General features: G+C 40.0%; 37 protein-coding genes and 1 long non-coding RNA gene across 72 annotated transcripts; 17 read left to right on the top strand and 21 right to left on the bottom strand.

Annotated features, from left to right (window-relative positions):
* Window positions 1–13,211: 13,211 nt before the first annotated feature.
* On the bottom strand, window positions 13,212–15,029 carry LOC108598754 (syntaxin-7). Its single transcript, XM_017985489.2, has 6 exons — window positions 14,869–15,029; window positions 14,511–14,690; window positions 14,369–14,438; window positions 14,149–14,293; window positions 13,658–14,077; window positions 13,212–13,600 (listed from the first exon to the last, which is right to left on the bottom strand). Exons 2-6 carry the CDS (start codon window positions 14,629–14,631, stop codon window positions 13,505–13,507), a joined length of 852 nt encoding a protein of 283 aa, XP_017840978.1. The 5' UTR covers window positions 14,632–14,690; window positions 14,869–15,029; the 3' UTR covers window positions 13,212–13,504.
* Window positions 15,030–16,181: 1,152 nt separating this feature from the next.
* On the top strand, window positions 16,182–17,952 carry LOC108598075 (alkaline phosphatase, tissue-nonspecific isozyme). The gene is made up of 5 exons (XM_017984688.1): window positions 16,182–16,185; window positions 16,261–16,520; window positions 16,645–16,996; window positions 17,054–17,752; window positions 17,822–17,952. Exons 1-5 carry the CDS (start codon window positions 16,182–16,184, stop codon window positions 17,950–17,952), a joined length of 1,446 nt encoding a protein of 481 aa, XP_017840177.1.
* Window positions 17,953–18,208: 256 nt separating this feature from the next.
* Window positions 18,209–22,576, top strand: LOC108601127 (cleavage and polyadenylation specificity factor subunit CG7185). Of its 4 annotated transcripts, XR_001915213.1 has the most exons (8): window positions 18,209–18,511; window positions 18,650–19,348; window positions 20,380–20,526; window positions 20,873–21,336; window positions 21,399–21,698; window positions 21,754–21,819; window positions 21,885–22,183; window positions 22,249–22,576. XR_001915213.1 is itself a non-coding variant. In XM_017989048.1 (7 exons), the coding sequence occupies exons 1-7, from the start codon at window positions 18,443–18,445 to the stop codon at window positions 22,084–22,086; spliced, it is 1,947 nt and encodes a 648-aa protein (XP_017844537.1). In that variant the 5' UTR covers window positions 18,209–18,442; the 3' UTR covers window positions 22,087–22,575. The 4 variants fall into 4 exon arrangements, 3 of the variants coding, with proteins under 3 accessions (XP_017844537.1, XP_017844539.1, XP_017844538.1); XM_017989048.1 differs by having other exon boundaries at window positions 21,885–22,575; XM_017989049.1 differs by having other exon boundaries at window positions 18,211–18,511; window positions 21,888–22,575.
* A 1,467-nt stretch (window positions 22,577–24,043) lies between these two features.
* Window positions 24,044–26,078, top strand: LOC108598726 (bax inhibitor 1). 2 transcript variants are annotated; one of them, XR_001915106.1, is made up of 5 exons: window positions 24,044–24,270; window positions 24,574–25,027; window positions 25,085–25,255; window positions 25,320–25,453; window positions 25,678–26,078. XR_001915106.1 is itself a non-coding variant. In XM_017985455.1 (4 exons), exons 1-4 carry the CDS (start codon window positions 24,203–24,205, stop codon window positions 25,714–25,716), a joined length of 732 nt encoding a protein of 243 aa, XP_017840944.1. In that variant the 5' UTR covers window positions 24,046–24,202; the 3' UTR covers window positions 25,717–25,757. The 2 variants fall into 2 exon arrangements, 1 of the variants encoding a protein (XP_017840944.1); XM_017985455.1 differs by lacking the exon at window positions 25,320–25,453 and having other exon boundaries at window positions 24,046–24,270; window positions 25,678–25,757.
* A 165-nt stretch (window positions 26,079–26,243) lies between these two features.
* LOC108598969 (gustatory receptor for bitter taste 66a) lies at window positions 26,244–27,922 on the top strand. Its single transcript, XM_017985742.1, has 3 exons — window positions 26,244–26,484; window positions 26,543–27,103; window positions 27,162–27,922. The coding sequence occupies exons 1-3, from the start codon at window positions 26,244–26,246 to the stop codon at window positions 27,920–27,922; spliced, it is 1,563 nt and encodes a 520-aa protein (XP_017841231.1).
* On the bottom strand, window positions 27,922–29,104 carry LOC108598970 (selenocysteine insertion sequence-binding protein 2). 2 transcript variants are annotated; one of them, XM_017985743.1, is made up of 3 exons: window positions 28,557–29,104; window positions 28,287–28,507; window positions 27,922–28,236 (listed from the first exon to the last, which is right to left on the bottom strand). In XM_017985743.1, the coding sequence occupies exons 1-3, from the start codon at window positions 29,102–29,104 to the stop codon at window positions 28,010–28,012; spliced, it is 996 nt and encodes a 331-aa protein (XP_017841232.1). In that variant the 3' UTR covers window positions 27,922–28,009. The 2 variants fall into 2 exon arrangements, with proteins under 2 accessions (XP_017841232.1, XP_033149492.1); XM_033293601.1 differs by lacking the exon at window positions 27,922–28,236 and having other exon boundaries at window positions 28,340–28,484.
* Window positions 29,105–29,319: 215 nt separating this feature from the next.
* LOC108600860 lies at window positions 29,320–31,516 on the bottom strand. Its single transcript, XM_017988666.1, has one exon. The coding sequence runs from the start codon at window positions 31,510–31,512 to the stop codon at window positions 29,434–29,436; it is 2,079 nt and encodes a 692-aa protein (XP_017844155.1). The 5' UTR covers window positions 31,513–31,516; the 3' UTR covers window positions 29,320–29,433.
* A 16-nt stretch (window positions 31,517–31,532) lies between these two features.
* Window positions 31,533–32,930, top strand: LOC108600861 (CG11714). Its single transcript, XM_017988667.1, has 4 exons — window positions 31,533–31,691; window positions 31,748–31,867; window positions 31,925–32,261; window positions 32,322–32,930. Exons 1-4 carry the CDS (start codon window positions 31,657–31,659, stop codon window positions 32,910–32,912), a joined length of 1,083 nt encoding a protein of 360 aa, XP_017844156.1. The 5' UTR covers window positions 31,533–31,656; the 3' UTR covers window positions 32,913–32,930.
* A 17-nt stretch (window positions 32,931–32,947) lies between these two features.
* Window positions 32,948–33,501, bottom strand: LOC108600864. Its single transcript, XM_017988669.2, has one exon. The coding sequence runs from the start codon at window positions 33,488–33,490 to the stop codon at window positions 33,317–33,319; it is 174 nt and encodes a 57-aa protein (XP_017844158.1). The 5' UTR covers window positions 33,491–33,501; the 3' UTR covers window positions 32,948–33,316.
* Window positions 33,476–34,434, bottom strand: LOC108600862. The gene is made up of 3 exons (XM_017988668.2): window positions 34,304–34,434; window positions 33,721–34,143; window positions 33,476–33,667 (listed from the first exon to the last, which is right to left on the bottom strand). The coding sequence occupies exons 2-3, from the start codon at window positions 34,012–34,014 to the stop codon at window positions 33,494–33,496; spliced, it is 468 nt and encodes a 155-aa protein (XP_017844157.1). The 5' UTR covers window positions 34,015–34,143; window positions 34,304–34,434; the 3' UTR covers window positions 33,476–33,493.
* A 173-nt stretch (window positions 34,435–34,607) lies between these two features.
* Window positions 34,608–37,427, bottom strand: LOC108600476 (N-acetyltransferase eco). The gene is made up of 2 exons (XM_017988093.1): window positions 34,978–37,427; window positions 34,608–34,920 (listed from the first exon to the last, which is right to left on the bottom strand). Exons 1-2 carry the CDS (start codon window positions 37,359–37,361, stop codon window positions 34,716–34,718), a joined length of 2,589 nt encoding a protein of 862 aa, XP_017843582.1. The 5' UTR covers window positions 37,362–37,427; the 3' UTR covers window positions 34,608–34,715.
* Window positions 37,428–37,469: 42 nt separating this feature from the next.
* Window positions 37,470–39,419, top strand: LOC108600478 (RNA-binding protein lark). 2 transcript variants are annotated; one of them, XM_017988097.1, is made up of 4 exons: window positions 37,470–37,570; window positions 37,861–38,707; window positions 38,900–39,138; window positions 39,204–39,419. In XM_017988097.1, the coding sequence occupies exons 2-4, from the start codon at window positions 38,012–38,014 to the stop codon at window positions 39,319–39,321; spliced, it is 1,053 nt and encodes a 350-aa protein (XP_017843586.1). In that variant the 5' UTR covers window positions 37,470–37,570; window positions 37,861–38,011; the 3' UTR covers window positions 39,322–39,419. The 2 variants fall into 2 exon arrangements, with proteins under 2 accessions (XP_017843586.1, XP_017843585.1); XM_017988096.1 differs by having other exon boundaries at window positions 37,470–38,707.
* Window positions 39,420–39,508: 89 nt separating this feature from the next.
* Window positions 39,509–42,948, bottom strand: LOC108600477 (major facilitator superfamily domain-containing protein 8). Of its 2 annotated transcripts, XM_017988094.1 has the most exons (5): window positions 42,851–42,948; window positions 41,451–41,704; window positions 40,734–41,392; window positions 40,077–40,673; window positions 39,509–40,016 (listed from the first exon to the last, which is right to left on the bottom strand). In XM_017988094.1, exons 2-5 carry the CDS (start codon window positions 41,640–41,642, stop codon window positions 39,851–39,853), a joined length of 1,614 nt encoding a protein of 537 aa, XP_017843583.1. In that variant the 5' UTR covers window positions 41,643–41,704; window positions 42,851–42,948; the 3' UTR covers window positions 39,509–39,850. The 2 variants fall into 2 exon arrangements, with proteins under 2 accessions (XP_017843583.1, XP_017843584.1); XM_017988095.1 differs by lacking the exon at window positions 42,851–42,948 and having other exon boundaries at window positions 40,734–41,388; window positions 41,451–41,540.
* Window positions 42,949–43,274: 326 nt separating this feature from the next.
* LOC108600500 lies at window positions 43,275–44,861 on the bottom strand. The gene is made up of 2 exons (XM_017988134.1): window positions 44,299–44,861; window positions 43,275–44,237 (listed from the first exon to the last, which is right to left on the bottom strand). The coding sequence occupies exons 1-2, from the start codon at window positions 44,581–44,583 to the stop codon at window positions 43,299–43,301; spliced, it is 1,224 nt and encodes a 407-aa protein (XP_017843623.1). The 5' UTR covers window positions 44,584–44,861; the 3' UTR covers window positions 43,275–43,298.
* A 65-nt stretch (window positions 44,862–44,926) lies between these two features.
* On the bottom strand, window positions 44,927–45,675 carry LOC108600503 (signal recognition particle 19 kDa protein). Its single transcript, XM_017988138.1, has 2 exons — window positions 45,507–45,675; window positions 44,927–45,447 (listed from the first exon to the last, which is right to left on the bottom strand). The coding sequence occupies exons 1-2, from the start codon at window positions 45,569–45,571 to the stop codon at window positions 45,012–45,014; spliced, it is 501 nt and encodes a 166-aa protein (XP_017843627.1). The 5' UTR covers window positions 45,572–45,675; the 3' UTR covers window positions 44,927–45,011.
* A 113-nt stretch (window positions 45,676–45,788) lies between these two features.
* Window positions 45,789–60,730, top strand: LOC108600501 (protein FAM49B). The gene is made up of 5 exons (XM_017988135.1): window positions 45,789–46,050; window positions 46,989–47,236; window positions 56,445–56,708; window positions 59,227–59,489; window positions 59,550–60,730. Exons 2-5 carry the CDS (start codon window positions 47,054–47,056, stop codon window positions 59,812–59,814), a joined length of 975 nt encoding a protein of 324 aa, XP_017843624.1. The 5' UTR covers window positions 45,789–46,050; window positions 46,989–47,053; the 3' UTR covers window positions 59,815–60,730.
* On the bottom strand, window positions 57,863–58,850 carry LOC108600502 (protein kinase 4). The gene is made up of 2 exons (XM_017988136.1): window positions 58,785–58,850; window positions 57,863–58,708 (listed from the first exon to the last, which is right to left on the bottom strand). The coding sequence occupies exons 1-2, from the start codon at window positions 58,821–58,823 to the stop codon at window positions 58,004–58,006; spliced, it is 744 nt and encodes a 247-aa protein (XP_017843625.1). The 5' UTR covers window positions 58,824–58,850; the 3' UTR covers window positions 57,863–58,003.
* An 804-nt stretch (window positions 60,731–61,534) lies between the features above and the next one.
* Window positions 61,535–62,442, bottom strand: LOC108598923 (nuclear envelope phosphatase-regulatory subunit 1 homolog). Its single transcript, XM_017985687.1, has 2 exons — window positions 62,202–62,442; window positions 61,535–62,132 (listed from the first exon to the last, which is right to left on the bottom strand). The coding sequence occupies exons 1-2, from the start codon at window positions 62,293–62,295 to the stop codon at window positions 61,834–61,836; spliced, it is 393 nt and encodes a 130-aa protein (XP_017841176.1). The 5' UTR covers window positions 62,296–62,442; the 3' UTR covers window positions 61,535–61,833.
* A 130-nt stretch (window positions 62,443–62,572) lies between these two features.
* Window positions 62,573–65,807, top strand: LOC108600494 (histone-lysine N-methyltransferase E(z)). Of its 2 annotated transcripts, XM_017988127.2 has the most exons (8): window positions 62,573–62,758; window positions 62,824–63,525; window positions 63,582–63,742; window positions 63,906–63,920; window positions 64,310–64,407; window positions 64,463–64,643; window positions 64,702–65,268; window positions 65,325–65,807. In XM_017988127.2, exons 1-8 carry the CDS (start codon window positions 62,649–62,651, stop codon window positions 65,732–65,734), a joined length of 2,244 nt encoding a protein of 747 aa, XP_017843616.1. In that variant the 5' UTR covers window positions 62,573–62,648; the 3' UTR covers window positions 65,735–65,807. The 2 variants fall into 2 exon arrangements, with proteins under 2 accessions (XP_017843616.1, XP_017843617.1); XM_017988128.2 differs by lacking the exon at window positions 63,906–63,920.
* LOC108600495 (chromosome transmission fidelity protein 8 homolog) lies at window positions 65,788–69,414 on the bottom strand. The gene is made up of 3 exons (XM_017988129.1): window positions 69,254–69,414; window positions 66,148–66,271; window positions 65,788–66,093 (listed from the first exon to the last, which is right to left on the bottom strand). Exons 1-3 carry the CDS (start codon window positions 69,271–69,273, stop codon window positions 65,788–65,790), a joined length of 450 nt encoding a protein of 149 aa, XP_017843618.1. The 5' UTR covers window positions 69,274–69,414.
* On the bottom strand, window positions 66,365–69,097 carry LOC108600493 (general transcription and DNA repair factor IIH helicase subunit XPB). Its single transcript, XM_017988126.1, has 3 exons — window positions 68,901–69,097; window positions 67,010–68,835; window positions 66,365–66,947 (listed from the first exon to the last, which is right to left on the bottom strand). Exons 1-3 carry the CDS (start codon window positions 68,950–68,952, stop codon window positions 66,405–66,407), a joined length of 2,421 nt encoding a protein of 806 aa, XP_017843615.1. The 5' UTR covers window positions 68,953–69,097; the 3' UTR covers window positions 66,365–66,404.
* Window positions 69,415–69,501: 87 nt separating the features above from the next.
* LOC108598076 lies at window positions 69,502–70,453 on the top strand. Its single transcript, XM_017984690.1, has 5 exons — window positions 69,502–69,744; window positions 69,801–69,884; window positions 69,945–70,092; window positions 70,157–70,312; window positions 70,365–70,453. The coding sequence occupies exons 1-5, from the start codon at window positions 69,556–69,558 to the stop codon at window positions 70,451–70,453; spliced, it is 666 nt and encodes a 221-aa protein (XP_017840179.1). The 5' UTR covers window positions 69,502–69,555.
* Window positions 70,454–70,498: 45 nt separating this feature from the next.
* On the top strand, window positions 70,499–71,506 carry LOC108599288. 3 transcript variants are annotated; one of them, XM_017986085.2, is made up of 4 exons: window positions 70,499–70,781; window positions 70,852–70,999; window positions 71,066–71,186; window positions 71,242–71,506. In XM_017986085.2, the coding sequence occupies exons 1-4, from the start codon at window positions 70,575–70,577 to the stop codon at window positions 71,423–71,425; spliced, it is 660 nt and encodes a 219-aa protein (XP_017841574.1). In that variant the 5' UTR covers window positions 70,499–70,574; the 3' UTR covers window positions 71,426–71,506. The 3 variants fall into 3 exon arrangements, with proteins under 3 accessions (XP_017841574.1, XP_017841575.1, XP_017841573.1); XM_017986086.2 differs by having other exon boundaries at window positions 70,501–70,781; window positions 70,842–70,999; XM_017986084.2 differs by having other exon boundaries at window positions 70,503–70,796.
* Window positions 71,507–71,934: 428 nt separating this feature from the next.
* On the top strand, window positions 71,935–72,810 carry LOC108599089. 2 transcript variants are annotated; one of them, XM_017985878.1, is made up of 4 exons: window positions 71,935–72,105; window positions 72,162–72,393; window positions 72,448–72,687; window positions 72,754–72,810. In XM_017985878.1, exons 1-4 carry the CDS (start codon window positions 71,983–71,985, stop codon window positions 72,774–72,776), a joined length of 618 nt encoding a protein of 205 aa, XP_017841367.1. In that variant the 5' UTR covers window positions 71,935–71,982; the 3' UTR covers window positions 72,777–72,810. The 2 variants fall into 2 exon arrangements, with proteins under 2 accessions (XP_017841367.1, XP_017841366.1); XM_017985877.1 differs by having other exon boundaries at window positions 72,448–72,690; window positions 72,754–72,805.
* Window positions 72,736–73,638, top strand: LOC108599090. Of its 3 annotated transcripts, none has more exons than XM_017985879.2 (5): window positions 72,737–72,905; window positions 72,962–73,045; window positions 73,104–73,251; window positions 73,306–73,473; window positions 73,536–73,638. In XM_017985879.2, the coding sequence occupies exons 1-5, from the start codon at window positions 72,798–72,800 to the stop codon at window positions 73,556–73,558; spliced, it is 531 nt and encodes a 176-aa protein (XP_017841368.1). In that variant the 5' UTR covers window positions 72,737–72,797; the 3' UTR covers window positions 73,559–73,638. The 3 variants fall into 3 exon arrangements, with proteins under 3 accessions (XP_033149532.1, XP_017841368.1, XP_033149533.1); XM_033293642.1 differs by having other exon boundaries at window positions 73,549–73,638; XM_033293641.1 differs by having other exon boundaries at window positions 72,736–72,905; window positions 73,306–73,638.
* Window positions 73,639–74,208: 570 nt separating this feature from the next.
* LOC108599219 lies at window positions 74,209–74,906 on the top strand. Its single transcript, XM_017986013.1, has 3 exons — window positions 74,209–74,530; window positions 74,583–74,733; window positions 74,790–74,906. Exons 1-3 carry the CDS (start codon window positions 74,255–74,257, stop codon window positions 74,894–74,896), a joined length of 534 nt encoding a protein of 177 aa, XP_017841502.1. The 5' UTR covers window positions 74,209–74,254; the 3' UTR covers window positions 74,897–74,906.
* Window positions 74,894–75,559, bottom strand: LOC108599220. Its single transcript, XM_017986015.1, has 3 exons — window positions 75,411–75,559; window positions 75,277–75,360; window positions 74,894–75,227 (listed from the first exon to the last, which is right to left on the bottom strand). Exons 1-3 carry the CDS (start codon window positions 75,513–75,515, stop codon window positions 74,940–74,942), a joined length of 477 nt encoding a protein of 158 aa, XP_017841504.1. The 5' UTR covers window positions 75,516–75,559; the 3' UTR covers window positions 74,894–74,939.
* A 542-nt stretch (window positions 75,560–76,101) lies between these two features.
* Window positions 76,102–77,964, top strand: LOC117134774. The gene is made up of 3 exons (XM_033293448.1): window positions 76,102–76,219; window positions 77,113–77,755; window positions 77,931–77,964. Exons 1-3 carry the CDS (start codon window positions 76,102–76,104, stop codon window positions 77,938–77,940), a joined length of 771 nt encoding a protein of 256 aa, XP_033149339.1. The 3' UTR covers window positions 77,941–77,964.
* A 5,128-nt stretch (window positions 77,965–83,092) lies between these two features.
* Window positions 83,093–84,154, bottom strand: LOC108598077 (maker687). Its single transcript, XM_033293449.1, has 3 exons — window positions 84,100–84,154; window positions 83,669–84,036; window positions 83,093–83,610 (listed from the first exon to the last, which is right to left on the bottom strand). Exons 1-3 carry the CDS (start codon window positions 84,152–84,154, stop codon window positions 83,116–83,118), a joined length of 918 nt encoding a protein of 305 aa, XP_033149340.1. The 3' UTR covers window positions 83,093–83,115.
* Window positions 84,155–104,924: 20,770 nt separating this feature from the next.
* On the bottom strand, window positions 104,925–194,060 carry LOC108599566 (polyhomeotic-proximal chromatin protein). 22 transcript variants are annotated; one of them, XM_017986471.2, is made up of 18 exons: window positions 193,872–194,057; window positions 170,559–170,797; window positions 133,784–133,819; window positions 122,112–122,396; window positions 120,075–120,308; window positions 117,412–118,128; window positions 117,291–117,344; window positions 116,682–116,774; window positions 115,948–116,002; window positions 115,134–115,175; window positions 113,507–113,527; window positions 112,172–112,406; window positions 107,965–108,010; window positions 107,742–107,795; window positions 106,785–106,856; window positions 106,087–106,244; window positions 105,629–105,692; window positions 104,925–105,545 (listed from the first exon to the last, which is right to left on the bottom strand). In XM_017986471.2, exons 2-18 carry the CDS (start codon window positions 170,610–170,612, stop codon window positions 105,501–105,503), a joined length of 2,265 nt encoding a protein of 754 aa, XP_017841960.1. In that variant the 5' UTR covers window positions 170,613–170,797; window positions 193,872–194,057; the 3' UTR covers window positions 104,925–105,500. The 22 variants fall into 22 exon arrangements, with proteins under 22 accessions (XP_017841960.1, XP_017841961.1, XP_017841951.1 ...); XM_017986472.2 differs by lacking the exon at window positions 115,134–115,175; XM_017986462.2 differs by lacking the exons at window positions 112,172–112,406; window positions 193,872–194,057 and adding an exon at window positions 109,763–110,480 and having other exon boundaries at window positions 170,559–170,782.
* On the top strand, window positions 181,577–182,013 carry LOC108599570. The gene is made up of 2 exons (XR_001915149.1): window positions 181,577–181,801; window positions 181,857–182,013. It is a non-coding gene; the product is annotated as an uncharacterized LOC108599570 (long non-coding RNA).
* On the bottom strand, window positions 184,012–185,800 carry LOC108599569 (cytosol aminopeptidase). Its single transcript, XM_017986486.2, has one exon. The coding sequence runs from the start codon at window positions 185,720–185,722 to the stop codon at window positions 184,136–184,138; it is 1,587 nt and encodes a 528-aa protein (XP_017841975.1). The 5' UTR covers window positions 185,723–185,800; the 3' UTR covers window positions 184,012–184,135.
* A 12,719-nt stretch (window positions 194,061–206,779) lies between the features above and the next one.
* On the bottom strand, window positions 206,780–208,771 carry LOC108601150 (cytosol aminopeptidase-like). Its single transcript, XM_033293758.1, has one exon. The coding sequence runs from the start codon at window positions 208,669–208,671 to the stop codon at window positions 207,067–207,069; it is 1,605 nt and encodes a 534-aa protein (XP_033149649.1). The 5' UTR covers window positions 208,672–208,771; the 3' UTR covers window positions 206,780–207,066.
* Window positions 208,772–209,680: 909 nt separating this feature from the next.
* Window positions 209,681–210,537, bottom strand: LOC108599024. The gene has a single exon (XM_017985805.1). The coding sequence runs from the start codon at window positions 210,495–210,497 to the stop codon at window positions 209,814–209,816; it is 684 nt and encodes a 227-aa protein (XP_017841294.1). The 5' UTR covers window positions 210,498–210,537; the 3' UTR covers window positions 209,681–209,813.
* Window positions 210,480–211,339, bottom strand: LOC108599025 (cancer-related nucleoside-triphosphatase). The gene is made up of 2 exons (XM_017985806.1): window positions 211,147–211,339; window positions 210,480–211,092 (listed from the first exon to the last, which is right to left on the bottom strand). Exons 1-2 carry the CDS (start codon window positions 211,190–211,192, stop codon window positions 210,560–210,562), a joined length of 579 nt encoding a protein of 192 aa, XP_017841295.1. The 5' UTR covers window positions 211,193–211,339; the 3' UTR covers window positions 210,480–210,559.
* A 237-nt stretch (window positions 211,340–211,576) lies between these two features.
* LOC108598532 (probable ATP-dependent RNA helicase DDX20) lies at window positions 211,577–215,121 on the top strand. Its single transcript, XM_017985214.1, has 4 exons — window positions 211,577–211,828; window positions 211,892–212,649; window positions 212,707–213,792; window positions 213,848–215,121. Exons 1-4 carry the CDS (start codon window positions 211,642–211,644, stop codon window positions 214,847–214,849), a joined length of 3,033 nt encoding a protein of 1,010 aa, XP_017840703.1. The 5' UTR covers window positions 211,577–211,641; the 3' UTR covers window positions 214,850–215,121.
* A 24,007-nt stretch (window positions 215,122–239,128) lies between these two features.
* On the top strand, window positions 239,129–240,832 carry LOC108598078. Its single transcript, XM_017984692.1, has one exon. It carries the CDS (start codon window positions 239,129–239,131, stop codon window positions 240,830–240,832), a length of 1,704 nt encoding a protein of 567 aa, XP_017840181.1.
* Window positions 240,833–252,446: 11,614 nt separating this feature from the next.
* On the bottom strand, window positions 252,447–254,305 carry LOC108598725 (potential E3 ubiquitin-protein ligase ariadne-1). The gene has a single exon (XM_017985454.2). The coding sequence runs from the start codon at window positions 254,250–254,252 to the stop codon at window positions 252,708–252,710; it is 1,545 nt and encodes a 514-aa protein (XP_017840943.1). The 5' UTR covers window positions 254,253–254,305; the 3' UTR covers window positions 252,447–252,707.
* Window positions 254,306–278,275: the final 23,970 nt, after the last annotated feature.

Here is a 278,275-nt window from a genome sequence, read left to right on the forward strand (position 1 = left end):
TTTCAAGCTTCATTAAAAAATAAAACGCACAAATACATTTGTATCTGTGTATCTGTAACTGTGTGTGTGTGTGTGTTGCTCTACAGCATTTATCCGGCGGATACATTTCAAATAAATAACAATAATAATAGCTAAAGCAGAATGCCAAAATAACATTGATAAATTACAATTACAATATTTGCATTTGGCATTTGGCAATTTTCATGACTTCCGTTTTAATAACAAATAAATCGCATAAGCCAAAGCATAATATTTGCACAATTAAAATTTCAAATAAATTTTTAGCAACAACAAAAATCAAAGCAATTACACACAGGCAGCAACAATAAAATAAAATAAATTAGCACAATCGTCAAAATAGACAAAAAATATATTGAGACAAAAACAAAACCAATAAATGAAATGGTTGGCTTTAAGCTAAGCGAACAAAAGAGAGGTAGAGAGGGGGGCAGGTAGTCAAATCGATTGTGCGTTGTGCAAAAATAAACAATAAAATTAGCGAAATTATGCAAAACGATAATAAACACATACATACAAAATCAATGAAGGCAATTGCGATGTATAAAAGCGCAACGAGGGGGCGGGGGGAGGGGCAGTTGTTAGCCTTAGCAGGTTTTCGGTTTTTGGCGGCAAAGCAAAAAAATTGGCTGGCAAAATAAATTAATCAACAAAAGTAGCGCAACGTGTGTGTAGACCCGAGTGCATTTAATAGAGAGTGAGCGAGAGAGAGAGAGAGAGATACACAGGCAGAGGGACAGAGTTGTAAACTGGAGGCAGCCATTTTCGATTTGCATTTTTGTGGGTCGCCTGGCAAAACTTTTTCATAATCTTTTGCCCAAGCAACAACAAGATTTTTTGCACCTTCTTTTTTTTTTTTGCTTCTAGCCAACTCGCTCGCACGCTTTGCGCTCGCTCACTCGCTCTTGCGCTCACGCACGCTCTCTCGCTCGCTCGGTCGCTCTCGCACTCACTCGCTCTCTGGCAGTCAGGCGCAGTTCACACCTTGACTAAAACCTTAGCACAAAGTATCTATTGTGCATAAATATTTATGTATCTAACTGGGGCGTGGGGGCGTGCCGCCAACAACAAAAGCAACAACACGCACACGCTTTATACATTTAAATGAACGCCAAAGCTTGCCAAATATTTTGTTGTCGTTGGCTCCGCCTACTAGCTGGCCCAAAAATGCCACGCAGCGACGCCAGCAGCAGCAGCAGCTGGCAGCGACGCCGGCTGCAGCAGCGCTAACAAATATACATACAATTGTATGAGAGAGAGAGCAGCTCTCTGCGTTTTGCTGTTGCTGCTTAGAGAATTTATGAAAATAACCACCTCAGCAGCGCAGCCAGCATTGCGACGCCGCGTCGCTGCCAGCAGAGCAAACCACAATCAACTCGTTCTCGCTGTCTGAGTTTGTTGTGTGCCACAGCCACAGCCATAGTTATAGTGGTTAGTCTAGTTTATCGCTGTTGTTGTTGTTGCTGCTGTTGCTGTTGTTGCTTGTATTATTATTGTTGTTGTCTTTGTTTTGACCAGTCGATGCTGCTGCTGCTACGGCCATTGCCCATTGACCAGTTTCACTCCGCCCGCTTGTTTATGGCCGCCAACAATTGCAGCACGCACAACAACAATTCAACCCATTACACCTTTCCCTTGCCATTCGCACTCCCACTCCCACTCCCGCTCCTCTCTGTGCCAACTGTCTGCTTTGCTGTTTGGCTAGCTTACCTGTCCTCACATATACACAGATACAACTGCAACATATATTCTAAAATACATACAAACGCGTCCTTTTGCTTTGCCGTCGCTACTTCACATACAATGGTAAGTTCTTCAGAGATATATCATATCCATTTAATATTTAATCTTTATGCGCCTTTTATTATTTACAAAATAATTACATTTAATTTACAGTGCGATTTAAGTGATTAAAATTAACCGAATTTCTTAAAAGCTATATTGTAGTATTGAATTTATAAGTTTAAAAAAAGTTATGTTAAAAATTGTGGGTAATCGACTTCATCTCGCTGAACTACAGCATTTGGCAGCTCAAGTTGCAACAATTTTATTGAGTCTTCAATTTTAATGCTTAATTTGTTGCATTTATTTTTTTCAATATTTAAACATTGGAGAAATCATTTTTATTCTTTATCAGTATTTTTTTATTAAAAATTCATTATATATTGAGTTTTTTAAGACTCACTGCCACTTAAGAATCATTTTAAAATAATATTTTTATGAGCAGCAGTTATAAATCTTTATTTTCGAAGAATACGACTGCAACGCTTTAATACTATATATAAAAGTCGATATCAAGCAGCAACTGCATATGAAAAATGCAATAAAAGTCATAAGGCAAAAAGCAATTGCGATTCTCCAATACGCCAGATCACAGCTGGCGCCCATTATAAACCTCAGACCACTGCAGGCCAAATAGCGCGTTGGGTATACACATATTGGAAAAGCGCGACAATGAAAATTTTAAACCAATTAAAACGGCTGCTGCTGCGAACTGCAAACAGCAAACTGCAACGTGGCGTATGCGTAATGAAAAGCAAATATTAATAAATCATATGTGACCAATCAATTTGATGCTGCGGGGGCAGCAAGCATTGCATGCTACGAACGCAGACAAATGCGCATGTGTGTGTGTGTGTGTGTAAGTTACACAGACGAGTGTGCCACACGACACAGAATCAATATTTAATTTATAATTAACTTTACAACATGAAAAACAAGCAAGCCAAGGCACAAGGCCTCGAGATTCCATAAGTATTTTCAGGCGCCGTGCGTTTATCTTTTTAGCACACAAAACGCGGCATAGGTACAACAACAACAAGAGCAAGAAGAGCAGAGCAGAGCAGCGAGGGCGAGCACACACTCTTGACATTTGGTTTTGGGGCGGATTTGTGGCGGCTTTAAACGTTTGCCACTATGGGCAATTAACGCGCCCATACGCAAACAGACGCCTGATCCTTTAGACAAACAGACAGCGGGCCAAACCAACCACAAAAAACAGCAACAGCAGCAGCAGCAGCCAAGCCAGAAAAGCAAAAAACACGCAGCGACGACATAAAGTCTGTTAGCCAGGGTAACTTTGCTCTAGTGTCTAGAGAGCGAAAGAGAGCGCAAACTTTTTTTGGGGGTGCTGCTAATTGAAAACCTCAATATTTGTCTATGCGAGCAACTTACAGTTCACACAGGGTGGTTGCTTGCTGTCCGCCATTTTCTAGCGACAAGTTCATAATGATGTTGGACGTTAGTAATGATCGTTGACAAATGTTTGCGAGCGGAAATGTTGCAAGTATAAGTGGCACACAATGAGAGAGAGAGAGAAAATCATCAGTTAGCAAAACAGGAAATGTTCAGGCTGGGAAATGAGTTTAAAGCAAGATGTCAAGGGCACTTTCTTTAGCTTCAAGTGCGGAAAATTAAAGAGTTGAAGTGCGATCGTAAAAAGAAAGGTTTTTCCCCAAAGGCAGTGTAAGTAAATAAAGAGAGCGAGAAGTGTGTTAACAACAAAAGAAAATATGTAAATTTGAAAAATTTCATGGCTTAATGAATTACAAAATAGCATAAAAAAGCTGCAAGAAATAAATTAAATATATAAGTAAAACAAATTACTATAAACCTTTATTATATTATGCATATTTCCTTAATTTCACGCTCATGTTAGCAGAATAATCATTATTTGCTCATACTTATCTATAAGTTAATGTCTTATAAATATTTTGAATACCTTATATGCTATTCATAAACGTTTTAAACTGCTGTGAATGAAATTCTTTATATCAATTGACATATCCCCAAGCCGCACACAATTCATTGCTTGTTTAAGTTAACACATTTGCCACTAATTCATATATCATACTATATGCATGTTAATCTAAACGTTGTGGCCATAAAGTGCAAACGTTCTGCACCTTTTTTTTTTGTTGTTTTGTTTTGTTTTTTAATGATCATTGCAGTTATGCGCTTGCCTGAGTTTTATGAAGCTGCGTGCACACCGTAGACGTTGCGTCGACAGTTTTTTCCCAGAAACAAAAACACAAGTCCCCCCGTTAACACACACACACACACATTTATAGATAGCTGAGGCAAATGTATAAAATACTCAGCACTTATTAGACTTTTTGATATACAAGCAGCAGCAGCAGCAGCAGCAGCGACGACGACAACGAGGCATTGTGACTAAGCAGCCAAGGCGCTAAAGGGGGGAATGGGGAGAGTGAGAATTTAAGGGTATGGCCTATGGTATGGCATAATGTTTGTATTATTGTTGGAAATAAACTCGGATTTTATACTGTTGGCATTAATGATTTTGTTCCCCTAAATTTGTTAATTACCAGCAAACAAATTTGTATATACAAACCATGCTTGAATATAATTTTATTTTATGCATTTTCTATAGAATTTTTGAGTGATTACAGCGCAAGAAGCTGGATATACTATATAAATATATATACAGCTAGTTCAAGTGGTTGTCAGCATATATAACTGCTAGCGGCATTAGTTTAAAAACAAAATGCAAAGTAAACAAAAGAGAGTCTGGTGGGGAGGGGGTATATATCAATTACATGTTAATGTCGAAAGATAATGCAATACGGCATGGACTACCGGAAAACCCCCAACACAAACAGCTAAGCAACAACAACAAACATGTAAAAGTGCCTGGAGACTGTAGAGACTGATGAGTAGCCCCCATAGTCGTCGTCTTTGGGGGCTGTCAGTCTCAAGTCAATCAAATCGTCGAGCTGAAAAGCTACAAATGCCTTATTGTCAAAACAAACGGCAACAATTAGTTTACCAAATTACATGAAAATATTTTTTAAATGCTTTACAAACAGGCCCAACATCCATCCGCTTACAGACATTTGACACATGTCCATGGAGCTTGTGGTCTTGAAATGTGCAAAGCCGCCGAGTCAGATCGCGAGCTGTCAGCATTGCATTTGGTTAGCCAAGCTATGTGGACCCCTCTTATGTGTTGGCCACTGCTATTTAGCAGCATGTTTAATTTCAAATATGTTCGGCATGATTTGGGATTTGTGTATATACATCGATTCATACAGGCAATCACCATGGGGAGTACTATATCTATCGTAAATTAACGGCGTTCTCCGTTCGATGCGCCGAGCGTAGCGCACATAAAATAAAGTTTTCGAGAAGCGTATAAAATTTATAGCGTTCGCTAACCAAGAAAATCTGACAGCGCACACCTTATGTCTTGTGATTGACAGGACCGCAGGGGCGTATAATGCGCATTGTTGTTGCAACAGTAGCAACAGTTGCTCTGGTTGTTGTTGCTGTTGCTGTTAATGCAATTCGCATTTTTCTATGCAATTTCACAGGCAATTGCTGGCAACAACACAATGGTTAAGCAGCTCACAGTCCGCTGCACTCTCTCCAGCTCTCACTCAGTCTCTCATGTGAGAAAATAGCTGCTTATTGTTTAGAAAAAAAAAGGAGCAGTTACTGTTACATTGCAGGCTCTGGCAGTTATTTAAGGTGCTTACATGGGTTTGCGCAACAATTTGTCTTGGTGGTGAGCTTAGGCGTTGCTCACTTCAAACCTGGTGGTCCAACCAACCCCTTTTTGCCAACCCACACACACACACACACACACATACACATACTAGTGCACTTAGCATAACAATGGCGTTGCGACTTCTACAGCAACGTGGGTTTATGGAAATTAGCCCAGCATACAGCCTGGAGCAAGTTTGAGCCTTTTGCCGCTGACTGTCTACGCTTGATAGCTCTATCTATGTGCGTCTGTGTGTGTGTGTGTATCTGTGTGTGAGTGAGCAAATTAATTCATTTATATGCAGAAAATTCAAACGCTTTGTTGCTGCCTTGCCATGTTACAATGTTATCAATTCGAGCCCAGCGGCAGCCTCAAGTCTGTACCTGGAGAGTCGACTCTACGCAATTTTTTGGCAGCTCCTTTTGTGGGTGTGTTGCTGGGAAATTAATTGATTTGGATGGGCAGCATATGACACAAGCACAAGCTGATTATAAGCACAACAAAAGGCTAGGATTAAAGCAAAGGCTGATTCCATAATGAATTCACTGCTACGCCTATTTCCTGACCGAAACCATGACCAAATATGCAGCCAAAACAAATACTTGAACAATTTTCAAATTCAAATACACCGTGTTTAAGTATTTCCGTAACGCTGAACCGGAATAAGTGTATGTTTGGCCAAAGAAAAGCGCGACAAATCATTTTTTATGCAATTTCAAGTGCATATTCAAATTACACAGCTCAAAATATATATGCGCGCTATTGAAATCGGACACGTATTTCCCCGACAACGCCCTTAGACCCAAAAAAAAAAAAAGAGAAAAGAGAACGACTGCAAGCCCGTGCTCAGCGCTCGTCTGTGTAATAAATATGAGACTCATTAGGAGCAGCATAAATAAATTGCAGCGTCAGTGCATGACCAACAATTAAGAGTCGAAGCAACTCCAGCTCCAAGTTGAGCACTGAGCACTGACTGACTGACATTGTTAGCAATGCAGATCGTGCTGTAATATGATCGAATGCGTCTAGCTAACTGTCGCCTCAACGTCTGGCAGTGCCCCGAGAGCCACTTGAGCCAAACGGGCGACAAATTTCCAAACGTTGATAAAATAGCATGACACTTGACTTTGCTGTTCACCAGCGACTAACTGGGCAAAAGGGCAGGCGGAGCGACTGGTTTTCAATGTTTATATGCCACTCATGCTCTAATTTAGTGCATGCAGATGTTGGGAATGCCGCTTGCCAGCTAAAAAAAAAAAAAAAAAAAACTGTGAATAAGAAAAAAATTCCATTGAATTTCTACAGAATTTACTCCCTAAGAAAAAAAGGTGCTCAAGTTGCTGCTGCTGCTGCTGTGAGAACTTTTGCACCTGTAACTACGAGCTGAGTCTATTATAAATGTAACCCCAAGGCTTGTTATGCATAAAAAACAATCAGGCATAAGATAGACTAGATACGCCATAGACTAGCCTTTGATTGAAGCGCAGCGCTTTTTTGATTTCACCTCCACATATGTGCACTGAAAGAAAAAGCCAGCGATTAATAGTAACTATAATAAGATAACCAATATTGCTTATGAACGATAGATTGATAATATATAAGAATAAACAATCAACGACTAGAGTTTAGCGTTGCGAGAGAAAGTAAAAGAGCTCTAAGCAAACTAAGAAAAGCGTCGCCAATCAGCGATCACGAGATAAGAACAGCTACAGCTCTGATTTGTCAACTGAACTTAACGAAGACAACGACCGAAGCTTACACATACAACGAAGCTTATCATGTGTGGCTTGTTTGACTAATCTGCAAAGGTGGCGACAAAAAACTTTGCATGATTAAATATTTCACTTTAATTGCAAATGGCCAATGACCAAATAATTCATATATCGAATAATAGAATTAATGACTGAAAATGATATATCCCAAATATATTCATACTGTCTTATTTCCAATATCAATCAGTTTAAACTTAATTTATGCGAACTTTCTCAGTGTATAACATGTGTGTGCTCCAAGCTCCAATGTTTTAGCCACCCCCTATAGCTTATCAATCGATTGCACAATTTTTCGCATTGTCGCGTGCGTTGGAAAAGCAACCGCAGGCTACTTGGCCGCGCCCGCTGTGTGTTCAAGCTTGGCCGCCAGCATGCATGCCAAATGAAGTTCTCCCCTAGCTGGTCAGCTTAATATTTACAAAGAAAATATTATTCGCCCATATGGGCGGACGAGTTGAGTTTTGTAATCCATAATTGCTTGGCAGCCACTTGGGCTGGCCGCTGCACACAAATCAAGCCAAAGTTTATTTAACAATTAAAGCACAAGCTATGCAATTGATAAATTGCCTGCAGAGAGAGAGTCTAAGCTCTAAATCACTTGCACTAATGCTAAAGCCAATGCATACACATATGAATCATGGCAGGCTAATGAATGTGTCTGTCACTAGCTGTCAACACCGCGTAGAGCACACGCCCTATGAAATGGAGCTGACTGACTGGCAGGGGGAAACAGGCAGCAGCTCTATATTTAATACAGCGTGACATTAATGTCAGTCACAATTAGTGGCAGCAGCATTGGCTAAGCTGAAGCTGCAACGCTAAGAAAAACAATCAAAAAACCATAAACGAGGCGCGCATGACAGGCCAAACAGCCCCCCCGGCCCCTTTTATTAACTAATAGCAGAAGCTGGCTGTTGTTACAGCTTTGGATTTGCTGCTCTTTTTGTTACAATTTTTTTTTTTTATTAGTCTCTATGGGTACGGGTGTTGTGAATTCTGTGAGCTTATAAAATCTTTTTATGAGCGATTGGTTATATCGGTCTTATCTCTGTACCTGCTCTAGTTTGCCTATGCACTTCGCATGATTAAATTACCTACAATTGAACTGCACTTGTGGCAGACGCATAAGCGAAGTGAAATATGGACATAAGAGCAGTGTGACGGTTGAGTCGGCTTGAGTTGTCTGCGGGCGCTGATCCGCGAAGTAGACCTAGCTAGCGACGATCTGGCCGCACGACGCTGGGATCAAGGGCATAATGATCAAGTTGTATTAGTATAGCACGCGGATGGCTTACGCGTGCATTAGCGTATTTAGTTCTATCTAAGCATCTTGTCTGGTCGTGGCATTATCAGATGTTTATAGACATAATTGTGTTGCTCGCTTTACTATGTCCAGGCGCTGACTGGCTGCTCGCGTGCGCAGCAGTCTCTAGGAGACAACTGCAATGGCATCTACGTACGCTTTGCTCGATTCTTTTTTATGTGTCTGCACTACTTTGAGTTGTGCCACGTCTCTTATTGGTCGTAATATGTGTTGTATATAATCGTAGGATGGTATATGCATATCGCGAATCTGCCAAGTATAGTGCTATGGCTTATTGACTGTGTTATTCTGACGGGTGCTTCTGTCGTCTCTACATATCTTGCATCCTAGATGTCTCGAATATAATAGCTATTTGTATTACCCTGTCGTCTTTAACGCTAGGATTGCAGATATATATCTCAAAAGACAGCATGCTCACAAGAAGCACCGCGTTGTTTGCTTGGGCGTATTTGTGTGTGGAAAAGTTTTTGCAGACGGTGGACGCGGTGTTGTCTTGTGTCTATGCGCGGCTGTCTATGCGGCTCGTTTTATGGTTTTTTGATTGTTTCGCGTTGTCTTAGGCGCTTGATCTCGGCAGCTTCAGTTAGCTGCTCGGAATTTAGCTGAGTCGATCCTATTTGTTTGTGTCTGACATTAATTGATACGGTGCTATAGTAACATTCGTAGGTAGGAGTTTGCCTGGTCTGTTGTGTACTTCGCTGCGTAGCTCAAGTCAGCATACCATGATATATAGAGGGCTGTTTGTCTAGCTAGTTCTACGAATAAGAATAAATTTTTTAAACTATAATTAAATTCGAAAACAAAAAATTTGCATTTAAAGCGGTGTTGATGCTAGTGAAGCAGTACAAGATAATTGCTTTTAGAACAGACTTTATGATTCCAATTATTGTGTGTTACATTGTTAATTGTGTGATTTGATAATAATTAGTATGATTGATGTTATTATTAATGTGAAGACTCTTATAAGAGACTCGTCCTGTTGAGCATGAGAGAGAAATTTTGCATTTGAGTAAGCTTGGCTAATCTGTTCTAAATATTTGGACTATTTTAGGCATTGATTAGGTTGATTGCTTTGCGCAGCGCGGACTTTCATCTGTTGTAGTCTCATTAGAAGTGCAATTCATCGTGGTGCGTTACTCAGCTCAGACCCTTCAGCTAATACTCGTGGGGCAGCCGCCAGGCTTGGCGGTTTAGTATTTTGCGCTCTCTGTAACATAGTCAATTATAGCGTTTGACCATGTAGGTGAGAACTTCATTTGGATGAATGATAGCGCGCGGCAGCGGTGTTGGTATGCGGGATGATCGGGCAGGAGTCAAAGCGCGCGGGCTCATGAGAGGTTGCTTCAGCCGGTCTTGCCATATTTCGCGCAGATCATTCTGTCGAAATGTGCGCGAGACACTTTGAATTGTTGAATCACAGTGGTTGATTAAGCTGGCGGTGGCGCTCGCGCGTAAACAGTATTGTGGCTTCGCGCAACCACTCGTTATACCTGAGAAAGTATAGCAGTACGGTTAGTTTAAGCTGATTAGATATTGAAAATAGGGACAGGTGGCAATGAAACTTTATATATTTCGTGGATATTTTTAATCTTTTTCGTTACGGATTGATTTCTTAATACATCTATAGTTTGTCAAGATAGTATGATATAATACTATACGTGATTTAATTATCAAGTTATGTGAGACGTGTCTTGTTGTACGAGATGTGTGCGGCAATTTGTGTACTTATTAACAGAAGTGGTCGCAAGTTTTAATATGTGTGCCTATTTGTCTCTTGTCTGTTCTTCAGTTCAAACTTTTAGATTGATGTAGGTTAAACCGAAGACGGGTCACAATTTGATATAGCTTTTTGATGCTAGGTTAAAGTTGTGATCGTACAGTCCACTTGGTCGTATCGTCCATTCGCTCATAGCTCTCCACCGCCTGAAACTTCAGGCCCTGTGCCGGTTTCTTTATCTTCCGTACGCTCGTCCATGATTGGCGAGATCTTCATTGTTATCGACGTTCTTTTCTGATGGTATGATATAGAAGCTCTAATTTCATATTATGGTACGTGCTACGCAGTCTAACTTTTGTCCGATATAGATATAGTCTTATTTTACTATGCTGATAGAGTCATTTAGTAGTTAAAGTTCTATCGTTCGTATTAGAGATAGTTAATATAGGTTATTAAGAATAACGGCAACAACAATGCTGCTAAATTTTATTCAATTATACGATTAACATAAATTATAGGTCGTTGAGATATTATGTATCTTTCACAGTAGGTTACATTAATGTAGAATGACACGCAGGTGATGATCAATGAGCGCTGGGGCCATGCATACTGGCGTGATCAAGAAGGGCTAGGTGTATGAGGCGTGGATATATTTGAGAGTAGTCGTGTATAGATCTCGTATATAGACTTATATTATGGTGTTAATATCTTGAAGCTTGGGAGATGTACATTATAAATTGAGCTCTCTCAGCGGTGCGTTGTTAATGCTAGGTGTTAGACATATGTTGTCCGTTGCTGCTGGCCTGCTTTGGCAGGTTTTGAGGCAGCCCTAAGAGACGATGTGATTGAAACCTGTTGTGTGTTATTGAGAGTATGTGAATTATGTAGAAAATTGTTGCAGGGAGGATTTATTTTTCTTCTCGCAATCGCACATGCGCTTCTAATTTTCCTCCTTTATTTTCAGTCTAGATTGGCCAAGCGAGTGTATGTCCCATATGGCTTATGTCACGGTAATGAATCTAATCGCGTCTTGTCAGTGTTGATGCCAATGCGGGCGACATTTTTAAGAGATTTGTATTCCATTCACTGCATTGTCTGTCGTACTGAATGCAAGTCAAAACATAAGTTGGGAAAAGACGCACACTGCTCACTGCTGTAGGCTGGATTTATTTAGACAAAATGACTTTGCAAATGAGATTCTTGCCCAGTTAGCCAGCCAGCCAGCAAGACAGCTCAACTGTAAATATTATTATGGGCTCTGTTCCTATGCAAACAGCTCATAGATCACACAGCCAGCCAACCAGCCAGCCAGCCAGCAAAGCAGGCAATCGGACATGCCACTATTTGGACTACCTGCTGTGCGGCGAGGTGTGCATCGTTTGCCTAATGTCCAACACCTTCTGTGCACTTGAAGCCGTCGGGCGACGTGACCTGTAGCCAAGACACTGGATTTTGTCCACAACACACAAAATTATGATGAATGGAAGCAATGCAAGTGTCATATGTACGGAGTACGATAATCGATGTGATTAGGCCGTGTCATAAACTGTAACCCTCTTCCCCCAATCGACGACCAATCAATAATTTAATTCGAAAACCGAGAGCAGCAGTAAGAAAAAAAAACTCGGTGACGTATTTAGACAGCCACTGACAGTCAAGCAGGCACAAGAAAAACATGAAATTAAAGCAGCTTCACAGCATGTCGAAGTGTAAATACCCTACGTAAGTTGCCCATTTGGCAGTAGATGCTACTGATAAAATATTCTACTGTTATCGTTGTTCCTAGACAGTCAATTATGTGTCTAAAGTTATTTTTTACATATTATTTCTGTAAAAGTTTTTAAAGTCAAACTGTAATTTGATTTGTTTATTTCTTTGACTACCACATAATTTTTTTATATTCTTTGTTATCATGCGAAATACTTTAAAATATTATTTATTATAATCTATTATATTTTTACAAACTATTTAAAAAATTCCAACATAGCCCCATTAAAAAAGTGTGCACATAAAACTTGTCTTGATTTTTAAAAATAGCTTCATGACTTGGCAAAATGCGTTGTGGTTGCCCCAAGTCGATAGAGAAGGAAATGAGCTGCACTTAAATGCATGCGAGAAAACCACTCGATGCCAACAAGTGGATAAGAAGCCACCAACACGACACAAACGATGCCCAAACGAACTATCAATGTCAGTGAATTGGCAAAAAATTTAAACTCAATTTGTATGCAGGCACAGAGTCCAAGCGAGGAAACCCTTTACTTGACACACCTCAACCACGGCTGGCGGTTCAAGTGGATATACACACACACACACTACAAATATATATATATATATATTATATAGCGAGAAAGAGATCTCGTCTGCAGCATTGCATTAATGTGTAAGTTGAACACCCAGGCGTGCTCCAGCCTTAGGCTAAGCCGTTCAAGCATGCGTTCCATCGGTGGACAACGTATCTTAATGATCGTTAAGGCAAGCTGATGACGCGACCAACGGCCATGAGCTGGCACATTTTAAATACTTATCGAATTTGGTGTTGAGCTTCAGTCCATTCATTGATTCATTCATTTGGTGCTGTTTGCCACGAAATGAGGTGCTTGAGTTGTTTTTTATAAAAGGATTTTGAACTGCATTATTACAGATTTTTTTTTTAATAATTTTGTATATTTATTATCGTATATGCTTTTATGCCTTGCTCTTAAACTTAAATACATTACAAAGTTCTAGCAAATGAGTTAGTTTTGGGGGAAAGTATTAATTTTTGCAGCCAACGAATTTGAGAATCCATATAATACAATACAAAGTGCACTATGATTAAAATATAATATAATATAAGTAGTATATTAAATAAAGCATAACTTGTTAGAAAATAAGTATATATATATATATATATGTATATAACATTTTGCATGTGGGTGTGTGTATGGGTGCCAACGCATTTCAACTGAGCTTTAAATACTTTTCGATACTTGCAACTTGGTTTCCTTACACTTTCTCGTTTAAGCCAATTAGATTTTTGTTTTTGGAAGTTAAGTTTTAATTTGAAAGCCACAAATGCGTCTACATTTTAGTTAAGGTTGACCTGCAGGCGACAACACTTGTCTTTTTAAAACAATTTACTAGTTTGGTTTTCTCAAGTTTCTCATCCTCTTGCCCAACGCTTAGTTCTTAAATTGAAACACCAATATTAAGATGATGGCCAAGAGTACAGCACTCAGTATTCCAATCAGTATGAGTTTCTTCTTGCGCACCTTGTTCTGCAATTAGAATTCAATATAAGTTAAAAATGACAGCAGATAATTGCAGTTAAATACCCTGTAAGAGCTAGCCTTGCGTAAGTTCTCTGTGCCTTGTGAGACAAAAATGCTTGTTTGCTCCACCTGTGACTCAATGGAGTCCACAGTCACACCCTGCTCATAGACCATAGCACCCAGATTCTTATAGATCTCATTGACGCCCACTATGTTGTTTTCCAATTCGCGTATGGCTCGCTCTTGCTCCTCTAGCGCCTGTAGATCAACTTCTTCCTGCATTTGTGATTGCACCTGCTGTTGCTGCTGCTGATTTGATTTGCGATTGAAAAAATTGTCCTCGAAAAAGGAACCACTGTCATTGCTGCTGCCATTAGCACTGCTATTGCGTGTCGAGCCTGGCGGATGTGCAATGCTGTAGTTTTGCGCGCGTGCCTGATGTAACGCACTCCTTTCAATGTCCGCCGTTTTGCGTTGGACGGCCTACAAAACAAATAAACAGTTAGGTATGACTAATAACGAACTTTGCTTATCGCTATAATTGATAAACATACTTGAAAAGCGGTCAGTGCCGCTGTGAACTCATCCACCAAACGATCGCGTTGAATTTTCAAATGTCGCTCCTTGCACTTATCCACCTCCTTCAGCTGACCGTTTGTATCCGTCACCAGCTGCTTGGTGTAAGTCATCAACTGGTGACTGTATGATCCGTACATAGTTATGCATAAGTTTAAGCAAATTAAGTATACAACGCATATTGCAAAGCATGCTTACAGTTTCTTTTTCAGCTCTGGCGAATCTTGTGGCGTGTTCAACTGATTGACCATACGCTGCATAGTGGACACTGTGTAACGTTTGGTAGAATGGGCGCTGATTAGTCATAGTTTTATAACGCATGTCTTTTGTTGCTACTCACCATTTTGTTGTACTTTTTCAATGCTGGTTGCGATTATCTGTGCCAATCTTTGAAAGTCAATCTCACTAAGCCCACCGCCCCCTCCGCCGCTGAGGCCATTCTCCATATGCTGCAGGTCCATGCTTTCGTAGGCAGACACCTTGCTGACGTATTTTTCAATGTCGCACAATAGTTGTTTGGCTAATTTATACAAGTTATACTTAAGTCAGCTAAGTGGAACTGGGTTTTGCAATTATATCATGTTATGCGTTCTAACAATGACGGTGTCTACTTTTACTTATGCAGAAGTTTGTGTGTGTTTGTTTTTTGTTTCTGCTTTGTCTGCCACTTGCAATTCTTAATTTTTCTCATCACCCACCTGGTTTATTATTTTTTTTATGCTTGGCGACCTTTGTTATCAAACCTTTATATAGCGCATGCCAAATGAACACTAGTACTTGTACATACAACGAATATTAACAAACAATTAGACGAATTATATTGCGAACTGTGAATTTTTAGCAGAGTTGTGTTGTTTTTGTTGCTCTACATGTTTTGTGAGTAGTTGGCAACAATGTCGATGTATGGAAATAGAATCGATACATCGGGTAGAAAAATGCAGTACTGTGTAATTAATTAAGCAGTTACCAACACTGTAATATTATAATTTAAAAGAAATATATACGAAAGTGGCACAGGTATATAATTCAATTAAATATTTCATCTATGTAAATAATAATATATCTCAATTAGTTTTGAATATTATATTTAAATATTATACATAAGCCTTGGAATATAACTAAAGATGCTAAAAAAAATCATAATCCCAGCTATACTTGCAATCGCAGCTTACGTTTTCAAATATGCTATCACACACATGCATATTTCTAGACTAATAATAATAAAAAACCAATTAAACTAAGCTCCATGCATATCTAATAATGCTCAGAATGTAAAAGTTCAGTGTGATTTTAATTTATACAGCTTTGATGTCTTTTATCTTCTTGTGTATGTTTCCTTAATATTCTAATCCTCAATAAAAACAGTGGGCATTCTTTCTATTTATTATTCAACTTTCTTTGACGATGCTGCAGTAAAAGATTTAGCGTCGTGGCTTAACTTATCAAAGGTCTCCATCAAGTAAATGCATATTAATTAGAAATACTGAGGCGATGCAGGTAGAAAAACACATACTATAGGATGTATTGTATTAGCTAACAAGACCGGTATTTCGTTTCAAAGCTAATATTAATTTACCGTATGTTCTATACCAAATAAATTATTTAAATTCTTTTTATTTTTGAAAGTATAAATAAGCTTGTGTTCCTTCTTTTCTGGTTAGTCAGTTTCCGTAGTCATTGTGGCTCGGGTCTCCGAAAGTTATTCATCTTAGTTCATCAAAATTCGGCAGACTTGTTGACGATGCGTGCTTTTTGGTTAACGCTCTTCATTCAAATAACTTTAGGCTTTTGTCAATACATATATGGGCCAGGTGCGTGACAACTAACGGTGCTTATATGAACAGTATAACAGTGAGAGTGCAAAGCATCGAGAGTAGAATATATAAACAAATTAAATAAAAAGAAAGGCAAAAGAATGCTTTTGTTAATTTATTTTATATCTTTTCTATACATACATTTATTGAAAAGTTTCAAATTTTAAATATAGAAATTAAGCTTATATACAATTTTAATGGGTGTGTAAAACTAGACGTATTAATTAGTCTAATAAAGTGCTAATTGAATCTCATGTGTGAACTTCATTTATTCAGATCCCAGCTGGAATGTCAAAAACAAAGATACACTAAAGAAAAAGGAATTTTGGTACCAAGATGCGTATTCGGAAGTCACTAGGAAACTCCTGGTAGAGCGAAATTATTTTTTGGCCAAGAATATTATATTTTTCATAGGCGATGGTATGAGCGTGCCCACGGTTACGGCTGGACGCATCTATGAAGGTCAGCTTAAAGGCATTATAGGTGAACGCAATCGTCTGGAGTTTGAGAAATTTGAGCATGTGGGATTGTCTAAGGTTTGTAATGATTTTAATTTTTAAATCGAAAATTATTTTTGTCTTTTTTTTACTAGTTTTTCTTTTCACACACACATCACAATCTATTATATTTTTAATTTATTTTCTTTGTATACATTTGCAGACATACTGCGCGGACAGACAAGTAGCAGATTCGGCGTGCACGGCGTCTGCTTATTTATGTGGCGCAAAGGCAAACTACAGGACTATTGGTGTTTCGGCGGATGTGAAGCTGGATGACTGTGCTGCTGCAAAAAAGCCAAGCAATCAATTGTCGTCCATAGCGGAGTGGGCCCTGCGCGCACATAAGTCCGCTGGACTTGTTACAACGACACGTGTCACCCACGCTTCTCCTTCTGGTCTGTATGCGCACACCTCAAATCGGGACTTTGAAAGCGATTTCGATGTAAAGGATTTGGGTCAAAATCCTGCCAACTGCCCAGATATTGCTGATCAATTAGTTACTGGCGAGGTGGGTAAGCGTCTGAGAGTTGTACTGGGCGGTGGCACCTCCAAATTTCTACCCAACACAGTCACAGACAAATATGGCAAGAAAGGCCAACGCTTGGATGGACGAAATCTAATCGATGAGTGGAAGAAAAACAAACGTGGTAGAGTCCATACAGTATTCGACCGCACTGAGCTTTCTAAGATCAATCCGAGCCGTACAGACTATTTGCTTGGTTTGTTCAATTCTTCGCACTTGGCCTATAATTTAGATGATAGCATAGACACACCAAGTCTTTCGGAAATGACTGCGGCGGCCATTAAAGTATTGTCCAACGATCCTGCGGGTTACTTTTTGTTTGTAGAAGGCGGACGCATTGATCATGCTCATCACGAGACAAAAGCTAAAAAAGCATTGGATGAAACTGCACAATTTTCAGCAGCTGTTAAGAGAGCGCTCCAAATGACAAATCCCTGGGAAACTCTTATTGTAGTCAGTGCGGATCATGGTCATACAATGACTATAAATGGCTACCCTGATATAAACAATAGCATAACTGGCCTTAACTCTGAATTGAGTGATAAGGATAATAAACCCTTTGCAACATTATCTTATGCTAATGGCGCGGATTTCGAAAAGTTTTTTACAACAAATGCTGATGGAAAAGTAGAGCGTGTTGATCTCACAAATGCTAATATAGGCCATAAGGATACAATCTATCCACATGGCGTTCCCATGGCTGAAGAAACTCATGGCGGCGGCGATGTTGCTGTTTATGCTAATGGTAAGTTTTTGGTTCATTTATTATTGTGTACTATGGAAATGCTATTCCTTTATATTTTTGTCTTTATAGGTCCGTGGGCACATTTATTCACTGGCGTTTATGAGCAAAGCACTTTGCCCCATCTAATGGCATATGCCTCATGCATTGGGCCTGGCACAACTTATTGTAGTCTACGCCCCAGGAACCCTTATCTGCACTAGATGCTGCTTATAATATCATATAAGAAATACACAATTACATTTTAATATAAAAATAATAAAATGATTTAATTTGTTTTAAATTGGCGCAAATACTAAACAGTGTTGGTAAGCACAGTGGATAAGCAGTGATGTAAGTCGCTGCGGCAAGAATTCTTTACTTCGGTTTATATGGTCACACTACGCACCTCCGCCATTTTTAGCTGAAAATTTTTTCGCGAAGCCGAAAAAAGCGGTATTGTTTATAATGTAAATAAAATATATGTGAATATTGCATATTAATAATCGGAAATATTAAAGCTAATTGCCAAACTTGGGCAACTGCTTACATTTGTACTTTCGCCGCGCATGCCGGTGGCTCGCTTGACCGACTAATCGAGCGGCTTCTGTGATTGTGTGTGTAAAAGTGTAAAAAAAAGAAAAGTGTGCACCGCACAGTTAAAAATCGCGTGTGTTTATAAGTTATAGTAATTCAAGTTTAGCTCACGCAACCATGGCTGACGGCGTGGTGCTTGACTTGTATGCTGAAGATTTGGACAAGGACTTTACCGGGCAAGTTCAGGTAAGAGCGCTAGGCACATTTTTTATTCATATGCGTGTGTGTGTACACTCGTATATGTATATGTATACATGTGTGTATGCATGAATACATAAGAAATTGGTAGCAGTTTAACGATTTATTTTTTACAATGTTCAAAAGGATGAATTTGGTGGTGATGGCGTCGATTTGTATGATGACATTGGTGGGCCCACCGAGCCAATAGCTGCAGGCGGCGGCGGCGGTGGTGGCACGCCTACGGGCGATAATAATTCTGGACCAGGCTCTATAGATGGCTCGAGTGGCGTGGGACCCAATGGAGTTTACCATCAGGGCAGTGGTAACCAAACTCCAACAATGAACCGACGCTATCAACTATATGTAGGCAATTTGACCTGGTGGACCACCGACCAAGATATCTCCAACGCCTTGCGCGACATTGGAGTCAATGATCTACAGGAAGTCAAGTTCTTTGAAAATCGTGCAAATGGTCAATCCAAAGGTTTCAGCGTTATATCACTTGGTTCAGAGCCAAGTTTACGCACAGTGCTTGATCAATTACCCAAGAAGGAGCTGCATGGCCAGACCGTAGTGGTCACCTATCCAAGCAAGCAGGCGCTCACTCAATTTGAAAGTCTGCAAAAAACGCGTCCAGTGCCGCCACCGCAGCAAAATGGTCCTCCACGCGGTCCAGCACCACCCAATATGGGCGGTCCAATGCAACCGCATCCGGGCGTTCCGCAAGGTGGGCCGCCAGGTCATGCACCACGCATGAATCCCAACATGCCGCAAGGTCAATACCGACCCCACATGTCGCAAGTTCCGCAAGTTGGACAAAACTCTGGTCCACCGCGTATGCAGGTAAGCCTTTTGATTTATAATTTGTATTTATTTTCTTAAGTTTGATTACCATGCTCCAATTACCCTTTGACTCCCAAAGAGCCTAACAAAGAGTTCTTACAGTTTGGCTCCCAAAATTAACAACGCCATTCACATTTATTATTTTTTAACTATATTTCTTTCATTGAAATTGTTCTGAATGCAAAATTTCAATATCACGCAAGTCGAATATATGTTCGCATTCATTTAAGAATTAAAATGTTTGTTAAACGATCGTATAATTAAAAGAACAACAACCATAGTTTAATAAAAAACAAAAAGACTGATGGTAACTTAAAAGAAAATTAAGCTTTAAAATTGTATAAAAAATTATACTTTAGCATAGACATATGTATATAATTAACTTCATTAATTATGTAGTAAAAAACATATAAGGCATGACTTCAACCGAGAGTTTGAAATAAATCGATAAAGTCTTGTCAATATAGTCAAAGAAATGATTAAGAAGAAAAAATTAAGAGATTTTGTATACTACCAAAGACTATAGTCGTTGATACTACTTACTGATGTGATGCTAATTATATTCGACTCTAAGGCTGTTTATTTATTTTGTTTTTCTATTTAAGTAAAATATTATGTTTTGGTTTGATTAAAGTAATTTCAGAGCAATTTTCTTATGTTTTATTGAATTATAGTTTATAAATATATTTTTGTTGACATATATCTTATCTATCCGGAATCGTAATTTAGTAAAATTTTAGATCAATCTTACTTAATAGCAGCTCTAGGCTATAATTATAGTTTATGATTTATAATTTTGTAAATGTTTTGCGTATGTTCCTATCTACTATTCATGTATCTAATATGTACTACCTATCTATAAAATATGATATTAAAATACATATATTTATATATAAAACATGTTTATGTATTACGATTTGTATTTATATTCTATTCCATGTGTTTTTGACAACGCTTACGCACACATCTACCCACAACAACAACTACTACTACTACTACAACAACAATAATACAATACGTAAATTTATTAGCCGCCAATGCATCAACAGGGCGGCCCAATGGGCAACCAACAGCCGCCACCCAGGTATCCGCCAGCGCAAGGGCAATGGCCAGCTCAACGTCCAGGTGGGCCCCGACCGGGTCCACCAAACGGACCTATGCAGCATCGACCACCAATGGTAACAAATCCCTAAAAACAAAATCAAATGCAAACCCAAATATACCATTATATTTATATAATGTCTTGCAAGATGTCTATATCTATTTTATAATAATACAGTAGACAAAACTGATTCGAAACTAACCTACTTAAGTTAATTTAGTGTACGGCATTAGAAGTTCACATAAATTGTATTCAGAACATTTATATAACTATACATTGTAACTATAACCGCCACACCCACAAATCATGCAGAGGCTTGAAACCTAATGTACACTCACGATAACTAGCAATGTCAATCTCTAACCAAATGTATCCATGCATGCCCATCACTAAATCTTGTATTCGCTGCTTTGCTTTTGCAGTTCCAGGGTCCCATGGGCATGCCAGTGCGAGGCCCTGGCCCGGGGCCTGATTGGAGACGGCCGCCAATGCATGGCGGTTTTCCGCCTCAAGGGCCACCACATATGCAGGGTCCCCCACGACCACAAATGGGACCTGGACCGCCGCCTGGCTCAGCCGGGCCACATGGCGCTCCTGCACCACACGTGAACCCAGCGTTCTTCAATCAACAAGGAGCACCGCCGCCGCATCCGGGAATGGGTGGACCTCCACATGGACAACCAGGACCGCAGCCAGGCATGAATATGCCGCCACAGCACGGACCGCCACCACACTTTGCCCAGCAAGGTGGGCCACGTAATCCTTGGCCAGGACCACCTCAAGGCAAGCCACCAGGCTCTTTCCCCGATCCATCTGGGTTAACGGAAGTGGAGTTCGAAGAGGTCATGAGCAGAAATCGCACCGTCAGCAGTTCTGCCATAGCCAGGTAAACAACTTTCACGAACTTACTTCTGAATTAGTTCTTACTATGAACATTATTTCCCACAGAGCTGTTTCGGATGCTGCAACTGGCGAATACTCCAGCGCCATTGAGACGCTGGTCACTGCCATTTCACTCATCAAGCAATCTAAAGTTGCGCATGATGAACGCTGCAAGATTTTAATAAGCTCGCTGCAGGACACGCTTCATGGCATTGAAGCCAAGAGCTACAATCGACGAGAACGTTCACGCTCGAGGGATCGCTCTCATCGCAGTCGACAACGTCGTGAGCGCTCGACTTCACGCTATCGCGAGAGATCACGCGAGCGAGAGCGCGATCGAGATCGTGAGCGTGAACGCGATGGAGGGTAAGTTTCCATTTAGTATAAACCAAACTGTATTACTTGAATTTCACTTCAACAGCTACAGAGAACGTTCGCGCAGCAGAGACCGCGAGCGCCAAGCTCAGGATCACTACAGAGATGACAGGTATTTGAAGCAGAATGCACATAATTTAAAGAACTTTTAAAGATGTATGATTGGTGTTGTTCCAGCAGCAGTCGTTCAGCACGTCCACGTAAATCTCCAGAGCCAGTTGTAGCAGAGGCTGCTGAGGCACCGTCGTCGAAGCGGTACTACGAGGAGCGAGAGCGTTATCGTTCATCGGATCGTGAGCGACGCGATAGAGACAGGGATCGTGAGCGTGAGCGCGAACGCGATAGAGATCGACGTGAAGAGCATCGCTCCAGGCATTGACTGCTACACAAGCAAGAGTAACAAAAGCAACACAAAACACACTTTACATACTTAAAACTACTAAACACACACACACTCTCTTAACACAAATGATGCAGTAAGCTGAAGAGCAGCCACAAGTTTAACAAATATTGATTTGTATCTAACATTACCAATACGTAGGATATGAATATGGCATAACATAGTTTCTCCTAGACGTACTAAAGTAAGCCGAAATGTTGACAACAAAATCCTCTACAATCTACAATACAACAATATACAACACAATCGAATGACGGACTTGCAGCTAACCAGTCAATCATTAAGCGACATGCTGTCTTCTGGGACACACACTTAACCACATGACCACACATCTGGACTTGAATAAGCATTGGCTGCAGCAAGCTTCCAGTCAGCAGCAGTAAACAGCAATCAACGCCAACATCAACTTAGCCGTCTACACAGCAGAATTTCAATATTATTGTACTTTAATATTTCGGTTTATTTAATAAAACATATATATATATGAAAAACAAAAACAAACAAAAAATTAAAACAATTATATTGTGCGAAAAAAAGCAATACTCAAACAATGCTGCGTTGTGTGTGTCTTTTTGTATTTGATAAAAACAATAATCTAGTTTACGAATTGATATATTTAAATTGTACAACTACAACGCATTTATTATTAATAATATTGTTACTTATATTAACACTTGCATTTGATTGCAAATCATGGCCGTAATATGGCCACAAACAAAAAACGCAATTGTATTTCAAGAGATTCTTGTTTTGTAAATCTAGTTTCAAACTTTTATTTTATTTATTACATTATATACACTTAAGTCGTGCTATATCGTGTGCGAGTGCCGTTATCTATTAAATGCTCACTGGTTCTTATCACATTGATAAGTCAACCGATTGTATGTAAATAAGCTGTGTGAATGCGTATTCTGTTCGCCTGTGACTCTTAGCCTAAATATGACTATAAATCTAAACAAGCTTTTAACATTTTAACGTAGAATATTCTTTGAACGCAATCAAACGCTTTTATGTAGTTGCTATGTATTTAATTATTTTTTTTAATTTAATTTTTATTTGTACGATGTACACAAACATTTGTAAATGTTAATCAGCTTACAATTTGCTGCACTAATCCGAATCCAAATGACATTTGTGTAAATTATAGTCTTTAGCATTTAGTACCTGTAACTTTATAGGTATGATCTAACAAGTATTATGAGCTTAACGGCCAAAAAGAAATCAAACAAGTCTTGTACAATTCTAACTGTGATTCAAGAGAAACTGACATATATATTTAAACTGTAAATCATGCAAACAGGTAATGTTTACAAAAATATTTATGAAACTTAGAAATTAAGCAACTTATTCTTTTAAAATAATGAAATTTAGTAATTTTGCATTTACATATACTTACTTGTCACTCATATTTAAGGCCACGTGATTATTTAATATTTATATTTTTGATTATTGTTTATAAATATACACAAATTCATATTCAATTGATTTTAGCGCAAATAGTCTGAAATAAATGTAAATCCATTTGTTGGAAAGAGGCTTGCGTTATCAGTTACATTTAAATTGCCGTTCGTGCGACCGCTTGCTTAACATCAGTCAAAAAATAACGTATCGAAAAATATGGCCACCCTGTCTTCTGTGTCTAGCAATCGAAAATGGCGATGATTGAAATTAAAACATCGATATTATCGGTAATAACGCTTAAAATTGACAGCTATTGGTCTAACAATATTTATTCAGTTTGGCTTTCAGGGACCGTAATCAAAAGGTTTTATTTGTAAAAATATTCATTAAATACGATCCCCGCTTGATTATATTTTGCCCACTCAAATAAAATGTATAAGCAATCTAGAAACTTCTCTTAAAATCAACCGTTGAAATATCGATAGTGCCATCGATGGTTTGACACCTCTAGTATGTATGTCAACATTACGGGTGAAATACATCAAAGAAAACACAGGAACGTAGTAGACCACTTGAAATATTTCAGTTTGCCTATTAAGCCCTGATAATAAAAAATTCACATTCAGAACTCCTCCGTTCGATTAAACTGAAAACATCGAAAACAAGTAATCAAGTGAAAACTCAAAGATACATTATGGCGGATACAGCTCAATATCTCAACGAACGTTACCAACGTTTTATGAACGGACTCGGCGAGCGCTAGTGAGTATACTTATATGTACATATGTAATCTCATGCCCCCGTGCGCTTCTGCCACCCTCCAAACCCCAAACCGTTGCAGTTTCATGGTGCAAAAGTCGCAAAACGTAAATTAACGTCACCTACAGACACCTTGCATCATTTTAACTACTAGACATTGCCTGGGGCTGACGTGTTGTTATGGTATTGAGCCACATCAACAGTTGGTCGGACAAAAATCAATTGTCCTTGAAAGCACTAGGCTCAAAACAAACACGTATGCGATTAATATAATATTTACATATATTTCTTTTTTTCCACGCCCAGTGAGCCGTACATACGTGAGCATCTGTCGAAGGTATACATGGTGCTGGCGAGCACCGCTGCTGCCACAGCAGTGGGGGCTCTGTTGCAGATGCGTGACTTTGTAGACCTGGGTATGCTGGCTGCCATTGCATCATTGGTGTTGGTGCTCTGCCTGCATTTCTATAAGGACGATGGCAAAAACTACTACACACGTCTCGGCATGCTCTATGCCTTCGGCTTCTGTTCTGGTCAAACCTTGGGTCCATTGCTAGGCTATATAACCAGCATTAATCCGGCTATTATATTAACCGCACTGACCGGTACCTTTGTGACCTTCTTATCACTATCGCTGGCCGCTTTGCTTGCCGAACAGGGCAAATATCTTTACCTGGGCGGCATGCTTGTGAGCGTTATCAACTGCATGGCGCTTTTGAGTCTCTTCAACATGATCTTCAAATCGTATTTTGTGCAGATAGTAAGTTGATATTCTATTTATATAAAGATAAAGTCTAACGCTCATCATATTTTCCAGACTCAATTGTATGTTGGCGTCTTTGTCATGGCTGCTTTTATCGTCTACGATACTCAGAACATCGTGGAGAAGTGCCGCATGGGCAATCGGGATGTAGTACAGCATGCCTTGGATCTATTCTTTGACGTGCTGAGCATGTTCCGTCGTTTGTTGATTATCCTAACTCAAAAGGTAACTTAAGCAAAATAACTGCAATAATTTATTGCTTAGGCAACAATCGTCAACTTTTCTACAGCTCAAGAGCTTTATGGCTTAAGAGAATAGCAACCTGAGTCAGTCAACCTGATTGTAAACAAGCAAAAACCAAATTCTTTAAGAAAACATATAGAACACAATTTCTTTTTAAAAAGTTATTGCATTAAATCGACGGTATGCCGTATATATGTCATTAGTTTTTCGTATATCCAAGGCAATAAGTATACTTTCACAAATGTGTCTAGGAGAGTAGTAGGAAGTATATTTATTTCCAGGTTTACGAAAAATCGTCTTTTGCTTTCAAAGTTTGACTTGCTCAGGCGCTATTTGTGAAACTATATTTATCACCTTGGAAGCAAGTATTAACCTATTTTCTTACAATGTTATTCTACTTGCAGGAGGAGCAAAAGCAGGCTGATCGTCGCAAGAGGAAGTAATCTTGCGTTGCATTTTTTACGCAGACGTTTGTTAAAAATTTCAAAAAAGCGCAACGGCGTGCATACCTTTTGGCTATAAAATTCTACACATCCACTTTAAACAAATATATGAGCATACGATAATGTACAGCTAAGCAAGGACAATTCGGATTACATGAAAATATAATACAAAACATTAAAAACGTAATAAAAATGTTAGACAACCAAGTCAACTGCAATTTGCAATATGGTCTATAGTATGCTCTACTTTGTAATATTAGTATTTATGTGTTATGCCTATTTTTTGGTTCGAGTTGTATTATTTATTAAGAGTTTGAATAGCATTGATGTTTATTTCAATAAAGTAAAACCTCTCATCATAATACGAATGCTTTAACATTAAACGCGATTGCTTTAGTTGATTGTATCGATTAGCCAACCTATTTAATCAGGCTACACACCGAATTAATTAGGTAAAGTGCCCAAGTGACCAACAAAGCTGCCTGCATTCAATTCAACATTTGAACTTGTAGTGACCAGCACGCAGCATGTCGCAGCCGAGGCAATTGGTGCAGCCACTGCTGCAACAATTTCAAGAGTTATTTGTGATCTCCAAGCTGGTGGGAGTGCTGCCGCAGGATCTAGAGCAGTTACGCCAAAAGCATGCTTTGGAAAAGTCGCGCAATGGCATGTTCTATATGCTGGGAGTTTTAGTCTTTTACGTGTTGCTCTATAATTTGCTAATCTTTTGGTTTGGCGCTGAGGATACCTCGCTGAAGGCTTCTCAAAGTGCGTAAGAACACAACTGTAAGATATTTTTATTATTATTTCTTTCTATAAATTCTAGGCACTTTAACCTTTGTTATTGGCCTGTTTTTGACCTATATTGGCCTAATCATGATGGTCACGGATCAGTTGACGGGCTTACTTAATCAAGGGCAGCTGGGTGAACTTTATGAACGCATTCGACAAGTAGATGAACGTCTCTATTTAGAGCAGTGTCTAGTGGACAACAGCAGCATTTCGAAGCGCATACGTGTCATGATTGCTCTAACATTTATATTCGAAATCTCCATACTAGTATCTACGTATATTAAGCTAGTTGACTATACTCAAGTGCTGTCATTGCTCTGGATCCTTACGGCTATACCAACCTTTATAAATACAATGGATAAGATTTGGTTTGCGGCATCGTTGTATGCGTTAAAGGAACGTTTCGAGGCTATCAATGCAACGCTGGAGGATTTGGTGGCGGAGCATGAAAGGTATAGAGACTGGCTGTACAAGGCTGAAAATAAATTTTCCGATGAGACCGAGCCACCTCAGTATGACAGTAATCTGGAGTATCTTTACAAGGAGTTGAGTGGCATGGACAGGGCTTCCGCAGGCAAGAACAAAGTGGCGCCAAGTGAGTATTAATATCTACATATATTACATGTTTATATAACTGTTCTGATTTATTTTAGTTGCCCATTCGCTAAACTCCTTTGGTGAGTCCGTGCAGGAGCCACGCAAACTGCAGCGGGCTAATACTAACCGCATGATTAATCTTGCGCCTGAGAGCGAACTTAGCAATGCTGCCAAGGTGGAGGTAAAGCTGAACAATCTTTGTCAAGTGCACGACGAGGTCTGTGAGATTGGCAAGGCAATGAATGGTTTATGGAGTTACCCTATACTTGCGCTCATGGCTTACGGTTTTCTTATCTTTACGGCTCAGCTTTATTTTCTCTACTGCGCTACACAGGGGCAAATAATACCGTCGTTGTTTCGCACCGCCAAGAATCCGGTTATAACAGCTATATTCCTGATGTATACATCCGGCAAATGCATCTATCTCATTTATCTAAGTTGGAAGACTTCATTGACCTCGAAGCGCACTGGAATTAGCTTGCACAAGTGCGGAGTTGTGGCCGATGATAATGCAGTCTACGAAATTGTTAATCATCTATCTCTGAAGTTGCTTAATCATGCCATGGATTTTTCAGCATGCGGCTTTTTTACTTTGGATATGGAAACCTTGTATGGCGTCAGTGGTGGCATTACCAGCTATCTTATTATACTTATACAGTTCAATTTAGCGGCTCAGCAGGCCAAGGAGGCCATACAGTCGTTTAGTAGCTTCAATGAAACCGCTGGACTAGTGGGAGCTGCTACTGAAATCGATAACGTTAGCTCCACGCTGTACAGTTTAGTTACCACAATGATGACACCAATAAGTTTGACTTAAACTTATATATTTGTAGCTCGTGTTAATCTCAATTTCAATTTTTTCAAGCACTCTTTGGCACTCTCGTCTTTTCTCGCATAATAAAGCTTACACTGCAGTCAAGCGTTTGTATTGAGCACGCGCCGTATTCAGTTCCTCCAGCAGTTGCTTGTAAGTATCCTGTGCACCGTCGTAGTCCAGAATGGACACACAAGATATCTGTGCTTGCTTTTGCAGCGCATAAGCCAACTGTCGACGCTTCAGTGAGAAACAGTAGGGCACATTTTGCTGCTGGCAGACAAGTTTCAGCCCCTCAATGGTTTCATCCAATCCACCTGCATTAATAATATGTTAATAATGATATTTTGAGTAGTAATCTAGTTACCTTTCTCGGGACACAACTCGCAGTCGGGCGCAATTAACAACAACTTTACTTTATTTATGCGCAGTCTTGACATTGCCTCTCGAAAGCCCACCACAAGTCGGGGATGTGCTCTTGCTTTGATCTCGTTGTTAGAATAGGCGCGTTTTTGGAATCGATGCAAGTCGCTTAACAATTGAGTGCTCAGCTGCTTTAGCATTGCTGTGGTGCAATTGTCACAGTAACTATGAATTGGAAAAATTAGATATTGAATAACAATCAGCTGATACAAACCTTCTAAAACGACGGGAATGTATTGCATGCATAGGCTGTCTACTCTCTTCCTTATTAAACGACATCTGTCCCAAGTCTGTTGTCAATTGTAACATATCTGGCTGTATGTTGTCCTCTGTCCCGCCTATGCATAGTTCAAAATCAGAGCAGGTGCCTTCCTGCTCTATAGGCTCATCCTGAATCTCATTTTCTAGCACACTTCCACGCTCCGCAGCAGACTGCTTCCATTTTCTATGCTTACTGATAATGCGTTTTAGTCGTGTTACTCGTCGCTTTGCATGTAAACGTACTTTTCCCTTGTGCTTGAACTTAAAGGAAACAGTGCATCTCGCCGCGATCAGATGTGGAGCTTTCTGTCTCTTGATTTGTTTTGGTTTCTTGCAAGGCACAACAACAAAGTCAAGCAGTGTGCATGGCTGCTGCTTTTTGTGCTTGTTTTTATATTTGGAGCTGCGCAGTATTCTTGGTAAGTTATCTGAACTATCGTTTTTAATATTTTGGAATGTATTTTGATCTATAATATTGAGTTTATCCGAATTTCGAGACATTTTAAGCGACGGTTTGTTTATATTTGCATATTGATGCGCCCAAGTGTTGGTAAGTCTCTTATAATTGTGTACCGATAAATTTTACCCAACGGTTTTTTAATTTAATGTTAGAAGCATGGCAGCTACTTCTAATAATTATAAAAGAATAAAAGATGTTTGATTTCAATAGTCATTTTATCATTTATTGCTTTATTTATGTACATAAATAACTTATATTCTATGTGAAGTATTTACAATTTAATTTTAGGAATCAACAATTCACCTAACTGCTTTTGGACTTAATTAATGAGCTTCATATTAGTAGTGACTAGACTAACGTAATCCATTTACTATGATCTAAAACTGCTTTCAATAGCCGTATGCAGTTCATTGAATTGCTTGAGATGCTTTAAAATGGAATCTCGTTCTGAAACATATGTTTCCCAATACTTAAGGTATTGACCAATATGTTGCATCACCAATCCTCTGGCAAAGTCCAAGCAACTGCGGGCATGACGTAAGGATCGACGGCAACTAGCCAACACCAAACGCAGTTGCAACTCCGGCTCCAGCTGTGCTAGTATAAAGGACATAACATTTGCCATATCCACGCGTATATCAATAGGAAACAACACCGATTCTGTAGGACTCGACTGTGGGAACACGAACAAGTTGGGTGTGTAATCCATAGTCAATTCCCAAGGTAAATCGTTGGACCGAGCTTCAAAGCGTATAAAGTTGAGTTCAGGACTACGAAGCAAGGCAGCAACCTGCATGAGTACCTGAGATAAAACGGCGGAGAGTGGGCAGTCTGTTCGGTAAATTAAGACAACATTGGTGGCATTGGAATGTTGTAGTGCTTCGAGCAGCAAGTGTCGATTGTAGTTTGACATAAAAGCTCCTTCTGTGGCTGGAATTGCAGGCAAGAGTGCGTTCTTTTGCACAGGAGACAGTTGGCCGGCATAGTATTGTTTGATAAAATCCTTTAAGGCCAGCGTAGAAAAAGGATGTTGAGGCATGACATACACCGCTTCGGAGTCCACATCCACAATGAAAACATGCACGCCAGCAGAGTCACGCTTATGTAGAGCATGCGGATGTTGATCGATGCCAAGTTGATTAAGAAAATCTCGGTATTTAAAAGAATCAAAGAGCGCCACGGCCAGCGTCTGGTTCTGTTCAGTTGAATGACGTAACATGACTTGTCCATAGGCCGAGATTAGTTTGGCTATGCGTATCTTTGAAGACGGTGTGCCTTGTTTGGTGTGTGTCTGTGCAAGGCACCGATTGCGTCTGTGCATAGTCAGGAGCTGATCCGCCTCCGTCGCCAGCTGACTTTCGTGCACCTGTTGAGACCACAAATAGTTGAGGTAGGCATTAATGCGATAGTAATTGATGAACACAGCTGCGTTAAGCTGCCAAACGCTGGCACAATTTGTTGGCAATAAGCCTGCTTTATACAGCTCCTTTGGCATTTGAAGTAGCGACAATTTAACATGTTCTGTGTCTTGCTGGTCACAGTCGGCATGTTCCTTGCGCTGCAGATCCACGCCCATAACTGACGGTGTCTGATGCTGATGGTGCATACGTATGCCCATTGCCAGCACAGGCGTGTGACGAGCTTTGAGCGTAAGCTTTGACGGAGTGCCATAGCCCATTGTCAATAGCGGATTAACTCTATGCTGCAGCCAATTCATAATCTCCGTGGGTAGCCAAGTCCTAGACTCGTTGTAGATATGCACTGCATGACGGTTATCAATGTACACTAATTGCGGCAGTGTCTTTGGCTTCCTTTTCAATATTTGATTAGCTGTGGAGCCAAAAGCGACAGCAAAGCGCACGTTGCGGTCCGGATCGTATTCCAGCCAGTGTACTGATGTGGCCATAAATCGCTTGAACACTTGCTCATTGGCAGAGTTAAAAAGTCCCAACACCACCGCATCGGCAGCTGCCCATAGCTTGTTTAGTTCGACTGCGCTATGCATTCGATCAATGGGCTGTATCAGATTGTTCATGAAACGTGTTAGATCCTCAAAGAGCCACGCGCCCTGATACTGCAATCGGAGATGCACCTTCTGTCCATATTTTACCATCAGCGTAGGCCAAAGGTCCGGATATCCGCCGTTCGCCGCTATTCCAGGTATTTGTGGATGTGTGTGACTGCAGTTACACTGCAGATGCCAGCAATCAATAGCGCCGAACGATGCGTAGTCCTTAAAGTAATGTGCAACGCCATCATACACCAAACGCGCCTGCCGCGCTTCACTCGACCAAGACACGTAATAAAAAACTAAAGAAATTTCTGCAGATGTGTCCACTTCGGCGCGCACCTGACGCACGCTCCGGCCGGGGCACTCTATTATATTCCCCTGGGTGTACGGCAGTAGGCCGAAGGCGAAATTTAGCCAAATGTAAATAAATAAAATCATTTTATTCGGCTTCCTAATCTAATTTGAGACAAATATTGTAAACATCTGATCGCACAGTGTGCAACAATTTACAGCACTGATAGCAAGCTAATCGACATAAGTGTTATCGAAAATTATTTGCGTCGCCAAAGTTTAATTCTCAAAATGCAAAAGTCTGATGGAAATTGGCAGGATCTTAAGTAAGTATTAAAGTGTTTATATGTGCGATCAATAAACTGGAATTGAATCTTTTCAGACCACGGGAACGCATGGAGTATTTGCTCAGGACCGGTCATTTGTCTGACTGTAGCTTTGTTGTTTTTGCCGATGATGGAGAAAAGATTCATCTAAAATGTCACAAATTCGTACTAATGAGGTAATGAGGTAAAAGCTGTCTAAATATTCAATTAAATGTAAACACAATCATTTCTAGCGCTTCGCCGGTTTTTGAGCGCATGTTTGAGGGCGATTTTGAGGAAGGGAAAACCCCGGAAAACATTGTACTCGACGATGTATCCGGTACAGATTTCCAGAAGTTTATTCAATATTTGTACTGGCACGACAACAAAAATCTCGATACCTATGACCTACAGACACTCCAAACTTTGATTTACCTAAGCAAGAAATTTATGGTGAATGCAATGTGTGCTGCCTGTATTAATTCTATAAAACGACGTCTTGATCATGGGATGGACGCAGATGTTACCATTGACTTGTTCGAGTACGCGCATCAAATCGAAGACAATGAACTGATTAACGCAATACTACATGTAAATATTCAGGAACTATTATTTTTTAATAACTTGACTTATATTTTAATTAATTTACAGCAATTTAAATTCTGCTACCAAAAATATGTCAATTCACCAGCCGTTTACGATTTAAGCTCGGAAATCTTTCTAAAATTTATTACTGAATTCAAGAGTTATGTAGATAACAAAAAACGTTTTGATTTAATAGATCAGTACTGCAAAATTCATGGATTGAGTATAAACTCATCGCAAACAACAACAGCAGAGAAAAAAACCGCATCCAGCAATGAACAGAAAGATATGGATCGATACAGAATGAAACGATGGGCACTATCCACGAATATAAATACCGCAAGCAGCGAACCATCAAATGAAACAGAAACCGTAAAGGATGAAAATCAAAATAAAATAGATGAAAGCAAGGACTTGACTGATAAGCCTGCGGACAACAATGCACCTATGCCTAACGACGATCTTGAGCAGCAGAAAAGGATGGAGTATATAACTAAGCTTCTTCAAACAATCAAGTTCACAGACATGACGTCATATGATTTTTGCTCTGGTCCTGGTTCCTCGGATCTTTTGTCTCTGGAAGAGAAGTACCAGTTGCTATCAAGTATTTGCATTGCTGTGCGCAAAGTAAACTTGTTTGGGTACGATAAAAAATAAAATATGGTTGATTACTGTTTATTCAAAAGTATTTTATTGGACGGAATGATATGAATGTATAAATACATACAAATGTAAAGGTTTGCATAACTATGTAACTTGTATAAATTGTGTTTCTTGTATTTTTAAAGACACTTGGACGACTTACAGTTAAAGGCACGGAATGGTTTTCGTCATAAATTGATATGAAAGCTGAACGATAACTAAATATATAGTGGCAATTTTGTACTGCATATTCGAAAGTATTTTAGCAAAAACTATTACAATTTGTATCTGTTGTTTGTGCTTGTCAAGAGTTAGTATGGGATTGATAATTGAAAACTTAGAAAACTACGTTAGTTAAGGTTTGGTAAACATATAAAAAGCAATTGCATTAGGTGCAAAAGAAAAATGCGTACAAAATGTTATGCATAGCTAATCTCATGCTCATAGGACTTATCCCGAATGTCGTGATTATCCGGCAGAGCATGATGACGCAGACCGCATAGTCGTGGCCCATAGCGCAGCATAACAATGACGACTCCAATGACAAAGAGCGCCAAAGCTGCTACGGCAGGATATAGAAAATAAAGAGCCATTGTTTAGATGTCGCTTTCGCGCTTCTGCAGCTCCACGTATTCTTCGCGCTGGCGCTGTTGATGCAAAGTTCGGCCCTCCGGACGCGGTGGTCGCTGGTGATGCGCTTGATGCACGGGCTCTAAGTCGTCAACGGATACGACAACGTCGCTGGGGAACACTTGTTGGTGCGTGGTGGGCTATATAAAACAATTGTTTTTATTTGTGCAATATAAGTGGGCAAATAACTCACATGGAAACGTTCGAAATAGGAAGCGTCCTTCAGTTCAGTAAAGTCCAAAGGCGGTTGCTTGTGCGGCGTTGAAGACCAAATGGAAACCAACCAGCGATTTCCGGAGTGCCTGTCCTGCCAATACTTGCGATGCTTGGAGCAGCAGCCCAAGATAATGTTTAATATAATAATCGAGCCGAGAACTACTGTACAAATGGCGATTGTCACATAAAACGGCTTAAAACTGCCGAAAATGTGACCCTTAAAATATGGATTATTTAAATACGCTTTGCGCTCGTCGTCGATTGTGGACATAGTCCCACAGGATCTATCTTATTATGCTTATGGGTGTGGTTAAAACGCCGCTATAGCTGCTGCGCTTGTTTATAAAGGGTGTAACCTCTGCTTCAATTAACCACTTGCTCTGGCACGACTTCTTATTGTCTGCAATGAAGGTAAACAATTATGTTGCTGACGACAACAACAACACTAACAACAATCAAGCTGCTTGCAACCCCAATTTGCCACTTGTAATTTTCCTTGGGTGTGGCTGTAGTGGCGTTGCAATTGGAGACACGTTTTTGACTCGATTTCTTGTACTTACCATTTGCGCTTAGTTATAAGTAACTGTAATAGCAAATTGTGGCACTTTAATTCAACTTTTGCACTACACATAGATTCGTTTATTAATAAATATAAAATTATATGCTTTACAAGATGCAGCAAAGAAAACAACGCCCAAAGCCAGGCTCACAAATGAATCGATCGATACCGATATGTTATTGCGTGAATGCGAAACGTAGCTGCTCGATAAGCTCGTTCGATAACAATGCACATAAAGTAGTTCATTTGTTGGCGGGTATAAAATATATTTTCGAAATTAATAGATAAAGAAATTAACATGGTTTATAATAAAGCTTTTTTCTGCTTGCATAACAATAATGATTAGCTATTTTACGATAATAATGAATAAATGCCAATAGGCCTCTGCCAGCTATTCAATAACCGACTTGCTCTCACTGATCATAGCTCAGGAAATTTTCTTGCTGCGTAAAGTGTTGCGCCAGCGCACGTCCCGCATCTGTCGGCGTACTAAAAGCAATGCGATCCCGCGGTATATCACTACCCAATATGGTCTGGCTCTGCACAACTCGCAATAATTTAGTGGCAATGCCTCGACGTCGTTGAAGCGGAGTTACCCAAATACGCGAGACGCCACAGCTAAAAGCAATAAAAGTAAATAAAAAGATACATCTAAGGTTCGTATATAAGACTCACCTAGCCTCAAAAGTCTCCTCGCTAAAATAATCAGTGCCATCAACTTGAATAAAGCGGTACGCCTGCGCCAATGGTTGGACCAGACACAAGCCTACAATTTGTTGTTTACGCACCGCAAAGTAGGCGACAAATGTGGATGGCACAATATACGAGGAGTAGCCCAGCTCCTTGTCCACCACTATGACTAATTCCTTAAGCCTTTGTAAGCGTGCAGCGGGCGCACGTTCTGTTATGCGTATAATACGCCCATCCGGCGCCCAGTCCGGACAGACGGCCACAATGTCTTCGTCAATCCAACCCTTAAAACGCAGTACATGAATTGATTCGTGGTATTCAAGATGCAGTTGCTCCTCCTCAGGTTCATGCACCGTATAGACTAAGCCACACTGGTGGCACTGCTTGGCTCCAAATGCCTTTTGTCCGGCATCTATCTGAAGTTGACCAGCCCCAGAGGCAGCGCTTGTAAGACGCGTAGAGCTGCTCAACTTGCGACGTGATGGTGGTAGCTGTATGGGCTGCAAGCGCCGTGTAAAAATGGGAAACATCTTTTGCTGCGACTCGCAAATGGACGGCACGGATTGCATGGCAGCTGGCATCACAGCTGGATCAGTTGACACCTCACTTGGAACAGTTGACAACTCATGCTGAGCAATGGGTAGCTCGGCCTGCGTTGCAGGAAGCTGCTGCTCCATTTCCTGTACATTGATAGCCATAAACAGTTCATCGACTATGCGCTCAGCTTCATACCTATGATTCTCTGGATCTCCTATAAATATCTCAAAATTCTCATCCGTGCATATATTATTGCTAATAAGAAACTCAAGCAACACATTCTGTTGCTCAATGGTGGTGAGATCATCTGTGTTATAGGGCAGGCGTTGACGATATGCAGCATATGGATCTGCAATAGTTGCTACCTCAAGCTGCACAGGTGTCGGCGTTGGTTCCGCTTCAATTATCTCATCGATCACGGTGTCATCCAGATTACGCAGTATAGCATCCACAGTGGCCTGCTCAGCAGAGAAGATCGTGGATGATTTTACGCGCAGCTTACGAGGCTTCCTAACTGGCGCCTCAACTAGCGAAATCTTGCCGTGGTTAACGCTGGCGCGTATGTTATCCGTAATACGTACCTCCATGCTGGTTGAGCTGCGATTTCCCGACTTAAAGAACTTACGTTTGCTATCCGTATTCGTAGTATTGTCGGTACTAGCTGTGTTCTCATAACGTATTAAAGGTATAACGGGCTCCACAGGTATAGATTCATTTAACTGTTCTTCATCACTGAAATCTGAAAAGCCCATTGTTGTGTCTGCATTGGTATTGTTGTTATTTGCATCGTCCCCAGCCATGACACTCAGCGGCTTTGCCATTTTAATGGGATCTTTGGCACTACGGAGTATTTTATGCACTTCCTCCGCCTTGGCACGCTCCTCACGTTTAGTCGTTATAAGACGCAGCAACTTTTCATTGCGCAGCGAGCCCATAATGTCATCGAGGTCCACAGCAGTGCCTGTCATAGGACGTTGCGGTTTTCTTATTTTATGTTTTACACCTCTACCGACGCCCAATCGTGGACGCGACGGGGGCGACACAACTCTAAACTTTCTAGGCTTTTTAGTTTGCCTTGCCACAACAGAGCTGAGGTGCTTCGTAGCCTGCGATGTGCTAGCGTGTGAATAAAATAAGCCAGTAGGTATGCATTCCTCCAACTTTCTGCGCTGTTTGCTCTGTGGTGACCCAGGCGAGGAGTCAGAAACAGATGTAGGCTTGTGTGCACGCTTTACTGCGCTGCGTTGCTGCACATCATCTGCCGAATTTGAGTCACTGGAGATGTTGATCACAGAGTCATTCTTTCTTCTGGGTGTGCGTGGACTTGAGGTCTGGCTGGTGCTGCTGTTGCTGTTGATACGCATGGTGGTTGTAAACAAATGAGGCAGCTGTTCGTCAGACACAGCCATAGCACCGCCGCCACGTGTGCCTCCCCGCATTAAGCCTTTGTTCTCCTTATTTGTCTCCGGTGAACTACTTGTACTGCTGCGTAGTCGGAACCTATGTGCCCCAGCATTACCAGCAACGTCAAATAAGTTGCGTATTTTGTTTAACTTATCACTGTTTTCAGTGACTTGAGACTTTGGTCTGAGTGGTTCTATGCCCAGTAGAGGATCCATGTTGTCGTCATCGATTTGGTCTAGCATGGAGCTGCGACTTCGGAACAATTGCTTCTTGCGCTCCGAGAGCCTTGGTGTGGCAACACGACTGGGACGCGTTGACGGTCCCGTGGGTGTTTCCATCATTTCGCGTCCTTCATTAAACAAAAACAGATTATGTCTTTCCCGCTTTTTTCTTGTTGTTGTATTTGAAGGCGCGCAGTTTGGTGTCATCGATAACCGACTAGCTTAAATTTCAGCTCTGTAAATGAAAATACTATCGGTGTACAACACGGCTTGCTGGATAATTACATCACCGTTGTCTAACACTGTTGAAATTTACTGAAAAAACCGCACGCATTTGTTTGTGCTGCTAATCATTTACAAAAATATTGGGGAGTTTAACAATATATATCATATTTTGATTTTGCCAGTGAGCACAGGTAAGAATATTTTACACGCTAATGTAGTTAAATTGCTATTGGAGCCTCGTCGTCCACGTCCACTACTTCAACAACGGGCACGGGTTTGGCTCGCCGCCGTCTTTTTCGCAGTCGCCGCCATCTTGTTTTGCCTAATGAGTTTGTGTGTGTTTGAAAATTAAAAGTATTGCATGTAGACGCGTTTAGTTTCCTTAAATATAAAAAAAAAAATGCTTAGCTTGCTCCCACAGCCCTTGCCTAAGTTCAAGATGAAAAAATTGCAATGCTTCTTCTTCCTTTTTAATTTTGAGGTCGCGATCGCCGTCTCCGTATCCGTCGTTGCCGCCTCTCAAGCTGTGCGCAGTGCAACAGAACGCGTAGAGTTACGTAGAAATATATCGCAGTTTGTTATTTGATAACGGAAGAACCGTGGAAGACGCCGTAGCCGAAACCGTCGCCGTGATGCCCGGAGCCGGCACGTTCAAGTTATTCATCGGTAATCTCGATGAAAAGACGCAGGCAACCGAGCTGCGTGCGCTTTTCGAGAAATACGGTACTGTCGTCGAATGCGATGTTGTCAAGAATTATGGGTTTGTGCACATGGAAACCGAGCAGCAGGGTCGCGATGCCATACAAAACTTGAACGGTTACGTGCTGAACGATAACGCTATCAAGGTGGAGGCCGCCAAAAGTCGACGCGCTCCCAATACGCCCACAACGAAAATTTTTGTTGGCAACTTAACCGACAAAACGCGTGCGCCCGAGGTGCGTGAACTTTTTCAAAAATACGGTACTGTCGTCGAATGTGACATTGTGAGGAACTATGGGTTTGTGCATTTGGATTGTGTCGGTGATGTGCAGGATGCAATTAAGGAGTTGAACGGTCGCGTTGTCGATGGCCAGCCGCTCAAGGTGCAGGTCTCAACCAGTCGTGTGCGCCCGAAACCCGGAATGGGCGATCCGGAGCAGTGTTACCGTTGCGGCCGTTCCGGTCATTGGTCGAAAGAATGTCCGCGCTGGACAGGCGCCGGTGGTCGCGAGCCGCCACCACCGCTCAGCGCTGGTGGTTACAGAGATCGCATGTATAGTCGTGATCCGTATCCGCCACCACCTCCACCGCCGCCCTTCCTGCGTGATCGCATTATGGACGGCTTTAGGGTAAATTTAAATTTTTAAATCATAGAGACGGGTCGCTTAACAATAATAAACAATAAACAAGCCTAAACGGCTGACGAACTTGTTTGCTTAAACGACCCGGTAAAATTAATATTAACTTCTTATACAAGCAAAAGTTTATGCAAGTACATAGTTTCATTAAAAACTAATTAACTTTTCTTTATGTGCCTACAGGACTATGATTACTATGACCGCCGTTTTGAAGATACGCGTGATCTGTACGAACGTCGCTATCAGTCATCGCGTATACGAGATTTTCCACCACCGCCCATATCGCGTCGCGAGCCCATGCCGCTGCCCCCACCGCTGAGCGGCAGCTTGCGCAGCTGCAGTGTATCACGTGGCTACGATACCATGTTCAGTCGCCGCTCGCCGCCGCCCCCACGCAGCAGCAACGGCATGAGTCGTTATGGGTAAGTTTCGAATAGCGATCGATAGTATAGAAAATTTAATAAAACTATTTTCTCTTTGTACACAGCTCCCCCACACCGCATGGCTATGACGACTTTAGTCGTGACTCGTTTGACGAGCGCATGATATCGTCGCGTGGCATGCGCGGTCCATCACCGCCAGGTCGCCGCTATGCGCCCTACTGAGATGAGTTTTATTACAACGGCAGCAGCTGAGTATTGGCACAGCCGCTACCGAATTGCACATGCAACACCCTCGGTGATGAATCAGGTTGGCTAGTCCACTTGCCAATAATGCAACATCATCAACATCTGTATCATGATCATCTTCATTCTCATCCACATCAACTGGAACAGTTGCCTATACTACTATTGTGGCTGCCAGCGCCTTGGTAGAGCAGCACACATAAAAACACCGACTTAATTTTAGCACGCATCTCAAGGCAATTCTATTCTCATTACTAATCATAACACATATATATTATACATGTATGTAGCAATCACTGTCTGACTTGATATAATGTGGCAGCTCGCATCGTATTAGGTTGCAACATTATCTCATGATATCTAAGCTTAAACAACAATTTATTGGATTTGTACGATGCGAAAGTATACCAATAAAACTTAAAATCAAATTAAATTTTTATAAAAAATATTGCTTTGTGAACTATAAACTTAAGGGCAGTATTGTATATAGTAAGTTATGTATTGCAGTCTATGCCTTGCTACTAGGTATAAGGCGTACGGTCTTGGATGCAGCAGCCAGCAGCACGTCCGACTCCTCATGCTTGGGCGATGCTGTATCTGCGTCTAGCTGTGGCAGTACTTTCATCTCCACAGCTGCTTCTGGCTTATCAAAAGTGGGAGGTATAAGTAATTTGCTAAAAGATTCAGAAGTTAGTTGGCAACTTGTAACGCAGTCTTAACTATTTATATCTTACTTGGTGTATAGTAACCAGATCATGAAGATAAGCATCATAGAGGAGGTAACACCAAAGGTCCAGTAGGTGCCCAGGCGGGTGTATATGGAGCCCACAAACAGAGGACCCAAGACACGCGACAAGCAGCCTGCGCCAGTCATCATGCCCATCCAGACACCTTGAGGTCGCGGACCCAGCACTTTGGAGAATATAGTTTGTATAAGCGTCACACCAATGGGATATCCCACCGACGTTAGCGCAAAGCCAACGATGAACTGTGTCAATGTAAGCGCAGGCAGTTGACTGCACCAATCCTGCGTTGGTGGACAGCCCAAGTAGATAGGATCATCCATGCTGAGATTGGCGCTAGCATTATAAGCAGCCGCCAGCTTGGGGGGATCTGGTCCCCAGGGTATGTAGAGCAGGCGACCCAGCACCATTAAAGAGAAGCCGCCCCAGATAAGCACATAACGTTCCGCAAAGAGCCCGCATAACGGTTTAATGAGCAAGAATGTGACCAGCGATATGATAGCAGCTGCGGCCATCATCAAACCCATATAACTCAGCGCCTGATCGTTGGTCCAGGCGAACATGTCCATAGTCAAAGAGGTGCCCAGCCTAAGCAGACGTAAGATTAGCATTCCTAGAGTTGGAGCAAGCTTTATAAGCAGTACTTACGTCTCGAGTAGCACAAAGTTAAACACCAGCACAAAGAAGGCTATAATCAAAGACCAGGCGGAGAAGTAATTCGGTTTAATGCCCTTCCAGGTAGCGCGCTCCGAGGTGCTGCCCTGCTTGACCATAATCTCACGTGCTGCAATTTTATGCTCCTGGAAATATCGCGGCAGAAACAAACAAAAGTTCCACATGCTCAGCAGCACGTTTATCCAGCCAGCGGCTGTGTACATATTGAAGTGCATTGTGCCCCAAAGCCAGACATGTCCATTGCTGCCCAGCGGTGTCACCAGCGCTTGAAGTCCCGGACCTATAATGAATCCTAGCACCTGTGCCAACGACACCATAGACACAGCATGCGTGCGCTCGCTTAGACGCGTTGCTGCCGACAGATACGAGCGACACAGGGCTATGTTGGCAGAGCTGACGCCAATAAGGAAACGTGAGGCAAGCATCCAGTACTTGACATTAGGTGGCTGCAGCTCCAGCGAGGAATACATGCCGCTAGCAAACGTAAAGAGCGCCAATGAGATCAACAATGGCAGGCGTATGTTGCCCAGCTTATTGCCCCACCAGCCAAATATGGGGCTAAAGATCATCTGGCCCAAGGGATTCGCTGCCACAACTAGACCCATAAACTCTTTGCCCGCATTGGGATCTAGCTAAAAAGCGTAAGTTTGTTAACTGTCACCATGCACATTCTCTTTTTCAAATACGCACCTTGTTAAGAAATGGCCAAATGCCCGTCAGGATAATGCTAAAGCCCAAGGACATAAGGAACATGGTAAAGTAGATGATGCGTACAGAGCGCCAGCGCTGCGTGTACTCCTCCAAAGTCTCCAGTCCATCGTCGACATCCTCAGGCAGCTTTGCGGTCCGGCGACCTGCCCGCCATTTGCGCCAGGCTTCCATTATTGGAATTTATGGATTTATCGCTGAGTGTGGGTGTATGGGTATGTGCGATTTAATACATGCTGTGGATTAATATAGATAATAAAGAACAGTTTGCTTATTTCATATATGTATGTATGTGTATATATTTATGTAAATAAAATACACACATTGTTTGATAAAGTATTCAAAATGATAAGTTCTATCTTTCAATTGCTTCAACTTAAGATAAAACTGACCAGTCTTCGGTTATATCTGTATATAGGATAAGCAGCGATATCAATATCTAACTTTTGAGTAAGCTGTTGCCAGGTTTAAAAATAATTATTTACAATCTGTGCATTTAGCAATCTCATGCTTAATGTATTTCAAATAACTTTGACTAAATTACCATTACTCAGCCCTATCAATGATAAACAATAGACGCTTTCTCAGCTGTTTTTTCTTCCAAACAAATCCAACTGCTTATCGTTAGCAAAAAAAAACAAACTTTATTGTACATAGTTCATAAATAGTTGAGTACTTATGTATTCGTTATCTTTTATCGCAAACTTTTTAGTCGCTGGCTTCGTACTTGTCCGTTAGTTACACGACTTTTTATATATAGTACATTTTAGTGGCACTTCAATAAAAACAAATTCACATGTGCGTTTCTAATTGTACCATATATATGCTAAATTTAACAACTCATGTGTAAATATATATAGCAGATTTAATCAATTGTTTCAGTTCGATGCACTTGGCAATCAATTCAAATTGCCTAACAAATTTTAATCAAGCCAAGCGGGAGTCGTTTTGAATCTTTACACACACACACACACCCAACATTTACTGTTCTGTATATTAATTGTAAAACAAATATTTATCACAGCTGATGCTACTGTCACGCCTTTACTCTCAGCATTTCTTTTTGTTTATCTGCTAGAGTTCACTTTTCTTTTGTTTTTACGAAACGCCAGCAAAGCCAAGTGCGCAGACCAACAGAGCGCGGCAGAGGCAAAGTAAAAATATCTGTAACATATACATACATACAATTTGTATGTATTTATGTTTGTATGTATTCTGTATACATTGTTGCACTTTGTAATATTGCGATTACAAACAAAAGCGTTGACTTGCTTCGCTTCGCTCTTCTCTTCTTCTTTAAGACAAAAATGTTTTTTCAACTACATACACATATTTTTTTTTGTTTGTTTGTGATTTGCACTTTTAATTCTTGCTTTGGCTACCTGTTGGGACGCCTCTTTAAATTTCGCTCGTACAGCAGCAACAAGTGTATTATGGATACGCACTGTTTAGCTTCCAACGATCAACTGTTAATTTTTGTTACCAATGCCACTGTCAAATAAGCGAGCCTCGCGCTCCCGATCTCTCTCTCGCCCGCGCGCGCGCTCATATTCTCTCTCATAGTAATGCAATCGATAAATATATGTACGCTCCTCCACTTGTAGCTATTTTGTTCATTCCTAGAAGTCGGCACTATTTTCCCAAGAGCAGCAAGTACCAGTTCAAAATTAAATTTTCTTTGCATAAATCGAGCAGCATTAAAACAAATCTTATTGTGGAACTTTAGTTTGCTGTGTTGGAAGGTTACCAACGTTTATTATTCAGTCGCTTGTTAACAAAACAAAAAATAAATTAGATATACAAATAAATTAGAATTTACAAACTTCTTATTTATTCGCCGCGCATACGCATAAGTCGTCGCTGGCGTAACCAGGGCAAGAGTAGTCCACGGGGCGCGAGTGGAAATGCAGGCAGCGCTGGTGCTGGCGCTGGTAGCTCAATAGGCGCAGGTGTTACAGTATATGCTGATCGTCTGCCCACAACACTGTCTCGAGTGCGACTCCTTCTTTTGCTGCTGGAACGGCGCGGCTTGGGACGTTCCGTGCGCTCAGCTGAGTTGCCACTTGGTAATACATCATTCATAATGTTTAAACTAAATACATCGCCATTGTTGTTGTCATTGTCAGCGGCCAGATGAGTAACCGTATCCTGCAGCACGCGAGGAATACGCTCCACTACTTGCAAAGCATCTCGAAATGGGCGTATTTCTGGTTTGGCCTTGGGGGCTTCAGTTTCTGTTTCATCTTCTATGGAAATGGATTTTGTTCTTTTGCGTGTTGAGCTGTGTTTGGATTTCCTGCTACGCGGCTCCTCCTCGCTCTCCTCCTGGTGGCGTTTGAAGAGCGGCGCTGGTCGTGTAAGCCGAGACGCCTTTTGCTCCAAAAACCAAGGTTCGCGTTGAGGACTTGGCAAACGCTCTGTGGTAGCGGCTTGACGTTTGGAAGCACGTTGCTTATATGCATTGCTGCCCAAGGGTGAGGGACGCACGAAGCTGTTGGCAAAATCATTAAACCATTCAAGATGTTCCACAGAGCGCTTGTGACGCGCCAACTCTGATTTCTTAGGCGTGCTCAAGTCCAAGGCATTTAAGGAAAAAGGGGCTCGCTTACGATCTGTTGATGGCCTATAGATAGTAATGGTGGAGCGACGATTGCGCCGATCGGCATTACCAGGCTGCTGTTCGAATTGCTGGGCGTTGCGCACAAAGCGATTGCTGCTTGGACCCTGGATAAGTATCTCAAAGGGTGTATTGAGCGAGCGCGCATTTACCTATCAAAAAAATACCTATGGTTAGCAGGAGTTATGGCTAGAACTTGACCTCGAACTTCACCTGCATGGTGTGTATGCATTCAGTGTTGGAGCTGTCGTCGTTGCACTCACAAATGCACTCCTCGCCGCAATAGAAACCTAAGCAACCGCAGTGCTCACAGATGGCCTTGCAGTTACGTTCGTGCTTATGCTCCAGCAACGGATTGCTATAACGGGAAGCGGACGTGCTGCTGCTGCTTTGAGTAGTAGTTGTTGTTATTGTTGATGCTTCCGTTGTGCTGCTGGACATGGTAGCTGCGGCAGCGAGCTGTATGAGCAGCGCTAAGCCAAGTACTTTAAGCGTCATTTTCCGTATTGCGTCTTGGCGTTGTTCCAATTGAAGTTTGGCGCTACTTGGGCAACGCGCAGAGGGTTTTATACGCTGACTGAGTGAAATCGTAGACGTTGCTTTGGAGCTTTTCGTGACTGACAGTCGAATTTCGATTTGATTTTGTTTTGCGCTTTAACTCTTGCCAGAATTTTCGCTGACAGCATGTGATCTTGAGACATTTTCCAATTGAGCACGGGCTCTTTAAATACTAACATGTACACATACTCATATATTAACTAATTTAGTTTATGGGGTCATCTCTGACATATGTATACTATGCTAAATACAACAATATTTGCTCAAGGCCGCATTCTTGCACTTGAACTTAACACATTGCGATTTATTTTATACATTGTCAAATATTTATTACAAGAGAACCAACTTAACAACTGTCAACACACCATTCAACGGCGCTTGCCTTTGCCTTTCTTGCCACCACCGCCGCCGCCGCCACCAGCACTACTAGCAGCAGCAGCGCCGCCGCCGCCGCCAGATTGCTGCTGCGCCGCTGGTTCGTTGGGTTTGTTCTGACGGGTCTTCAGCTGCGGTATTTTGCTTGCCACATGCTTCATGACTGACTCTCGTGTTGGGAAGTTTGGGTTGCACAATGAACCGTCGGCGTTGCGCAGTTGCACGCGTACTCGTCCGCGGAATTGCAGCTCACGGCTTTTCTCACGGCAATATTGTTTGTTTTCTATGACAAACTGCATGGAAGCTACTGAAAGTACATCGCGAATTTCCACATAGGTTGGATTGTCCACGCATTCATTTTTGGCTAGACGCCTGCCTTCCTGACGCGTCTTTTTGCTGTTTATATACGCGGGGTAAAGACAGATCCAGCTGAAAACAACAACAATGCAGTGTCAAGATCTGATGTTTTTATGGGTTTGGTCACTTACCGCTCCACGTCGCTGTGTTTCATATTGGGATGCCAATTGGTACGTACGGGCGATGCAGCAGCCATCTCAAGTGCTACGCTTGTATCTTATTTATTGTAAAAATGAAACAAAATCCAGCTGAAAGTTTAATTTCCACGCAGGCACCTGTTTAGAGATGTGTAAAATGGAATCGATGCCGATAGCAAGTGGAGGCCGGCACACTCGGCGGCAGGTCGATGCACTCGACGATATATTAGATTTTGTTATTGTCACTTGTTTGCCATTCTCTCTTTCTTATTTCTCTCATTCTACGTTCATTCCGAAAATTGCCGTCAAATCGTGAGCACGTCGCACGCGGAAAAATTAAAAAAAAAAGCATTGCACTTTTTGTTGTTGTAAATTTGGTAAAAAGACGCTCGCGTCGGTTGGCTTATAATTAATCCTGGACCACACTTGTCGAAGGTCGCGAGTGCGTGCACTTTAACTTTAGTCAAGTATAAGTAAAATGTTTGAGTGCGAGCATTAAACGAATTTAACTAAAGGCAGCTCCTGTGCAGAAAAAAAGGTGATAAGCGCGAAACTGGCGTTGCGTGCATGTTTGTCTGAGTGTGTGTGTATTTTATTCAAGCAAATGTTGCCTTGCTAAAAATTCCAATGCAGCAGTAAAGCAACCACCCTGAAAAAGGCGCATTGAGCAGTAATCAAATCGCGTACATATAAAAATATAACTGATAAGCGTGCTAAACAACAACAAAAGCAACAACAATTGACTGACTGTGCGTGTGTGAAATTGTTGTAAAAATTCTCTATAAATATAATTAGCAATGTGCCATATATTCCTTGCCTGTGATTGCTGGTTAGGGTATGCAAGTGAGAGCTGACAGCCAGATAAGGCATTTCGCTGTTTCGCAGATAAACAAAAGTCCAAAGCGCCAGTACAGCGAATTCTTTTTTATATTAATAAATAAAACTCGCACAATGTCTTGGCCAATGCTTAAGGCAATTTAGCTAAAAGGGAGTGTTGTTTACATGTGGCGTGGAAAATTGCCATTTTCCTCAACACATTGGCCTTGCGGTGGTTGTCTCTCTGTATACATATGTTCGTGCATGTGTGTGTGTGTGTGTGTGCTAGTTGTTTACTAATTTCGATAAGTTGCTGTTTCGCATCATTTCCTGCGCACAAGCATCATACACACTCACACGCACACATGTATAGATTCAAAGAGAGACACATGGCAAACAGCCTTTGTGCATGTCCCTGTTACGCCCCCCGCAGAGCACTCAGTTAAACAATCTACAAAAAAAAAAGAACTAAACAGTGATAAAATAAAAAGACAAATTTTCAGCTGCTTCGCGGGCGGCACAGTCACAATAATTTATTAACTTTTAAGTGGCCTCTGCATTAAGCCTCAACAGGTGCAAGTGTAATTTGTAACAAGACGAAAAAAAACAGCTGCTAACTTGCTCTCGCGCCTCTGCGCCTTCTCTTTCGCTCTCTTGCAGCTTACAATATTAAACATATAAAGAAAAGCATTTCAAACATTTTAAATACATAATTCCTTAACAAAATGGGCAAATTACTGAGTCTGCTATCACGCGACGATTCAAATTGTTGTGCTGCTAAATCCTATGACGTGTTCTTGGATTTTGAAAATGCAGCGCCTACGGAAACGGAACGCGAGATCTACGATGAGGTGGATCGTGTGCTCAAGGAATCCGAGGTGGTGCTGGATGAGATACAAATCTATAAGGTGAGTGCGTCATTCAATTTGAGGGTAAAGTACCCCGCGCCTACAGAGAGGCTAACCGGTTGTTGTTGGGGCTAAGTTTTTAAATGGAATTGCTCGTAATTGGCGATTTGTTGCCATATTTGAACAAGAACAGTTTAAATATTTAGTGTGTGTGTGTGCTCTGTCTGCTGCTCTCTCAACTGATAAGTTTTGAGGCCCCAGACCAGGGCAGCAATCAAACGAAATGGCAACAAATTGAGTATTTAACCTTTGCTTCTTTACGCTCTTTCTCGCTCTTGCGCGCTCTCTTATGTGTATGCGCTCTGGTCTTTGACTCTGACTCACGTGTGCTCTTGCCCCCCCCGCATGAGTGTCGATCGACAATGGCTTTCTTTAAAACATATCGCTGCTCGCTGCTCTGACGTCACTAACTAACATTCTGCCCGCAGTTTCTTTTGCGGTTTCTTTGCGCGCTGCTTCTTAGAGTTCTTAGTCAGCGCTCAGTAGACTTCGTTGTTGTTGCTGCTGACCTTTTCGCATGGCGAGCTTAAATTCGAACTCGAATTAGATTTTTTTTTGAGCGCCCGTCGTGCGAATTATAAATTGAGTTACATTCGTAACGTAATGAAATTTATTTCTTGTCTGCCAGGGCGTTAATCAACGCAAATGAACTGCAAAATGTCAACCAAATGAGCTCATTTCCTTTGTATGCGTGTGTGTGTGTGTGTGTGACCCAGTGGTAAAAGTGACCAAAAGCACAACAAAAACGACCTCGTAACCATTTTATAAAAAAAGCCTTTATATACCATCCCTCCCCCTGTTTAGCCACCAACAACTTGAAATGCGCTCTCAATTCTTTTTGTTGCTGCCCGTGCACAAATTGTTTTTATTTATTTTCATTGCAATTTTTATTTTTTTAAACGGCAAGCAGTCTGCGGACTGTGGGTGATGAACTGGTTACCAATGCAAAAACACAAAAAAAATAAAACAGTCAAACTGGTTATTTACCCCAAACGAAGAGATCCCCTCCGTCTTGCTTATAAATCTGTTTGGCCGGGCGCCAAAGAAAAAGGAAAATCTTTACGTTCTCTCAACTTCTTTGCCTGGCTATAAATAGCAGTGAAAACTGAAACTGCAACTCTCAAGTCAAACAAACAAAAAAATAAGCAAAGAGTTAAATAAATAAAATGGCTCAAAAGTCGTGCAATCTATTTGTTGTTGCTATTGCGCTTTTCATTGCGAGTTTTTGATAAGCCCAGAGAAAGCAAGCAGTCCAATTAGCGACTAAAATAACAATAACAGCTTAAATAGCGCTCGCATTGAATAATAACAATAACAAGTAATACAATAAACAACAGCACCTCATTTAGGTAGCTAACATATTGAGGTTTCCCCCCAGTTTTGCCGAAATTCTGCAAATTCTATAAAAAACGCCATTGAAATTTGATGAGCTCAAGCCGTAGGAGGCCGGATACCGCACAATATGTGGTTAATTGTTTATGGCAATAACCAACGGCAGCTAAATATTGTAATTATAAACGCTTTACCTACATAGCTGTGTGTGTGTGTGTGTGTGTGTGTAATCAGACCAGCTCCAGCCTTGAACTACACTTGCCAGCTCAACATTTTGCGGCTTGGATTTGAATTCGACTGTTTATGCTTATGGAGCCAAAGCCTAATGCCCATATAAAAGTTTGTTTATATGCACAAGAAGTTGAGTCATCCATGCAAGGTTTTGTTGAGGTTCTCCCTAGAGCGTAGAATTATGATTTCACTTTAAATTATATTAGTAGACGTTTGTTAATAAGAAATTGTTGAGTGTAGAATAAAATTTAAGTACTAAAACGCCTATAAATATTTTCAAAAGTGTAGTAGGTTAAGATAAAAGCTTATTTTTTTTTAATTACAGTTTGCTAATCCAAAAACTGCAATTTAACTTTATTAATATTTGCTGTTGCTTATTTTAACTTAACAAAATTTGCAATTAAAGCTTAAGCTTAAATAATTCCAAGTACATACATTAGCTAATTCTGAGTTCTTAGTTAAGCTGTTCTGTTTATTATAAACATGGCATTAATTAGCTGCCAGCAGCGACCTATTTACATTTCACATCCCCCACAGCTGTTCTACATTTAAATCCAACGCTACGCATATTTATGTAAATATATTTTTAAGCACAAAAGCCCGCAAATGCTGCATGTCAATTTTATAATGAAAGCGACAGGCAGGCAACAATAATCAAAATAATGACAAAATGAGCAGCAGTCATTATTAGAGCGAGAGCAGCTCCCTAAGCCCCATTTGCAGTTCCAGTTTAGCGGCTATAAAAATCAATGGGCTGCCGTCTCGTCTCAGTTAGTTCCACGAACAAATTTAAACGTTTTATATAAAAATATTTTTCAAGTCGCGCTGTGGCACTTCCGGTTTGGGTTTGTGGCAGTCAGTTGGTCAGTCAGTCAGTCTACTCAATATGCATATGTATAAGTAATTGATATAATGTGCGTGCTCAGTGCGCGTGTCTACATATTATAATCCGTACGTCTGTCCGTCCATCCGTCTAGGCTGCCTACTCATGTTTGGGGCTAAACCTTTTGTGTCTGCTTCTAAGCTTGGTCAAAGTGTTGACAACTCTATTTCCGCAAGTTGTCAAATGCAGTTGCCAAAAAAAAACTAACTAAGCTTTTTATGTATTTTAATTGCATTTTAGCTGACCTTAATGCATTGTTTAAGCCTTTTACAGTTTTTTATTGATTGCACATTTCAAAATTTGTAATGCGTTTTCACTTTCGTAACATTTTACGGCTCATTTGTTTGTACTTTTTTGTTTTTTTTTTGCTTTTTTGGCCAACAACTGTTTACATATCTGTAGCTATGTATGTGTTTGTATTTATTTGCGTATGTTCAACGTCATCAGAGCTACAAATTAATTACGCCGTGTAGCGCAGGCAGCAACAACAATTATAAAAACACATATAAATATCGTTGAGTAAACAGTAATTTTTAAGACAATTTACAAGCGGCAATGCGAAAATCTTGCGGTCCATAATAAATTTGTTTATTTTCGCCAATGTGCGCCACATACCCTGTAAATAGATAAAGCACAATGGGTAGCTGTAGCTTCAAATTGTGTTAAAAATAAAAGCTGCCCAGAGTTGTAAATGTAACGTAAACAAATTGCATATATTTGTGATTAAAAGTTGATTATATTTTGTTAGGCTGCCATCAAATAGAATTTTTAATATGCTGTGTAATTAGAAAAACGCCGCCCACACCTGAACGCAAGCAGCACTTGAAATACTTTAGCTGCCACATTATGTTGCCTACCCACACACACACACATACTTAGACACTCAGGTGGCAAATGCGCATGAAATTATTATGTGGCCTACGCCCCAGTCCGAGTCTCTACAATTTGTTTGCTCAATTGAAATGACACTGGGCGCCGCGTACTTTTGGTTAAACAAATTTAAACTCATTTCAATTGGAATAAACTGGCGATGATTTTTGCAAATGCTAAAAGTCAATTATGTTGGGTGAGTGGTGGGTGGACACTGTCTAGCTGTGGGATTAGCTTTTATGCTAAAGGTGCATTGAACTAAAAGGAAGCCCTTGTCTGCGCCCTTGAACTTTATTGTAATTGCTTTTAGCCCTAACAGCATTCAAGTGCCACTAAAAATGCCAATGGCCATTTACAGCAGCAGCCAGAAGCCAGTAACAGTTAAGAGTGTGTCTAACTTCTGGCAATGATGTTGACTTCTGTTTATTTAAACTTTAAGCTGCAAAATGTTAAGACAAATGTGTGCTGCTTTTGTTTAAACGTCTCTCTGTGTGTGTGTGTGTGCGTGTTTGTAATTTGCGCAGAATTATTTATTTGTGGTTGTTGGCCTTACGTTTTGTGCTTGGGGCAACGACAGCTGGAGCTGCCACTGAGGCAGCTGAAATGGCACAGGAATTTTATGTCGTTTTCCTTAACAACGTGTACGTATTCAGATTTTATATATGCATATATAGTTGAGTGTGTGCGTGTCGTCAAAGTCAATTAAAATAGCCCACATTGCTCAGTTGATCTTTTGTTGCCTGCATCTTAACCCAGTTTACCAAACAGCTGCAAGTGTAAAAAACATTTAAATGTCTGTCTGTCTGTTAAACACAAATAGATTTAAGTGAGTAATTTCATTGTAAAACAGAGTTCATTAGCTACTAGTATCTTGTTAAGTCAGATGCTCGTCAGAATAGGAAAACCCAATAGTTATCAATTGTAGAGCTTGCTCATTATTTATCGCTCAAATTTGAGCATATTCAATTTGTCATATAATATTTATTTTCATTACAAAATTTTATGAAATATAAGAGCTATCAAATTTAGTTTTAGCTAATTAAAATTAAATAATTAAACTTCAAGTGTAGATTTAAAATTATTTTTTCCTTAGCCTTCAGTGCAATATTTTTAATTTAGACAAGCGGGAATTCCAATTACAGCTCATTATTCTAAATTCATATTTGAGAATATATTATTTGCAACTCTTAAATTTATACTTAAAGTTTAGCTATAGCCACGCGTATTTACTTTAATAAATATATAATAATAAAGTGGCAACGCCATTGAGTGTGCAAAAGGGAGAGAGAGAGAGAACGAGAAGTGCAATGACCACCCACATTGAAGTAAAATGAACTAACACATGTTGGGCTATAACATAATGTTTAACGATAAGACTCAAAACGATAATTAAATGCAATCATTGAATATATCATAAATAACATGCGACGTGTTGGCAACTGTTGCGCTTTTTTTTTTTACTCACTCACACACACACTTGCTTGCTAGCTGATAAAATATATACTTATCTTATCTTTATGACAGGCGTTAGTTGTTGTTGTAGTTGTGACTGCACTTGGGGCTGTGTCCGCTGCTTATTTCGATTATCTTGATAAAATACGACGCTCGTGACATACGAGTCGGCGGGATTATAACCTTTTTTTTTATAATGTTATTGTTTTTCCTTTTTTTTTGATGTGAAGTGCGTTTTAATGGCCCATTGCCCTTGAATTGAAGCAACAATTTACGTAAAAATTAGGCCACAGACGTTTATTTTTAACTTTTGTGTTAACTGAAAGTTTACGCATCATTTACACTTTATGTGCATGTGTGCATGTGTGTGTGTGTGTGTGTGATTGGGCACTTAAATTAGCATGTGCTTGTTCAGTGGCTTTGCAACTGCTTTGTTCTCATACTAAAATCAGCTGCTGCTCACGCTTAATATAAACATTATGTATAGATTGTTTAGTTAGTCAGCAGAGAGTGGCTGGCACTACAATTAAAACTGCAGCGAACAGCATCAGCTGATTGACTCAGACACAGACTCTCAGTTTTGAAGTCTATTCAATTGAAAACAGATTACGCTTAACTATTTATAAAGCGCTGCCTCACACCTGTGACAAGTGCAAGACTCCAGAGTTTGTCATGTGGCAATTGCAATTGCAATTGTAACCACAACAAAGCCATAAATGCCGCTTAGTTTAATTTAGTCAATTGCACTTTTACACTCTATGACTCACTTTGTTGAGCATTATTGTTCGTTTCGCAATATGTAAACATATGTTTTCACTACATACGCTATATAGTATATTTCTTGCTTGCCAAAGTACTACATTGAATAATTAAACAGCGGAAGGCAGCGCATAAGAAATAATACAAAAAAAAATATATATATGTGTTACGAAATATTTATAATTATGTCGACAAGCAAGAGTCAAAGAGCGCTCCCCAGTCTCTATCATGGGAAAATTGTGTGCAGTACTTGTCAACAGTTGGGCGGCCCAATGTCTGTGGGAGTTTGTTGTTTCTTTTTTCTCTGAATTTCATTTAAATGATTAATAGTCATCAGCTGGTTTCAAAAAAAAGAAACCACTAACAAACAGTCAGAGAGCAAAACATTTGCATTGATTCGCCTTTGAGTATCGTATGATAATTCCTCATGCGATTTGTTGCTTTGCTACTTCTGCTTTTTGCCTTAAAGTAGCAAAATCATTTGTTCATTTCATTTCGTGACTAGAATTTCTATTTGTCATTTATATCAGAGTCTGATGTAAGCCAAAAGAAAATTGACAAAAATGTATTTTCATTTTACAGATTTTGTTATTGATAAAACAATTTTTGATTAATAGTTGCTAATCGCGTGACTAACTAAATTAAAATGCTCAGCTCAACTGTCACGGCGTCAAGCATACAACATTCCATTGAGAAAGAGAGAGACATCATCTTGTAAGCTTTTGTTTGTACAAAGTTGAACTGAACGACTAAGCAATACGCTTTGCTTAGCAAGCAAATGAATACAAGCTTGTCTACTTTTTGATTGAATAACAAGCAATTAAAATTTAATTTATACTATGTCATGGGTTTATCTATAATATGTAGTTTATACACGACTAAGTAATACGCTTTGTTCAAATTGAACCAAAATGGGAGTTGAATAAGCATAACTACTTTAAGAAAATGTAACTAGCATGTACAATTTAAATTATATTATACCATGTCTTTATAACATTCATTATACTATACCATGTAAATTATACACGACTAAGTAATACGCTTTGCTGAAATTGAACGCGCTGACTAAGCTTGAAAGACTTTAAAGCATTAAATTTGCATTAAATGTAAAATGCATAATATAATTTAGCTGCGCTTTAGCTAATGCATCTACCCTTTCTTTCTAAATTTGTTAGAGTATGCCTAGCAAACATTTCTGCACAGCGAGACAGACAGGCAACAGTAAAAAAAAAGTAACAGCACAGCAAGTTTTGCGACATGTGTGACAACAAATGCATTTCATGCACGCTTAGTTAATATGTGCACACACACATGCATACATATTTATATGAGCATAGCACGCCCACACTTTCCTGTCATTGCTGTTTGCGTTTGCTTGAGTAAAAATGCTGAAATTAATTTTTATTGCGGTTAAACTGCGTCGTCGTCGTCGTCGTTTGTTGTGGGCGACAGCAGTGCAGTGTTTTCGATAAGCAAGCAGTTGAAGTTGTAATTATCGATAAGCAGTAGTTAGCATAATCGAAACAACACTGCTTAGCATCAAAGTGAACCGTTCATTTCCGCATTGAGTGCGAGTGTGTAATTAAATCTTCAATTAAAGCCAAAGCGGCAGCAATAGAGAGAGAGAGAAAGAGAGAGAGAGAGACTAGCTTATAACATTAACAACGCTGTGGGCAAGCTGCGCTTCTATGTGTGGAAAATTTGCAAAAGTTAATTAACTATGCAGCAGTCATGGGTACGCTCTGCATAAATGAAACGCTGGGCTGATTGCGCTTTCAAGCAGCGCTAAGTTGGGCGCATTAAAGTGTTAATTAAAATGAAAAAGAAACAGTTACAAAACGTCTAATGTTTTTACCACGCAATCCAAAAGTCATGCAAGTTCAAGTTTGTTGTTGCTGTTGAAGTTTTTCTTGCTAAAAATGAATGAAGCAGAGACAAGCGGACACAACAGACAGCACGTGCTTTTGTTATTGGAGCATGCAACGTTCTTTGCTGCTGCTGCTGATGATGCTGAGAAACGCGATGAATCAACAAATATTGAATAAACGTGTGGCAAGTGTGCGGGGCGACGCCTACGTATCTTTGTTGCAATGTGCGATAAATGCAACATGAAGAGGCACAGACTGAATCACATACAAACAATCCAAGGCCTGCCCACATAAGCAGGCAGCTGTGACTCTCTCTGCCGACTCTGCTGGCAGCTGCAGCAGGAGCGCAGTTTCCGTTTCACGACCGACCGTTGCCAAAGAGTCCTTAGAAAGTCAGTGCCGTAAACGAGACAATGCGGCAAACAAAGCTGCATACTTGCTCTGAATTCTTACATGGCTACAACTTATACACACATTATATACTTTAAAGGGTACTTTAGCTATGCGATTGAAGTTGTGACATGCGCTCAAGTGCTTTACTTTTTTATAAGTTTATAGTTTGTATTTGTTTCATGCTTAAGGCTTTCGCTTTGGTGCAGTTAGCGTAATAAATATTCGCATTGCTTTTTAATTTGTTTGTTGTTTGTTGTGCTGAGATTCAAGTGCAGTCAGTTGCCAAGATGCCCAAGGACGACATGGCTTGACTTTATAGCCAAGGTGTAACTTCCCCACACACACATGTGTGTGTGTTGACTTTGTTGCAGACAGTTGCATTTTTATTATGCCAAAGCACTCGGCAAACAAAAAACCAAAACAAACAGTCGACGGGTGGCAAAAGCAAAAAAAGCCTGAGTGCTTGGCTAAGTGTGTGTCTGCCTCTGCCTTTGATTATGTTTATGTTTTTCCGTGCTGCAATTTAATTATAAACACACAACACGTGCTAAGCAACGCAGAGCGAGAGAATTCTTTCAAATGTAAGCAGTTGCAGTTTGAAATTATGAATTAAGAGATGCCAGCAGTATAAAAAACACAACTTACTGTTTGGTTGTTGCCTCAGACACGCGATATGCGGACATATGCGTAATTAAGCCAAAGGCAAAGCAAATGTATGCAAACATGGCATAGTTAATTTGTAGGCGTGGCCGTGTATTAGCTAATCAACACACACACACACACGAACACACACATGCATAGCAAAAGCTTTGCGTGCAAAAGCGAGTTAAATGAACTGTGCTGGGCTGCGCTGCTTTCAAGCCATTGAACTGCTTGCACTGCTATCGATAAATTGCACTGCTTGCGCACAGCAGTTGAAGTTTATGCAAGTTCAAAGTGTTTTTCAATTATAAAATGCACATTTAACTGCCATTAACATGCATTAGAGAAATTGCAGCACTTCAATTGAAATAATAAACGCCATTTGTTGAAAAACTTTTAAAATCAACATGCAATGAGTGTTCGTTAGTTTGATTGTGCCTGTTTTTAGATCATAAAGCGTCGATAAAAATCGCAGCAGCGCGTTGTCGTTATTGTTATTGTTTTTTATTTTTGTTGCATGCGACATAGAAATAATAAAAGTTGAGCTACAACAACCACAAAAAGCCGCAACGCCTCGCAGTTTGCTGCGATTCTGCATTGCTGTTGTTCTTCTAATCAAACAATAGCCTGAATTGTGTGGTCAGCGGCAAAGAGCGAGAAATCATTTACAACATACGTTTATTATTGTTTGCATGCCAAGCGCACATTTGCAAAAGCTTTTCAACGAAACTAATAATACAAAAAAAACTGTTTTCCGTTTTTCTTTTGCTTTGCACAGGGCGCCAACAAAGAAATCCGCGAAGCCATTGCCGATCCCTCACCCGAGGTGCAGGGCAAAGCCTGGTCAGCCGTATTGCCTTTGGTCATCAAACTGAAGCGTTGCTACGAGCATTCGCTTGAGTTGGATAAAATAGTGCCCAAGCTATTGGGTCAACTGGTTGGCGGCAAACTGAATCCCACACAGCATTTGGAGACACAGCAAGCGCTGGTCAAGCAACTGGCTGAGATACTGGAATTCGTATTGAAATTCGATGAGTACAAGGTGAGTTACAAAACAAGCAAAACACATGCCTGATTACAGGTCTATGCCTTATAAGGTTTGCTTTAAGCGTGGGTCAGGCGGCATAATGTCTTCTTTAAGACTAACACTGAAGCTTGACTGGCTGGCTGGCTGGCTGACTGACTGACTGACTGACTGGCGTTTGTCATATTGTTGACCATATGTGGGAGTTGGAAGTAGCTGCCAGCTCATGGCGCGCGTGGTTGCATTTTTAATTGGCTTGACTCTCTCGTTTGCTTTTCTGCTCTTGAAGCACGCGCTTGGCTCATTGATGAAATAGCTCAGAGACTGCGATTGCCTGCATGCTACAGTAAAGTCTCATTAGCGTCTCTACACGCATACAATGAAACTTTAGCCAAATTGAGCAACTGCTATAAATAGCAGCGTAGTTCTTCTTAAATTTTTTTTGGCTATAACCACTTGGCGTGGCTGTAAACTTTTAACATAAAACAAAGTCATGTCATAAAGCTATAATAGCGCACATCAAATTTACAGATAAAATGTTCGACTATTGTAGCTCAATGTGGGTTAAACTTCCACGTTTTGTAGTCGCTGCTGTCTCTGTTTGCCATTGATTTTGTATTTCTAATCGATTTAGTTTTGTGGCAAATCTGTTTGTCTGCGCTTTTTTCCCATGGCTCGCGTTTCCGTTTTGTAAAAGTTTTATATGACATCGTAGCTGCGCCGAGCTTAGCTGCCAGTCAATGTTTGGTACGCTTTTTGTTTGCAATGTGCCAAACATAATAATGAAGTTAATAATAATGCTGCTCAACTTTTGCTTCTTGCAGTTTGCACACGTTCAATGTGTGTGTCTAAGTGTTAGTTACTCACACACACACAGGCACTGATAAAAAGAGCACAGACGTGCTTTGGGCCAACTAAACTAGCAGCTAACAGCTACTTCCGTTTTCGAAGCAGCGCACTGCCCTCTCGCACTGCTTGCCTATGCTCTTATGAGCACCGCAAAGTATGCTTTAAAATGTATTGACTTTTGCAGCGCAAGCAGTGAACTCGACTTCAAAGCAAAGCAGTGTTTCTAAGTGCAGTATTGATTTCACTGCAATTCACTAAAAAATGCATTAACATTAGCATTGGTTGAAAGAAATGAAGACAGTGTATAAAATATTTATGTTTTTATTAATGTTTTCCTAACTACGACACCAATTTGGCAGCCAAAAGGCAATGAACTCAATTCACTGCTCATTTTGGTTTCTACAATCGAATTGCTTGTTAAACCAACGACCATAAGCTTGAACATTACTTTTATTGCAACAAATTCACTTGTCCACATATGCATTCCCACTGTTGTACAACGGCTGCAGTCGTCGAGGATATTTTCGCAAGTAGTCCGCAAAATGTTTGGCATAATTTGCTGCCAAATCGCGTGGCTGCAAATACTCTGCAGGCGCATAGTAGTTGTTGTTGTTGTTGTAGTGGCCAGGTGGAGTGGGCGTGGCTAGAGAGTGAGTGCCGCCAATGCGCACCACTTGCTCCTCCTCGCGACGCGTGTCGGCCACAGTCAACAGTTCACGTTGCTCCAGTTCTTGTTGGCTGGGCGCAGGGCGGCTCGTTTGAAAGTAATAACCAGGTACATTGTTGTAATTGTGATTGGCAGCACGTGTTGTAGTGGGGAGTGGGTTGTTGTTGTTGTTGTTGTTATTCAAATGGGAACTGTCTGGCGCTCTATTGTTTGGGTAATTAATGGGCCAATAAGCTTGTTGTTGACGCCGTCGCTGCTCCTCGAGACTGTTGGGCTGCTCATCAAAGACCATAATGGGTGCGCTGGACCATATGGACTGCACATCGGCAGGATACTGGTGGGTGTAGGTCACTGGAGCGTATGGCCGATGTATCTGCTGCTGTTGTCGCTCTTGTTGCTGTTGCTGCAATTGCTGCTGATTGTTGTAGCCGTAATATGTTGATGACGCATATTGTGCTGTTGTTAGATAAGCTTTTAATAACAACAACAATAGCACTTGTAACTGCAATAATGCATTATTCAAATTATTAATTCATTAACCGAGTTGTAAGCTATAAATAGTTGGGATTATCGCTCACCCACTCAGCGCAGTTGCTGTTCCTTACTGTTCGTCGCATTGTTTGTTACTGTCAGCTACGATTTATGCTAATAACGTATTTATATTGAGTTTCGTTAGCAATATATATAGCATATATACAGTGCCAAGGTAAGAGATGAGTCTTAACAGCTTAGCCAGCTGTCGGCACTGCTCAGAAGTTTTGAGTTTTTCTCACGCACGATTTCGACTGCAGCCCTGACAGCCAAATTGACTTCAAATGTTTGTTAGCTGGCGTTGCCTGAGTGACGAGACTCTGGGCCGGGCTATAAATTGTTTGAAATTAAGTGAGATCGCATTGCTGATCTCACGTACTGCAATTAGTTTGTTGGCAATTAAATTGGGAGCTAAGCAGTGCTGTCAAGCAGTGCACGCTAACTGCTTTAAATTGAACGCCGCTTACATTTGAATTTTGTTTCTTGCAGATGAAAACACCCGCCATACAGAACGATTTTAGTTACTACAGACGCATTGTGAGTAGACAGCGCTTGGATAACATGGAGAACATGCTGGTTAGCACAGAGCTGGCGAATCGCATGTCCTTGTTCTACGCCCACGCCACACCCATGCTGAAGGTGCTCAGCGAGGCCACCTCCAAATTTGTAAATGACAATGCCGACGATGTACAGAACACAACCGAAACGCTGGGCACAATGGCCAAAGTGTGCCTACGCATGCTGGAGAATCCGTAAGTAGACAAATAAAATTTGCAAAGCGAATTTGCCTGACATCTGGTCTCTCCTTTTAGTAAGCTGCTGCAGCAGATTGAGCGCGAGGAAACACAAATGCTGGTGCTGCGTGTGATGGTGGGACTGGTCATACTCTACGATCATGTGCATCCGGTGGGCGCATTCGCACGTGGCGCACATGTGGACGTCAAGGGCTGTGTGCGTTTGCTGCAGGCGCAGCCGGCGATAAGAGCTGAGCCGCTGCTCAATGCTTTGCGCTATACGACGAAGCATCTGAACGAGGAGAATACGCCGAAGAACATACGCATCATGCTGGCCCCATAGTAGTGGCCTCCATTGAGGAGGGCCTAGGAAGCCAAAGCCAAATGCGGGAAGCAGCCCACAACAAACCGTTTTTGTTTATGTGTACAATTTGTAACGTTAACGTTTTTTGTTTTAAAGATTTACACGGTTCTCTTTTTATTTATGTAATTAATAGGCTTCTACAAAGTATATACGTTTAATGTTTATGATTATGTTTAATTTTGGAGTATGAGAGTGTTGTGCATAAAGGAGGCAGCCTGCAACTTACTGTTAGTTCTATTTATGCAAAGCCAGCATTTTGTCGTATTAAATTGTATTCTTTAAATGATCGTTTAGCGCCTCCTTGTGAAGTAAATATATATCAAAAACACCAGCAAGAAAAACAAAAAACAAAAGGAAACAATATTTAGCTCATAATTTAGCACTATTATTAAGTAATGAACAAATCTATTACAAATTCTATGATAAACAATAACAAATTAGCGCAAAGTATAAACATTCTAGATGATGATATCCTAAAATTTCAATTTCAACTAACTAAACAGAGATTATTATAATAAACAACAATATAAAATACATGCATTTTTTAAAATCAATTTTATCATATTTTTTTGTACATGCTATCTATGAAAAATTTAAAACAAATACCAACTAAAAATTGCCTGAAACTGAACTAAATAACTGAACCACTCACGCAGATGCATTTATATTTCCACATTTGATAAACATTTTATGTCTGAGAATGAAAAGAAAACTGCGCAATAATATTACATTTTAAGATTTACAAATAAAAATTTATAAAGCGGCAACAAATTTGTAACAAAAATCCTTAAAAAAAAATGAAGTAAACACTGAAACTGAGAAACGAACTAAGTACAGTTTTGATTGTATATGGTATAAGAGCAACAACAACAAAAAAAAAAAAACACTAGTGAATGCTGAATGAGAATAAATAGTTATCACACAACCTACAAATAATTATTTCACACATTTAGCATTTGTTTTATTTCCTTAAGAAAACACTTGTCGATAGTAAATAAATATTTTAGGGCGCCATAAAGATTAGCCGAGTTTTTTCAATTTGTTGAACAGCTGAAATTTAAAATAATTATATTATACAAAAACTAACAATATTTTTGAAAAGTCTGTAACTTTTTATCAAATCTGCATTACAGGCTGTTATTCCTGCATTTTGTAGGCTCAACACACTGCACATACAGGTCCTAGAACCCAATCCTTAGAACTATTTAGGATTAAAAACGCCATAAGATTACTTTTTCAAAATATTGCTTCTTTATTAAAATTTATTAGAACTGGAGATTGAGATTGATAAACACTCCAGTGCTGTTGGTATCTGAGCTCTTAGCCGCAGCAAGCTTTTGGCGAGTCCTTTTTGGGGATCGTATCAGCAAGCTCAGCATCCTGGAGGCTGCGCTTAACGTGCTGATGATGCACGGGCTCATCAGCAAATGTCTTCGCTTTTGGGTTCTCGCCTGTATTAGCTATATTGCGGGGTCGAATATGTATTAACCTAGAATTAATAACTGGTACTGGTTGCTCAGACTTGCCTGCAGACACGCAGAGGATAAGGCTTATTAAAGCAATGCAAAGGATGAAGATCTTCATGGTTCGGCTTTGTTGGTTGACAACTTGATACTGATGCCTGTTCCATCGAAGTCGGCAGTATTTATACTCCTCCAAGACGGTAAATTGTGAACACTTGGGCATTTCATGAAACAGATTTCAATTTGAACGTCATTTTATTAAAATGTTGCTCGTTGCGGCAGCAGAGAAATTAACAACGCCATAACTAAACAGATGAACACGCTTATGAGCAAGGTATTTTGTACATTGGAGCTTCTATATAATTTTAACCAAGTGAAAAGGTACTTAAAATTTTTAATTATAGGATTACATTAAACTTAGGGTGTTGGATGCGATTAAGCCGTCATCATGGAAGTAGGCATATCATAGTCGTCATATTAAGAGGGCAAGGCGCTAAGAAGTCGTATTAACTAAGTCCATCTCACTCGCATCAGTTCACGAGTTGTTGCCATTGTTGTTGCTTTGACGCGGTTTAAGTATCAATTTGCCAGTGTGGGGCTCTAGGTCCAGGGCAAAGTCTGTTAGCACTGATCGCGTACGTGAAGTTATTATCTGCGGCGCTATCACTAACTTTTGTATGCCCAATATAAAGAGCACAATTAACGTAACTGTGGCTACTGTAAATATCGGATGTATCCAGAGTGATTCCGTCAGTGGAACAACCGTAGTGCGCGGGTCTCGCAGCCAATACCAGGCGCTGATTGCAGTGCAGACAGATAGAGCGGATAATATAACTGAAAGAATTATATTACACACATGAGAATACAAGCGAGTTAGCGTGAAACTTATGTATATATAATTACCGCGCCAGCGGAACGTAGATGGCCTGTACGAGGAAATTACTTCGGTCAGACGCCGCTCAAACGCTTTCAGATCTTCACAAGCCGATGGTTCCATCCCGGCGATATCCTCTTCTGTGATGTAATTGTGTTTGAACGTGTCCAGCTTATTTTTGTAATTTTAGGCTTATTTTGATAAGATTTACATTTGTCCGAGTGTTGACTAGTGAGCAGTGCTGCCAATTTGGATATTTTCCCGCCAGATTTGGAGCGAGACTATTCGTAGCTAAATAATATCGGACTGTGCAACCCTTACACTTGTTACTTGTGGTGGCTTGTTGATTGTGGATAATACTTGCCGATAGTGAATACATATCGATAGTCAGTCTAGTTTTTGCAGCTCTAACGTGTGTTGTTTTCGCGGTTTTTAAATCAAGAAAACAAATTAAAAGGCTTTGTTTGCAATTAAACATGAGTAGCAAAGAGTGGAAACGTCTGGTAAAGTTAGAGTATATGAAAATACGACAACAGAAACGCTACAAACGTGCCGACGAAATCAAAGAAGCGTGGATAAAAAATTGGTAGGGCGCACACAGACAAAAATTTGCAGCATTGTTAGTGTTGTTTTTTCATTCGATTTTTGCAGGGACGAGCATAATCATAATGTGCAGGATTTGTATTGCGAATCGAAGGTTTGGAAGGCAAAGCCCTATGATCCACCGCATGTGGACTGTGTCAAACGTGCTGAGGTGACCAGCTACAATGGAGTCAACAGTGGGCCGCAACGTGTACCCATTTGTGTTATAAACGCTGTCACGCCCATACCAACTATGTACACCTGGGCGCCTACACAACAGAATTTTATGGTTGAGGATGAAACTGTTTTGCACAACATACCCTACATGGGCGACGAAGTGCTCGACAAGGATGGCAAGTTCATCGAGGAGTTGATCAAGAACTATGATGGAAAAGTGCATGGTGACAAAGATCCTTCTTTCATGGATGATGCGATATTTGTGGAGTTGGTGCATGCACTGATGCGTTCACACAGCAAAGAACTCGAGGAGACTGTTGTAAAAACAGAGACGTCGGCATCAGAAAAGCCAAAGGAGGAGGACGAAAAGAAAGAAACGTCCGAAGCTGCAAAGGATGATAGTACTGTGACTGCTGAAGCCGCAAAAACAGCTGCAGTTGAGGAGAAAAAGGAAGTGTCGTCTGCTGATGCTACTGAGACCAAACCCAAGGTAGAGGAAGTTAAAGAGAAGCTGCCGTTTCCTACTCCTATTATATTCCAAGCAATTAGCGCCAACTTTCCGGACAAGGGTACCGCTCAAGAGCTAAAGGAGAAGTAGGTGAAAAGTGTGCTTATATAGAAACTTTTATTAAAAAACTAAACTTCGTTAGGTACATTGAGCTGACTGAGCACCAGGACCCAGAGCGCCCGCAGGAGTGCACACCAAACATTGATGGCATCAAGGCTGAGAGTGTTTCCCGTGAGCGCACTATGCACTCATTCCACACCCTCTTTTGTCGTCGCTGCTTCAAATATGACTGTTTTCTGCATCGTAAGTTGTTTATGTGTGCTTTATGTACTGTTGGGCTTACTCTTTAATAACCTTTTTTGTTTTTTGCTTTTTCTCTTTATTTGGAAAACAAACCAAACAAATTTCTATTGTCCAAAAAAAACAAAACTGTTTAAAATTATGTATAATTATAACTGCAATTTAGGTCACCATGTACAGGGTGAGTCGTTGTTGTAGTTGTTGTTTCTCGATAACCACACGCACACACTCTCATGCCGCCTAGGCCTCAATATGTTGTCTATGCTATCCACATCATCATCTTTCTGTCTATCTATCGCCTTTTATAAATGTCTATAAATAATTTTAATGGACTCTATATGTCTCTGTGGAAATTGGCAAAAAAAAAAAAATGTCTTGACTCAAAATTATCGTTGTTGGTGTTACTCGCCTCATTTCGTACGGCTTTAGCCTTAAACATTATTGCATCTACTGTTAAGTAACGTGTTTGCCTCATGCGCTAACCTTTCAGCCGATTTCATAGTCATGCTTAACAGCAGCGCATATAAGTTAAAATTCGATTTATAATATCTTGTATTTTATTTAAAAAAGGTCTGCAAGGACATGCTGGCCCAAATCTGCAGAAGCGTCGCTATCCAGAGTTGAAGACCTTTGCGGAACCCTGCAGCAATGCCTGCTATATGCTAATTGTAAGTTGTTTATGAACATATCAAGCACATTAATTTAAAAATGGTTGCTTTGCAGGATGGCATGAAGGAAAAGCTGGCTGCTGACAGCAAAACGCCGCCTATAGACTCCTGCAATGAGGCCAGCTCGGAAGATAGTAATGACAGCAATAGTCAGTTTAGCAACAAGGACTTTAGTCACGAGACTAGCAAGGATAACGGCATTGCTGTAAATAGCGCTGAAATCAATTCAATTATGGGTAAGTCTATAGAAGACTAGAAGCCATCAAATAGCTTTAATTAAAATGTCACTTATAGCTGGCATGATGAAAATCACCAGCACGCAATGCGTCTGGACTGGTGCAGATCAGGCGCTCTTTCGTGTGCTGCACAAGGTCTATCTGAAGAACTATTGCGCCATTGCGCATAACATGCTAACCAAGACCTGTCGTCAGATCTATGAGTTTGCACAGAAAGAAGCTGCAGAGTTTAGCTTCGAGGATCTGAGGCAGGACTTTACGCCGCCGCGCAAGAAGAAGAAGAAGCAACGCTTATGGTCGCTGCATTGTCGCAAAATTCAGCTCAAGAAGGACTCCTCCTCGAATCATGTGTACAATTACACACCCTGCGATCATGCCGGCCCCTGTGACATGAACTGTTCCTGCATTCAAACGCAAAACTTTTGCGAAAAGTTTTGCAACTGCAGCAGCGATTGTCAGAATCGTTTCCCTGGTTGTCGCTGCAAGGCGCAGTGCAACACCAAGCAGTGTCCTTGCTACTTGGCTGTGCGTGAGTGCGATCCGGACTTGTGTCAGGCTTGCGGTGCGGATCAATTCAAGCTGCAGAAGATAACATGCAAGAATGTGTGTGTGCAGCGAGGATTGCGTAAGTAACTTGAGCTAATCAAATAAGTACAGTTTAAAAATCCTTTTGGCTTTCAGACAAACACTTGCTAATGGCGCCCTCGGACATAGCTGGCTGGGGTATTTTCCTCAAGGAGGGCGCGCAGAAAAACGAATTCATTTCCGAGTATTGCGGCGAGATTATATCGCAAGATGAAGCGGATCGTCGTGGCAAGGTCTATGATAAATATATGTGCTCCTTTTTGTTCAATTTGAACAATGATTTTGTAGTAGATGCCACGCGTAAGGGCAACAAGATACGCTTTGCCAATCATTCCATCAATCCCAATTGTTATGCCAAGGTTATGATGGTCACTGGCGATCATCGCATAGGCATCTTTGCTAAACGCGCCATACAACCTGGCGAGGAGCTGTTCTTTGACTATAGATACGGACCTACCGAGCAGCTCAAGTTTGTGGGCATTGAACGTGAAATGGAAATTGTTTAATGCATTTATATACTTACACTACAATACAATATACTACAAAAACTTATATCAAGCTAAACGGACTTTGCTACATTGGCTATAATAGGTTTGGGCCGCGATTTAAATATTAGTTTCTTAGTGCAAATAGCGCGCACTGTGTACTCTGTGCGTTGGCGGCTCTTATGCTCTAGTGCGACTGTTTCATCCAGCAGAGTGCGCTCAGCGCCAGCGGTGGCATTTAAGCTGCTGGCATCCAATGTGGCATTGGTCAAATTCAATAGCTGCTGTCCTTCATTTGTCTTTGATTTTTCAAGCACGGCAAACGGCTTGTCCAGCTTTTGCTCTCTACCTTGGAGTATATGATGGCCTATAATAAGTATCTAAAAATTTGAAATAGTTAATTTAGTTTATAAACTGCGTGCATCTAGACTTACAGGTTGTCCATATTTGTTGTAGTAAAGATCACCAATGAACTGTTCGTGCATATTTTGGTTTTGGCGCACCTCCAGATCACCTTGCAGCTCAATTATAGCCCATTCGCCAGTGCCAGCACTATTTCTGTAACAAAACAATGTAATAACAATTGGAGTTTTAAAAATCTAATTAAGAAGGTTGCCCATTAGGAAATCCAAAACGTTTATAATCGTTAAATCGCATCGATTTTATTCAACAGGCTATACAAAAGCAAAGCTTATCCTCTAAATTTCTTAAACAATGGATGCACGCTGCCAGTATTCTTGCGGCGATGCTCATAGTAGATGGCATCATCGCCACCCGACATGGAACTGAGTGCGCCTGTGCGTTTTGTAGTGCCGGAGCCGCCGGGACGATAACCTGGCTCGCCCGGCACCCTTTCATCTTCGCAATCCAAATCTGAGGCAGACAACACCAATTGCAGTAGCTGCCCCTGCTCCTCCTGCGTGTTATACATCAACTCCGTAGAAGTATCCATGCCCTTAAGATGTGTTATAACCTTATAGCTGTAGCCTTGATTCACCAAGAAACGCTGACGTTTGCGGGAGTAGCTCATTTCCATGGTGTCCTGTGAGACGAGTGTGTAGAAGAAGGCGTTGTATTCTTCGGCTATGGCGCCCTTCTTAGCGCGCAGAATACGACCCAAACGTTGGGCCTCCTGACGACGCGAGCCGCCATGCGAGGAAATTTGTATGAGCACATTTGCCTCGGGCAAATCGAAACTGGTGTCGGCCACTTTGGACACGAAAATAGTGTTGACCTGAAGTATAATGTAGATTTAAGCAAAACTATATATACGAATTAACTGCACACAGCTCTTACCTTGGCATTGAACTTGAAATTCTGTAAGATTTGTATACGTTCATTCTGTGAGGTGGGCCCATAGATGAAAGGCTTGTTCATCTTGATGGCATAGTGCTTCAGCGCGAAGACATTATCGGAGAAAACAATAGTCTTGTCACCACGCTGCTCATGGTATTTGATGAGAAATTGGCAGCTGCGGAACTTTGATGGATTCATTACATAGAGTAACATTTTCTTGGAGGTTTTGGTGGTCAGATATTCGCGATAGAACTCCGGCGACATGGGACACCAGACTTCAGCGCACTGCACACGTGCTATGTAGCCCTTCTTTTGCAACTCCAGCCAGTTGGCCTCGTATAGCTTTGGACCGATTAGGAAATTCAAGTCTGCAATTTTATCGTCCTCACGCAGCAAAGTGGCAGTCAAACCCAACTTGCAATGGGACTGCACAATTGTAAGCACACGTCGGAACATTTTGGCAGGTATGGTGTGCACCTCGTCCAGCACCATAATGCCCCATTCCTGCTCCTGCAGCCAGCGCATAGTTTGCTCCGCCTCCCAGGAACGCTTCTGTGTGTGCGTTATCATAGAGTATGTGGTGACCAGTATGCCACAGCCCATTGGCTTGTCTTTGGCCTCTGAGGTAAAGCGACAGATCATGCTATCATCCGCTGTGGACCACATTTTAAACTGCTGCTTCCACTGCTCCACCGACACACCACTGTTGCAAAGCACCAATGCGCGCTTACGCACGGTGCAGCAGGCGGTCACACCCACCAGTGATTTGCCAGCTCCGCAAGGCAACACAATAACGCCGGAGCGTGCGCGCCCATTGCCGAACATTTTGCGCAAGCTCTTCTCCTGATATGGACGCAGCACAGCGGCTGGCTTGAGGTCAATGTTGATGTCTTGATTGACGGTATCGTTGCGAAAGTCATACTCTGCCAGTAGCGGATGTTCAATCTCAATGCAGCGCTTCTGTATCAACTCAATTTTCTCTTGGGCCACTTCAAACGAGACTGTCTTCAGATTCGCTTCATCTTCGTCCTCTTCTTCCTTGTCAATCTTCTCATAGAAGTCAGTTATGTCATCAGGCACAGCTGCGGCAGCGCCATCTGTACCTGGGGCTGCAGCTGCCGTCGAAGTTGTGGGCGTCTCCTCGGCAGGCTTATCCGTCGCTGTCGGCAGCTTTGTACCAAACTGTGTAATGGCTTTGCCATCCAAGGTGCCCTGTATAAAGGCCTCACCCTCAGCTTCACTGCGTATAAGGCGACATTTCTGTATGACTGGATCCTTAAGTAGCTTTTGCAGAACTTCTGGATGCGGTGACTCAATAAAGTATTTGTTGTGCTTCAGCACCAGCTTCACCTTGCCATATGAAAGCGTGCAAAGGCGTATAAATTCCAAGATGCCTTCTGGAATGCTTGTCTTGCTCAAACGCTTTAAGTATTCGACAATGTCATGTGTTTGCAGGCCCACGGATACGGCTGCATACAAGCTGTACGCTGTCAGCTTATACTCGTGTATGTGCTCTGGACGGCAGACGGGCTCCGATATGGCAATAAGAAAGTCATGCGCATGCTTGTAGACTGGCGAAAAAGACTCCAAGAACACATGCCCATTGGGCGCAACCCAAAGTGGCCTATTCGTATGATCAGCGCGTAGCTGCATTTGTGCACGATAATCCTTGGCACCGTACTCGTCAGTGTTGATATTCTCGTCGTTGGTCTCAGCGTTTTTGGACGCGGCACCAGGCACTCCGTCCGACTCACTGGCATTGTCCATGCTGTCATTGTCCTCAACAAGCTGCGTGAACGCTTCATCTTCTGCACGACGCTTTTTGGCTGCATAGCAAGAGGCAAGTTATACAGGCGCTGGCACTTTGACAACCGGCTCGAACAATGCTTACCAAATTTGTCGCCTGCCCCGCGCTCTTTCTTATACTTTTTCGGTGGTCCCATGATTTATGTCTGTTATTCTCTATAAGTATCCACTCGAGTGGAATTATTTAAGCACTTTAACAGTTTTCACGTAAAAAAATAATTTCGCAAATTTGTGAGCTTAACAAAACAGAACAGTGGTGCTCAGCAACTGTTCCAAGAGTGGAGGCAGGTAAATTCAGTGTTGTAAGCTGCGTCACAAAACTCTAAACAAAAAACGCGCGAACATCTGGCCGCTGGTAGTCGCTCTAATAAGACATTACTTCAACAATACATTTAGCCTGCACTACAATTAAATATCTCTTATATTCAAACTACTTACGTTTTTACAACGATAGGCATCTTGCTTTTTAAAGACTTATTGCAAAATAAGCAGAATATAATCACTTTAGCGAAGATTTAAAGCAGCACAAAACTTTCAGCTTGTTTACGTTTTCCTTTTTGTTAAGCGCTGCCACCTTGTTGCACAATCAGCTGTTCTTGCCACCGCTGTAAGAGAGCCATGTTAATGAACAGCTAATGTTAATTTAAAATCGAAATAGCCGTTGTATTACAATTTAAACGGCTCTGCGATATAACTCAGTTATGTGAGAAAATAATAATTGCTGTTTTAGACACTGAACAATGGCAGCAAGCAAGAAGAAGAAATCGCCATCTAAAAAAAAGTCGTCACCCAAGAAAAAAGGCACAAAGAAAAAGGGAAAGAAGGGCGATTCTAAAGGTGCCTTGCAAATATGTTATGCGATTGCTGTATTCGATCTGGCACACGCATTATACTTTGCCGTTCAAGCGACTGTTTTATTAGTCACAAAAGTAAGTATCGCCCCTAATATCTCTAATACATGATATTAACCATATTTAAAACACAGTTAAATATATTCTCTATTTTGGCTAACTTGGGAACCATATTTTGGGTCCTGATTGTTATACTGCTTATAGTTGGACTATGGAAGGTACGCACAAATAATTTTTAGCTACTCTTTTTTTATATATGTATATATTTTTGTATATAGCGACGACCTGCAATGGTGAGAGGATGGCTCATTTTCTCGCTGGCGGGCTTCATTGTAGATGTATTGTTTTTACTCTGGGGGATAGCCTCTTCTCTAACCGTAGACTGGGATCATTTAAAAGAGTTTACTATTATTTTCCTTGGAATTCGTGCGTTCTATATATGTATATATTTTTGTTAAATGTAAATACTTAATAATGTCTTTTTTTGCAGTTATTGAAAGCTCCTGCATTTACCTTATATACAGGTATTACCTGAACATGGATCCATGTCGCCTTGTCGATGAGCCTGAAAAGGGAGGATTTATTTGCTTCGCTAAAAGGAGTAGTAAGAAGAAAAAGAAGAAACTTGACCCAAAGGCTTGCAAAGGTAAATACTCCAAGGTACATTGGTCATAGTAAAAAAAATAATTTGCTTATAGATCAACAAAAAGCAGCTAAAGGTAAAGGCAAAAAGAAGAAATCTGATCCTAAGAAAAAGAAATCTTCAAAACCAAAGAAAAAGAAGTAAAATTTTTATGTAGAAAGTTTTTTTATTTTAGTTGCTTTTGCTAACTTTGTCATTAAATATATACTATGTATATTTTCTATCCACCGAGTGCTTGCATATTATAATTTATGAACAATCAAAGATGCTGCAATACAACAGGGGAAGGGCTGAAAGCCCTTCATGTAAACAGCTTCTTTACATTTCTACGTGCATTGCCGGATTCGATTTGTGTCATGCGTTATATTTTACGTTTCTGGCTATTAGATCCTTAACATTAGAAGTAAATTATGTTGCTGTCTTGGGACTTCTGGGATCGATGATTTGGGTGGTTTTTGTTGTGCTGCTTATGGTGGGTCTATGGACGGTTTGTATATTAATATATAGTAAATCTTACAAATTCCTTACAAAGTATTATAAAGGATCGTCAAGTACTTGTTGAATGCTGGCTGGTCTTCTCCCTAATTGGCATTTTACTCGATATAATATTGCTGATCTATACCATAATTACTACCGAACATAAACGCTTGCCGCAGATTATGCAATTCGTTTTACTTGGCTTAGCCATCAGTAAGAAATGCCACATATCATATTATAAAATATTCTTTTTAATTATAGTTTATTTAAAATTTGTAGGCATCGAGTGGTGCTGCATATTTATTGTCTACAAATACTGCAACACAATGGCTGATTCATGTAACGGAAGTCAAATTGAAATAAGAAATTCTTTATTAATACATCGCAGGCATATTCAAGAGTAAAGAATCTCCTTCTCTTTAGGGATTATTTACTAAAGTATAGTTTACCAACAGACATGACCGGGAGCTGTATAGAAAGTTACAGGAGGAAGAAAAGAAAGGAGAAAGACGCTCGGAGAGACAGGTTACGATAAACGAGTCCGGTGAAGAGTCCGATAAACCAGAAAAGAAGAAGCGAAAGGGCTTTTATAATTTAAGGTTACCTCGTGGTGGTCGACATGATAAGGCCGAATTGTAATTTAAGCGCTCAAGACTTGTGCAACAATTTTTTTTATGGAAATATATCAAAAGTTTTACAATTAAGTTAACTTTTGTAATCAAGGAAATTTCTGTGAATTTTACTTTATTTTAGTGGCATAGTCAATTGAATGCCTACAATAATAATAATTGAGTTAGTCTGTTGCTTGGCCCAATGCGACTTGGCAGAGTCACGTCCATGAAGCTCAATCTAATCTTCAGCTGACAAAACAAATGCCGTATAAATGAAAGATGGCCGAGCAAACTTGTCACAGGGCAGCGCAGTTAGGCGCACAGTGTTGTCAGTTAACGAAAGCAATAGAAAGACAGATGGCTTGCTAATTTTTGTAGTGTAACCACTGTGGCTGCCGTTCGCCAATCAAACGCCATTGATTAACAAACGGCGGCAGCATGAACTGTGAAGCATAAGCAGTCCCCTCTCCTCCCCCGGCAGCCATCACATGTCCAGCGTGTGAGTACGTGCTTATCATCATTAGAGCTTTGATTTAGTAGAGCTTTGCTTTTCTCTTCAACAATTGCTGAAATGTGCGCTGGAAGATGGGAGCTGCTGATGAGTACTCTGATGGATATTTGGTGATTTGCAGTTATGGCATTGCGCTATTGGATCTCATATCAGCGGTGCTATTTGGTGGTGTCTCAGGCATGCTATACGGCAAATATGTAAGTTACACTCTACTAAATAGTTGTTTAAGCCAAGAGCTGCATACTTTTTAAAGCATCGCTGGACCTCGCTGGCGCTGCTGATCTTTGCCATCATTTGGGTCTGGATTATATGCATGCTGCTGCTGGGAATCTATAGGCGACGCATTTTATTCGTGCGATTCTGGCTAATGTTTACCTGCCTGGGCATATTGCTAGATACAGTGCTATTGATTTATGGCCTAACCTTGGCCATGTCGATTAATTGGGAGGGCGTCAAGGTGACCATGCTACCCTTTGTGGGCTTGTGTAAGTTCGTGCCTACTCGAAGCCAATTAAAATGCCTAATGCAACTGCTTGCAGCTGTGGAAATGACTTTCGTATACATTGTTTACCTCTTCTATATGGAAATGCTTGAGCGTGAGCAGTGGATACCACTGACTAATCCGCCAGCAAAGCGTTCCACAGGTGGTTGCATCAAAAAATTCACCTCCAGCAGCACCAACTCAACGGACACAATGCTCAAGGAGCGGCGACGTCTCAAGCGCATGTACAAGCGTGAGGAGAAGCAAGCAATGCGAGAGCTGCGACGCAAGCTGCGCCGTGGTCAGGTTTAGCAAATAAATAAAACATATACACTAATTTTTTATAAATTGTGTATTAAAGCAGGCCAGGCTTTGCAGTTGCTATAAAATCAAGCAAATATTTCGAAAATGCAGCGTGAGGATTCACTTTTATATTGTGCCTATGCCATAGGTGCATTCGATTTGCTATGTGCGCTGCTCTTTGCTGCACTCAGCATGGATATGCTGGTTGGTCATGTAAGTGTTGCTAATATACGCGCTAATTTATAAGCTTTATAAGCTTCTACTTGCAGCTAAGCTGGTTAACTATATTTGGAGTTTGCTTTGGTTTCTTTTGGTGTTCTTTAATATTGTTGCTGCTCTTTGGCATTTATAATGTAAGTTAATTAGTTACTTCCTGTTCTACTCCCACTATACATATAATTCAACTAATAGCGCAATACACGTCTGGTGCGCTACTGGCTGCTGTTCTCCATTGCTGGCATTTTCATGGAACTTGTGCTTATTGTTTATGCCTTTATGCGCGAGACGAGCTTTCAAATGGGCTTGACCAGCAATAGTTTGCTTTTGTTTCTTGGCTTGGGTAAGTCTATAAATCAATTTAAAAGTTTCACGTTAAGCCTCTGTTTACTTGCAGTTGTTGAAACGGTTTTTGTGTTTATTGTCTATCAGTTCTATATGCTGCTCTCCAAGTGCGAAGCTTGCGCTAAGCGCCCAGCACAAAAGCAACGTGCGGCAGGCTCAACTAAATCTCAGCCAGCAGCACAGCCGGCACAGCCAGATAACCGCAGGCAGCGTCGCAAACGTAAGTGTAGCTTTTTGCAGTCCAATAATCCAGACAGTCCCTATACCTGTGGTACTACGCAGAGATCTCTTACAGAAATAATTAATACTCGAGCTCCCCGGCAATATGTTTAATTGTAATTGTTGTTATATATATTTTATGAATAAATTGTTATCGTTTCTTTATTGCCCAAAGCTGCTCATTTAAGTGCTGGCATGCATGAACAGTTCGCTCAAATTTCAGCTGCAGGCATCAACTTGAGTCTTGAGCTCGTCTAGCCTAGGCGAGTGCTTTAAAAATTACACATACGCACACACACACACACACACACACTGGCGCGCGCATACAGCAGCAAAGGAAAATCCTTTTAAAATAATTTGCAGCAGCCAGCAAAAAGAAAAATTGAAGTAAAGTAACGGAAGAGGAAACAGCAACTTGCAACGTGCAATACACTACGCGACTTTTGCTTGCCGACGCTGCCTGCCAACGCACTCATGTCTATTTATGCAAAAAATTGTGCGCTTATTTACATATACAAATGTATATACGCTTATATATGTACATACTTATAATGCAGCCTTGATGAAATACGTGCGGTTGCTAAGCACACACACACACACGCACGCAGACACATGCAGCTGTTAAATATAATTTAAAATTTTTTACTCAGCGCACAGTCAACTTCCGCTTATGCTTTAGCCTCAAGCTGGTTTAGCAGCTTTAAGCCTCAAGCTTTTCCTCAGCTGTCAACAACACAACTCGTATACTCTATTAAAAATTAAATACAAGCACTAAAAATAAAATGATAAGCGCTTTAAATGGCTTTGGCCTAGTCATAGGCTGGATGGATATAATGGGCGCCTTGCTCTTTGAGCTGATGATCGTCTATACGCTGCGCAGACGTTGCAAGAACAACAGCAATGCAGCTGGCGAGTTGCATGCTACAGAATTGCAGCAGCAGCAGCAGGAGCAGCAGAATGACATTATAAATGTTCGACCCTGGATGCTGTGGGCTTATCTTTTGCTCTTGAATGTATGGATTCTGGTTTCCTTGCTAATGATTGCGGGCATTCTATTGGTGCGTATAGCTCTTTGCCTGGCTCAAACACTAAGCAGCAAGTATTAAACAGCATCAGCCGAATCTATTGCTCTTCTGGCTTGTCTGGTGCATGTGCGGATTGCTCTTTGATGTGCTCTTTGTGCTGTGGTGGTGCTGGGAGCTCATTGTAGGCGATGCCTTTGAGGCTTTAACCAACATACTTATCTCGCTGCTTACCATGGGCAAGTTAATGCTATTAGCTAACAAATGCTAAACAATTTAAACTTCTTTTGTGCAGTTATTGAATTTGGCTTTATATATGTTATATATCATATCTATATGAATCTGCTGGATGTGCCACACATGCCCGCCTTTAAGCTGCGCTTTCTAAAACCTTTATTTTAATTTTGTATATTTTTGCTTTGCAATAAACAAACTGTTTAATGTATTATTTGATTTTAAGCTTGGCAGCCAGCTGTGCCACTTGTATAGGGGCTTTGCTTGGCTCAAGATCTTTGTAGTATCTATAGATCATTAGTATATTGCCCAAACGACGTAGCACTTGTTCAATCAATGGCGCATACTTATTAGTAAACTCTTGCTGAAACTCTTGCTTAGTTTCGTATTTGTTGCTAAACATATATGCATATACGCTTATGAGCAACTGTAGCATACTAATCCATTTGATTTGAGCATAGGCAAACAGCAGCCAAACTTGCAGCAACAATCTATAACGCTGCAAGAGAGATAATTGTATTAAATGCTGACAAAAACTTTGCTCTCACTTTTATAACACCAATTGCCAATAAGCCAAAGCCAACTAGCTGCAATAACTGCACAAGTAGCCACATCATATTATCAAGCTCCAGCTGTGTGCAGAATATTTAAATAAAGAGTTTTTTTTATACTGCAAACAAACCTTTATAAATCTTAAATGTGTGCATAGCTCGATTAATATGCGCGCTGCACTGAATCCCTCAGAGATCAGCACCATAAGCGCAATGCCGTATATAATTTTATTCATGCTCTCTTAAGTTCAATGTAAATTTTTGTAATAAATGCTTAGAGCACTTTTGTTCGACTGCTGAGTTAGCTTAATATATGTATAACTACTTTTTAATTGGCATTTTAGCATAGAGCTTGTGGCAGACAGCAGCAGCAGCGGCAGCGGCAGCTTCATCATATTGCTTGCCACTGGCGGCGCCATTTTTTATGCCACTCTTTACAGTTGCTTTGTGTGGCTGTGTGTGCTTTGTAGTTTTTAATGGTTTGCCACACGGAAATTGATTCATTTCCTTTCTTTTTTGGCGTTGCCATTCTCTTTTTATTCAAGCTCAGCTGATGTTGCAAGCATAATGCAAAATTTAAAATTATTTTCATACAAATGTGGCTTTTCTTAAGCTCAGCCCGCTTGCAAATCAAAGCGCCATTGTCAACTGTCACTTGCAAGCCAAGTGTATGTATATATCTAAATATTTATGCTTGTAGCGCCACAAATAATACGACTACAAGCCAGTACTACAACTAGCATAGCACACTCTCCAAGGATCCGACTGGCTGCTCAAATTTATTGTTTGCAAATTGAAATTCTTGTCGACACGCACGAGCAAATGCCAAGTCCATTGGGAATGCCCCGGCTCGAGACGGCAGCCGCAGCCATCGCCATCGCCATCGCCTCCGCCAAGCTCAGCGGCTCAACATCACTGCCAACGGCTTTGATAGCTTGCTGTATGGGCAGCTCATCATGGCTTTTTAGTATTTATTAAGATTTTGATGTGCCATGAAACATATTTCGCTTGAAAAAGCAACAAATATTTTATAGCATTGGGACCGGCATAAAGAGCGACAAGCAATTCTAAGAAGGCAACATAAGACTTTTAAGTACAGTGCACTCTGGCAAATTGTAGCGTATTCTATAAGTTTGGCTTTAATAAGATTAGGCACGTTTAAAATTGCAGGCATTCAATAGAAATTTGAAAGTATAATTCAATTGTATAGAAAAATTAAAATGAACTTGTTATCGCTGTTGCTGTTAACATTTATACTTGGACTGTTGGTCGAAGGTAGAGCAATTATTAAAAAAAAAACTTTGCAGCTTCAACTAACAAATTTATTATTGCAGTGAATTCCAGCGCTGACATGGAGCGCAGCCAAGCTGGCAAGTTAATGTGGCTTGGTGCTAAGGGAAAAGGCTGGTAAAAGCTTAGGATTAAAACCGTTTACAATGTAAAGTCTAACGAAATACAAGCTTACTTGTTATGCAATCAAGCTTCATTGAACAAATTTGTAACAACCAAAACTGTCTAAAAGTCTGCTGGGCTCTTACGATTTTCAGTTTGAATTTGCTATGGTATAGACCATGTCATTTATTTTTATTATACTAAAACGTATATATTCTATTCGTTACGATTAGTTGGCATAATAATGCTATTTTCATACGTTATATAATTACTTGCTATAGCTAGCTATATAAATCAGTTCTCAGATTTTTGTTTTGCAGTTAAAATTAAAATGAAATTGTTAGCGCTATTGCTGGTGATATATTCCCTTGTATTGGTCCTCGACGGTAAAGACTGCAGAATTGTTAAAAAGCAAAAAAATTAACTTTTTTTTTACTCCAGTGCCATATGCATTGGCTATACATGATGTGTACGCTAATGTAAATGTTAACGTAAATGTTACCGTTGGCGTTATAAGAACTCCAAAGGTCAAGGCAAACCAACAGCAAGTTGGAGTTCAAGGCAATATAAGAAAAGAATCGCAACCGGCACAATATCAGGATCCAATCAACAAAAAGAGATTGATGGATGTAGAACAGCCGCAACAATATCAGGATCCAATCAACAAAAATAGACTGCTGGATGTAGTACAGCCGCCGCAATATCAGGATCCAATCAACAAAAATAGACTGCTGGATGTAGTACAGCCGGCGCAATATCAGGATCCAATCAACAAAAATAGACTGCTGGATGTAGTACAGCCGGCGCAATATCAGGATCCAATCAACAAAAATAGACTGATGGATATAGAACAGCCGGCGCAATATCAGGATCCAATCAACAAAAATAGACTGATGAATGTAGTACAGCCGGCGCAATATCAGGATCCAATCAACAAAAATAGACTGATGGATATAGAACAGCCGGCACAATATCAGGATCCAATCAACAAAAATAGACTGATGGATGTAGAACAGCCGGCGCAATATCAGGATCCAATCAACAAAAATAGATTGATGGATCAAGAGCCCCGAAGTTTTTCTCGGTAATTAGAACCTTTTTCAAACATTTTTCCTGTGCTTAAAACGATAAACAATTCGAACTTGCCATACTTAAAAACTAAGTCTGCGTGTCTGCGAATTATTATAAACAAAGCTTAAAAATGTATGTCGCTACCCTATTAAGTCTAAATGTAAAAGATATCGAATTTTTTCCCTCAGCTGCCCTTGATAGTCAAATTGACAGCACTGACAGCTCTGGCCCTGATAGTTTCTACTATATGCTTAAGCTCGAGTGCGCAGAACTTGTTGCAATAAATGTTATTTCCTCTGTAATAACAAAAAGCGCCTCTCACTTGTTTTCGCAGTCGCTTGTTACTTTTTACAGCAAATAGCTGAGCTCGTTGTCTTAGCCGGACAGCTTGACAGGCAGGCTGAGCACGGAAATAAGTATCATCCCCAACTAACGAGTGGGGACTAAAGGCTCTGGGCTAAGGGCCGTGCGTTAATGACTTGGACCTTATCTCCATTGTCCAATCTGCAACGAGAAGTTGCGTAAGGTGCGGCAGGCGACACAATTTACACTACATTGGCAATCAAAATACGTGGGCCGAACAGCAAAAGTAACGCAAACATAACAAGCAGCAACAGCAGCAGCAGCAGCAGCAGCAAGGCACTCAATTATTTTTATTGTCTTACACACGCTCAGCAAATTTGGCAACATCAGAGCGAGAGTGTTATGGCCTGGCAGTAATTCCAGCTACGCCTCACTGAGGAGGGGTGGCCTTTGAGGCAACACATTGTTGATGCCAATCAATCAGTGAAATGGCCATGGCACCCAAAAACTTTTGGCCAAAAAATACGCTTTAATGGATTTCTTGTTGACACAAATACACTGAGAGAGATGGAGAGTGCGACATTCAGACGCAACTTTCATTGCAGCAACAGTCGGAACTTTTACGCAACTTTGCTATTATTTTATTGTGATTTCATTTTATTAGATTTCGGAATTGTTGCCTTGTCACATAATTCAAGTTAAAGTTTAAATGAAATGGCAAACGGCAACGTTGCGTATGGGTAATCAACAATGCTAATGCCAGAGCTAGCCGGGCTTACAGACAAACGAGCCGGGCCAGCTGTAGCTGAAGTGAAAGTTGACAACGCAGCGCAGCGTCAGCATAAAAAATATTTGCGCTTTGAGCGCATGTTGCTCGTGCTGTTGTGGTTGTTGTTGTTGTTGTTGCGGCTGCTGTAGCTAAAAGCAAATGCCAGGCCAAAATGCAAAAAGGTGGCAACGCACGCATAAATAAAATATTGAGCCCGCCAGCTGCCATGCAGCCTTCAAATACATAAATTTAAATTTTCAGCGCACACAGCTTTTGCTTCTGTTGTTGTTGCTGTTGCTGTTGTTGTGTTTGCTGTTGTTGGCAAAAGTTAGACATCAAAGAGCTTAAAACTGTGGCGAAGGGCGAGCCGAAGAAGGCGAGAACAGCTGCGTTAGCTTGCTCATTTTGATAGTTTTACGTTTATTTTTGCTGCAGCTGCTGCGTTAACTTAACCATTTTGCAATTTCTTGCACACTTCTTTTTTCTTTTCAGCAAATAGTTGCGCTTATTCAACAGACAATAATCAAATACACGCACACACACAGACATTTGCAAGCCAGCAGCTGCTGCTGCTGCTGCTGCTGCCACTGCTGCTGCTGCTACTGTTGAAAATTAATTAGAGCTGCTTGAACTTTTGCTGCCATCAGGTGGCGGTTCCCGTGAGCTTGTCTGACGCCGCTGCCAACTAATTGTACAACTAATGGCCAATGCTGCCTTCAACTTGAACAATAGCCCAAAAAGCAAATGGCAATCGAGTCGGAATGGTGTAAAGCAAGATTTCAATCAAGTCGCGAAAGTTGCCAACTGTCAATTAGCAGCAAAAGTTGATGCGAAACTTACTTTCAAATTTATTTATGAAAATACAAATTTGAATTGAGCCAAGGGCTTTTAAATTGAAAGCCAATAATCCATTAGGCAATTGCTTAGCATAAACTGCAACATTTGATTAAGCCTTAATTAGCAGGAATTCAATGCGTGCTTAATTACAAATTTGTTAACATTAAAACTGCTCAACAATTGTGTGTGCCCTGGCCAGTCCTTAGAACAAAGCACTGAAGACAACTGCAAGTGATTACAATTGGATGTCTACACGCATACATATATAGAGCTTTATAGACTAGTTATGACTGAGTTTGGAACAACAGGAGTTGCGCGTAGAGGAAGCGCGCCTTATGCCATGAGCACTAATTACGCTCGGCGCACAAATGGCAATGCCAACGGCAATAGCAACAAGAACAATGTGCGCAAATGGCAACTGCGGCGACATTAACAGCGACTCTCAGCAACGGAAGCTGGCGCTGACTTAACTTGGCTAACAAAGCAACAATGCTGCATTGAAAATTAAACAAAAAAAAAAAAGAAACAAACTGCAAAACTGCAACAAAAAAAATACAGCGTAAGCGACTAAAAAAAGAAAAACACAATAAAATATGATTAAAGAATTTGCTTTAGCTCTGATTTTGTTTTCTTTGCCAATTTCTGTACTGTTGCATAAGACGGAAACCATAAAAAAGCAATTCGTTATTAAACTGCATAACAGAGTAGCGAGAGAAAATGTGCAGAGAGTTAAGAAGCGCAAAATGTAATAAAAAATCTAAGCGTGAGGACATTTGCATGCCCTAACAAAAGTTGCAGCAACAAATTGTTAAAAATAAAATCAAAGCTAGTCAATTTGGTTTCAGATTTAAGATGAAGTGCAAGTATTAAGTTTATGCTTTAACTTGTGTGTGCTTACATAGCCAAGTTAGCTGAAGGGTAAGCATTGGTAAAATATAAAGCGTAAAGCAAAGCCGTACAATGCATATTGATAATGCACACAACAGCCATAAGTAACTGGCGTCCTGGCAAACGTGACCGTTGTATATACACACGCACACTCGTAGCGCTGTAAAGTAACACACAGTGTGTGTGTGCGAGAGAGAGAATCAAATGACATGCAAATAAATGAGAACAAAAGGATATAAACGAGCGGCCAGAACACAAGTGCCTGGCCTCAGTTAAAGACGCCGTCACGGTGCACTGGCAAACGAGCCGCATAATTTTTGTTGGCTGCAGGGCAACGCACACACCACACAGGATACAGCACAGCGGGCATGCAGGACGGATGCAGTGGCGGCCGCTTTAATGAAGTATGAAGCAAGCAAATGAATGGCATATTAATAAGATGTCGGCTTTCAGTAGCATTGCTGTAATGCATTGGGAATGTGCGGATAAATCAAAGTGGCTCCAGTAATTTGTAAGTCGATTGTATGCCTATTTGCAAATGTGTGGGATTGGGATTGAGAGTGGGCGCTGCCCTCATAAGTAGGCAACCGAATCTTATTTCCGCTTGCGTTTGTCCATATAAATGGCGAGACAGCAGGCATAAATAACAAAACAGCTAGCATGGGCTCTCATATATTTATGTCTTCATATACATTCTTTCTTTCAAGTTGGTCTTTGTCACCCGCATGTGCTGTGTCCTGTGCTGCTGATTAATGCTTGTTTGTTTGCATGTGCCGTGCAGCCCACTAATGGAATTCACATGTTGGGACATGACTGATTATGTACACATTAGTCGACTGATTTGCAATTCCAAGTGTGTGTTAGTGTGTGTGTGTGTGTGTGTGTGTGTGTGTGTGTTATGTCCTTCGCGCCAGCGCCTCAAACTCGGTGGCAAAAGTTTTCACAACCCGCCATGTCCTAGAAAACAATGTCAGCCTACTTGTATTCAAAAGCGAAACATGTGTCTATGCATATATGCAACTGCGTATGTGTGTGCGCGCCTGTTTATGTGTCACCGTATGTGACGCACGTGTCCTATGCCATTTTGCAAAAAGGACTTGGCCTGACTAAGCACATTAGAGCGAGACTGCTTTGTGCCGTGCTGCGCTAATTGCCAGCCGCTTTGTCCTGCCCGAGTTGCTAAAGCAATTTAGTCAGCTCGATAATTTGCTTAAAGCCTAAAAGGATACGTCTCTAATTACAACCTCTGCCATTTTAAATTATTATGAAAATAATAGAGACCCAGCAGCCAGTCAGCAAAGCAACAACAACAACAACTGACAACAGCAACATAAAAGCATAAACAAAAGCAAAGGTGACAAAATTTTGGCAAACGTGTTACACTACAAAATATACAAATTTAATAAAAATAAATATATAAATACAGTGCCAACTGCAGCTTGTGTTTTTAGTTGGCAAACTGTTGCGGAAAAATGTAAAATTTAACATGCAACGCTTTAAGTTATTGTTAGTTTTATCAAAGGAAACAAAAAGCGGCATGCGTCGCCTGGCTGTTGGCCAAATATGAAAGCTTACATATAACACATGGAAATGCAAATGTTTGTGTGTAGAGCAGGGCTGCAAATACGAGAAACACAATTGAAAAAAATTAATATACTTAACAGTTTGACTGTTGAACTGTTGTCAATTGTAGTAGCTATAGACTATTCATAAAAATATGCTGATACTAATTGCATTAAAATAAATTAAATTATGCAGCGTGCATAAATCGCTAAGCCAAAAAAAAATAATTTAAATAATAATTCTACTGTTTGCTTTGACTTAAGCAAAGTAAGTTAATAGCTTTAGCTTTGTACAGTTTAAATATGCAGCCCTGTTATTTATATGCTGAAGCTTCGACTGCTGTGCCAAATATAGAACTATGCAAAGCGTGACTCTAGTTGGCTCTGGTGTCATTTCCGGCTTAATTGAGCATGTAACAAGTGAAGCTTTTGCTTTTAGCCACGCATACATATATACACACACACACACACACACACACAGAAGATATTCAAACATAAACGGCTGGCTATGCAACGCTTAGACACGCACATGGAGTCGCCTGCTGGCAGCCATTGGCTTCATTTGCCAAAAACATGTGCGGCGCTTTAGTATATATATATATGTGTATATATTTTGCACAAGTTTATGTTTGTTGCCAACACAACTGCAGCTATCAACTGCCATGGGGGGCACAACAAGTAAAACCTTGCCACAATTACAAGAGCGGCAACTGTCAGTTTACAGCATGGCTAATTGCAACTCAATATTGTGGCTTTAATATCTATCAATGTCTTCTTATATCAGCCGTATATTAATTGACTGCTTGCTGTTGCATGATGGCCAACAGCTCGAAGCGGAAATCAATCAATTTCCTGCGTAGACTTTGCAATTTAGATACCTTTTACCTTTTGTGCGCTGCACTGTGGGCTGGAAAACTTTAATTTTGGGCAGAGCATTAGCATACTTAAGGCTAAGCTAAACAGTCAATGTATTTTTTTTTATTAATTTTCTTTATAAATTTGATTTTTGTGACATTAAAAAATGTTGAAACCGAACATTCCGCTTTTTGAAGGCTGCTGACTTAGCGATCCGAAATAATCCATTAGTCCTTTTTTTAGAGGATGGTCCCGTAGATACCCGAAATCCTTGGGTCCGCTTGTTGGAGCTGTTTTTTTCATCGAAGGCTGGTTATTTAATGCTCCCCAAAAACCACTGTACGGGGTCTGTGTAATATCCTTGGCTTCGCTAAATGGCGCTGCTTTTTTTGAAGACTGGTCATTTAGAGTTCCGAAAGAATCGAGCCATGGTCCAGTGATTTGGGATTTTGGTAGAGTGACATCATTAGGCTGTGGCCTAAAAAAAGGATCAATTTCTCGTGGTTGGGAAAAACGAGGATCAGTTCCTCGTTGTTCGGATTTTGGTAGATTGACAGCATTAGGCAGGGGCCCTAAATAACCAGGATAAATTTCTTGTGGTTGGGATTTTGGTAGAGTGAAATCATTAACTGGAGCTGATTTCTTTGAAGACTGGTCATTTAGAGTTCCATAAGAATCCACCCATGGATCAGTCTGAAGAGGTCGAATACTGGTCATTTAGAGTTCCATAAGAATCCACCCATGGCTCAATCTTGAGAGGTCTAATACCAAGATCCTTGCTATTGCTCGCAGAAGCATCTTTACTTGGTTGGGATCTTGGGGGGTTTGTAAAACCAGAATCAATATGTCCTGTGTAGTTTGCAGTCACGCTGTCATTTAGAACACCGAAAAAATCATCGGCTCCACTTTTATTATCCCAGAGAGGCGTGGGTGTATAGATAGGAGCTGGATCCGCATAATTTTGTGGCGTAACTTTTTGAACTCTGGTCTGGTTCTTCAAAGTTCTTAGAACGCCAACGTTAACATTTACATTAACATTGACATTAACATGCACATCATTAATAGCCAGTGCATATGGGTCTGAAATAATGAAAATAATAATAATGAGGTAAGTCTACATTTGCTTAAGTGTCCAAAATTTACCTTTAGCAATTAGCCCAAGTGAAAGTATCACCAGTAACCGCGCCAACAAATTCATTTTATTTTTACAGCTCAACAAATTGCTCTGATCTGATTTATATAGCTAGCTACAGCAAGTTGTTGTATAATGGGAGCGAATTGCATTAGCTATGCATTTCTTTTGTTATATATATCTAATGTTAGGCATAACAAACGAATTTAACAGTGACTAATTTTATTATAGCAAAAATTAATTGAAATTGAGCAGTTTTGAAGAAATAAACACAAAATTTTTTACACTAATTTCATATGATTTTATAAATATTATATGTCTATATTCTTTATATATAATACAGTATTAAAGTGGCAATTAAATGTGCTATGCAGTTTGATTTAGGGCTGATAATAATATCTGAAAAATAATATCTCTAGCCCACTGTGAGCTGCATGAATTCGACGCCGTTTGTCAATTGTTAACAATTTGTTGAAAGAGACCTACGCTTTATTGTGTGTTGATATTTGCAGGAACATACAAGAGTGATACACACCGGATTTCAAAAGAAATAAACTAAGCTCTACAACAGCCTTTTTCTTTTGCTTCGAGCCGCTTAAGCTTGCCAGGCTGACTAAGCTGCGAGTAAGCTGTGAATTTGTAAGCTGCATTTGCGTGTTTTTATTTCTATCAAGTAGTTCATTAGTGCTACATAATATAATTAAATGATTTCAATTCAAATTGTAACTTCTTTGCTGAGTAGCGGAGTGAGCAGTTAAAACAGCAAGCAAGCAACTTAGCTAGTGAACAATAGTTCAAGTGAGTAACAGCAGCAGCTCACATCGAAAGCTGCAGTATCTCATTGCCTTTAAGTTAATTAATCGCCTTATATTGTTGGTCACAGCAACTTTACAACACTGTTTAATTTCACTGAGCTCAGGAGTATACACATTAGAAAGAGATAGCTAGATTATGCAGCCAAAAGCCTAATTACTTAAACTCTCTCTACCCCATGCGTAACTCTCACACGTATTTACTGTTTCATTTGCGAACTAAAACAAATTCAACTCACGCAACAGCACGTGACTTTGCACCGCGCACCGCCCGCCACGCCCCGCTCGGTGCTTAGTGTGTTCTTAGTGGCCGTGACAGTCGCACAACGATTTGCATAGCTAAGTGGACAACAGGAGTTATCAAAATAGAAAATACGCTTTCGTTTCATAACTTAATTTTAATTGAATTATGTAAATAGTCAGCTAAAAATTAGCTGGCGCCAACTATTTTTTAAATGCTGCATTGTGCGCGTTTTAATTAAAAGCAAGCGCAAATTATATTTAATGAGCGACCGTTGTCCTGTTGTCCTCGTCGTCCTCCTCGTTATCTAGCTTGCGGCTAACCTGGTAAGTTTTATGTATATGTACGGACAAAACTGAACGATTTATTATCGTCGTTGGCAGACTAAGCCCTGGCCAGCATGGCGGCCCCGCTGGCGTTACTTCACTTTAACCATTTTGTGTGCATAGTTGTGGCGAGCTAACCATAAGTGTATGTGTATGTGTGAGCTTGAAAATTATGCAATAATCTCTGGGTGCTTGGCGTTGCATTTAAACTGTGTTGCCAATGGCAGCAGCAACTATTTCAAAGGCGACACACAACAAACACCATGCCCCAAAGCCACAGACTGCTTGCCTGGTGCTCATTTGTGTTGCCATCCAGTGCTGTCTATAAGCATGTGTGCCAACGGCTTTGGCCAATGCATTCCACCCAACAGTGACAAAGTGGCTTTAAAACTGTGCATTGACCCAGCCCGGTTCATTATCACAGACTGTGTTTTAATTATGCATAATTATAGCAGCAAATGAAAGATGAAGGCGATGAGCAAAAAATATGTGTGTATGAATTATGCTAATGACATTATGAAAGCTTTGCTGTAATGCTGCATAGTTGCAGTTGGCTAAAATGCAGTCAATAATGCAAAGAATATGTGTTAACAAGCAAAAATATTATGACTATAAATTTAGAATGGGCTTAGATCATAACGTTGTCATGATCATACATTTGCTTATTTTTAAATTCAATTTCCTTTTTATTTTTATTAGCGTAAAAAATTCAGACGTTGATTTAATTGCATATGTCGCTACGGGGTAACTTGATATTTCTCAAATGTGTAAGTCACTTTTTTCATATAAGTTTTCAAATTTGATGGCGCTCATGGCATTTGTGTATGCCGCACCACAACAGATGCATTTATTCAACAGTAAATGCATTTCATTTTATTTAAACAAGCGGAATTTAACAACATAATAAATAGATGCGATAATCGCCTTAATGTGCTGATTGACCAGCGAACGATTGAAAAAAAACAAATGGCTCTAAAAGATTTATGCGCTATATAAAAACAATTTAATATGCAATTTACATATAGATGAATGTATGTGCGTGTGTGTGTATGTGTGCTTAAGTATGTGGTTTATAAACTGTGTGTGCTATCATTAAATCAATAAAGCATAACATTTACATTTTAGGCATTCAGTGCTGGCAGATTTTTCTCACTCATGCAAATATGTAAAGCAATTTGCATAAGTGGCGCATGTTAAACAAGAAGCAAACATATTTTTACAGCAATCAGGCTCTGCTTAAATTTATGCATTTTATATAACTAATTAACAAAGCAGCTGCTATAGAATTTATATTTTTTGTTTTACATTTTTGCGTGCAGTGCGAAGATATTATGCAAATAATTTTTGTTTAAGCTTAGCAACACTAATTACGCATACGCAGCGTATTTTTTTCCAATATGAACAGTAGTCAGTGCTTTTTGTGGCAAAGAGCAGCTTGATGGATTTAACCGCAGCATGCAGTCACGATGCCACTGTCATTGAATTCGTTCATGAATAACAACAATAACTATATATCTAAATAGACATAAATACGCAGCAGCGTGATTTATTTATGCTGTGCACCAAGAGCGAAAGAGACTGAGCGCATAGCATAGCGCGTTTCGTTAGATTTGACATGACGTTGCCAATCATGCAAAGACATATTTTCTATATATTTTGTATAGAATTTTTTAATTTGTTTTCTGCAACAATTTGTTGCTTGTAAGTATAAAGAGAAAAAAATGGTGATTGCAGTTAAACTTCTTGAATGTGCGCACACTTAAGGATAATTGCAAGCACTCAAGTGACGCTTATTGTGTGTGTGTGGGGCCAGCAACATTTTAAAATAATTTAAGAGCATTTTGAAAGCGCATTCAAGTCGACTTCCGTTGTTGCAAGCACAAGCTGCAAGTTGCGCATTGCCCGTTGCCATTCGTTCACTAGCGTTGGCTGTTAGTGTCTTCACTTTGACTTACACACACACACACACACGCAGACGAATCAGCAATTTGTCATTTTGGGCAAATAGAAGATGCACGTCAGCTCGTTTATATGATTGCAACAAAGGCAGCAGCAACAAGCAGCAAGAGTGTGAGTAATCGAATTAAGTGTTGTGCAGCTAAATTTCTAAGCAAATATTCAGCAGAGCGAAGATTGGGCCACGCCAATTAAGAGACGGTGGGGTGGTCAAGCAATTAACGTTAAAATTTGCACAGTTATTCGCAGATTTCTGCGCAATTTAACGTTCAATTAAAACTCACTTCCGCCTAGAGGAAGCGTTGAGCTAAGCAATTTCAACTGCTCAAGCTAAAGTCCAAGCTCCTGTGCAGGATTTCTTTACGCCAGTTTCTTGACTTTTATTTTTTTTACTAAAAAATTAATTGCTTTTATTATCAGCGCCAAGCAGCAGTCAAACTGTAGTGCTAGCAGCCACTCTTACCAATTTAAATATTCATTGAAGCACACACAGATAGAGCGAGAGAGAGAGAGAGAGAGAGAGCGAGAGAGTTACAAACTAAGGCGCCTCAAGCGCCAGTTGTCAAGTCAGCTATGCAAATAGGTTTTGGGCAGAGTTGAGGCTGTCTCAACAAATTGGCCATTGGCAAAAGGTTAAGGACAAGGCAAGTAAATGTTGAGCCAAGATTACGGCTAAGCATGCCTCTTGCCGCATGCCACATGCTGCTTGCCACATGCCGCTGTGCCAATCGAGTTGGCTGCTGCAATTGAGTGCTATTGATCTTTGTGCTTTTACTTTGCGCTTGTCTCAATTGCAATTGACAGCATTTTGCAGCGCATTGCAAGTGTAGCGCCAACGCTGTGAAGTGCTTCATAATAATTTAACACATTTGCTGCGTTGCCGTTGCCGTTTTCGTTTTCCTGTCCCTTTCCTGCTTTTGCTACCTGCTACTCAGGTGTATTTCAAAAGTTTTACGCAAAGTTTTTCGCGCTGTCTGCTCGCTGGCTGCGGCCGCTGGGGAATCGAGTGCTTCCTCTTTGTCTTTGGTATTTTAATTAAAAAACTGTCGTTAGTTGTGCTACAAGTTTAAATTAAACTAGCTAGCACCCTCCCTATGCCGCGAGCTCCCAGCGGATTGTAGCCGTGGCCACGCTGTGGCCATAAAGCTGCCAGCGATATCAGCGCGACCATGTTTCAAGTTTCATTGAAGTACTTAAGCGCTTGAATTTGTATTGCAACTACACAAATAGCAAAGCTGTCAAATAAGCGCTGCTATTCAGCTAGCGCTTAATTGTTAAGAGCGACAGAGATGGCCATGCGAATAGACTTGAGAGTTAAAGTTGCGTATACGCAATGTTTCATATTAAAGTTGAAAGCAACAAAAGTTGCCAACTCTCGTCTGCAGTGCAGCCCATAAGCATTTGATTTAATCTATTCGATCGTCAAGTTTTGTTTGCTGCCATTGCTTGTGGCTTTGTGGCACGACTTAATGTGAGTTAATTATGGAAAATATTGCTAATCACTGTACTCGAATCGCTTTATTAATCGGATTACGTGCTTGCCATACATACACACCCACACAGAGCAGCTGTGTGTGTGTGTGTGTGGGCGCGTCAGTGCGCTGCTGCGCTTGATTAGCCATCAGCCGACTAATTTGCACATTGATGGCGTCTTTTATTGAAGCATGAAGCAGCAAATTTTCTTAGCAGCGCCTAGCATGTTGATTGGCTTAATTAGAGCTGCGTGTGTTTGGCCATATGTAGAATGGCAATCTGTACAGAAGGTGTCCTCGCCCATAGTGGTTTACGACTAACTAGTCTAATAACAGCCTGGCAATAAGAGATAAGCGCTCTCAGCCTTCTGTGTGTGCGTCTATTGTTGGCTAAGAAACTCAATTGCTACACGCAAATTGTATTGAGCTGAGCTCAGCTCGCCGCGCTCACCGTTATGCGTATTAAGCGAATATGCAGTTTTGAAACTAAACTCATTAAATGCTGCTGCTGCTGCTGCTGCTGCCGGCGGCACAGCGGGATTGTTGCTTGTTGTAGTAGTAGCTTCATTAGAGCGTAAAGCTTGAAAGCCTTCGCTACACGAGGTGTGATTACAGCTGATGCTATAAATTCGTTGCCCGGGGATTTACATGCTGCAGTTAAGCGAATGAAAAACGAAAAACTAAAAACTCTGCTCTGCACAAAAAACAGAAATAGAAGCAGAAGCGATGGAGCGACTGCCGTGCAGGACGAAAGTTGACAGCGAGTTTGGGAGCGGACTGCCAGCAGGTATTTGACTGATTAGCCATTTGGAAATAGCACGTGATGAAGCACGAGGCAGGCAATGAGCTGGGCGTGGTGACTGCTCTGCATTGCCAAGCTGCACGTTTTGTATTGTAACAAATGCTAAAAACATTGTCAGCGCATACTTTTTGTGCATTCATTCACTCACTCACTCATTCATTCATTCATCTCAGGCAACATTGTTGTAGCTACAACAATGATGTTGCTACTGTTGCTGCCATCTAATGAATGTGGCAACAACGACAACCTACAACAAAAAAAAAAAAACAAAACTTTACATTGCACTGTAAAGTTTTTATTTGATGCAAGCGTTGCACGTGGCAAGCTCAGCCAGCCAGCCAGCCATGAGGCAGACACTCAACGTGAGTTGATATTTCTATCAATTAAACTGACAATTCTCAAACGAATTTGAGCGCAGGTATCAAGGTCTCTGACAGCAAATAGAGCCATAGCCAAAGTGTACTGACTGCTCGCTACGGAGCTCAGCGCTCAATTCTCAATGCAAATGCAATGTTTGACCTCAGAGAGCTAAACAGCACACAAAGAATAATCATAAAATATCAAAAAAAAAACGTGCAGCTTATGCAACGAAAAGATACTCTGGCAAATAGAGCAAAACAAATATATACTTAAATTCAAATAGATATATCAAATGTATAGTGTGTTTATCTTATATATGTATTTTGTCATATAGTCGCCCCGCCGGCAGCTTCACACAGAATGTTTAATAAAAAAAAAAGAATTGCATAAAAGGCAAAAGATTCTTCTATGCATTTACTCTTAGCAATTGCAAGCTTTGTTGATTTTTGGCTTGCCAACGTTCATGTGACGTTGACATTTACATACAGATACAGCATCATTCTTCTTCTATTTTTCTTTTTTGTTAATTTAGCATAAGTGACGAGTGTGCGACTTTTGGCAAAATGCGCTTCGGGCAAAAAGTTCGATTTAGATTGATTAGAGCGTGAAAATTGTTGGCATTTTTCGCTTTAGCTTTTGTCACACAGCAATTTGCAGCATTTTTCAAAGTTGACATTATATACATATATACAGACAAACAGACCGACAGCCAATGGCGCTTTATTAATATGCATAACGCTTGCAGTTTATTATTAACATTTAAATGAATATTTTTGCAGCGATAAAAAATGTGCATTTAATAATTTATAATTATGTCGGCGACAGTTGTGATATGTGGCTACAGTATCGCTTATAATTTTGTGTTATTTATCTGCATTATGTTAATATAATTTCACGTGTTAAAGGGGCGTATGATTAATAATTATGCAAACGATGGCTTAAAAGTTAAAGTTTTATAAATGAAATTCGATCAGCAGCGTTAATGAAATGCATTTTTAATGAAAATAAGAAATAAATAAGTGAATGCGGCGCTTGGCGCACACTAGAGTAGCATCAATCATACGCTACGTAAGCTCGCAATCCAAAAGCTGCCGCCAGTCGAAAGCCATTTTAAGCTGCATATTTATGGCTAAGCAGCGGCAGCGGCAGTAGCAGCAACAGCAGCAGCAGTGCAAAAAGCAACGAGCAACAGCAACAACAACAAGAAGAAGAACCAAGCAGCAGGCGAAATAAAAACCAAATGGAACATGCAAAATGTTGCTGCTGCGTGTGCTGGAGAACGATAAGCGTAAAACAGTGAGCGCTCGGCTACGATTGCGAGAGTGCGACTAGTCCCAAGGGTTGCCAGCAACGAGATATGCATGTTAAGTTGCATAAAGCAAAGTTATGACCTGGCTATGTGGATGCAACAGAGCTGCAGCTGCTACTGCTGCTGTAACTGTAACTGCGGTTAAGTCAACAAATTAAAACTTTATATAACACACACACACACACGAACACACATAAGTACACACACATGAGACTGTGATGCAAGCAGCTAAAATAAAGGCCAAATAAAATTGTATTTAATTAAAGTTTTGCACGTGAGAGTCGCCGTGTCAGTCTCTGTCTAACTGTCAGTCTCTCTCTCTCTCTCTCGCTGCAATAATTTTAATTCAATTTGCACCCAGCACGCAAATGTAAATTAAGCGTTCAAGTTGCTTAGCAGACAGTCTTCAACTGGTTGCCTGCTCATGTGGCAAGCCAACTTTGAGTTAGAAGCTCATTTTCATTTTTGTTGGCGCAGATTTCAATTGCACGTGTAGTTAAGGCCAACTCGTAAATAATCCTGCTGCTTGTGGTCTGGCTAACCAGCTGCTGCCCCCCCCACGCACACATATACACACACATACAGACAGACCCAATCACACACACTCACACTTGGTTGCTGGCCAGTGTCTGGAATTTTCAAAAGGGGTTACGTAATATAAATTGCTTGTGAAATTGAATCTTTATGGTTCAGCTGGAATATTTTGGCAGATAGTCTATAAATTATGGCCGCAAAGGGCATACACGCAAAAGTTGTTCATTTTTTTCGGGTTTGTTGTTTGTTGCTTGTCTGCCCTCATCTGCTGCTTGTGCTGCTTTTGTTATTGTAAATGATTATTCCAGCAGCGTTGTCGTTCTGTTCGACTCTAGTCTGATCCTTTGTGCGTTGAAGTGCGGCACGTTTGTTTTCTTTTACTTTTGTTTGCTGTCTGCAGTTTTGTGGCTGCCAAAATAGTTGCCAAATTAGTTTGGAAATGTTTTTGCTTAGACTGTTATTGTCTGGGCGCATGTGGCGTATGCGCAATAAAAGCACAACACAAAAAATGTCTATGACATTGTTAAATTGTTGCCGCCATAACCTTTTGGGACCGACTATGTATGTTTGCCAATTAAATTGTATGGCCATCGACAAGTGTCAACGACAAATTTGTGTAGCGTCTAAGCATTTGGAGTTGAGCAAACTTTGCTACAAAATGCTAATGAAATGTTTGTTGCTGCATGCCACACATGTGTGTGTGTGTGAGTGTGTGCCACTTGCAGCTTGTTGACAGCGTTTTTGCGCGATAAGCACAACTTGATTGATGGGGCACTGCAAGAAAGAACGAACTGCGGGACAGTTTAATTGCAAGCAGCTCATTAGGTGCACGTGGCGCGCAATGTTGCAAGTTGCACAAGTTGCAACTGCCATATGTTTTTGTTTTTGGCCAAGACGGGCAGTAAATTGTTAACACACAAATACACAAGTTGGCCGGGCAAACTGAGTGCCTGTTACTTTCACTTTTGCAATATTCATGCGGCTTTCAGTTGGCTAACAACTCTAACTGTAACAAACGAGCCTGGACGCCCGACGCCCGTCGCTCGTTTACAGTTGTAAGTGTAATAAGTAAAGTGAAGCCAGCAGCAATAGCCACAACAGCAACAACAACAACAACATTAACCTGTCCCCCATTGCTCTTTTCTTCAACCGAACTTGCGGCCATTTTCGATGAAAACTTTACGTAACGTTGCAAAATTGTTTGCGGCCATAAAACTGTATGCCCCAGCCCCAGTCTGTATGTAAGTACTGCAGGCAAATGCCCTCGCTCGGCTGTTGCTAATGCTTGGAAATTGTAAACTTGTAGTCAGTTTGGCATTAGAGCAGACAGCTCCCCAAGGACTGTTTGGGCTCGCCTGAGCCGCTTGCAGCTCTTTCAGTTTATCTTTTGGCTATCAAGTTATTAAGTTTATGTAATTGTTGCTGCAACGGCAAAGGCAAAGCCTGCCAGCTCGAGATGCCTCAAACGTTTGCGCATTTGATTTCAAATGCTTTGTGGCAGCTCTGCCTGTCTGTCGGTCTGTCTGGCTTCGACTTCAAGTTCAAAGTTGTTGTGAGTAAGCTCGTTTTTAATCAGACTCAGCTGTGCAGAGCACTGCAAAATAAACTGTCAAAGTGTTGACTCTTTGGCATTTTTTTCACTCTTGTGCGATCTTAGACAAGTCTAATTCTTCACATGGCTTGTTGCTCACATGACTGCAGCTTTGTCAGTTGTCAGGACGCCGCACTCTGATTAATGATGACAAAAGTTCCTCATTCAGCAAGGCGCATGCTTAATCAACAGTTGTGTCAACAGCTCCGACTTAACCTTAAGCTTCACTAACCAGTCAACCAGCCAGCCAGCCAGCCAACCAACCAACCAGTCAGCGTGCTGTTCATTAAGCGTCGCTACGCACTGCCTCGAGCGTATAATGTGGGCGCGTCTTTTGGTTACTTTGATGTGCGCCGCACGTAATCGAGCCAGGGCGGGCGCACGCGTCACGCATAAACATAAAAAAGCGCACAAACGAAATACGAAATTCCAGCATAAATGCGAAATTAGCAGACCATGAACTCTTTTTGCCAAGCCAAACACACAAATTGCAAATTGTGTGTGGCAGCAAGTACAGTCGCCGAGCTTCTAAATAAATAAGCCATGGCTAATTTTAAAGTCGCAAGCTCAATGCGCGAGTCGAACTGCGAACTGCTGCAGTTTAATTGTGAATTTCACATGACGAAGGTTGTGTCAAAAATATATTTCGCTGATGGAAATTGCAATCAATATGTAGCAAGAAATGAGTTTTATATTTCGCTGATATGCAATATAATTTCATTTTATGGCATTTTATGGCGCATAAGTCAAAAAGATGGCTATAAAAAGCCGAGCGCAACGTTACGACTTGTCCTGGCAACTGTTTTGCCTTGTTATATTACGCATACGCCGTGTTGAGCACGCAATAAAAATACCAATTGCAGTTTGTATGCCAGCCAGCAAAGACAGGTTTTATATAGGGTTGTAGGTAGGTGTGGGTGTGAGGTCTGGTCATGGCTATTGTTTCGTAATATAGCAGCATGCAAAATTTATTGTTGATTTTATTTTCAACGTCGTCCTTTTTACACTCACACACAGACACACATTTTTCCGCTAGCCCTTTTATTGTTGCCTTTTTATGGACATAAATTTACAAGCAGCTGCCCAGGTGCGTTGCCAGCCTTGACCGCCAGCGCTAAATCAGTGGACAGCATAAATTGGAACAGCTGCAAGTTGAAAAGTTAAATTGTAGTACACACACACAGACACAGAAGCACAGTCAGCTAATTCCGCCCGCATTGGCTCGAAGGTAAAGACCTCAAGATGTTTGTCTTGTGCTCAGTCGGCCTTTGCGTGCTATCGAGCCATTAGGACCATGTCGATGACTGCTCAAAGCGCAAAGCACGTGGCACTGGGCACAAGGTAACTTGAAAACGAGCGTGAAAGTATTTTGCAGCCGTAACACTGCCCAATTAATAACGCACGCCCGCTGAATGCCGCAAGCCGCTCCAAAAAAATGCCAAAAAAAATACAAAAACACGTTTTTGCCTCACAGCCTATTGATTTTCGCATACTTGTTGAGAGCAGCCATTTTTTCGTTGCTGGGTTGCCCAACAATTAAGCCATTTAAGGGGCGCGTGCGGCATGTGGCACTGTTACACTTGGCTGGCTCTCAAGTACATGCCCCACCACCCAGCGTTATAATTTATTGCGCCTCATTGCGCTGCTCGTGTAATTGTTATATGTAATTGTCTGATTAGACGCGCAGACAAATCGCTTTCGGGTGTCAGATATGGCCGTTCTTGCAACAAGCTGTTGTTGTTGCTGTTGCTCAACTCTTTATGAGACGCCATAATGCGCGGCAGCTAATGCAATTAGCCAGATAAAGCGCATCAAACGCCTCGACGGCAATTCATCTGCTTTCGACATGTTTTAATTAAGACAACGCATGCAACGCAGCTGCAAATACTCAGCCAAGTATTAAATTGAAATAACTGTTCGTGGCTTTAACTAAATGGTCTAACTAACATTCATTTTTCTTTTATTGCTCATTGCACAGGCTTATCCTTATTCATTTCCAACTTTTAAAGGCTTCAACTCAACGAAATAATAACGACAGAACCTTTGATTGTTGATGTACACACATCCTATGGTTGTTGATGCAAATTGCAACATTTTTTTGTTTATGTGCCACACAATTTGTTTGTACACCAGCAACCAAAGGTTATTTGTTTTGTACATAACCAACAAAATTTTGTTTGTTCTGCATCAGCAACCAAAAGTTGTTGCTAGTACATCAACAACCAAAGGTTGTTAGCTTTGTACATCAACAACCAAAGTTTAAGATGCACGCTAACAACAAATTGTTGGTTTGAATGTTGATGTACAACATATAAATAATCGCAATAAAGCGAATTAAGATCAGAACTAAGTTCAAGTTGAATGTAAACGTTCAATTTGAATTGGGTACAACTATTGGCTGGATGACAGGTATGCAGGATAGTATGTATCTATTTCATTGGCAGGGAGCGGCCAACGCCACTCTCAACTGGAGAATAACTAGTTACATCAATAACAAAAGATTGGAACATCAATACCAAACGCTTGCGATGCAAGGCTGAAACTCAACAAAATAGAGTCCGACTTCAAAGTTAGACTCGTGAGATGCATCTGAACAAAACTGCATTAAAATTTTAAATATTAAACAATTATTTGGGAAGTTATGAACAAAATAGTAAACTAACAAGCCAAATTTCTGTGAAATATCGCACTTTGTAAGCCGTAATTACGCGAATTTGCATTCGATGCGCAGTTTCATGCTTGTTAGGACTCGTGAGATGGCATAAGAATTAAAACTTTGCATTTCAAACTTGGAAAGTCTACGATTTTGAATATTTTGGCAAAAACGTGATGTAACCCCTGTAAATTTTTGTCAAAAATGATGCCGTTCATTTCCTATCACTTTCTAACTTTGAGAGGCCATATCTCAGCCAAAGAAAAGCACACAGAAGTGTTTTTAGGCTTTATTTACTCATCAGATACTAAATAAACATATGCTGTTGTATTCGATCAATAAAAAATGTTTTTTGAAATAGTTATGGCAAGAAAACCAATGCCAAAGAGCTACTTTTTGTTTAATTTCAAACTTTGCAGAGCTATAACTCGGCTAAACAAAATCCGATCCAAATGCTTTGTACGCCAAATATGTTGGCATAGAAAGCACAATTAAAATGAGTATAAGCTTGTTTGATATAAAAATTATTTGGTGAAGTTATGATCAAAATAGTAAGCAAAGAAGACAAATTTTCGTGAAATATCGCACTTCGATAAGCGGTAATGCAGCGAAATTGCATCCGATTGCGGAGTTTCATGCATTGTTGGACTCGTGAGATGCATAAGAATAAAACTGCATTCAAATTTGGAAGTTTTAAGATTTTCGATATTTTGCCAAAAAACGTGATGTAACCCCTGTAAATTTTTGCCAAAAATCAGTATATATTTTTGAGAGGCTATATCTCAGCCACGACAGGCAGATTAAATAAAGTAACTAAACTGGGCGAGCAAATAGAGTTACATCAGTAACAAAAGGTTGTTACATCAATATCAAAAGCAGCAAATCAAAACGTAACGATATCATTATTATTTTTGAAAACTCACTGTTGAATACATAAAGTAGTGATCAGAATGCTCCCAACTTTAACATTACTTTAATAGACCATTTATTGCATAAGTGTTTAGCCAAACTCATGAGACAATTGCCAAAAATCTCTCACACTGAGCACCACATAGGGCCAACTTGTTGATTGCCGACCCTTGGCAGTTGTCTGTCGACTCAACTAAAATGCTTGTTCATTGGGTTTATACTGTTTGCTGTCACAATTATTTTAAATGACTTGGCATCATGAGCGCAGCCATTGTATAATTTAGGGGGTCTGAAATTGAAATAAAATAAGTCGATCATGCTAAGCAGGCGGCAGTTTATAAAAACTTGCAAATAAATTTATACGTGTGTATTATTTCTGTTTTTACAATTTATTACTGAATAGTATTTATTATAATTAATTGCATTATCTAGGGGTGCCAGCATTGCTCTTGCCCTGTCCTAGCTACGTCCATGCTTGGCATGCAAATTAAAAATGCAATAATTGCATAACGCGAGTGCTGTTGCCAAATGTAAAAAAAACAATAAAAGCAAAGGCGACCCGCTGACTGGCAAAACGACGCTGGGCACATGTCCAAAAACTGTTGAAGGTACTGCATAATTTAGGCGTCATACAGCTTTGGGCTTTGTGCCCAAAACAGGAAAAAAAGGGCGTGAAAAGTAACGCATCAACGAGTTGCGCATTAAATCCTTAACAAGAGTAAAAGTTGTGCCAGGACACAAGCAAAAAGTGTGTGGGGATTGTGTGGGTTGTGACAACAGGGACAATAACAAAAGCCCAAGCTGCTTAAATTGGGTGCTAAGCGCTGACGTTGAGCTGATAATGAATCCCACTCATACACACACACACACACACACACAGTCATATATGTATATACTATAGCTCAAACACGTACACAACGCTCAAATGCAGGCCTCAGGCTCGGACATGATTTTTAGTCTGCCAGCGGCACAAAACGCAGCCGAGCGCACTTCCCACGCAGCAGACACGCCTATGCCAACACCAAAAAAACGCCCACAACTTCCGTTAGTTTGTTTAGCATGCGAACAACAGTGGGCAGGTGAAGCAACCACAAAGACCACCAACACACACACACACAGAGAAAAAACAATTGTTGAGGTCCTTAGCTAAGCGCCCACTGACCGCAGTCAGTACAACGCTGCGCGCTTTTGTTGCTAAAAACTTTATTATTGTTTTTGTTTTTTATGATTTATTTAGCATGCCAGCAAGCGCACAATTTCAATGATTGATGATGACCCCAACCTGGCACAAGTCAGATCTTTATATTCGTATGACCCGCAGCAAGTGTAATTAGCGTAATTATTTGCCCATTTGCTCGACGCGCATAAGTATGCTATGAATTATTATACAAGTGCTGCCGCATACGAGAACGCGCCTCCGTTTTGTTTTTTTTTTGTTTTGCAATAAAATGTGGCATGTTGCTTGCCGCCGGCGCTGCGTGCTCAATTTTCATGTTACATCAAAGTGCTTTGTGTAACGCTGTTAAAGCTTTGACGCCTGATACTCTCCCACTCCCTCGGGAGCTGTCAATGTCGGCGTTGTTGATCACAGAAATTGAATTGTGTATGCAATTGAATTTTAGCAGCCAGTCGACAAAAAAATTGCCCCAACAGTAAATGGCAGTTCGCTGGCAGTTGTGTAACGTCGCTCGCTGCAACGTTATGACACCGCCACTTGAAGGTCAGACAGCCAACAGCCAACAGCTGCAGCTGACGCAACTAAACGCTGCGATAAAAACTGTTCTGGCTGCTAAGCAGTGCAAGCGACAGCTTGAGGTGTCTTGAGCAATCGTTTTGTTGCTGTTGCTGTTGCCGTTGTCAGGCTCTTAAATGCCATGATGCAGCGGTTGCAGTTTGCCAGCGTAATGCTGCAGATTGCGATTGAAATTTGCTGGCAGCAAAGCAAATAATTGCATGCTTAGCTTGATTTAAGGTATTTAAACTTATTTGTAGTTGCTGGTCAAACCACAAAGTTGCCAAATATTAATTGCTAATACACAAGCAAGCTAAGCAATTATTAATGTGCAGCAGTTATCAAGTTGCTTAAAATATGCCTTCAAATTGTTAAATAGTTTGCCACAAATTGTTTCGATTGTCCTAAGCTAAATATTTACACAAGCACAAAAACAACAAAGATTTCCAGTCAGCTAAAAGCATTTATGTTGCGGTTAAGAATATGCAGCTATCGATTTGTCTGCTTGCCACAGCCACGCCAGCAGCAACAGCAATTCTATAGACAAGTGGCAGCTGTGGTCAAGGTGCCAAATGCAAATGCAATGCCACACACACACACAAACAGACACATAATGCACATAAATTGCAAGCTTGCGGCGTATCTAATGTTGCAATGCGTTGGTAATATGAAGGATTTTGCGCTTAAAGCGCTGCAATTTGCTAGTTTAGCTCTGCAGCTTAAAACATTTCGTTCTGCTTTCTTTCTTCAGCTGCTTTTAATTAAAAAGCGCAATAAACGCAAGCTCAAAGCGCAAAAGGGTTAAAAGGGCACAGTTCACTGCTTTTCGCACTCGAATGTTCAGCAATGTTCGATTAATTAGACATTTTAGCCCTTTGACTGGCTGCCTGGCTGGCTGGCTGGCCAACTAACTGCTGGCTTAAATTTCAGGCACATTTTTTGGACTGTGGCCTTAAAAATAATTTTAATTAAAACTGCATGCTGTTGATTACAGTGAATGAGTGTGTAAACATATGCATGTGTGTGTGTATATATTTGTGTCTGTGTGCAGCGTTTTTATGGCATAGCATGGGCAATTAACAGACAAATACGTGCGACAATAAATACATAATTGCAATAGCGCACAGTGGTTGATAGCAGCAGCTCTATGGTTCAGATACAACACTATAACAATACTATATATACATATATGCAGCGTTGCTTAGTTACAGCGCTAAGTTTATATACTCCAGTTAGTTGTTTTGTCTATGACAAAATGTAATGCAGCACAATCGAATCAACGCCATTACAATTTGATTATCATACAAAAAATGCCCACATTTATTTACTTTATGTAGTATTGCTGCCGCTAAAATACATTCATTTTTAAAACGGAAAAAATGTATTGAATTTCATTTATTCAACTCAAAGCGTGAAAATTGTCATGGAAATTTACTTTTTGCTTGCAGCTTTATATTAACAATTTGTTTATACATTTACTTATATAATTTAAAGCCCACTAAAGAACTAAAGAATTTCCAATTGAAATTGTGCAATGATAACGTTGAGTACTTGGAAATAAAGTATATTTTTTAAATAAAATTAAAATCAACAATTATGCATACATTATACACTCAAAGTTTGACTTTGACTGCGCTGCTAAGCTCTCGCTTTGAAGCTGCTAGTTGTTAACAAAATGAACCACTGTAAACCACCACGCTGCCGCATAAGTGTGTGTGTGTGTGTGTGTGGCAAGCAAGCAGTGCAACAGCTGCGATTTTTATGCTCAACTGTGGCCACTGAATTATTGGCGGTTCATCTTCGTTGCTGGCAACTGGCAGCTGGCGACCATAATCCTATACGGATATACTCATAAAGCAGCTCACATTGCTGCATTGCAACGATTTCCGGCTGATCTGGCATCTGACAAAAAGTACGCGTTTCGCTACTGTAGCGATTTGTATGCAACATCATGTGTCCTATATCGACAACGCAGTATATCGTGTTGTTTTCCTTTTTTTTCTTTTTGCGGCCGTTCCTTGTTTTTGCGCCATGTTGTTGGCTATCAATTGAAGCGTAACGTGTAGCGGGCGCCTCTTGCGTGGGACTTCTGCGCACATGCAGATACAGATACAGATACAGATACACGCACCCGCACGCTGATTGCATCAACTGTCGAATAATGTAATTAGTTTTTACGCTGTGGTCAGCGTACAAAGCTGCGGCCTGTGGCCGCCTCGCGGGCCATGTGGTTAGTACTAAAAGCCTGACGCGCCTACTATTAAAGCTATTAAATTCAAAAATTGCTGTTGTGCATTAGAGGCGATGTTGGGGGGCTTATACTTACTTATAAAGTTGTGTGGCACTTGATTTGTGGCAAGTATGCTTAATATTTAAGCAGCTCTTAGAGCAGTGCTGGCCGCACTTTCGGGCAATTTAACGCCGTTGGCCAGAAATTATCGCCGCATGGCGCTGTTCGCACTGCTGTCAAATAATTAATTAGAAAATAATTGCACGTAATAATTCATTCGACCCAGCGGGACGCACTCCCAGCCAGAGATAAAAGCGAGCAAACAGCAAACTGCGCCAATAATCAACGCGGCGGTCTCTGCCTTTGATTTTAGCTACTCTCTTGTTTTTTTTCGCATGTCTGTGTGTGTGTGTTTGTCTGTTGGCCAATTTCAAGTGCTCATTTTGTATGCATTTGATTGGGTGTGTTTTGGGCTGAACTCCCACTGGTTTAGTTCCATGTGCCATGTCACATGCAGCACTCGAATTAATCATTGCTATGCAGCATAATTTATTATGTCACAGCGCTGGCCGCACTGGCCACAGACGTTCCGTCAAACTGAGCTGACCACCAACTAGCAAGCACCACCCAGCCCCACCCACAAACTCACTCACAAACTACTGTGCGCATAGGCGTTTACTTCCTGTGGCCAACTAGTTAGTCATGGCCCATTTAAAAACAGCGACGACTGTCACTCAACGTCATGTTGCATGTGTGGCATGTGCGTGGGTGCTCTGCCTTCAATCAAATGTTAAACTTTGTACAATTTGTACGTGTGTGTGTGTGGGGCACGCTTTGATTTAATCAGCTTAATTGCGTTTGCATGCCAGAGCAAGAGGTGTTAAATGTTTGGTAATGAGCACACATCAAACTTAATGGCACGCCCACTTTTTCTTTTAAGCTTCCTGTTGCACCCATCGCTGCTCACATGACAAAGCTATAAAATTCAATATCCACTTGTAGAAGAGAAACACCAAAGGCAAAATTGTTTTTCATATTTTTAAAATTTATTTTTATTGCATTTTTCTGATTTTTTTTTTGCTTGTCACTTTGTTTTTCATTTTATGTATATATATATGTATATGTATGAATCTCAAATTGTTGTTGTTTTTTGTTCTTTGCTATTTTTATTTGCCATACGCATATATTATTACATTTTGCTGCATTTTACTCTTTAAAGTGTTTTTCATTATTATTATTTTATATTTTGTTTGTTTTGTTTACAATTTGTCACAACCTTACAAATTGAAAATTGATATAAACCAATAAATAGTGTTTCAAAAAATGTTTTTCAACTTGAGCGTGTGTGTGTGTTAAAAATTAAAAGTGTGTCGAGAAAGTTAAAGTTTGACTTTTTCTTTTTGAGCATAAATTACTTTTGTCTTCTGCTTTAGATTAGGGGGGAGCTGCTGCTGCTGCTGTGATTGTGTGAGTGTTGCGTATACTCCGCTAATATAATACTATAATAATCATCTCAGATTTGCTATTATCAATTTTGTTTGTAAGGTAGCGCCAGAGTGGGGGGCAACTCTCCTTTTGCAATGTTTCGTCTCATATACACACAATATTAAATTTGTTTTTTAAAAATATCTGTTTACCCATTATCAGCTAAAAGTTTGAAAAAATCCATTTCGCTTTTAATTTTCATTTGCTTCAAGGGTATACGGGAGGGTTAAATCTGTTACTGACTGTTCATATATATATATATACTTTACGTTCATTTATTTCAATGTTGCATTTAGCATTTGTTTCTGCTTTGACCATTCGATAAAAACAAATGGTTCAACTTACAATTTGGCACATCATTTTAGATTAGTTTCTCATTTATCCATATAATATATATATTTATAATTTATATAACGCTTATGCGTATGCTCTAGTTCAAATTAAACAAAAAGCGGCGCTGGCTTAAGTTTAAACTACACAGAATACAAATTACAGTTTACTATGTATTTATGCTTGCGTCATTCTCATCCTTGCTTGCTGCACTAAAGGTGTGTGTGTGTGTGTGTGTGTAGAGGGTAGGGGTAGGGTATGTAACTTAAATTAAAGTTATTAACTTGTGTATTTATTTATAGCTGCGGTGTTTGATTGAATTGCATTTGCAGTTTGCATACAACTTTTTCATTCATTTTCATTTTTATTATAATTTTTCTTTTTATTTTAATATGTTTGCTTAAAGACAAAAAATTGTGTTTTGTTTTATTAAAAAATGTTCGCGGTGGAAGTTGAGTTTATAAATCATTTTCTTCATAAAATTATTTATATAAATATATGTATGTTTAAGTTGTTTTACTTTTGTTTTATAGCTAGTTTGTTTTTTATTTCAAACCCAAAGATATCTCTTTAATTATATTTTATGTTGTGTGTGCGGACTATTATTATTCTTTAAATTTAAATACGTGTCTATGTTTATTAATTTGAAAGCTACATTTAATTTGGCAAATGTTGGGTTTGATTTTAATTCATTATCAATATATATATATATATATATATGTTTATTTGTTACTGTTGTTGTGTACTGTCATTCTCAGCATATTTAACTAAAACTAACTAAATAAATCAATTTTTAAATATAAACTTTGGCTTTAAAAATGTCAACGTAAATAGGCTTAAAACAAATTATTTGTATACGTTTTTTGTTGTTGTAAACTTTTCTTTCAAATTGAATATGATATAAATTGCTTTTTGGTGTCTGCGTGTGTGTGTGTGTGTGTGAATAAAAATATATATGTACAGGCTAAGAATTTGGGAAATTTTGAAAAGTATATGCGCTAGCAGCTCTAGCTGAGCTTTATTCAAATTGAAAGACTTGGTAAATGAAATAATTAAGAGCATGAAAATTCAAAACAATTGCACGTTGTCGCACACACACGCAAGCACGGACAACAACACACAAAATGTAGCATCGAATAGTTTAGCATAGATTATAATTGATTTGGTTTTCATTTTGATAAACAACTAGTATAAATTTAATGACAGTAGCTGCCTAAGAATCAATACGAGAGAACGACATTCATCATATAATTCTTTATTATTTGCCATTCATTTGAGCATAATTCATTTCTCTCCGTTTGCCAAAAACGTATTTTGTGTGCGTTATATAATAATTGAAATTGTGTAGAAAATAAATTCTTAGCTTGCTTAGGAAAGTTATGCGGTCTCTATGCCGAAGAAAATTAACAAACACGGAAACAATGTCAAGTTAGCTTGAGTAATTCAAATTTTTTTTTTTAGATTTTTTTAAGTTTTGGTTTTTTTTTTTTTACACAACACACAAAGAAAGTGCTACGTATTTAGAGCTAAAATGTTTTTTTTTTTTTGGTTTTTACTTTAAAGCTTAATGCTTACTACACGTTCGCTTTTGTTTTTGTTTGTCACTGGAAGCTGTAAGTTTAAAAACTATGCTGTAATTTTATGTATATCTTATGTTTTGTTAATTAATTACTCTCATTAATTATTTGTTTTGCTGGCTACTTTCGCATTAAAGTAATATAATTATTGTATATGCCAAGGATATGTCTACGTGTTCGATCTTTCGCTACAAAATTGAGCAATTTCATGAGTTTGACTTTGCATTTTAGCTGCCAAAAATTCAAATATTAGGAACAATATAATAATCGTAAAGCAAAGCACATAAAAGTAAAGTAAAAATAAATTCGTTGACATAAAGTTGAGTATTCTTTGGAAATCAAAATAAAATGAAAGTATTGTTCATCCAGTTATTTTGTTGTTTAAAACACAATATAAAGTTTTGTTATTGCTGCTGCTGCTAAAATCTACATGAAACACAAAATTAATAATGAAATCATTAAATTTAAGCTTAGGGCTAAACAAAGTTTGATTATTATAATTTCTTTGCTGGGGGGGACATTAAAAATTGCTCATTTTATGTTTGTTTGCTTTTGATATACAAATACAATATCTATATAGGTATAATAACTATATATACTGCCGTTTTCTTTATGTGTATATATATATATATAAATTCTGATTTGCCGCACAATATATTTCAGCTTTTTGTAAAAATCTACGCAAGAAGCACATTTTGCATTAACTAATTGCCATTTAGTTTTGTTTTTTGTGTTTGGACGACATTGATTTGCTTTTTGTTTAAAGTTTGCAACAATTATGCGGCTGTATTTAGCTTTGATTTTCAACTCTCTGTAAGTGTCTATGTGTGTGTGTGTGTGTGTATCATCCTTTGAGCGTCTGTGGTAGTGTGTGTGTGTGTGTGCATGTTGAGTATCTGCGTATCCTTTTGACTTGATTTAACTGCTACTTACTGCATACTGTAGAGGATTAGTAATTTACGTCTAATATATGTTGCTTTTTGTTTTTCTTGCTGTTCATCATCTTCTTCTTCTTCTTCTTCTGTTCATACATTGAGCATTATCGAGAGTAGTTCAAGTGCATTATTTGGCTGACTTGGATGTGTTGTAATTTTTAATATGGCGTAAAACGATTGAAGCCACCGCGATACATAGTTGCCTGTATATTGAGTAAAGAATAAAAATAAAAACAAATAATAAATGCATAATTAAAAACAATTGGGGCAAGCAAGTGAAACTTACGCCATAGCCTGGCATGGGACCAATGCCATGTCCTAGATAAGGATCCGCATATTCGCGCGCATAACTAGAAATATTATTGAATAAATGATTTAAGTATTAAGTTTAATTAAAAAGTCTTGAATGTTTGATGTCTCCATTGTGTTAGTTTTGATTTGTTAGATTTTGATTGTTGCTCGCACTTCCGTCTGCGCTAATCGAAATTGTTTAATGTTGATAGAGTCTTGCAAAATATATCAAAGGTTAGTTGTAAGTCATCAGTTTTCTTTGTTAGCATTTTGCTATTCTTGAAAAGAAGGTAAACAAATTAATTAGACAAATGATAAGCAAAGTAAATAAATCATAGCTGCTAAAATAAACTTAAGAGACTTAACTTAATGCAGAGACTTAAGAGACCTAAACAAGTGTTAGCGACTGAATGAATTTGGAGACATCTGTAGCTGTAGCTTTGTAGAACTTACCCCGCTACGGTATAGCCAGCTAATGTTGGCTGCGCAGCTGCAGCTGCGGCGGCGCCATAGGCGGCACGAGCTGCGACTGCTGTGTAGGTGGTCGCTGCTGTGGCGTACGCCTGCTGCTGGGCCTGAGACAGTGGTGTCTTTAGCAGCGGAGCAGTGGCCTGTAATAATGTGAAGCAGAGTTGGTGTTAGAGCTAAGAGAGAACGGGAGTGAGAGGACGGCGCTTGGTTTGGGGGGTAGGCGTCGAGTTAAGACTTAGGCAAACACGTCAACGACAAGTGAATAGAATTAAGAATGCGCCAAGTGGCAAGCACAAGCCTAAACCGAAAATCAAAGCATGTGCAGTCATAATTAGAAATCAAAATCAAAATGTGTGATAAAGACCTTGACCAGCAATTGCTACCAAAACCCAAGATGCCAGCTTAGTGCCATAGAATAGTAAATGCTACAAATAAAGCGCTTAAGTGTGCAATAAACATAACTTAGACATATAAATACTTAGCATAATTAATGTTATTAACTTAAACTATTTGTAGTTGTAGTGTTGGGGGGGGTTGCACAATTCAAAATGAAGCACATACAGCACGCAAAACTCAAAAGGACAAACAACAAACACAGACTACCAGGTTGCTAGTGGGTTCAGTTTGTTTGGCATTATCACAACTATTTTTGCTAGGCTAAGGGTAATGAATATGTTTACCAAAACATTCTGTGGTACCGGAATGCGGTTGATCGTATGTGGGGTACTGTTTAGCGTAGTCACAGTGCGGCGCTGTAAGTTTGATTTACGTTTTGTTTATATATTTTTTTTTTGATACAGTTGTTGTTGCGTTTGTTGTAACAGTCGTGAAAGTATAACCAAAGAAGAATACATACTTAGTAGTTACGTATAATGGTTGAATATATATATATATATTTTATATAGCTACAATTGTTTCGTTAATTAGTTAAATAAATGCGCAAAAGCAATAAAAACAATTTACATTTTTGTTGCCTACTTCTGAGCGCAGCAAAAACACTATTCAATTAGTTAGAGCGACATGCAGCCTTTTCTCATGGGCTGTTTGTCAAAAGCTTGTTCCAAAAAAAAAAAAATGTATAGTTAAAACATTAACAAAAAGGATGCAAAGTAAGTTTGTTTCAAAATTTTGTTGCAAGTGCTCAAATCATCACAAGCTATTGATTGAGTGTTGATGATGCTAAGCACTCCAACTTGTGTGTGTGTGTGTGTGTGTGTGTGTGTATATAGAAATATATGTAGACGCATATTATATATACGCTTTTTATATGAAAAACAACAAAAATTTTACAGACGCAGACCAGTTACCAAATAAAAAATTATGTATTAAACAAAAAACTCTTGAATAGTAGTGAGTAAAGTATAGAAAAAATATATAGCAACTTGTATATGTGTGTGTTTATATATATATAGAGAGAGAGAGAGAAATAAAATAATGTAGAACGCGTCGTTAGTTTTGAAAAAATGCGCAAACAACAAATATTTAAAAATATATAAAATTTATAGCTTGAAATACCAAATTGCTCTTTGTTTTTTGTTTTTGTTTTTCGAAAAATATGTTGTTGTCTTTTTGTACAAGCTACCAGTTAAAATGTTCAAGTCTTTTGTAAAAATTTGAGATTGAAAAAGTTTCATTACATTTAATATGGCGGCTGGCTGTGCGGCTGGAACTTCAGTGACCGGTTTGGCTGCCTGTAAAATTTATATTTATATATATATATATATAGATGATATATGTATATAGTTAACATAATGGTACGGCTAGCTTGTAGCAGCGGAGACTTGACATAAACATAGCTTAAGCTTAAGCTAAGGCTAGACTAGTTGTTGGCTCTAAGTTTGTGTTGTGTCTTAGACTTACCTGGAAGCGTAGATTGGGATCAGCTAGGTAGGGATCATAGTAAACGCTATAGCGTTGTTGTTGTTGTTGATGTGGGAGAATGTAAAGAAAGCAATAGATTAATTCATGTTCAGTTAAATTGATAATTAATGCAGCCAATGGCAGTTGCAAGTTCAAAGTTCAAGCAGCTGCCATTGGCTTGGCACTTGAAAGCAAAATTCAAAAATTTGTATTTCTTTTATGTTCATTTTCATATAATTTTTCTTTTAACGCACTTGTGTCGAGAGAGAGTGTGTGTGTGTGTGTGTGGGCTGTGTGTGTGCGTGTGTGTGTGTGGGTTCTTTTCTTTTAAGGGAGGCGCTATGCAAAGCTGGGCAAAGTTTTTCGCTTAACCAATAAGCAAACTGTGCGTATGCGTAATTTATGGCAAAAACTTTACCCGCGCTATAGTCCGTAATTTCTTGCGCGTTCGTAGCCTGCTTAAGTTCAAAAAAAAAACTAAAGACGTAACTCAAAATAGTGAAGTGCCTAGCACAAAGCGCAGTTAGCCTAACCTAAGAGCCTAAATCTGAACTGAGCTGCGCTTTGTGTGCCCCAAAGTTAGAACTGAACCCTGCGCTGAGTTGACGAGTTGAAATGCACATGGAAATTATACGAGAAATTAAAAACATGTAGAGGCAGTAGTAATACGCATTCAATTAAAAGAGTTTCTTGCCCGTTTGCTAAACTGATGACAAACACTCATGCACCTAAGCTATGATACATAAGTAAATATTCTTACACTTATTGCTGCATTCGTTATATGCTATAGATTTGTTGTAAGTTGTAAGAACAGCAGCCACAAGTAAAAACCATAAGTTATAAACATTGGTGTGTGAGTGTGTGTGTGTATTAAATATAAATATGTATATATAGAGGAAACATGCGCGACCAGCAGCAGCGGCAGCAGTAGCAAATTGAGCATACGCCTAGTATTACACAAAATAGTTTACAGTACGTTAAGAGTTGTTCCCATTAAACAAATCAAATATAAATATAAAGAACTGCGCTCAGTCTGGATATATATGGTATATAAAGTTGAGTATTGAGTATAGCGTGCGTTAAATTGTTTGCTGCGCTGATTGTTGTTTGTTGTTTTGTACAAAACAAGTCTAAACTTGTCTTAATTAGTTGTTACTTAAGGCAAATGTGGCGGCTATGCATATAAGTTACTTTTTTTTCAAAAACGTTACACACACAAGAGGTAGCTAAGTATATATGTATGCATTTTATATAGATATAGGTAAAGAAATAAATCACCGCATAGACAAAAAATATATTAGAAGTGTGTGTGTGTGTGTGTGTGTGTGTAAGAAAGAGCAATAGAGACAAACAAAGTTAAGCTATAAACAAAGTTGGCGCTCATTTCTTTTTGTTTGGGGGAAGTTTTAGTATTTAATGTTTGATGTGTGTGTGTTCAACAGCAGCAGGCACAACATGGCGTATGCTTTATAATTTGTTACATGCAAGACAAGAAAATTGGCTCTTTTTTGTTGCTGCTTGCTGCTGCTGTTGTTGTTGTTTGTCTGTTGTTTTAAGCGTTTAAGAGCGAGCGATCGATCGAGCGAGCGAGCGTAGACACCACATGAACAAAAAGTTAAGTGCGCTAAAAACTACATTCAAATTATACAATTAATTGAAAACTATACAAATCACAAACTAGCAACTACTTAGTAGTTTATTATGTTTTTCATTTGGTATTTTTTCTTTGTATTTTGCGACGCCGGCGACTTGTTGGTGAAGTTGTTTTTTTGTTAGGAGAGTAGGAGTCTCTACTTACGGCGCAAATCCATGCAAAGCGGCAGCGTTGTTGGCCGCATTGACCGACGCTGACATGGAAGCAGCAGCCGCAGCAGCAGCGGCCGGCGTCTGTGAAGCGGTGACGGCGGAGAGGCGTGCCGCATACGCGGCGGCGGCGGCAGCAGCAGCGGCGCTGTTCGCATTGCCTGCGACGCCCGAGTTCTGTGCAGCGGCGGCGGCGGCCAGAGATTGCTGCAGGGCCGAGTGTTGTTGGGCGACGGCAGCAGCGGCGGCGGCGGCGTTGCCAGCGGCAGTGGGCACCGCGACAGTTTGTAGTGTGGGCTGCAGCTGCGCCAGCTGAGGCGCCAGCGCATGTGCATGGGCGTGAGGATGTGTGTGCTGAGCGGCAGCAGCGGCTGCGGCGGCGGCGACTGCGGCATGTTGTTGCTGTTGATGCTGCTGTTGTTGTTGTTGTTGTTGCTGCTGCTGTTGTTGCTGCTGCTGCTGCTGTTGATGTTGTTGTTGTTGCTGCTGTTGTTGTTGCTGTTGATGTTGCTGCTGCTGCTGCTGTTGGGCGGCTACTGCGGCCACGGCAGCGGCGGCCACTTGACGTTGCTGTTGCTGCTGGGCGGCGACAGCGGCGGCTGCCAGCGCCGGATGATGATGCGGATGATGTGGATGATGAAAGGGTGAGGCGCCGACCACGCCCACATGTCCACGCTGTATGGCAACTCCACGCATGGCAGCGGCTACGGCAGCTGTTCGTCCAAACGAGTTTTTTTTTTTATATTTTTGTTGTTTTTGATTTGATTATATTTGGTATTTGATAAATTTTTGCAAACGATTTGTACACAACATTATTACCAGTGTCAGTGTGTGTGTGTGAGTGTGTGTGTGGCGTTTATACACACGCATTATATTTGAGTTTATGTGTTTGTTTGTTTGTGTACGTGTGCAAAAAGTAGAATAAAGGAAAAAGAAAAGAACATAAAACGCATGCGGTTAGTTTCTCTCCGGTTTTATATATGATTATATATAGTATATATAGTTGATATATTTTAGCAAATACTAGTAGTAACCATGTGTGTATGTATGTGTGTGATATTCTCTTGTTTTTGGTATATACAATTAACAATACATTGAGACATACGTGTATTCAAAAGTGTAGAGTTCAGTTTTGAAACATACTTAACATTATAATATCGATAACACTGAATTACCAAAAATAGTTATAGGCTACGCATTAATAGCATTATATATAAGTTCGATCATAGAATTTAACATTAGACCGCAGACTCCAGTTTAGTATAAACATAATGTGTGTGTGTGTGTGTGTGTGTGTGTGTGTGTGTTAGAGTACTTGCGTTTCTAAAGCATTAAAAATACATTTATATATAGATATAGCTAAATTGTATGCTAAACCTTTAAACCTTTTTAAATACCAAACAATTAACTAGCATTAACATAAACAACTAAACAGTGTGTGTGTGTGCGAATGAGCGGGACAGCAACAGTTTTGCTTCAATTCATAGCAAGCAGCTTGCCGTCGTTGTCATAGCGCTGAGCTTTTGTACTGGCAATGAGCAAATTTTGAATTTATGGCCTTATTGGCCAAAATTTTATATTGCCAATACTTGAAATTGAAACGATATTTATTTATTTACATATTTATGCAATTTGTTGACTGTTGTGCCACCGAAAATTGCAATTAAAATTCGATTTTGGCAATTTCGTATGCAAATCATAAGCAGCAGTCTCATAATTAAAATCGTTGAGCACCAATTTTTAATTTCAATTACTAAACATTAATGCCAGCTTATTGTATATACAAATGGCAGAGAGACACACATAGAGAGAGAGAGAGAGAGAGCAAATAAATTTTGGGGCGTGCAAATGATGATTTGGAATTTGTTTGCATTTCTTTTGGAAGTAGCGCAGAGAACACAACAAAAATATAAAAGAGGCGTGCAATAAATATTCAAAACAGAGCGAAACATATATATAGAGATGCTCTAAGATGTTACACGATTAAATTTAGTTTACAATATGTGAATAAGTAGACTAAGGTTAAAGCTAAGTAAAAACCTTTTCAATACCTTAACAGCTAAATTACAGTCTCGAGTTCAAAATGAATTGCAAATTGCCACTAGTTGATTGTGGGAGCGCTTGATTGTTTGTTTGATCGATTTGGGTTGCTTAGGTTTACAGTTATAAATGCGTGTTGTGGCCTAATCTTGGAACAGATGCAAATCTCAAGGTATATATGCAATATATAGTAGGAGTTACTTAGTCAAACCCAAATGCGTAACCAAAGTAAACAAGACAACAAATATTTGAGTATTATATGGTACACTTGTCCAAGTCTGTGTGTGTCTCTGTGTGTGTGTGTGTGTTGAATTTTTGAATTCTGCTTTTAGGCGCGCGTGTGTTTTTTTTTTCGAGTTTGTACCTCCGCCTTGTTGTAGCTGCTGCTGCAGCTTGCGCTGGATGCCGTTGAGTTAGCACGAGCTGTGGCGTCGCAGCAGCTGCGCTGGCGGCAGCGGGCGCTTGTGCTGCTTGTGGCAGCGGTGTTGCCACAGGCAGTGGCACGGGCAGCGGCATCGGTATGGGCGTCAGCGTAGGCGTTCCAGCGCCCATAGGCGCACCCAAAAATGGCCAAGCCGCAGCGACGGGCAGGCGATAACCTTAATGTGTTCATTTATCGTTAGATATCAATATCAATCGTGTGTGCGTAGGTATGTGTGTGTGTCTTTGTGTGTGTGTTTTGAGCGTATTTACATAACGAACTTTTTGTTTTTAGGGGATGCAGGTGTGAGACGTTCCTTTGAAAATGTTCGTGTAGTTCTCGCTTACAACTAGTGCTAAATTTTAAGCTGCTTTGGAGTACGCGACAATCGTTAACCAGTTACATACTCATGTGTGTGTGTGTGTTGGTGTGTGTGTGTGAGTTGATACATATTCAATAAGTAATTACGCTAAGTAGCATTGCCGACAATGTTCAGACCAAAACAATATAAATACGAACTCAGGACATAAAAACAAAACGCACATACAACAAAAACTGTTAAAGAAAAGTATTTTATATATATGTATATATATTATATAGTGTAAATCGAGTTTATGCTGATATATATATTATTATGCATAAGACAACACAGCCGCAATATGCTAAATTCATATGGAAAAAGAAAACATCAGATCATCAGCATCAATCATCGATTATCATTATCAACTAGAAGACTAGAAATAAAATGGCGACGCGCTTTTGTTAATGCATTTTGGTGGCAATTGTTTTTAGTTCGTTTCGTTCATTTAATTCTTCAATATAATGCTAATTAGTTGAACGTTTTGTATGCAAGTATAAAGTAAAGTATAAAAACCAAACAGTCATCATCATCATGATCAAGTATTAATAATTATGTATGTAGATATATGTGTATGTATAATATGCATAAAGTTTAACACGCGCACCTCTGAACTGTGAACTGAACATTAAACAAAGAGAGCAAATGAATTTAACGCCGACCTGCAGCAGTTCCCAAGTAAAGTTGGTATAGTTGTCATAGACCTGCCTAGCTAACAAAATTTATACGCTTAAATATGGCTTACATGCTAAATACTTAAATTTATAACTGAAAAGTTACATTTTGTAATGGAGAACTTATGCTTAAGGTATTGTATTCGTGTGTGTGTGTGTGTGTTTTATAACAATACATGCAGGCAATAATTTATATATACATAGAATTGTAATGGCGAAAATAAATGAAAGTGACAAAACGCTTACCCTCGGGCCATTGTACGCAAACTGCATTTGTTGGTTGTTTATATTTTCATTGAGTGGCATTGGCATGTAAAAGGCAAAAGAAAATATGCGCATTAGTTGTATGTATAAATAAATTGTATCAAGTTTGCTTATTTTCTTAAAATACATATATATATAGCATATACAATTGGCGGCACGCAGGCTTAATTTGGTTATAAGTAAATTTTTGTGGGCCGTGCTAAATACGAGTATGAGCAAATTTAGTAAGGAGTGTGGGCGTGGGTTGTACATAGAAGGGGTGGGGGTGGGGTGGGGGGACGCAGCATAGTAAGTACATGCATTAGACATTTATATTGAAATGCTTAACATTAAGAATTTTTGTATTTTAGCTGTGCATGCAGCGCGCGCCTGTAAATATGCTATGGCAATAATGTAAGCCTCACTTTGAATTTGCAGCTGTTGCTTTAACATGTCAAAGGATCAAGGCAAAAAAGCTAGCTATACATATATGCAAATCAACATGGCAGACAAACTTTCTTTCTTTCTGTGTGTGTGTGTGTCTCACAAATACATTTGCATAAGACACAAGGGTTACCAAGCTGCCAAAGGCAAAACTGTACTTTTATAGTTTAACTCTCCCCATTTAGTTTATGCATGTGCCGCAGCAAAATGTTTGCAACTTTGTGGTTTATTTGTAATTATGCTGCCGACTCGTTTTTTGTGCAGTTACGTAACGAGCAACTGCTGCAACTGCTGCTGCTAATGTTGCCACACCATTTGCTGCTTTGCCTGGCAGTTCGAAACGTAATAAAATGACTGCAAGCCACTTGGCTACGCTTTCAACCTGCGCTGCTGCTGCTGCTGTCACTTATGTCTGTGTGTGTCTATAATATGAGCTGGACACAGTGCAAGGCAAATGAAGCGCATTAGATGCACATGCGAGACGCTTAGCCAGCTGTCGGTTCAACGTTTCGTCTGTCTGTCTCTGAAGTTTGTTGGCAATATACAAAAGCATTTTGCATGCGCCAAAGCTCGCAACATGCAGTTGGGCTCAACGTGGTTTGGTTTGCTTTGCTTTCGTTGCTGCTCCCGTTTGGTTTTGTAAGCCGCTTATCCCATTTGAATGAAACTAAAGTATAGATTTTTGCAATGCTGTGAATACTTTTCTTTTTTTTTTTAATGGCTAGCAACGGCTTAATCAGCAGCATTATTTATTATACATAGCACAAAAACTTTTGCCTCGCCGCAACTTCAAATGAAATTGTGCGCAATGCAAACAGCACATTAAATATCTACGAACTTTTAACTGACAAAACTTTGTATAAGCAAAAGAAACACGAGCTCAGTTCACAAGGTATGTGTGTGTGTGTGTGAGAACTTTAAAATCAATTTGGAAATTACTATATAGAGAGTTGTATGCATGCTGGGATGAGAACTGTGTGTGGCCATAGCATAGAGTAACGCTTAATGCTTATTAAGTGAAACTTAATAATTATAGAGAGCTTTTGTTGTTGTTGTTGTTGTATCATGCCACAGTTAGCGTGCAACATGCCAGGGACAATTTTTATACTTTTGGCAGGCACAAGTCACAAATACAATGAAAAAAATGTTTAATTTTTTAAATGCATTTGGTCTTTGGTTTGCTCACCTAGAGCTGGAGCCGGTATGGCACCGTCTTTGGTCAGTACAACTGTGTGTTGGTGGTGGTGGTGAGAGAAAACAAAATATATAAAAAATAAATATTTATAGAGGTATTCATCAACATCATCTTCATTATTATCAACAGCAGCATTATTAAAAGTAAAGGCAGTCAAATTGTTTCAAAAAATAAACAAACAAAACGTACAAAACACAAAACAATTGTAAAACAAAGCTGTACTTAAATTTAATATTGTTTAGACTTAAGTGTGTGTGTGTGTGTTTTAATTAGCAGCCACAACCTGAGAAACACTTTTGGTTAGTTTTGGGGGCGTTTCTATTGCTTTACGCCTGTGCTACGTTTTATTTTTTTTAATGAAATAAATCAGCAAGTTGAAACAATGAAAAAAATATACAAAAAGCATTTTCATTAAGCTACATTCGTTTTCGGTACGGTACGCTGCTGTGGCCAAGAAGAAAGAAGTTGATTTGAAAAGTTCCGAGCACTAAGCAGCAAAATAAATTGAGAGCAGTGGAGGCAATCGAAAGAAAAACGAAAAGTGTGGCAACACTAAATACAACAAACGCCCAAAGGCCAGTCAAATGTTATGGCAGCAGCTCTCCTTGTTGTTGTTGTTGTGGTTGTTGTTGTTGTTATTTAAGTTGTTGTTTGCGTGCTTTTCATTTCTTAAAAACTTCTTCTAGGCCAGACGTAATTGCATTTCTTTGTTCAACATTTAAACTTGTTTTTACTAGTTTATGTGTGTGAGCATGTGTGTGTGTAAAAAGCAGGTGTATATATGTGTGTGTTAGAGCAAACTTACCGTTGGGTACTGCTGTCACTTTTTTGGTTTGTACACGTGCAGTGGCATTATTCACCTTCACAATTGGTTATTTTTATTTTATATATTTTTTTTGGTAACGAGAGAGAGAAAGAGAGAGTAACGAGTTGAGTTGCAGCGAGCGGTGTTGTTGTTGTTGTTGTTGTTGTTGGTGATGGGTTGGTTTTTTATATTGTTTAAATCATTATATATTTTAAAATATATAAATGTTTGCATGTATAGAGAATGTAGAAATAGATTATGTGTTAGTTAACAATTACAAATTGATTCAAGTGTGTGTGCGTATGTTTATGTGTGTGTGTGTGTTTAAAGCAATTGTTATAATACAAATTCCTTTGAATGTTTGCACGTTTGGCAATTAAACTCAAATAAATAATACAAATTGTTCAAATGTACAGTTACTCTGTTGCCTTTTGTGCATTTTCAGCATATTTTAAATGCCAATTAGCTGCGGCTGGCGCAAGCCGCAAGAAAATAATTGTAATTAATTTTTAATGAAAGGCAAATAAATATTAAAAAAAATCCAATGCGCTGACAAGGCGCGAAATACATTTCATTTCAATTTAATGCGCAATCAATATGAAATCAGTTTAAAGTTGAAAGCCAATTTCGAGTTGTTTGTATCTTATTTTTGTGTTGCAATTAGTTGCAGCTAATAGCTTGCCATGTGTGTGTGTGTGTGTGTGTGTGTGTAATGGTATTTGGCATGCACCCACCTCGATTTTGCGTCCCTCAACCACGGTGCCGTGTAGACGTTCGCGTGCTCGTTCTGCATCGTTGCTGTTAGCGAATGTTACAAAACCGAATCCCTGCCATTCGCAATCAAACATGCAATTAAAGAAACATATAGAGTATATATATATAGGTACAGTATATATATAAAATTACAATTTAAAACATAAGTCGATACTAAAGCTACAAATATTCATTTATACACAGACAATCAAATGAAACAAGAGTATTGAGCGTTCAGTTGGGATATGGAGTGGGCGTGGACATGCTGCAGGGACAACAGCTTCACGTTTGAGGGGGTGGGACATGCAGTAACGCCTTAAATTATGCACATTTAGCTCTGTATATTGCTTGAAGCGCGGATTTTGTAGCGTCTAGCAACAAGCGCCCGTAACTATGCAATTATATTTTGAAAATGCGCCAGCGCTTCAGTGTTGCCTGCAGTCAATTCAAGTGACATTTGAAGCTTCAATGCGCGACAGCCCTTGACTATGGACGTTGAATTTGACTAGACAGCGCCCTCAGTTTGTTACCGGCTATGTGCATAACTTAAAGTGAATCGTGCAAACAGCTATAAGTGGCATGAAACTCACCTTGCTGCCACGCTCGTTGAAAATGATTTCCACGTCCAGTATGGGTCCGTATTGCTGCAAAGAAAATTGCCACATTAGCTAAACCATTGTTCGATAATGAATGAATTTGAGCACAACTTACGCCAAACATTGCGCGTAGATCCGGATCCCGATGACGAAACGGAATATTCGACACATGCAGACGCTTGGGCTGACTCTTGGCATCCAGCGAAGCCGCAGCGGCCACAGCAGCTGCCACCGATGAAGCAACTGGCGGTGGTGGGACTAGAGCGGCGCTCAGACTAGTGACAACATTCGGCGACTGCACCGCGGCCGTCATAATGCCGCTGGCCACAGCCGCTGTGGCATTCAGATGCGCAAGCACCTGCGAAGTGCTCGCGGGGACGCCACAATTGGCCACAATGCTGTCCAGCCCTGAGCTGGCCAACAGGCCACTCGAGACGCTGCAGCTGGTGGCGGCCAAGGCGCCCGTTGCTATCGAACTGGCGGTAACCGAGGTGGCTGCTGCTGTGGGACTGCTGCTCAGATTGAGCGTAGGCTGCATGGGCATTGCTGCTGCTGTTGCTGCTGTTGCCGCTGCTGGTGTCAGCAGCAAAGGTTCGCCACTGGCAATTGGTGATGTGTTGCCCGACATGTTGCCGTCGTTGCTGCTGCCGTTGAGCATGGCTGCTGCTGCTGCTTCGGCTGTGGTTGCAACTGCGGCTGTGTTAACGCTGGACGGTGAGCTGCTGAGCGGTGAACCGGGTGGACCGCCGCCGCCAGCAACGCCGCCGCCACCTGCTGGCAGCGCTGAGTTCTGCTGTGGATCTGCTGCCTCACTGGCAATCAATACTGTGGACTGCAAAGAAATAAATTTTAATTAGTTACGAAACATTGCCAAGTCTTTCAAATGCACAGCTCGAGCTCGAGTTTGCATTTATTTTCAATATTCTACGCAATGTTGCACAAACGAGTTTATTGCTGTTAACAGCAGATATGCCTTAGTAAGTAGGAATTATGAAATATTGTTGAAAATCTAGTCGAATTCACAAATTCAGCACAACTTGTGCACGTTTGCAATATTTGTTGTGCTTGTGGCTGCTGCCAGTTGCTGCTGCTGCTGCCAGTTGCTGCTGCTGCTGCCAGTTGCTGCTGCTGCATAGTAAATCGAATGCGAACAAGTGCCGCAATAAATAAACAATTGAAATGAAAATACAATTTTCAAGTGGTTTACAGGCAACTACACACACACACACACACACAGACACACATACGCGCACTCTAGCTGGCTCTACCCCACACTTTTACTCTCTACCCTCGTTTTATATTTTTGTGCGGGTGACCCAATACAACAAAACGTATGAAAAAAAAGTTACAGTTCGACATTCAGACAGACAGACAGAACCAATACCGTTGCACTCTGGCACATTTGTGGCACAGACTTTTGTTGACTTATGCAATAAAACTGTCGCGCAAGCTGCAGCAGCAATACGAATATTTTCATTGCCCCACACCCCGCCACAGCCACACCACAGAACTGCTGTTGTATGTTGTAAATCGCAACGTTAGTCCTTTGCGGCAATGTTTGCATTTGTATTTGTGCATTATTAAAACTGAAAATGCACTGGGAATTGCAGTTGCCAATTGGCATTGCTGTCAGTCAGTGCATAGGTTTGAATAATTTTGTATTATTGTCAATTTACGCACACACACACACACGAACACACACGCAAACATTTGTGGCAGACAGCTGTTGTATTAAAAAGGCATAACAATAGCAATAATAGCAAATAAATTTGCATTGGCCCCATAAAGTAGGCAATAGAAATGACGCCCAGTTGACTTGCGAGTTTCATTTGCGACTCGCTGCGACTCGCTGCGCGCATTGTTGACACATAAATCTAAACAAATTCCATTGTTGTTGTTTGTGTGCCACTTCGATTGCATGTTAAGCGCACATTTTGCGCCTTTTTCCCCTTTTCCCACCGCATTTCTTACTACGCTTACGCTGGAGTGAATGCCGCCTTGGCAAAGTGAAATGGCGTGAAAAACTTTCGACGTATAAATGGCCAGCGATAAAGCGTGCTGGGGGATAGGGTTACCTTAAATGACATTTAACGCTTTTTAGTTTATAAAATGCTTTTGTATGGCACGCGACCAGCCAGCCAAGCGAGTCAAGCGGCTGCGACAACAAAAAGGTTTTGCGCATTTTAATGAAGCTCCAGCTCCAACTCCACGCCGCTCATCAAAAATATTTGCATAAATTTTCTCACAAGCAAAGAAACACATAAATATAAAAAGTTTGCGACTCGCCCCTAAAATCAAATGTTTACACGTTCAAACATGCAAAATGGCTAAGGAATTCGAGTTAAATGTTTTGATTTGCGCTCTCTCAAGCGTTCGAAGGTGGCGTTTGCTTTAGGGCGTAACGCATAAAGTTTCAAAGTAATTGAATTGATTTGCACATATTAGTTAAATCGCAATACAAGCTAATTAAATTTTATAATGATTTATGCATTTCATTTTTTATTTACTACAGCGTTCATTAATTAGCTTAAACTAAAACATAAACTACTTTTTTTTAATGCTAACAATGCAACAGCAGTAGCTGCTTCATTATGTGGCAATCCCTGACGCTGTTTGAGATAAAAAATTATAGCTGAGCCAGCTAAGAAACCGAAACTGAAACCAAACTCAGGGCACGTATATTTCAATTGTTTGCAATGCTCGAGCAAATTTTTTCCTAGTTGTTTATTTTATTATAATTTATTTCTAGCTCGCTCGCTCGCTGCTGCCAAAACTCACAATGCTGAGCACATTCTGTGGGGTGTTTGGAGTTTCTTGCTCCATGGCGTGTCCATTTGTTAGAGATGCGGGTGGTTGCTGCTGCTGCTGCGTGACCAGCGTTGTGGCTGTTGTTGTGCCAGCGACAGTTACGGCTGCTGTTGCTGCTGCTGCTGCTGTTGATGCAGCGTTCCCATTGCTAATGCTGCCATTGTACTGTGTCTGTTGTTGTTGTTGTTGTGTTGACAGATTTGTCTGTGATAAATTTGCGGATAACAACAAGGATTTGCGTTTTAGTTAGCGCCACCAGAGCTTTTGCTTTTGTGGACAGTTTAAGTGTGTGTATGTGTGTGTGTGTGTGTGTGAACTAAGACAGGCAGTACCAACACCAATAATACTTGGGGCATTATAATAAATATTATCATTGCACAGATTAGTTTGCAGTTTCATGCCTTTATACCATTTAAATAGCTGAGCCATACATATAAAATTTGTGATATTAACAATATGTAGCTTAGTCTAATATATGAGAAGTGGCCAACAATAAATTGAAATCATAGAGCCACAAATTATAGAGTAAAATAGTCATCAAGACAGCAACATGCGAGCAACACATATAAATATTAAGTTTATTTTAAAACGCACCACAGTGCGTATGCGTAATTTAGTTTTAAGTCGCACTTAGTTTTTTGCCATCATTTGCACATCAATCATTTGTCATAAAGCCAAACGTGTATCAGTTCACATTTCTTTGCTTCTGTTTCTGCTCAGCTCGAGATGCGAGTTCATGTTTATGCATGATTTATGTTTTATTTATGGCAGTCAGGACTGTAGCAATAGTTTGCTTCATTAATATTGAATTTGTTAGTTGGGCGTGCGCTCTGACGTTTAATTGATTGGCAAGATGTGCAGACAGTCGCTTCAAATTAATTGCCAGGCAATAAGTTTAAGCCAATTCAAATAAATTCAACAACATGTTTCATATGTGTGTGTCTATGTGTGTCTATGTGTGTGTGTGTGTGCAATACATTAATTTGCATTTGCAAGTTGCCTTAGGTTATATTATTATTGCCTTTTACCTTCAAACCAAAACATTCCATTTAAATTGCCATTTAATTGCTCTAATTACACAAAATAATTGCTAAACAATGCAAGACAATATTTGATATAAAATATTTGTTTATATGTGGATACGGCTTGCAACATTTAAATACCATTTGAAATATACGGTGAGTTTGTTTCGTTTCATACTGCACAACGGGGCGTATGCGTATCATAAACGTTAAATACATATATAAAGTTTCGATACAGTAAATACATAAATAGTGTGTGTGTGTGTATATTAATGTATGCGTATAATTAAACTACAAAAAAAAGTTTAACAACAATAGCGAGCGAGCGAGCGAGCAACAATAATGAAATATTTGATTATTTATTATGGGCACACACAGCTTTGGGCCAAAACGTGTAAAAGTGTGTGTGTGTGTGTCGCACACAAATTAAAGCTTTTGGGGGCTGTTACATTATTCAAATGCACGAATCAATTTTCATAAGCAAATACAACAAACAGCAAAAACCAATTAGCAGCAAATCAACAACAACAAACACAACGAAAATAATTTGTGCAGCATTTTGATTTAAAATATTTAAATTTGCATAATAAAAACCTAATTTAACAAAATTTGTGTAGCAAAAAAATGAGAATTAAACTGCAAGCTACAGAGTAAACAAGCTATGCATAAATGTATGTGTGTGTGTGTGTGTGTGTGTGTGTGTGCGTGCTTTTGTTGCTTGTTTAGCAACTCAAGCGTTTATAGCATTCGAGTTTGAAGTGCATGCTCGTGCATAGTTCTAGGCACAAGCATAGACTACAAATGCCAAATGCAATCAAAGCCAGAGACCAAACCAACCCAAACGTATGAAAAAAAAAAGAAACAAGTAGAAGCCAAAAACCAAACAAAGTGCTACAAATGCAGTTCAAAATACAAACAAACAGACATAGAATTGTTAGGCAAGAATGATTGTGTGTGTGTGTGCGTGTGTGTGTGGTAAACTCACCTTTTGTTGCATATACAAAGGCGCGGCGGCCACTGCATCGGCTGCGCTCGTTGCCACTGCAGCAGCTGTGGGCGTGGTGGCAACTGCAGCGCCCGGATTGCCCGCCGTTGAGGATTCACTTACAGCTGCTGCCGCCTTTAGCTGCAGTCCTGGCTGCTCAGCTTTGATGGCAGCCGCCGTCACAGGCGCACCAGCAGCGGCAGCGGCTGCAGCGGCCGCAGCTGCTGGCCCAGCATAGCCCGCTGGCGCGCCCTGAAATGGCGGCACACCAGTCTGCACCATGTGCTAAAGTAAGAGAGAGAGAGAGATAGAAAGAGAGAGAGAGTATAAGGTTAGTATGAAAATAAATGTTAAAGCGCAGTCAAAATAAATATTAAACTTTATGTTGACACAATTCATTGCTAAACAAAAAAAAGTGCAAAATGAAATCCATGCCACCCGGCGTATACTTTATATGTCGCTAAGCTACAAACAACGCAACGCAGTTTTAAATTGCAATTTTTATTTGTATAAATTTTGGACATTATTTTGCTTGGGTTACCTGCCCACACACACACACACAAGCGACTGTCAGCAGCTATGAAATATGCAAAATTTGCAGCTTATTGTAGCTAAATAAACGCCCACGCCCACACCCAAGCGCCACACACACACACAAACATTTTGTCAGCAAAAGTTTTTGTCATTTTAAACAAGGACTATGTCTGTGTGTGTGTGTGTGTGTGTGTTTTCTAGTCGTAGTAAGATTATCATGTGAGTGGCATTTTAATATGTTTTGCTGTAAAACTGTTGGCCCATTGTGTTGCTGGCATTTACTTTAGTCATTTGATGTTTATGCTACTTCAAAACAACATGAAATGACTATTAATATTTGAGATTTGACTAAATCACAGTTGTTGGGATTTAAATATTGCTATAGATAAAAACTAATGTTGCATAAATTGCATATAAAAGAGCTGGGACTTTTTGAATTGACAAATGTGCGCAATATGTAAAGAATTTTGTTGTTTTGTGATTTTGGCTTTGAGATTGGCCTGGAATCAATCATTTTTAATTAGCATGCAACACAAAGTGCCTAAGAATAGCCCAAGGCACATCAAAGTTAACAGCAATGTGCTTATAGCCTCATTGGCACACACACATATACAGCAAGCGCTTTTTGGCAACGAACTGGCATAGACTGGGCTGTGCCTCCTCTGGCCGCTCTTCCGCATTGCGAATGCTCAACGATTTGTGCTGCTGAAAAATTAGCTTGTTAATTAAATGCAAGCAATATGACATGTTGAGTTGTGTTTGCTGCTGCTGCTCTGATGTAATCCAACGTTGCGCATACGCCGCATGTGCCGACATGCTACTTGTCGTCTGAGCTAATATTCTATGCTTAGCTAAAAAACATATATATAAAAAGTCATGTCATGTTAAATCTGCATAAAAATTCTTTCGCTATGAAAATTTGACAAACGGCAACATGGCGACAATTTTGCTTAATGTAATGACAGCAAATTATGCACTTGTTAAAATAAAAACATGTCACAGACTCGAGACTCTGCAGCAATTATTATTGCAGTGTTTTTTTTAATACACTGCCTGCAATTGTTGAATATTTTGCATTTAAACTGCGAACTCTCGAGTGCTTTTATTTTTATGAAAAGAGACTGCGCAAATATTTGAGCCGTTCTATAGCAATTTGCATGCGCTTCAGCCTCCAGTCTGCCTGCCTGCCAAAATTTCAACCCCTCCCCCACTCTGACCAAGCTGCGCTGCACTTCTGACAATTGTCGGCAGCTGGCGGCTTCGGGTTGGTTTTATTGACTGGCGTCGTTTGTTGTTTTTGGAACGTTTTCAACAAAACACTTTACGCTTTTCATTTTTTTGCAACAGTTGCCGTTGCCGTTGCCGTCGCTGCACTTTCAAGTGGCATACAAAATATGCGAGCTATTGGCCTAACAATTTTTTCATTAAATTTATGCATTACACTCAAGGCAAGCACATGGGGCTGCTGCTGCTGCTGCTGCTGCTGCTACGTTGCATATTTAATGTCACATGTCATCAGCTGATTGATGACACAAATTGCTTGAGAAATGTGTGAAAATATTTTTATGTCAAATTACAGCAGTGAGAGCGACAAGTGACAATTTTAATATTAAGTTTGTAATATTTATATATATATAACACATATATATGCACACAGCATATTAATAAACAATGACGCGAGCAACTATTTGGGGCCAAAACTTTTTGTGTGCTTGGCACATGTTTTCAAGTTTGAACCTGACACAGTGAAAATGAGCAATTGATCAATTGCTCAATACTGTTTTGCTGCTGACGCAATAGACGCCCAATTTTGGTCAAATGCATTGGCAAATTTGGGGCGCTGGCAAGACACGTTTTATACACCAAACCGACCCGGCCAAGAGCCAGCGGACATGGCCAATTCAAGTTGCGTCGTGTCGTGTCGCGTTGTGTTTTGTGCTGTGCTGTGCTGTGGCGCATGCCAATTAAACGAGAGCGGCAGTCAGGCAGGCAATTCAATTGAAATTGAAATGGAAATCGAAATTGAAATTTTGTTCAAATACGCGTCGATTGTTTAACTTTGTTCGTTATCGCAACATCGCATTCACTTGGAATATCCAATGATTGCTCAATGGCTGCGAGCTGCGAAGCTCTGCAATTCACAATTTGTCACTGCAGCAGCTGCAATTGACCGGATGAAGGTCATCAGCAGCTACATCAAGCTGCTGTCAATTCAATTAACAAAGCAATTTGCCAAAACTCAATTCGTCTCAGTTGAGATTAGCATATATAGCATATATAGTATGCACTTGGTTTGCTAACTCGGCAAAGTTATTTGGAATTAGTGCAACCAGCTGAGCTGCTGCTGCTGCAACGTTAGAGCTTCAGCTACTGGGCTTACAATTTGACGCTGGCTGGGAGCGGAAATTATAGTGAAAGCGTGTTGAAGTGAAAAAGGATGAATGTTGCCATAGCTGCTGCGTTGGCTCTTGTACATATATTTATGCATGTGAGTTGCCAACGGCAACATGACATGTAATATGACGACAGCAGCTGCCACTGCCACACGTTGTTGCAACTGTGTAGGTGTCAACTACAAGCGAGCGCACGCCGGAAATTTATTTCAAAATACAAAATGCTCGACAAGTTCTAACTACATCCTTTTTAATAAGTGCACACTGTACGGCTGTAGTAACAAATTAGTGACTACGCTGCGTATGCTTAATATGTGTTGCCTGCTTAGCAACATGCATGCAATCAAAAAGTTAATTGAATTCTGCCCAGCAACATACAAAACTGTCAAGCGATAAAAGCCAAAGCAGCAGCCGCCAGCAATATTTATAAACACTCAAATAAGTATTTTGACATGCTAAAATTGCTTACAAGCTCAGCTCGAAGCTTGAGCAATGTTTGTTTAGCTTAAAAAATTTCATAGCTAGTTAACAATTTGTTAGCTTAATCGAATTAAATGCGAATAATTAATACAAATTGCCGCTACAATTTTATTCTAAGCAACTCAAAGTTTGTACTTTGAGTAAAAATAAATCTATATAGCCAGCAATTTGTCATTTTAGTTATGACGCAAACAATTACGTATTCTATTGAGAATATATTTCTTCAACAAAAACTAATAAAAGGCAGCAGCAACAATTTTTATGCTTTGAATTCCCAGCTGGGTTTTTATGCTGCACACAAATTATTTAGTTGCTCACTTAGCTAGTTTTGCGTACTTTCTCTATTATAGCAGAAGCGATTTTTATCTGCATTCTTAATGTGGTCAACTCACACACACACACACACAACTACACACAATGCCATTTGCTTATTGTAGTTTCATAGTTTATGAATGAAACTAACGCTGCAGGCAACGGTAAAACCCAAGTCAGTTGCAGGTGTGCGGCAGTAACAACAACAATAAAGCAAAGCCACAATAATAACAAAACAAAACAAATAAAAATTGCAAACTGTGTTGGCCCTAAACGGCAAAAGCAGGCCTGTAACTTTGGCTTAGGCCACAAACCGGTTGGAGCGGCGTTTGTAAGTTAAGAGTCAAGTTTGCCGACTGCGGCGCATCTGCAAAAAGTTTTTATGCCAAACCAAACGTCGGAGTGTCTAACCAAACGCTGTATAGAGAGGAGGCTGCTCAGCAGAGCTGGGAAACTATCGATGGAACTATCGAGGTATTGAATTTGTAGCTTTCTGAGGCAGCATCGATAGTGAAAAATTTTTAAATGCGCACATGCTTCTATTTTTGCAAAGAAATTCATGGATTGAATAATATTTGTTAAAACAAATAATTCGAACTCTCTTCTTTTGTTACAGAGTTGATCTCCCATTAAGTTTCTTAGTTTCGTACACTTTAATTTTCTTTTTTTTGTTAGGGAGTTGATCTTCCATTGAGTTTCCTATGTTATGTTAGGTAAAAATTCTTTGTACATCACACTGAAGTGATAAATTTGCTCTCTTATATATTTAGTTAAACTTTTATATCATTAAATATAAAAAATATTCCTTATAACATTCAAAATTGCTTATAGAAAAAAACGATACTATCGATAGTATTGAATCTTCGCTCTCGAAACAACGAAAATATCGTATCGGGCACACTATCGATAGTTTGCCAGCTCTAGGCTGCATTTAAATGTGGTTGCAGCTATTTTCATTATTATTTGTGTGTCACCGGCCCAGCAGTGGCAGTTGCTGTTATTAATGGCACAACCAAAGCTGAAGATGTCGCCATTGGTGTAGAAGCAGCAGATGATGATGATGAAGCTGATGCTGCTTCTAATGCAACTGCATTGCCATTTAAATGGAATTCACTGAGCATGTTGTAAGCCAAGCCTTTTGCGCTGCCATCAATCGCAGCCAAGTTTAGAGCTTCGTGCGCTTCGTTCGCTGTTACACCCACTAAAGAGCTAAAACCTTAATGCCAATGGAAACGTGAGAATGTCGCTGAAGAAGCTGCACTTTCCCGATTTATATCGCTAAATTTTTAGTTTGTCTGTAGACAAACGCCAACGTGAGTGGAAAATTAAATAATTGAAAAGCGAACACAATGCAGCGCACTAGCGAAAAAGCTGCCAAAGGTCGTAAAATGCCAGCGGGCTAAGCTAAAAAAAAAAGAAAAGGAAAAGCCAACTTAAGCCACCAGTAGTCAAAGCAAATGCATTGTGATTATTCACTGACTTAGCGTAAAATGAAAATGAAATTGCCCATTGGCCTCGCTTATATAAAAGTTTGTAGCACTATTTATATAGTTATATAAATCAGCAGCAGCAAAATCAATAAAAATAAATGAAGACAAATATCAAAAGTACACACTGCCAAAATAAAAATCTACACGTTCTTTGCCTTGTCAACAAAACAAAGCAAATGCGAATGTGACGACGACGCACACACTGAGCGCAAAAAGTATATATATCAACATTCATATGTACAAATAAAACGCGTGCAAATACAACAAGTTCGAGTACAAAATGTCGTTGAGTTTTTTTTCGTATTTAGAAGCAAATGTTTAGCTATGCAAATGGCGTCCCAATGCCCAGCGGCAATAACAAAAATGAAAAAAGAAGCAGCAGAGCGAGCGACTTGAATTATGGCAGCCAAAAGATGCGTTGACAGGCGAAAAGTGACAACAAAAATAATTATAAAAATACAACAACAATAATAAAAACCACAACAAATGATGCGCACATGCTCTAAAGGTGCCTGTCAATTCGAGTGAACATCAAAAAGTAAAAAACGCAGAAAATTGCTTTTTTTTTTCAATTTTATTTTTAACACTTTTTGTCTTGTGTCACTTAAAATGAGGGCACAGACGCATTTAATAATTGCTCAACTATTTAAAAAAATAAAGTTATGCATTTAATTTAAATACTGAGCGAGCATACAAAGCTACAAATTTTCATAAAAGTTTAACAAGCGAATTTCCTTTTAAATTTTATTTTTAACATTTGCGCTTGTTGCTTGTCACATTTAATAATTGCTGCATAACATATTTATATATAAAGTTGTGTATTTTATATTTTATAAGCACAAGCTAAAAATTTGTTTACACTTAATGTAAGTTGTTTAAATTTAGCGAATTTCTTCTAACATTTGCGCTTGTCATTGTTTGAATATATAATTTAATTTTAATATTTTAAATAATACAAGCTGCCACATTTTCTAAAGCAGCAGCAGCTGCAATTAGAACTCATTAGTTGGAAAAGCTGACCTAAAATTTCCATTACATTTCCCCAGTCGCATTCACTTGAAGTATGGCCCATCATATTTAAGTTTTATTGTCAACACGCGTTTATTTTAGCTTTGTTTGCGACCACGAAAGCGTGTCCAACAACGAAAAGGGCCAAAACATATTTTCCAACATTAGCCTCGAGGCTGCTGCGGCTGCTTGGAAAAGTAAAAACATTTGCCAACTGATTTATGGCATTTAAAAATATATAAGTAAACAAAATTTGTGTGGAATGCGCTCTATTTATTTATGCATAAGTATGCGTGCGTGCATAAATCTTAATCATATAAGAGAGAGACTGCAACTATATTGAATTACTGAAGCAAAGCGATTTGGCAAAAATAATCGAAAGTTGGGCAACTGGAAACACCAGTTGCTATGACAATTTGCGATTTCTTTTTGTCAACTGCTGCAGAGTCCAATGAAGCCAATAATATCGCATTACAGGCACAAATGATATGAGCAGAGGAGTGGGCGGGGTGGCAACTGTTAGGAGTGGACAAGCGTATTAAACGAAAAGTGACTGCGATTGAACAACAATGACAAAAGAGCAAACAAGCAGCAACAACACACACACACACACACACATTGAAATAGATATACAATCTATACTTGTGCCGTTATGTTAGAGCTATTGGCTTGCCTGTTGGTTTTGATTGATTTGCTTGCGCATTAAATGCAATCAGCTGGCCACGCCCACGCACGTCACGTCACATGATGTGGGTGGGGGTGGGGTGAGCTATAAATCAAGCCGTATAGCAATCAATGGCAACACCTGACAACGTTTAACCTTTAAGGCGCGATAAGGTTTCAGTGTTTTTATTTGTATCCAAACACGCAAGCCTCAAAGTAAAGCTTTGTGCTGGCTTATTAACTAACTTGTTTGTTAGTTTGTGCACACACACACACACACAAACATTTAATGTGTGTATATATAGGTTAAAGTACAAACAAACAACGCCTCAGGGCGGAAGCAACTTACGGCAAAAAACAAAAGCTCACTTCCGCCCCCGCGCACAAAACTTATGAAATATAAATGAGCTATTGCTCTATAGAGGGGGGCAAATTACACGCACTGCAAGTGTAAGTGGGCGTGGCAGTCATATAAAGTGCGCGTTATGGCTTGTTGTTGTTGTAGAATTTTGGGCTGCTTTAAAGCACGCAGCACGCAAGCCAAACTACGCTGCGTATACGCAATTTACAAACAGGCTGCCATTAACGTTAAGCGGCTTAGTTAAAACTAAATGCTTTGGCACACGTTGTGCTGCATTTTCCACTACTCTAAGGGTTTTTCCACAATTTCTACGCTTTTCACACTTGTAAATCAATTAATTTCACAGCTTGACCAGCCCCAACCCCTGCTGCTGGCTCAAAGCGTAAGCGTGCTGAGCCTAAGCTCAAAACGCTCGACTGGCCAAACAAGGATTTAGCATGCGCCTGAGTGTGTGTGGAAGCCCCAGCAGTGTGTGAACTATTTTATTGGCTGCCAGTTGCTGCTGCTGTTGCTGCTTTTGTTATTGCTGTTGGGTAAATTGCTGCTTAGTTTTGTGTATGGGCCGCACGCTTGGGCGCACGTTGCTGAAATGTTTGTGCTGTAATTAATACTCAGACTCTGTAGTAGCTTTGCCATAAATGGGTCAATTGCGTGTGTTTATGTTTGCAATCGGCGCATAAGAAATGTAATTATTGTTGATTTGCTTATTGCATTTAGTTGGTCGTGTAAAATGCGATTTAATAGTGAGCAGGCATGGCCAAGTGTGCTCATCAACACACTTGGCCCAAAGGCTGGGGCTTGAGTGCTCAACTAGCTGCTGGCATAATAAAAATGGCTGGGACTGGGTAATAGCCACAATGACTAAGTAATTGCTTGAACTAGTCTGGCGCACTCTCTCGACTAAGCCAAATTACCTGACGAACGACATGCTTGATGAGCCTTCGTCCCGTTGGGCTGTGCGTCTGTCTGTCATACTCGAGCAAGCTCTTAACACATGTAAAGCTTATCAAGTGCTTGTTGTAAGAACCCTCAGTGGACTGTCTGACTGCGCATAAAATGCGTTTAACACACACACACACACACACACACACAGAGACAATAAAGCGTGTCTGTGGCAATTATCGACGCGACTTTGCTGATTTTACACTTAAAAGCTGCGACGGCAATTAAACGAACTTGACGCACAGACGTTCCAATGCTTTATTTTTATTGCATACGCAGCGGCGTTAAAGCCAAATCGAAATGCTGCTGGTAGCTTAAACATAAAATACACAATTTATTTAAATTTGTGTCTGCAATCAACTTGCGCCTTAACTTAAAGCTAAAACGCTGCTTGTCTTAACGGATCAGGGCATAAGCTCAAGCATTAATTTGCTGTTAACACGTGCATGAATTTCTTCTTCTGTTCGTGTGTGTGTGTGTGTAAAAACAAACAAAACCAAATAAGACATTCCGCATGTCCATGAAAAGCACTCAGCCAGTAAATTAGGTTCATGTCCCAACTAGTTGACCCAAGTCAGCCCCAAAATAAACAAAACACAGTCGAGCGCCAGTTGGCCCAAGAAGCCGTTAGATGCGCTAGCAAGTGGGCGTTGTAGCCAAGGTGGGGTCTGTACTGAACTGGGCAGTTGTGCCGCTTGAGTTGCTCAGCAGCTTTTTGTGGCATGAAATATGGCACAACAACAACAAAAAAAAGAAAAGCTAACAATAGACATAACTACAAGCTTGACTAGTAATAATAATGAAGATATAAACAAATAGCGACTAAAGCGGCAGCGCTTAAATTTTATGCTACTCGTTTGCTACCTTTTGTTGCAAGTTGCGACGTGTCTAGCAACAGCTACAAGTACAAAATGCAATTCGAAACTGGGGGCCAGCTTAACCCTTTGCACTTGGCCCCCAAAGCAATCTCAGCCATAAACTTTACAATGACTTTTCATTCTTTTTATATTTTGCAAGTCTCGGCAACAACAACAAAGGTGCTAACAATGTTTGCTGCATGATTTAATGCGTAATTTTGCAAAAGTTTGCACAGCAGTTTTTCGTTTATAATTTATCATTGCACTTGCAACACACAATTGCGGCAGCATAAATTCTGACCTCAGCTCATTGACACTTGCAAATTTAGTGTTGAGTTACAGCACCCACCACCTGGCCAAGCATTATGGCCTTAATTAAAATTTGCCGCAGCAGCTGAAACTTTGAAGTTGTTAACTTTGTGCTGGGCCCATGATAAATGTGCGCTCTCGACTGTTGTTTTACTATAATTGATGGGGCATGTGAATTTTGTGTCGCCTAATTGCCAATCCAATGCACAAAAAGCTCATCAATATATCAAATAGTTTGCACAAATATTTAACAAAATTGTACATAAAGCTCAAAAATTCAAAAACATGTAACTAATAAATGTGGCCTGCAACACACACTTGCCTCAGCATGCTGTAAATATTTTAGTTATTTATGCAAAATATTTTTAGCAAAGTTCGAGCCACTGCTGGGTTGGGGTAAGGAAATTAATTTAAGCAGCAGCACACTGCTCTGTGTTGCATGCAACAATTTGCAATTTCGAATTGCAATTGCAATTATGCAACACCAGGCTAGAGAGCTTGCCACACATTTTGTGCTGCATTGTAGTTTGTAAGTTTGAACTTATTATTGGCTACTGCTTGTGTGTGCGTGTGTGTGTGTGTGTGTGAAATTCTCTGTTGCTTGAGCATTGTTTGATTGAAATTGATTGATTTTGCATGCGGTTTGATTTAGTGGCTGCTGCTGCAGGTGAGCCAAGCAACGAGGGCCAAGTGCAATTTCTTGTTGTATTTGCAACATTTTGTCGACTCATCTCACTCACACACACACACATGCACACTTTGAAATGCAACGCATGCCAGCTGCACTGACACGCCCTTTTTTATCCGCTATTTGCTGCCATTTGCCACAATATCCTTTAAACTCTCGCTCGCCCTACAAGAGAAAAAAAAAGGAAACTCTTTCAATCTCTATATCTGTTTCTATTTTTATCTCTTTGCCCCCGCTGCCTGCTGTACAGAAATTATCACTCAACGCACATACAGTGCCATTGGAATTTCTATGTAATTGCGTATGGAGCGCTCGTCGTCAGTCAGCGGAGTCGAGCTACGGACCAGCAGCTCTTTAATAAAGATTCTGCTTTTCCTTTTTTTCAGTTTTCTCTCGCTCTTGTGCTGCTCCTCGGTTTTCTTTCATTTCTTTAGGGCACTACCCAACAGTGTCTGTCCGTCCGTCCGTCTGTCTGTGTGTACTTTGTATCTTGTTGCTTTCATGGCTGTTGAGATTTGAGAGCGGTCACCCCATGCTGTGTGCGTATGGCTACTGTCCCGGCGTACCCGTTCTCGTTGCTAAAATTAGACTCCAGACAATCTCGAGGCCTCGCAACACGTTCTCATTAAGCCCCCCACCCGCAATGGCATACAGCACAGCATTTTAATTTGTGGCATTAATGCGTAGTAAATAAGACAGACAGGCACATGACTATATAAGAGACTATAGCAGGTATAAATATGCATTTATGACTGGAAGCCCTTTGTATGCAGCAGAGCAGCAGCTCTTGGCTTGCCAACTTTATAGCAGCAAAATATAAAAAACTTTTTCATAGAAATTACAACACGCACACAAAAAAGTTCTGCATATAGCTGTTGCTATAATAATTTAAATATAATTAAATGCGTGCTCCAAATAAGTTAAAAAGCCAAAACTGACAGCACTTTTAGCTCAAAAACAATTTTTGTTTGTTATTTTAGTGTTAAAAATAGCTGCTGCATAATAATTTAATATAATTAAATCAACTGCTGAATATTAATTTAATATTTTAGATGTGCGACCACAAAAATTCAGCACATTTGGCGGGAAAAACGCCTAATCTGTCAGCACTAACTTCGTAGTCTTACTTGAGCTTAATTTAATGTTTGTTTTTTAATGTCTATTTAGTGCTAAAAATAGCAGCTGAATAATAATTTACTATAATTAAATGTGGTAGCTCAAAAATTCAGCACACTTGGCGGGAAAATCGCCAAATTCGTCAACACTAACTTCATACTCTTACTTGAGCTTAATTTAATGTTTGCTTTTAATGTCCATTTAGTGCTAAAAATAGCTGCTGCATAATAATTTACTATTATTAAATAAGCAACCCTAAAATTTCGCACACTTGGCGGGAAATAACGCCTAAACCCAACAGCATTGAACTTCATTAGTCTTACTTGAGCTTAATTTAATGTTTGTTTTTAATGTCTATTTAGTGCTGAATACAACTGCTGAATATTAATATTTTGAATTTGCGACCTCAAAAATTCAGCACATTTGGCGGGAAAAACGCCTAATCTGTCAGCACTAACTTCACAGTCCTACTTGAGCTTAATTTAATGTTTGTTTTTTATGTCTATTAAGTCATAATACCTCTTCCATTTCATCAGCTGTTGACATGTTACATACCTGCAAATATAAAAGATTTTGTTAAATTAGTTTAAAGCCGCAAAACATTTTTTATTACAGCAATGCAAATTCGCTGGAAATATTATTATTTTTACATTGTTCTTGTGTTGTTTCTTTTTTTATTGCTTTGCCCTTGGGCATTTATTGTGCATATGTAATTAAAAGTTTTTACTAAATTGCTGTGGCCCAAAATAAAAACAAATTCGGTTGCCAAATTGTTTTTCGATACGCACGCAAATTAGTTGCAGTGTTTATAGCTTAGTTTAGTTATTTATGCATATTCAATTTGTTGCACTTTATGCGCATTTTTAATAAACAAAACATTTAACACGCAAAATTGTTGTCGCACAAAATTCAACATAAATCTCCAGTCTGGGCTACGCCTCAAAGGGCAAAACTATTGCGTTTTATAAAATATGCAGTCATATAAAAAAAAAAAATGTAAAGTACAAAATATTTAATGAAATGGCAAACAAATTGTTTAGCAAATGCTTTAAATTATTTAAACAAGACAAAGTTGTTGACATAGCAGCGTCAGCGGAAGCTGCAAAATTGAAGAGAGAACGACAACAAATTGCTTTAACGTTCTCGCTCTCTCTCTGTTGCTCTCCCTCTCTCTCTGGTTGTTTAGGCAGCCTCGTCTGCTCGTTTAATCAGTCTAAATTGACACTGGGGGTCAAATTCATTAAGATAGAAATATTTCGCTTATTTTGTTATTGTTTCTGGTCCCGTCGCTCAGAACTCAGCAGCTGCGCAGGGCGTTGGCTTCTCTTTTTTTTTGCTTACTACTTACGCTATTTACAATTTCGAAAATACATAAATTTCAAAAATAGATAAGCTGCAGGCTAAAATTCCATTAGCGGCGGCAATAGAGAGAGCGAGCATTAGCATATAGACAGACAAGCAAATAATTATTGCTGCTGCTTCCCGGAAAATTCAATGCCATAGATGGGGACAAACAGGAAGTGGCCCAAGTGTGTGTTGCCCAAAAAGAAAAAACTAAGCATTAAATGAAAAATGAACTGAGATTACAATAAAGAGTAAGAGAGAGAGAGCGAGCGAGTCGCGCATGTTACAAGACACGCAGCAATTTATAAATAGCATTTAAAAAGTAAATAATAAATTGTAGTAAAGGTCTGTGCAAACGTCAGGATATGCGTGACTAGCATGCGAAATTAAATATCAACAAAAACACACGATATATACTGTATATAGCTCTGCTGTGGCTTGGAGTGTCAAATGAGGCGATTGCCTTGTCGTCAGTCAGGCCCCGCAAAGTAAATACATAAATAAATGTAATGCCATTTTGCAGCAACAAAAGCAACAAGAACAAAAACAAAAACGTAATAGCAAATGCTGAAGAGGGAATCAGAAACATTTATTTTATTTATTTTGGTCTTGGCTCAAGGCACTGCCAAAGCCTGTGTATTATGCCAATGCTCAAAGAGCTGACTTAACACAGATGTAGCGCATGTGTGTGTGTATTAGTGTGCGTGTGCGTGTGTGCGTAGGCGTTGATGAAGTGCACATGTCTGCAAGTATGAAGTGTAATGGCAACAGATGCTGCGTTAAGCATTTTCTATAAATGAAGCTGCTGCCAAAATACACTGTGCGAAATTAAGCAGCAATTTTATTAAATAAATAATAAATAATAGCATAACTAACGCTGCTGAGTGCTAGCTGCTATATAAAAAAATATAATTTAATGTTATATAATTTTATTTATTTAATAACAAATATGACTAGTCGTTAGTCAACATGAAAATGATTACTAAATGTATTTAAAATTAAATAAGTACTTTAAATTATATTGTATTTTATTCTATAAGCTAACATATTGATTTTATGTTATCTTATATATTTTCATGTAATTTTATTTATATATTTTCATGTATTTTTATTTATATATTTTCATGTATTTTTATTTATATATTTTCATGTATTTTTATTTATATATTTTTTTATATATATTTATTATATTTTTGTAATATTTTTTTATTTATTATATTTTTTTTATATTATTATTTATATTTTTTTATATATATTTATTTATATTTTTTTATATATATTTATTTTATATTTTTTTATATATATTTTATTTATATTTTTTCATGTATTTTTATTTATATATTTTTATTATTTTTATTTGTATATTTTTATTCCATTTTCAGCAGTGTATTTATTTATTATATTTTATATATATATTTTTATTTATATGATTTTTATAAATATTTTTATTTTTATATTTTTATTTTATATATTTTTATTTATATATTTTGATATATATATTTTTCTAAATATTTTTCTTATATTTATTTAATATTCTCAGTGTCAGCCACACCCAAAATTTGTTGCAATTACTGGCATTGGCTTTGATGATGCTGAACATGTTTTTATATTAATTTTGCTGCTTAGCTGTGGCTTACATATGTTTTCACCGTTATCGTACAATGCATTGTCTTTTAATCTTTAGAAACACGTTTTGAGCTGAGGTAAGCATATTATTTTTACAAATGCTTGCTAATTTGTTTAAATTAAGTTATTAATGCAAGCTCAGGCAGCAGCTGCACAATATTAACATGAAATATGCATTACAATTTATATAAATAAAACAGACCTGACAAACTGGCCCACTTGCCAATTGAAATTAGGCTAAGCTAATTGACAATATAAATTCCAAGCCAAGCCAACAACAATTGAGTGTAGCCCGAATTGCCGCTTTATTAGTTTTTTCACACACACTAAAGGCAGCAACAAAAAAATAAATAAAAAGCAGTAGCAACAACTACAAATTAGTGTTTACATGTATTAGAGTGTGTGTGTGTGTGTTGAATTCGCGTGTTAGTTGCGCATTAAATTTGCTGGCAGGACATGCAGCAAAAACAACTTGGCTACTTTTAGTTTTCGCTTTCAACTTGGATTTTAGTTCTTAGTACTTATTTTTTTTTTTTTGTTTGCCAACTAACTGACCGAAGGAGCTGCTTGTTTCAATATTACCCTCATTATTATTTCGCTTTCGTTTCACACACACACACACACAAGCGCACAATTAAGTGGTACTGATTTATGTGTGTGTGTGTGTGCGCACATCAAATCGTTATTGATTGCAACGAGAAGCGGCAGCCAACTCCTTATTGAAGCTAAAATTAAGTGGCCCGCTTTGGACTATCATTAAAGGTTTCGGTATCCTCATAAATATATTGATGACTATCTGACACGCAAACAGACGGACAGATAATTTGTTAAGTGTTTGAAGTGCTTGGGGCAAGCTACTGTTGCAAGCTTTGCATGCAACTGACATTAAATCTTATTGTACGCAGAGTCGTTGAACCAATAACAGATAAATTTGCAAACCCTTTTGTGTTTTTAGCAGCGCAGGAAATGCAAAACTTTAGCTGCATGCGTATGTGTGTGTGTGTGTGTGTGTGTGTGTGTTGGGACTTAACTCATCTAGATTTCAGTCACAGGCAACGCACTCACTTCATTATAGGCAGAGGCAAGAGCAGCTTTGCCACAGCTGTCACAACGAGCCTAAAACGAATGACACCAACATGCGTGCGTATCTATGTGTGTGTTAGTGTGTTTCGATCGAGCGACTCTATAGCATTTTACACTCTCTTTGCAGCCCCTGGGCTGAGGCCAACAGCTGCGTTTGCGTTTTGCTATCAACGCTAGTGTCATTTGCATGCATAGCAGGCAAAGCTAAAACAAATGTCAAAATCATAGAATTGGCTTAGAGTGTGGCGTGGTGGGGTGGGGTGGGGCGTGATATGTCCGTGTGTGTGTGTGTGTTTATTGAATACGCAAAAACATGAACACAAGTATGACAATAAACCAGCAGAGCGAGCACAAAGAGTAGCCAAAAACACAAAAGCATAATTAACATGCAAAACATGCAACGATTATTGGAATGTACACACACACACACACACACACAAGGTATGTGTTATTTACAACGTTCCACATGTGGCAGAGGCCAACGACAGTTTGATTTAAGGCTACATTAAAGTGAGAGCTCTCGAAAAAAACGATGAACTGCGCAAATAAGAGCGAGAGGAGCGAATAAAATAAACTGCAGCACATGTTGCAAGTGAGTGAGGCAAGCAGCCTGTGCGCTGACTGAGGATGCTGCTGCGGTTTTTTACCTCTTTGCGCCAAAATAAAAAAAAGCCAATTTAACGCTTGAATACAATTTTCAATTTAAAGTTTTGCGCTTTCTTATTTTGCAGCCCGCTTGCCACGCCCACACCACAGCAACATACAATGACAGTAGCGCATGTTGGCACGTTAGAGAGCAAATCAGCAAGCTATAGCTTAAGATGCAGCAACAACAAAAAAATGAAGTAAAAGTTGACTTTGATTAAAGTTCGAACTTAGAGAGCGCAGGGGCAGCCAAAAGCCAAAGTCAATGTAACTGATGCTTCAGCTGTTTAAAATGATTGAGGCAATGGTTTGATAGCAAAAAGCAAGCGCAGGCAACAGAGTTGAGGTTAAGGGGTGTGGCATTGGGGGCATGCAGCTAACTTTGCAACACTCGTTGAAAATTTTGTGTTGCGTAACTTTATTTTTTCATACTCTGCTTGCTCATTAGTTTAACAATATTGAAATAAATATTCACAATCAATTTGTACTTAACACTGCATCAATCAATACATAAGGCGCATCAATCAAAATATTTTTACTATTATTATGTTGTTTAATCAATTGTTAAGAGTTTTATACGCATTACTTGGCAGTTTTCAGTTTTTTCTGCTGGCTCGTTAGGCCTCCAATGCGATGAGTTGTTCGTTTTTAATGAGCAAAAAATTAAACGAGCAACGAGTCGAGTTTAAGGCCACATTACAAAACCTTTTTTTGTGTTTAGGCCCAACTATAATTAAAAGCGTTAAAGCTGTTAAGACTGTGCGTAATTTATTTCCACGTGCTTGCCCAACTAATGACAGTGGGCATTAGCAGTAAGTGACCAAATGCCTAACAAACTTTGCTTGTAGCTAAGCTAATGAAAACTGAGTGAGCGCCACACACCGACCCCATAAGCATATTGAGTTGTTTTTCATTTTCAAAATTGTTTTTGCTGCTGCTCGTCCCTGGTAAATGAGTTTTCAATACTGTTGTATGTTCGTTATGTGACACGCATACAAAGTTTTTACTCTTTGCTGCTTCTCTCTGTGTTTTCGTTGCCTTTGCCTTTTTTTTCATGGCAATCAATGTCTGCGTCTAAAAATTGATTCTATTCCAAATATGTGAACAACATGCACACAAATTGTCTTTAGGCTTAGGCTCTAACAATTTTTTAATTAAAAAAATTGTTGTTGTGCTCACAATCAAATTAAAGCTGTCTGGGGCTACGAAAAAATATGAAGTTGATGAAAATAATTTAGCAAACGCAGCACTTCATGATCCCTAGAGTAAAAGTCTCTGAAGTCGTTTCATTGTTGCAGCCCTGGAACAGTTTTTAACATTTACTTTTTTGGCTTTGGCACACACGCGACATTTTCATTTGAATTTTATGCCCAAGAGCGCAAGCGACAGCAGCAAGTTACAAAAAGTAACGCATACGCCCTGTGCGACACACACACACACACACAGCTTGTTTTCATTTCCGTCAGGCTACAATTGACGCTGCTCAACTTAACCTCATTCGTCCTGATGCGGCTGCTGCTGCCTCTGCTGCTGTTGTGGCATTTTCATTTACATATTCAACATCCTTTCGTTGTCCTCGCGCGTAGCAGCGTCGCTCGTTTGAGGTTTTTAACTTTTGCCAGGCCACATCACCTTCTCTCTTACGCATGACTTTGCCAACTTTTGCATATTTTTTGTGTCTCTCTCTAATCGAAATTCTAAGCAATAGCTGCAGCATAATTTAAGCAAACTTGTTAACTTGTTTGGCAAGCGTATTTCGGTTTCGTCGAGCTACGAGCCACAGTTGGGCGAGTTGCACGAAATTAAAAATAAGATGCTGCCATTGTAAGGGAGGTAAGAGTCGAGTCTGCTCTGCTCTGCAGCCTGCTTTATGCCACTTTGCCAACTGACATGATAAAGTGTTGCCTTGACTTGCTTTTTGCCACAAGCCGCAGCGGCAGCATCAGCTTCCCCCCCCTCTCACTCTCTGCGCTTTGCATTGTCACGTTTCGTTTTGCTCTATGTAATGCACTCAGCTCAGCAGCGAAAGCTCAGGCCACTTGTTTCTTATCAAATGAAAAGTGTACACAGTACAGTTTGCAAATTAGAAGAGTTTGATGCTGCTGCAATTATCATTTGCATGGAAACATTGTACAAGTTAAAAATTGTATAATAAATAATAGAGAGTAGTATCAAATTAACTAATTTGAAATGCATTTTATGATTGCTTTTGTCATTTATATGTAGCAGCTAAAGCATAATGTATGAAATATAAGTTTATGTTAAGCTCACAGAAATTTGTATGTTAAGTAACAGAGTATGTTATGTTAAGTTAAATAAGCAGCAGCAGACTGAGCTTAGAGCAGAGAAGAAGTATCAATGGACGCTTTGAATTGATTTTGACTTAAGTTTAAATTATAGAGCGAACTTATCATTATTATTACTTACAATTAAGCATTATAATTAATTGTAAAAAAGTTTACAGAGTGAAGAAGAAATCGTAGATTTCAATTCTCCTCAGCAGTAAGTTGTGATGTATAATAAAATAATCAATAATAGTCAATAAGACACTTACTTTCCACTTGCAACGCGCTAAACATCCAAAGACAACAAATATTTAATAACTCCAACCCAATAGAATCACTTTCCAACCCCAACATAGCAAAAAAAAATTATACAATTTCTAAAAAACACGAATTTATACCACCGCATATAAGATGATTCTACCGAAGCTAAACAATTGAAATAAATACCTATAAGAAACCCTAAAATATAATATTATGTACAATTCAAGCTGAAGGCTCAACAATTTTAATTATTCGTTAGCTCTTTATAAATAAAAAAAATAAATAAAATTAAAATAATCAAACTACATTAAACAAAATAAACGATTACAGAATTTTTATTCGTTAGCTCTTTATAAATACATAAAAAAAAAAAAATAAAATAAAATAAAATAATAATACATACATAAATAAAATAAAAAAAAATTAAATGAAAAAATTTAGCAAACTTGCATTTTTTCATTTAAAGAGCTAAAACTGCATTTAGTTTATGTAATTTTATTTATTTATAAAGAGCTTACGAATAATTCAAATTATAAGTTTATGTAATTACTAAGAAATCTAAAACTGAATTGCGCTCATTTTAACAAGAAATTGAAGTCAAACCTTAGTGAGCTGCCTTTGTTGCCTTTAAAAAAATGTTTTTCAAACTTTACGCATTTCCTTTGCGCAACTCTTTATATTTTACTCGGGCCAGGCCAAACAGGCAGCGCTTGCTAATTGCAAAAAGGCAGACTTGGATATTTCGAAAGTGTTGCCAAGCTTTACAATCAGTTAACTGCAATTCTCACTCTCTTATTGTTGAGCAAAGAGCGAGTGGGAAAAGCGTTTGCAGACAGATTCGTCTGCATTTGTTTGGCAACGGTGCAAAAATGTTCAGCGACTGTTTTTGTGTGCGCATAATTACGTGGCAGCAACACAGCGCAAGTGTTGCACACACACACATAGAGCGAGAGAGAGAGAGAGCGAGAGACATAGACAGACAGACTGACAGCAGCAGGAGCTCATCAGTGGTATAGTTATTGTTGCACAGCCAGTAAGCCAGCGCGTCGTGTCTGTGTCTGGCACTCTCAGATGACGCATACGTCATGTTGCCGCGGCGCCCGTGTGTTGACGTTGCACAGGCAAATGCTGACTGCAGCGCATATTCATGCATATTTCTTGTAATTAAAATCACATTGAAGCTGAAGCTGCAGCAGCGGAGTTGCCTTTGAGCCCAAGCGAAACTCGCTGACTGCAGAGTCTATGTTATATATATTTACCGTAATTAAACTAAATTAAGAACTCTCTTGCCATTAAAATGAGATTTACGCTTCAGCAGCAAATGCAGAGAGCGAGCGAGAGGCCCAACTTTGGCCCAACTGTCATTTTAAATGAGAATTTGTATAGCACGCGCGCTCGTTCGTTCGCTCGCTCGCTGGCGAAACATGCTTAATTAATTTCTAAAAAGCCAGCGAAATATACAAAACAAAGGCAACTCAGCAGCATCAAAAAAGGGCTGGGGCTTGCGCTTGGGCTTTACTGCTAACTTTTGTGTCAATTGTGCGCGCGAGTGCCAAAAATTGTTTGCGTAAATTGAAAATTGAGTCATTTTGGCAGCGCTAAAGAATTGCTAATCAACAAAAGTTAGCAGCATAACGAGGGCTGCTAATGAAGTACTTAACAAGCTTTTTTTATTGTAAATTATGTTAGGTAAACAGAGCTGAGCTGGCAACGTAATAATTTTAATATAATAAATTCTTAATTTATAGATTTAAATTTTTATAACAAATGTTTATAAGAAATAAGTAAACATAGACTCGAATAAAATAAAAAGAAATTTATTTTACAATAATAACTGACGCCTGTAGCAACTGAACATTTAATTCAAATTCTCAATCGCTGGAATTAGTGTAAATTAAATAATTTATACTAATAGAAAAACAAAATACGCGTTGACTTAAGTTATTGATAACTTTTATTAAGCGCATTTATTTGTGACTACTTCAGTTGAAGTTATTGCAAGTCTTAGCAGCATTGCAATATATTTGGAAGTCTATATCGATTCTTCTGCCAGATCCCCACTGGACATTTGCGATCAAAGCATTTTTGAATCTGCAGTTGATTACAATAACATTTTAAAGCTGTTTCAAGTGCAAGTTAGCTTAAATAATTGCACATTGGAGATCTCTGCTCAACTGAAACAAACTTTGTTTGTAAGAACTTTTGCATAATTAGCTGAAGCGCAGCCTCACTGACCATTTGACTTACCAAACAGGCCGCGTCGAGTGCATAAAATTTGCACATTTCAATTAAAACAAGCCAACAAATTTGGTTGGCAGCTTTGAAATAAAAATAAGTTGTCAGCTTACTTTGCTTTCAATTAAAAAATACACACAATAAAATGAAATCGCTAAAGTTCGAGTTGTTGTTGCTGGTCATGTGCAAAGTTCTTTTTGTAGTAACACACACACAAACAAAATACACATGGCATAGTTGTTTGAACAGCGCCTGTTTGTATGCTATAAGAAATTTGCATTTTATTTGCATATGCATGAGATTGAGGGCACAACAAAATACAAAACGTTTGCTTAAAGATTTACAAAAAATGTAAAAACACAAAAGGGGGTGGTGTGGGGTGCAATTTAAATGAAAGACGCAATTATGCAAAGAGCAAGTAATTAGTGTAGCAAGGCGAAGCACCCAAAGCCAAATTATCCAAAGCTTCAGTTGCTCGCTGCTGCTTCAACGAAATGTCGGCAGCTCGGGCTTGAGAGTTGCCAAGGCGCGTCGCTTGTGTTTTTATGCTTTATTGCATTTTTATGCCTTAATTTTTTGGAATTAAAATGAGGCGGCGCCCAACAGTGGCAGCAAACAATGGGGCAATGTGCAAAAAGCAGCGCCAAATGTGTATTTTATGCATGCCACCAAAAAAGAAAGAAAAGGTGGCAGCAACAAACAAACAAACAAACAGTTTGAGCGACACAGAGCGCGCAGCAAAATGCGAAAGATTGCAAAGAGGAAAACGCTGTCGGATGCGGCGTGCAAACCACAAATGTAAAAATGCTCGTACATTTTTTTTTTTGGCCAAGGCGCGCATGTTGATGAAGGTGGCAGCACAAAAGCACTTCAGTTGCCACTCGACGTGGCGTTGCAATTGTTTAGCGCAAAATGTGCGTTTAATTCGCATTTATGTTGTTATGACTTAAGCGCTGCTGTGTGTGTGTTAGTGTGTGTGTGTGCAAACGGAATTGAAAGTTGGCAAATGCAAATTGTGTGGCAAACTGTAGAAATTATTATAATGCAAACTTTTCACAGCGCGCGCAGCAATTGCAAAACCAAATTTATGCATTTCAATTATGAAACGTAAAAAGTACAGACCAAAAAAATAAAAATAGATACAAAAAAAGTTAGGGCGCCAAACGGAAATAGCTTTGAACGCTGGCAAAAGTTTAGCCAAACAGCATAGAAAAAATAAAAATATATTAATTAAATTAATAGCAGCCCAACAAATCGCAGCACAGCGCGCCCAAGCTAATTGCCAGGTCAACACACACACACACACTTGTAAACTCAATTGCATTGATTGCTGCTAGTTTTTTTTTAGTTTTTTTGACTTTTGGCTAAAAGCACCTGCCAAAAAGCGAAGGTTAAATAGCAGCAGCCACAACGGCAGTCAGGATATTGCAGCTGCCAAACAAACTTTGACTAGTGCTGCCAGCAACAACAACAAAACTACTAACGACGCCAAGAGAAATGTTGGCTCGAGTTTTCATTTATACGTTTTTTCTTTTTTTGGGGTCTAGTTGTTTGCGCTTGATTTTGCTAGCTTGATTGAATAGCAGTACACAAAAAAGTTTTGCTTACGCTTTGGTTACCAAGGGTTACTACACACACACACACAGAGAGACACACACACACCCACAAGCGAGATAAATAGAAAACTCGTTGCTTACGCTGTCATATGGCGCCGAAAAATATGCAATAAAATATATTTGCGAGAGAGACACACACAAAATACATGTATGCGTGTGTGTGTGTGTGTGTGTGTAGATCGTTGTCGCATATGCTGCTGTGCAACATTTCCGCTTCCGTCGCCGTTTGATACGCACACAAACAAAACATTAACTTTTGCCAGCTAAACAAAAAGCAGCCAAAGAAAATGGCGTGTGAAAATAAATAAAAAAGTAATAGCAACAAATACAGCAGAAGGGCGCGTGCTGATAAAGTTTTGCGCTTTAACAAGCAGCATAATCAAATAAATTATAATAAATTGTTGAAAAACCATTTTGTTTTGGCCGGAAGTCACGTACTGTCTGCGACTATAAACACCCAACCCAACCACCCACCCAGCAGCCAGCGCAGTCATATGTAAAATAAATGCGTATGTATATGTCGCTTAAGATTTATTAACTTTCTAGGGCAAAAAAAACAGCAAAGACTCAAACAAAGTTGGCCAACACTTATACGCGCTGTATAAGACAGTCTTATACGCTTGCTGCGCCCCATTCAAATGACAATCATAATAGCGCCGCAGGCTGCTGCAGACGACAAAGACTGCGCCACTGAAAGTTGCCGCACATGCCACAGATAAGGGGGCAACAAAAATGTGTATTAAGTGCTTGGACATCGGGACAGACAGACAGACATGTGAAAAGGTAGCACAGAACAAATGATGTGCGCATAACAAAAGAGAACACGTAATGAAATGAAATCCTTTCACAACTGGACGCTGCTATGCATGAAATACTTATATAGTTTATGTGTGTGTGTGTGTGTGTGTGTGTGTCGAGGGTCAGAGTGCATGACTATATGAGTACCATAGAGGCAACAACAAGTTGACACTTTTACGAGGCACTTAAATGACACAGCCCAGCCCAAGCTCTCACCCAGAGGCTACAGATTGACATGCAAACAAGAGCATACGAGATTAGAAACTATTCGAACATCCTCGTGTGATGCGTGGCACGAGTCAAGCGTGGTTTTACTCGGATTTTAGATTTTTGGGTGACATAGCCACAAGAAAGTACAGCAAACATACAGCTTCACGACAGGGGGACACCAAGCCGGAATCGTGGATATCACACAGTTGTTTTTAGAGAGAAGCTGCTTGCTGAAGACTTCTAATGATCCAAGACTAACATATATGCCGCAGAGATAGCTCAAACCATCTAAACAAAAATTGTGAGTCTGGCATAATCGAGAGTGCAGAAGACTAGCATACGATAAAATATAATATTATTTTGCTGTTTTATGTGTTGTGAGCTGGCTGACGATCTTTTACTCTTGTGCAACATAGAATAAGTTATGATTGAAGTCAGTGCACTTCGCATGAAGCGTAGGAGACCGGACTCAGATACAGATTGAGTCCTTTGCTCCGTCGCGCTACTCGGTTCTCAATATGCGCAGATGGCGCGTAGCGTCTTTGTCTATTTTGCTCGTATATCATGTGTTGGCTCGGCGCAGTGCCTAAGGAAATAGATTGTTTTATGAAAATTGAAATAGAGTATTCCTCTCCCCAATCCATGCCGTGCGGCCGCTGGTACTCACAGTATGCTGTATATTTTTGACACATTTTATATATGTATGTGATATTTCATATAGAGTGTATAGTGCAGCTTGCTGCTCAGCTGTCTGCGTTGTCATAGAGATAGTAGGTGACATATCGATAGCGAATACTCCAACTCCAGATTATTGTACTGATATACTCTGACTTCTGCTAAAGGAAACTAGTGTATGTGAACATTGCCTATATTGATAAGAATTTAGTTGTAAATAAAACATAATATGATGTAACGTCATATCCATTGCGGGGCTTGCGTCGCACACTGTAATTCGCAATGTGAAAGAGCTAGTCAAAGATTCTATTTTGTTTGCTTATATTGGAAATTAAACATTTTTTTGACGCGCAAGAATCTTTATACTTGTTTGACTGTCTGATCGTGTGTGGCGCTACGATGCAAAAAATTTACATTATAATTTAGGCTTTTAGGCAGTGACAAACATAGATTAATTTGATGTTACTCTCTGCAATTTGTTTATAATAATTATAAGCAAGCAATTACCACATATATTATTCAATCTAGGAACGTCATAGCGCCAGTATGATGATTGAAAATAATTTTAGTTTACAAGGAAGCTGTAGAATAAATTGTCAATCGCCATTATGCTAACAATTTATTAATTTGGAATTTTATTGATATTATTCAAACTTTTCACACATTTGGACAACACAATTGGAAGAACATTAGGCGCAATTAATTAAATTGATAAATAAATTCGTGTTTAAACGAAATAAATACCCATTTTTTTTGCACTAATTTAATATTTATAAAAAAAGAAAGGGGAATTGGCAGGCACGCTTTTGGCATTTTGCAAGGCTGCCAAAAAGGGGGCGATGTGCTTGCATATGTATGTGCATGTCCGTCTGGGCTGGTCTGGTCCGCGCTGTCTGCAACTTGTGGCATGTGTGCACAACATTTTTGTCTGTGTGTGTGGCGCTCTTTCGTTTCGCGCGCTTAATCATTTTAAATCAAGGCTTTAACTTTGAACCCCTTTGTGTGTGTGTGTGTGTGTGTGTGTGTGTGTGTGCGTTACTTTTTGTGGCTTTTGCCAAAATTAATTAAAATTTATATGTGCAAAATCGATGCGATAGTTGTTTTTTTTGAAGTGCAACGCTGCGTATGCGTCATATTGCGAGCTTAATTCTCAACGTTATGCCAAGCAATTTGCTTAATTTATTTAATTGCTACATTAACAACAAATAAACATTGTTTTAATGCAGCATTAAATTTCCACATTGTTTACATTTGCAGCGACATGTGGGGCAAGCAATTTGTAGCCAAAGCAACAACAACAACAACTAAAAGAATAATCAATGTCTTGGCTTATTAGCACACAAACGCCCTCCAAGACTGTGACTGCGACTTGGGTGCTAAAACTAAACTAGAAAATTGCCGGCTCGCGTGTCGGCGCAGCATTTTGATAGCCACAACCACCCAGCACCACCCAGCGCCGACGCAAAAACTTTGCCAGCGAGTTTAATCAATAACTTTGCCAAGGGTCGCGTCGTCGTCGTCGAGAAGTTTAAGCTGCTGCTAAGCGGCAGCGTCAACGTTAAGCGTTTTAATAGCCACTGTTGATTATATAGTCACTAGTCTATAAAATTTGCTGCTCATACTCAAAAATTATGCCATTGGCTCGCGGCCAGCAGCGCCAAGTTGCAAGTAAGTTGCAAGTAAAAAGTTTCATCCGCCTAATCCGCAATGCAATTTAAGCTCAGCTGTCAATTAAATAAACTCTCACGTAGTTTAGACTGCAGCCGCAGCCAAAATGCAGCTTTGGGTCCTAGGGGAAATACCTCATGTGATTATCTGTGAATTTATTTGTCTAGCCGCACGTCGTTGCATTTGCCAAAACGTATAAAATTTTGTGTGTGCTAATGAAATTAAATTAAATGAGCAAACAACTGACAAGCTAACAACTAATTAAAGCAAATGCTATAATAGTTTAAATAGTTTATTGCATAACAAAGAGAGAGAGAGAGAGAGAGACTGAAGGTTGCGCATTGATCGATGGTCGCAGTCTCAGTCTTAGTAAACTGATTAGCGCTAGTGATTTATCTATTGCATTAAAGCCAAAGCAGCTACCTATCAATTGCTTTTATTAATGCAAACTTTTATTTTTATTTACCTAAAATGTTGAAACTGCAGCAAAAAGTATCAAAAGCCATTTAATCTGCAAAGCACACAGCGCTTTAGCAAATATTAAGCATACGCTACGTTGTGCGCTCTCGCTTTTTGTAGCTTGTGTCAATTACGTTTTGTTTGACATTCAATAGCCACAACAACATTTTCCATATACACAAATTTGTTGGTCGCTTTGCTCATTTGAAATTATTTTTATATGCAGCGCGCTCTCTTTTATTTTTATATTGTTGTTGCTATTTTTACTGCATTTCGTTACAATGACAACATTTTTCTGTTGTATGTTGCACGCTTCGAGGGACATGAAAAGCGTTGAGTGAAAGAAAATCTGCGCTGATTTTTATATGCCGCATTTTTATGCGTCGTCATTATCTGCATGCGGCAACAACAACAACAACAACAGCAACATGCATGCCACTGCACACACTTGCCGCATGCCGCATGTAAATTTAATGCCATTTGCATTATTTTCGCTACATTTTATTGCTGCTTTAACTGTTGGCCAAGTGCTTAACATGACTTGTCGACTGTTTAAATTCTACTTGCAAAACTTTTTGGCTGCGTCTTAAAATAATAAAAAACTTGCAGCACGACGTTCTAATCTCTGTTTGAAAACGAAAAATAACCAAACTGCCAAAACATGTCACCCAAACGAACCCCCCAACCCCCCCCCCCTAACTAAACAAACTGCTGCCATAATGAACCTTTTGGCTTTGAGTTGTTTTTCACAAACGTCGACGTCGACGTAGCTGCGAATAATTTACACAGCAGCAAGCAAAAAAGTTTGCGCCAAGCAAAGAAAAACAAAATTTCAAGTGTGTGCGTGTGTGTGGTCAACACTAAAAAGGTGAAACACAGCGGCGACGGCGGCGACGGCGGCGGCGGCGGCAACCGCAAAGCGCCTTGAGTGCTAAGCTGGGCGTTGAACTGGGCGTGGTCAAGCACAAAATTTAAGAAAAGTTACAAAGGAAACAAAAAGTGTATGAAATAATCCGTAGAGATTTTTATCTTGTCCAAGAGCAAGAGCAGCTGCCTCTTCCCTCTCTCTCTCTCTTTCATTTGCTGCCGCTTTATCTTTTGCTGGAAATCTTGAGCAGCTGTCGTTCAGGTAACTTTTATTTTTATATTTATATTTTTACTTGGGCACATCAAACATTAAAATTGCAAAAGTATTAAAAAGTTTTGCATTTTTACATACTTTTGCTAGAATTTAATTGAATTTAGTTACAGATTTATGTGTAGAATTTTACTTGTGCCTAATTAAAGCTGCTCAGATTTGTTGTTGCTTTTGCGGGGTCGTGAACTTACCTGTGAACGAGAAGAAGTGACAGAGAGAACAGGGAATAAGTAATTAGCGTAAATTAGCAGGCGGTATGAGAAAGTGCGTAAAAGCTTGGGAAAGCATCAAATACGCGTGTTAATGATGATTAAGAAGTTGGGCGCGCCTCTACCAAATTTCATGCCACACATGCATCAAATAGCTAAAACCGCATAAATGTGGCAACAAGCGTTGCAAGCATCAATCTCGCTTAGTCAAGTTGTAGCTGCTGCTGCTGCTGCTGCTGCATTGTTGCCACACCCACTAAAAAAGAAACCAGTTTGGGCATTCCTTTTAGCCTCAACAGGGTTTTGCCTTAAGGCAAAATTCATTGTCAAAGTCGCAAACTTTTGTCAACAGACAACAAAAGAGTTGAAAAAGTTTTAGTGCATTTGTCTTTGCAGTGGGCGTGGCTGCGCCGCTGCTGCTTTTAGATGACTCAATGCACGCTGATTGTTGTGCTCAGCTCTGGGTCTGGACGCCGTTCGCTCTTCACTGACTTTTGATTGATGATTGCGAATTAGCGACAAAGCCGCAGAAATTGTAGCACAAGTGGGAGTTGCGTTAGCTTAAGAGCAACGACCGTTCAAATAAGCTACACTATGCGTATACTTATAATACATACTGTATGTCTGTTTAAGGGGGGAGACCTAATTAGAATGTTGAAAAAAAAAAAAAAATTAGAGAGGAAAATTTTTTTTTTTTTGCTTTATTATTTTATTTTAAAATATTTTACATAAAAATATTTTCGCTGTTAGATAATGCGGTGTCCGTTTCTTACATTGAAGCTTGTGTGTTGTTCCGTTTCTGATGGTATAATAAAAAACGAGTAAAACATGAGATGACAGGCAAAAAAAATGGCGTATCGAAAGATAGAATTACAGATATTTTACTTTTTTCAGAAGCAAAAAATTTTCAAATTTATTGAAGTGTTGATACAAGCAGAGCGTCGGCGAGTGCGAAAAAAAAAAAAAAAATTGTTTAAGTGCATACTGATAACGAGTAAAAAAGACAAAAAACAGCGGCAAGATCATTTACACTTAAGCAAAGGATTTGTAGCATCTGGACAATGCCAATCCCATATGACACTCTCTCCGAGGGAGTCGCTGAAGGCCTGCTTATGGGAGCTAGGATTAGCTTCATTAATGATCAATTTAACTGCAGAAAACAAGAAAAAAAAAAAAAAAACAAAAAACTTAAAAAAAAAAATTTAAAAAAAAAAATTTTTGAAGTCGGCATTTTTTTCCGCTTTTATTTTTTATATTTGCACTGAACTTGCGTACACGGATTTAAAAAACAAAATCTCTACACAACTTTTTGAAATGCAATTTAGCTCAATTTTGTAGGAATTATATGAACCTAAAAATTCAACGAAAAAGAAAAAAAAAAAAAAAAAAAAAAAAAAAAATATTTTTAAAGTGGTCTTTACAGTGGGGTTTCAAAAATACAAATTTTTTTCGTTCAAAAACGGACATTTGTGTGACTTTCAAGGGTTCAAACTTTTACCAAATTTTTTGAAAAAGTTTTCACCAATTTAATATTTTTACGGGTTTCACTATAGAAGATTTATACAATTTTCGTTTAATGTTTTAATGCATATAATTTTTGGTGGTTTTCGTAAAATTTGCGACTGTATCGTGTACGCAAATAGGTAACCTCGGCAACGCGACCCTCTACATGTGTGCTATTTTGTTTAACAATTCGATAGTGTATTGATATTAAAAAAAAAAAAAAATTTATATTTTTATATGTTTTTACACATATATAATCTACAAAGTATCTAAATTTTGCTTGAGCTCAGTTTTTTAATTTTTTTCCCTGTCAAAAATTTTTTCGAAAAACAGGCCATTTTTAGGCCTTCTAATTAGGTCTCCCCCCTTAAAGCGCTTACACTACGCTGTGTTTATTTATTGTCACTTGTAAAGTATTTTTATACATTTTAAGCACGAACAGTCCCCCCCCTTTATATATATAAGGAAATGTTATAGCTATAGCTCTATAAGCTTTTAAAACTTAACATCATTATTATGTTGTCTTGTGCTCTTTTGTCTGTCATTACAAATTAGTTATGCTTATGCCTAATGTTATTTTTTTTCATTTTGAAATTCTATTTGCGGTTTAAGGCATGGCCCATCAGGTGCCACATTTTGCAATTAGCCATGTGCCGAAAATTGTGGCTAGCTATATATACATATATATAGCTGATGTAAGTGCAGCTCAGTCGTTGCCTCTAGCAGCTGCTACGCTCAACAATAGACACGAATTTGGATACACATGGCTGTCAAGTGTTGTTTCCTGCCTGCCCCGCTCCCTGCCTCGCTTGCTGCTCTGTGGCAATCACCATGCGTAGCTTTTTATATACATTGCCCCCTTCTTTTGTATGACGACATCATTAGATTATTTAGCTGTTCGCGTTGATTGAATAAATTATATGCATATTTCTTGAGCAGCTCACCTGTGTGTCTGTCTGTCTGTCTGTCTGTCTGTCCCTCTCTGCGTTCTCTTTTTGGCAGCGGAAATTGCTATTTATGCGCGCATCGTTGCCATATTTATATATTTAACGCTTGCGCATTAAATTTACATTTGTAATTCAACTGAACTGCGTGCTGAGCTGTAATCCTGCTGCGGCTTGTGGCATGTGGCAGCAACCACTTTCACTGTCAGTGACCGGGTTTAATGCACTCGACTATTGCAATTCGCATTCGCGCATTTTCCACTGGTTATTCCGGTTCTTCTAATGCTGCAGACGCGCCGCCTGCTTGGCCCGCCTTGCCTTGTGGCCATCGGTGTCATAATCAGTCCAGACGCAGACAACAAAACCAGCTGCTGCCCCCCCCCCCGCTTTAGTTACCAACTGGTTATACCTAACGCTAGCCCAACAGACGCCGACGTCAGCGTCAGCAGCGCTGCCAGTCATTCCACTATGTTGTGGTTGCGCTTTATGTAAGCCACGGGCGCAAGCTTTGAGAGCTCAAGTGGTTTTTTGGACGATGACTTCACACACACACACACACACACAGCTCAAGGACAAATCGCTTGAAGCGTGCAAAATAATTCGAAAGACAGAAAGACAGACAGACAAGTGTAAATATATTTCTATTCTGTTTTATTTGCAGACAAGCTTCGTTGTAGATTTTAAACAATTTGACAGATTTTTTCACAAGCTTAAAAAATTCACATGTCATCTAAACTGCTTTAATTATAATTTATTTGTTTACAATTTTAATTTCATGTCATTTGCTAACTTTTATTTCAATTTATTATTTATAAGTTTGAGCTTCATATTTATTTTAGCTTTTTTTAAGAACTTCACTTAATTTTGCAAATTAATTCACATTTTTTTAAACAACTTTACATTCTATTTAATTTCATAGCTCACACTCTACACAATTTTTAATCTCATAAGTCAGTCAACCCAACAAATTATTAAATTTTTGCTTGTGCGCTTTGATTAATAATACATTTTTTTCTACTCTTTTTTGTGCTTAGATTCTCGGCTGAAATACAAAACTTCTTACAAATTGGCAAACAACGTAGAGAAAAAAAATTTATAATTAATAATCGCAGCGTTTAAAGCGTGTGTAACCCAAGAATTTGTATAGCTACTCATTAAATTTTGTTGTACTTCGATTTCTAGAATTTTTAATGATGGGTTTACATTTTTTTCGAACTCCAACTGACAACACACTGACAGCAGCAGCAAGCCTACAGTTATTATTTTAATTAAGCTAATGAGCTGCGTTGTTGTTGCTCTTTGGGCCAAAATGTGTTTGGTCTAGAGCCTGAGCATTAAGCAATTAGTGCAAAAGTAAGCAAAGCTGTGGAAAAGCTTAAGCGTTTGGGACTTACAATTGAGTTAGACTTGCAGCATTAAGCTTTTGGGCAAACTAAACTAAACAACAAATTGTTATTTGCTTAAAGCTCATTGAATTTAACACCTTCACTAGAGATAGAGATAGAGATAGAGAGAGCGACGCACAGAATTTATTATGACACAAGCAAATTGTAAAATTATGTGGCATGCATATATTATGATTGTATGTGTGTGTGTGTGTGTGTGGCTTGTTGTAATTTTCATAGCATGTTTATGCATTTGCAGACAGCTCAGCTCTCAAGCTAATGCCAAACGGATGTGCGTCGACCCGACTAACAAACTGACGCTTTGCACTTGAGCAGAGCCAACAGTAAATTAGATTAACTCCAGTACTCTAAGGCAGCTGCTGCTGCTGCTGCTGCTGTTGCATGCCACTTCAGCTCAGTTGTGGCCTAGTTAGGTTGCATTGACAGCAAAATTTAATATAGAAATTTTATTTTAATGCCTACACTGCAGCTTGAAAGTCTTTAATTAATATTTTATACACACATTTGCAATTAACAACAATTTTGGTGCTGCCAAGTGGGTGTGGCCCACAGTTGACCACAGTTCAGGGTACAGTTTACTTTTGTTTTTATAGCACACAAAAGTTCACTCATGTGTGCGTGTGTGTGTGTGTGTTGGGGGCGCCTCAAATGTAAATTTATGTGCACTGGACGCTGCAAATTGAATTCATATTTGAAAAGGATTTCGCATTTAAGCCACAAAATTTAGTTGCCACGTCATGTGGCGCACCTTGGCGCACATTCTTAACATTTGATTGGCAGTCAATAAAAAGGCGCAAATCTTATGCGTTGACTTTTTGGCAGCCGAGTGACAGTAACATGCATCAAGATAGGCGAACAGACATACACATTTTTTGTGGCAACACACACACACACACGCACATAAAAGTTAACAAACTGCGCATCAGCAGACACACAAAACCAAAAACTTTGCTGATTGTGCCACACACACATATAAGTTGCTAGCTGTGTGTGTGTGACAGCTGCCGCCATTTAATTTGCTGCGTTTGGATATATAAAAATGTTGCTAGCTAACCCTGCCACACACAGTAACCTAATTGGTTTAGGCAGCGAGCTTATCTTATCAGCTGCGAGCGAGAGAGGCAGAGAGCGAGCGAGAGAGTCAACCTAATTGCCATTGGTTGTGGCAAGCAGCAACAACAACTAACAGCAGCAACTGTTAAGCGTACAGCTAACGTTATCGCCCAAGTTGTCACACACACACACACACACATACAGCACTTATAGTGGCTGTTATTATTTGGCATATACTAAGTCTGCGGCATATCTCTAATGATTCGTAGCAAATGAAAACTTTTTGTTCTTCACACACACACACATAAGTAACGCTCTTTTAATGTACTACACACACACACACACACATATATATATCAAGGTATTAGCTGCTAAAGTTAAACTGCGGGTTGTGTTGACGTTAATTAAGTTTTGGGTCTAACCAAATGCTCAGGCAACGTTGCTACGTGTTTTATATATTTTATATATGTGCGCATTATGATTGTACCTACTGTCACATGATATGGCAGCGCATAAAATAAAAGCATGCAGCATATATATTTGTTTGTATTTAATTTTAATTAATTTTAACAATTTTTTATAGCTATTTTCATTTAGAGTGCACAGACGATATTAAATAAATAAATAAAAATAAGTTTTCCATAACTTTTGTATTATTTTACAAACAGCTAAAAGTTACTTTTATTTTTTTTTTGCCAATAATATGCATTTGCATAACAACATAAAGTTATATTTTTTATGAATATTAATGCTAATGCTATTTGCAGTTTTTTCTTTTTTTTTATAATTTTAAAATAAATGTTTTTTATGAATATTAATGCTTATGTTATTTGCAGTTTTTTCTTTTTTTATAATTTTAAAATAAATGTTTTTTTTTATAAATATTAATGCTTATGTTATTTGCAGTTTTTTCTTATTTTTTATAATTTTAAAATAAATGTGTTCAAAGTTTTAATCTTAACACTGCAAGAAATCCATTTATCGATAGATTTAGCGAACAGTGTTGAGCAGCAACTTGCTAACATTTTAAAGTCACAGCTACTTGACAGTCACACATTAAAAAATCTAAAGATAACAACTGTTTTAAATTTCAGTCACCAAACGATAAGCAACACTCTCAATTAATTGTTTTGCATTTGCATAAAATTCATATAAGAGACCATAACATTTTTTGCTATATAAATCACTTTAGCTTGCCAATATACAATTAATTAAACTTTTGTACCTGCAGTTTAATTTCGCGCATTATTTTTATCTCCCCTCACTTTATACCTGATTTATGCATAAGCTGTTTTACTTTATGGCGGCTCAAGATTTGTGTTTACCTTTCATTAACTGACAAAAATCACATGTATGCCAATACTTTGCGCTGAATATCGCTGCTCATACCCAATTTGTGTAAAAATAAATGATTTTTCACTTGACAATTTATGCAAATTAAATTGAATTCAAATTTTAAATGAAAAGCCGAAAAGCAAACACAAAATTGTAAGACAAATAATGTGAAAAGCTTAAAGCCGCTTCAGTCTTTGACTTTCGTTTGGGGGACGGGGGCGTCAATGGAACGGAAATGGGCGTGTGGGCACATAAATTTTGTACGAAAATTCTTGTAGGAAATTATCTTGGCATACATAATTTCATTTAGGCTACAAGAGCGAATATTATGCTAATTAGGGGTACACAACACACAATTTAAAGCAATATGTATTTTAATGTTTTTTATAATCTCAAGCGTAGCATAATTTAATTAGAATTTTAACTAATAAAAATGTTGCTTAAAGATTTTATTTGTAGCAGCAACATCGAAACGCAGCGCATAGTTTAAATATTGATTTTTAATTATTTTAAGCAGCGCCGCAACGCCACAAAGTATGCAATACACGAGGGTGGGCGCACAGACAAACAAATATAAATATACACACACACACACACATAGAGAGAGTTATGGAGAGGCTGCTGCTGCTGCTGCTGTTGATGATGCTGAGAGCCCACGTAGAGAGTCATTTCAGCGCAGCTTAAACTCACACCTGCCACAGCGGTTGGCCGCACCTCGAGGGTTGCTGCTGCTGTTATGGCAACTGGAAAGTTGCCTGGGTGGTTAAGTGGGGTGTTGTGGGTTGGGTTGGGTGGGGTTTGTGCGTGTTTTGTTTTTAGCTCAACACTTTGACATGCCCACAATGGAGCTGCTGCTGCTGCTGTTGCTCTCTGGAGGCCTCTTAAATGTCACAATGCTGTTGCTCTGGGCTAGCCACCCAGCCAACCTCCCACCCAACGCCAAGTCGAGTGCACGCTCTTTGCTTACATATGTTTATATATATGCTGGACTGGCTGCTGCTGCTGCTACTGCTGCTGCTTTATGTGCTCTGAGGCTCTGACTTTTATGCCATTATGTTGCACTACCAACGACCCTGACCCCAAGTAGCAGTGGCGCATTTAAATCTCATTTCCTTTTGCCTTTCATCTGGCATCTCAGCATAAGTAAGCATGTTATTTTTCTTGGGGTTGCTTTGAATCGCTTTTTTGTTTTATAAAACATAAACACACGTGTGTGTGTGTGTGAGTGTGTGTGAGTCTAAAACGTTGCCAAACTTCACTTAAGCAATCGATTTCGGGTTGGAACTAACAGATGCTGGCCACGTGTGGCAGATACAACAAACTATATAACGTAGTAGTAATTGGATCGACAACGAGCGCACACTAGAGTTGCTCATTTTAGTTCAATTGAGCGTTTAAGTTCAGCAGTTCAGTTGGCGCTGAGCGCATAAATTAATTATATAGTTTAGTTGTCCATTAGCGTTCTTCATATAATTTTATTTATATATAAATTCCTTTTTTTAAATCACTATGTAGCAATTAGAGCAGTAACAAAAGTTGGGAGTAGCATAAGTAACGATAAGTAACGAATAAGAAACTCACATCTCCAATCGATTCAATGCGATCGCTAGTGGAAACGGAACACGCCAAAATGAAAGTAGCGTTAAAATAAATAGCTAATAAAAATTCTAATTATTTATTTATGTTCAAATATAACGATCCAACTATATTTGAATTGAAGCAGCAAAACGAACGAAATTGTTGCTGCACTTAGTTCGCTCTTTCACTTTAAGAATTAGTTCAAGCGAACTTATGCTGAACAATACGCTACAACACTAATACACATATAGTCAAAATATGTGTGTGTGTGTCTGAAATACAAATAACATTTAATACCCAAAAGGAAATTGACTATTTCAGCAGCGAATCGAACAGAGCAGACAGGACTCGTAATCAATGCGAATTAGTTGTCGTAAAACGCCGAAAGGCATAATATATACATATATATCTTATATATATATACTATATGCTTGCTATGCGAACATTAAAAGCCTCAGCACAAGTTGCTTAGAGTGTTGCTTGAAGGTGTTGCAAGTAGCACAAGCTTTGCCGCCTCATTCAAAGCCAAGTGCCCTCCAAATGAATTGTGGCTTTTGATTGTATTAAACACACACACACACACACACACACACACACAGATACACATATACACTGGCTGTTAATTGCATTTTTATATGCGCATAAAAAGATGCACTCAGTATTAATATTGATGGGCAAATCGTGCCGCCTGCTAAGTTGAAGGTCGCCAACTAAACTGCAAACAGAAATAAATGTAAATGTAAATGTGCAATGCTGCATTTAAATAAATAAAAATGGCATTAAACATTATGGGCACTGTCTTGTTAACTTGGCTCGTGACAAACATAAAAAAAAAGAAGCAGTTGCTTGCCTAATTTAGTTTGATATTTTTTTCTCAATGTTTTGAAAAGCCGTAAAGGGAGTCGAAGGTTAACAACTGCGCCTGCTTAAAAGTTCAGATGTCAGCTGTTTATTTTTTATAGCAAACAATAGCTTGGCGCATCTTGAGTGCAACTGCAGCAACTTGTCCGGTTTACCTTGCCGCTTGTTGTTGCTACTGTTTATGCTAATTGGCAGCAATAAATGTTAAGTAAACACACACAATTTCCCTTAGCCTAGTAGCAAACAATAACAGAAATTTGCACATTTTAAACGTTGCAATAAATTAGAAATCAACAAATGAGCGAGCGCGCGTTCGTTTTTAAACATTTCGTGTCAAATGTTTTAGCATTCGGTACAGAATTTATGGCAAAAGTTCGTGTAAATATGCATAGGGCGCTTAAATTGTTAGCAATTAATTATTGTCTAATTGAAATTAGCCAAATTAGCATATCAAAATTCCAGCGCTGTTACTTTCATTGAATAAATTTGTAGCGCTTCCGCTTTTAGTTAGTGGCTGAGTCAATATATAAAGATAATGCCAAGATTAACAGTTAACAGTTCCGGCTCTAATGCAACTTCAGACTTGTTAATGTAAATTGCAATTCAATTAGTGACTACTCAAAGTTAAAGCAATCGTTTATCTCTGATTAAGTTGATAATTAAAAATAGAAGCTGCAGTCAATAGACAAGTAGTTGCCATTATTCATGCTAAGCCTTGAGCTTTTATTAATTACAAACAATTACAAATGACCAAAGTTTAAAATGTAAAATCAAACTGTTACTATTTTTGAGACACCACTGTATATAATTAATTTGATTTATTTACAAATTGTTACTATCGCTTAGGCATTTTCGAAAAGTTCACAAGTCACTTGGGACTTCTACGTAGATTAATAAACTGTTTTTTTTTTTTCTACATAAAAAATATATATTTTTGCTACTATTTGTCAACGTTGCGGTTACTCAATACGTAAATATTTTTATAGGCAGCACAGCGCACAAAAATACAAAAATAAACAAGCAAAAGTATATGTAGTAAATAAATAAATACAACAAAGAAAACGCATTTATGACAAGCTAATAAAATGTAAATTTTGTTACCAACAACAACAACAAGTGCGGGCCGGGCCGCCTAGTAATTTAAATAAACTAGAAGAGAAAAAAAATGCCGGCCGCATAAATTAAAAATAAAAACAAACCAGCGACACTAACGTGCGAGGTAATAAAAATAAAAGCTCAGCGAGTGAGAACGCCAAGCCAAGCGGGGGGGGCCAAAGAGAGCTGAAGACACGTGGGTGTGAAATGGAGAGCAAAAATGAGCAATGAAACGAATTGGAATGGAACAAACAGCAGCGACGACGAAACTAACTGACTACAATTACCGTTAAATGTGTACTGACTTGCAATAACAACAACAACAACAACAAAAGCTCTAACCTGTTACAATTTCAAAATGTGCTTGTTGTTGTTGTTGTTATTGTTGTTGCTGAGTCACTGCGCAGGCGCGCGACGCTTTGCTAATTGACAGTCTCCACGCTGAAGTGAGTGACACTAGCGATTAGCTGTCGCTGTCGCTGCCGGCGTCGCTGCGCGCGTTAACAGCTGAACCGAATAATTTGCATTTGGAACTTGAAGAGCGACGTTAGCGTCAGCAGCGCAGCAGCAGCAGCAGCGAAGTTCGGTTCATTCACATTGCCGTAGGTTGCGTTTTTGTTATTTATTAATTAATTTTTTTAGCATGGCCTGCTGCTGTGAATTTATCAATTAACATTTTATGAGCAGTTGATTACAACAAAATATAAAAAAAATGCACAAAATTAAAATAAATACTTTTCGAGCTGTTAACACTTTGTATTTGTTGCAATTTTTTGAAAGTTAATCGTTTGGGATTTTTTTAATTGCCTTTTAGCGATTTGAAGCAAATTAAATTTGTATTTTCAATTTGCGCTACGTTAATTTTTTAGTTAAGTGCACTCCCTTAAAGTTAAGCATATACAAATTGTATTTAATTTTTGTGTTTTTTCTTTTTGTTATCAGCAGTTTGAATAAATGTGTCGCGTCGCGCCTTCAATTTCGAATGTGCGCCATTTGTCAATATCAGTGCGAGCAAATCTTTATTGACACACACACACACACACATACATATATATAATTGAGATGCCAATTTATATGCATAATCCGCAGCGAGGTGCGCTTTAGCAGTTGTCGCACTCAAAAACTAAAAGTTCACAATCTAGATAAAGAAAAGAAACTCAAGCTGAACGAACGTTCGCTTCGTTTTCAATTCATTTTCATCAATCAACAGCAGCAGCGCAGCAGCAGCAGCAGCAACGGGAGTAATATTTTTAAATCAACTTTAATTGAAATAAATTGTCATATCATATGCTGAGGGCATACAAAATGTAAATGGGGAAAAATGAAAATGTGTGGGCATATCTTTTGAAAACTGCGGGACAAACAATCGCTCCATCTCGCTCGCACACTGTGCTGCGTTTCCTGCTCTTAAGTGCTACTTAAAACTGCCTAGAAAATTAGAGCCCATCAATCAGACAAATTGAAAATATTGAAATATGCTTAGAGAGAAAAGTAAAAGCAGCTGCTGTCTGCTCAAATTGTTTTGTAGACTTGATCTAGTGCCTAATTAAGTGAAAGTCATCAATTGCGTAAAAATTGAGAGCGCTTTGATAATAAAGCTTGACCATAAAACTCAGCCAAGCCTTGACTATGGCCATATCTATATCTCAAGCTGCATTGGGCAAACTGAAACGGAAAATGTAATCAGCTAAATTTACAAAAAACTTTGCGCTCAAGTGCGCACGCACAATGGACAAAACTCCATAGCAGACAACATATGGCAGCCTTAGCTCATCTTTTTAAACAATTTATGAGCCAACGTCTGTGTCTTGCTATTTATGCAATTTAATGTGCAATTTTTCAATTGTTGCCTCAAGAGATTTTTTATTACTTTAGTTTATGATCACGACGTTGTAATTAACATGGCAGACATAACTTTATGTGCGCGTCTCTCTATCGCTCATTTATGTTATATGAAAATTTAGTAAACATTTTTAATTGCAATTAATTAGAATGACATTTGCAAAATGTGCGACGACAAACGGCTAAAGACAACAAAATGTGCAAGTAATTATAAAATTATGCAAAAAGCCACTGACAATCGTTCAAAAAACAAACTATTTTATAAACTTTGCCTTTGCTTTGTTGATAAGACCTTAAAACGCCCACATAACGAGACAACAAAAGACGTGAACTGTTTAAAAAACAATTTCTCGTTCTCCTTGTCCGACACGCTTTAACTTAAGTAGACCAATGCTATGCAAACTTTATAGTCTGACATACATATTATACATACTAATAAGCCCGATTAGCGCGTAGCCAACTTCCTTATCAATCATGCCCACAAAATTTGCATTTTAATATATAAAACGTGAAACGTACCTGCAAATAGATGAGCAAATAAAACAAATAGTTATTAATAAATGAGCAATATGATTAATTATATGTATTTGAACTTTTTATAGCGACTTGAGTTACGTGGGAAAATGTTGGCGAAACGTGTGTCAAAAGTTGACACTTGAATGTATCAAATTGATAGCGAGGGAATGCTAAAAATTCAATACAATACGTATGTATGTGTGTATGCATGTATATACATATATAAGGAGCCACAAGTCGTAGCTATCACATTACAGCAACTCAAGTTGGCGAAGGTAAATCCCAAACTGCAGACTATGTCAACAATTTAAGCGCTTTCAAAACAAGAAATATAAAACAAAATAAATAAACGAGTAAATGTAGTAAACGATGAAGAAGAAGCAGCAGCAGCAAACAGGCAGTGTGTGAATTTAACGTTTGTCAAATTTGTTGTTGTCTATGTAAATAGGTAAACAAAACTTTAAGCAGAGAGAGAGAGTGAGCGACACACACACAAACAATAAGTGAGAGTTGAGCAGCACGTGAGTCAAGCTAAGAAGTTGGCTTGGCTTTTTTTAATTGAAAGCAACGGTAGTTTTCTAAAAAGAGCGAGAGGGAGAGAGCGGCAGTGAAGAGCGAGCGAATGAGTCTGACAAAACACAATCAAGGCAAGGCGGCAGCAGCAGCCAAATTGAGCTATTTGCTGTACCAATATTTATAGAGCGTACTGTAAACGCGACGCGCGCTTTGCTGCCAGCGCCCTCCGCGTCTTTCTCTATTTGTTATTGTTTACACATGTTTGTAAACTATGTTATGTGTAGTTGTTGTTGTTGTTGCTTACCGGATAAAACATTCCTTGCGGAGGAAGAAAATATGCCCCGGGGCCCCACAGTTTGAAGGCTTTATGTGTTTACAGTTGCGTCGCAAATTTTATGCACACAGCCCGATTTAACAAGTTTGAGTTTTTTTGTTTTTGTTTTTTTTTTGTTTTGCTGTTTTGTGCGGCAGTCACTTTAGTTATTTAACTTATTTAACACTGTATTTGTAGTTGCTGCGCATTTGTTGCATTGCATTTAAATATATTTTATTTTTATTTGGCACAATTTTCAATTTGTGTGTGTGTGAACTATCAAAATGAAACAATAAGCTTTATTAGCAAACGCGCGAGATAAAAATATTCCAATTGGGCAATTGTTGTAAAACTATTTGTTGTTGCTAGGGGTGGTTCTTATTCGTATATTTTTGGGTCTGAAGGATGTTGAGCGAAACGTAACGAAAACAGAAAATGCGCAAAAAACGATGAAACGAAAAACACAGCGCAAACGCGAGACACAAAAGAGACGAGGCAACACAAAAAACTAAAAAAAAAAAAGAAGCAAAAACAGCAGCCACGCGCTTTTTTAAATAATTTGGGCAAAGGGATAGCGCGGAGCGTTTCCAGTTGAATGAAATAAAGTGTTTATAATAAATTGGAAATTGCGCTCGTTATGTATGTTTGCAATTGTTATTATTGTTTTGCCACGTTTTCGAGGGGGGGGGGAGCGACGAACACTAAATAAATACAAAGACAACGCTTTGTCCATTGCTTTGCATGTTTCGTTCGTTGCTTGGATGCACTTTTAGTTAGTTTCATTTATAGCGCGGCGCGCGTGCTGTCTCGCTCTAACTACATATGGCATACGCGTCGGCCGTCCGTCCGTCTGTCAGCTCATCATCTGGCACACACATTGCTTACTTTTTGTTTTATTTTATTGAATGGACAAGACAAAGCACAATGCCGACAAAGCAGCTGAGCGTATGATGCTGCAAACAAGAAGAAGCAGCAGCAGAGAGCGCGCACAGAGCGCATAGAGAGCGTGAGTGAGTGAGTGAGTGAGCAAAGTCGAATCAGAAAAAGAGGCAGGCGAATGACGGCGCAAAAAGGATAAAAGGATGAAAATTGTGCGCAAAATAAATTCGCCAAAAAGGGAATATGCCAGGCCAGGCAGCATGTAAAGCGAGGGCTGCGACGGCGGACGGGCGGACCGAAAAAACATGTGGCGCATTCAATGAAATGATGCTGCCGCTGTCGCTGCTTAGACGACGCGGGCAGCGCGGCGTAGCTGGTTGGGACAAGAACAGACAGGCACAAGAGAAATCACGTCCCCTTGTGCCGTCGCCGCCAGCTATCGTCACGCAGCGAGAACGAGATGGCGCATCTATATATTTATTTTTAACTTTTCATTTCATTTTGTATCTGTGTACGCGCTGCCGATTCCGAATTGTATATGTAATGTAGGCGCACACAGAAATTCACAGAATTGCACTGCACTTTTCTTTCAAAAATTTTCCCAAAATTTGTGGCAAAATGTATTTTATATTTGCGTTTGTTGTGCTGCATTCGATTTTATTGCAGGTTTTTTTTTTCTTTCACTTGTGAAGCTGCAGCAGCACCAAAGGGGCTACGGACTTGTTGAGAAGAGGCGAGAAAAATACGCGCGCAACGCATTAACAATTGCCAACAAATTGCTGCTTCTTTTTTTCACATAACACATCACACAATATTCTTACACTTTGTTTATGTTAAAATCCTATACGCATGGTTGTCGAGACGATGTGAAGATTGGTTAACTTAGTCAAAATATTATTTATATTCGAGAGCTATACCCGCGCGCACGTCCGTTCAAGTCGGCGATTCATGTAAGAATGAGAGAGCAAAGCAAACGAGGCAAAAATCCGAGAGCAAAGCAAACACCGTAAGCGCGAGAGTCGCAGAAGTATGTGTGTGAAATCGGGGGTGGCAGCAGTGCGGAACTCTCTGTCATTCGCTCTCAAATGCGCTTTTTTCTCGTCAGATCTAGCCTTTTTAAGCGTACAACGGCGTGAAAATGTTGTCTATATAATAATAATTTAAATAATAAATAATAGTTAACGCAAGCAGACGTGCATAAAAAATAAAAGCAAAAAACAGCTGACAAGACAAGCTGTTAAGCAATGTAAGGCAAGCCGTTATTAAATTGACAGCACAACAGTGACTTTCAAACTTGCGCAGCACTGACAAAAATGTTGCAAACGACGAAAGCGCGAGAGGCGCACATGAGCGAGTAAGCATTTGGCAATTGCAACATGTTGCTAGGTACATGTTTTTAAGCAACATTGCTGCTCAGCATGTTAAGTAACAGCAGCGCCAAACTATCGATAGCAAACGCAAACTTGGCGCACAATTCAAATTGCATGAACAAATACGCTTTAACTTAAAATAAACGCCTAACTGGCAGTGGATGTTGCTAGCTTTGATTGCGTGCAATGATGCAATGAACTTAACACTTGCTGCCACATCAAATGGCAACTGCCACACTTGCGACAAATGGCTGCTGGCCATCGACTACACAAACAGTTTACAACGTGGCACAAATAGTATGTGGGGCTTTTAACTGTTGTTGCTGCCAGTGGCTGGCTGGGCTGGTGAATCAAAAATGCGGCATGGGGACAGTAAAACCAAATCAGAAGTGGCATGCCTCATTTTCGGTGGCCTGGTCGCTTGTCAAGATTGCATCAGCCTGTGCTCAGCTGCAGGGCAACAACAACATGTGGCAAAGGCTTATTAAACACAACGAACTGACAGCGTGGCGAGCTGAGCTGGGGCCGTCTGTATTTGAAATGCAAATAGCCTTACGAGTTGACAACGATGCAGCAGCAGCAGCAGCAACAGCAGCAGCAGTTGCCGCTAAAGTAGCAATTTTTACACTGCTGCAGCCTTGGCCGTGTGTCCTGTGGGTGCGATGCAGCCTTGTTGCTGTCAGAATGCGGCAACACCCACCCATCCACTTGCCACATGATGCGTTATGGCTTGTTTTGCTGGCCTGGCTGTGGCTGTGGCTGCATAAATGCAAATTGCAGGCGCAGGCAACTTTTTAATCCCTGTTGACCAGCAAATTGTCGCCAAGCGTTTGGGCCTGCAGCTAAGCCGATTGCCAGCTACAGCAGCTGATAAGTGCTTGGGGCTGAAGTCAACATTTTTTGTTTGCCAAATGGTTTTAGGATTAGACAAATGTATGCGCTGCAGATAACTGAAGAGCAAAAAAAAAAAAAAATGTTATGCGCACTTAAATTTGTAGCAAGTTTCAATTTGTTGTGGCAACTAATGCAGCGTTGTCCTTGTTTTTGTTAAAGGCGTAGCTGGAGCTGGAACGCGAGTTGATATATGGTTCGCTGCTTTGGTTAGGGCGCGGTCCAAGCAGCAAAGGCATGGCCAACAAACCGCAAACAATAACAAACGATGGACGGCAAGGCTTTAATACAAACAGCGAAGAGAGAGAGCGAAGGAGCGAGAGCGAGAGCGCGAGCAGCTGCTGCCTACAAAACAACAACTGTGGGGCAAAAGTGGGTGTTGCTGGCAAAAAAGGATTTATGATGCTTGTTATCGCGCAGGCAGAACGATGACAAAAGGTGGCCCAGGCTCCGGCTCAGGCTCAGACCCCAAGACATGCGTTGCTACCAAAAAGAGGAAGCGAGCTGAAGCTTAAGCTGTCGCCTGGCAATGGCGCGTAACGCAGATAAAATCTTCACACACACACACACACACACACAAGTGCAGCTTTGATGCTTCACACACGTGTTTATTCAACTGAAGGTGGCAGCCTAATGAGCCATGAGCTGCTGGCAGCCTCAAAAATTTACATTAATTAAATTTCAATAGGCAAACGCTTTGGCGTATTAAAAGCAACTAAAAGTATCTATTAGTCAACAATTTTAGCAGCTTGCCAGCTAAATTAGTCAATAAATTAAAGCCGAGAGCGCGCAAACGAGGACACACGACTTCCTGCCCAGCCAAGAAGCCATAACGAGCCGAAAAACATTGCATTAAAAAATCCATTCATTAAAATGGCAAAACGTGCGCTGCGCAGCCACTAAAATTTATGGCCCTTTGAAAGCAGCAGAAGACGCTGTCCAAACATTAAGGCGCATGGGAGTATGGGCGTGGCATTTGCGGTTGTCTCAAGTGGCTGTCCGCAGGTAAAGCAGGCGCAGCTTTAAGCCAAAGTTAGCTAAACGCCACTTCAGTCTAAGAGTTGAGCATAGCACAAAAGGATGCAAGGATTCAACTGAGCACTGAGCCAGTGGCTTAAGTGCAAGCGTAGAAAAAGGCTCTAGCAGCTTAGCTGAGCACTTAGAAACTTTTAAAATCGATTCTCAAGCGTTTTGTAGCTTCAACTGCATTTGAAAATATTTTTTAGAAGCAATAGAATTAATTTAATAAGTCAAGTTGCATATAGTTTAGTAAATAAATATAACAATAATAATTGAAAAAAATACATTACATTAAATACATTAGTTGTTAAATAAAATTTGAATTGCTTAAGTAAAAAAGTAAAAGTAAATAAGTAACAAGTTACAAGTTTATTTTTGCTAAGAGTTGTAACTAACGCGCATTTAAAAAAAGTGTAAGAGAGGTAATGTGAGGTGATGCAGGTATAATTGTTATATTTTAAACTAAGTTGTGTGTAAAATTCATTAAGTTAACTTTAATACGCTGAGCTTGAGCGTAGTTTGAGCTTGCGCGACGCTTAAAAACTTTGAAATGCATTTAGCTTTGCCTTAAAGAAAATTAACAATTTGTAGTACATTAAATTCTAAATAAAATGTAAGCAAGTTAAAAATAATATTTTTTTGTATGCTGGCTAATTAGATTTATTTTTGTTAAGCGATTTTGTTTTTAAAAAATTGCAGCTTTAGTTACAAAGCAAAAGCTGCAGCTTGTCGTAGCAATTGAGCTAAACTTTGTACAGCAATTTGTCAAGTGGGCAATATATTAATAAATAATTGTTAATTAATGTTTATAGTGCTTATATATTTGCCATTTAAACTTCTATGCTTTATTTGCTTTATTAAGACAAAAATTTGCTGCTGTATTGAGCTCTGCTCGTTGCTTACTTAGAGTTTGCTATATATATATATAGTATATAATATATAATATGCAATTTAAGCTACAATTGTGCAACAGCAAAATTAACTTTAGCTGCTCTGTAGCCAAAGGCAATCTAATTAAAGCGCTGACACTTCATAGGCGCGACATAATTACAAGCGATAAAATGGGCGTATTGCAATTTGTGGGCGTGTTGCAGTTCAATGCGCTCAATTATAAGTTGCACAGACAGACAAACAGCCGCCAGTGTGTGTTGCAAATACATTGGGGAACAGTTGCAAGCGCTTCAGGGAGACGCCACGTGCCATTAGCAAAGAGCAACAGCCTCACAGTCAGTCAGTGTGCATGTGTGCATGTGTGTGTGTGTGTGTGTGTGTGTGTAGGCCGAAAAGTGTGCAACATTTGCAAAAGTTAAAAGCATTTGCCGCTGCATCAGTCGAGTTTTTCTTTTGACTGCTTCGTTCGCTTTTCATTACAGCTGCAGCTTTTGCTTTATGTTGCTTTAGCATTTACAGTCTAAATAGTTTATGTGGCTTAAAACATTTGCAATAATGTAGATAGTCAAGCTGCTGCCATAATTACCAATGCCAAAGTCAATACCAAACTAAAAGCTCTCTGGCTCTGAGCTCTTGCCAAAGTGCAGCAAGTAGATCTAGGATGTGTTTTTGTTGCCGCGCACTTAATATATTTGCAACGATAATAAAATTCAATTGCGCACACACACACACACACACACACACACAGCAAATGAAAACAAAATAATGAATATACTTCGCGTATGTGCTAGAAAAAAAGAAGAAGCAGAATTGTAAGGACGTTGGCAAGAAACTTTGCCGCAAACTTTTTTGCTTTTTGGCCATAAGAAAACACAAAAGGGTAAGCTGTCTATTGCGCTCTCGCTCGCACACTTTTTGCTGCAGCGAACACATGTCAAATGCGCTTTTTAAAAACAAGTTTTTCCTTCTAGCGTAAAGTTGAACACAACAAAAAATAAAAAAAAAATAAACTGCAAACTGCTTATCTCGACAAAAAGCCAAAAAAAAACACATAGTGCAAGAGTGGGCGTGGCAGGCAGCGCTGCTAATGGTGCCAAGCAACCGGAAATGCCGCCATGCATGTCTGCGTCTATTTGAACAAAATGGAGGCTGTGTGTATCGTGAGCATCTTGATTGCCTTTGGCTGCAGGCTCAAAATTTATAAGAGCCTCGCTGCTTGCTTTTAGTTTTTAGTTTTAGTTGTTGCTATGATAATTTCCGCAGTTGCTACAGAAACAGAAGAAACGGCCCCATTGTACGTGATGTGTGGCGAGAAAGTATCGAAATACGTATACGTAATATTGGTATTGACATTTTGGCCATTGGCCAACTCGCATGCATGCTCTATGGGCCAGGCCAAAAGCAAGGCAATTGACTAAAATATGCTGCGACTGCAGACGGCTTGTTATGCAAGCGGGTTAAATTAATATAGCGGCCGATTTGACCTGAATTGGCATCCCTTAGTATGGGATGCGACTGCTCTTTATATATATAAGCAGCTAATAAGGCTGCCCAAATTTAGTTGAAAGCACTCAAAGCTGCGCACAGTAGTCGGCAAATCAAATCAAATTTAGAAGTTAGTTATCTACTCTACTTTTAATCTTTTGCTAACTTTTAATCGATCTACTACATACTGCAGCCAACTCAATGCTTAATTCTTCTATTTCATTCATTCAGTTTTTAATTTATGCCAATTGATAACTAAGTCGTGACCACTGTGGCTGCTCTGCCTTAGTATCTAATTATTTTCAGTTTATTTAGTTGTGTCTGGCTAATTGAAATAATTGTTGCATAGTTGAAGGCGCCAAAGCAAAGTTTATTGCGACACGCCCACAATTATCGCAGTGCATAACGGACAGACAGACAGTCCAACCTACCAACAAAACAAAACAAACTAAAACAAATTGCATGAAACGTAGCAAGTTAATTGAATTTTGGACAACGCAAAACAGCAAATAGTTGGCAGTCAAAGTATTGCATACCCTGTAAATTTAAGAATAGCCAATAGCTTTTGAATAGAGTTAATTATAAATATAGCAATGTGCGGTTTTAAAATCATATATAGGAAAAAATTATAATGTATTTGTTGCTAAACTTAAAATGCACGCGCAACGGCTTTTTAGCTTAGCAAAGACTGCAACCTAGAAATACATTCTGGCTTGTGTCTTGGCTGTAATGTTAGGAACAGCGAAAAGTGAGCGCTGCTAAAAAACCGTTTGGTGGCGCCATCTAGCCGACAACCTGCTTACTACTGATTTCAGCGATTTCAAGGCCAACTGATGTTTCCAAAACACACCGAAGCTTGGGAAAAGCGCAATTAGGCGATTCAGAGCCAACAAATGTTTCCGAAACACACCGCAGCGTGGGAAAAGCGCAATGACACATTAAAAACTAACCAAAACTAAAAAGAAAGCAATTATAAAATAATAAAAAACATACCCAAATTTCATGATTTAACTGCGGCCACTCTGAATTTATTGCAATACTTAATTTTTGAAGGAAAATTTCATGCTCCTCGTCGAAAATGACAAAATTTTTCCAATCCCAATAGGATGGAGTAAACTCTACTGGCCACTTGCCGTCCATTTTAAGTGTGATTTAATTAAATAATTAGGCACAAAATTAAAAGCATAAAACACAATTAAAAAAAAGGTAAATAAATTGTGAAATTAAAAATTAATACGACACACGATCGTCTATCGACGGTGGTAAACAGTGAACTGATTGACAAAAATACAAAAGCCCGCTGCACAAATTAAAAATACACCGCTGCGCTCCCGCTCTTGCTCTGACTCACGCTTTTCTGCCTTCACTTTTTTTCATATATGTAATATGAATGTAAGATGAATTTTAAACTCAAGAATCAAAGAGTTCTATGCGGTTGCTCTATTTAAAAAGAGAGAGAGAGAGAGAGCGAGCGAGATTACTGTCTCATTGGCTAAAGCCTCTAATGCGTGCATGTATTGGTAGTAAAATAAGTCGGTACTCACTTGTCTTTGAAATTCCATTGCCGGTAAATTACCGGTCAATTCAATAGCCGACATATTTCGCGAAAATTATGTTAAGTTTAGTTTTTGTGATTTTAAACGTGCGCACTGTACTTTGTTGCAATTGTTGTTGCACTCGTTTTTTGTGTTCCTCTGTGCTACTTTGTTGACCTTGTAGATTTTTTACTTTTTCCAGTTATGGTTTTGCACATCTCTTTTGTTTATGTTTCTGCAGCTGCATACTGTAAGTAAATAGCAATTATTATGTGTCAAACGAGTTTTGGCTATTCTTATTGTTTATGTCATTCGATTAGCGCTTAAGAAAATACAAATGGAATTGTTAGCATTGTGGTTTTATATTTTAATTAAGTTTAATAATTGTCTTAATTTTGCGCAGTTTTCTAGTAACGATTTATTTTCTTTTATTTGTGTATCAATTTGTTTAGCTGTACACACACACACATACCATATGTTCATGTATTTGTATATTTGGCTAACTGAGAGCACTCTCAGTGGGAATGTCCTCTATTATCTTTCTGTTGATTTGCGTTTCTTTTTTTTTTCACAACAATGAATGTGTGTGTGTGTGTGTCAGGTGTAGGCAAGCAATTGCGTACTATGGGCAAATTTGAGCAAATTCTATATTTGAAAGCTCGAATTTGTTGTTTAATAATTAAATTTTATATTAAATATATTAATACTCTTAATAATTATTAGAATTGAATATATTAAATGTGTTTATGCTGTTAACCTGTTAAAATTAATTAAAAATTCAAATCAGCAGCAATAAAATTAATTTTTACAACAAATTGAGTTCCTCATAATAATTTTATATAATTCTCAATTCAATTGCTTACTACATTGCAAAAACATTGCACACAAAAACGTCCCATAGTGAGTAGTGTGTGTGTGTGTTGATATGTGTCTAGCTCAATGCAAATTACACAAACAATTTTTCGAATTTTTTTTATTGTCTCGACTGCGCGAGCAAAGCGACAACACTTTGCTGTGTTTGTTGTTGTCTTTTCTCGACTTCGAGCTTTGTTGTTGTTTTGACAAAATGCGTGCACTTAAAAAAAAATTAAAACTTCTTGCACTGGACATACGAAATTATCAAACTTTGGACAAGCAAGTGATGACTCATTTCTTTTCAGTGTATGAAATAAAATTGAGTTAACGGCATCTTTACTTGTGTTAGTGTTCTCGAATTAGTATATTGGTGATTTGCTCTTCCCAATGCAAGCGCTTGGACGCAGTTAGTATCAATAAATTTTAAAAGAAATTGTAGTAAAATCTACATAATATTTCAATTTACAGTTTAGTGCAAAAGTAAAAACGGCTTATAAATCTTTTTACACACAAAAAGTCAAATGAACATTTGGGCCAGCAAATCAAATGTCCCTTGGCGTGGCCAACTAAACTACACGTAACTTCACTTAGCCATCTAACTATAGCTATCTCTAGCGTCGACCTACTGTATATGTGTGTGTGTGTGTGTGAATAAAATGCACAACATAACTTTGTCTTGGCCAATAGCTATTAGAAGTGCATTTGCCATGTTGCCAGCTACATGGCAAAATGGCTTTAATGGTCAGAGATACAGTCTACAACAAACATGAGCAGCTTGAACTGTATGTGTGTGTGTGTGTGTGTGTGGCAAACGGAAATTGTGCATATTTTACTTAGTTTTTGCCGCTGAAATGGCAAATGGGTGGCAAGCAGGGCTAAAAGGTAGCCAACTGGCAAATATTTGTAAAATCAAACGCGCTGATTCTGTAAGCAGAGCTCGCTCTCGCAGCTTATGAAACGTTAAATGTAAATAAATTATTAGCGCAGCAGCGTTGGGGCCATGTGTGCGGAGCCACTTCTTGCCACGTGGGCAGCTACATGTGTTTGTGGCATGGCTATTAATTACTAAAGCGCAACTCGCAGCATTGTTGGCTTTGCCTTAAGGGTGCGAACAAAAACAAGAAGAAAAAAAACGTGGCAAAAGTAGTTGCAGCATACTAAAAATGTGGCATGCAACGAGTAACGAGACAATTACCGCTGGGAACGACACCAGAGTCAACTGATGCCCGCTCTGTTGGCCAAACATGCAACTTTGAACAGCTTTACATACACACACACACACACATGCATACATAGCAAACAATTCAGCGCAAACTTTACGCTGCTTTCTTTCAACTGTGCGTCTGTATGTGTGTGTGTGCAACGTGACTGTTGTAGCAGCCTTACAGGCGTGGCAGCCTGCGTAGACAACGTGTTAAGCTTCAGTGGTTTGCCATTGCAAATGGGACACATTAGCAGTGTTGCAACTTGCACACACACACACACACACACACACACAAAAGAAGCAAAAAATGTTGCAGCAGCAGCAACAACTGCCTGCGGTCTGCTCTGAATCCATTGGCATGTGCCAAATGTGTCAACAGCATAAGTCGCTCCACTACTGAATTGCTTCATTTCTCTGCTGTGTTTGCTGCAGTTTCACAAATTAGTTGCTATTTGCCTTGTTTTTGCTTTATAGCCTGCTACCTGCTGCTATTAATTGCTGTTTACCCAAATCTTAAATCAATAAATGTTGCCAAATATTATAAACGGCTTTGTATTTGCAATAAATAAGAGGTCTAAGCACAATTAATTGCTGCTGATAATTTGAGCGCTCGAGTTTCACTAACAATGAGTTTAAGTTTTGCTTAGCTAACTACGCTGCGTATACTTAATTATAATTGTAATTTGATAATCTTTCATTTGATACACAAGCCATAAGCACAATTAATTAATTCAAATTAAACCAATTTGTGTGCTGCATAAATTTTCATTTAAACATTATTAATTAGTACAGTCGCAATTGATTTAAAAAATGCTGTATATATATAATATAAATGAAACGTTTTAAATAAACTTAAGTAAAAGTAAAGCAATGTGCCAAAATATATAAATTATATAAATGCATTAAATATTAGAACAGCACATACAAAATTTGGCGCGCTTCACCTCCGCACTGTTTGAACATCAGGAGACGACTAAGCGCTCTCGCCCCCGCTAAGCTGTCGACTAGTTAGGGCAGACGAACTACTCTCGCAACTGCGCTGCCAGCAATGCGTAAGTTGAGATCGCAGCTGAGCGCGCGCAACAGTGAGAGAGCAGCATTGCCTAAGCTGTGAGCTGCGCTGCCAGCAATGCGTAAGCTGAGATCCTAACTAGTATGTGTGTGAACACTCAACACACACATAGTATGTGCGTGAACACTCAACACACATATTCTAGTTAGGATCTCAGCTTACATGAAAAGCGCTGCTGAGCAAGCAAAAGAGAGAGAGAGAGAGAGAGAGAGAGAGAGACGACTGAGCGCTCTCGCCCCCGTTAAGATGTTGACTACTCTACTACTACTGTCGCGACTGCGCTGCCAGCAATGCAGCTGAGCGCGCTCAACAGTGAGAGAGCAGCATTGCCTAAGCTGTGAGCTGCGCTGCCAGCAATGCGTAAGGTGAGATCCTCCCGCAAGAAAAGCGCTGTTGAGCGAGCCAAAGATAGAGAGAGCGCCCTTGCCTAAGCAGTGAGCGCGCTGCCAGCAGCTTGTGACGGTTCTCACACGAAAAGCGCTGCTGAGCAAGTGAAAGAGAACGGCCTTGCCTAAGCAGTGAGCGTCACTGAGCAAAGATGGCGTGAACTAGTAATATCGACTGGACATAAAATAATTTTCACGCTTTACCTCCGCACAGCTTGAACGCCTGGAGACGACTGAGCTCTCGCTCCCGCTAAGCTATCGACTAGTTAAGGCATGGTAGAATAATACAAGGTAGCGGACTTCGCTCTTCTTTTTGAGTGCTTGTACTTAGCTTCATTCGCTCCCGCTCACACCGTATACAAAACGAAAACAGCGAGAGCGAGAAAGCAGCAAAAAGGAAGAAGAAGCTAAGTAACCTAAGAGCGCAGTCCGTTACCTTGTATTATTTTACCAGACGCGCTACTCTCGCCTACAGTCGCAACTGCGCTGCCAGCAATGCGTAAGCTGAGATCCGAAAAGAAAAAAGCGCTGCTGAGCCAGCGAAAGAGAAAGAGAGCGCAACTGAGCAAAGATGGCGTGAGCTACAAATATTGTTTGCTACTATTTGAAGCATTGATGCCATTAATAAACTATTGACATATTTTTATAAGCTTCGCAGCACATTTAATTTGCCATAAATTAGTTAACCATCATTTTTATTTTATTTAAATTAGTTATCTAATGTAAAAAGTTTAACGTTAGTAAATTAGTTAGTTGAAAAAGTTGCAGCCACTAACTGTGTGCGCATTTAAAGCTCAGCCCTTTGACCTTTAAAACAACTGATTAACTCTGAATGGGCCAGTTGCAGTCGCACTCGCTACACTTGAATGGCCTTCATTTGCAGTGCTTTCCAATTTTCCTCTTGATTGCTTGCATCAGCTGAATAATGCGGCAGTTTATTGCAATTGGCATTAGTCAACCTCAATTCCCACAGATGCAAAATACACTAAAAATGCAAAAAAGAATTGCCAAGGTATTGGCACTTGCAAAGGACGTAATATTTTTAGATAGATTTAATTTTTTTTTGTTGTGCTAGGAACCTTGCTTGACGCTTTGGGGTCGTCAGTGTGTTTTTTTTTGGGCCGAGGAAAGTTTTATGCGCGTTGCTTGTTTATTTGTTTGCTTTCCGTTGTGCTGTTTGTTCAGCTAAAAAACAGCGCCCAAGGCAAAGCCAAACAATAGCAAAAACAACAGCAGAATTTTGTACTGCCACGCGTAAAATATTTCTAAGAAATTCTCTTATGCTGCATGCAATGCGACTTATGACACACACGTAAATATATACAGGGTGTCGCAGAGATGGGTCTAGGATTGGACTAGGATAACTGATAGCCTAAGTAACTTAAGTCGACTGAGCTAGTTTAACTTCAATGCAGTTATTTCATATCAAATAAGTGCAAAGTTAAACTCATTTTAATAGAAATATAAATAATTTCAATAGCAATTTTCATTAAAATTTGTTAAACAATCGTCTCTTGGTATAAAATCTATTTAAATCAGAAGCCTTAACCGCCTCAGATTATGCTCTAGTAATTTTAATTGATTACAATTACCATAAATTTGATAAAGTGGATTGAAATTTAATTGGATTGAAATTTGATAAACAATTAGAACAAAATTCACCAAGCAATCGGCTCTAGATCTAAAATCAAGTTAAGCTTATATACATTACATTATAGCCTAAGGATAAGGGTCTGAGTTCTAGTAATTTTAATTGCTACTACAAATTTGATAAAGTTGCCTACAATATGCGAAAGTTCTAGTAATAAAATAAAAAATAAAATTCTAAGTAGAAAATTTGCCATTTTTATTTGCTCAAACTTAAACCAAAGCTGTGTGGACACCCTGTATTTAAGTTACACACACATGCATAAGATATTTACGTTGTTTTGGCAACAAAAGCGCGCCAAGTTCATATTTTTGTTAGCATGAATATGTTGCTCTTAGCCAAATATTGCCACTGGGCGTACTTTACTTAATTAAATTAAATTAAAATTAACATTGAATTTGAATTTTTACAGCATATGCATAAGTCTAAACTGGAAGTTGTGACTAAGTTTAGCAGCGAGTGTCGCATGTTGCTTTATGATTTTTAATGCGGCAACTGCAGTGCTCGTAAATTTACGCAGCGCAGTGTTGAATGTTTAGTCTGCACACACACACATTAAACAATTTCATGTATGAGCACACACACACTAATACACACATACTACATACTGTCTGCCTGCAGTGCCATTGACAAGTAGCTGTAGCAACAATAACAGCAACCCACCCACCCATTGTGCGCTCAGCTCAGTTGGTAATTTCGCCAGCAGCATTTTTCTACACTTTATGGAACATATTTCTTGTTATGCTCTTGTTGTTGTTGTTGTGCTTGTCGTTGCTGTTCTATCACTGTGGCTTTTGATGCTGAGAAATTGTTGCTGGCTGCTGCTGCTGCTGCTGCTACCAAAAACATTGTTGCCGCCATTAAGCATTGTGGGCTGCATGTCTAGTTTCATTTTAAAATCACACACACAACTGTGTGTGGCTTTGCTAAATGAAGCAAGTCCTTGCGCCATGCAACAAAATTATTAAAGGTGTCTTGAGCTTGAGCTTGAGCCTGCTTTAATGCCAATTTAGCTGTGTGGCCCATTGTTATGCTTTGCAGCTTTTCGTCTTGATTAGTTCTATGCCCTTAGGGGCATTCACTGATTGCCTATTGTTGCTTGTTGCCCCTAAACAATAACAAAAATAATAATAAAAATACGCAAGACGTTGGGCTTTAATTTTCTAATGACAGCAGACAAAGTTTTGTTAGCCAAAAACTTTGCTTTCGCACCTGCTTGGCATTTTCTAATTTGGCCACAAATATTTGCGCTCGTATTTTGTTTCTGCGTAACGCGCAATTTTCCAATTGCAACAACTTTGGTCATTAAACATTTGTTTGCACATCAAATTAAACGCGCTGCTAAGCTGCCCCAAGAAAGAAAAAAAGAATTACACACACACACACACACATAAGCACTAGTGAGTCGCTCTCTTTTACTTGCTGTATAACAGTTTTTAGTGCGCTCTCTCGCTCGCGCTCAGCTTTTGTTCTCTTGCGCTTCATTTGTTACTCTTTTGCTGTTTTGTTTACATTTATAAATTGCTGCCAAGGCATTGAAACATCAACATTTTGCTGCTGCACTAATCGTTGTTGTTGTTGCTGTTTGAGGTTATGTGATTTATTGCTTTCATACTATTTTTTTTTTGCTTGTATGTCATTTACGTGACCTTTAATTAATGCAAGAGCTGCTGAAGCTGAAGTGCAGCTTAGTTGATATACAGCTGAATTATTAGGGATTGAGCTGCATACTTTTAAACTTAATTAGTTAAACACTTGTACTACAAGTTAACTTATACACATAACACATTTTATTGTAAGCTTAAAGTTTAAATTGCCAAAAGGCATAAATATGCAAATCTTATTATAAGATTTGTCTGCACAGTTTATGTTAACAGCAACCCCTACAAAGTAGCGCTGAAACTATTTAGAAATAAATTTCAGCACAAGTGGCTTTCATTTCTAAATTTGTTATATAAACAAGCATTTTAAATGCAAATGTGTGTGTGTGTGACATGTCGATATGAGTCCAAGGGTCGATAAGCAGTTGCGGTTTTGCTTGCTTTCTTTTTCGTTAACATAAGCAAATAATTTAAATATTTCTGTTGGCAATGTGTGTAGTGCAGCATTTTTGCAGAAAATTACATGCGGCTAGCCAGCAGCACACACACACACACACAAGCAGCCCAAAGCCGACAAAAACACATGTCACAAAAAATGTAAAACTTTTCCATTTTTACACAAATTTGTAAGCTGCGTTTTTGCACATTTTATTTTGGCAGTGAGCAAAGAGCACAAGAGAGGTTATGCCAAGGCTTTTAATATGCATAAACAAGGACACAGCATGTACGTATGTGTGCAAAAAATACACACACACACACACACATACAGCGTTTATATATGCATGCAAATAAACTTATGTAGGTAACGAAAAGCGCACATAAGTGACGACAATTTGCCAGCAACTCACACACACACACACACATACACACTCAAACGTTTTAGCTGTTGCTGTTTGGCGCTGCTGCCATTAGTCAAGCAGCTAATTTGAATATAACATCAAGCATTTACATTTTCATTGCCACAGCAAAGTGCAATTCATCTAGCGCTTGGCCCATCAATCAATTTGAGCTACAAAACAACCGCAAGCAGTCATTAAAATCTAAAGCTTGCTTAAACTAAGCCAAAAGCATGCAACTTGCAATGCCATTTTAATTGAGTTGGCTGCCCCATGCTGCACTTGAAACGACAACAAAACGAAAAAAAGAACGCAGACGCTACAGCAAATCCATTGAAACTGCACACACACACACACACACACACACACACAGAGCATGGCAGAGCGAGCAGCGAGCGCTCGTTAAAGTTTCTACGAGGTTTTTGGCGCATAATGAAGCTGGCACAAAAGCCAAACTATTGCCAGCAATAAGTTGAAAAGCAGCAGCAGTGTTAAGATTTCCATTGCTGCTTTCCATTGGGCGTTCCGCGGCTATATTTGTTGATTGATTAATTTAATTGCATATTTTGTGTTAAGCTGCGCGCACTGCACAATTTAATGTCATAAATTAATCATTTTAATAAAGTGCTTGGCATACAGCAAAATTCCATTGCATACCTGCAGGCGCTGCTATGCAAAACTTAAGTGCACTTTAAGTCTATGCAAAAATTTGCTGTGCAGCCAAAGCTGTGCCCAAAGTTTTGCGTAAATTTCGCTACGCCTTGCATACGCATAAATTTTGCTGCATGCAGCATGTGGCAACAAGACAACAACAACAACAACAACATAATGCAGGCAAGTGGTTAGCAAAAAAAAAAAAAGAAAAAAAATGTCAACGGCACTCAGCAGCTCTCTTTAACACATTGCTGTCGTTTCAGTGCCAACAGCCTGCCTGTCCATATCAAGTGACAGCATAACATTTTGTTGTATGAGGCACACAGCTGAGCTGCTGCTGCTGCTGCTGCAAAAAAAAAGTCTTAATTGGATAGCCGAAACAAAAGCAAAGCGAAACAAAGTGTTTTCTTGCTGTTGTTTTTATTATTATCTGGTCCACATAATGAGCCGCACAGCAGTCATAACCACAGAGCTAGAAACATGAAAGTGTCATAGCTGGCATCAAAATTAAAATAGCTAAGCAGCTGCGCCACCCTCAAGCGCAAAGCGCGTCTCTGCTTACAGCTGCGCGCAGCTAATTTCGCCCTAAGAACAAAGCAGAGCGTAGCTTTAGCTGTAATGAGGCGAAATACACAAAAGCTGCGTAAGCCAAAAATGGCTCAGAGTAGACAATGTAAGTTGGCAAATGCGAATGATAAGCCAAATATAATTATGAAGAATTTTTAGTTAAGAATAAAATGAAGCATATATATGTACATTGCGTTATAAAAAGCAGTTAGCTAAGCATTTAAAAAATCAAGTAAGTCGTTTTTCAATTAGTTGTGTCCCTTTAAATGAATAAAAACAAAAATGTATTGCCTACTTATGTGGGCAACAGCAATTCAAAATTAAATTGAAAGCCAAACCTAGCAAGCTAATTAGCTACTATTGTTTCAAATTAAATAAAAGCTTCAGGTAAAATAAACAGCATTTAGTTTAAATCTGAGTCTAGATGTTCTATTTTTAATAGGAATTGGCTAAAGTTGCCTACAATAGACAACAGAACGCTAATTATAGACTGTAGATGTTTCTATTTTTTTATAGAGCAATATGTACATAAATATCATATATTGTTTAAATTGGCTGTAACAATTCAAGCTAAAAACTAGAAAGAGACCCAATTAGTTTGCAATTGTTACCATTTCTATGGCAATTTGTGTGAAAATATTATTTTGTATGTTGTAAATTGCTCAAAAATTCTTTGGAAATTTATTAACTTGATTATGAAGTTGACTAAGCGCGCCCATTGTATAGCTGGAACCGGAAGGCAATGCACACATTTTTCCAACAGCTTCAGCCACGTTTTTATTTTTTTTCTCTTTTGTTTCATCAACTATGCAGAGAGCGACAAGCTCGGAGCAACTAAAATATTTAGTTTAAAAGCAACGCGCGCGTCGCGACGTTAATAAATTTAAAAGTCATTTGCTTAAGAATAGTTTGCTCAGCAGCTATTTACTTTTAATTTGCGTCGTTTATTATGCAATTGTGCAAACGTTGACTCGACAAGCAAATTATGGCTTAAGCACATAAATCAAGCCAAGGCTTAGCCACGTTTAGTTTATGCTCGCCGAACATAATAAAAGCATAGCGCAAGCTGAAAATTCAACGCAATTATGTCAATAAGCCAAAATGGCAGCAGCAGCGGCCAGCGACTACAAAATTTCCAAACATTAATCATTTGCATGCTGCGTGACTGGCACAGCAAGCGGTAGAGCTCGTAATAGACTTTTGCGCTGGAGGCGCCTTCAAAAATGTGCCACAAACAAACAAAGAGGCGCCACACACACACACACACACACAAACAATGCACAGATTCGCGTACACTCGTTATGGAACTTATTAAATGCCAATCTTTGCAGCGGGGCGAGCGCGCATATTGATAAAAATGCTGGACAGCGCGCCATAGGCAAGGCATATGCTAAACGAGAAACGTTTGGGTGGAGTGGAGCGCCTGTTATTAAAAATACCCTCAATCAGCATAAACAGCTGATGCATAGATAGCAGCCAACTACTACACAAGGCCATGTGCTCATAAATTGTTGCCAAAGCAACTATTATGTGTGTGTGTGTGCGGCTTATCGCCGCAAGCGCATCAGCTAGAGAGCGGAAGTTGAAAAGCAGGCAAGCCAACTTAGCGACGACGAAAAGTGTAAAGCTAAAGCGAACTTTGATAAATAACAGATGAGCAGCGAGTGTAGCCGCCATGAGGCGTACAAGTTGCTTATTGAAAGTATGACAACGTAGCTGTGGCATGAATTCATCAAATATTTGTTAAACTTGCTGCCAGAAACTTTTGTCAACTTAACTGCTGTGCATGTCATGCATATTAAATTGCATATGTTTCAATGTGCAGCAGCAGCTTGATCAATTTACACTCGTTGAGTTTAATTAAATGCGCTTTAATTAAGTCAAATATTAACCCTAACTTTGTCATACGCTTGCCAGCAGCACTACAAGTTGCTTTGATAGATGAGCCAACAGCCAAGCTATAAAAAAAGGTAGCACAAGCAGTGATGTGATTGGGGAATTTGATTTATTGGCAGGCAAACAAAGTTTCATCCCAACACTTGACGGATGGACGTTGGCTTTAAACTTGAGCAAAAGTTCATTTGCATATTGACACCCACACACACACACGCTCACCCACTTTGTAGGTAAGTCAAAGCTTGAGCATTCATCAGTGTTTGGTCGCATGTGTCAGTCAGTCAGGCCAGGCGGCTGTGAATTTATTGTTCAATCAAGAGTTTCAAATTATTTTTAGTAGCATACACTTTGCTAGTAAACAGTAAAATCAATTGCCAAATTAGTTTCAGTGCCATGTATCGTACTCTAAGCTATATGCTGCCCATAGCAGCGAATCGTATGCGCAAATTGGAGCTAATACTGTTGAATGTAAAGCTGCCAGAGCTCAGAGCGCAAAGCGTTAAGCCACGCCCACAGCCAGCGTCAAGCAACTGGTTAGCGCATTTGTTTATTTATCATATATATTAATGCTAAAATATTCTATTACAGTTAATCACAGCTGCTGCTCAGTGTATTGTGTACGTTTTTGCTTTGTGCCTGGTGTATTCTTTATTTTTAATTACTTTTATACTTGTCTGTTTGTATTTCGATGTCGCTGTAGGTGTAAAAGCAATTGAAAATTTATAAAAATACATTTGGAGAGCGAGTTACTGTTGTTCATTTTGTTGGCCAAACATTAATTAAATCAGCACAAAGCACACAAAGCTGCACTCTTCAACTCAAGCGCGTTGTGATTGTGGCATGCAACTTGCTAAGTCGCTTACACAATATTCTAAGCACACTTTGCTAGGCTTTTGTGGCCGGGGCGGCAGCCTTTGAAGCAAACCATAATTGAATTTGTCTTTGTTTACAAACAAATTATGGCTTGGCAGCCAACAACACTGCGCTGTGTGCTTTAATCAAGTTAATGTTATTGCTTTACTTTACTTTGGGCGCGACACGTACGACAAACGGCTTAATAAAAACAAAAAGTGTTGAATACCGTTCAATTTATTGCATTAAAAAATGTAATCAATTGATATTGCGGCCACAACATGAAGCTGCTGCTTTTAAAAATTCAATTGCGTTGCAGGACATGCGGCTCAAACTGTAAATTTATGCGCATGTATGAGTGTTTTCTTTTCATAAATAACAGTCTCTCTCTCTTTCTTTTGCTGCTGCTGCTGTGTACATTGCCAGAGATGGCTAATTCCTTCGTAGGCAGCACAGCATGAATTTAAATGAAATTCCCATTCAATCAGAGAGCGCCACACACACAATTAAAATACAGACTATAAAGAAAAGCTACTTGGGCAGTCGAACGAGCGTCGTAAATTGATTAAATTAATTTAAGTAAGAGATAAAATCAATTTGGCGTATTTAGCTTTCACTTTTTAGCTTATTGCTTTACACTTAGTCAGAATTTAATAGTACATTCCATCAAAGCGTTTCAAGCTGCACACTTTGGCCAATAGAAATAGTTTTGCAGCAATTTAATTTCGAATGCCATTTGCATTGCAAGCAGTTTGAGCCAGTTGCAATCAATGTGGCCTAAACTATGTTTGGCTGAGTGGCAGCTTTGCCTGCAGCTGCCAAAGCCAAGACACGATTACCTGATAAACAGATTCAGCTTATATTATTGAATCGACATGCAAGTAACAACAAGAGCAATTCCAAGTCACGCACGTGCACCTGATCCTTTTTTCTTTCACAGCTATAAAAACACACACACACACACACATATGCATGTGTTGTTGTTTTGCTGTTGTTATTTATGATAATTCAAAGTAATATCCTGCAGCAATTTAATCAACAACGACAGCCACTCAGGCCAAGAAGCTGTGTAAATGCAAATATCCTTTTTGCAGCAGCCCTGTGACATCCCAAAATGGCCTAAACGTGTCAAGTGTTGGCACAAGCAGCGATGTGTGTGTGTGTGTGTGTGTAAAAATGTTCAAATTTGTTTATTTAATTGGTTGGTAGCATCTATGTATAGATGTTACGTGTACTTGGCTAAAGTGCTAGCATAAAATTTTAGGCTTGTTTAAAAGCTGGCATTGATAATAAATAAAAGCTTATCAGCTGAATTTTGTAAATATAAAGGGTAATAACTGCAAGTTTCTATTCAAAGCATGGAATTGTTGTTTGTCGTTATTTAAATTTAAATTTTGTTAGCAACAGCTGATCGTCTGCTTGCTATTAAAAATTTATGTATTTAATAAATGTAATAAAATGCGCAGCCTGTAATTGTTGCTTGGTGTTTTTATTATAGCCGCCCTCATAAAGAAATTGAACTCCTTGCGCAGTCAAGTCAATATTTTCATAGGACATACATCTTTTATTAAAAAAAAATATGTAAACGTTTATTTTCGTGGTCTGGAATTGTTTGCCGTCATTTCATGTCAAGCTTATCAACTAAAAGTTACTAGATGACAGTTGCAAACAGGCGCTTACATACATATATATTCAAATATATATATAATATAAAGCAAATTTCTATTCCCTGCAATTTTTAGTTGCTATTTTAATTTAAATTTGTCTAGTGAATGCAAACTTATTGCTCATTGATAATAAAATGGATAAAAAAACATGCTAGATGACAGTTGCAGCTTGGTTATGCAAACAAAAGCTTTTTGCTACAGCACGTTAATTAAACTATAGCGCATTGTTGACAAACAAAGTCAATACTTTAATAGGACATACATACAACACGTGTCAAAATCAAATCTCATACTTCTCTACTACAGCTACAATCCTCGAACTCGCTCTAGATCTGTAACATTAACATCTTATTTTTGTTCCGGACACGCCAGCTGATAAAGGAACTGCACCAAGGTTCGCGTCGGTCGCCCAGTCATGCGCCAACTGCTCAAATAGGGCACAATGCCATACATGCTCATCATGCCAGTGCCACGCGTATCCAGATGCGCCCAATCAGCGCAGGGCACCAGCTCATGCAGCACAGCTGCAGCCAGACAGCTGCTGGCCAAGCCACGACCATCGTTGCTCAGGTCATAGCCCAGCTCATCGGTCACCTGCTTCTTGTAGTAATGCCAAAGTGGCAGTCGCCAGACCCGATCGCCGGTTAGCGAACCAGCGCGCTGGAATTGCTTCCAAATATAGTGGGAGTTGGAGAATATGGAGGTGGCGCCACCGCCAAAGGCTTTCTTGGTGCCCATGCCCAGCGTGGCAACGTCTACAACCAAACGCGGCTTGTAAGTTGTTTGTCCATAAATCAAAGGATCCGCCATAACCACTACGCCCGCCTTATCCAGATCGCGTATGGCCATGGCACGCGCATTGAGCAGCGTGCAGACATCACCCGGCTTGGTGGCCATGCCCGAGGGCATGTTCTCGCACAGAGGAATAATCAGGCAGATGTTGATGGGCAGCGACAGCGCCGCAACGCAGCGCATCATAGCAACGCAGGCAGCGGCGCCGGACATGCTGGCGCGATACTCATCCATGTCCTTGCATGGGCGCAGATTAATGCCGCCCGAGTTGAAGGTAATGCCTTTGCCAACAAACAGCACAGGCTTGTCCTCGGGCGAGGTGCCGCAGTAGCTGATCTCCATAAGCACAGGCGGCTCGCAGGAACCCTTGGCAATCATTAGAAACGAATGCATGCGCTGCTGCTCTATCCAGTCCATGGTGCGTATTTCCACGGTGATGCCGCAAGGACACAGCGCATCGACAGTAGCCTGAGCAAATAGCGTGGGTGTCATGCAGTTGGCGGGAGCATCGCTTAGACGACGCGCCAGATTCTGCGCTTCGGCTTTGAACAGACCACGCGTCCAGCCATCCACGTCGCCAGAGTCATGCAGCTCCAGCTTGGGTGCTGCCGGTCTATTCTTCTTGCCCAGCATGTCGGCATATTGCCAAACCGCCAGCGTTGAGCCCTCCGCCGCCTGCTCGGCATAGTCCATGCTATCCACATGAATTTCCGTGCAGCCCAAATCGAATAATGATCTAGCGCCAATGCCAGCGGCAATGCGCACATTCTCCATGCCCTCGTCCAGCATTTCCAGCTCATTGAAGCCAACACCTTCCATGCCCACGCCCACTATGGCAATGCTGCGAAAATCCGGATCAATGTTGTTGAACACTTTGCCGCGTCCCAGCTTGCCCACAATCTTTGTCTCGCATATTAGCTCGACCAGCTTGCCGCCCAGTCGATCGTTCAGCTTCTCGCCCGCCGACGTTAGCTTGGGGTCCTTGTCGCCCTCCTTGAGATACACACCAACGACCAGTCCCTTGCCGCCGCGCGCCTCTCCGCCACCGCAGGCATGGCGTATGCCATTCCTATTGACTGCCACCAGCCGACGGAGTGCGGGATTGTTAAGCATTAACATTCTCAAGTTGCGAACGTTCAGCATATTCAAGAAGCGAGTGGAAAATAAAGCTCACGCAAAAATTTAACAATAACCAAAAAATAAATGTATATTTTTTTCTTTTTGTTGTTCGTCTTGAAAAAAAAAAAACACAGAATAGCTACACAAATAATTTTGAAATAGACTTATAAGAAAAAAAATACACGAGAAGGAGAACAAGACACGAGCACTGTTAACACTAAACTAAGTGAACAAATTTTGCTGCTAAATGAAGTGAGTTCCAAGAAATGTGACAAAGAATTTCCAGATTACTTGGATGCCAAAGTTTGTAAAAGAAATGTGTGTTTAGCTCGCAAAGCTTTACAAAAAGGAGTTAGCAACACAAAAGGAAAGTAAAATGAAATTTCTTAATTAATTAACAGCAGTTGGCCAACAAATAGATTGACTCACACTAAATTAATTGCATTGAGACTTTATTAGATAATAAAAAATATACAAATCAAACTAAAGCATTATATCTGGCATATACTTGGTCAAACTAGCTTAGTAGATATAATATTAACAAGTAAGCATATCAAAGCTATTTATTATTATTATGCTGGCAACAGTCCATAGACGACTAAACTAACTATGTCCTGACTGCCTTCCAACTTCGATTATCACAATTGTATCTAAAGCTTTGCCAGCGTTCAATATTGTATTTGAATTATTAAATTAAATGCTCTTATATTCATATTAAAGTGCAATATGCATAAATCTAATAGTATTAGTTACGTATTATTCAATAAAATATTTCTGTGCCTGCTTAAAATGCAAACCGCTTATAAATTAAATCAATAAAACGATTATTTTTAGATAGATTTAGTCATTTGTTGGCTCATTTTTATGCTCAAGCTCAATATGTAAAACAAATTTTATTTTTGGAATATTAAACTTTCAAAGCCTGTGCCTTTATTTTAAAGCCAACTTATGTAAATTGAATAAAATCCACACAATATTCATTGAGCAACATGTGCTGCCCTTAATGAACTTGAGTGGGATTAACTTGACGCGGCCAAGTGCATTTTAGACAGAACATTGTCAGGCCAATAGACACACACACACATGTACATTGTGCATGTTAATTAGACTCAACTTGATGCATTAATTAATGCAAATGCGTCAATAATTAGCACATCGATTGAGTGCAGATGAACATGTGGGTAAATAGATTTTATCGACGCTATTAGAGCAAGATTAACAAACAAATTGCACGAAACTAAGCAACTAAAAGTTGAACTGAAATAAATGCTGTGTGTGTGTGTGTTTATTTTGCTCTTAGCTAATTTGCAAATGCCAAAAAGTTGCAAGCGAAAAGTAAACAGAGATTGCTGCTGGATAGATTAAAAAGCAACTGTAGCTAAAACGTAGCTTAGTTAGTGCTAAAACTTTGAGCTAAAGCTAAAGTTGCAAAGTTTCAGTTACGTTTCATTCAATTGCCGTAACCACACACGCAGTTGGCCCAAATGTTTAGCCAGTCAGATGATTATTGCAAAACAACTAGATATGTGTGCATGTGTGTGTGTGTGCGTGTTATTACTTGGGGGTTGGTCTCCCTTTTGCGCACAACTTAACACACTTTCTGCTCTGAGACGCAACTTTTTGGCTTGCTGGCTAAGCTGACAGGATGCTTGCATCTTTAACATTGCCGGAACCATGTCATAAAATGGTATCGGCTATAGCCACGCCACACACACACATATGATTGTGTGTGTGTGTGAGTGTTGACAGCATTTGTAGCCAACAATTTCATTACCGCGCATTTAAAGTTTTGCCAACAGACCTACTCGAGACTCATACGCTGCTAGCAGCTGCAATAAAAGCAAATGAAACAACATGTACACACAGATACACACACACACACACACACTAGCGTAGCAGCCCCCCCACTTGGCATACACATGGCACTGAGCTCGTTATAAATGGAAAACTTTTGCTACTTGCTCAAGTGGTTTTCGCTTGTATTTTTTTTTTCTTTTTTCTGCTGTTTGCTCTTTGCTGTGCCTTTTTATTCTCATTTGATTTCGAAAAACTTTTACTTGTTTATTTTACTTTTTAACAAGAGCGCACACTGGAGCACTGGACAGTCCAAACACCTACGAAACTCTCTCTTTGCCATGTGCAGTATTTGGGAATTAGCCATGTGAAATGGCACAGCAAGTTGGCAAAAACTATTAGAAAATAACAGAGCTACACAGCTACGGATATGGATATGGATATGGATGCAGGTAGGTCGCTTGTCTTGTCGCTTGGCTGACTGCTGAGTAAAAGTTACGCTGAGCCGCTTTTGTCAAGTGCGTGCAACAGTTTGAGGCACTAGCTCAACTCAACAATCTCAATGGCTTGCTCTGCATAATATTGATTTGCACTTGGTAGTGGCTCGGCTAACAGACAATCGAGTGTTTTTAATTTGAACTTTTTTGCACATTTTTTTGGCCGCGCAATCGCATATCAATGACTTGAAGAGGCATTGAAGCGTAAGTGGCCAACAGCCGCTGCCAAAAGTAGCCACAGCACATAAAAAAAAAACTATAGAAAACAAAACCAGCGCAGTTTATATATATATATATATATTTTTTTTCTTGGCACACACAACTTTTGTGCATTGCAGTGATTTAAAAAATGTTTGTTTAACTATCTGCGATTTGTAGTTTTTGCTTTTGTTGTGCAACGAAATGAACTTTAGGCAGCTGTCATAACAATTTGCCACAGATACGGTTACATTTATCTAGGCTACGGTAAAAAAATAGTGCAAATTAAAATTAAATAAATTTATTGATTGTGCTGCACAATTTGCAAGCGTATTATGAATAATTTGGCTGTGGCTAGGCAATGCAAATTTACAAAAATATATTTAGAGTTTTATCAGCATTTAAATGCGCGTTTGGCTTAAATAAAATTTATGCACGCCAGTTGAGTTTACAAAGCAACAACAAGAAAGTTTTAATTTATTTAATGCAGCATTAAATTGCAGTTTGCTGCTACTCAAGCTTGTATAGCAAACTTTTGCAGTAAATTTGTTGTCAGCAGCAGCAGTAAACTGATTTAAAAAAAAGCAAAGTGCATCTAATTGAATTGCCATAATAGAGCGAGCAAAGCTCATTATTTTTTTTTTTGTTATTTGCTGGCAGCCAACTTAATATATGTGTATAGATTGACAGCAAAATTGCATGCACTTGGCAGCAAATCGTTGGCTTATGTCTTGAGTTGAGAGAGTTAAAGTGTGTGGCAGCAAGTTTCAGTTCAAGCTGTGGGCTTTTATTAGTGTCTTGGCCACAATTAGGCGCATGGCAAAGCCTAAAAGCATGCGCTGCTTAACGTCTTTGGCTACATTTATCAATGTGCGCTATACGCAGAGAAAGAGAAAGAGGCAAAGCGCATAAGCCGCTTATGGTCAGAGCCACAAACACGACGTACACGAGACTCTTGCGTTTGGGCATATTTCGTGGAAAAATTGCCAATGTCGCAAATCTGCTTGTCGGCAACTTATCAAGTGTAAGGCGAGAGGGAGAGAGAGAGAGAGAGAGCGGTACTAATTAATTTAAAGCGTGCACGCAATCAGCAGCGTTTGGGTCTTGTCAGTCTGTCATGCTGTCAGTCTATCAGATTGTGAGTCAGTCAAGAGCTCGAAAGTATGCTATATGTTTGGACTGCTCTCGCTTTCATCACTAATTCAACTCGAAAGTTGCGACATTTATTAATGCCCAACAGTAACAACAATAACATGGAACTCGCTTGCCAGCATTAAATACACATTTGCGCTGTCAGTTGCGCCGAATTTGGTTTGCATACAGACTCAGCTCACACACACAACTGTGTTAAACGCAGCATAAAACTGTTGGCCATGACACTCGAAGACGAAGAGAGTTACTGTTGCAGCGCTAGAGATAATAAAAGAAACGCCAAGGTGCTTGGGGCCATATTATGAAAATGACATTAAAGTGTTGACAGCGCGCTCGCTTACTCATTTGCTTGCTGCTGTTGTCTCGCTCTCTGTTATTAAAGCTTATGTCGAGAGCTTATGGATTGCCACTTAAGCTAGTCGAGGCGCTTATCGAAGCCCAGCGCCAACCACCCACTGCGCGCACATGGAATTGTGAGTGAGAATTTATGAGTGCTTTCAAACATGCCCCAAAGGCTGCGAAAATGGCAACTGAATATAATTTAATTAGCATTGCCAGTTGGCATAACTTAAAGCACTTTACTTGCGAAAGAAGTAAACCAGTTTCAATGAAAATTAATGCATTTTATAATGTTGAAGCAGAGCAGTTGCTTAAACGCATTGACTTGAGTTTAATGTACACTTTGGGGCAATACAAATACATGAATAGGTTGAATTTAAAGTTTGAGCAGAGGCTACAGCTGCACTAAGAGATAAAATTAATTAATTTTTTAAATTAAATGTAATACAGTTAAACGAAGAGTTTAAAATAAATAAATTTAATTTAATGCTTAATAGCATTAAACGTAATATAAACTAAAACAAGTTAAAATGTAGTCATTCAACACTAGTTAAAAAAATAATGATAAGCAAAACATCCTCACATTCCTAGCCGAAAGCCCCAGTAGCTAAGGCTGCCTCCCCCTGAAGCTTAAGTTTTAACTTTAAGCCTACAGTTATATAAATAAATAAACTTTGCGAAGAGCATACAGATGCACTAGGAGATGCAATTAAATAAATATGGATAAAATGTTAAATTTGAGAAGTGAATACAAATACATCAAATGATTTAATTAAATATGGCTGCAATATACATTTCGAGAAGATAAAATTTGCATCTGTAATAAATAAATTTCAGAGAGTTTAAATGTAATATGCACATTGAGAAGAGCATAGAGATACACTGAGAGATAAGCTAGATGGGTACATATTGAGATACGCTGAGAAGTTAATTGAATTAAATTTGAATAGTGCTCAAATGTAATTCAAGCTTTTAAGTATAGAATACAGATTCATACAGAATACAGTTTCAAATGTAATATACACTTGAATACAGAAACAAACGCATATAAAAAAACTAATTTAAATGCTATTTGCTCAGCGTATTACTGAACTTGCTTGCTCTATATACTATTCTATAGAAAAGCAGAAACGAATATTTATGCAATTTAAGCAATCGAACATAGCTTATCAATGGATGCGAGTGGTACATCCGCAACAAGATGCTGCACAATGATCTAAACCTATAAAGCGTGTTCGAGGAGATCAACAAGCACTCCAACCAATATAACGATAGAACAGACTGGCGAAGGTGTTGGCCAGTGAATCCCCGGCGAGAGGACTGAAAAGACGCCAGCCAGGAGACTTGATGACTCGCTCCACTAGATGTCGGATTTAAATTGAATACAAATTGTGATATAGTCTATTGTTAATTGTTAAATATTTGTACATTGATACAGCTAGACTTAGGACTAGCCAAAAGGGGCATTTGGTATACCTCGTAAAAAATCATAGCTTCATGGCGGCTTCAATTCGCAACAGCTGCCAAGCATACCCCCTTTACAAATATCAAAGTGCATAATAACATTGAAAATTAGCTGTGCCAGTTTTCATGCTTTTGCTACGCTGTTGTAATTTAATTAAATAAAAACATTTTGCACTGCGAGCAGCGTAGCTTTAATCCCTTTTGTGCGTGTGTGCGTTTCACTAACAACCGCAGCAACAATTTTTTTGTTATGACTGCCAGCAGCAGCGAAGTTTGCACACAACTAAATCATAAAGAACGCAGTAGGAAATAAAAAAGTGCAACAAAAGTTATTTGTTGTTGTCGTGTGGTTAACACACACACACACAGACACACACAAAAGTTGTGCGCGTACACTGACAAATGCAATATAAACTCAGACAACTTGCTAGGTATTCATGGCAACAGCAGCAACCTTCACAGCAGCAGCAGCAACAGCGCCCAAATGTCTGCAATTCTAGCAACTGTTATACGACAACAGCAACAGCAACGCAGGCGCAGCAAGCGCTAAAGAGAGCCAAGAGAGCGCGCTGGCTTATAAGCCGGAAGCAGGCAGCACACACAAAAGCAAGATGAACAAAAAGGCAGCAGCAGCAGCAGCAACCTCTGCAGCTCTTAGCCATTATGGTAAAGCCAAAAAAAAAGGAAAGAAAAAACAACGTAACAACGGCCTGACCTTCAGCATTACGCCAGCTTTTGTTGTTGTTGCTTGCAAAGAAATATAAAAGTATGAAGTATACGCCACTTTGTACGCGTATATTGATGGGCGTGCTAGGGCGTTTTGCCGCTGCGGCTTAAATGCTTTTTGCTAAATGCTGTGGCTGCTGCCATTGATAGGCGGAAGTGCGCGCTAGCGCTGCGTATACTTAATGTGTGTGTGTGTGTGTGTGCGTCGTAATGAGTTTGTTAACCCATAGACTTGCTGGCTGTTAATGACACGCGTGTGTGTGTGTGCTTAAAATCAAAAAACGTTATTGATTTAGTTAAAGGGCTTAATAAATTTCGATATATCTCGACGCGACTGCAACGACATGATTGATGATTCAAGTGATTGAAATGTGATAAATTGTTGCTGGCTGTGGGCGACAACTACAACAGCTAGATAAACTGACGATAGCAGCAGCATGTTGTATGTGAAATATGGTAAATCTATCTACGCTTATCCCAGAGCATCAACATAGTACGTGCCCAGCAAAGAATATTACAGCTGTGTGTGTGTGTGTGGATTTTTGAAAAGCACTAAAGAAAGTAGTAGCATATTTGCTCTATTCGTAAATTTCTTTGCTTGCTTTGCCGTTGGGCAGTTTTGCTCTGCAGCATGCTAATGCACAAAGCATTTAATCAACTTGATAGCAATACAAAAAAGAAGCCATTAAATATATTAAAAATAAATCCAAAGCGCTTATAACATTACAGCTGGCGCATAAATTTTCTAAAACATATAAACTGGCGTATAGTTTGTTAAAGTTAGCAAAACTTTAAAGTAATTGCCACAATATTGTCATAGCTTGTGGTATTAAATTAAATTTGATTTATGGCGTTGACTTTTTTTAGTCAAAATATATAACATGTCATGCTTGTTTTTCTTAGCAAGATTTTCATTATTGCCGTTGACATTTTGATATAAATGTGTGTGTGCTATAAATAACGACAATACGTAAAGTTTGTGTGCGGGCAATTGTTGCGCGTAAAGTTTTGCGCATTCAATTACGTTACAAGATTTATAAATGGAAAACTTTTGCTGTACGTAAACTTAAAGCGCAGGGCGCTGTTAAAGGCGCTTAACGCTTGTTTGGTTTGATTAAGCGCATGGGGCAAGCAACTGCCACTTGAATTACTTGCAAGCGGCATAAATAATAAAACGTAATGTACACACACACACACATACACATAGATAGATAGACAGACATGACAAGCTTCAAGTGGCGGCAGCAGCTACAGCTTTTGCCGTTTGCTGTTGCTGACGAAAGCTGCTACGAGTGACGAGCAACTTTTTTTAACAACAACAGCAGCGCTACACACACACACACACACACTTGAAGTTGCTGTTTACAATAGTCAGCAGCTGCCACATGTGCCAAAGTCTGCCTTAGTATGCTGTTTTGCCTTTGACAAAGCTTTATGCTATACAGTGGCGCGTTCAGTTAGTCAGCATAATGAATTACGCACACATACACATACCTGTGTGTGTGTATACATAGCGGTAAACGTGGCAATCCTTTTTGCCTTAATCAAAGCTACAATCAACAGCAACAGCAACAGCAGCTTTGCCTACATTTTAGCTACTAACATTTTACAATTGATACACACACCCAACATAGACGAGCGTACAGACAGCCAAAGGGCGTGGCAGCTGTGTTAAGCGTAAAACGCTCGACTTGTTTTACGCATTATTTGGGGGGGGGGGACTAAACTGCAGCTACGTGCCGCCAGTTTGGCCAAGGGCGCCGAGCCAAGCGAACTAACATTAAGCCAAGTTCGTGGTAGCAAACAGCAAATTAATTTGCAAACGTTTAGTGTTTTGTTAGACAATTTAGGGTATTGGTTAGACTATAAAATAAGTAATAAAATGCTGTACTTGTTTAATTGCTTTTTCTAAAGAAATAGCTTTGCATGTAATTCGATGCGCTTCAAATTACACAAGCCGCTTAGACTTAAACTTAATTTATTTGGCTGCTTGGGCTACTCACGTTTGTTCGCTGTGTCAATTATGTGTATGTCAAAAATAATTTGAAGCTACTTGCGTTTATGAAACATTTATTTTGTATGATTGTATTAAATATTTAACGCACAACACGATAAAACACTTTTGGCTCATTAATCTTACGCACGCACAAGCATAAGCTGCAAATATACAAATACACGCACACACTAACACAAGCACAAGCACACGCACACGCACACACTTACATATATATATATATATGTATATATATATTTGTATACAGCTGAGCAAAGAAGCTGCTGCTAATGAAGGCCAAAAGCACAAACTAAAATATTTGGCGTTCTGATTGATGTTTGTACTGAGGTTTCAAAAATGTTGTTGCTGTTGTTGTTGTTGTTTTTTATATTGTTGGCTTAACACTTTACGCGTATTTCAGTGGCGCTTATTTTGTGCTATTCGTGCGAAACGTTGTGCATATGAACGCTGGCAACGGGAGACTGAGGCATAAACGCCGTTAAGTATGCAGCAGCTTCAGCTACAGTATAACAGTTATAACAGTGAGAGCGTATGCGCTCTCTCTCTTACGCTTTGTGCCACCACCCACTTTCATTGCGGATGCTGCTACACCTGCTTGTGTGCCCAAATATATAAAAATTACAACGCTTTAGCATAAATTTTTACCTCAGCTCAAACTATTTCAACACTCTTTGGCATAAACTAAAATCACTTCCACTAAATTAGTAAGCCAATACGCCAAGCTCAATGCGAACATTTATTTAGGCTAGCGGCTGTTGCCATTAAAATTGCTTTAGCAATTTATTTCACTTCTTATTGTTTTTCTCAAAGTTTTAAGACTTTGATGAGTTTTATTTTCTCACCAAGCAATTCATTTTGCAAACTTTTTAGTTTCGCGCTCACCTTTACTTTACTTTTGTTTATTTTTCTTTAGCGCTAGTTCAGTAAGAATTTAAGCTTAACTTAACTTAACTTAAGTGCGTGCGCATACAAAAATTCTGATTATGATTATTTGCTCTCTGTGCTTACATAAACATGCCATTAAATTTAAGTGGCACAGTTCAGATTTCAGTAATGCTTTTTTATCATACCCGCAATTTGAGCGCGTTTTGTATTGTTTAGTCTAGGGAATGCTGCTCTACTCTATGCCGAGTTCAATTGAAGCGCTTGCTATTCAAATGTCAAAGGAAATTTGGCAATGCCACTCCAGCGAACGAAAAGTTGACAACAAAGTTGTTGCCTGAAATCTGAAATCTTAGTGCGTCAGCCGCCCGCTAGCCAATTTGAGTTGGCCATAAAGAAAAGGCGCAGGCACAGGCTCAACAAAGAATAAAAAAAAGAAGACACAGACAAGTTTTCTACCGAAACGTAATTGAATTTTTATTGACATTGCAGCAGAGACATTGCTCTACGCTCAGCTCAGTTTGTGTAGCACGAATAAATTTTTGGCTGCCAGCAACGAGCGCCAGCATAAGCAATGCAGGCGGCAAAGGATAAACGAAAAAGAGTTTAAAGGTGGCAATGGCCAAGAGTGAAAATATTTCAAATATATTTATATTTTAAGCAGCAAATTTGGCGTAAAAGTCTGCCGAGGTTCAAAAGGCTGCGATAAAATATTTAAGTGTGGCAAAGAAATAGTTTCGAGCATAAGTTAAATTGAATAAACGTAGCAAAGGCAGTAAGGAAGTGGAATAAAAAGTGCAAATCAAGCTGCACGAAAGCATAAAAATAAGCAGTGAGCTGAGCTTGGATGCGCTCAATATTTAAACAATATACAGCAAGCAAAGTATGCTCACATTTTATATTAGAAAATTGAATAATAAAAATAGCAATAAATTTGCAATTTAATGTGTTGCTTGAAATTCAATTTAGGCAATTAATATTAATGGCAATCAATAGCATCAATAGAAAATAATAGCAAAATAGTAATAAATTTTGCAAGCTGAAAATAACATTTGATGTTTTTGCTTTTTGCGCTTAGCAGAAATTTAAAACGACAGCTAAAGTTTGAACTAAGCTAGAGTTGCAAATGAAAAATAGTTTAAGAGTAGATTAAACGCAAAAGATAAAGCCAATTAAAGTGTTTAGTGTGCGTGTTCCAGTCTACATGACTAATAGTTAGGTTATAGTTATTGTTAGTCTCGTATGAAGAAGATTCAATAAATAAAAGCAAAGCAACACAAAAAAGTGTTTAGTTAATTTAACTAACTATTTGTTTAAGCTTAAATAGCATAACAGTACCATACTGTTTATGCTTTGCCTATTACATTTTTTATAAGCCACATACACAACAGAAAATGCTAAATTTATAGCTAAATCTAGCCAAAAATAAGCTAGAGTGACAGCTCTTGCTCACTTTAAAGCTCCAACTCGTCAACTGCAGCTCGTTGCAACGCTTGTTTGTCATAGTTGCATGCCACAATTACCATTTATAGTTGTGCTAATTATAAGTGAACTGCCCTCTTGGTCAGTTTATCGCTGCACGCTTGTTGCATGTGCGCTCATTAAATTATTTTTAATGGCACATTAAAATAAACTACAGAGCAAAATGCATAAAAAAAAGCGCAGCGCAACAAATGTTGCCAAGTGCCCCAAGCAGGCGAGTGCAGAGTGCCGAGTGCTATAATTATCAATGTTTTATGTTTATTATGACGCCCCAAAGTCAAGGCGGCTATGGCAATTACTTAAAGTTGTAGCTGCAGCTTTAAAAAAAAGGAAAACGTTTTAAAACGGGCACAGCAGCTAGCCAGAGTGTGTCTGTCTGTCTGTTTGTCTGCCTGACTGTGCTTGGGGGCACGGCATAAATCTGAGCTAACACACAATGCTCATACGCCGCGTGTGACCGCATGGCTATGCACTGTGTGTGTGTGTGTGTGTGTGTGTGTGTGTGGGGCCTGCAGTTTATACACCTGAGTGCCTATGAATGCGCTGTTGATTGGATGCCATTGTCAGACGCTACTTACATATTTATACACAATTTAAATGCAGTCAACAGTGTTTCAATCAATTGCACTAACAACATGTTTAAGTAACTGTTAACAACTATTATGGCTTATGCTCGTACAGCCTTTGCCAAACATAACAACTTAGCTTATTCAAATCATACTCTTTGGTTGGACGTTCCTCTTGTAAATTCGCTTCCTGTGGCCTCTTCAGTTTGTAAGTCGACGGCCAATCGAACAGATTTAGCTGCTCGAAGCTATCAAACTCCAGCTTGCGACGTATGCCAGCCAGCAGCTGCTGCTTTAGCTGGCAGCTCAGCTGCTCAATCTGCAGCTCATCTACTTGCATTATATCATTGATACGATAATAAGGCGATGCTATGTAATTCTCTGCATCGGGCTTTTGCTGCTCCTGCTGCTGTGCATAGCGTTCAATTAGTTCCATTTTCCAAAAACTATCCTCCATTAGTGTCGTTATGTTTGTGTTGCTGGCCAAGCATTCGATGATGCTAGTGAAATTCGCTTTGTCGTGATGCGCCTCGTTCAGGCAATCGACTACCTTGGCGACTCGGTCATTGGCTATGGCCAGCGTCAGCATCAGCAGCAATTGCGATAAGATGTGCACCAACTGCATGCTGAATTGCTACTGCACTAATGTGCAGCAATGTGTGAAGTTTATAACTTTAACTGCAACTAACATAAATATTTAGTTAACATAAGCAGCAGCGCTCGACTTCAAAGTGCACTTAACACACAAATTTGGCATTGCCAGCAGCTTATGTTAACTGTTAATGTTAAGTTAACAGCAACTGTTAAGCTAAGAGCGCCAAGCGTAAAGAAATTGCTAATTGTTTCAGTTTAAGTACAAAGAGCGTCAGTTTTATATATTTAAATAATTAATTATAATTCATGCTCTAGACGCTGAGTACGACAATCAGCAGCCAATTAAGAAACAAAATAAACGAGCCGATATTCAACTTTAAAATACACTTGATATACAAACTGTATTTATTTAAACTTTAATAATTAACACTAACCCATACCTGAGTGGGTTTTCCCCAATCCTTGCATTCCTAAAAACAAAAACATAATTTTAAATTAAATTTAAATTTAATTTTAAATATTTTTTGTAATCCTTTTCTTTCATCGTCGCTAAAAATAAAAAATAATAATATTGCAAAGCAGTTTATGTTATCTAAGCATGTTAAGTTAACAGTAAATGTTATGCTAGCTCTTTGTTTTGCTTAAATTTAAACACAAAAAATGTTAGCTAACATATTTAAATAATTAATTAAATGTTATGTGAAACGTGTTTTAACAAAAGAGAGAAATTCATGCTCTGGGCGAAACTCAAGGCTTTAATGAAAGCTTTAAAATTCTTTATCAAGGGCTCAAACGAAAAGTAGTTGTCATTTCCTTCCACTCACTTTGACAAATGAGCTGCGGCAACATTCATATTTTAGAATCAACGAAAAGTGTATAAAATGTTAGGCAACGTTTTGTGCGGGGGTGGGCACAAGCAACCACCGTGGGAGCAATTCCTTCTCATTGTGGTGCGCTTAATTTATGGTTTGCGGAAGTTGTCTTTAATGGCAGCACCACGCCCAGCAGCAGCAGCGGCGGCGGCGGCGGCGGCAGCTAACAAAAAGTAACCCAAACACCCTTAGCCAGCCACCATTAGCCAGCAGTTTAGTTGTTGACCTTCAGCTGCAAAATGATTTCAACTCAAAGCGGCAGCGGCAGCGCTCGCTCTTTGGCTGTTTAATGTGCGGGCGGGCAGCTGTTTTCATATTGCGCGCGTGGCATATATATACATATATTTTGCACAAAATTTGTATCTAGTTATCTGAGGCACGTTCGCGCAGCCTATATTCATGTGATTTATGTGCCACAACAAATATGATGCTCTATGCTCGTAAATAATATAGATACATATGCGTAGATATTATTGTTGTAAAATATATATATATAATTTTGTCAACTAAAGTTTTGCAAATTAGATTTTGATGTGTGTAGCGCCCCATTGAACGCTAATGCGTTTATAAAGTGTTAACATGGCGTATGCGTAATACGCTTGAGTCGACTTGGTGGTTATTGCTTTTGTAGTTGATTTATGTATGCGCCTTCGTTTTATGGGCAGCTTTAAGTGCTCATAAAATTCCTTCAAGTGCGAAACTAAGGCCATAAATTTAATTGCTATGATTATGACATAAAATTAGCTTCAAGCTAAGCTCAAGCTGCTGCTGCTGCAATATGCAATTGGCAGGAAGACACAAAAATATGAATATCATTTAGCTGGTGAAAACAAAAACGAGCCAAGCATAAATTTAAGACAGTTGCCATGCAAATGAAACTGAAAAGCATCAACAAAAGCGAACAGCAGCCACAAGTTGAGAGCAACAGAGAACGAACGGAAGCCTGTGTGTGTGTGTGTGTGTCTCATTATTATGCTCAACACTTTGTGAGCAATATATATTTTTTTGCTTTTGTATATTTTTTACAGTTTTGTAGTACACACGACCTTCACACACACACACAACAAAAACACACGTCAGACAAAGCGCAAACAACTAACGAGCGCCCCCAAAAGTAGACTAAACGTTTTGCTGGCAGCTGCCCTCGCGCTCTTCGCCTGCTGCGCCTTGTTCATTTAGAGCTGCAGGGCAGAGTTACTTAAGTGTTCGTGCAGCAGCTTGCGGCAAGCGGCGTTTAGACGCACTCAGCTACTCAGTCAGTTAGACAGACAGACAGACAGACAGTGGCTGGAGCTCAGTTCAGTTCAGTTGAGTTGAGTGCTTAGACCTGCGCTGAATTGTTGAGCAGCTTGCCACGCGCCCTCGCCGCACGCGTTATTTGTTTATTATTTGGATTTAATTTTAATATTAATGCGACAATGCTTAATTGCTTTTGATTGTTTGGCATAATGAAAGTCAACAAGGCATTATTAAGAGCTCAAAACTAAATAAACATGCAATTCACTATTTGCTCAACGCATTTCAATTAGCCAGCGCATATTTTATTTAGCACGACTCGAGCGTTTTTAATTAAATTTATGATGATGATGACGACGATGATGAGTCTGGCCTTTGAAATTAGCATAAAACTGGGCGTTCAAGCATTTTGTAAACTGTAAGTGCTCCTAATGCTCGACTGCATTGCCAAGCACTAAACTAAGCCAGTCAAGGCCTCAGCATGCGCACGCACACACACACACACACACACCAATTGAGTTGCATAATTTGTGTCGAGGTAAGCTACAAGCTATTCAAATGCAAATTTAATGCAGCAGCAGCACACAGAACTGCAGAACAGGCTAACTAACAAATAGGAATGTCAGACACAGACAGCAGACCGCTTTGTAGCTAAGTTCAGTTGAGAGCGACGCTTTAGCTTGACAGATTGATATGCTGTCATTGTTGCTGCTGTAGCTGCTTAATAATTAACCATATTGCTGTCAACGTGAGTGCAGCATGTTAACACTTTTGTCATGCTGCGCAAAAGTTTTGCGTACTGTGCGGCTTTATCTAAAACACACACGCCAAGTGCAGCTGCTTTAAGTTTAAATTTAATATGAGACAGGAAATGTGCGGAAATGCGCAAAATGTTCAACATTAGCAAATACACAGTTTATGTGTGTTTAGTAGCAAAGTCAAGCTGCGTATACTTAATATGCAGCTGCTTTAAGCTTTAAGGGTATGTCTATGGCACGTGTATTGCCTGCGCTGCTGCAGTGGCAGTTAGAGATCATGAATATTGTAGAATTTCTTATGCGCTTCTCTTTTTTTGGCAAGACTTTGTTTGTTAGAGCAGCGCAGACTTTAACTTTGCTGCCTTGCTACATAATGAGCCTCTGCCAGTGGCTTCCTTGGCAATGACAACGTCGCACACACACACACAGCGACACACACACAGAGAGAGAGAGACAAGCAGCACCGCAACCCATTTCCTGTCACTCGCTCTAGCATCCTCTCTCTTTATGCTTGGTCTGACTTTTGGCCACAGTTTTCAGTGGCTCCACAGTTTAGAAAATCTCTCACTGCCAGTCGTACGTGTCCTGGCGTTTCGTACATAAATTAATGCAGTCGTAATACAATACGCACACACACAGACATACAGACACACACACACACACTGCAGACAACTATTTGCTGCAGTGCAATTTTTCATGGCGTCGTTGCAAACATTAAATAGAATATTTTTGCTATATGACTTGTAACTTTAGCAAATGTGTAGTTGCTTCAATTTTTCTTGCAGCGCAACGTTTTTCCATTTTTCCGTGTTGCATCTGTCGGAAGCAGCAAAATAAAATGCTTTAAAATGCTTAAACACAAAATAAAAACATTTTTACTTGCGCATTTCTCGGAAATGTTCAGTTTGATTTGCCTTAAATCTTGACTGTTATGGCAACCATTTTGAGCAAAGTCTTTATGCTTCAATGCACACAGCGGCGCACACACACACACGCAGACTAGTGCTTACCATATAGCAAATAAAATCAATTTTAATTTCTCTCACAGGCGGAGCTCAGCGAAATATAAAAAAAAAAAGTTTGGCGTCAAAAATGTTTGCCTTGGCACTCTATAGACTGCCTGCCCGCCATAAAACCCAACGTAGCAATAAAATTATATACAACTGATGCCAAAGCGGCATTAAAGTCGCATTTGGAGTGTATAACAGTTTTTTACTTACATGTGCTGCGCTCTCTTTCTCTTGAAGTCAGTCGCCTGCAATGAACAGCAAAAAGTTTGCATTAAAACACAAGCTGTAAATTTATTAAAATTAATTATGTTAGTCTAATTAGGCAGCAGAGCTGAGGCTTTCAATAAGGCGTTAGCGCAGGTTAAGCAGCTGCCAAGCACCCGACTCAGTTTTGCTGACAGCTTTTGTGGCAATGGCTACAATAATTCAATTGGGATTTTGACAAAAATAAACGCAGAAAGAAAGCAAAAGAAAGCGCTCGCTGCCCACGTGTGTCCTTTTTGCTGGCTGCTTATAAATAGGCTGTAGCCTTGTTTTTGTGGACTTATGTTGTCATTGTATATTCTGAGCTCGGTCCAATGTTATTATCTTGTAGGCCCACAATGTGTCCATCAAATCTTAATGAGCTAAACAGCAAAAATTCAATTACGCTTTGTATAGCAAAAATAACAATTTGCATTAGCCGCAATCACAATCATTGCTATAATATACAACTAGCAATTATAGTTAGAACAACAACAGCAACAATTGCCGCAGCCACTGCGCTGGCATATAAATCAAAAATGCTAAAATTTTAATACAAAAATGCGTTGTGGAAAAAGCAGCCGGCGCATAATTGCTAAATCTAAATTACACAATTGCTTTGTTATTTACTGTGGCATATGTGGCGTATGCGTAATGCAGCTGCAATTGCTATATATATAGGAAAGCTGCAAACTTCTGTGTGATGTGTAAAACTTTTGTAGGCCAAGTTAAGCAAACAACAACTTGAATGTTCACTTTATAAACTGTCTGCCCCGCCACGCCCCTCGCGCTGCGCTGCCCTAGCGCACTTAACAGGCTTTTGGTTTGCGCTTTGATTACATGCGCATTGTTGTGCGCCTTTTGCCGTTTCTGAATTGAATCAAGTTGCCGCGTTTCCGGCGTGCAGCTACTGCCAAATAGCCGTTTTTTTTTTCTCCGGAAAACGCAGCTTCCGTTTTTTATAAATTCTCAATTGTGCGCACGCAAAAAATAGAGCAAAGTGCCAGTGTCAGCAGTAGCAACAAAAAAAATATCATTGAAGCTATTTTTTGACGCGCTTTGCGCTTTGCGTGTTCATTTTGTATTTTATATGTCAAGGATCAGCGCAGGCGACAGTCACAACCACAACAACAACAGGTGCCACGCAAGTAGTGAGTGCAGCTTGTTTGGGTTTTACAGCATGCGGTCGCTTTGGCAGCCGTTTTAAGTGGATTTGCTGTGACAACTATGTGTCAAACTGTCAGCGTGGCATGCAACAAAGCGTTCAACTCCTCTATGCAAAAGCTGTAACAAGCAGCCAAAAGCAACTTCGCTGGCAGTCTAAGCACATAAATGCAATTAAAACTTGTGCATTTAATCATAAGCTAAGGCTTATTGGGCACACAACTTGTGCGTATACTTAATATTTTGTGTGCGTACAGGGTAACAACTCAGTTTGATTACAATTCATTTAGTTGCACACACATTTTTTACATGCCACACACACACACACACACAACAAAAACACTGACATGTGCTCTTGATGTATGTTTTAAGACTCTGTAATGAAAATATGCACAAAGGGTCATTAGGTGAAGCAAAGTGAGCATTTCATTTTGAATATTTATAAATTTATTTGGCTAACTACGCGCATAAGTCTTGAGAATCTGTAGAAAAGAGCGCGCAGCGGCTTTAATCAGTTCTTAGCTGTTCCCACATTGCAATCTAAGTAGACTCCGTACAGCATTTGGTCTGTTCTCAAGGCTTGTTGTTATTCATTTAAAAAACTTATGCAGCTTCATTGGTATTAAATCTCTTTATATATTTAATCTAATTCGTTTTTGATATATAATTCTGTTAGAGCGGCATTCACAACAATAAAGTTTCATTTGCAGTAGCTTAAATATTGAACAGTTGGGCGATAATCAAATTTAAAAATAACATTGCATTGTTAGATATGCAATTGATGTGACTAGTGGCTATAGATTTGTGTCTGGCAAGTGCCCAAATTAAATACTGCCAAGTTTATATTGCGAATTTAATGCACGACAAAGGCAAAATCAATGCTGATATAGGAATTGCTTAGCACAATTATTTAATAATATTTATATACAATAGAAACAAATATTGTTCGACGTAGTTAAACAGAATCGTAGCTTACAGCAGCAACAGCTTAACAATTAAAATAAAAGTTAATAAAGATAATGAACACTTGAAGAGGAACTACAAACAGAAACTCAGTAGTAATAATAGTGAAAAACACGCTGGTTTAATTTAATAAAAAAATATAATAAGCACTTCAATACAATAAATAATATTTATAGCAGCAAATCGTAAAGCAAATTAATGTTTACTCTATTACTAATTTTTTTATATTTCTTTATTCTCATATTTGCTGAAAAAAACGCTCTTTATTAAAATTTAGCTATAAAAAAAATATAAATAGATAACCATAGAAGCCGATTAAATCTATGGTTATCTATTTATATTACTTTTTATAGCTACATTTTAATAATAAGCGTATTTTTTATTTATTGCGCATTCTTTGTGCTGAGTCTCATGCTGCCTGCTATGACTGACTGTAAATTTGCTTACAGTTTTTATCTACCATCAACACAATTTGTTTTGACTTTTACTACAGCTCTCATTCAAGCCTGTTAGCATTTAATTTTAATTAAATTGTTAACTGCTGCAGCACTTAGCTTAGTGCGCGTGTATGTGTGTGGTTTGTATATGTGTGCATAGCACTTATCAAAGCTGAACTATTTGGCATAATTGCTATATAAACAGCGCACTGAATGCCAAAAATTCACCTGCATTTGTCAGTGTCAAATGTAAAAAAGAGGAAAGAAAATAAACAACTTAATGTTGGGGTTGGTTTGCTGTAAAAAACTACAGCTGCCAATAGATTGTTGGTGAACATAACTCAAAGTGCGAGTCAAAGGATATGCCCCGCAGCTTTTCATTAAGTTGCTGGACGCACGCCAAAAAAATAAAACAAAGCATAAAAAAGAGCAAACAAGAATTTCAATTCATTACGTAGCTCATTTTTTTATTTGCACGCGCAGTACACAGTGTAGCTGTGTGTGTGAGTGAAAGTGTATGTGTGTGTGTGTGTGTGTGTTTGGGTCTTGTGGCTTGCACTGAATTTCGGTAGCTCACATTTATGCGCCATGAATATGCCGAGGCATTAATTAAAAGCGATTCACTCGCTTGACCATTTTGCGGTTGTGTTTAGTGGGCATAGATACTCGCCTAAGCGGAAACTGTAGTGCAATATGTGTGCGTGTGTGTGTGAGCATAAACATGCTGCTGCTGCCTTTTAGTTATAATCAAGCGTAACATGTGCGTTTAATATGCTTGCAATTCAAATTATGCTGCACATTAAACTTTAAGAGTTGCAATTTAGCATTTATAACGATATAATTGCAACTGAGCAACTCTCGCTGTTGATCTGCTGGCAGCAACTGTCAGTCATCTATCAAAAAAAGTTAGCCGAGCGCTGGGCAAGCGACAACTGTTTACACAAAGCGCCAACGGGAGCAACGTTTTGGGGCCAAGAGGCAATCGAAACAATTTGTCAGTTGCTGTCCGAAAAGTTGCAACACAGTGACTGCTCCCTGCCACGTGTGTGTGTGTGTGTGTGTGTGTGTGTGTGTGTAGAATGTCAGCACTTGATGCATGCCACTTTGGCTGCGGGTCATAACGCAATATCCCAATACCATTTTGTATCTCAGCTGCGCACGTAAATGTCACGTCACTCACGCACATCCGTTTCCTGCCAATGCATGTCGTAAATAACAATGCACTTACTGCTGCAGCGCATGCATAATGCGTGTGGCACGGCATGTTAGCAAGCGACGCAAAAAAAAATATGAAATTACTTTGTCACGCTTGCGTATACTTAATAGTTTTAAAAACTCACGCTGCAGCTGTCAGCGAACTAAGCAGCGCCTCCAAAAAATGCGCATGCATCAAAGTTTGCCACGCCCCCCTCCCCAGCAACGACGACGCGCGCTTGTCAAGGCACTTAAGCGTTGTCAGGTAGTTACTATGCCAGGATTAAAACGCAACACTTTATCATTAAAACAGTTGACAGCCAGCGAAATGAGCTGCGCCAGCAGCCGTTGCCACATTTTGGCCAAGGACAAGGACAGGCAAGCAGCAGCAGCAGCAGCAGCAGCAGCAGCAGGTCGAGGCCAAGTCTTGACGCAGCAAAGACAAAATCATTGCAAATATAATTTTGCTAGTTAATGCGTAAGCGTTGCGCTGTCTGCGGCGCTTTTAATTAAATACAAAGTGGTGGCTTGCTGATTTTCATAATTAGATTAAAACTATGAGGCAAGCAATTATGTGATATATGCTGCATGTCACTTGCAACAAATTGTGCCAACAATGCGCAGTCATTGAATTTTTTCGCTCGTAAGCCTTGGCTAATGTTTCAATTTTAGTTTTCAACTTTTTCTCCTCTACTACATTGAGATATAAAAATAAAAGCAAACTGCGCGTCCAGTGCCATCAAAATTGTGTTCAAGTGCAATTTCCAAAAAACTTGTGTGGGGACACAAATTCGACAGTCTCCAATGCAGTTGGGCCTGCTGCCTGCTGCCTGCTGCGGTTTATTAGCTATGAGTAGCCACACACCCTCAGCTCAGCCTCTCTGCGCAGAATTTATGCCAAGCGGCTGCTGCTGCTGCTGCGTGACGCACAGCATGTAACTGGGGCACGTACTTTGCTAGCTGGAGTAGCTAGGGAGTACAAGTTGTGGCTTCATTTGGCGTTAGCAGCTGCTTAAAGACTTAAAGCAAGCTAAAGCTTTGAGATACACGCACAGAACTTAAGAGAAGTTTGCTAGAACTTGAGCAACAATTCAGTGTCAACCTAAAAACACATGAAATAAGCTTAAGGTTTATTAAAAGTCAAAAGTGATAACAAAGAAAAGTTAATCTGCAATTCAAATGTTAATTCGTGCGATAGGAGTGAAGTAGAAAATGTTGTGTTGAAGAAATATTTTTAAATACTAATTTCAATTACAAATGAATACACGAAAACTCAGCATTCTACTCTATTCATTGTTTCATCTGTTTCAGTAAAAAAAATATGCACATTCCGAGGTCTAGTCATAAGTGATAAGAAAGAAAAGCTAATCAGATTAATAATTATAAATCAAATTCAAATGCTACTTCGTGCGATAGACTGAAGTAGAAAATGTTTTGATGATTTTAATGAACTTCTATCAATAATAAATCCACTACTACTTCAGCTCCACTCATCGTTTCATCTGTTTCAATAATCTTAACAATTTATTTGCCATCGACTTACTCACAACAAGAGACTTTTATATAATCTCCATTAATTTACAGGTAAACAATTAAATTTTGCTTTACATGCACATCCGAATAATAAAATAATAAATAACCATGTTAATGTTTTACATCAGTGTCAATTGCAAAGTTTGACCGATTCCACAAAAATTCATTTGTCGTCTGCATAAAACCGCCTTCGATTTGAGAGAGCGCGTGTGTTTAAGTTAAAAGTTAAAAGAGACCCAAGAGCTTAAAATCACTTTTGTTCGGGGCAGGCCATTTGATAAAGGAATTGCACCAAGGTGCGCGTTGGTCTGCCCGTCATGCGGCCGGCGGCCAGATAGGGCACCAGGCCATATTTGCTCAGCAAGCCGGTGCCGTAGGTGTCCAGATGTGCCCAATCGCTGCAGGGCACAAGTTCGTGCAACACGGCGGCGGCTAGACAGGAAGAGGCATGACCATCGCCATCGTTGGCCAGATCATAGCTAAGATTTTCTGCAACGCGATCCTTGTAGAACTTCCACAGCGGGAAGCGCCACATGCGATCGCCGGTCAGAGAGCCAGCACGCTGGAATTGCTTCCATATGTAATGAGAATTTGACCAGATGCCCGTTGCGCCGCCGCCCACCGCACGCTTGATGCCCACACACATGGAGCCCACATCGACCACAAGCCGGGGCTTGTACGTCATCTGGCCATAGAGCATGGGATCGGCTATTTCGACGACACCGGTGCGACTCACATTGCGCACCGCCATCGACTTGGCATTGAGCAGCGTCACCACATCGCCCGGCTTGCAGCTCATGCCCGAGGGCAGATTCTCGCAGAGCGGCAATATGGCCGTAATATTAATGGGCAGCGAGAGCGCCGCGGCCGCACGCATTGAAGCCAGCACCACACCAGCGCCAGTGAGGTCGCCACGGAACTCGTCCATGCCGGCGCAGGGGCGCAGATTAATGCCGCCGGAATTGAAGGTGATGCCCTGGCCAACGAGCAAAATGGGCTTATCCTCGGGCGCAGTGCCGCAGTAGGCAATCTCCAGCAGCACTGGCGGCTCGCAGGAGCCCTTGGCAATCATTAGGAATGAGTTGAGGCGCTGCTGTTCAATCCACTCCATGGTGCGCACTTCGACGGTGATGCCGCAGGGGCACAAGGCATCGACGGCTGTCTGTGCAAAGATTGTGGGCGTCATGCAATTGGCGGGCGCATCAGAGACGCGCCGGCAGAGATTTTGCGCCTCCGCCTTGAACAAGCCACGCGTCCATGAATCCAAATCGGGTGAGCCATACAGCTCCAGCTTGGGTATAACAGAGCGATACTTTTTACTCAGATTCTCCTCAAATACCCAAATGGCCAGCGCAGCGCCCTCGGCAGCCTGCTCCGGATAATCCATATGATCCACATGCACCTCGATGCAGTTCATCGTTTGCAACGAGCGTGCACCGATGCCCGCCGCCACGCGCACATTCTCCATGCCCTCGTCAATCATTTCCAGCTCATTAAAGCCAATGCCCTCCAGGCCCACGCCCACAATGCAGATGGAGCGAAAGTCTGCGTCCACATTGTTAAAGATCTTGCCGCGTCCCAAATGACCCGTAATATTCGTTTCACAGATCAGCTCCGACAGCTTGCCCTGCAAGCGATCATCAAACTTTTCGCCCGCCGGCGTCAGTCGAGGTCCCTTGCCGCTCTCCTTCTCGTAGACGCCCAAGACGAGGCCCTTGCCGCCCTTGGCGCCGCCATCGCCGCAGCTGGATGCATAGCGCACCAGGTTGCTGTTCCTGCTGAAGCGTTGCATAAAGCGCAGACCGCGAGAGTAAAGCGGGCGGCAGAGCATGCAGAGTTGACCTTGCAGAGGCATCTTGGATATTTGAATTTGGGTTTAAGCGGCCGTTTGGCAAAAACTTTCTATTTTTTTTTTTGGATTTTTTTTGCTCAACCTAGCTGGTTAATTATATATATAAATATATTGAAGATTTTGGATGAACTGTTTCAATAACGAAATATTTTCCAAAAGAAATTTGTTTTTTACACAAAAAAGAAATAACAATTGAGTGTATAATAAATTTGTATCTACAAAATGTTTTAACGCGTTGCTGAATTCTGTCCGAATGATTTGTGTGACACAAAATAACTAAAAGTGAACTCAAAGTTCATAACTGAAAATAGAAAAGACAACTAGATTAGACTAGCAAGAGCTACTAGATGGGAAAATGCTGGCAAAAGTTGTCACGGTGGCATTAGAACATGAATAGCAAAATTAGCATAAACTAGATGAATAAGAAGAGATTGCGCTTAATGAAAGCACCCAACGCTTATTGATTGATTGATTGATTGATTGATGCTTAGCTTGTCAGCCGTAAGTGCTACATCTCTCTGGCTTGCATCTCCGCCATGACAGCCAGGCCAGCTAATTTTTTAGTACTACGTATTACCAACTTACCAGCTTCCAAAAGAAATATCAAATATAAACTTGTTAGAACCGCCAATTACTGGCGCCTCTAACTTTTTGCTCTACGTTCTATACTGTTACAGTCCTTGGAGCGGCGCTTGGTTAAGCTATAAGACGTACGCTTCTGTTTATACTAAGAAAATAGTTTGCCTATTATTTTTTTTTGTACATGTGTTCTGAAATTATTTTGATTATACTTTCTGGAGAATATGTAGACACTAAACGAATGCTGTAAGACAGCTTACTAAGTTAAGAAAATATCTAAAATTTATAGAAACTATACGAGCGAGCAAAAGTTTACAGATTTGTTGCCAACATTCCGCGAATTCCCCACGTGAGCTACAAACTTTGGCTTAACGTCAACTAGCCTGGCTAAGGGGGCAGCCGTAAAGTTCAGAGTAAACTTGTAAAAGAATTCTACGTTGTCGAAAACAGTTTTATTGCACAACTTTAAATGAACGTATAGAGAGCAAGAGGAGCGGCATTAAGCCATAAGCAAACACTAAATATGATATTCCAGGCATTGACTACATGCTCATAGGCACTTGATTTTAATCATCACCGGTCAGATTCACCTCATAGCTTATGTGGTTAGCTGCTGCTGCTGCTGCTGCTCCGCTGACATAAGACTCCAAGGCATCATTAAAGTAATATTTATGTGGCTCAACAGCAGCCAGTAGCAATTGGCGCATATACAGCATTTGGATGCGCACATAGTACATCAACACCTCAAGGGGGGAGCTACAGAAGTGTCGCATAACTATGTTAAGCTGCATATAATTGAGCAATGCGTTGAATATAAAGGTCAGCAGCCAGGGTCCGGCGAAGCGTGCGAGAACTCCAAACGGAAACAGCTCCCAGGTTGTTGGCAGCAACTTTCTGCTGCGCAGCCAGTCCAATTTCACCTCCGTGGCAGGCGATATGGTATTGTGGCCACCAGCACCAGCTGGATGCTGCACTACGCTCTGCGGTGAGCCCAGAAAAAGCAACTTCGACTGCATGACGCGACGCTGACAATGCCAGAGTCCAATCACAAGCAGCGCTGCATTGATTACTGCCTGCCACAGCATCGAGCGTTGATATTCGTAGCCCAAATGCAAATGCAGCTTGCGATCGAGCTGTAGGTTAATTGTCTTTATGCTGGCATTGGCTTGGATAACTGGCTTCAAATGCGAACTGATGTGCAATACCGTGAATAGCACAAATAACACTAAATATAAAATTTTGTATAACATTGCTTAACAAAGAAAAAAAAAAGAAACTGCGAATTTTTCGTGCCTTGAAACGCTTTATATGTTTATAAATTTTCAATTGACATTACTTGCTTTGCATGATTCGTTTCAAGTATTTGCTCAGCTATAGCATTAACTAGCGCATTACGATTAGCATTGGTCACCTCATAAATAACTGCATGTGGCGCCTTTTTGAGGCGCTCCACCAAAGCAATGGGCTGACGCGTCTGCGAGGGTATTGTAGCTAACATAAATTGCTCTTTTTGCAGCAATTCATTTACGGCCGCTTCGAAGCGCTGGCTTAGCAATTCCATTTTGCCAATTTCGTCTATAACTAGCAGTGGTGCTGACTTTAGCAATGGCAACGCCAATTGCTCAAAATCTTGTACGTAAACAGAGTATTTGCCTACCTTCGGACGACGTACATTATCCGTAGTTTGCTCTCGCGCCAAAATACCGCGCGTGCCGCCAAAACTGACAACATCGAAGCCAATGCGCTGTCCATTGACACGCACTTCCTCCGTGTAGAAACCTTTTGGCTTGGTTTGCTCGCCTAACTTGTCGCATACTTTGCGTACTAATGTAGTCTTGCCAATACCTAAAATTTGTTGTTTAATATGCTGCACTTCAAAATCTGCAAATAAGCGCTTACCTGGCGGTCCAGTTACTAAAAAAAACGTTATTTTATGCATGTCCATTGTTTTAGTTGCAGTAAAACCAAAACTATTTATATTTGGTTGCACAGCTGTTTCGCACGTGCATAACAGCTGTTGATCGCTTATGATTGTATAAATAAATGCACAAAACACTTAAAATCACAAATATACACACTTTAACACTTCAATTGAATAATTTTAGTACATTCACTCGTCGCGGTTAATGTAAAACTAAAATTCCAACTGGAATATCGATATAAGCTAAACACATTTTACAACACTCTGTTGCTGTGGCGGTCGCACCCAAAATGTCGATCACATTAGCGCACGTTAAACTATCGCGTACGCGTAACTGTTTACGTTTATTTGAAAAAGTTTTCTCCACACTAATAACAAATACGCTTGGCGGCTTTTCAGCAGCGTGAATTTAGTTTTGCTAATAAAAATCATTTATAATTAGCAGCAAACACCTTGTATTAACTGATAATAACATGGACAGCGCTATTGCGCACGATTTGCAAGCTGGCAAGGAGCGCACTAGCGATGTGGCTGCCAGCGCGGTCACGTTCGAGCAACTGAATTTGGACAATCATTTTGTGCGGGGACTGCACGCTCATAAATTTGTGACACCAACCAAAATTCAAGCCGCCGCTATACCAATGGCAATTGCTGGCATGGGTGAGTAAAGCAACTGCCTAAATTTATATTATTCAGAACTGTAAACATTTTATCGACTCTTAGATTTAATGGTGCAGTCCAAGAGCGGCACAGGCAAAACATTGATATACGTGCTTGCTGCATTGAATAGAATGAAATTTACAAAAGATGTAAAAACTTTGATTATTGTGCCAACACGCGAGTTAGCTATACAGGTGGAGGACACTGCCAATGGCATATTCAGTTTCAGTGGCCACAAAATATGTACTGTCAGTTTCATTGGTGGCACGGATGTGAAGAAGGATCGCCAACGCTTGAGAGCAGGCAGAATTGTTGTGGGCACACCAGGTCGCCTGTTGCACCTTATATTAAACAAAGTGCTCAACCCTTTGCATATTAACTTGCTTGTGCTGGACGAAGCAGATCAGCTCTTTGGTGCTGAATCTCTATACAAAGATGTGCAGGCATTGATAAAGCAATTGCCAGCCGAACGCCAGATAATTGCCTGCAGTGCAACCTATCCAGATGGACTGGATGAGCGTCTCGCCAAGCTAATGCGCCGGCCGGTGCTGGTATCCAACAGCGAGCGCGCCACTGTATTGCTTGGCATACGCCAATTTGTATGTGAACTGCCGGAGCAGCTGAACAGCATGCAGGAGATGTTGGCCAAGCTATTGGCGGTGCATAAAATCATTTCGCAGCTGCCCTATGAGCAGGCCATACTCTTTGCCAGTTCCCAAAGTCGTGCAGACTCTTTTTGCAGCTATTTGCAACGAGACGGCGTAGACTGTCATCTGATGTCCGGTGCGATGAAGCAAAGCGAACGGCTGGAAACATTTCAGGTATGTCTTAAAACATTGCTTATAATTATTGTTAATAAAAAATTAAACTTTTAACAGGCTTATCGCAATTTCAAGTCACGCACTATGGTGGCCACAGATTTGATGGCGCGTGGTGTCGACTCTGCACATGCCAATTTGATTATTAATTTGGATCCACCCAAAGATCATGTTACATATTTGCATCGCATTGGTCGCGCCGGTCGCTTTGGCTCCCAGGGTATTGCCATTACTTTTATAACTTCAGCGGAACAGGGCTCGCAATTCAAGCGCATACTCGATAAAGCGGGCACGGGCATGTCTGTGCTGCAGTTTCCTGCAGAGAAACGGGAAGGATTCGATTTTTGGAGGTTTGACGCATACGATTTTGCCTATTATCATAAAGTGGAGGGTTGTGAGCAAGAGGAAGCCGCGCTGAAACGCATACGACAACGCTGGAAGTCTGATTCGGACACTGAGATGGCAAAAACAGCTGCAGCTGACAACAAAACAGTAAATCAGGCTCATGACGCAACAGTTGCCAAAGAGATTGTGACTGAGACAGCGGCTACAAGTGCTGAATGTTACAAATTGACACAATCAACTGATATTAAGTGCTTAGAGAACAAAGAAAATCTTAACGACAAACAATGTGAGCCCATTAAAACTCAAATTCACAAGGCTGCGCTTACAGAGCACAATATACAGGACATGCAGCGCTTGAAGCACATTGAAAAGTCACCCGAATCGCACATAGAAATCGTAGAGCTAACGCCTTCGCTTGATTTGCCAGCAGCAGCACCAAACTCTATAAATACCAAAACCTATTGCCTGGCTGAGCCGACAGAGCACAGCACGACCACATTGCAGCCTTTGGCCATATCAAACACAGTGGATGATGCCAGCAGCATTGTATCGGACAGCATGGATAATGAGTATGAAAGCGATGCCAGCTATGCTAGCTACTATACCCAAAGCGATGCGCGTCGGGTGCTGGGACGTGCATTGGTGCAACAAAAGCTGCAGAAGCGCAATCAGCAGCAGCTTGCTAAGCGTCGCGTGCTCATCTTTAACTGGCGGCGTACACATGCGCTAAGCAGCAAACGCGCTGCTTTAAAGCTGGATTATGATAGTGAAGAGCAGACGCTGGAGCAGCCAGCTAACCAGGTGAGTAATTTGCTTGCCAGCATTACAAACGTATATAAGACATTTGTACTTTTAGGCTTGGATAGACGAAAAGGACAAGCCAGCGCCGCTGCTTAAGGCAAAAACGCACAAAATTCATGTGGACAACAAATCATATGACATGCATATCTATCCCTTGCCTATATCTCAACAACTGCAGCACATGCGTCTGCTGGAAAAGTTTGACAACTTTCCCAAAGTACAACAACAGCTCAAAGCCTACATTACCAAACTCAATTTGAACAATTTGCAAGCGCAGAAATGCTTGCAGCAGCTGTACGAAGCCATGCAGCATTTGTATTATGTGGATCATAGCAAGTGCAAGTCCAAAAAGAAGCAACGACTACCCTTGCCAGAGGTGCCCAATTTGAACACCTATCACAAATTTATGGAGTTCCTAAAACAGCAACAATGTGATGATGAAATTGCCGTGCAGCAGCAGCAGCAGCAGCAGCAGCAGCAGCAGCAGCCAGTTAGACAGTCGCTAAGCAAGCTAAGCGTGCATGTGAATGAGCAGCTAAACATATCGCCTTATATTGCTGTTGCCGCCGCTAATCATATGGAGGAGGCTGCTTCGGTTAGCTCGCGCTCTGCCGCTGGCTCACCGGCATTGTATGAGCATGAGCATGCGGACAGTGATAGCTTGGAGCCAAACTCCAGCAGCGGCTTTGCCGAGTCCACTGAAAGCGGCTCCTCAGGCATTGATACCTCGCAGTATGATAGCAATAGCAATACGTCCACTGCGCTCGATTCGGATGACTACGAGGAGGGCGAAGAAGAGGCATTTTCAGCTAGCATTGCAGGCACTGTAAGCGATGAGGACAGCCTGTCGCAGAGTACGCTCACCGCTGCAACCGATGATGATACTGAAGATCAGGCAGACAGTGAAGAGACAGCTGACGATGCTGAAGATGCAGCTGCTGCGCAGCTTGCCTTGGCTCAAGCCCGCTGGCAGCAAATGTTTCGCATGCAGTATCAGTTTATAGCCAACTATGTGGATAATTTTATGGCCAACAGTCGACGTGACGACGATGCATAAACATGAAAAAACTCAATATTAGTTTATTCCAGCGCTATGGAAGCGCCAACAACTAGTCTTAAAAGTCTGACAGGCAGTTCAATACTTTTTATTTTTTTCTGTTGAAAACAACTAACTAACTAAATGTTAACTAATAGCTGCATCAGCTACAATTTATTAAACTAAAACGTACATTAAGAGTCTGTGGTACAAGCATATGCCCAAGAGTTATATGAGCAGAAGAATCATCAGTTTATAAAACAATATTATGAATGTTATAAATAGCAAATGAATTGCACTTTTGTTTACTCTCTTTTTTTATACAACTATTTAATAATAAACTGGCGGCAAGCAAGCAAATTGAATTGAGCTCATTACGATTTGATGTTTGATGTTGCCTTTACGCTTGTGATTTATATCTGAGCGGCAAGTTAGAGGCAAGAGAAATGGCATAAGCAACGGCGTTTTCGCAATAGAAGCTAACAAATTGCGGCGCCAGTTCAATTGGACAACATAAATCATACAAGTAGTCGAAGCGGCAGCAACATTGTTGCGATGCGATGCGCTGCGATGCGCTTTGCAGCCGCTTACTTTATGCTGAGGCACGGCCACATGCCACATGCCAAGGCGACTGCGTCGGTGGCAAAGTTGAATTAAGTATAAAAGCAAAAACAACAAAACATTCGCCCTCCGGTTATTGTGCACGCAAAGCGCTGATTGTCGTTGCCGATGTTGCTGCTGCCGCTGCTGCTGCCGCTGATGTTGCCGATGTTGGCTGTTGGCAATGCAAGTCGATCGCCTCCGCTCACTGCTCGCGTGCACTTGCGTTCCAAATCCAATAAGGAGCGTGAGAAACTGACGGCATGAATGCAAAGTGAGCTGAAACAGCCGCGCGTAACGACAAAATTTTATAGATGCTAGTTGCATATATTGCTGTTTGTATAGCTTGTTGTTGTTGCTGCTGTTGCTCGAACAGACTCGAGTTCGATTAGCGATAAACTCAAGATGCGAAAAATGTGTGTTATGTTGTTGTTGTTGTTGTTGTTGTTGCTGGTCAGCTGCTCAGCTGCTCGGTTGCAGGTGTTAAGCTTTATAATGATGTTAACATTTTTTATGGCCCACAACTACAAAATTTGTTCAGCGCAATCGTTTTTTGCGGTTAGCATCCCATTTGTCCATATATGGGGCCACCACCAAGCCAAGCCACTTAAGTGCGAATGCTTTAACGCTCGAGCAGTAAAAAATATATATATATATATACCTATATTAAACACTCATATTTGTAAAACTAATTAAAATTGTTCAAAGTCGTAACAATTATGAGTCGCATAACGCGCAAATTAAATAAATACAAAAGTAAATGTGATCGGCAACACACTAGGCAACAAACAATTGAAAACGTACTTTACTTTATTTTTTTGGATTTTTAGTGGGTGTGGTCTGCGCCTATATTTATGAGCCCAAGCGCCTGACGCCTGAGCACGCATGCATAAATAAAAGTCATCATTAATTAAATTTAGTATAAACAACATGGCATGCCTGCAATTATTCACTCAAGTCTTCAAGCCGCTTGGGCTGTGGCAACAACAACAACAACAACAACAACAGCAGCAGCAGCAGCAACTGTTGCACTAAAATAAACGCACGCGATGACGCAGAGCGTACGACGCTCGCGAAAAAAAGCGTTGACAAAAAATTTGTGTGGAAATGATCTGTGGGCAATTATAATGAATTATTTTGACACTTAGGGTTTGCAAAAGCACAACTAAAAATGCATAAACTTAATTTATGCGCACCTTGTCAGCATGAAACGCATTTTATTGCATTTTAAATATGATAAATAAACGCAAATTTCGTTTACAGGTCAGCAGCTCAACACTTTGAACTGAAAAGCCAAAGGAAAAATTTATGTATGAACCGCGAAGCTCGTAAATTGTAACCTACGCAAATTTGCGTTGACTTTAACGCTGTGGCAAGTGCAGCATGCAACAAAGCAAACAACAAAAGCTTGGGTCGCGCCAATGGGCAATGGCATGAGGAATTGCAGGGCAGAATCCGTTTTTAATTGGTGAAAAATAGTTGGAAATTTTCAACGCTGATTTTAGCGCATTGGCGGTGCAGGCCCAAAGGGTATTGCTGTTGTTGTTGTCGTTGTTGCTGCTGCAAGTTGCAAGTAGCGCTGCTTTGAACCATGTATAACTAGCAACAACAATAAAAGCGCCAAGCGACTTGTACGCGATTAACATCGCTGCAAAGATTTGTAATGCTAATAAAATACACACATTATGGAGCAGTGTATGATAGCGCAGAGATCGAGAGTGAGTGAGAGAGATAGAGCGCAAGAGCTTACAATTCGTTGCGCTTGGCTACACTGCAAAAAAAATACTGTTTGCATTGGCAAATAAAATTTTTAACGGCATAAGCTGCTGCTCTTTATTATTATGTGTTAATTCAAAGTTAAACACATAAATACGTTTCATTTTTTAATTTCATGGCAATAAAAGTTTTATGCTATAACTTTAATTAACAATTGCAGTTAATAAAAATAAATAGAGCGTCTACAATTTTCTGCAGTGCTGCAATGTTGTTTTTCTTTTTTTTAGAACGTCAGCGCATGTTGCAGCTTCCAATGGCCGCTGCGTTGCAAGTGCGGCTTTTGCGGTTCCCAGGCGACTTTAGAGCGTAAAACATGCGAGCCGCTTTAATTGTTTGCCGCGGCGGCAGCAGCCAAGTGATTTTTCTAATGCAATTTTCAATGGCCTTACGCAACAGTTGCAGCCAGCCAACATAGTGTTGCAACCTACCGCCGCCTTGAACGTGTTGCGCGCATAATTACCCACACACACACACATACAGAGCTGTGCTCTGAGTCTCTGTTGCCTCCAACTCCAGACCATAATCATTCCAAGCATACGCGCATATTTTGCATTTTTAAATTGTTGCATTTTGCGCATTTTTTTTATGACAAGCCAAAACTTTTGCGGCAGCTTGTGAGGCATGCAACATGCAGGCAGTTGGAAAGGCTAGTTGTAATTAAAATACACACATACATACGTAGTAGTAGCAGCAAAAAATCATTTAAAATGTTTATAAGCATTTAAACTATTAAGCACACTGGCCAAAGCGCTCTGCTTAAGCTGTTATTAACAGTTGCCTGTTACTGTTACCGCCGCCGCTGTTACAAGCCATGTTATAAGGCTCCCCCCCCACTATAGCATATTACACCCACCTACTAGCTGAACTCAAATCATTTTTAATGATTCGGTATTGCGCCAATTATAGCCTACGGGCAATTTCAATTGTTATTTGTTATTAGTTTTTTTGTTGTTGTTGTTATGCAGTAAAATGTAAATTGGTGTTTAATGTATATTTTTACGAAACCTACGTCAATTATATAATTTAAGCGTGAATTAGCAGACCTTAGATAGTTGCATAGATACGAGAATTACATGGCAAAGGCAGCAACAAGACGTGAAAACAAGAAAACATGTTAAGTGCAGTCGCATTATGTTGCAAAATGTCACTTTTAATTGGGCAACCTTGAAACATCAATGCGAAAAACGAGCGAAAGAACCGCAGCAGCAACACTAACGGCGGCAACAGCAACATGTTGCTGAAGGCCAATACAGCAACGGCAAAATAGCAAACGGCAACAATGACAAACGGTTAACGAGTGGAGCGCGCAGATTTAGATATATGTGTTCACATATAGACAGACACATCGATGTGGCAAAGGCCAGGCGTATGGGGAGGGAGAAAGGGATTGTGTGCAACAGAGATGGCGATAGAATGCTACATTGCTCCGTTATATGTGTTACAATTAGCAAATTGCACATTTATGCTCACATGGCGTTTGAGCCACGCCCCCCCCGCCACCGCACTGCCCCTGCCAAACTGACAATATAAATCAATCATACACTTACGTACACATGGCTCTGTATGTCTGTGTGTGTGTGTGCTTGAGTTCTTATTGGAAAGTCGCAGCAGCAACCTTGAGCGCTGCTTTTGATTGGCGCAACATTTGCAAGCTTAAGGCAAATTCACACACACACACACACGCACTACAATCTTAGTTATAAATTATGGCACATCATTTATAATTTCCGTTTGCTGTGCCTTGCATAATTCAATTAATGTGCATTTCCCGTTTGGCAAAACAAATTTTCACAACAACAGGAAATCTCCAACAAAACTGCAACTGCTCAAACATTTGCCTCAGGCCGTCGCTTATAAATAATTTTAATATATGTTATGTTTCTCTCGAGTGCTTTTGCTGACTTTTGAATTTATGTGCAGTGCGGTAGTTTTCATGAAAAATTCATGCATGCCTCTTATATAATGCAAAACTATAAACAATAACAAAAGGTACGTTAACAATATTACGCGCATTAACAGCCACTGCTATAAGTATGCGCACCAGCAGCAGCAGCAGCTCTAGTTATTTCACGCTGTGTTTGTTTCTCATGTCTAATTGATCTTTAGCGTGTTATTTGTTTTATGCAACACCTACCAACAAGTCCCCAGTCTACAGTCTACAGTCTCCGGTGTCTGTGGGTGGCAGCCCAGCTTACATTTAAAATAAACTTTATATATATGTAGCAGTTGGTATGTGAACAAAAAAGAGACTTATAAATTAAAAGCCGCCAGCTAAAATTGCTGGCTAATTAATGCCAAATGGCAGCAGCGGCCGTAAATTGTGGGCGCAACAGCAACTTTTAACTATATTATTATTATTATTATTGGCTGTGGCTTTGGCTGCCAGTGGCATTTGCATGTGACATAAAATTGATTGGAGTAATTGATAATTGTGCAGAGACACGAAACCAAATGGCCAATTACGCTGACGCTGGACAGACGGACGGACGAGCGAACGGTGTGAAACATATGCGGGCGCTGACAAGTTCGTTGTCTAAGTCTTTTGTTTTTCTTGCAGCGCTTAGCGCAGTTTGCAACCCTTTTTGTATTTAAGGCATCATAATTTAAAAATATTTCAAATATTTTAACTAAAATGCAGACAATAAATTAAAAAAAAAATATTTTCTGTTTTTTACAATTGCAAATGTTAGTTGCCCATTGCTATTGCTGTTGTTGTTGTTTTAGCCAATCTCTTGCCATAAATCAAGCCGCACAATATGACCGCAGGCGCCTTGTAAGCGAGTCCCAGTCACCAGTTTGGCTCTGACTTGCCAGTGACTGTGACTGACAGCACTACGGGCCGAGATCTTGACCAACAGCAACAGCAACACACAACAGCAACAGAAATAGAAACAAAAGCAAAAACAATATAGAAACAAAATGTATATGGTGGAGACCCACGCTCTCAACTTTAGCAAATCAAATACGAAATTCAAATCTAGCTAATTTCAAAGCCGAAACTCATTTAACTGTTGCTGCTGCTGCTGCTGCTGTCTGAAATAGAGCAACAAATGCAAACCGCAAAGTTAATTTTATTTTCCACCTACTGGCAAAATCAATTTGCTTCGTGTGGCACGTGCGCCAAATAGCATTAAAAATTGACTAGAACACTAGGCGTGTGTTAGAGCGAGATAGTTGGCTGGCTGGCAGTCAGTCAGTCAGTCAGTTGGTCAATTCGTGTGCGTCACTCCAGAGCGATTGTCATTCATTTTTGGCCACGATTGGCCGAACTAACGGTAGCCCAAAGAGTCAAGACCCCGTTTGTGCTTGTGCTTGTTACTGGGCGCCATTTAAAAGTACATTTCCATGTTGCAACAATTGTAATTGTAATTACGATTGTTAAAAAATTGCCGCAAGTGCTGCGAGTCGGGATTGGGCTGCAATTTTAAATAGAGTTAACCGAAGAACAAGATTAAACGTTTGGCAACTAGAGAAACAAATGAAATATCGACGAGTCTGCACGCCTGCCTGCAACGCTGCCACTTGCAACATGCCACATAACAAATGCGTATTTAATGTGTTGCAAGGGGAGCGCGGCGAGGCAGCCTCGATTTCCATTTAACGCCTTGAGTGAATTTTCAGCTTGGCTTGTTTATGGGTGGTCAGCGTTGAGGCCGTTAGCCCTCGGGCGTCTGCTGCATTTTAATTTGTTTTTAATAAACGGCAGCAAACGGCGCAGAGACAACCAATTTTTAGTTTGTACATATATATATATAGCGTACATATATATTTTTGATATATGCAACAAGATTATAACGTTTGGCTCTAAGCGCGAGTGTGCGGCGGCAGCTCGACGAGTTTGTTCGTGTAATTTGGAATTCAACACCCTGTGCACCAAGTTGGTTATTAACTGTGAACTGTGGCACATAGTTAATAGTTGGTTGTCAAATGGTCACAAATATATTTCAGACAATGCTAAAGTTGCAAATCTGCAAACTGCAAATGCAATTTCAATTAATTTTTCGCACATATTTCTGAGCTAATCTACTGATTCGCACTTCGCTACGCATAAATTAGCTAAAAACAACAGCAGCTCTTGCTATATTATTATGTATATTTTTTTCTGCAGACACACACACACACATTTATTTATAAATAAACACGCCAAACTGACAACAGCAATTAACAAGCCTGAGAATTCGGTACAAATGTACTGTCAGTTCAGTTCAATTCCGTTGAGCACACCGGCGGGGTCTGCAACTCCAACTATGTAGTGCACACAGCCTGCAGCTGTCTGTGCGAAATGGAACTGCTCCAATTTGCTGTTATAGAAAATCTACAAATATAGTACGTTATGTATATAAATTCCTTTGCGTACAATAATTGAACCGGATTGCTGCTTGCAACACAAACATTTTTGTCGCTTTATTTTGATCAGCATTAATTATCGCCACAAGGAATAATATTTATTTATATAAAGGTCTCTAGCAATTGCTTGTGTGTGTTTTTCGAAAAAGTCAAAAGTCTTTGGCGCTTTATGTTGTCTTGCACCTGGCGACAGGTCAATTGCCCCCCCGAGCTGCTGCAGACTGCGACCCCCTTATGGCCAAAAACTTGCATATTGCACAAAAATTTGCCGTCAGTTGTGAAAAATTAACTACAAGTGCTCTTTGTTGTTGCTGCCGTTGCAGCTGCAAGTGTCTGCGCCATGGCTTTGCACTTGCATTTGCCGCTGCTGCAAACGAGACTTACAAAAATTATATGAAAATTTATGATACATTTGCCTGCACTTGGTTGTCAACTTGGCTCGAAAGTTGCCACAGCTGCCAAGGCAGCCTGCCTAATGGCCTAAGCATAGACTAGGGTTAATTGGCTTTGACCCAGTTATGTGTGGCATTTGAATTTGGCATTAGTTAGTGTGTCCATAACTTCTGCTTTTCCCTTTTGAGCAAAAGCTTCTTTTTAATTTCATTTGCAAGCTTCAATGTTCATGGGCTTGCCACAGTTCTTGTGGCTGCAGTTTAGGCTTGGCTTGCAACCCTCTCACACACACACACACACACCCACAGTGGCTGCCACTTTGCATAACAAACGACTTTATTAATTTTTCAAATTACAGCAAGTCAGAGGCCGTTGTGAAGCATTTTGCTTGCATTTTGCTTTGGCCTTTATGTAGCACTTGGAAATGAATTTAAGCTCAAGTTTGCTTTACGTTTCTATATAAACGTATATATCTATCTATCTGTTGTGTTTGCTTTTTGTGGGCGTTGTGAGAAAATGTTGGCAAATGCCACAGCGCTGTGGAGCGTGTGGGCAGCAGCTGCAGCTATTGCCCGGCGGTGCTTTAAGCGCAAGTGAGTATTTGTTATTTTTTTTTTCTCTTATGTTAATATTTGTTAAAAGCAAAATGTCGCTTCGTGTCAACTTGGCTAATAAATCAGCAAATTATAAATGCCCCAAGATTGATGAGCATTAACGTGTCTTGTCTTTTGAAATGAATGACACATGTGTGACAGAGAAAGAGACAGAGGCAGGGGGCACAGAGAGATTGTCTTTGGGGCATTTAACACACAGCAATGTTTAATGCTAATTTCTCAATTAAATTGCGCGCGTTATTAGCATTAGTTAACATAGGCATGCGCTTTTATGCAATGCAAAAAAAAAAAAAAACAAGCAACAAAAAAAATTGTTTATAAAATTATACAAAAATAAACAAAAGCCTGCGCCATAAATCATACAATTAAAAACTAATCAAGCAATGACACAAGACATCAGCAAAGCTGCAGCAGCAGCAGCAATTGCAATGCTACAGCAACAACAATAGCAACAACAATGATTTTCTCGCCAAAGTTGTTGTCGTCGGCCTTTTGGGCCCACTTCAAAGACAAATTTATGTATTGTCAGGCTAGCAAACAAAAAAAAAAAATTCAAAAAAAAATGAAATAAAAATAAAGCCTTACAACAACTGCATAATTCAAAAATTATGAGACCCATTAGAGTAACAGAGAACTGACAAAACCGTCGAGCGGTCTGCAAGCCAGCGCCTTAACACAAGCTAGCGCGAGAGAGAGAGGGGGAGACGGCTAGAGAGAGAGAGAGAGGCAAACAAGTGCACAGAAAGCCACACGCCGCAGTCGTAAAAACTTCAACTTTGCACACAAATGGCTAGAAAATTATTTTAAGTTATTTGTTGATTGTTTTCAAAATTGTTGCCATGTAATGCGATGCTGCAGCAGCCAGCGCAGGTAACTGCAACCAGCAACAGCAACAATAGCAATAGCAGCAGCAATTGTTGCTGTGCGTCAGACAATGCAATTGCGGCTTCAGCTTTTTGAACAGGCGAGACAGTTTGGCTTTGACTCATTGTCTGTGTGTGTGTGTGTCTATGTGTGTGTGTGGCATTTGTACAGGCCTAGTTGCTGTCGTGGCATGGATGTTGCAGGTGTCAGGCAGTTAGTTGTTAGCTGCCTACAAAAACATGCGGCAAATGCCACAAATTTCAATAGTCTCAGACTACAAAGTTAATAATACCAATGACAGTATACAAGACTTTAGAAGGTATTAAAACCGAATGGCACGAAGGTTGCTTATCGGTTAATATCAAAATAAAATAATAATGTTAGTCAATTTTAATTGAAATGCGTGTTTAGAGCTTTTAATATTATTTGATTGAAATAGCAAATGATTATTATGAAACACATAAAATTTTTGTGTAGCTGAAAGTGGAAAAGGAAAAGTATTTAGAATAATATTCTACTTTTGTAAAATTGCAAATACTACAATACAATAAATTAATAAAATACCTAAACTTTATTTTACTAGTTACTGTTTTTTATTTAATACTTAATACCTAGCTTATTAAATACCTAAACTTTATATTATAAGTTGCTGATTTTTATTTAATACAAAATGTATGTATATTACAGAAATCATTTTTACTATGCTTTACTTTATATTCTATTTATATAAATTATACTAATATATTCAAAAATATTTTACTAATTGTTTGTATTATTAAATGAGTTTTTAAATCGTTAAACTTATAACATAAGCGTTAGGACATTATCCATTTGATATTAAGCTGATGGACCTCAATTAAATGCCGTAGCCTGCAGACAGCGCAGCCAAACACTTTGCAATCAGAAATGTCACCATTTAATTACGCACACAAAACAGTTTAAGCAACTGGTAGAGGCCGTCAGCTGACAGCAGCAGCAGCAACTTGCAACAACAAGGCGCTACAAGAAACGGCAGCTAAAAAGCGTTGCACAAATCTCGTCAGAAATTAACATAAATCCAATCACAAAAGCCCGCACATGCATAGCCCGTTTTTTGTGGCAAGTTGCAAGTTGGCAGCAGCCGTAGGACGGCAGCGGCAATCGCTTAAACGTTCGAGTGTCGCCTGCCCAATGTGAGCCACAGCAGTGGCTCACCCCCACCCCACCACTCGCTCGCTCGCTCACTTGATGGCTTGGCATACGAATCTTTGTTGGCCGTCATGTTGCGCCTGCGCCCACGCGACTTTAATCGCGCAACTGTGCAACGCCAACTGCAGTTACGTTGTCAGAGATTTTTGCGTTTCTGATTGGTTTTATGCTACGGTCGTTTTTTTTTTTTGTCTTATTGCTGCTGCGGCTGCTGCTGCTGTTGCTTTTTTGCTGCCTACGGCGCCCTCACATGACAGCCAAATGTGTCTGTCTGTTGAATAACTAACTGCCTGCCGCAGCAGCCGGAGCAGCCTGCCCGAATTCCATGCAGCATGTGGAGGAGACACTTGCATTTTTACTACGCTTTTTGCTTTGTTTTGCTTGCTGCTTTACTAAATTGTCATTTGGACAGCAGCGACTGTTGGTCTCATGAGTGTCCGCATAAATGTTGTTTACTCTTTGCTGGGCAACAATTCAATTATCCACATACACACATATGCAAATGTCAATGCGGGCTGTGGCGGGAGAGATGGGGGGCATTTGATTTGAGTATTGCACTCGTGACATATTTTGTTTGTATCTTGATTTCATTTTTCAATTTTCACAACAAGGAGCAGCCGCTGCGATGACGCAAATTATGCAGTTGGAGAGCTGCGCAGCTAAAATCTTGTACTTGCAACATGTTGTCTAGGCGTGCCACACAGCCAACAACAGCAACAACAACAACAACAGGCACGTAGCAGCATTTCCGTTTCACAATTAACGTTCTACGTGACAAGTGACACCAATTTTACCACCTTTGCTATGTGTTTTATGCTTGTTGCATGTTGCTGTTGCGCTGCTTTTTTATTTGTGCTTTTTTTTTTTTCTTTTTTGGTTATTGTAGACCACCATCAGAGGAGGGCAGAGCTGAGCTGAGTTGGGCCGCGACTGGCTCTGGCGTGTTGCAGATGCACGTTCCGCGATTGTATGCGCAGTTTTGTTTAGGTTAATGGAGATGATTTGTTGCCCTATTCTAATGCAACGTAACGACAACAACAACAACAACTGCAACAATGATTGCAAGTGCCAGGCAAACATGTTGCTGCCAACTATAATAAAAGTTGCAGCAGCAACATAGTTGCCAAGCAACAACAGCAACAGCAACAGGACTTGCTGGCATTTGACTTTCACATGTGACTCTCTGGCCTTCGACTTGGCCTCCATTGAGCCGCAGTCGCAGTTCTAAGTATTTTATTTTATGAACAGTCACGTGTGTGGCGGCCACAGTCAAGTCAACTTGCAACTTGGTAGTTTGCTTACATTCTTTGCCGCATGCCGCTGGAATTATGAAATTGACAAATTGCTGCAACCGCTTGCTGACCTCTGGGCTGACGCCTCAGCAGCAGCGCCAGCAGCAGCAACTTCCAGTGAGCGCTGCTGCGGGTCAGTGTGTGGGTCGACAATGAGCTGAGTTATGGCTGCACAGCTGTAAATTGTTTTTATGTTGCACACACACACACAACTATTTCATGCCACATTTGCGCTTCACTTATCGTCACAATTTATCAGCAAGCAAATGCCTGACATTTTGGCCGGAAAGCGCTGTTAACGCTAATCACAAAAATAGTGGCAACCAAAATGCGATGGCCAGGCGACAGATAAATGCTTAAACAAATTCACAGCCTGGCGGCTGCAACGTGGCGCGGCAAGGTGTCAAATCAGCAGCAATCGCTGCTCAACGCTGCCAATTGCGCCTGCAGCCAAACAACGGGAGCAACATTTTGTTGTTTAATTTATGCTGCAGCATTTGCATAGCGTTGATTACAAAATGCCAAGCGATACGCCCTCTCTAAGCGCTCAGCGCTCAGCTCACAGCTCACAGCGCTCATGTGTAGCAACAACAGTTGTTGCCTGCTGGCTAAATTTGACGCTGTTGCTTGGCAACTTTGCGCCTCAGCAACAGCATCAGGCCGCAGTTCCGCGTGTGTGTTGACAGGCAAACAAAAATTCGTTAGCTTGCTGCGCTTGTTGCTGTTCTCTTGCCAATTCAATCATGCGAAAGTGCATGTGGGGTCAAATGCCACTAATGAGTTGCCCCACACGCAGCTGAGCAACAACAACCAGCTACAGTTGACAGCAACACTCAAGGCTATTTTATCAATGTGATAGTGCTGATGTTGTTGCTGGGTAATTGCAGCATCATTTCGAAACTTATTACATGCCAAGACACTCAGCAACAACAACAACAACTGTGATAAAGCCGTTGCTGTTGCTGATGACAATCGCATAGACATGGAGGACATTGTTGGCCTAAGTTGTTGCCGTCGTCTTATATATTTTTTCGCTTTTGGCCGATGAGTTGAAAAGTGCAGCTGCTTAGATTTATTGGCCTTAAGTAGCAAGCAGAATGCGTCTTTTGTCGTGCCTTAACTTTATTGGCCACATTATGTGGCAACAACGGACAGCAGCAGCTACAGTGGCTGCAGATAAACATCATTCATTTAGCTATACGAGTTTATTTATGCTCACAAACGACAGCAACATGCGCGTTTATTACAATGCATTAAAATAGCAGCTTATCATTTAATTATAGAAACACTACGCAAGCTTCAATTAGCGCTAATTAAAAATGTTGCTATCCCATACAAATGTCAAGCAGCCAATCTAGCATAAACAATAACTTTATTCAGCGGCATTTGCCATAACTAAGTTGGCGCAAAAAAAATATAAATTTGGGTCGTTTACGTCGTGACGCGACCAAAAAATAATTTATATATAAACATCGATCCAAATATATATGTATAGACAAACACGAAGGCGAATCACAAATCTGCATAAAAATCAACTTCAAATGCGGCTGCTGTTGACCTTTTACAGCAAACTGCAAAATGCATTAAAATAAACATTCATAATTTATGCAGCGCATAAAAAAAAATCTAAATAAATAAATAAATGCATACACTTTATATTTTGTTTAAATAAATATAAATAAAGCAAAAGCTGCACAGTTGCTGTTGCTGTTGTCATAAGCAATCAACATAAACTAAGGCAATATGTGGCATGCACAGCAGCTTGCCTCAGCCAGCCCCCTCCTCCCGCTTGCAACACAGAAGCCAATCGAATGACAAGTCGACAGTTTTTAAAACTTAGCCAGGCCAGCAGTCTCGACTCAATCGTCAACTCATTGAGATACCGATCTATTGCGCGCTCTCTCTCTCTCTCTCTCTCTCTATCTGTAGCTCTAGGCGCTGCTCCTCAAAAGGCTACAGTGCGCTCTAGCTGTTTGTGAACTATTGTTATTTCACGAACTGTGACACGTTGTTGGCTGCTCAGATTTTCTTTTGCTATTATTTATTTGTTTATAGTACAATGAGTAAATAAATTTTTTTTAATGTTGCTACTGCGCTACATTTTTGTTGTTGTTGTAGTCGGTATAACACCCTCGACCTTTTGGCTGGCAACAGTAACCCCGGCTAAATGTTTAGCTGCGATTTATCATTATCGTGACTTGTGATCTCGTCGCAGTTTTTTTTGTTTCATGCGCTCTGCATTTGGCTGTGCAACTTGCTGCCTTTTTCGGCAACATTTTGTATATTGGCTATTGTTATTGTTGCTGCAGCAGTAGTTGCTGCTGCTGCTGTTGTTGTTGTTGTCGTTTTGGGAGTATTTAAAGTTTTGTTGTTTTGCTAAATTAACATGTTTTTTGCGCTTGTTGCTTTGAGTGACATTTGTAGGTGTATAAAGTGGCACAAATTAAGTGAAGTGTGCAACAAATATGGCCAACAGATCGGATAACAGTGCAACTTGGCAAAGGGAGCGCCAGTTGCAATTGCTGCTGCTGCTGCTGTGGGAATTAAAAGGGAGCGTAAATTTGATAACTGATAAATTTATTAAGCTAAAATATTTATAAGTCAAGGCTTAAAGCAAAGTTGCTGCTGCTGCTGTTGCTGTTGCTGTTCAGCTGCATTGCTGCTGCAGCAGCGTTTTTCTAACAATTTCCGCAAATTAAAGAGCAATCTCAATCATTGTGCATATCTCGGCTTTGACTACTTTTCAATCATTAAAGCCACTGCAATTACCTCAAGGATACGCGAGCGCAGCGTTGCTCACTGATCTTTCAGCTTGCATATCACACACAAAGAATGCAGCACAGCTATTTGCCATGCCACAAAGGCCAGAGCCAGAGTCAGAGCCAGAGCGATAAAAAGAGCGAGAGCGAGAGCGACTATCATACAATTAAGTAAGCAGTGGCAAGTTAATGTGCGTCTAACTAGAAATAAATAAACAAGGCGCCCAAGCTCAGGCAGCAGGCAGCCAGGCAGGCAGGCCACAATTGCTTTGGGCCTTGCCAATCAGTGCGACGACTACTGTGCGCCTTTTGCTTAGCGCGTCAAGTGCAACAGAGAGCGCTTGGAATTGTTGGCTTAATGATAGGCCAAGGCATGGGCTCAGTTTGAGCAGCGGCCGCAACGCGCTCAGTCAATTACCTATTGACTAAATTATGGCCAATTGTTGCCGAGAACATGTGTTGCATAATTATGGGCTGTGTGGCATGGCGGGCCGCGACGTTTCTTAGCTGCAAGCACAAATTTGATTACTGCTTATAGATTAAGTTTTGATGCCGTTGCTGTTGTTGTTGCTGTTGCACTAAACGTGTTGCAAAGTTGGCCACGTTGACAGGTTAATGCGTGTGCTGCAGGGTCCGTGCATTTGAAGTTGGGGGAGTGCGCTGCGGCTGATTAGCTGCGGTTTTTGTGGTTTAGGGCGTTCACACTGGGCTCGAAACTCAAATCAATTGCTGCCCACACGTGTGTTGCTGGTTGCTGGGAGTGTTGCTGGTTTGCTGGGCAATTAGCGTCACAACATTTACGAGTGCCAGACAAATTACCGGGCAACATGTTGCAATTAAAATAACGGCACGCCAACTTTCGCCGCAGCCAAACAAAAATGTTGCGCGCGTGCGCAACAGCAACAACTGCTAACAGCAGCAGCAACTACGTGTCCATGTTGCTCTTGCGGCTGGCCAAATGAAGTGCGGGACTTTATGGCGCAAAACACTTAGACAAACCTTTACACACACACAGACATAGACACGCGCACACACACATTCAATTTGTTTGCATTTTAATTGTCGTTTGTCGCTGCAGCGCTAAAAAGAAAAATTGCCAACAACTCGTCGTCAGTTGTCGCTGCAGTCGCAACAGCAACAACAACAGCAACAACAACATAGCAAGTAAATACACTTTTTATGGCTTTATCCTACGCATTTTACGCTGTTAACAGCTTTGTCAGAGGGTGTGTTAAATATATTTTTATGGCTTAGTTTGCGTGCCTTGCAAACGCTTTTTTGGATTTTGGTTTTGCTTTTGGTTTGTTGCAAGTTGCTTTGTATGGTTATTAACACGCCGCAAGTTATTTGCTGTTGTTGTTGTTGGCCAAGCTGGGCGCGCGCTTTACAAAACGCTTTAGCGATAATTACGCGCTAAAAAGTCAAGTAACAAAGCGCTTTAGATAATGCTGGAATTCAGGGGCAAGTCAAACAATTAGCAATCAATAAGCAACAATAAATATGTTTGATTTTATTAAACAAATTGCAGTCAACTGCTTAAGCTGCTTAAGTTCAAGCTGCAACATGTTGCTGCTGCTATCATTTCAAATGCTATTTTTAACAAATTTCAGCTACTTAAGCCTGTCACAGACAAACAAAAGCTTAAAAGTCAACGACACATTGAATGGAAAACAAGGCAACACCTGCAAGCTGGCTAAGAGGCTGTCAAAAGCGCCTGCAAATTGTCGGCAATCAATCAACAATTATTGTTAAATGCGCGTTTATATGGCTGGTTTTTATGGCCAAATGCATGGAAGCCATAAACATAAACGCAGCAGCAAATAAATAAAAAAAAGAGAGAAATACGCGCGTAAAAGTTTTTGTTGTTGTTTTTCAGTCATTTAAGCTAAACATGATATGTTGACGCACAACAGCAGCAACAACAACAACAGTTGTTGCATTTGCATTTGCAACTGTGCAACAAGTGCAATCAGAGTTGATGTGCTGCAGCTTGTTATGGCTGTTTAGTGTTGCTGTTGCTGTTAGCGCTGATGATGTTGCTGTTATGCAAACGGCAAAATGTCAGGCCACTTGCCAACATGCGGCTTGCCAATGAATGTCAAACATATTGGAGCGTTGCAAATGTCAGCAATTGACAGTCACACACACACACACACACAATCAGAAATGTTGCTGTTGTTATGGCACTTGTTGCCAGCAACATGTTGCTGCTGGCAGTCTGATTGGCTTGGCAAGCGACAAATTAGACTCACAATCGCTTTGACTTATACCGTAGCAATGTTTATGGCCCATTAATTTGGCAAACACATACACACACACATACAGTTATAGCCACTTGACCAACGCCCGTCGCCTACTCACTGATTAAGTTATTTTTTGTTTTTGTACTTTTTTCTTATGCTAGCCAATTAATTTTAATGCATACGCTTGTCTATGCTCAAGCCATTGGCTTTAGCTACGCCTCAGCAGGTTGAGAGGCCCAGGCAAGGGTCAGCAATTTTTTGATTAACCCCAGTCACGCCAATAAACTCAACGATGAAACCATTATCAACTGCCCCACTGGCCAGATAACTTTCCCAAAAAATAACAACAAGCAGCCCGCGCTGCAAATCTTTGACCCATTTAGCCAAATATCTAACATTAGTTGCAAGTGCGCTCGCTCATGCGCTCAAAATAGCAATAGCAATAGCAATAGCAATGCTTAAAGTGCAGCGCGCACTCGGCACGTCATAGCTGTTGAATTATTGTCTTTGGCACTGTCTGCTGATGTCTGATGGTTGTGGGCCATATAATTTATGTTGCCCCCAAAAGTCAATTGATATGGCCAAGGCGATAACAGATATTTTTCGAGTGTTTTTCAAGCGTAGCTTGTTGATTGACTGGCTGGCTGGCTGGCTGGAAGATGAAGTTGCTGTCCATTGGCATTTGACTACAACAGCAACTCGAACTTCAACTAACAGTAAGATAAAGTTGTAGACGTTTTTGAGCAAATTGATTTTACGGCTACAGTTTCAACTCTGACTGCAGAAATAATTCAAGTGTCGCCCGCGGGCATACTTAGACTTTAAACAGATCGTTGGGCAGCGATTGCCACAAGTGGGTGCGCCCAGCAGGCGGGAGATTTGGGGGCCAGCATGATGTAGCGATAAGTAACTGATAGATGATTGTTATTTTAATGCGCGCATAAAAGTGGGTGTCGAATCGTTGGTGGGCGTTGCTAACGGATTGACAAGCGAAATACTAATAAAAACTATTAAGAAGCGACTGTGAACTTGTTAAGCAAATTGCTGCTGTTGTTGTTGTTGTTATAAAAAATATGCGCATATTTTCCACACCCACACACAAGCTGACTATTAAATTTTACAGCCTTGCGCTGATTTTTCTTTTTTGCACACAATTGTGTGCAACAAAAATTATAAATTAAGTACTAATTATATAAAGTGCAGCAACAATCGGCAAATCAAACGATGCCGCCTCCAAAACATACAAAATATACAAATGGCAAACATATTGACGACTTGTGGCAAATGTGACCACGCCCAACATTGTGTGGGCTCAACGCTAATGAACAGCATATTGCAATGCTTGGCTGCATGTACTCATAGTTGTTATTATTGCTGTTGCTGTAGTCATTACAATTGTTGCTGTTGCGTCTTGAATGGGTGATAAATTATTTCCCGCCATTTGCATAAATGCTTTGAATGCATTAATTAAAGTCCAAAAGGCACACAACTTTGCAACGCCCTCAATAAGCTGCCTGCCCCCACACCGCAGCAGCAGCAGCAACAACCACAGAGCAACTGTTGTCAGTTGCGTGCTGCAGTTGTCGATCTAATCAATTGCAGTTTATTGTTGGCCAGGCCCATAGAGTACACAGTAGAGACAAGCATGGCCGGCCATTAGCAAAGCATATATGCATATATCTCAGCTCAGCTCAGTATCTGTATCTGCATCTATATCTGCGTAACTATATCTGCATATATTCGTTGCCTTAAGTGGCTGCCGCCTAATTGTTCATAAAAGTCAACAGTCAATAGCTCTTTATGCTTTAAATGAAATTTATATATATTTAATTTAAAATACAATCATAAGTTAGTTGAAATAAGAATCCACATAGCGATCTATTGAAACTTAAAGAGAGTTGACGAATGCTTAAGCTATAGTCATAATTTTGTTTAAGCGTAATAAATTTTAAGCAGCAAAAATACAATTTAAAGTACAAAAATATATTTTAAAGTACAAAAGCAACAAACTATTATACAAATGAATCAATAAACAGTGATGTGTATGGCACCAAAATAATTACATATTGCGCCACGTGAATGGAATAGTATATTAATAGTATTAAAAAAGTGCAACAATAATTATTTTGCTCAGTTTTTATTTACATTCAGTGTGCGGAGAGCTTAGAAGAAGGCTAAAGCTCACAATATTGCGAACCTCTGGATTATCAGGACAACACAACGCCAACAAGAAAGTACTAATTTTAATTTTGCTTTGAATATTTATTTAATAATTTCAGTTCTTCGAGTTTCTTAAGTTAATTATTAGTATTATTGATATATAACAGGTCAACGTCATCAGTAAAAGTTTTATAAGTAAAATTGATATATTTTTTAAATTCTACAATTTTATGCATTTCATAATGCAAACTGCATTGTTATAATTTAGTTTATTTTACTATTAAGCATTCTTTAATTAAAGTCACATAACTTTGCCACGCCTCCACAGCAACAACAACAGCAACAGCAACTGTTGTCAGTTGTCGATCTAATCAATTGCAGTTATATGTGCCAGGCCCATAGAGTCCAGACAGCAGAGACAGAGCATGGCCGGGCGGGCCATTAGCTAAGCATTATATGCATATATCTCTCAGCATTCTGTGTCTATCTGTATCTGCATCTATATCTGCGTAACTATATCTACATATATTCGTTGCTTTAAGTGGCTGCCGCCTAATTGTTCATAAAAGTCAACAGTCAATAGCTCTTTATGTTTGCCTTTGAAATTTATATTTATTTATTGTCATTTTCCAAATACAATGGCCAGCGCATAGTCATGCCTCATTGTTGTTGTTTGCTGTTGTTGCTATTAGTTTTTGCGTAGCTTCATAATTTTTTTTTTTTTTTTGCAAGACATTTGCCTAGCAGTAGCCATTGGGCTGACTGAGTTGCTGATTTGAATTCAAGGTCTGCCATTCTTTACAATTAGTGACAGAATTTATGAGCGATTTCAATTTTAAATTGTTGGCAATCGTTACTCTGACTGCTGCTGTTGTTGCTGTTGCTGCTGTGCTATTGATGTTGTCGGCTAACGAGTTTGGCATGCACAGCCAAAATCAAAACTGAAAATCTGTACATGCCAATCAACTGACATAATTTCTTACAACAGCTCAAGCAGCTTACATGCATACAAATTTAATAATAATAATATTTTGCCTTAGAGCCAAAGTCAATTTGTATTAAAAATAACAATGACACTTGGCTAAAAGGCGCAGTTAACAATTATGCGCTGGTCGTGGTCAAGGGGCCATTTAGCAGATTGGCGCGATAAGAGTCAAGTTAACTGCATGTCACGACTTGAACTTGCTTGTAAATATGAACTTGTTGATTCAATGACGTGAAGTGTAATTGCCGTTAACGCAGGCGATAAGCATCAGTTAGTTGGCTTAAAAGCAAGCTGCTTAGGCCTAAACAGTCATAGTGTCCTTTTGAAAAGTAAGACTCAAGCATCGACTGCTAAAAGAAAATAAATAAATAATAAAATTAAATTAAATTTTATAAAATTCTTGCAAATCAATTCAAAATGTATAAGACTAATCAAAGCAAATATCGAAAATAATTAACAAAGGTAGAGAGAGTAACTCTCTGACTTTATAATAGGAAACGATTTGTTTTAATTATTTTTAAATTGTTTGAAATAGAATTAACAACTCAATATAATTATAAGCTTTAATAACTATTTTCTTTTAAAATATTGAACAGACAGCGAACTGCAAATGCCTAAGCAACTATTGTGCCTGCTGGTTATGCTAAATGTAGCAGCTGGCAATGAGCTGAGCCAAGTGTTGCAGCAACTCAATGCGGCATACAACATGCAGCTGAATATATACATAAACTTTGATGACAACAAACTGGAGACTCTAAAGCTGCAGGACATGCAAACGCCTTATCTACAGCTGCAATTGGAAAGGGCAAATCTGACGAACGTTCGATTGCTTGGCGCTTTTAGTGAGAAAACAATGATCATAGTGCAGCTGAAGTCAACGCAGTTAGATGCTGCTGTGGCTAAATACTTGCCACGCCTATTAAAGCAACTGCATGAGCTGCATATTGTGTTCATAGCAGAGCATGTTGCATGACAGCAGCAATTATACGAATACTGCTTTAATGAAGGATTCATTAACGTGCTGCTGATACAAATACAAATGCAAAGTTTGCAGCTACACAGCTATCAACCGTATCCTGTGCCGCAAGCTCAGCGTCTGCTACAACTTGAGGACTATTTAAATCGCTGGCAGCAGTTGCGCAATCTGCAAGGACTTGCCTTACGCACTATACTCGTGATGGTGCCACCACGCATGCTGGCCTATAAAAATCGTCACGGGCAGTATGTGACAAAGGGTTATATGTTTGCTGCCATGACTGAGTTTATCAAGCGACATAATGGCACTTTAGTTTTTCCGCATATACCGGATCTGAATTATGCATCCGGCGTTGTGGCATTAGCAAAAAAGCAATTCGATTTTGTTTGCTATCCCAAGCGCCATGATTGGCAGCTCGATGCTACGGCGGCGCTTTATTTGATAAAGAATTACATAGCCGTGCCACATGCACGTCCCTTGCCTAGCTTTTTATATATAACACGTCCGTTTAGCTGGAACATGTGGCTAATTGTGCAGGCAACTACAATCTATGGCACGCTTATGCTTTTCGCTGTTTACAGGCGACAGCTGGGCGCACAATTCTTGCGCAGCTGGTGCCACATACTCTACTTGCCACAAACAACGCTGCATTGGAGCAATTGGCAGCAGCTGCTTATACACATTATACTGCTGCTGGCGGGTTTTATTATTACCAACTTTTATTTGGCGCAGCTCTCGAGCATGCTTACCGCAGGACTCTATGAGCCGCAGCCCAATACTTTGCAGGATCTAGTCAATGTGCCCTATAGCTTGCTCATCGATGAATTCTACTTGGACTACTATTTGAATAGCAATCAGGACTTGCCGCTGCCTGTCATTGCACGCATGAAAGCTGCGCCTTCTTTGGAATTAGAGGAACATCGTTCAAAGCTAAACATCAGCTATATGTATATGGCCTACGATGATCGCATGGAGTTAACACTCTATCAGCAGCATTTGCTTAAAGTGCCGCGCTTTAAGCTCATCAAGCAGAGTTTTATGGACAATTGTTTGACATTTCCAGTGGCCGCGGGCACTCCCTATTTAAGCCTATTAAATGTCTTTCTGCGTCGCTTGTTCGACTCGGGCGTTTGGGCCAAGATGAAAACGGACTCCTGGCTGGACTCAATCGATAGCGGCATGACCAAGCTAATGCGCACCGAGAACCCACAAATAGTAACCTATAATTTGGACTACTATTATTATGCTTTCATGACATTGGCGGCTGGCTTGGCCATATCGACGGTTTGCTTTCTGCTGGAGCAGGTAAGGTGGCGCTTTACCCATTAATTATTAATTCGCTAATAATACGTAATATAAATACAAAATAAAGCGCTTACCAAACAATTATGTGCAATTATGCATTAGAACAGGTAATAGAAGTTTATGCACATGTTTATTACAGTAAACACACGCTATAGTCAATTTTGTAAGCATTTTATTTGAAGCTAAGCTCATTGAATGTTTTCAATTTGATATTACAATGCAACTATTTTTATATGATATAAATGTGAGCATATTAATTAATAAATGTTATAAATGCTATTGTTTTGTTTTATTTTAATATTTGATAAGTTTTTAATGCTAATTGATTCAATATTTTGCAGCTCATAACGCAGTCCTGCCAAAATGAAATCAAATAAAAAGTCAGGCTAAAATCATTATTAGACATTATTAATTAATCCATTTGTCAATCGCTTACTGTTCAATTGTTTGTATAACGAAGCAGCTGAAGCTCAACACTTCGCTTTAATTGCTTTTAACCCTTTCAGCTTAAATAGCATTTACAAGTGTAAATTATCAATAAGCCATGTTGCAAGTCATTTGCTGGCTTTTGAGCAGCATTAAACGCTTAAGCCACACCCAGCAAAGAGTTAAGCTGCAAGCTATAAATGCGTGCCACAAGCAGCAAATTGACAGTTCTCGATTAAAATGCAAGCCTTACTAATAGTTTTATTATTGCTGCAAGCTTGCAGCATAGAAGTTACAAGCATGGAGTTGAAACAAGTGCTGCAGCAGCTTAATGAGGCATACAAAATGCAACTAAATATATTTATAAATATGGAGAGTCTAAAGCTGCAAACGCCTAAGCTACAAATGCAGTTGGATAAACCAAATTTTAAGCAATTTCAGCTGCTGGGCGCTTTCAGTGAGAAAACAATGATCATAGTGCAGCTGAAGTCAACGCAGTTAGATGCTGCTGTGGCTAAATACTTGCCACGCCTATTAAAGCAACTGCATGAGCTGCATATTGTGTTCATAGCAGAGAATGTTGCATGACAGCAGCAATTATACGAATACTGCTTTAATGAAGGATTCGTTAATGTGCTGCTGATACAAATACAAAATCAAAGTTTGCAGCTACACAGCTATCAACCGTATCCTGTGCCGCAAGCTCAGCGTCTGCTACAACTTGAGGATTATTTAAAACGCGAGCAACAGCTGCTTGATCTACAAGGCATTGCTATACGCACTTTTCGCTATAGCATACTGCCACGCATTATCTTCTACACAAATCGTCAGGGTGAGCCTGCAGTGCATGGTTATTTGTTTGCTGCCATCAATGAGTTTATCAAACGTTATAATGCAACGCTACAGTTCAAATTGCCCATCAAAAAGGACATTAAGTCAGTGCTTGCGGAGCTGGAAGCAAAGCATGTGGATTTTATTTGTTATCCCAAGGAGCTGTACTGGAATTTAACTGCCACTGCACCGCTGTATCAGCTGCATAACTTTGCCGCCGTGCCACATGCGCAACCGCTGGCAAGTTATTTGTATTTAGCACAGCCCTTCAAGTGGAGTCTGTGGCTAGCGCTTATGGCTACTATAGCTTATGGCATGGCTATGCTATATGCCAGTTCGGGTAGTGAAATGGGTGAGCAGCTGCTGCGCAGCTTGCGTCATTTGCTGTACTTGCCACAGCCAGCGGCAAGCATTAACAATTGGCAACAGTTGTGCATACACGTGCTGCTAACACTTGCTGGCTTTATATTAACCAATTTCTATTTGGCCTTGCTCTCCACTATGTTAACTATAACGCTGTATGAGCCGCAGCCCAATAACTTGGAGCAACTGGCAAATACGCGTTATCCTTTGCTATTCGATCATTACTACTATGAGTTCTATCAGCAAGTTGATGTCCTGCCCGCTGCGCTAATGAAAAATGTGCTAGTGCTGCCGCTGGATGAGTCGGAGCATGAGAAAGTTAGCCTCAATACCAGCTATATGTTTCTCAATTATGAAGATCGCTTGGAGGCTTTACTGTACCAGCAGCACTTGTTGAGTCTGCCACGCTTTAAGGTCATTGAGCAAAGCGTTTTGTCCACCCTCATGAGCACTTTAGTGGCGCCTGGTTTGCCCTACATGCGCATGTTGAATTCTTTTTGGCGCCGCATATTCGACTGCGGCATTCTGGCCAAAATGAAGAGCGATGCTTGGCGTGCTGCCATTGAGGGCGGCATAACGCAACTAATGCGTGGCGAGGGTGTCCCGCTGAAAACCTATAATTTGGATTTTTATTATTATGCATTTGCTATGTGGCTCGTTGGTCTGGCAATTGCTACCATTTGCTTCTTGCTGGAGCTAGTGCGAGCACACTGAAAGAAATTGTTGTGCACTACACAAGTTTAACTTGATAAAGGAAGGCAAATCTCTTATCATGTTACATTTAGCTTAATAAATTTAATTAAACATGCAACATTTGAGATTTAAATACATTTAAACACTTTTCAATTCAAATCAAATTAAATTTTCAACAGCATAATATAAATCAATGAAATAAATCAATAAAAAATATCATAGAAAAAATAATTTTAAATTTTAAGGCCTCTGTGCACATTTGAAAAGTTAAATCTAATCAATTTTCAATACTTTTGATGCAGTAAAATTTAAACTTATTAAATTATGAATTAAATAAAATTTTAAGCATATTCAAGACTCCGAATTTATTTCACTGTAAATGCATAAATTAACACAAATGTCACAAGTAGCGTTTTATATTATTAATGTCCTTTTGTTGCTGCTGCTATAAAAGCGAATCCGACTACGCTTGGAGCAGCAGTAACATGGCTTTATTTTATACGAATCTAACGCTGCTGGCGAGCAGTTTTGTCAGCCAAACTATAAAAGAGCTGAATATCTTATACGGCATGGAGTTAAATGCATATATAGAGCTGAGTGAACGTAGTTTGGTTGAACAATATTTGCCAGTGCAGCAGCCGGCGCTGCCAACGCTGCGTATGAGCAACAAATCGCCTGCACTTGTGCTGTCGGGCAACTTTAGCGAGCACGCGCTGACAATTATATATCTAGAGGATGAGCATAGAAGTCGCATCTTTAGCTATTTAACCAACTGGCTATGGCGTGCGCAGCAGCTGCATGTGCTCTTCATTTATCCACAGGCCACGGAGGTGGCACTCTATGAACTCTTTGCGCATTGCTGGCGTCAGGGCATGGTGCATATATTGGTGTTGCTGCCGCAGTCGCAGCAACTGATCAGCTACATGCCCTATCCGCAGCTGGGACTGCTGAGAATGCAGAATACAACGCAATATTTTAAACGCACACGCGACTTGTTGTGGAACTTTCATGGCTTTGTCATCACTTGCGGCATTTTGCCGAATGCGCCACCGCGTGCGTTTCTATTTCGAGATCAGCGGCAGCGTTTGGTCTACGCCGGTTATATGCTGCGCATGGTGCTGGACTTTATAGCGCATTTCAATGGCAGCATTAACACACGCACTTTGGATACGCTGGCGCAGGCAAATGAAGCGCTGAGATTGCGCCTGGTGGACTTTCTGCCCAATTTGCTGCCCAGCTCGGAGCATTATACGGGCAGCGTTATGCTTTGGCATGAGAAGAACTATTTGCTGGCGCCGGCTGCACGTTTGCTGCCCAGATACAAGTATTTAGTGCGTCCTTTTGGCTGGAGCAGCTGGCTGGCCTTGCTGCTCACTTTGTTCTACTGCAGCAGCGCGCTGTGGCTGCTCTGCCGCCCACAGCTGCAGCTCAGCAGCGCGTTGCTGCAAATTCTGCGTCTGCTGCTTTTTCTAAGCGCTGGCAGTCACTGGTTGACGCCACCAGCAGCGCGACGACTGCTGCTCTATGTGCTAATGACTGTCACCGGATTAGTGTTCACTAATCTTTATCTAGCGCAGCTTTCCAGCATTTTGGCTGCAGGCATTTATGACAAGCAGCTGCATAGCTTTGGCGATTTAGCTGGCACCAGCTATGTGTTGCCGCTGGAGCAGTCGAGCTACGATTTTCTGCGCCAGCTGCCGCAGCTGCATGCAGAGCTGCTGCAGCGTCTGCAGCCTACGCCGGATTTGCTTGTGGACAGCTATCGCAATGCATTGAACACCAGCATTTTGCACAGCGGCTTTGAGGACACTATTGAGTTTGTTTTCTATCAGCAGAAATTCCTGCGCGTGCCGCGGCTGCAAAAGCTCTCGCAGATGATCTATCAGCAGCCATTCTTTATGCCTGCGGCCTTTGGGCGTCCCTATCTGAAGATCTTCAATGCGTATGTGCGTCGCATGTTCGAGGCGGGCATTTTACTCAAAATGAAGAGCGACGGCTTCACCCATGGCATACAAAGTGGACGCTTGCATTTTGTCAGCAGCTCTTGGTATCAGGAGGTCAACTCGAATGATTTGGAATATTATTATATAGCTGGATTGCTCTGGCTGGCAGGCATGTTGCTGGCGGGCATTAGCTTTGTCTGTGAGCTGTGCTGGACACAAAGTTTGTTAATAAATGTTGCTCAATAAAGCCAAAACACTTAACTAAAGTTCAACAACAACTGTTGAGGCAATTGCCTCATTTGCATGACCAGCGGCTGCACTTGTCGTATCGTTGCAACATTTTGCTGCTGCTGCTGCTGCTGCTGTTGCTGCTTGGCACGTTAAAGGTGTCTTCGATTATTGCCAAACATTAATTATTTACCAGTGCCACCTTCTCTCTCTCTCTCTGCTCTGACTGTTTTTATTTATTTTTTTGTGAAAGGCTCGGGCAAGTAGTTCAAATGTTTATTTTTTGCTGCTCATTTTTTCGCTATTGCTGTTGTTTTTTTTTGGCTTTGGTGTATCATTGATTGCCGTCTTGGCTGCCAGACGAAGGCATAAAAATTTTCGCAATGCATGTGCCCAGGCTCGGTCGGTCAGGCCAGGCAGACTCTAGACTTCAGTGCACTGCGCGAGCCTTTTGACTATTGGCCAAAATTGCACATTTTCCCATGCTGCTGTCGTTAGCTGTTTGGCTGTTGCTGTTGTTTTTAGTGTTGTTGTTGTCGTTACCGCCGTCGCGTCTAATCAAGGAGCGCAAACGTTGCTGCCGCAGCTGCCTGTTCCTCTGCAACAAACAGCTTTGGGGCCGGGGCCGCCCGTTGCCATTTGAGACCCCGAGGCAGGCAGGCAAGCAGCCAAAAACGATGAATATTGATTTAATTGAAAGTCATTGAGGCGCACGTACTCATAGACAGACACACACACACATAGACACGCGGCGCAATTTTCCATTTGGCGTGGCTCCAAAGGCAACTCCATGCTGCAAACTCCAACGCTGTGTGCAACGATCACTGATCGTCGTTGCTTTGCCCTCCCACATGCCACCACAAGCAACAACGCCCCAACATTTTCTTGTTGTTGTTGCTGCTGCTGTTGTTGTTGTTGTTGCTGGCACATTGACACAGTTTCTATGCAGCGTCACTGGCGGGCAGATGTGCCACACCAAGCAACTTGCTTGGCCCCTTTGCCGCGTTGCTGTTGCCGCAGCCGTTGCCATTGCATTGGCAACATGTTGGAATTTTGTTGACTTGTTGTTGTTTTTGTTTTTCTTTGGCGACGCTGCTGCCAAATGTCAAGAGGTTAATACGTGAATTAACAGCAAATTTCTTTGACTTGTGTGTGCCTGCATCTTGTTGTTGTTGTTGTTGTTGTTGTTGCTGCAGCTGCTGGCGCTTTCATTGGAATGCGGGCGTTGCATTCGACAGCAAGAGAGATGGCAACCCAAAAACTAAAAAAAAAAAAACAAAAACAACCAGCATGTGGTCAGGGTTTGTCTTTGGGATTTGTCTAAGTGTTTAAAGCTATTTTACATTAACATTTTTTTGTTTTCTATGTTTGCTTTTAGCTGACGCAAATAAATCAAATGGAATTTCTCGCTCTCTCTCCGCTCTTAAGCGCATACTTGGCATGGCTAACAAGCAACAAACAGTGGCAGCTACTTAATTATAACTTCAAGTTAACTCAAAATGAAATTAGATTAATGGCTGGAAATTTTTGTGGTAAAGTCATGAATTAAGCGAAAAGACTGTTCACAAATATGAATAAATAAATAAATTAGAATAGAATTCTTTACATATGCTTTGTGGTTTCTTTTAGGTGGTTAGCACAATTTTAAATAATCTAATTTTTCGTTAGGTTCTACGACATTTCTAGAATATTTTCTGCAAGTTTAATGGGAGCAAGGGGCTTGGAAATGGAGTCTTGGGAGGTTGCGGACTTAGAACTTCCAACTCGTATTTCTCTAAGCCAAGAAAACTACTAAGCCGACCTATGTATAACATCGTTATATAAAGGTAAATCAGAAAGTAAATCGATGAAGAGTTAACAATAATCCAATTTTTATTATAGTTTATGCTTGTTTCAAGCCTTAGATTGATGTATTGATAAACAAAAATTAATTAAACAGCCCTTAAAACATTTATAAAGACTGTTATATTGTTATACAACTCAAGTAAAGCTCAAAGCTGTTTGGTCCTTGCACTTAGTCAAGTCAACAACCAACAGCGCATATCCTTTGTGAGTTGTCAGAAACAAACGCCAGCTGGCGCTACAAATAATTTCAACTCAATATTCAATTACGAATTCCACAGCTTCGGCCGCATATCTAACCCACATAGATGACCAGCGCCAGATTAAACAATTATATAGACAGAGTTATAGCGAAAATAGAGTCGTACGTCTATGCAAATTTCAGCGTGCTGTGCCAGCCAGCAAGTGCATAATAATTTCTGCCCGCTGTTGTACACCTTTATTATTATATTCTCTATATTTTTGTGTGGCGCTAGTTGGGTACACGCTGGACACCAGCACAACGACCACGCCAAAGCTGCCAATCTTGAGCAGATCAAAAAGCGCAAAGCCTACAGAGAGACAAACGGCTACCCACTTACCGCTGTGTGTGTGTGTTTCAGTTGTTGTTGTTGCCCAGTTGGGGGAACTGTATCTGCAAACTGGAACTGGAACTGATATCCAAGTACACTTGTGGTTGGCGCTGTGCTTGTCTGACGATAGCAGCAGCAGCAACAGAACCACAACAGCAACAAAAATAAGCGCTGAACACAACCAACTTATATATGCACTTTGTTAGCAGCATAACATGTTAGCAGCCTAACTAATATAGCAGCCCAAATATATTTCTTCCATGCTTGATCATTGTTTTTGCTTTGGCTCACAGTTTCTCATACCCTCTTTGCCATTTGCTTGCACAAAGTGCATTAAAATTCAATTCAATTCATTAACAGCGCACAGCAAGCGATTAAATCGCTCCACATCTATATTTATATTAATTTTTTTTTTTTTGTTTTTTTGCAAACAATAACGCAGGTTATAGCCAACTTTTAAGGCTGTTTGACAACTCAATAAAAAATGTACTTTTTTATTTAGCAAAGATAAATATAAATATTTAAATAAATTGTATTGTATGCATTGGTTGGCGAACTGCATTTAAATGTTTACACTGGCAGCGTATTTGCTGGTCTGGAATTTGCATAGTTTTCATATTTTTCGTTTTCGTTGTAGTTTTTCCGCTTAATGGAGCCAAGTTGCGCATACGCTATGTGGCGCGAGTTCGAATTCGAGGCGTAATCTCCTGACAATTTATTGGCATTTTCATGTAAATTATGTTATTTCAATAAAAATGCATTTTTCTTTTATTGCCACACACTTAAGACTTTATCTAGCGTGAAAAGTGGTTCAATCGCGATAACTTCATCTTAGTCAGAGGCAACAACAAAAGCTGCAGCGACTACAGTGGCTGCTAAACGTATGCCTGCGCTTTTTTACATTTTAATTGATTCTTAATGGAAAACTTGGCTTATCATGATTGCAAATTTATGAAATGTTAATTGCATATAAATCGCATATTTCTATTGCTCTAGCTACAGCTCTAAGTAATGCCTAAGCGAGTTGATTATTTTTGAAAGTTGTCAAACTTTGATTTAATGTGAACATGGCTATATATTGCTTAAACTAGTTTGATAACAGCGAGTCAAGCCTGCGTGTCATAAAATTAATTCATAAATGTCGCTGCAGTGTCGTCAGCACTAAAATATTATAATTTAATTTCGAAAGAAGCATTTTAATGCACTTGCGTGAAATATTTTATCTAGTTTTTATGCGTTTTTCCTTTATATATTTTAATGCGTCTTGCAGCAGCGCTGTGTGCAGCTGTGCCACATGTCGCATGCATGTTAGGCCACATGTTGTTGCACTAGTTGTTGACGCCATTGTTGTGTGTGTGTGTGTGCAGCATGAATTTTCATATTTGCTTATGACAGCAAGCAGCAGAAAAAAATTATTTTTTATTATTATTTTCATGCTTTTTTCGTCGTTTTGTGTCGCTTGCCTGGCGTAGACGTAGACTTCATTAAATATACTTTGCCCTGGAGGGTGTTGTCTGCTGCCAGCGCTCGGACTGGTGTGAGGCTTGACAATTGCAGACCATGGCCAAAAGCAAACGACAGCGGGCGGCAGCGATGGTGGCGCATCCTTTTGGACTGCAAAATCCTTTTTGTCTGGGGCGCGCAACTCTTTCGGAGCAGCGGCGTTAATATTAAAATGCATGTAAAAATGCAAACGTGGCAAGTGGGAGTTACACTCAGTCGAGTGTCGAGTGTGAGTTGCGCTCAAGATGTTTTGGTTGGGCAGATATGATGAGCAGCAGCTCATTGGGACATTCGCGCTATAAGAAATTATGATACGTTTAATTGCCAAGGCAAGCGACTGACGTGCAGCACGTGACTAGCAAACTGTAGCTGCGCCCCTCGCTAGGCAGGCAGGCAGTCGTCCACTTGGCGTTCATTAACAGCTGTCAGCCTTTGGGGCAGAGCTGGGGAGCTTTGGGGGTGTGAGGCGGCGGGCGGCACTTCGCGGCATTCCCAACGCGCAGCGCGGCGCATTTTACAATTTGCACCTTTTTAATTAACGTGATTGCAGCGGCACACACACACACACACACACATAGACAGCGCATTGCATGTTGATCTATGCATTACGTGCTGAATGCATCTTGCTGCTGAGTTTGGGGGCTACATGTCTCAAGTGTGCACTTGCAACGGCAACGGCAGCAGCAGCAACGCTGACAGGCAACAACAAAATTGACACCCCAGCAGGTGTAGGTTGTGGCAACGAGACTAAAAGCTGCCGCTGCCGTTTGCTTTGTCTTTTTGGCATAAAGCGAAAGTCGTGGCGCGCGCTTTTGACGCATCAGCTTCCAGCTCAATGATGTCACACAATGTCACGTGCTGATGATTTGCCAGGCAAACTCCAGTGTGCTCAACATTTACGCACTTCAGCGCCTGCAATTGCTGCTGCCGCTGGCATGAGAACTTTAGCTTTAAACAAAGTTTGAACTTAAGTATGGAAATCATACTTCGGAGTTGCTCAATAGTTAGTCAACTTTTCAACTGTCAGTCATTTGTTATTGCTGGCAAATCTTAATTGACTGTCACTAAACTCAACACCAGACAGACAGACAGCTCTAAGCGCTATTCGTGCTTGAACCCTTGCTTGAACCCTTTCACACCTGAGAGCTCAGTTAAGCTTTGCGGTGATCAAGCTTTAGTACAGTCGCTGCTGCGCTGCTCTCTTTTCTTTGTAGGGTTGCACTCAAAACAATTTATAATTTCAACGCCTTAAGATAACAAATAGCCCCAGCAGTGTGCACGATTCGACAATTAATCATCGCGTCGCGTTTTGCCATTACCTCGTGTTAACAATTTTTTTGTGTCTGTTTCTTTTTTGGGCATAATTATGGGCAAATGCGGCACGAAGCCAAAATAGTTCAAGCCGCCTGTCAGTCTCACCAAAAGACAGTTAAAAATTGACGTACGTAAGCGAACCGAAATGACAAAACTTACAGTCAAAGCAACAGACAACAGCAGCAGCAGCAGCAGCAGCAATAGCAACAGCAACAGCATTAGCTGCAATGCCAAACAGCGCTAGGCGACCTGGCCCAGATGATCGATTAGCCAAAATGCAATTCGACTTAAGCGACTCGAGCGCTCGAGTCATGCTAAACAATTGCGGCCACAAATATTGGGACAGCAAAATATTGCTCGCAGTCTATATTGCTCTTGCCATAATTTGGCAATTGATTTCATTTCCAGCCATACACTTTGCTTGCGGTCTATGCTTTATTTTATGAAAAGCTGCAGTAAATGTCACGATATTTCCCCGGGAATGCCAATGAAAGTTGTCAGTTCTGACAATGGCACAAAGCTTGGCAATAAAGCTATTGAGTAGTTTTAAAAGCAAATCGTAGCTAAAGCAAGAAATTTTAATTAAGTTATGAGCTGCATACAATAAAAGAGTGCAGACGAGATGAGAAATCATTTAAAATGCATAAACATTGGTAGCCTATTTATTTGAATTTTAGTAATAAAACCTAAGTACCTAAGTACTGTTATATTCAACATTTTTCCGTATTTTTTTGCTTTGAAATAATCCCTGGATTCCACTAGCGATGTTTTCCTAATTTTAAGTAGCTAATAACAAATCTTGTATGAAAATTTGAGCTCTCTAGCTTTCACTTTACTTAGCTTTACTTTATTTTTTAGTCAGCATCTCATTTAAATTATTTTTTTATCTGGAATCCATAAATATCTAAGAGTATTTGCACTTTGCTAAAATGTTGCCCAACTTTTCTCACTTGTTAATATTTTTTATAATTTTTTTTCTATTTTTTTTTTTCAGCTTGGCGCTATCTGCTGCTGTTGGGCACTCTATGGCCAAACCCTATGGCAAAATTTGGTTACGCTCACGTTTGTGCAGGAAATCGAAATCGTTAGTCTAAACTTTATGCTCATGAAAAAGGGTTTGGCTGTGTGATATTTCATGTTTGCCGCCAACGCCATCGACAAAAATATCGCCGCTGCTGCTGCCGTCGCTGCTGTGCATTGATTGATTGAGCGTCGGCGTTGCAGTCGACGGCGCCTGAGCACGTAGTGCCACACCCACTGGGCGCAGAGACGCCCATAGAAGCGTCGTCAAGACGTTGCAGTTCAAAGGTGCCACCGTTTTCTAATAATAATGAACGATCATTTGATATGCCGACAACAATTTATTAGCAGACAATTGTTGTTTTTGCTGTTTTAATGTGCATTCCCCAAATTGTTGACGAATTTCGCCTGCTGGGCTGGCAAACTTAAAGCGACAAACATTTTGTGGCTATTGTGGTTGCTGTTGTTGTTGTTGTTGTAGCTGTTGTTTGTACATTGTATTGTTCAACCAGCTGCGTACCCATGTTTGTTCCATGTGCAATTTTTGCATACTTCAGCAAACGCGTCATATTTTCGAGTGGTTTCGCTAACATGCAAAGGACACTTGAAAGCCCAGGCACACAAGTGGATCCTTAAAGAGCATTTCTTCTTCGCTGCTGCTCGTTCATGTTGTTGTTGTTGCTGTCCAGAGGCTTGAGTGTAGCTACATATACGCTGAATGGGAACTTTTGACGAGCAAGATGATGATGCTGCTGCTGATGATGATGATGATGATGCTGAGATGATGATAAATGTATATTTAGCTGGCTGTAGCTTGAATGCTGCTGAAACAGCAAATGTAGCAAGCATGTTTGACTTTTAAGTGAGCGCTGGGGAGCGGGCATTATTCATAGATTTATTGAAATATTTGATTTCTAAGCGTTAACAACATTGCACTGGCAAATCTCAGGCACAAACACAATGCACTTGTAGTTGTGGTAAAGCTTGCCATTTCCGTTTCCTGTTTGCACACACACACAGACAGCAAGAGACAGTGAACATATCCTGCACATAATGTGCATATCATTTACGTTGTCAATCGGTTTGGCTCGCCACAAAAATCAACATGCAATTGCCACACAGCAGAATGCACAGGGACATGGCAGCTGGCATATCCTGGCTGGCTGGCTGGCTGGCTGGCTGGCTGGCTGGCTGGGAGCTCGCGCATGAAATGTATTGCGGTCAGTTTAATATAAAATAATTAATTTCAATGCAAATATTTATAACTGCAGAAATATGCCGCATAATTGAATGAATGGCATGTTCAGCAAGTGAGAGCGACAGATGCGCCCGCCGCCAACTTTGGCATGTGCGTATTTCAATTCAATCATTACAAACAATATCAACATAATGAAATACAATATAAATACGTTAAATGCCGCACACTGGCAAACAACTTGACTGCATTTTCGTTAATATTTTCAATCAAATTATTGATTTCATTTCAGGCTGTATATGTATAAATTACTGAGGCTGTTTGCTATCAGCAGCGCCATTTTACGTATCAAAAGCATTTTTGCAATCAATACAGTACGTGTCTCTGTCTGTCTGTTTGTGTGTGTGTATATAATAATTAAATAAAATGATGCTTAATTAAATTGTCACGACCTTCTGTGTACAAAGGCAGCAACAACAACAACAACGACGATGACGACGACGACGACAACGTCGAAAGAATTGTCGCCACAACTGATGCAAAATGATAAGGCAAGCCAAGAGGCATTAACAAAAATATACGCAACAAAAAGTAAACACGCTTTGAGGAATGCGCTTAATTTGTGCGAATGAGTTACAAACAGACTACAGACATATATAGTTACCCTATAGACTAATTTAGCTAGCTGCCGCAACCAAATTTACACTTTAATTTAAGTTTATTTTCAATTGAAATTAAGGGTACAGCTCAAAATGTCATAGGAATTCTCATTTCGCATTATTTCTTTAAAAGTAAAGCCTCATAGTATTGTTATAATTATTAAATAATTAGACGCGGTATTTCATTTTTAATATTTAAGTAAGAATACAAGACTTTTTAAATAAATAAATTAAATGCTAAGCAGATAAAAAAATAAAAAGAAAACTGCTTGTATATATGAATCGAATTTAATTGAAATTTGCATCCAAATATGAAGCGCAGCTAAAGACAAATAAATTAAAAGCTCATAGCTATAATGTATTTGCTCCATTTAAAAAGTAAGCTTGTAAAATTTAAGTATTAAGAAATGTTAATCTAGCATTAAATATAAATAAATTTATTAAATTAACAAATGAATATCAATTGATTTTGACAGCAAACTCATGGCTAAAACTTAATACTTAAACACTTGTTATATCTAAAGTTGAAGTAGTTGCGTAGCTAGTGTATAAATCACTAGTTGTCGTCTTTTTAACAGAACTGCAGGGCTATGTGCAATTTTCATAAGGGAATTCCACTTTAAGCTTTCATCTTTTTCTTTAAACAGCACAGCACAGAATGCTTTAATTATAGTGCAAGTATTTATTGCACATACTGTATGTAATTTTCGACAATAAATCTATGCTACAGTGTATGCTTTATGCACCTCAACTAAACTAAATAATTCTAATTTTAAACTAGAAGCTAATATTGCATTTGCTGCTTAGTGCGCTGGGCTGCTGCTGCTGCTGCTTGCCGCATGCCTCATTTATTTTCTAAATTAAGTTTGTACGCGCCACGAGAGCGCATCACAAAAATGTGACAGCCTAGTTAACGTTGAATGCAACACACACACGCTGCATGTGGCATGCCACGTACACTTGTGTGTTTGTGTGTGTCGGGGGAGCGCCTTCAATTAAATTCAATTGGGGCTTTGTGCCGCATAAAACGCCTGCGCGCGTGCTTCAATTTAGTGCTGGCTTGCAATTTTGCAGCTTTCGAGTTGAAGATCAGCCAGCGCGATCTGCAGCTTTCAAGCTAACAAAATGCACTTTGCAGCTGCCGTTGCTGCCTTTGCTGCCTGCCTGCCAAGCGATAGGCAAATGAGTTTTTGCATTAGAAGATGGTTACGTGCTTTGCTTGTGAGCAGTGTGTAGGGGGGTGGGGTTGGGGGAATGACCCGCTGTGCGCCGCCTGTCAGCATATCAACGCAATTTGTGCACTCGCCAATAGACGACGGCGAATTATGGCCAGCGCAGCTCGGCGACTTTGCAAAGTGCCTCATAAATTCACGTCGCTGATGAAGTGATAGTGAGACACAGAGCGCAACAGCAACAGCAACAGCACTGAGCTCCACTGACTTAGAGCTCTGCCAACAAGTTGCAACTGCGTCTTACAGCAGCCGCCGCCGCCGCAGCAGCAGCAGCAGCGATTCCGCTCTGGCTCTCGTGTCTGCAGATTGTTTATGGCAGCGTCTAAATTTGCTCAATGGCTCAACTAATGTGCCGCTGATAGGCACAACGATGGCAGCAACTGCAGCAGCAACGGCAGCAGCAGCGCAATTAGAAAGTACCTACAAATTGACAAGGTCTGTGCATTGATTATGTAAGCAGACATAACGCCTCGATAAGCTCAAATGAGCGAAAGGCAGTGGGCTTGGGAGCCAATATAATTGACAGGGTTTAAAAATAAATAAATGCATTAAAAAATTAAACCAGAGAAAATGAATTAAGTTGGTTGCAGTTGCAAGCTACAGAGTAAATAAATACATACAAAAATTAGTCACAAAAGATGTATAAAATTAAGCTTAAAAGGGTTGCAAATTTAAAAATATACAATAAATGCATTAAACTACTGAAATTTTTGCACTTAGGCTGAGCAGAGTTTCAAAGTCTAGCCAGAGGGCAGTTTCTGATAATTAATATGGAATAATAAATAACATTTTGCTTTAAATAAATGAAATAGTAAAAGTAGTAGCGGTAAGAGTAAAGTAGAAACTAATAAAGACTCTTTGTTTAAGAGACTCTAGCTCTAGTTGCCTTTTTATATATAATAGAAAAGCTTTTATAAGAAATGAAAATTTAATTAATGAAAATTCTCGCCATAGTTGAAAGGTATATATATTTGGTATATATGAATACAAATTTGATTTAAAAGTTGAAAATGCTAAACTTCTTTAAGATTATTTGCTAGTTGCTGCACCAAAACTGAAACTTACTTTAAGCAAAAGCGCTTAAGACACTTCCGCATCCTCACGTTCGATGAGAGCAGCAGGCGCTGACCTTCGTCTGGTTGAGCGCGCGAGCTTTGCAGGCGCTCAAGGACAATGCCACATAATTGAAAGTACGCGACTAAGTCGTAAAGCAAATTTAACAAACATGAAGTGCGCCGACAACAAGAGCACTTCACAAAATACAACAACAAAAAAATGTCTTAAAAATGCGAGCGAAAAATATGTCGTCATAAAAAAAAGAGAAATAAATAAGTGAAGCTAGCTGAAGACGCTGGCATAAGCACAAAAACAAACTGTAGATAAAAAATTCAATAAGCTGCCGCCGCAGTCAGCACACGAACGAACTGTGACCGCTGCTGCTGCTGAGCTTAGTGCCCAACAGGGCTGTGGGCCAATAAATAAAATTAATAGGAGTTCACTTGAACAGCTTGACCAAGAGCATTTTCCCAAGGATTTCGTTGGCTTATTTTCTTTTTTTTTTTTTTTGCAGACTATGTTTGCTTTGCGTACTTGTTGCATGCAAAATATTTGTACTTAAAGCTGGCTATAAAATTATGTTTAACAGCTTTGGGCTTGGCTAGTGCGTTGTTAATTGGCCAAGTTGCTGGCAATCAATTAGCCAAAGGCGTTGCCACATAGCTATGGGGCTATAAATAAGACGACGCGTTGGGGTTGCAGATGTGCTAAGAAGCACCAAAAAAAAAAAAATTCATGCGCCACGTTGCTGACCTCGCATTGAACTGCTATAAGAAATCACTTCTCAGCTTTTAGTTGCAGCAGCAGCAGCAGCAGCAGCATCAGTTAAAAGTTATAGCTTAGTGGCAGCTTAGGCAGCTGCAGCGGCGGCTTGCAACGCCCACTTTCAACACTTGCCACAACAATGGTGCGCGCAAATATTTGCAAGAGTCGCTGCCACAGGCAGCCTCAATTTGAAATCCAATAAAATTTAATTGGAAACTTCATCACGGGTGCGAAAATTCACACTTGGCCAGCCATTCAGCCAGCCCGTGCACGACTCTGCTGCCGTTTGCCGTAAATCTCAGAGACCAAGCCGACAGGCCATAGACGTTGCACCTGGCTGGCTCACTTGACTAGGCAGCAGCGCATCGCGATAAGGAAATATATATATATATATATTTCATATGAAAAACAGTGAGAGCGCCGCTGCTGCTGTTATTGGGAATGGCTTTATTTATGCTTTTCCTTTGGCCATGCCATATCTTGTGGCATTGTCATGACATTAATCGCTGCGCTGTGCCACAAAGTATAACATGCGAGCTGCAATTGATTTATGTTATAATTACCGAAAAGAAAAGCGGACCAAGCGTTGTAGAAAATAAAAACACAAGCAATATTCCTAACTGTTCAATTTTGTGGTGGGCTTAACTCCAAAACGCCTTTGTGCTAGCTTTAATTAACTAAGACCGAATAATGCCGAAAATGTTGCATAGTATGTGTATGTGTATATGATAGAGATCACTCGATAAAGTCCCACCAGTCCTTCTCGTAGCCCTCGCGCACATGCACGAGCAGCACAGTGCGACGCTTGCGGCAATAGTGCGAAAGATCGAGCACCTTCTGCTTCACCTCATAGAGATTCTGCACGGTAATTTCACGCTCCAGGCATTCGCTTATCTTCTCCGTGGCCATTTCCATATCACGCTGATTGTCCTCGAAGATAATCTTCTGATTGTTGTTGCGCAAATAGAAAGCAAAGACATAGCTGTACATCAAAGTGGCGCGACACTGGCACAGCACATCGACCGCCTCCTTCAGGAACTGCACTTCAATCCAGCTCATGTTCTCCTGCATGTCCGTCATCTTGGCCTGCACATTGGCGTACAGCTTGTGCTCCATGCGCATGCTTAGCATATGATTCATATAGCGATTGTAGTAGTGCAAATAGCGCGCCATGCTGCTGCGATAACGCTCCTGTGCCTGTCGCGCCTGCTTGCCCTCCTCCTCGTCATAGCGATTGCAGCTGTACCAGCTAGAGCCATGTGGCTCCCAGCTGCCCAAGCATACCCAGCAAAAGTCATAGCGGCAGCTTGGATTCTTGCATACCATATGATTGCAGCCGCCGTCCTTTTCAATGGTAACATTGCACTTGGGACACTCCTTTGTGTGCTGCGCTATCCAATTGGACGTCTCCGAGTCCTCGTTGTTCTTCTTGAGCCAGCGCTTCAGCCAGCTGCAGCTCACAGGCTCATGCCAGTTCTCGCCGCAGCCAAAGCAGAACTCATGGCCGCAGCTGCAGCGCACAGCGCGCGGCTCGCAGTAGCTCACCTTGATGGCGTGCGTGCAACTGGGCGCTGGACACCAGCGCATCAGCGAGTTGCACTCCACAAAGGTATTGGTTATCAGCTGCTGATAGCGTGCGGTCACCTCAGCATCATCAGCAAGACGCACAAACGATACATCGTCCACTAGTATATCACAGTCGGCAGCTGGGCACGTAATGCTGTGGGCCAAGCCCTCGCTGCAGGTTTTGTTGGCCAAATATTGTTTCCAGCAGGCGGCGCAGAATGCGTGACCGCAGGCAAGTCCTTTCAACTCCTCGCACGGACAATAGCATATGCCGCACAGCTGCTCGCGTGGCTTGCCCGTCGTCGTCGTCGTCGCCGACGACTTGAGACTGTGCTTAGACGGCGTTGCGAATGGATTCACTACATGAGCGCGATGAAAAAACTCCTGCGGACTGCTCTCAAAATAGCGCTCGAACAGCGTCTCCTTGTCCCATTTGTAGTGATTGAGTATGATGCGTGTCACTTGCGGCGACAAGTGCAGCACATTGTTGACCTCGTCGATAATGTTGCGCTGATGTTGCACTATCTGGTCGGCGGTCAGCACGGTGTAGGCGAACTCATCGATTTCGATGGGGCGCTTGGGACGCTCCGGCAAATCGATTTCCGTGCAGGTGTCTTCGTCGCTTTCCACACAAGTCATGTACGAGGATGGGCTGTTAGCTAAACGATACGAATCGCCGTGATCTTCATCCGAGTATTCGTCGTCAGAGTTCATATTTCGAATTGAGATATATTGGGGAACAGAGCGTATACGTAACAAACTCAGGCTACTTTGCTCCCACAACAGTAACAGTTTACAAAAGTTGTGACTGTTATACATCTCTATTATAGATTTTGATATAGCTCTTGATATAGCGCTTGATATAGCTCTTGATATCGCTCTTGATAAAGCTCTTGATATAACTCTAGCTCATGGTCTAGCTCATGGTCTAGCTCTATCTCTTGTTCTAGCTCTTGGTGTAGCTCTTGGTGTAGCTCTTACTCTTGCTGTTAATTTAGGTCTTGCTATAGCTCTAGCTCTTGCCTTAGCTCTAGCTCTACCTCTTGCTCTTGCTCTTGTTCGTGCTCTAGCTCTACCTCTTGCTCTAGCTCTAGCTCTCTTAAGCATTTAATGGGTGTGAACTTCACACAAATTAGCACACAAATAAGCTTTGACATGCTCTAGCTCCAGCTCTTGCTCTCGCTCTCGCTCTCACTTATGCTGCAAGTAGCAGGTAGCAGAGCAGCTCTCTAGCTCTAACTCTAACTCTATGTCTCTAATGTGCCCCATCGTCATTGCCACACATATTTTTTATGATTATTTTGCTGCTTGCTCCAGCTCTTGCATACATCAGATTCAACTCTTGCTACTGGCAATCAAAATAAAAGGCCAATCTTTTGGTTAGTAAAAGAAAAATGCAGTGAGTGCTCCATGGCTGTTAAATTTCAATTAGGCTTACTAAACATTAAATTACTTACAATCCTCAGGTGAAAATAATTGAAAATATATTTAAATAAAGTAGTATATTATGTTTAATTAGTATATTAATTTATTAGTACAAACATTCTCACAGCAAAATTGTTTAAGTAAACTGTAAACTGTGATGTTAAAAATAATATTCGAAAAATTTTTATTCATTTTTCTATACATTTCAATTATTTATACAATTTATTGCCTATTGGCGAAAGTGAACATCATTCATTGATTCAGCTTTAAAACAAAAGAAAACTAATTACGAATGCTTAAGATTAGTTATCAAGTATAAGTTCTTAGCATTTCTACTAAATATTTGCACTACAAGCTGCTGCACAAATCGCGAGGCATGTTGCAGTTGCAAATGCAGTTGCTGCTGCTGCTGCTGCTGCTTGAAAAAACTAAATGATTGAGAACGCCTAAAAGCTTTTGGCGCATATACTAAAACCATAACCCTTTCGTTTTTTGTTTTGCGAGTCAGAACAAAGCCATGTCTCAAGTGGCAAGGGTACAACGATATACAAAAAGAAGAGAAATACGCGAATGAGTATGCAAAATGAAAGTGAACGAGCGCACAAGGATAATGGCGCATGGCGGTAGTGCGGTGGGTAATGAGTGTGCATAATGCATATGCAGCAGGACTCTCTAAGCTGAAGCTGAACTTGTGTTGGAGGCAGAGACAGAGAGAGTGAGAGAGAGAGAGAGAGCTGACTAAGGGGCATTGAACAAATGGTGGTATGCTGCGCTTGGATTCAATCTGCCGCATGTTATGGGCTGCATATATGCATATATATTCTATATGTATTTGTATGCATGCTGTGCTTTTTAAAACAAAAGCAGTCGCCGCTAACCCGCCAAAAACAGCCAGCAGCACAACAAAAAAAGAAATACTACAAATAAAAATGCAAAGTCGCCAAAAAAATAAAAAAAAAGAAAAATACGAAGCAGCAGCCAGAGCCTGTAGCAGTCATAGCCACAAAATCCCTTTCATCAGCATACAGCTGCCTTTCAAGTCGGCAGCCAAATTACAAGAAATCCTTTCGTGCGCGCAAATGCTTTGAACACAAAAAAAGAATTGAAAGCATATATATGTGTGTGTGTGTGTGTGTGTGCAAAGAAATTGCTGGCAAACCCAAAGAAATGCGGAAAAAGGAAATAATTTGACCATTTGCAGCATAAAAAGCGCTTGGCAAATGACAACAAAAGCCTGTGCCACAAAACTAGGCACATAGGATGAGGCATGTCATGTGTGTGTGTGTGTGTGGGGGCGTTTGTTGGCTACGTGTGGCATGCAAATGAGGACGCGCCACTTGTTGTTGCCCCAACCAACGACGACTGCTGCTGCTGCTGCTTTTTATCATTGACAATCGGCTAAGGCTGCGTTTTGGCATTTATGCTGATGGTCAGCTAAGATGGCCAAGTTCATGGCCCTGACGTGACCACGCCAAGCCTCATGAAGTTGTTGTTGATGCCACTTGGCTGATAGGCTGCAGCTCAACGAGGCCACAGCGCATTTTTTTTTCTGCGCCTACTTTGCCGCACAAACTATTTGCGGTAAATATGCTTGAGAAATTTTTTCGTGCTGCTTGCAAGCAACTACAAGTGCAACTACAGCAGTGTCCATATGTTTAGCAACACTATGAGTCATTGCTAAACAGAGAACAGTGAGCATTAAATGCAGTTTTATTAACAAAAAACATATAAATTTAAAGTTGAAACATTGCTCATTTATTTTAAGCTTAAAGTGCATATTTTAAGAATTTTTTTAAGTATCAATAGCTGAACAATTTATTTGGCATTATATACAATTTTTTCAATCCTATAATATAATTTGAATATCTTATGCTTGTACTAGTGCAATACAATATTTCATATGGAAAGCTTTATATAATAGAATAAATGGCTATGAAACGTATTTTGTTTTTAAAGTATTACAAATATTTTTTGAAATTGTATAGAGGGCACAACAAATGGCATACAAACTATTTTAAATCATTTTTAAATTTAATTTTAAATATTTTTTGTAATCCTTTTCTTCGACATTAAATAAATAAAGAAATAAATATTAAAACCATTTTCTAAGCCTTTTAAAATCACTATTAAATTATTTTGAAAACCGCATAATTTTAGTTATGACATCAATATTGAAAGCTGTTGAATTTATATTCTTTATGCTATCATTAAGTCCATTTTTGGCTTTGTTTTTTTTTTTTTTTGCTGTGTATGCTTAGCTTGGAACGCATGCAAATTTGCTAGCTAATTACAAGACCTTGCAACACTCACACACACATGCACACACTCATATGCAAGCTACAAGCGGATGTGTGTGTGCTGATCATGGCGATAAATGCGCCACATCGCATTATAATTACTGTCCATTGTCTGACTGTAGTTAATTTTGAAAATGCGATTTTATTTTTTTTTTTTTTTGCTGTAGTACGCTTTTGTTTGTATGCGCGAAATTAGCTGGAAATCAGCGAGCATGAAGCGCCACAAACACACACACACGCACACATACGTATCTATAAGAAAATCAACGCTTGGAACTAATTTGATTTTGATGCGACTCGCATTTAGCTATAGTAGCCATACATATGTCTGACTTAGTTTTTGAGCTCTGCGTGTTGTTGTGATTACATTAACGGTTTCTCAAACAGCATACAGCAGCTGTTCCATTCCATAACGTTCCGCTCGCAGCGTTCGCCTGACCTTGACTTTTGCCTGAGCTACGGTAGCTTAAACTTTTTTTTTGTTAGCGCCAGCTACTATAATTAAAAATATGAATTTTTAAACTTTGTTTTTTTTTTGTTGCTAAGCTGTCAGAGATTTATTATGTTTTAGTCTGGACTTAAATTGCAATTTAAAATGCGGCGATCATTTATCAACTTTAGATTCTGCTACATTTTGGCAGCCTCATTGTTGCTGAGCGTTTGAAGTTGTAGACGAGTCAAGCCTTTGTCAAATTTGCTTTGATACAGTGCTACCCCTAAGGCAATGACGACCACCCCCCCACACACACACACACACACACAGCTCACCCACAGCAGCGCTTCCAATCAAATGCAGACAACACAAATAAAAGAAACGTTGAAAATAAGGGAAAAATCAATGTGACAACAAAAAGTTTTGGGCGTGAAGAAAAGTGAAAGTGCCCACCCACACATACGATAAGTCAACCCCAAAAAAAAAAAAGCACACACACACACACGCGCACACATATGCGCTTTGGCTGTTATTACTAAGTCTATTGCTGTCTCTTTCGCTCAGGCCATTTGGCTTAGACACTCACATGTGTGTGTGTGTGTGTGTGTGCTTGGCTTGGCGGCTTTTTGCCTTTGAAATTTAAGCATTTCCGCCATCTTGAGTATGAGTTTGCTTTTAGCCTTCATTCTGCTTTCTACCCCCAGTACGCCGCCGCGTATTGTGCACAAGAAAGTGCGTTAAGAGGCAAAACTACGCCACTTCAAAAGCAAAAATAATACAGTTTTTCGTATGAAAACGCAAATCGGTTTTGGCCCCGGCTCAGTTTAGTTTTGGCCGAGAGACTTCAAAGCGGGTTTTGCATTTCGCCAATATTCTCGCGCTTTTGCGGCTTCTTCTGCTGCAGCGATACTTTGACTTCCCTCCCCACTCACTCACTCACTCTCTGTGAGTTTTATAAGCACATTGACTTTGGCGTCCGTCTGTTGGACACTGTGGCCACTTGGACGTATTATTATATTCAGTTACGACTTTGCGCAGTGAAAGTTCTACGCTGGAATTTCGCGTGCTTAGTTGACATTTAGCCGGCTTGACATGTTCACACTCACATCACAGAGGCGTACCTACCTTTTTATTCGCCCTATAATTATGGAAAAATTAAGGGCCTGTTAAAGCAGGGAATTTATACATTTTCACTTCACCGATAAGGCGCACCAAAGAGCTCATTAGCTATAACTTGTAGTTGGGTGGGAATATGCTTTTATCTAGCTGGGCGATTCCAGTAGTTATGGCTTGTTAGTAATCGATACTATCGATAGCAAAAGCTAAAGTATAATAAACACAGATTGATTATAAGTTATGAATTGCATAATTTGCTTTAGAGTAAATGATTTATTAATTCTTCATATTCATCGCTACTATCGATATATTGTTTATTGAAAGCTGCACAGCTTTAGCACATTAAATGCTATTGTAGTGTAATTCTCGTCGTTATTTTCCAACTGATTTGCCTAATTCCTTTTGACGGCCTTTAATTGTTTGTCGTTTCGTTGCGTTTACTTTTAGTTTGTTTTTTTTTCCTTCGTCTGAGACTGTTGTCTGGCACGTCTCCAGTTGGGTTTGTGTATGTTTGTGTGCTTCTAATGCCTGTCACGTGACAAAATTGTATAATTTCCCAAAAAAACGGGCAGCGGGCAGCGGGCAACGAGCCGCACGTCGCTCATTGTGACGTTTCCGGTTAATTTGGCGCCAGCTGGATTTAGGATTGCCGGCTCTGGGTTCTGGTCAGTCAGTGCAGCTATGACTGTGACTGTGTCACACTTGGCCAAGCCAAAAGCACAAGCTGCATAACAACAAAAATAAACCTTTCCCTTTTGTTTAGCGGCTGCAAAATGCAATTACCTTTCCCTTGTGTAAGACTCAGTCGACAAAGTCGTAACTTACTTTTCCTTTCATTTTGTGCCCACAAGCAAAAAACGCAATACGTAAACGCAAAGATCAATGCCAGTCCAAGTCAATTGGTCGAAGCCGTCGCCGGGCCAGAAATTAGTAAGTGCAACTAAGCCAAAGCCGAAACCAAAACCAGAGCGCCCACTCGCAAACCACTCACCAGCTGCTGGCCGCCCACTCTCCGCTTGCCACCACGCTGGGGCAGCAGCAGCAGCGACGGCAGCAGCCATGCCATGAGTAACTGACATTAATTCAAATTGTTAATTCATGCCTGTCACGCTTTGGTACAGCGGTGTCCCCACAAACACATTTCCTCCTATGGCAGCCACTGCAATGACTTTGACTGTGCTCTGTGTATTGCTGCGGTTCGAGCTTGTTGCTGTTGCTGTTGTTGCTGTTGTTGCTGTTGTTGCTGTTGCTGGTATTGGCTTCAGCTCTCAATGTGTGTGGTGATTGTGTTGACGGCAACAGCTTGTTGTTGTTACGCTGACTGTCGTTGTTATTGTTGCTATTGTTATTGTTGTTACTAATCCAGATCAGTGACCAGTTCCACTTAGTAAGTACTGCGCCAAAAGGGGCAGCCACCCCCTCCATAACACGCCAACAACGTTGGGCCCGCCTTAAGTCAATAAGAAGTTAATTTAATTATGCGACTTCAACTTAATTACAAGCATTTGGTTGCCCCCTTGCCGCAGCTGCAACCCCTAAAGAATTTAGCTACGACCAACACGAATTTCATTTTGTGTTATCGCTGCGTTCGTTATCGTTATCGATTGCGCTACGAAATGAAAGTTGTTTTGCTAGCTACAGCAACAAGAATTCGCCTCTGATCAAAAATCTCAGTCTTTGCTCTTGACTTTTGACGTCAGCGCAGCTTGCTTAGTTTTTTTTTTATATTATTTATTAATTTATTAGTTGCCGCCAAGCAATTTTAATGCATGCCACTATTTTTTTGCAGCTAAATATTTTTGTAAGAATTTTTTTTTAAATGTCATGGCATTTATTAATAATTTGCTCACTTATTTGAACATAATAAAGCGCACCTAAAGTAAATTTATGTTATGTTTGTGTTAAGCTAATGCAGAGACAACGTTAAGATAGAACTTGAGCACACACGACTTTAAAATACACTTTATCAATAGTTATGGTGGAAGCGCAAGCTCAAGGGTTAATCGAAATGTATTAATGTTAATGATAAAGAAAATGGCTTCTCATCATAGAATTCAAAATAGACTTTATCGAGAAATTTGCAGTAGATTATAAAAAAGTTAAATTTCTTAATGCAATATGCCTTCAGCTCAATGTTGCAATTGGAAAAGTGTATAAATTAATGGCTTAATATAAAGTAGTTTGTACTTGCTGCTAAGCTGTTAATGACTTTACAAAAAAACAAGCAAAATAACTTGCATTGGTTATTAAGTAACTTACTACGGCATTTTGTAATAAAGCTTTATAAAAAGTGCACTAACCAAGTTTAAGTAGCTGCAAGCTTGGCTTACTTCGAGTCTTAACATTTAAGGTACTTAGACTTTGCTACGCCAGCAGCTTTAGCTTTTATTTTTGCTAATTAGCCATAAGGCTCAGCCCTTGGCAACTGCAATCAGTCAAGAAACTGCAGCGCCACTTGATAATAAGCACGCAGCATAAAAAGTGTGAGTGAGTGTGCATGTGTGTGTGTGTGTGTGTGTGTAAAAGAAAAACACTTCAACCAATAAATGCAAATGCTGTGCGCTGCAAGCTAAATGAAGTGTAGGCTCGAAGAAAAAAAGGAATTGTGCACAATTTGTGCCCCCAAACGCAGCAGACAGGCAAAGGATAACCAGCAACGACTGTGAGGCAGCAGCAGCAGCAGCACTTGAAAATGAATTTATGCTTCATGCATGATACATCGTCATCAGCAGCAAGCAGCAGTCAGGCATCATCAACAGCCCCCCAAACAGGCGCATTTTGGTAATGGAATTGTATGGAGGGCAGGACGCTTGAATGGCTGCCAGCAAAGCACGCATGATGCTGCTGACTCCTTGCCAAAGCAGACGCGCATTGTCGTCGTCGTCGTCGTGATTGTCGTGATATGCCAGGCACAGTGAGTGGTGTGGCACTTGCAGCATGTAATGCGCTCTGGCCATAAGTGTTGCTACGTGCTCAAAAGCGCTTCATATTAATACGTCAGACAGCGCTTACTGCTGCTGCTGCTGCTGCTGCTGCTGCTGCTGTTGTTGTTGTTGTTGTTGCTGTTGTTGTTGTTGGCTATGGCGCTGGCGATGCAAGCAATCAAGTCATGTGATCCCTCTATTTAAGCGAGGCTAGCAAGTGACTTTAGCCTTAGCCCCGAAATAACAAACACACCCCCCACGCACACACATGTAACCACCCACACACACACACACACACACATGCCCAACAGCAACTACAGCTTGAGCTTGCATTCATATATTCATTGCATATTCATATGCTGGGCTCTGCCCTACTCAATGGCGCTGCTGCTGCCAAGTTTGTTGACTTTTCATTTTGTTTGGCTGGCTGCCTCATAGCATCTTGTTTACTTTTCCGACGCTCAAAACAAAACGCTTTTCAACGACGGCAGCCATGGCGTATGAATAATTTAGTGAGTCATTAAAAAGCGTGCGCGACTCTTACAGCAGCTTTGATTGTTATAACACTTTTCATTTCGCTGTCATCAATAGGCAAAGACTTGCCAATACTCTAATTAATATAATTAAATTAAGCTTAAGCTTTATAAATAAATAAATTTTGCCAGTGCAGCAAATACATAACTTAAAGCATTTGGCATACAAGAATTTCAAGCCAAGCCACACTGCAAACTCGACGCTTGTCTGTTGTCTGCACAAATTGCTGGCTCAAAGCAGCAGAGACTGCTGCCAAAATGAAAGGTGTTGCTTTGTTAGAAAATTTCATTATTTTAGCTTAAGCCGCACACACACACACATATGTCTGTGCACACATGCCATTTATAGCCAGGGATTAAAAGTCAAATCCTTTTGTTCAAGTGCCAAAATTAATTTGCATTTGACATGCAATGTTCTCTAGCTAAGAAATAATAATAAAGCATGCAGACATCAAATGCATGCTAAAAACATTTTGCAAATTTCTTAAATATTTAAGTGCCTTCAACAAAAAAAAAAAATAGCAAAATCAGCTTAAAACGTTGATTGCACTTAATAGAGTTGGCTAACGCTGCAGCGTGCGCCCAATAAAATCAAATACCAATTTAAATTAACTCAACAGCAATTTAAAACCAGCGCAACAACAACAGCAACATCAAGTATTGGCAACTAAACGAAAAAAAATTAAATTAGTGCAAAAATGTAAACATGTTGTTGACTGTGGACAACTAGGAAGGAGGCAGCTTGGACATGTAAATGACGCCCAGCCAAGTTTCAGTCGCAGCATGTTGACTGCCATGTAAAGTGTTGCGGCTGTGGCGCGTTGACTTTGGCCTAGTCAAGGCGGCCCGAACGAACGTGCAACAATTTGCTGCAGCCTGCATGATCTGCAGTCTTCGCTGTTTTCATGGGGCGGCTTATTAATATTTTTGTTTGTATACAAAGCGCATGCACTCGACTGAGTTTGCAGCTTTTTAGGCTGTGGTCAACTCTTTTGGGACGTCTCGCATTACTTTTTGAAACATTGTTGTGCTCAAATACTTGTTAGTTCCAAGGAATTATGATATTTTTTGCTTGAAATTCGAAACGTTTTTAATTGGCGCCTAGGCCCGCCAGCACCTACAAGCGCTCGCTCTCTCTCTTGCACTTTTGGGGTAATTTGATGCTAAGCGAATTTGAAATATTATACAAAAAAATGTTAAGCAAAAGTTGAGTTGAGTTGAGTTTTTTTTGGGTAACCGCTAGGCGCAATCGTGTCGCAAACTTGGCAGACAGGAAACTAAAGTTTTTTGTTACCTACTACTACTACTACTACCTGCAAAGCTGAAGTACAACTAACGGCAATAAAATATTTTTGTTTATGCTTCAAACCGCTTGTGGATTAGTGCTGCTTGTGTAGGCGCCGCCTGCTTATCGCAACAAATTAATCAGCTTAATCCGTCGAAAACTTGCTAAAGCTTTCTCGTACAAGGGGTAGCAACCCCCTAGCCAGTCAGTCGACTGCCTTTAAAGATAAGCAAAATGTTTGCAAAGTTATTGTTGTTGTGCAACATGCAACATGCACATGTTAAGCATACCCCCATGGCTAATAATGGGCGTCTTGGCGTGCCTGCAATGGATTAATGCCGCCGCCGCTGCCGCCGCCGCCGTCGCTGCTGCTCCTCCAGGGTGTAATGCCATATAATCTAATAAGCAAAGTGAAATTGTTGAACTACTACTACCTGATGGATTTGCGAGCTTGTAAATCAGCAAATGGCCAAAGTTAAAATTGCATTAGAAGCCAGAGCAGCCAACAAGCTGTGAGCATACTTATTAAACTGACTGTAAAGCAAACAATAGATCTGGTCTGCCCGATAAGTGCATGTAAGTAATTTAAGCTTGCGGCCAGACACTAAGATGAGCCAAGTTGTATTTTCAAAGCCAACAAGACTTGCATTGATTACACTGCAAGTTGCTGCTACACTTGTGCTCATAATTATGTTAACAAGCAGCTGAAATTGCATTAAAATGTTGCAAACTTGCTGCTTATACATATATAATAATAAAATAATTTATGCGTATTTTAACTAATGCCACAGGAAATATTTTAAGATGTAATTTAATTTATTTTAAAAATATTTTTTAAATTAGCAGTAAGTATTTCATTAGTCAAAAAAGTTGCAAATATTTTTTATTTATATATTTATTTAATGTCAACTATGTACAGTCGACGATAAAAGAAAAGATTACAGCAAAATATTTAAAAATTAAACTTTAAAATTATTTAAATTGTTTTTGTTTTTAGATTTGATAAACTTATAGATTGGGAGTGTTAAACATACCCAACATTCGTTGCACGGATTGGGGAAAATCCAATCAGGTCTGTGTTAGTGTTAATTATTATTAATAATAATAAAAGTTAAAATAAATCTTTTCCTTAGTGTTAATTATTAATATATAAAATTTAATATATTATTTAATATTAATAAATATTCTGTAAGCCAATTTTTTAATACTTTAACCTAAAGCGTTAAATGTTTGCACAATTATTTTCTTTATTAAAACATTAACACATTATACATAATTATATATTTTTTTTAATTTTGCAATAGCAAAATTAATAAATACATTACGCAATTTTGAATAATTCTGAATGGAAAATTTGCATTTGAGTGCAAAAAGCTTTTGTTTAAAATCAATTTTCATTTGTAATTTGCAAATAGCTGAGAGTCCGAAATCGCGCATCCTGCATAGCCAAAACCCAATTGTGTGTATGCAACCCCCGCGGGGACGACTATAGCAGACAATGCAATGGAATGGGGAGGCGGGGGGCAGGCTGCTTAGCTATTCAATTGTTGAAACAGCGACGCGTTCATGTGCGGCGCGGCCCAAAAGCCACGCCAATCGTTTGGGCAAAAGGACTGCGATTGGAATGTTAGTTGACATGCCATACAAATAGCATGCTATATATATATATATATATTTGTGAAACTACTCAGCATAATGGACCATGGAGTGCTATTCAGCGGCGGCGGCGGCGGCGTCGGCAGCGCACAGCGGTTGGTCATGGCTAACAATAAACAAAACATTAAACTAATAGCGCGTTAGAGTGAGGCAAGGGCGTCGGTTTAGTGGGCGTTGCTGCTGCGGTTTTCAACGGCATTTCTATATTTTTTTTTTGTTGTTGTTGCTGCACACTTGTTTGTAATATTTTAAACAACTAACGGTTAGCCAGCGACAGCAACAGCAACAGCGACAGTGGCGACCACAAGAGCCACCAGTGCCTGCTCATCAATGGCAGGCAAATAAATAATGCAAACGGCAATTTGAGCCGGCCCAGGCGAGCTATGGTCTGGTTAGGGGGGGGGTGAGGGGGGCTGTGTGCACACATTTGCCTGCGTCTTTTGAGTTTGGCAAAGAGGAATGTGTTTCATGAATTTTAAATTGCATACCAAATTGCAAAAAGATTGATATCCAATCTCACGCAAGGCGGCGACACACACACACACACACACATGTGTGTGTAAGCCACTCTCTGTGTGTGGGTTTGTGTACACAGACAGCACTTGCAACAGCAACAGCAACAGCAGCAGCAGGTGGGCGAGCACGGGGCACTTGGCGACAACAACAAACATGCGACACAACGTTGGGTCCAGCCTCAGAGCTTTGAGCTCTTGGGCTCTTCTGCATTGATTGGCAACTGCAATAGGCAGTGACCAGGCCCGGCGGCTATTTGTGCTGCACGTGGAGGAGAGCGATTTAAAATGTATGCCTTCCGTTTGCTCATTTCAAGCGTTGGAAAATTGTGATTTGTGACTTAATGTATTTATATAAGTCAATGCTGGCTGCGTGTTCAGCTGCTGATGCAGCCTGCAACTAATTTGATATGTAAGTGGTGTAAATATAATTTTCTGCAGACTGTAGCTGGCATTGGCATTGGCATTGGCATTGATTGTGTTGCGTCTGTCATTGGCATTAATTTGTAAGTTGTTGTTTGTCTTTTGTTTGTTGACTGTGGGAAAGTATTTGCAGTTGCTGATTGAGTTACAAATAACAGTGCAGCAAAAGATTTATGGCCTTAACAGCTAAACTGGCAATTGAATATTTGAATAGATAAAAATCATAAGCACATATATTTAATATGCCAGCGGTGATTTAAGCTTGGCTTATATAGCTCGCTGCTGCTGCTGAGCTGACAATAATTATGTGTTATCTAAGCCAGGCCATAAAGGCGCTCGTGCGCGCCAAGTTTGTCTAAGCCAACATCAATATGCAAAATTGTGTCTGCCAGGCATTACTAATTGATGTACCGTTCTGGTCAAAGCGCAAATCAATCAGCTAACAAGCTGCTGACCAGCAAAATAAACAACGTACAGTTAACGTGCAGCGCGTGTTTGCTTGTGTGTGTGTGTGTGTGTGTGTGGCATCTCCTCATATTAATTTTGTTTATAATTTGCACAACGGTTAACACGCTCTATTAATTCTGGCCAAGTCCTCGCGATAAGCAAAGGCGCAAGCTGGCCGCAATTTACACACTTTATTAACGTATTAACGCATCAAGTTAACAGCAGCAGCAGCAGCGGCAGCAGCAGCAGCAGCAGTTGCTGTTCTTATTATGAAAAACGCGTTTAAATCAACCACCAATTGTTGTTTGAGCTGCGGGCAACACAGCGCACGCTTAAATGCACTTCACTTCCTTTTTTTTTTATTGTAATTGCATTGTAATTGCAAAATAACGGTGCAGCCAAACTACACCCACCACCACCCAGCGATGTTGCACTCCTGCAGATCCCTGCACACAATTTGTTCAGGCGCCGTGTAATATACACATTTACTTTATAATATATTATAATCATGATTATATATGCATTGCATGCGATCTGCCGCGCCATAAATCGCACCCAGGCCAGGCCAGCCACAGCAACAGCCACATGCAGCGTTCGCCCCCCTCAAGCTACAACAGAGCGAGAGCTAAAGCAACTCCCCCACTATCCGACTGTTTGTATCTTGCCATGCATAATTCATTGCAGATCAATGCGGCAACTGCGATTGAGACGGCAACAACAACAACAAGAAAATTGCTTTGGCAAATATGTTCAAGGCTTGGGGGCCAAAATGGCACCAACTAGCTACCAAGTTTGGTAGCCAAGATCACCGCAATGTAACAAACAAAACGTGCTCAGAACTATGCAAAAATAAAAATTATGGCTCATGCACACTTTGCATTGAGTTTGGAGGATGTTGCTGCTGCTGCTGCTGCGCTGGCATTTAGACACACTAAAGAGGTTTCAATTACGGCCAAAGCTATCGGCTACTGGCGGCAGGCCCACAGAGTCCAAGTGCACAGCTAGACGTACAGGCATCAAAGCGCTGGCTGCTGCAAAAATTACAGTAATTCACATCACTTAGAGCGCATATTAATGGCCATTGAATGGGCCCCAACCAAACGAATCGAGTCTGTATCGAACGCGTTTGCGGCAATAGCAACAGCAACAGCAGCCACATTTTTGCATACGTGTAAGCTAAGTGCATACACCAGACGCGCCCTGCGGTCCACTTAAATCGACTTAAAGTTTTAGCTCACAGCAGCAGCAGCGCACAGAGATGTGCCGCATGTGGCAGCCATAATGTTGAAGTAATAATTTTTCATTAGCATTAAAGCTGCAACTAGCAATAGTAAAGTAAATAAAGTTAAGTTTTGGTTTGTCTGCAATTCATGGCATTGATATAGAAAGCAGCAAGAAAATTATGTAAATATAACAACATGAAATAATTTGGCTGCAAAATTTGGTTAGTCACAGTATTTATTTTGTTTTTCATTTATATAAGAGCAAACACAAAAGTTGATAAAAAATCTAATAATCGTTCTTATAACTTAGATTGATTTACTTAATTTTATTTTGCTTAAGAGTCTGTCAATATATTTTATTCAAATTTATTTATTTATTTTAATTGTAGCCCAGAATTAAAATCTATGGTACAATTGGTATAGCCAGGGCAACAAAGGCCTAAGCAAATACACAACTGCAACAGTTTTTAGAATAGTTTATTTGACTTTATATAACTTACATTATAGTGCATGTCGATCGCATCAATATGTTTTATTTTAGAATATAAAAAGCTGCAATAAGTTCAAACACTCAGATTGCTTTTGTGATATTGCTTTATTATTAATTGTAAAAGTTGCTAAAATAGTTTATTATAAATTAATATGAAAGCGCATATCGATGTTATAGATATGATTTGTTTGAATATTTTTACAACACAGACAAATAGTTAACTGCAGCAACTTAGAGCTCAAATATTTTAATTTGGTTTGAAACTTTGCTTTGCTGCAATGAAAATTTATTTTTTTCTTTAATGCCAACAGGATCTTAATGGCCGCCTAGTTAATTGACAATGTGTGAATTTTGCTCATTTCGAGCAATTTGACACCAAGTAAAGCTTTAGCATTGTTTTTATTTTTTTTTTTTTTTGTTATTTCTCAAAGCAATTGTAAAAAGAAAACAATTTTAATCAATGCATTGCAGAATGTTTAACATTTTAGCATGTTGACATGCCACGGCTGTCAACAGCTGACAGGCAAACAGCTAGAGCTAGAGCGTTATAGCCAAGACTATAGCCTATAGCTGCAGGCTGCACTAGCCTGACTCATTATGGCCCCGTTGACGATGACCAACTTGGGCAAACGGAATGAGCTGCATAGTCAATGCAGGCGATGGTCAATCTCAGCTACAGCTGCAAAACTTACAGCTTAGTGATCAGTTTGCTATTGTTGTTGTTGTTGCTGTTGCTGTTGCACATTGGCAATACAAAGCGCGTTTCGATCGTTTGCTGGTGCTTTGAAATTCCTAGAAAATGTGCGCATTTCATCATCATTTTGAGACATGTGCTCCATTTTTTGTGTTGCTGGTTGCATCGATGTTGCTGCTGCTGCTGCCAGCCTTAACTGACTGACATAACTAAGTGAAGATGAATGCGAGTTGCCTGCAGCGCACAGATATCAATCATATTTGAGATACAGATACAGTAGCGCAGTCGTCGTTTGGCCATGGCCGTGCCATACCGTCTGCCACGAGAAGCTGCAACGCGCAACGGACCATAATTATATTATGTGGCATGAATTATTAGACCATATTGGAGCCGGGGCTAATGCGTTTCTGGGAAATGTGCGCCATGCCAAACAGAGAGGCTACAGAGAGAGAGTAAGAGCGAGCAAGGCTGAAAATGATATTGCCTTAATGATGGTAATGACTGCATTGGTGGCAGGCAGCAGCAACACACATATGTGCAACGCTTTTTAAAACTTGCGCTTTTGGCCGTATTTGTAGTCTGCAGCCTGCGCCCAAAATTGGTCAATGTAACGTTAATTAAATCAAAGCGCAGTCGCACTAGCGGAAGTTGCTTTCGACTTGACAAATAGATACAAATGGTTATTGGCACGTACGCGTCGTTTGCCATTAGCTCGTCTGTCTGTTATGCCAAACACTTGACTCAGCTGCAACACACACACACACACACACAGCTAGCTGTTGGCTAGACAAGGGGGTGTATGCGTTGCGGTTACGCCCACAAATTATATGTTACGCAGTTGCAAGTAGAAGAAGAAGTCATTTGGGGGCGCTAAATTTGCATGCAACGTCGTGTTGATGACAAGAGCGTAGCCCAAGCAATGCATAATTAGCCGCTGCTTTAAAAGTGGGCGTGTCAAGACACACACACACACACTGACTGTTGCAATGATTGTGTTTTAAGCAGCAACATTAAAGCCAAGCAACATTACGCTGCTAAAAATCAAAGATTTTATGGCAACATTTCTAGCTACAGCTGTCGACTGACCTCAACAGCAGTCGGCAATCAGCAGCAGCAACAGCAGCAGCAGCAACTGTGGCATGGCTGAAAATATTTATAAAATCCAACAATGCATTATCAAGCGGAAGTGCAATTATTCAACGTGCAACATTTTGCGGCAAGTGGGCACTGCTACCACTGCTGCTGCTGCGTATAAAACCAGCAATTTCTAGCGTCAGTAGCGTCAGCAGCAGCAGCAGCAACAGCAGGCTAAGGCTCTAATTAGTTTTGCAATTTCCACGCGCTCGCCTGCAATTGTGTATGTGGCTCCAAGTTAGCCCAGGCAGGCAGGCAGGCAGGCTGCTTGCTACTTAACGTCATTGCAGCCAACAGTAGCGCAACTGTTGCTCAGAGGGTTTGTCGACTGTCAGCAACGGTCTAGGGGGCCAGGCTTACCCTAGACAAATATGCAATTAACAGCAGCTACGTGTTGTGTGCCATGGCTTTTGTTTTTGCAGCATTTCGTATTGAGGAAATCGAGAAATTCAAAACACAAAGTGTAACAACAGCAGCAGCAGCCAATCTGGCAATCATGCCACACAGCCAAGCAATCTGCCACTTTAGCTCCAAAAGTGCTGGGCAAATATTTAGGCATATAATTTGTGGGCGTGGCCAGTAACTGCATAAAGTCATTTCCCCCGCGCAGACAATTGCTATGTAAACTACTCGAATGTAACTGACAACAACAGCAGCAGCAACAAAGTTAAGTGACGCCGGCAGGGCATAAAAAGGTGCGTTTGCATTTCTAATGAACATGCTACGCACTTCCGCTTACTCACTCACTCTCTCGCTCTTTTCGCTGTCTCTGGCAACATGAATGATGGCAGTCGACTGGCTGGCGGCCCAACCCCAGCAACGACCCTAGCTCCAGCTCTAGCTTTGTTACTTTTGCCTTTTGTGTCTCATATTTTGCAATACTATAATTTTTGTGTCTATGCCGCGGTTATGCGTGGCTGACGCTATAAGTATATGTTGCAAGCAGCAGCAACTTATTGTCTGGGCATAAATCTTTCAATTTTGTAAATGGCCACACGCTCTAAATAAAAGATTTTCTCGAAATTTCAGCAGCCGTTATCAATTAACAGGCCTAATTAGAGGCTGCCACCCTCATACAAATTAATAAGCAGCCCAAAACGTATTACAACAATTTACAAATTAGTGCCACATGCGGCACACACAGCAATTAGATGACCCATCTCACAGCAGCAGCAGCAGCAGCAGCAGCAGCAGCTCGCTGACCTCACAAGCAATTGTCAGTCTACTTGACCCGCTCGCAGTTTACTGATTAGAGCGAACGCGGCTTGCTTATTTATGCGACAACATAATGTTCAGGCTAATTGAAAACATAAAATCCACAAATATATATGCCTGTCAGCATAAAAACTAAGTTTACAGTTCTTAACGAGATGACACAGCAATCAAAAATGTCTCAAAAAATTATAAAGCGTAGCTGATAACGAACTCTCAATGCAGCGTTGCTGCTGGCAGTAAAAGCTTTCAACACTTTCATAAAAACAGACAGACAGACAGATAGACAGACAGACAGACAGACACCGCACAGTGCTGGCAAAATAAGTATTTACACATGTCAATGACATTGCTGCTGCTGGCAGCGCATTGCACATGACAATATAATTTTTAATAGCTCATAAAAACTGGCAACGTACAATAGACAACAGCAACAACATTTGTCAGCAATTAGTCACAAAATAAATTAAATCAAAAATAAATAAAAAAATTAATATATTTAGTGTATTTTTTTTTGGTTGCCCGCATTGGCAACTATTTGTTTTTGTTGTAGGCGTTCGTCACAATTTAATTGCAGGTTCAGTAACCTTTTGTGCACAGCGGGCGAGCGCTGAGTTTAGGCTCAGTCCCTCTCCTCCCCCCCTCATACGCTCTGCCTAGTTACAAGTCTAGGGTCGTGCTGGTCAACCCTCATCATGAGCGGCGAACATGCGAATTCGAAATCCCAAACGTTGAACCGTACCCTGGCTTTGGCTCTTGCTGGTTGCTGCTGCCGCCGCTGCTGCTGCTGCTGCTGACCAGCGGCCCGCGTCTAATGCGGAATGTCAAATGTCAAAATATATGGTGAAAATGTGTCAACTTTCTTATCTGATTTGGTCACGCTGCTACTTTTATAACGCCAAATGTACGATTGTGTGTCAGTTGTGTTGCAGTTGTTGCTGTGCGTGCTTCAGCGCACAATAAGCATTGGCGCTAGCGCGGGGGGAGGCGACGCTGGGAAAGGCGTTGGCGTTGGCTGCGACCTGTTTAGAATTCAATTTTCATACACACTAAACCAGCCACAAAGCCCCTTTACAACAAACTATATAGTGGACTACCACAGCTGCTGCTGCTGTGCCCTGCCCCTGCCACTGCCTCTTGGCTTAATGCTGCGCAAACAGTCCAATAACAGAAATGAAGTGCCAGGCTTAACAACTATGCTTGTACTTTGAGTTAGTAACACAAAAGGTAACACGGCAAAGGTAGAGGAAGCATTAAGCAACTGACATTGCCAGATAACGAAGTTCAAATACACTATAGAGCACTAAATAGATTAATTAAAAAAATATATACAAAATGTAAAAAAATAAAATAAGGCTATAAGCTTATGGTATGCATATGGATAAGACTTAAAATATAATGAGCATATGCTTAAAATATTTAATGGCTACCAATAGTGAAAATAAATTTAGTTAAATATCTATATAAATTATTTTGGCTGTGTGCAAAATATTCAAATTAATTTTATTTTTTAAATGCTTAAAATATTTAATGGCTACCAATAGTGAAAATAAATTTAACTAATGAATAATATAACAACATAAATTAATTTTGGATATATTCAAAAACTTATTATAAAAGCAACTTACTAATGCTAAAGTCTAGAGTAAAAATATATACAAATAGCTAAAAATAAATTAAAGCAAGGCTTTAAAATGTCACTTTGCTGCATTAAATTTACTTATACTATAAATAGTAATAAAAATTTTAATGAGTATTTCCGGCTGCCTTTTGGGCACTTTTAGAAGAGCGTGCACTTAGCGGCTTTTACTCTTTGTTAGCTTTGACTACAAATTAGAATATATATTTTTTGGCTTTGGTGTTTAATTTATGTACGCAAGTGTTTTTCATTAACTGAAGAGCGGTGTCAGTGCTTTGATCCGAGCAGAAAGCCGTTACACTTCACAACAAGTGCCTCATGATAATAAGTTAGAGCGCTGTGTTTAATTGCTAAATAAAAAGCTATTGCTATTGCTATTGCTATTGCTATTGTTGGCTGGGAAATTGCTTAATTTAAAAAGGCAACTTAATCGTTAGACGAACGACAAGCAAACAGATCGCAGCGATGATCTAAGCCAAGCTACAACAAGCGAGTCTCTCTCTCTCGTTAGCTTCTGGATTGACAATCACCAATCACTCAAGCCAAGTCAAGCTGACTGGCTGCCAAATTATGTAGTAGTTGGGTAGTCAGCGAGTTTGCAAGACTACTTAGACAATAGTGCAGGGCACAAGTTCAAGACGTTTGGCGGGCGCAACACGCGCCAGTTGAAGTTGCAACTGCTGAACTTTGCTTTAACCCCGCAAAGCGAAAAGCGTTTGACAAACAAAACTTGACTGCAAAATCTACAGCATCTCAGCGAGCTGACAAGCGAGCTGCGGCTGAGATGATGTGAACCAGTTACACTGCTGGCTATCTGTGAAAATAAACCGCTAGCTTAAGTCTAGGCAGACAGACAAGAGTCGAAACGACCATTTAAAGTATATTTTATCATTCATTCAGCTTGCAACTGCAAGTTGGCTAAGCTAAGAGCTAAGCAGAGCTGAGATGTTGCTCATTATCATACAATGACATTTTGCTGCCGCTCGCTCTAACTGTAAAAAGTCGAAACCCAAAACTAACTGCTCAGCAGCAGCAGCAGCAGCAGCAGCAACTGTTGTTACTTTTGTTTTGCTTGGCAAACTAAATTCCTTAGACTAGCTGCTGGCATTTCCTAGTTAGGTTTGTGTTTTGACTGTTTTTAAGTATCTGCAAAAATTTCGTATGCATCTGATGGACAGCAAACAACAAGCACAAGCAGCAACAACAAACGGGGCCAGCCAAAAGATCAGAGCGGCAACAACAACAACAGATCGCACATATGTGTGTGTGTGTGTGTGTGTGTGTGTGTGTGTTACAAGCATTTGTTAGCCCTTTTGAACCTTTTGCATTGGCACGTAAGTAGCCGCAACAATCGCATACAGAGCAGCACAAATCGATTGTCATGTTGCTGGCGTCGTCGTCGTCGGCTGAGAGACTAGCCAACTACAAAGCGCATTGGTAACAGCTAATAGCCATAATAGCAGCCAAAGTGCATTAAAGTTTCGGCTTGTGTTGCTTACTTTGGCTGCATGTTGTTGTTGCAACGACATATCTGTCGTAGAGTGCTTTACAAATGATCAACACAGATACTGGCTGACTGTCTAAGGCATTGGCTGGCTACTGGCAACAGCAACAGCAACAGCAACAGTTGCTTGTTGTAAGTACGTGTGCAATATGCGCGCTGCTGCTGCAGTCACATTTCCCAGCGTAGCTTCTTTTTTTGCTGTTGCTGCTGCTGCTGCTGTTGCTGCTGCTGCTTTTTGTTTGTTTCTTTTTGCAACGCGCGCGCGGATCTTAAGTAGTTCGTGAGTTGAATAACTTTCAATTGAATTGTAAAGTAAACATTCTGTGCTGCAGACACACCCCAGCCAGCCAGCCAGCCAGCCACAGTTCAGTTGAGTCTTTTGTTTTGTCGCAAAGAAAAGAGCAGCGCATCGCTTAAGCAAAAGAAAGAGAGCGCGCAACGCATGTGGGAAGCTGCTGCGTGCCCAAGCAAACAATTTAAGGATTGACCCCCATGTCCGTGCGTCCATCGCAACGTTTAATTGTCATGCATTTGGTGCATTTCAGTTTGGCCCGCATGCAACCTGCGTGTAACTTAATATGGCCTTAGCGCAATATTGTTGTTGTTGTTGTTTTATTTTTGTTGATAAGCATAAAATGCAAAACCTGCTGCATAAATATCGAATTTCAGAGCCGCTGCCTCAATTCCGCAGCGATTGTCAATTGAATGCAGCCAGTTGCATAAACATCGCTAAGAAATTGTCATGATCAAAATGTGATATTAAACGTGGCAAGCCACAAGCAGCAGCAGCAGCAGCAGCAGCAGCCGCAGCAGCAACCAGCAATGTGTAGAGCGTTGCGCGTAGGCCGCACTTGCTGCACTTTGTGTATTTCGGTATTTGATTTTATTTGCCTAGAAATTATTGTTGGCAGTCTCTCTCTCTCTCTTTGTCTCTATCTCTGGCTGTGGTCATTGCTTGTCGCATAAATAGCAATTTTCTGGCATTTCATTTGACATTTAATTGAGATCGTAAAACTTTGTAAAGCTCTTTGTTGGACATTAAATGTCCCTGGCTAATGTAAGATCTTTAGCTGTCTTATCAATGCACTCGAGACTATAACAAATTTGTTTCTTTCAAGACCGGTCTCTGACTCTCTCTCTCTCTCTCTCTCTCTCTCTCTCTCTGTCTGTCTCCACATTGATTGCTGCTATATATGAAAAGCCACTGACAGACAGTCTGTGTTAAAATAAGTGGTTCACAGTAGCTTCCACGCATCTGCGTGGACATGCACGACAACAACATGTTACCGTAGCAATATGTTGATGTGGTGTTGCTTCAGCTGCAGCAGCAACAACCAACAGGCAGCCCACACATTCATCCATTGCGAGCGCCACAAGGCATAAACGTTTTGTTGTTTTTAATAGAGCCAAGCGATTACAGAGACCGAACAGCAGCAGCAGCAGCAGCAACAACAATTGCCTCTTATGCCTTTTTGCCTGCAACGCGACGAACGCGCGTAATCAATAAATCTAAAAATAATTCTACCAATACATGTCAAAGCCGTAATAGGGAAACCATAAATTCTTTGTTGTGTCCAGCTAAAAATGTCCAAAGCACGACGGTAGCTGCCTGTTGCATGTTGCTGCCGCTCGAACGGCTGCAATTGTTGTTGGCTAGCAACATGCTACGTATTGGCAATAAGTAACGCTGATTTGGCAGTTAAATGCCTGCGCTGCTGCTCGCTGCTGTTGTTGCTGTTGCTGCTGCTATTGTGGGCAGCCGGATATGCAGCGGCAACATGTTGCTGGCAGCCAAAACTGTTAAATGTGACACTAATATCCGGCCATGTTGCCGATTAGAAAAATAGCGGCCAAACTCATAATGAGCAATTGTTGCTACAGCGTTGCTGCTGCTGTTGCCCCACAGCAACATTTTATATGCTTATTTGTTTTTGCAAGTTGCTAATTAAAATTGATTTGAAAGCAGCAGCAGCAAAAAAGTAAAAAGGAAACTCGTGTGCTGTGCCCAGCAGCAACATCGTGTACAACAGCAACATGCATGCAGCAGCAGCAGCCACTATCGCTGCAGTTATCTGTGCAGCCATAAGCCGGCAGTTAGCAGCAATCATTTGTCCCTTTGTTTGTCCTTAACAACTGCTCCACATTGTTGTTGTTGCTGTTGTCGGGGCTGCTGCTGGTCAAGCATGGCAGTTGCAATTGCAACACAATGACATTATTGGCAACTCCTATTGCAACGCTGGTCAGTTGGCTGCTACATGCAAAGCGCCACACGGCGCTTGTTTTTCATGCCACGGCTGCCACTTGAACAAGAAAACAGCGAGCGCAGGCAGCAACATGCACATCCGAGAGTCTGAGACTGAGACTGAGACTGAGACCGAGACTGCGACTCTGTTGTTGATCTTGATACTGTGTCATGATTTATTTTTAATAGTTTGCGCTTAATATGCGCCAGCATCCGCCAGCGCTGGAGTAAAGACTCAACCAAGTGGCCTGCCTAGCTATGGAAGTCAGTGTCTAGTTATAAACAACTGGCGTAGCAGCAGCAACACAGCAACAACAACAGCATGGCCAACATTGCAGGTTTTGTTTTTTTTTGTGTACGTCGTCTTCTGTCTTCATCTGTGAGGGAGCAAGGCAGTCAGCCAGCCGTGTGCAAAGTAATTGTTGGTAACACCTGCTTCTTCGCGTCGGCGTTGGTGGCTGGCTAGGCCAGGTTGCTAGTCACAGAGGCCAGCAGCAACCTTGGCACAGACAGGATGCATGTTTAATGTGCCGTCTGTTTTTATTTAGCTTTTTTGCTTGCCTTGGCTTGCCTTGGCTTGCTAACTGCTGTTTAGAGCAGCGCTTGATGCTCTTGCTCTATCGTGGTAGTTACATTGATTCGTTGTCAGCATTGCATTGTTTTTATGAAAGGTTGCTGCTGCTGCTGCAAAACAACTGTTGCTGCCGCTTTAGCTGTTGCTCTGACTGTTGCTGTAATTCGTTGCAATCATTTTAAAACGTCAGAGCGGCAGCAACACATATTGCAATCAGCGTCATCAATAGCATTGAAAGAACTCAGTTGCAGGTATGCCATTATATTGACATCAATTTCAGTTGCTGTTGCTGCTGTTGCTGTTGCTGTTGCTCTTGCATTTCGTTAATTGTTTCATAGACGTTAAGTTATGTTTAGTAGCTAAAGAACTGTTTGCTGTTGTTGTTGTTGTTGCTGCCGCTGCTGCTGGTAATTTCAATAATAAAACTACAAAACGAATAACAGACAGCAGCAGCAGCAGTTCCAACTGCAACACAGAGTAACGACAATTGCCTTGCATGGAGTGAAAGGCTTCAATCAAAGCAAGCAACACAATCAAACAGAGACGTAGACGGAGCGATTGTTGTTGCTGCTGCTGCTGCTGCTGTTGGAAACGGACGAAGCTGTGCCGCATTTATTTTTGTTGTTGTTGTTTTTGCCCCTCTCTTTTTCTATATATACATTTATTTTGCTGCTTGCTTTTTCGGCAGACAATGGCAATCAGCAAATAGCAACTAGAACGGCCAGCCAAACAGCAAACGGGGCAATTGCACATAATAATGCCCAAGCGAGTAGCACCAGCAACCAACAACAGTCGCGTCATGTCATAGTCACCGTCAACTTAGTTCTGCTGTTGTTGTTGCTGTTGTCGGCCACAAGCACAAGCTGAGGCCGCGTTTTGAGGCTGTGCGGGAAATCACAGCATGAATCATGCGCAGGGCGCGCAAGAAAAATCTAAATAAAATGCAAAAATACAAAACAACGCAAAATAAAAAA

Source organism: Drosophila busckii, chromosome 3L (assembly GCF_011750605.1).
Source record: "Drosophila busckii strain San Diego stock center, stock number 13000-0081.31 chromosome 3L, ASM1175060v1, whole genome shotgun sequence".
Classification (NCBI taxonomy): Eukaryota; Metazoa; Arthropoda; class Insecta; order Diptera; family Drosophilidae; genus Drosophila; species Drosophila busckii.

Coding starts and splice junctions, on each gene's coding strand:
- LOC108598970 (XM_017985743.1), bottom strand. CDS start 29,104: ATGTCTCGAAATTCGGATAAACTCAATATTATAGATCAAAATACATTC. Junction 28,508..28,556: donor CATTCCCGTCGTTTTAGAAG/GTTTGTATCAGC, acceptor TCCAATTCATAG/TTACTGTGACAATTGCACCA. Junction 28,237..28,286: donor CGAGTTGTGTCCCGAGAAAG/GTAACTAGATTA, acceptor TTATTAATGCAG/GTGGATTGGATGAAACCATT.
- LOC108599024 (XM_017985805.1), bottom strand. CDS start 210,497: ATGTTATACAAAATTTTATATTTAGTGTTATTTGTGCTATTCACGGTA.
- LOC108598969 (XM_017985742.1), top strand. CDS start 26,244: ATGTCGCAGCCGAGGCAATTGGTGCAGCCACTGCTGCAACAATTTCAA. Junction 26,485..26,542: donor CTCGCTGAAGGCTTCTCAAA/GTGCGTAAGAAC, acceptor TATAAATTCTAG/GCACTTTAACCTTTGTTATT. Junction 27,104..27,161: donor CAAGAACAAAGTGGCGCCAA/GTGAGTATTAAT, acceptor GATTTATTTTAG/TTGCCCATTCGCTAAACTCC.
- LOC108598532 (XM_017985214.1), top strand. CDS start 211,642: ATGGACAGCGCTATTGCGCACGATTTGCAAGCTGGCAAGGAGCGCACT. Junction 211,829..211,891: donor AATGGCAATTGCTGGCATGG/GTGAGTAAAGCA, acceptor ATCGACTCTTAG/ATTTAATGGTGCAGTCCAAG. Junction 212,650..212,706: donor AACGGCTGGAAACATTTCAG/GTATGTCTTAAA, acceptor AACTTTTAACAG/GCTTATCGCAATTTCAAGTC.
- LOC108601150 (XM_033293758.1), bottom strand. CDS start 208,671: ATGCCTCTGCAAGGTCAACTCTGCATGCTCTGCCGCCCGCTTTACTCT.
- LOC108599090 (XM_033293641.1), top strand. CDS start 72,798: ATGCAGCGTGAGGATTCACTTTTATATTGTGCCTATGCCATAGGTGCA. Junction 72,906..72,961: donor TGGATATGCTGGTTGGTCAT/GTAAGTGTTGCT, acceptor TTCTACTTGCAG/CTAAGCTGGTTAACTATATT. Junction 73,252..73,305: donor GCTTTTGTTTCTTGGCTTGG/GTAAGTCTATAA, acceptor GTTTACTTGCAG/TTGTTGAAACGGTTTTTGTG.
- LOC108598923 (XM_017985687.1), bottom strand. CDS start 62,295: ATGGAACCATCGGCTTGTGAAGATCTGAAAGCGTTTGAGCGGCGTCTG. Junction 62,133..62,201: donor ATCTACGTTCCGCTGGCGCG/GTAATTATATAT, acceptor TAATTCTTTCAG/TTATATTATCCGCTCTATCT.
- LOC108600501 (XM_017988135.1), top strand. CDS start 47,054: ATGGGCAAATTACTGAGTCTGCTATCACGCGACGATTCAAATTGTTGT. Junction 47,237..56,444: donor ATGAGATACAAATCTATAAG/GTGAGTGCGTCA, acceptor TGCTTTGCACAG/GGCGCCAACAAAGAAATCCG. Junction 59,490..59,549: donor CTACGCATGCTGGAGAATCC/GTAAGTAGACAA, acceptor CTCTCCTTTTAG/TAAGCTGCTGCAGCAGATTG.
- LOC108599025 (XM_017985806.1), bottom strand. CDS start 211,192: ATGGACATGCATAAAATAACGTTTTTTTTAGTAACTGGACCGCCAG. Junction 211,093..211,146: donor TTTAGTAACTGGACCGCCAG/GTAAGCGCTTAT, acceptor AACAAATTTTAG/GTATTGGCAAGACTACATTA.
- LOC108600476 (XM_017988093.1), bottom strand. CDS start 37,361: ATGACACCAAACTGCGCGCCTTCAAATACAACAACAAGAAAAAAGCGG. Junction 34,921..34,977: donor GAGGAGACTTTTGAGGCTAG/GTGAGTCTTATA, acceptor TATTGCTTTTAG/CTGTGGCGTCTCGCGTATTT.
- LOC108598725 (XM_017985454.2), bottom strand. CDS start 254,252: ATGAACTCTGACGACGAATACTCGGATGAAGATCACGGCGATTCGTAT.
- LOC108600860 (XM_017988666.1), bottom strand. CDS start 31,512: ATGATTTTATTTATTTACATTTGGCTAAATTTCGCCTTCGGCCTACTG.
- LOC108600494 (XM_017988127.2), top strand. CDS start 62,649: ATGAGTAGCAAAGAGTGGAAACGTCTGGTAAAGTTAGAGTATATGAAA. Junction 62,759..62,823: donor GAAGCGTGGATAAAAAATTG/GTAGGGCGCACA, acceptor CGATTTTTGCAG/GGACGAGCATAATCATAATG. Junction 65,269..65,324: donor GTGTGTGCAGCGAGGATTGC/GTAAGTAACTTG, acceptor TTTGGCTTTCAG/ACAAACACTTGCTAATGGCG.
- LOC108599089 (XM_017985877.1), top strand. CDS start 71,983: ATGGGAGCTGCTGATGAGTACTCTGATGGATATTTGGTGATTTGCAGT. Junction 72,106..72,161: donor GCATGCTATACGGCAAATAT/GTAAGTTACACT, acceptor TACTTTTTAAAG/CATCGCTGGACCTCGCTGGC. Junction 72,691..72,753: donor GCGACGCAAGCTGCGCCGTG/GTCAGGTTTAGC, acceptor GTATTAAAGCAG/GCCAGGCTTTGCAGTTGCTA.
- LOC108600500 (XM_017988134.1), bottom strand. CDS start 44,583: ATGACGCTTAAAGTACTTGGCTTAGCGCTGCTCATACAGCTCGCTGCC. Junction 44,238..44,298: donor AATGCATACACACCATGCAG/GTGAAGTTCGAG, acceptor TTTTTTTGATAG/GTAAATGCGCGCTCGCTCAA.
- LOC108599566 (XM_017986462.2), bottom strand. CDS start 170,612: ATGTCGGCTATTGAATTGACCGGTAATTTACCGGCAATGGAATTTCAA. Junction 110,481..113,506: donor TTGCGTACAATGGCCCGAGG/GTAAGCGTTTTG, acceptor TTGGACGAACAG/CTGCCGTAGCCGCTGCCATG. Junction 106,857..107,741: donor AGCCAGCCGCCATATTAAAT/GTAATGAAACTT, acceptor TCAAACTTACAG/CGCCGCACTGTGACTACGCT.
- LOC108600493 (XM_017988126.1), bottom strand. CDS start 68,952: ATGGGACCACCGAAAAAGTATAAGAAAGAGCGCGGGGCAGGCGACAAA. Junction 68,836..68,900: donor CGGGGCAGGCGACAAATTTG/GTAAGCATTGTT, acceptor CTTGCTATGCAG/CCAAAAAGCGTCGTGCAGAA. Junction 66,948..67,009: donor ATTTCAAGTTCAATGCCAAG/GTAAGAGCTGTG, acceptor ATTATACTTCAG/GTCAACACTATTTTCGTGTC.
- LOC108599220 (XM_017986015.1), bottom strand. CDS start 75,515: ATGAATAAAATTATATACGGCATTGCGCTTATGGTGCTGATCTCTGAG. Junction 75,361..75,410: donor CACATTTAAGATTTATAAAG/GTTTGTTTGCAG, acceptor TTCTGCACACAG/CTGGAGCTTGATAATATGAT. Junction 75,228..75,276: donor TGGCAATTGGTGTTATAAAA/GTGAGAGCAAAG, acceptor TCTCTCTTGCAG/CGTTATAGATTGTTGCTGCA.
- LOC108600861 (XM_017988667.1), top strand. CDS start 31,657: ATGCAAAAGTCTGATGGAAATTGGCAGGATCTTAA. Junction 31,692..31,747: donor GGAAATTGGCAGGATCTTAA/GTAAGTATTAAA, acceptor GAATCTTTTCAG/ACCACGGGAACGCATGGAGT. Junction 32,262..32,321: donor TGATTAACGCAATACTACAT/GTAAATATTCAG, acceptor ATTAATTTACAG/CAATTTAAATTCTGCTACCA.
- LOC108598076 (XM_017984690.1), top strand. CDS start 69,556: ATGGCAGCAAGCAAGAAGAAGAAATCGCCATCTAAAAAAAAGTCGTCA. Junction 69,745..69,800: donor CTGTTTTATTAGTCACAAAA/GTAAGTATCGCC, acceptor TTTAAAACACAG/TTAAATATATTCTCTATTTT. Junction 69,885..69,944: donor TTATAGTTGGACTATGGAAG/GTACGCACAAAT, acceptor TTTTGTATATAG/CGACGACCTGCAATGGTGAG.
- LOC117134774 (XM_033293448.1), top strand. CDS start 76,102: ATGCCAAGTCCATTGGGAATGCCCCGGCTCGAGACGGCAGCCGCAGCC. Junction 76,220..77,112: donor AACGGCTTTGATAGCTTGCT/GTATGGGCAGCT, acceptor TTTTTACTCCAG/TGCCATATGCATTGGCTATA.
- LOC108598726 (XM_017985455.1), top strand. CDS start 24,203: ATGGCGGATACAGCTCAATATCTCAACGAACGTTACCAACGTTTTATG. Junction 25,028..25,084: donor AATCGTATTTTGTGCAGATA/GTAAGTTGATAT, acceptor CATATTTTCCAG/ACTCAATTGTATGTTGGCGT. Junction 25,256..25,677: donor TGATTATCCTAACTCAAAAG/GTAACTTAAGCA, acceptor TTCTACTTGCAG/GAGGAGCAAAAGCAGGCTGA.
- LOC108600503 (XM_017988138.1), bottom strand. CDS start 45,571: ATGGCTGCTGCATCGCCCGTACGTACCAATTGGCATCCCAATATGAAA. Junction 45,448..45,506: donor AAACACAGCGACGTGGAGCG/GTAAGTGACCAA, acceptor TGTTGTTTTCAG/CTGGATCTGTCTTTACCCCG.
- LOC108600864 (XM_017988669.2), bottom strand. CDS start 33,490: ATGGCTCTTTATTTTCTATATCCTGCCGTAGCAGCTTTGGCGCTCTTT.
- LOC108598754 (XM_017985489.2), bottom strand. CDS start 14,631: ATGGACCTGCAGCATATGGAGAATGGCCTCAGCGGCGGAGGGGGCGGT. Junction 14,439..14,510: donor TGAAAAAGTACAACAAAATG/GTGAGTAGCAAC, acceptor AACGTTACACAG/TGTCCACTATGCAGCGTATG. Junction 13,601..13,657: donor GCAAGGCTAGCTCTTACAGG/GTATTTAACTGC, acceptor TTCTAATTGCAG/AACAAGGTGCGCAAGAAGAA.
- LOC108600495 (XM_017988129.1), bottom strand. CDS start 69,273: ATGCCTATCGTTGTAAAAAC. Junction 66,272..69,253: donor ATGCCTATCGTTGTAAAAAC/GTAAGTAGTTTG, acceptor GTTTTGTTACAG/AAATAGTGCTGGCACTGGCG. Junction 66,094..66,147: donor ACAACAAATATGGACAACCT/GTAAGTCTAGAT, acceptor TCAAATTTTTAG/ATACTTATTATAGGCCATCA.
- LOC108601127 (XM_017989048.1), top strand. CDS start 18,443: ATGGCTGACGGCGTGGTGCTTGACTTGTATGCTGAAGATTTGGACAAG. Junction 18,512..18,649: donor ACTTTACCGGGCAAGTTCAG/GTAAGAGCGCTA, acceptor AATGTTCAAAAG/GATGAATTTGGTGGTGATGG. Junction 21,699..21,753: donor GAGCGTGAACGCGATGGAGG/GTAAGTTTCCAT, acceptor TCACTTCAACAG/CTACAGAGAACGTTCGCGCA.
- LOC108600862 (XM_017988668.2), bottom strand. CDS start 34,014: ATGTCCACAATCGACGACGAGCGCAAAGCGTATTTAAATAATCCATAT. Junction 33,668..33,720: donor CCTATTTCGAACGTTTCCAT/GTGAGTTATTTG, acceptor TGTTTTATATAG/CCCACCACGCACCAACAAGT.
- LOC108599219 (XM_017986013.1), top strand. CDS start 74,255: ATGATAAGCGCTTTAAATGGCTTTGGCCTAGTCATAGGCTGGATGGAT. Junction 74,531..74,582: donor TGATTGCGGGCATTCTATTG/GTGCGTATAGCT, acceptor AGTATTAAACAG/CATCAGCCGAATCTATTGCT. Junction 74,734..74,789: donor TATCTCGCTGCTTACCATGG/GCAAGTTAATGC, acceptor TCTTTTGTGCAG/TTATTGAATTTGGCTTTATA.
- LOC108600477 (XM_017988094.1), bottom strand. CDS start 41,642: ATGGAAGCCTGGCGCAAATGGCGGGCAGGTCGCCGGACCGCAAAGCTG. Junction 41,393..41,450: donor TTTGGCCATTTCTTAACAAG/GTGCGTATTTGA, acceptor TACGCTTTTTAG/CTAGATCCCAATGCGGGCAA. Junction 40,674..40,733: donor AACTTTGTGCTACTCGAGAC/GTAAGTACTGCT, acceptor ACGTCTGCTTAG/GCTGGGCACCTCTTTGACTA.
- LOC108598075 (XM_017984688.1), top strand. Junction 16,997..17,053: donor ATTAGTTACTGGCGAGGTGG/GTAAGCGTCTGA, acceptor TACCCAACACAG/TCACAGACAAATATGGCAAG. Junction 17,753..17,821: donor TGTTGCTGTTTATGCTAATG/GTAAGTTTTTGG, acceptor TTGTCTTTATAG/GTCCGTGGGCACATTTATTC.
- LOC108598078 (XM_017984692.1), top strand. CDS start 239,129: ATGGCTTTATTTTATACGAATCTAACGCTGCTGGCGAGCAGTTTTGTC.
- LOC108599288 (XM_017986084.2), top strand. CDS start 70,575: ATGCTGCAATACAACAGGGGAAGGGCTGAAAGCCCTTCATGTAAACAG. Junction 70,797..70,851: donor TTATGGTGGGTCTATGGACG/GTTTGTATATTA, acceptor AGTATTATAAAG/GATCGTCAAGTACTTGTTGA. Junction 71,187..71,241: donor CATCGCAGGCATATTCAAGA/GTAAAGAATCTC, acceptor GTTTACCAACAG/ACATGACCGGGAGCTGTATA.
- LOC108600502 (XM_017988136.1), bottom strand. CDS start 58,823: ATGCGACGAACAGTAAGGAACAGCAACTGCGCTGAGTGG. Junction 58,709..58,784: donor ACAGCAACTGCGCTGAGTGG/GTGAGCGATAAT, acceptor GCATTATTGCAG/TTACAAGTGCTATTGTTGTT.
- LOC108599569 (XM_017986486.2), bottom strand. CDS start 185,722: ATGCTGAACGTTCGCAACTTGAGAATGTTAATGCTTAACAATCCCGCA.
- LOC108600478 (XM_017988096.1), top strand. CDS start 38,012: ATGCCCGGAGCCGGCACGTTCAAGTTATTCATCGGTAATCTCGATGAA. Junction 38,708..38,899: donor GCATTATGGACGGCTTTAGG/GTAAATTTAAAT, acceptor ATGTGCCTACAG/GACTATGATTACTATGACCG. Junction 39,139..39,203: donor AACGGCATGAGTCGTTATGG/GTAAGTTTCGAA, acceptor CTTTGTACACAG/CTCCCCCACACCGCATGGCT.
- LOC108598077 (XM_033293449.1), bottom strand. CDS start 84,154: ATGAATTTGTTGGCGCGGTTACTGGTGATACTTTCACTTGGGCTAATT. Junction 84,037..84,099: donor ACTTGGGCTAATTGCTAAAG/GTAAATTTTGGA, acceptor TCATTATTTCAG/ACCCATATGCACTGGCTATT. Junction 83,611..83,668: donor CTTATGGAACTCTAAATGAC/CAGTATTCGACC, acceptor ACTCTAAATGAC/CAGTCTTCAAAGAAATCAGC.